The sequence below is a fragment of the Panthera onca genome, chromosome A2 (genome assembly GCF_046562875.1).
Source record: "Panthera onca isolate mPanOnc1 chromosome A2, mPanOnc1 haplotype 2, whole genome shotgun sequence".
NCBI classification, from domain to species: Eukaryota; Metazoa; Chordata; class Mammalia; order Carnivora; family Felidae; genus Panthera; species Panthera onca.
In genome coordinates this window covers 30,814-300,743 of record NC_138340.1, presented here as the reverse complement: position 1 = coordinate 300,743, position 269,930 = coordinate 30,814, and the positions used below count along the sequence as shown (strand labels likewise).

General features: G+C 59.4%; 14 protein-coding genes, 2 long non-coding RNA genes and 3 other non-coding genes across 36 annotated transcripts; 11 read left to right on the top strand and 8 right to left on the bottom strand.

Annotated features, from left to right (window-relative positions):
- Positions 1-4,201: 4,201 nt before the first annotated feature.
- Positions 4,202-15,723, top strand: RNF126 (ring finger protein 126). Of its 4 annotated transcripts, none has more exons than XM_078443775.2 (9): positions 4,202-4,385; positions 11,903-11,961; positions 12,096-12,177; positions 12,548-12,759; positions 13,820-13,888; positions 13,963-14,032; positions 14,572-14,665; positions 14,746-14,861; positions 14,978-15,723. In XM_078443775.2, the coding sequence occupies exons 1-9, from the start codon at positions 4,311-4,313 to the stop codon at positions 15,125-15,127; spliced, it is 927 nt and encodes a 308-aa protein (XP_078299901.1). In that variant the 5' UTR covers positions 4,202-4,310; the 3' UTR covers positions 15,128-15,723. The 4 variants fall into 4 exon arrangements, with proteins under 4 accessions (XP_078299901.1, XP_078299902.1, XP_078299900.1 ...); XM_078443776.2 differs by having other exon boundaries at positions 4,203-4,385; positions 12,114-12,177; XM_078443774.2 differs by having other exon boundaries at positions 4,203-4,385; positions 12,114-12,177; positions 12,515-12,759.
- Positions 15,724-16,439: 716 nt separating this feature from the next.
- Positions 16,440-20,057, bottom strand: FGF22 (fibroblast growth factor 22). 2 transcript variants are annotated; one of them, XM_060629593.3, is made up of 3 exons: positions 19,786-20,057; positions 17,270-17,373; positions 16,440-17,074 (listed from the first exon to the last, which is right to left on the bottom strand). In XM_060629593.3, exons 1-3 carry the CDS (start codon positions 19,997-19,999, stop codon positions 16,691-16,693), a joined length of 702 nt encoding a protein of 233 aa, XP_060485576.2. In that variant the 5' UTR covers positions 20,000-20,057; the 3' UTR covers positions 16,440-16,690. The 2 variants fall into 2 exon arrangements, with proteins under 2 accessions (XP_060485576.2, XP_060485581.1); XM_060629598.2 differs by having other exon boundaries at positions 16,806-17,097.
- Positions 20,058-23,385: 3,328 nt separating this feature from the next.
- On the bottom strand, positions 23,386-23,470 carry TRNAR-UCG (transfer RNA arginine (anticodon UCG)). The gene has a single exon. It is a non-coding gene; the product is annotated as a tRNA-Arg (tRNA).
- A 2,895-nt stretch (positions 23,471-26,365) lies between these two features.
- Positions 26,366-41,767, top strand: POLRMT (RNA polymerase mitochondrial). 2 transcript variants are annotated; one of them, XM_078443778.2, is made up of 21 exons: positions 26,366-26,506; positions 27,041-27,139; positions 29,604-30,211; positions 33,588-33,718; positions 33,842-34,034; positions 35,045-35,194; positions 35,390-35,554; positions 35,639-35,806; positions 36,793-37,017; positions 37,200-37,988; positions 38,282-38,404; positions 38,673-38,795; positions 39,044-39,223; positions 39,510-39,596; positions 39,684-39,797; positions 39,893-39,945; positions 40,030-40,128; positions 41,022-41,094; positions 41,317-41,408; positions 41,493-41,563; positions 41,664-41,767. In XM_078443778.2, the coding sequence occupies exons 1-21, from the start codon at positions 26,419-26,421 to the stop codon at positions 41,711-41,713; spliced, it is 3,681 nt and encodes a 1,226-aa protein (XP_078299904.2). In that variant the 5' UTR covers positions 26,366-26,418; the 3' UTR covers positions 41,714-41,767. The 2 variants fall into 2 exon arrangements, with proteins under 2 accessions (XP_078299904.2, XP_078299903.2); XM_078443777.2 differs by having other exon boundaries at positions 41,317-41,563.
- Positions 41,768-41,846: 79 nt separating this feature from the next.
- Positions 41,847-64,437, bottom strand: HCN2 (hyperpolarization activated cyclic nucleotide gated potassium and sodium channel 2). The gene is made up of 8 exons (XM_078443779.2): positions 63,759-64,437; positions 52,704-53,127; positions 52,013-52,174; positions 51,156-51,374; positions 49,580-49,726; positions 45,532-45,772; positions 45,115-45,279; positions 41,847-43,290 (listed from the first exon to the last, which is right to left on the bottom strand). The coding sequence occupies exons 1-8, from the start codon at positions 64,376-64,378 to the stop codon at positions 42,581-42,583; spliced, it is 2,688 nt and encodes an 895-aa protein (XP_078299905.1). The 5' UTR covers positions 64,379-64,437; the 3' UTR covers positions 41,847-42,580.
- Positions 64,438-69,383: 4,946 nt separating this feature from the next.
- On the bottom strand, positions 69,384-78,645 carry BSG (basigin (Ok blood group)). 2 transcript variants are annotated; one of them, XM_060629538.3, is made up of 8 exons: positions 78,342-78,645; positions 72,398-72,554; positions 71,589-71,671; positions 71,326-71,462; positions 70,973-71,249; positions 70,385-70,409; positions 70,163-70,224; positions 69,384-70,064 (listed from the first exon to the last, which is right to left on the bottom strand). In XM_060629538.3, the coding sequence occupies exons 1-7, from the start codon at positions 78,628-78,630 to the stop codon at positions 70,164-70,166; spliced, it is 1,029 nt and encodes a 342-aa protein (XP_060485521.2). In that variant the 5' UTR covers positions 78,631-78,645; the 3' UTR covers positions 69,384-70,064; position 70,163. The 2 variants fall into 2 exon arrangements, with proteins under 2 accessions (XP_060485521.2, XP_060485528.1); XM_060629545.3 differs by having other exon boundaries at positions 78,411-78,645.
- Positions 78,646-78,733: 88 nt separating this feature from the next.
- LOC132677817 (uncharacterized) lies at positions 78,734-83,181 on the top strand. The gene is made up of 3 exons (XR_013554393.2): positions 78,734-78,817; positions 80,008-80,135; positions 82,667-83,181. It is a non-coding gene; the product is annotated as an uncharacterized LOC132677817 (long non-coding RNA).
- A 3,258-nt stretch (positions 83,182-86,439) lies between these two features.
- On the bottom strand, positions 86,440-94,765 carry CDC34 (cell division cycle 34, ubiquitin conjugating enzyme). The gene is made up of 5 exons (XM_060629568.3): positions 94,589-94,765; positions 91,690-91,776; positions 91,484-91,581; positions 90,577-90,711; positions 86,440-87,509 (listed from the first exon to the last, which is right to left on the bottom strand). The coding sequence occupies exons 1-5, from the start codon at positions 94,763-94,765 to the stop codon at positions 87,296-87,298; spliced, it is 711 nt and encodes a 236-aa protein (XP_060485551.1). The 3' UTR covers positions 86,440-87,295.
- LOC144615771 (uncharacterized) lies at positions 94,761-100,187 on the top strand. Its single transcript, XR_013554392.2, has 2 exons — positions 94,761-95,470; positions 99,951-100,187. It is a non-coding gene; the product is annotated as an uncharacterized LOC144615771 (long non-coding RNA).
- An 837-nt stretch (positions 100,188-101,024) lies between these two features.
- Positions 101,025-108,846, bottom strand: TPGS1 (tubulin polyglutamylase complex subunit 1). The gene is made up of 2 exons (XM_060629553.3): positions 108,480-108,846; positions 101,025-101,845 (listed from the first exon to the last, which is right to left on the bottom strand). The coding sequence occupies exons 1-2, from the start codon at positions 108,815-108,817 to the stop codon at positions 101,308-101,310; spliced, it is 876 nt and encodes a 291-aa protein (XP_060485536.3). The 5' UTR covers positions 108,818-108,846; the 3' UTR covers positions 101,025-101,307.
- Positions 108,847-109,978: 1,132 nt separating this feature from the next.
- MADCAM1 (mucosal vascular addressin cell adhesion molecule 1) lies at positions 109,979-121,041 on the bottom strand. 2 transcript variants are annotated; one of them, XM_078443781.2, is made up of 5 exons: positions 120,768-121,041; positions 120,314-120,586; positions 113,191-113,379; positions 111,005-111,379; positions 109,979-110,344 (listed from the first exon to the last, which is right to left on the bottom strand). In XM_078443781.2, the coding sequence occupies exons 1-5, from the start codon at positions 120,826-120,828 to the stop codon at positions 110,235-110,237; spliced, it is 1,008 nt and encodes a 335-aa protein (XP_078299907.1). In that variant the 5' UTR covers positions 120,829-121,041; the 3' UTR covers positions 109,979-110,234. The 2 variants fall into 2 exon arrangements, with proteins under 2 accessions (XP_078299907.1, XP_078299906.1); XM_078443780.2 differs by having other exon boundaries at positions 113,056-113,379; positions 120,768-121,040.
- Positions 121,042-135,224: 14,183 nt separating this feature from the next.
- On the bottom strand, positions 135,225-135,331 carry LOC132677293 (U6 spliceosomal RNA). The gene has a single exon (XR_009609260.1). It is a non-coding gene; the product is annotated as a U6 spliceosomal RNA (small nuclear RNA).
- Positions 135,332-136,063: 732 nt separating this feature from the next.
- CIMAP1D (CIMAP1 family member D) lies at positions 136,064-147,421 on the top strand. Of its 2 annotated transcripts, XM_078443782.2 has the most exons (4): positions 136,064-136,398; positions 142,436-142,543; positions 144,360-144,473; positions 146,425-147,421. In XM_078443782.2, the coding sequence occupies exons 1-4, from the start codon at positions 136,272-136,274 to the stop codon at positions 146,907-146,909; spliced, it is 834 nt and encodes a 277-aa protein (XP_078299908.2). In that variant the 5' UTR covers positions 136,064-136,271; the 3' UTR covers positions 146,910-147,421. The 2 variants fall into 2 exon arrangements, with proteins under 2 accessions (XP_078299908.2, XP_060485562.1); XM_060629579.3 differs by lacking the exon at positions 136,064-136,398 and having other exon boundaries at positions 142,428-142,543; positions 144,371-144,473.
- A 2,069-nt stretch (positions 147,422-149,490) lies between these two features.
- SHC2 (SHC adaptor protein 2) lies at positions 149,491-182,494 on the top strand. 2 transcript variants are annotated; one of them, XR_009609375.3, is made up of 14 exons: positions 149,491-150,045; positions 162,946-163,016; positions 164,975-165,035; positions 165,205-165,324; positions 166,909-166,962; positions 167,108-167,159; positions 167,248-167,374; positions 168,606-168,759; positions 169,389-169,446; positions 172,036-172,179; positions 174,010-174,320; positions 176,197-176,330; positions 176,477-176,537; positions 177,885-182,494. XR_009609375.3 is itself a non-coding variant. In XM_060629492.3 (13 exons), the coding sequence occupies exons 1-12, from the start codon at positions 149,581-149,583 to the stop codon at positions 176,323-176,325; spliced, it is 1,746 nt and encodes a 581-aa protein (XP_060485475.1). In that variant the 5' UTR covers positions 149,492-149,580; the 3' UTR covers positions 176,326-176,330; positions 177,885-182,494. The 2 variants fall into 2 exon arrangements, 1 of the variants encoding a protein (XP_060485475.1); XM_060629492.3 differs by lacking the exon at positions 176,477-176,537 and having other exon boundaries at positions 149,492-150,045.
- Positions 182,495-183,497: 1,003 nt separating this feature from the next.
- C2CD4C (C2 calcium dependent domain containing 4C) lies at positions 183,498-187,229 on the top strand. Its single transcript, XM_060629056.3, has 2 exons — positions 183,498-183,635; positions 184,249-187,229. Exon 2 carries the CDS (start codon positions 184,290-184,292, stop codon positions 185,550-185,552), a length of 1,263 nt encoding a protein of 420 aa, XP_060485039.1. The 5' UTR covers positions 183,498-183,635; positions 184,249-184,289; the 3' UTR covers positions 185,553-187,229.
- A 14,581-nt stretch (positions 187,230-201,810) lies between these two features.
- LOC132680002 (U2 spliceosomal RNA) lies at positions 201,811-202,000 on the top strand. Its single transcript, XR_009610479.2, has one exon. It is a non-coding gene; the product is annotated as a U2 spliceosomal RNA (small nuclear RNA).
- A 771-nt stretch (positions 202,001-202,771) lies between these two features.
- On the top strand, positions 202,772-214,960 carry SPMAP2 (sperm microtubule associated protein 2). Its single transcript, XM_060629531.3, is given in 9 exon segments — positions 202,772-202,801; positions 202,803-203,194; positions 204,165-204,284; positions 204,579-204,650; positions 205,076-205,137; positions 206,059-206,128; positions 207,832-207,949; positions 211,042-211,201; positions 214,402-214,960. Coding segments are annotated over 9 exon segments (1,263 nt in total). The 3' UTR covers positions 214,641-214,960.
- A 7,417-nt stretch (positions 214,961-222,377) lies between these two features.
- On the top strand, positions 222,378-245,725 carry MIER2 (MIER family member 2). 5 transcript variants are annotated; one of them, XM_081790981.1, is made up of 14 exons: positions 222,378-222,458; positions 229,466-229,556; positions 230,717-230,859; positions 234,388-234,513; positions 235,017-235,140; positions 235,645-235,736; positions 236,243-236,312; positions 239,346-239,497; positions 240,176-240,257; positions 240,346-240,440; positions 242,613-242,737; positions 242,826-242,947; positions 244,006-244,255; positions 244,705-245,725. In XM_081790981.1, the coding sequence occupies exons 1-14, from the start codon at positions 222,450-222,452 to the stop codon at positions 244,724-244,726; spliced, it is 1,503 nt and encodes a 500-aa protein (XP_081647107.1). In that variant the 5' UTR covers positions 222,378-222,449; the 3' UTR covers positions 244,727-245,725. The 5 variants fall into 5 exon arrangements, with proteins under 5 accessions (XP_081647107.1, XP_078299912.1, XP_081647102.1 ...); XM_078443786.2 differs by having other exon boundaries at positions 243,826-244,255; XM_081790976.1 differs by having other exon boundaries at positions 243,826-244,255; positions 244,444-245,725.
- Positions 245,726-251,981: 6,256 nt separating this feature from the next.
- On the top strand, positions 251,982-260,769 carry PLPP2 (phospholipid phosphatase 2). 5 transcript variants are annotated; one of them, XM_060629453.3, is made up of 6 exons: positions 251,982-252,121; positions 254,959-255,110; positions 255,312-255,637; positions 259,477-259,534; positions 259,760-259,936; positions 260,081-260,769. In XM_060629453.3, the coding sequence occupies exons 2-6, from the start codon at positions 255,075-255,077 to the stop codon at positions 260,228-260,230; spliced, it is 747 nt and encodes a 248-aa protein (XP_060485436.3). In that variant the 5' UTR covers positions 251,982-252,121; positions 254,959-255,074; the 3' UTR covers positions 260,231-260,769. The 5 variants fall into 5 exon arrangements, with proteins under 5 accessions (XP_060485436.3, XP_060485454.3, XP_078299914.2 ...); XM_060629471.3 differs by having other exon boundaries at positions 251,985-252,162; XM_078443788.2 differs by having other exon boundaries at positions 251,986-252,162; positions 255,324-255,637.
- Positions 260,770-269,930: the final 9,161 nt, after the last annotated feature.

Below are 269,930 nucleotides of genomic sequence, written 5' to 3'. Positions count from 1 at the left end.
ACCGCGCGGCCGAGCGTGTGCGCACGTGACCCGTGAGAGCTTGATGGATTCGGTTCCCGTTTGCTGCTCTAACAGATGACCGCGATTCTAGCCGCACGAACCCGACGCCTCGCGGTGCTGGGGGTCACGGGTATGAGGCGGGTCTCAGCGGCCAAAATCAGATGTGTCCGGGGGTCGCAGCGCTCGCCGCTGTCCGGCCGGTGGCCTCTGCGTCCTCGCCCCCAGGGCACGTCCTCACCACCCGGCACAGGGGCGACCTGGGCACGTCCCTTGTCCTGTCATCCACCTTGGCCCGTCGTCTGTTTGCTCAGGTGTCCAGTGTCCTGGGGTTGGGCCTGTGAACGGGAAGAGAAAGCACCAGAACTCGCTTGGCCTGATCCAAGCCTATGCCGTGTGTAAGGTCACGGCCAAAAACGTCCCATGTGGGAGAACTGACAACCACAGGATGCGGAATGAGACAAAACCATGGAGATGAGCAGCCCGCTTGGATGAGGCTGCGGATTAGCCCCGGCTCTGTGTCTTTGGTAAATGTGCCTTCGGTTCAGGTAAGCGAGTGGCTTGCTTTTGGAGATACACCTGGGTGTGTATGAATAAAATGAAAAACAGAAATAAAAAGTACAAGCCAACAAACATGAATAAAAAGGGAAGGGATGCCTGGGTGGCTCAGTCGGTTGAGTGTCTGACTGTTGATTTCTGCTCAGGTGGTGATCCCAGGGTCATGAGATGGAGCCCAGAGTCAGGCTGAGTGTGGAGCCTGCTGGGGGTTCATTGTCTCTCTCTCTCTCTCCCTCTCTTTCTCTCTCAAATAAAAATTTTAAAACGGGGGAGAAAAGACATAACTCAAAATACACAAATAAAAATTTTTAAAAGACAAAAACTGCGTACTCAGACGGTGGCACGTTCACACCTGTAGGAATCCTGGCTGGTGGGCCAGTGGCCCTACCTGCTTGGTGCCTCAGTCTCTTGCCTGCAACACGGGAACTCGCTTTCTCCAACCCCGAAGTCCCCGAAGCCTCCTCCCTGAGGCTTGATTTGAACTAAGCAGGTGAATACATGAGGGCACACCTGCCCCCTGGCCCAGGACAGGCCACTCAATGCCACCAGCTCTCTGGTGGTTGATTGTGGCTCCAATCAGAATCTCCATGGCTTGGTCCCTCCTGAGAACGAACCAAGACCGTTCTAACTCTCATCTGGAAAAATAAATGAGAAAGAAAAGAAGTTCAAACATGGTCACTTGCCCCAAATCAAGATCAAAACACACTACAAAGCCACAAGAAAAGGAACAGAGTGAACCTGGGAGAGGATTACGAGAGGGGGGGCCCCCTGCCCTTGTACAGGCTCCACCTCCTGAAATCTCCCCACACAGAGGACAAAGCTACTGTGTCCCTGGGTGACAGGCGAGGAACCCTAGCAAGAGCAGAAGTCACCCACCCAAGGCGGAGACTCAAGGGTGCACAGTGTCAGGGCAACTTCCCCTCTGCCCCTGAGGCCCCCAGCTCAGCGCGGCGGAAGGAAAGGGTGCTCCCGGCAAAGGGGAAGGCACGTGAAAGGTCTAGCAACTAGAGAGAGCTGGGAGACTATAATCACAGCCGCCACTTGCAGAGGCAGCCTCCCTGGGAGGTGGGAGGCAGACCCACTTTACAGATGAAAGACTGAGTCTTGGAGGGGCTGCTGGTCCTTGTCTTGCAGTGTCTAGGGGGAAGCACAACCGTGTTGTGGGAAGTCTGAGGAGGGAGGCATGGCCCTGTCCTGGGGGGTATGTGTAGGGCCCAGGTGCCACCTACCTCCTCAATCCACTTTCAGAGCCTTTCTCGGGAAGTGCTGGGCAACCCTCAAGTTGTGTTTCACTGTGCCTGGCAATCAGAGCGCCCTCCCAGGTCTGTCCCAGCAGCAGCAACAGCAGCAAGGTAGCCACGGGGCCGGAAGTGGGTACCTGAGGGCCCCAGAAGTGCAGAGACACCGGGTCATTTGCAGACACGGCCTGAGTGCTTGCATTCCAATGCCACAGTCCCAGGGTAGCCAGCAGGCAAGAGCCCATGCAGAGGGCACAGAGACCCAATGGCCTGTGCCTGAGTCCTGGCCCTGCCGCATGACCATGTTTGAGCCCTCAGTCTCCCCAACTGTAAAATGGGGGTCTTGATTTTCCTCACATCATGGTGCTTGCATGAAGATTAAACTTCAGGCCCAGCACGTACTTAGCTCTTAGTTTTACAGTACACAAACCCTGCCTGGGCCTGGCACGCAGCAGGCACTCACTAATTATTCGTTTATTCAAGAATCTATGGGGCATCTACTAGATGCTGAGTACTGGCCTCACGTATTGGGAGACGCCATTGATAACTCCTGGATTTGGGGATAGCTGTAGGAGAAGGAAAGAGGGTGCCAGGCAGCGGGGTGCAGTATGGGATGGGGCTCCCTCAGGAAGGGATTGGAAACAGAAGCAAGGAAACAGAAGGGACAGTGGGAAGGGCGTGCCCAGCAGAGGGCATGACCAGACAGGGGTCGCGAGGTGGGATGCAGCTTGGCCCACCCAAGGGGCCAGCAAGGACCAAGGAAGTGCCGTGTGTGCCCATGTGTGCTCCCAGCCTCATCCAGTCCCAAAACCCGGGAGGTGGGTTCTGCCATTTGCACAGAGGAGTTAAGTGACCTACCCAGGGTCACACAGCCAGCATGACTTGGTGGGATTTGAACACAGGCCTGATGGTTGTAAGGCCTCTTGCTCAATACCTCATAAACTTCTACAGGATGAATGAATGAATGAATGAATGAATGAATGTTGGTGGTATGAAATGAGCTAGGGGCTGGGCTTGAGTGGCCTGAAATGAACTGCTCTCCCTGGATCTGGGGTTTCCTGGATTCCCAGTGATGGGACCCGCATACTCTCTAGTGGCCAGACCAGGAATGGCTTGGAATCACCCCTGAACCTTGAGGGGGACAAGACTGACTGTCAGAGAAGTCCCTGTCCCTACCCTGACATTCAAGATCCTTTGTACACAGGCTCCAATTTTTAATGCCTTGACACTCTGGTTCCTGTGCCCCCTTTTGCGGGAAGCCCAACTCCAACCTACTCCTATTCATTCCTCAAAGCCCTGGCTGAAATGCCCCCTCCCCTAGGAAACCCTGTCTGTCTCCCCAGGCAGAGCCAGTACTACTTAGGGACCCATCCTCTGGCTCAGCCTCACGGGGCTGGGGTGCCTGCATCCAGCTCTGTCTCCCTGAGCCACGGAGCCACTTTCATTGCCTGTTGCGTTGCGTTCCGTGTTGTGTCCTTGTACCACCCATCACAAAGTGTGGCAGGTGACCCATGAACGTTCTGTTGAGTAGATGAGAGAAATAAGTTCAAGACTGGGCTGGAACTAACCTCAGAAATGTTCCGGGCCTGTGCCAGGTGATAGTGCAGTTTTTGCTGATTAATTTTTTGGCGAGGGGAGTGGTTAGGTTCTCTTTGCTCTCAAAAACAAGGCCACACCCCGCAGGCCTTGCGCTGTCTTATCCCGTGGGTCACACTGAGGCACAGAGGGCAGTCCTCCTTCGACCCAGGAACGGGTCTCCCTGCATTTATTCAACGAGTGTTCATGGAATACCTGTGTACCAGGCGCTATTAGGAGTCCGGCTGGGAACAAGACATAAACACCCCTTCCACTGTGGAGCCGACTCTATGGTTCATCAGGCGGGAATAAGTGCCATTGAGAAGGGCAAAGGCTTGAGAAAACGAGAAAGCAAGCCACGCAGGTGTCTGGGGTGCACCCGGCGGGGGCACAGCAAGTGCAAAGGCCCGGAGGTGAGAGTGCGCCCGGTGCCCAGAACCAGTGAGGACGGCGGGGGGACAGAAAGGTGGCACTTGGGATAGAAGACCCGACGAGGGAAGTGGAAGCCTAGCCCCTTTCGGAGAAGAGGAGGGGCTCGACCCCACCCCGCGCAGGCCGCTCCCCTCGGCCTCCTCGGAGCCGGGCCTCGCCCCCAGCCACACCCCCGCTCCCTGCTCCGGGTTGCCAAGGTGACTCGGCCCCGCCCCTCCCAGCCCTGTCTTCGGGCTTCCAGGCCCGGCTCCGTCCCCTTACTCGGAGCCCTGTGAGAGAGGCGCCCGCACTGAGTTTGTCCCTCCGCGACCACCGTCGCCCGGGCAGGCGCCTGCCGCGCGCGCCGCCCGCCTCGCTCTCGCGCGCTCCTCCACCCCACGCCGTGCGTGCCTTGCGTGCCTTGCGTGAGCGTGCGCGGGCGCGTCGGCCGGCAAGGGGGCAGCAAACGGCCGGCGGCGGGCGGCGGGCGCCGCGCGGGGGGCGGGCGGCGCGGAGGAGGCGGCAGTGGCCATGGCCGAGGCGTCGCCGCAGCCCGGACGGTACTTCTGCCACTGCTGCTCGGTCGAGATCGTGCCGCGCCTGCCGGTGAGGCGCGGGCCGGGGCGGCGGGCGGGGGCTCTCTCTCCCTTGGCCTGAAGCGAGCTGGCCCCGCCGGGGAAACTGAGGCCCGGGCGGCGTTGGCCCGGGGCTCTGCGGGGGGCCCGGAGGCGGGGCCCACCCCCGGGGAAGCAGCGGGACCGATGATCCCAGATGCGCGGCGGGGAGGCCGCTCGGTCCCCGACGGGGAAACTGAGGCCCGCAGAGGCCGCGTGACCTGCGCTCGGCGCCCCGCCCCGGAGGAGGGAGGTGGGGGAATCGGACCCCGGGAGATGTCTCCGGGGGCCGTTCCCGGGGCGCGTGGTCGGCGCTGCGGGCGCCTGGCTGCGGGCCGCCCCGCCGAGCGCTCCCGCCTGCCTTCCCGATGTCGAGACGGGACGGCTGTGTACCTGGCCCGGGCCTGACAGCCCCGGGCAGGCTTTTGTGACCTGAGCCTGCGCTTTTGTGCTTCCCCGGAGTGGGGGTTGGGGGGCGGGTTTAGGCCCGCCTGTGGCCAGGTGTTGCCTTCTCCTTTAGGCCAGCGTTTCCCAAACCGTGTGGTGCGGCAGGGGACTGCTTGTTCAACGTACAGTGTTTCAGGCTCCTCGCCCCGGAGCTTCCTAGTTAGCAGGTCTAGGATGGGGCCCGTGTTCCCCTGCTCCAGGCCCACAGGGAAAGCGGCGGTCTAGTTCGACCCTTTCCTATTTTACAGGTGGGAAAAATGAAGCCAGGGGAAGCGCAGGCCAGCTTGGCCCTGACATCCTGACAGTTGCCCCTGGGCCAGCTCCCACGGAGCAGGAAGAGGGAGGTGTGGGATGGTGGAGGCCCTGCAGGTGGTGGGGATTTATTGAGCACTTTCTAGGTGCTCCTAGTACTTTATCTCTGGCCCGCATGCTCCCCACAGTCGCCTGGGTGGTGGGTGGTGGGTGGAGGCTGTTCTCGTCTCAAAGCCAGACTCGGTTCTGCCTTTGCCAGCAGTGGGGACCCCTGGGAGGGGGGGGCCGGGGGAAGGAGTCTATGGGCATCATCCCAGCCACAGAGGAAGGAAGTGGGCTCAAGTCAGGTTGGGAGCAGAGAGCAATGCCTGGGCCCAGAAGGCGAGAAAAGGCAGGGAGGTGCGGCTTCCAGAAGCAAGGGAGGAGGGAGAAATAAAACGAAACCTCAGCTGTGAGCACCCGCTGGGGGAGCCGACACTTGCCTCACCCTAGCCTCCCGGAAGTCCTGCTTCTGCCTTTTCCGGCTTTCTGCAGCCCCAGCTCCGTTCTCGACCGGGACCGCGGCAGGAGGCGGCTGGTGGCCTGACAGCTCACCGGCCTGAGTTAGTTGCATGCAGCCCCTTGCGGCTGGTGTGAGCCCAGGACAGGCCCTGGGACCCAGGCTTTCCCCAGAGCAGCCTGCCCGGAGCCGAGGGGGACCTGGGGCTGGGCGGTCTGCATAGCCAGCTGTTCTGGGCCTCTCTTCCTGGGGCCAGCACAGGGCCTGGGGCCTGGCCAGGTGTGCCCGCTTCCTGGCCATGTGGCCTTGGACCCGGAGCACCCTGATCTCTTGCAGCTGCCACCGGGCTGGGGAGGACCTGCCTCAGCACAAGAATCCGGTGGTGACAAGGTATCGCTGACCTCTGCCCTCAGAGTTTATAGGCTGGTCAGGGAGCCAGTGTTGAATAAGCGATTGGCAAATATTTAGTTAGGAATGCTGGCAAATTCCGTGAAATTAGCAAATGGCAGTAAGGGACTCCGGTGCCTGTTTGTGGGTTTGAAGGGTTCCATGAGGCCCGGTAGACAGGGTGACTGTTTACCAGTAAGGGGCGCACCTGCTGTTTCGGGATGGAGAGGGTTGGCCCTCAACCTGGTAGCGGTGACAGGTCCCAGCCAGCACGCAGCACGTTCTGTTCACAGGAGGTAGCCCTGACTCTGGCCTGCTCTAGGGCGTTGGGGCTGGGTTTTGTGCAGTTCTTACTTTTGATTTTTGTCACCATCGTGGCACCTCCTTAGGCACTGAGATAGTGCCCGCTCTCAGGTGCTTCTCGGCAGGGTCGGGCTGAGGCCACACCCAGCTGTGCCTCTTATCGCCCGTGTGGCTCTGGGTGAGGTGCTCGACCTCCCTGGACCTCCGTTTCTTCGCCTGCAAGATGGGCTTGACGAGATAACCCGTGCCCGCTCGGTGGGAGCACACATGTAGGGGGGAGCCCAGTGCCTGGCTCCCAGGACGGGGAATGGCTGGCAGCCTAGCCGGAGCAGGGCATGTGGGAGCAGGAACCAGACAGGCCGGCTGGCTTGAGGGCCTCCGAGGCTGGCACACAAGCCCAGACTCGAACCTGCCCAGGAAACGGCAGCTCTTGGGATGAGGTGGACGTGCGGGGTCGTGTGGCGCGACTGCAGGGCTGTGGAAACGCAGCGTCCACGGGCCGCCACCTGCTGTGCTTGGCACCCTGGGGCCCGCCGGGAGGTGCAGGTTCCCACCAGGGGGGCTGAGCGGGTGGCAGTCCGGGGTTGTATCCGCCCCTGTGCCACGGCCCCGAGCGCCTCGCCGCAGGCGGTGCCTCCGATGGCCCTCTTCAGGCCGCCTTCTCGTTGCTGGCGACTGCTTTCCTTCTCAGGGACGGCCTGAGTGTGTGACTGGGCGGGACCTGGACCTGGAGGGCGCTGGGGGGAGGAAGCCAGCCTGTGGTCAGCGCCCAGCGGCGGTGGGCGTCTGCCCTCGCTCTCTTTATGCCTCAGTCTACACGTCCTCTGTCCTTGCCCCTCGAGGGGGCCTCGAGGAGTCCTGGCCCCTGATGCTTAGCAGAATAAATGGAGTCCTTCCCACGGGGCACCCGGGGCCGGGCCTGCCTCCCCAGGCACCCTGTGGCCTCAGGCGGGTCCCTCTGGCCACCTGACAGCTCTGTGTGCCCACGTGCTGGATGCTGTGCGTCGTGCTGGGTCCTGCCCTGTGACCAGCCGTCTGTTCACCGCTGCAGAAATGCGGGTGCTCCGATGTGTGGGCTGCCCCTCGGGGGGACACAGACCCCACCCTGCACCTCCACACAGCGGGTGCTCCAGAGGGGGCTGGCATTTGCTCAGGGTCTGAAGTCAGCGGGGCAGGAAGTGAGCCGAGCCCCCAAAAGGTGGCTGGATGCTGGGCGGAGCCACATCCTAGGGCACCCCAGGCCTCTGAGTCACGTGTCACTGTGGGGAGGCTGAAGTGAGGCGGGGCTCCCAGCACAGTGGGCACACGTGTCGTGTCACACGGGGTCCCGGTCCCTAGCAGTGGTGTCAGAAGCACCCTGGCAAGACCAAGGAAGCTTGTAACATCTGCTGGGCTCCGTGTGTAAGCATCACTGGCTCCCAGGGGGCCTCACACGCGGCCGGATCCCGGCGTGGCTCTGCACCCTGGCATGCAGCGGTGTGCGTGATGCTCACGGCCGCTTGGGGGACAGGTGGGGTCGATGTGGGGTGTGGTGGCAGCAGGGTGGGCCTTCCGTGGGCCCTGGGCACCTGTCTGCCCAGTGGCAGCTGAGGAGGGCTATGTAGAGCAGCCAGGGCATTCCCGCGGGCCGTGGGCTGGTGGGGCACGGGCCGGGAGCACCGGCAGCAGGGGCCTGGGTGTCCCATCACGTCTGTGTCTGGGGCTGAGTCCATGTTCCTTCGACGCAGCGCTACACTGGGGTTCTGCCTCCCCTGGAGGGGCCTTGAGGGGCCGGGGCCCACGGAGGCCGAGGTCACTGTACAGCAGGCGATCCCGTGGGGCCGGCCAGCCACCTCTCCACCTCCCGCCCGAGTTTCCCTGATTTAATCATGCTCGCCTGGCTGCGGTGTGAAGGAGTGCCTGAGTGAACCGAGGGCTGCCCTGGCTGACCCTGGGAGACCTGGGCAGGCTACTCCCTGGTCTGAGCCCCCGGGTCCTCCTCGTCACCGAGGAGGGGCTGAATCGCACCTCTTAGGCACGGCATAGAGACCGAGCACAGAGAGCGAGTGCTCAGTGAATGTAGCGTCTTGTCTGTCCTGTCGTTGGTGTTCTGGCCACCGCCGTTGCTGATGATGCTGGGGTGGTCCCCTTCATCCCCTCTCCTCCTCCTGGGGGGAGAGGTAACTGATTCACGGTGAGGAACCATCAGAGACAGGCGCTCACAAGTTAGGGCCAGCGAGCGCCGGCTGACCCCCACCTGGGCACCACCTGGACCTGGGCTCTGCCCTGTGGGTGGCAGACATCCATCCCGGCGTCTCCTCGCTTGGATGCAGATGGCCATTGCTGGCTAGTCTGACTCAACAGGAACCGGTGGGGTGTGCCCGTGGAGGAGGAGAGCACTGGGGCACCCCCAGATCTGGTCCCTTCCCTGCTGCACACCAGCAGAAGCTGCAGCCCCCTCCTGAAATGCCAGGTGTCAGGTGGCCCGTGGCTCAGGCCGATCTGGACTTAGCGTGGGGCTCGCACGGGGACGGAGAGTGTGGAGGCAGGGCCCTGACCGCAGCCAGCTGTCGAGCCGTAGCCCTCCGGTCCTCAGTGGCGGCTGGATTTCAGAGCCCCAGGGTTGAGGCCATCCTCCGTTTACAGGTGGGGAGACCGAGGCTTGCGGCCAGGATGTGACGTTTGAGCAGAGACCCGACTTCCAAGAGGGGGCAAGCCAGGTAGCTATCTGGGGGAGAATGCTCCGGCAGAGGGGATGGTGTGCAGGCCCTGAGAAGAGAGGGCAGGTGGCGGTGGCCTGGATGGGGCAGGGAAGCGGGAGTGGCGGGCCAGCTTGTTCTGAGCCGACCGCAGGGGAGGAGAGTGCAGAGCAGGTAGTTGGATGAGGTTCTTGTGCGCCGCGTGGGATGGGGCTCCAAGGTGACGCTCAGGGATGGCGCCCGGCCTTGGTAGCAGAAGAGGTTGCCTGTTTCCAGCGGGTCAGACTGAGGTTGAGGCTGAGGCCGCCTGGCTCACCGGTCCTGCCCTGGCTCTTCCAGGCTTGCCCAGGGTAGCATGGAGACTGGGGGCGGGCGGCGTGCTCAGAGGAGAGGAGGGGGAGGGACAGCTTCTCACCCAGGCCCCCCCACCCCCATCCTGGCTGGAGAGGGCGGGCGCGCTTCTGATTTACGTCTCCCCCGTAGGGCAGGTGTGGTGGCGGTGGGCTCCGCCAGGGCCCAGAGAGAGCCTGGACCTTGCCGCCGGCCCCGAGCCAAGGGGAGCCCTGAGCAGACGCCCGCTGTCGTCTGTGACATGGCCACGCTAAGGGCTTGATTGCCAGCGTCCTAACCGAGGCCGTCGCAGCCCCCTGCAGCCACACTGGCCCGTGTCCGTGGCCCTCTGTCCCCTTGGGGCTGCACCAGGCAGTGAGAGCCCTGGCCCGTCCACAGAGCTTCCCGCGGCCGTCTTCCACGGCAGCCAACAGTCCGAGGGTTGGTCGTTCGCGGTGGAGCCGAGCTGCCCGTTGCCCCCGTGTCCCCACTTGGGAGGGCAGGGGTCACTGTCCTCGCTGCGCCTTCTGATGGCTCTGTTGAGATACAACTCACCTGTTCACAGTGTGCATGTCAGTGTTTTCCGTACGCCCAGAGCCCCGCACCCACCACTGCTGTCTAGTTCCAGAACATTCCCTCACCCTAAAAGGAAGCCCTGTCCCCGTTAGCATTCACCCTCACTCGCCCTCCCCTCCCCCGGCCCCCACGAACCCCCTTCCGTCCGTGGATGGGCCTGTTCCGGACGTTTCACACACGCGGACTCACACCTCGTGTGGCCTCTCGTGTCAGGTTTCCTCCCTGAGTGTCGTGCGTTCAGGGTTCGTCCGCGGGGCGGCGGGTGTGGGCGCTTCGCCCCTGCTCGCGGCCGAGGGATGTGCGCCTGCGCGGTGGACACGGTCATCTGTGCGCGTGCGCGGGGGACGTGGTCATTTGTGGGCGTGCGGGTGGGGGTTGCGTGGACGTGAGTGTTCGTGTCTCTCGGGTGTGGACCCGGCAGCGGGGTCGCGGGGTCGTGTGGTGACCCTGGGGTCGACCTGACGAGGAACTGACCGCGGGCCTGTCTTCCAGACAGACCGCCCCGCTTCTCGTCCCCACCGCCAGCCGGGGTTCTGGTTCCTCCAGTTCCGCTGACGCTTAGCCGTAGTCGGCCGAGTGGCGCGGTCCCGGCGGCCGGCCGGGAGGTGGTGTCTCACGGGTTTCGGTTTGCGTTTGCTCGTTGCCTGACGGTGTCGAGCGGCTCTCTGCTGGTTTGTCGCCCTTTGTGTGTCTTTGGAGAACTGTTTTAATTCTTTGGTCAGTTTTTAGCCGGGTTGTTTGTGCTTTTGGCGTTGAAGCGTTAGAGCTCTGTATTCTGGATCCCAGCTCCTATGGCGGGTGCAGTTCCTTCCTGTCCTCCCCAATCGGCTCAGTGTTCCTTGACCCCACCCACCCTTTGCTTTTGGTGGCGGTGGGGGGGGGGGGGGGACATGGCGCGTGCTGTGGTGGCACCCACTGCCCTGGTGCAGGTGCCTGGCACTCCCGCTGGTGTCCACGGGGAGGCCCGTGCCTGCTGAGCCATCTGTGCCTGTGGCTCACGTGGGGCCATTGGTGGCCCCCTCCTTGACAGTCTGCATCCCCTCTGTGTCTCCCACTCGGCACGCGGGGGACAGTGCTTCCAAAACGTCACCTTAGGTAGAAGCACAGCTTGCGCTCACGTCTGTGTCTTCCTGTTTGGGTGGCTTTTGGACACTCGTGCGAACCCCCAACCCACTTGTTTGGTTTTGGTGTTTCCATGCCTTGCGGCCCCTGGGGCCCGTCCTCCACTCGGGACGTTACACCTCCCCCATCTGACTGGTGGGCCTGGCTGGGGGGGGGGGAGTGGCTGGGCTTGGAGGGGGCACGGCCAATGGGGGTGGGGTCACACTGCAGCCCGGGGTCACAGGCCCTGCGCTAGGATTGCTGGAATGTTCCAGAGATGCCGCCATGGGACGCCCGCGGGCTGGTCCCTTTGCTCAGGTGGCGCTTCCCGCCCTCAGTGGCCACCTTCCTGGGAGCTGAGCTACTGAGGCCTCGATAGTCCTGTGACCCCACAGTCCCTCCTGCAACCTTCTCAGGAGCTCGGGGCAGGTGTCTTTATCTGCAAAAGGGGAGTCTCTCACGGAACGGTCTCACGTCTCACGTCTGCACAAGTCGGGAACTGCTAGGTGGACCCGCGTCAGCTGGCCTGTTTGGTACAGGCTTCTTCAGAGCCTTCAGCAGCTGGTGTGGCTGAGTGGAGGCCTTGAAGCTCGGAAAGTTTCGTCACCCTGAGGAGCGTGGGCTGATGGCCTTTGGCGCGGCAGCAGCTCGCCTGGGGGCCCAGGCCTCGCCCGCACGAGGGGCAGGTCGAGGTGGCTGCAGTCATTACCACACGGAGGCGGTGGCCTCGGATGAAGGGCGCCCGCCTGTCAGACATCTCAGAGACCCGGCAGGTCTGTGCCAAATCGGACTCTGGGCCTGAGCAGTTTCACCGATGTGCCTGGAGCCGCTCGGTGTGGCCTGAGGTGGGGGTGTCCGGTGACCCCGCAGGCACGGCTGACACGGCACGGGGGCCGGGACCCCCGAGATCGCACTCACCCGCCCTCTCCTCCGCAGGATTACACCTGCCCCAGATGCGAGTCTGGTTTTATTGAGGAGCTTCCCGAAGAGACCAGGTAACCCAGCCCAGGTGCACGCTGGCAGCGCCCAGGCCCCTTGGGGTGGGCGGGGCTGTGGGCGGGCAGAGGCTGGGCAGGCCGCGGCGGGCAGGGGTGAGAGGTGGAGAGGGCCTCCCTCTCTCCTGACTCAGGGCACCCCGTCCTCCCAGGAGTACAGAGAATGGTTCCGCCCCCTCCACAGCCCCCGCGGACCAGAGCAGGCCACCGTTTGAGGTGAGTCAGGCCCCAGATTGCCCTCCCCTCCCCGTGTGGACCGGTCCCCCCACCTGACCCTCGACCACCGGGACCTGTCCTTCCTCGTTTCTCCCACACACGCCAAGGCTCCCCTGCTACACCCTCAACCCTCAGGGCCCCAAGCCTGGGACGGGGCCCCGTGGCACACGGAGGAGACGTGGGGTCCAGGCAAGGGGCTGGGTCAGGTGGGACCCAGGTGGCCGCTCGGGGCTCCCGCCCCGCCCCCCCACGGTCCCATGGCCCTCCTCCCCACAGAAGGTCCTCAGGGCCCTGCCCTCCCCCCCGCCCCGTGGTCACATCGCCCTCCCCCTCACAGAACGCGGACCAGCACCTGTTCACACTGCCACAGGGCTACGGGCAGTTTGCTTTCGGCATCTTTGACGACAGCTTCGAGATCCCCACCTTCCCCCCTGGGGTGCAGGCCGACGAGGGCAGGGACCCTGAGAGCCGTCGGGAGAGAGAGCAGCACTCCCGGCACCGGTATGGCGCCCGGCAGCCTCGCGCCCGCCTCACTGCACGACGGGCCACCGGCCGGCACGAAGGCGTCCCCACGCTGGAAGGGTGAGGGCGCTTGGGGGCAGCCGGCGGGTGGGACGCTCCCGAGAGTCTCGCAGCCTGCCCCACCCTGACTTAGCCAGCCTGACCGTCTGCCCCTCCAGAAGGTTCTGTGGTTACAGAGGGGCGGATGCTAGCTCTGGGGCTGACCTGTGGGCGGGGCGCTTCCCCTGTGCACCCAGGCAGAGCCCACCGTGCTGAAGAGCTGCGGAGGGGGGGCCCTACCGTGTGGCCCGGGGGGCCTCTCGTCCACTCAGTGCCTTCCATCCTTCTGGGGGGGTGTCTGTCCCCCGACTCCCTCATCCCCATCTGTTCAGACACGGCCGATTCACATCGGGTCCTTGTCTCCCAGGGCGGCAGGCAAGTGGGGTGGGTTTTGGCCCCCCCCCCCCCCCCCCCCCCCCCCGCTCCACCGCAAAGCCCCGAGCTCCCTCCGTGTCGGCGTCGGCACCAGGAACGGCTTCTCTGTAACCTGAGGCTCGTTCAGAGGACTTGGGGTGAAAAGGAAACGTTTTTCTGAGGGCCCCGTTTCCCAGAGAACATAGGGTCCTCCAGCATCTTCGTAGATGGAACCAGGCTGTGCACAGAAGCGCCTGTGTCACGGGGGAGCCCCGACGCGCTCTGCTCTGTTCCGTTCCGGCCCAGGACACAGCCTGGGCTGCCCTGACCCCCAGGTGTCTCGTGTTCGTGAGCTGCCCTGTAGCAGCCCCTCCCCCCCAAGCTCGGACACGGGCTTCACTGTGACCCCAGCCGGACGTTGCGGAGCGTCTGCAAACAGCAGGGCTGGGGATCCCCACCCCCCAGGTTGTAAAATAGGGAGCAGATGTGGTCATGCGTTGACGGGCACCGTCCAGGCCTCTGGGAAAGCTGGCCCGAAAATCTGCAAGGGAGACAACTTTTCTCGGTCTGTCTTGTGTTTGATTGCTTGCAAATCTTATTGGTTGCAAACGCAACCTTTAAAACGCCGTGAACTTCAAAGCCGGACGCGTGTGTCCTCTGCTGCCTCCCCTGGGGGTGCCCAGCCTTGAAGGGCGCTGACCACAGGCCGGGCCCCGCTCTGTTCCAGGATCATCCAGCAGCTGGTCAATGGCATCATCACTCCTGCCAGCATCCCCAGCCTGGGCCTGGGCCCCTGGTGAGTAGGTGGGCGGGTCCGCTTGCGCCCTGCCCGGCCCCTCTGCCACTTGAACCCCAGACCTCTCTGCCCAGGGGTGTCCTGCACTCAAACCCGATGGACTACGCCTGGGGGGCCAACGGCCTGGATGCCATCATCACGCAGGTACAGGGTGGCCTCCCCGAGGCGGGCACCAGGGTGTCGCCATCTTCTGGGGACCAGGATGCCCCCGGTGTGGACGCCCTGCTCCCCAGAACTCCCATCCTGAGGCTGGCGGGCCCCGTGTGGACCTGCACGTTCTCCTGAGCTGTCCCTGGGGATGGGGTGTTCACCATGACCTTGGTGGCCCTTGTGCGGTAGGGACGCTGCCAACTTTGCGGCCTTTCGCTGGTGAACTGGTGGTGAACGTGGCCACAGCCAGGCCCAGCCCTTTGGTTCTAGCGGGTGAGAGGACTTAGGGTGGGACCCTCGGCGCTGGGAGGGGCCTCCCTGGCTGCAGGGTGACCCCGACAGGATGAGCCGAAGAGTGGACAGGCGTGGGGGGCAAGGGGGCTCAGCCTCGGCGGAGGGGGGGGTCCGGGGCCCCAGAAAAACACAGCCTTGGTGCTTTTGCAGGTAACCCGGCCTTGCATTTCAGAGCCCCGCGGGGCGAGGGGCCGCGCCTGCCTGCCGAGCTCCCGGCACTCTGGCCTCTTGTCTTTCAGCTCCTCAATCAGTTTGAAAACACGGGCCCCCCCCCAGCAGACAAAGAGAAGATCCAGGCCCTCCCCACCGTCCCTGTCACCGAGGAACACGTAGGTAAGTGGCTCGCCCCCTCCTGGGGACACCTGGGTGGGGGGTTCCCTGGTCTCCGCCGTCACAGGCTCCCTGCCCCGCAGGCTCCGGGCTGGAGTGTCCCGTGTGCAAGGACGACTACGGGCTGGGAGAGCGCGTGCGGCAGCTGCCCTGCAGTCACCTCTTCCACGACGGCTGCATCGTTCCCTGGCTGCAGCAGGTGAGCCGGCCCCTGCCCGCCCCCAGGCCGAACCCTGGCCCCCGCCCCCGCCGCAGGCTCGGCCCCTCACCACCCCCCCACCCCCCACCCCCCCCACCCCCGCTGTCCCCACACAGCACGACAGCTGCCCCGTGTGCCGGAAGAGCCTCACCGGACAGAACACGGCCACCAACCCCCCGGGCCTGAGCGGCGTGAGCTTCTCGTCCTCGTCGTCCTCGTCGTCCTCGAGCTCGCCGAGCAACGAAAACCCAGCGGGCAACTCGTGAGCGCGCCCCGGCCGGCCTCCAGAGAGGGCACAGGACCTGGGCCTTGCCAGGCCCGGCGGGGCGGGCAGGGCGGGGCAGGGGGCGGCGCGGCGGGGCTGGAGCCTGGAGGTACCCCGCCTGCCTCCGCCCCCGCACCACCCCCGCGTCCGCCACCGCCACCGCCACCGCCACCGCCACTGCCGGCCGAGCCTCGAGGACCGCAGCCCCCCGGGCCGGAGCAGGCTCAGCCCTCCCCGCGGAGTGTGTCGCGCAGGAGCCTGGGCACGCGTCGACCCCCCCACCCGTTTGTCTCTAACCTCACCCCTACACATTCGACGGCGGAAAGGTTTTTATAATTTTAAATTATTACTGCTTTGAAATAAATGGACGTTTAGCTCACATGCGGCCTGCATGATCTGTGGAGAGAGCGGGTGGAGCCGCTAGGCCGTGGTCTCCGCGACGCCTGGACGGGTCGCCAGCCCCCAACCCAGGCGCCGGGAGCTCGGGACCACAGGATGACCAGCAAAACAAGAACAAAACTGCTCCGACAGACGTTTTTTAAAGGAAAAAATACGTGTATCTTGAAAGCTATTTAAAAAATACACCTACTTAGAGAAGCAGGTAGTTCGGGGTCTTCCTTCCGCATCGGCGCCAGGGGCGGCTGAGCTTCTCCGGCCTTGGCGGGCTCCGTGGCCGCAGACCCCGAGGACCCCGGGACCCCGGACCCGGGCGGGCGGCAGCTTCACAGTGTTGCAGAAGGTGAGCTGAGGTGGGGCCTGTCGGCAGCGCCACCCCGCCCCCTGCCCGCTGGGAACCTGACTGCGTGTGTGTTTGTGGGGCGGGGGGGGGGGGGGGGGGGGGGGGGGGCGGGGACCAGGGGCCTTGAACTCCAGTGAGCGTCCGGGCTGCACACACCCCCACCCCAGGGACTGTCCCCTTCCCGCAACAGAATATCCCGCCTCGCTCTGCCGGCTGCAGAGCTGGGGTTTGGACCTGGGCTCTGAGCTCTGGCCCTTTCCTTCGTTGGTGCTGGGCTGGTGCTGGGCTGGGCAGGGAGGGCTCAGGGGTGCCCGGCGGGCAGCAGGCACAGCCTCCCCGGGACCCCGAGCTCCTGAAGGACACTGGCATGAAGCCCCCTTGGCCCACCCGCGGCCCCTCCTCATCCTCACGGCTAGCAGCTCCGGGTCTGCCTGTCTCTCTGCCTCCCTCTCGAGAGGACCTCGTGAGGACACTGCCCCCCCCCCCCCCCGAAAGGGGGCCTTGAAAGGTCCCCTCTGCCACGTAGGTGACACATCTGCAGGTCCCAGGACCAGAATGGGGACCTGTGACCCAGGCACATCCACGTTGCCTTCTCTCTCTTGGCCCTCAGACCTCCTCCCTGCCTCGGACACCGGTGGGTTCCCACCTCAGAGCCTCTGCCTGGGCCGGGCCCGGCCCGGAGTGCCCTTCCCAGACCTTCCGGTGAGCACACGGCCACATCCTTCAGTCTCCGTCCCGGGTGGTGAGTGGGGCCTCCGTGCCCTCCCAGCCTGTGAACGGACACCTGCAGCCTGTGCTCAGCTGAGCGTCCACCTCCCCGCAGACTCAGACAGGAGGCCCCTGGGAGTCAGGCTGCATCTGTGGGGGTCCCGCAGTGTCCCCAGCCCGGCACGCCTCGGACACACCGTTATTGCTTGTGGAACAGAGGAGTGACCAGACGTGCTTTGCCAGGGCCTGGGCTTCCCCAGCCGCCGGCCGTGCAGCTCGGGCATCTTGTGGGATCTCTGTCCAGCTGCTCCTCGTGGCCCCTGGGAACCTCAGGAGACCAGGACGGGCAGGAAGTGGGTGGACAGGTGGTGCCGCTGTGTCCGGCCACCGCGCCTCGGGGACCCCTGCCCATCCAGCGCCAGGAACATGGGCCGACCGCGGTGACGCCAGCGGAGCGAGGCGTAGGTGTTGTAGCCGTTCTCCTCGATGCGCTCCTGGAACCTGCAGCGGGCGGTGTAGACCCGCTTCGGGGGGTCGGGTGTGTGAGGCAGGCCACCGGATGCCTGCCCGCCCACCAGACACCCCGCCCCGCCCTGGACGCCCTGTCCCCCACCGGACACCCCGCCTGTCCCCCAGACACCGGTCCCCCCACTGGACACCCACCCGCCCCGACCACCACATACACTGTGCACTCACCGACCCGTAGAGATGGCCCCCTCGGTTCATGGCCACGTAGAAGCCGGTGTGCACAGCCTTGAGGGCCACGACGCCCACACGGATGGAGCGGATCTCAATGATGCCTGGGGGCAGGGGGCAGTCAGGGCCCATGGTCCGCCATCTACCCACCTGTGCACTCTCGTTCGTTCATTCATTCATTCATTCATTCAGGTGACATTCACCAAGCACCTGCTGTGTGCTTGGCCCTGTGATGGGCATGGTGACACACGAGACCACACAGGCCCTGCAGGAGCACCCCAAAGATGTGGGGGTGACCAAGGGGCAGGAAGGACACTCGAGCCAATGTGAAGGCTCAAGACAGGATCAGCCCTGCCAAGCGGGAGGAAGTCGGCGGGGCAGGAGGGCACTGAGTTAAGTCAAGGGTGAGAAAACCAAGCCAGAGGAGGCAGGGGATGGCCTGGGCAAGCCGTGATGTCAGAACAAGTGACGGGTGTGATGGGCGTAGACCCCCCCCCAATCGGCCTCCAGATGGGAGGCATGGTCCAGGCGAAGGCCTGGAGGCGGGACACGGGGTGTCTACAGCATACCGTGCTCAACTCCGTGAGCACAGCACGGATGCTGCCGGAGCGCTGTACCCCACCGAGCCCACGTATCAACCCCAGGTGGGAGGTGCCTGCTGTGTCTCCTTCCTAGAGAGGGAAACTGAGCCTGGGAAGTGGCAGAGCCAGCTTTGGGCCTGACTTGCAGATGGGTGACCCTGGGTGACCCTGTCCCACTCTGAGCTGCTCAGTGAAGTAGACCTGTGGGATGAGCAGCCGTCCACAGCCTCAACACCCCCCCCCCCCCCCCCCATATACTGGGGCCTAATCTGGAGTCAAGGCCTTGCCCTCTGGTCTTCAGTCTGGACTTGGATGCCCGAGGTGATGGGGAGCTCACTCTGTTGCATGGGGCCTTTGTTCCTCCTATTTCCTCTGTCAGAAAGGAAAGTGGTCCTTGCCCTGCTGACTTCCTCCCACTTGGCAGGACCAGGGTGAGCCTTCACGCTGGCTCAAGTGTCCTTCCTGCCCCCTCGGTCACCCCCACATCTTTGGGGTGCTCCTGCAGGGCCTGTGTGGTCCTGAGTGTCACCATGCCAGCTCCTTCGCCCTATATGAAAGCCAACCCAAGCCCATCTCCATGGAGAGGCCCCAGACCTCTCATAAAGCTGCCACCCAGTCATCTCCTGGACGTCACTCTGTTTTCATTTTCTTTGCACCCTTTGTGGCCTCCTGTGAAATGACCACATTAGCTGTTCATTTGTTTTACTGCTTTACTCTGCTGTGGGAGCCCCATGAAGGTGGCTGTCCTGGTCACTACTGCTACGTCCCCTGTGCCCAAGGCAGCATACAATAGGTGCCCAATTAGGAACCACAGAATTAATGAAGGAGAGAAGAGCTCCAAGGACCCCCCCACCCCCACCCTGTGGAGCCATCAACCATGTCACTGCCACCGCTGTCCAGATGGGGAAGGTGCAGCTCAGACAGAAACAGCGACTGTCCCAAGTCACCTGGCAGATCCAGGCCCCACACCCATCTTGAGGCCACCCTGCCTGCCTGTGCCCACCACTGAGCAACTGGCCCAGCCAGTCCCCCTGTCATCGCCCTTGTCTGGTGAACCTAATGAGAGCCCTGGGAGCCCGATGAAAGCAGCTGGAGGGGCAGAGGGTGATTATCTGCCCTAATGGTGGTGATTCAGGCAGTGGCCAGTGATTAGCCACCGCCCCCCACACCCCACCCCGTTCCCTGACCTGGGCCTCAGAGCTCTCCGGAGACTGAGACAGGACCGGGGGTCACTGACTGTCTCCAGCCGTCCCAGGCTCTAGCCTCTCTTTTGCCCCATCTCCCCTCTTGCCTCATACATTCCACAAACACTGAGTGCCTACTGTTTGCTGGGCAGGACATCTTGGCAAGGTTATGGGCATTAAGGAGCCCCAGCAACACCCCTGCCCCCACCCCAGCAGTGTGTCCCAGGGCTGCTCATTTTCCCTCTCTGTGCCTCAGTTTCCTCATCTACCAAAAGGATGTCTAGGAAGAAATAGAGGGGTCCCTAACTCAGGCAGATCCTGAGTTTGGATGGGCAGTGTGGGAAGTCCAGAGTCCAGACCCCAGCTCTGCCTCCACTTCATGATGTAACTGGGCCCCCCCGGGGGCCCTTCCAGGAGCAGAGTTGCCCGTCTGTAGATGGCCCCAGTGACCCCAGCCTCAACTATTCTGCAAAGACCTTTCTGTGCTGCGGAGCCAGGCCCAGAGCCAGGAGCTTCCTCGGTGACCTTTACTTTAACTGTCCAACCCTCCCACCGTGTGGGCTGGGCCCATTTCACAGTTGAGAATACTGAGGTCCCCGACGGGAAGCGACTTGGCCAACAGCACACACACCGCCAGAGGAGCCTCTGGGACGCTCCCACGCGCGCAGGAGGGCCCGGCTCATCCTTACTCTCATGTTGCCCTTGTTGGTACTGCCGGCCTGTCTGCCTTGGACCCCCTCCCCGGACTCACTGTCAGCTCCGTGACGCCAGCGGGTGCCCTGCACGCGGCCGCTGGGGTCCACTCGCAGGAAGAAGTGGGTGGAGGAGAAGAGGCGCCTCCAGCGCACGTCGCCCTCCAGGTGTGGGTAGCTGCGCGGTCTCCGCGGGCTGTTTGGGGTCCCCGCGGCGCCGGACGCCCGCGCCAGCAGCAGCCACACCAGGCTCAGCCACAGGCGGCCGCGCATGTCCCCGCGCCCGGCTCGCCGCCCTCTCCTGTCTCCCCGCGCGTCCGCGGCCGGGCCATCGCCGGGACAGGGGCGGGGCGCCCGGAGGGGCCGGCCCACACGGGCCAATAGGGAGCCTCGGGGGCGGGAGCCGCTCCACAGGAGGGCGGGGCGGGGCCGGGGGCGGGGCCGCGATCAATGAGCCAACCAATGGAGAGGCTGGGGCTGGCCAATGGGGCGTCGTGGAGGGGCGGGGCAAACGCTTCAGGGGCGGGGCAACGAGGCGGCTGGGGCGGGACCAGGACGCGGGGCGGGGCCCACTCGGGAAAACATTCCTGCCTCCGCGCGTGTTTGTCCTGCGGGATGGGGAGGGCAGCGGTGCGTGTTCCTGAGTCACCGGGTTAGCCTGCAGGGGCTGCGGGGGCGTGGGTGTGAGAGAGGCGAGCCCGTAGAGACGCAGAGGGAGACAGCTACGGGAGAGACAAAGACGAAGATGGAGAGACAGAGACTCTGAGACACACGAGGAAAGGCGGCTAAGAGACACAGAGACAGAGAGAGATAGAGAGATCTGAGAGATACCGGGAGAAATGGAGCAGCTAGGGGTCAGAGACTGGGTGGGAAGTTCTGGCCTGCGTGTCCGTGCCAGCCAGGTCCCTGCACTGGGCATGCCCAGGTGGGATTTGTCTGCCCTCCAGACTGAACTCCCTGAGAGGCTCAGGGGCAGGGTCTTCACTGAGGGGTGGGCATGGGGAGGCATGTAGGTAGGGGAGCAAGTGAACGCCTGGGAATGCTGTGCTACAGGTGTTGGAGCAGGGGGGTGGATGGGGTGCTGGGGGCGGGAAGGTGGCTGATGGCGGATGGACACATGAGCACATCTGTGGCCGGCTGACAGGGGCATGGGTGATGACTGAGGCCAGCACCCTGTGCCCAGCGTTCAGAGCTGCATGTCCGAGGTGGGAATGGCGTGGCTCCGTTCACACCCACACCTGCTCATCATTCACAGACACACCCAGGGCCCCCCTGGGAGGCACCCTGTGCCCTGGATCCTGAGAATATAGCACAGTGAACCTTCACAGACTCAGAGCCAAGAGATGTCATTGACAGATGGGGAAACCGAGGCCGAGTGGGTCAGCAGCTTCCCCAAAGCCCCACACAGGACACATCCCAGGGCTCCAGTCCCTGTCCCTCTGCTGCCATAGACCCAGTCCTGCAGCCAGAGCCCCAGGTGGCACCTTTAAATAGCACCCGGGTGAAGACAAGGTGACAAGCCTGACCTGATGGCGTGTTGGAGGGGTAACCGGTCTGGCCAGAAGCTGGGATGCCTTCCTTGTGGCTCTGGGGATTCCCTGATCCCTCTTCCTGGCCCCAGGAGGGCCGTGCGTGGTGTGTGCCCCCTCCCATCTGGGAGAGGATGTCCCCCACACTCAGAGCCCTGAGGCCAGTGCCGGAGGGACCCTGCATGCTTGTATCAGGTCCCCAAGCCTCAGCGTCTCTGCAAAATGGGCCGGGAAGGGAAGGCTGGAAGGACAGAATGAGGGAATCCGCAACCTCGCTGGGCAGAGGGTGCAACACACAAACTTGAAATAACATCCTGATTCCCACCAGGCAACACTCAGTCTTCCCTTCCTGGAGTTTCCCCACCCTGCCCCCCAGGAGGACAGTCTTCGGGCTCTGCGTGACGGGGGTGGGACCCACGCCCAGGAAGCTGTCCTGCCCCAGGCGTTGTTGCAGGTTAATAACAGCTTCATTGAAATATATAGTTCAGGGGGCGCCTGGGGGGCTCGGGTCAATGATCTCTGCGGTCTGTGAGTTCGAGTCCTGTGTCGAGCTCTGTGCTGACAGCTCAGAGCCTGGAGCCTGCTTCACTTTCTGTGTCTTCCTCTCTGTCTGCCCTTCCCCCACTCATGCTCTTTCTCTCTCTCTCTCTGTCAAAAATAAATAAACGTTAAAAAAAACTGAAATATAATTCACACACCACACAATTCCCTCATGTAAGGACACGACTCTGTTTTCAGTACACAGTTGTCAGCCATCACCTAGAATCTCTATCTAGTTCCAGAATATTCCATCAGCCTAAAAAGAAACACGGACCCATTAGTATTCACCTCAAGTCCCTCCCCCAGCAGCCCCCGCCCCCACGAGCCCCCCTCGTGTCCCTGGATGAGCCTGTTCTGGACGTTTCACACACGTGGACTCACACCCCGCGTGGCCTCCCGTGTCGGGTTCCCTCCCTGAGCGTCGTGTGTTCGGGGTCCGTCCACGGGGCGGCGGGGGTGGGCGCCTCGCCCCTGCTCGCGGCCGAGGGACGTGCGCGTGCGCGGTGGACACATGGTATGTATCATTCATCTATTGACGGATACTTGGTTGTTTCTGCCTTTAAAAAAAAATTTTTTTTTAATGTTTATTTTTGAGAGAGAAAGAGAGAGAGAGAGAGTGTGAGTGGGGAAGGGGCATTAAAGAGAGAGGGAGACAGAATCCAAAGCTGACTCCAGGCTCTGAGCTGTCAGCACAGAGCCCGACGCGGGGCTTGAAGTCACAAACTGTGACATCATGACCTGAGCCGGAGCCGGCCGCTTAACCAACTGAGCCATCGAGGTGCCCCTAAAAAGTGTTTAATGTGTTTATTTATTTTTGAGAGAGAGAGAGACAGAGTGTGAGCGGGGGAGGGGCAGAGAGCGAGGGAGACGTGGAATCCTAAGCAGGCTGCAGGCTGTGAGCTGTCAGCACGGAGCCTGACGCCGGGCTCGAACTCATGAACCGTGAGATCATGACCTGAGCCGAAGTCTGGTGCTCAATGGACCGAGCCACCCAGGTGCCCCATGGGCTGTTTCTGCCTTTTGGCTGCTGTGAATTATGTTGCCGTGGACGTGGGTGTACAGGTTTGTGTGTGGCCTTGCTTTCATTTCTTTCGTGTGTATGTGTAGTGCGATTGCTGGGTCATATAATAATTCTGTGTTCAGTGTTTTGAGGAACTTCTAGACCGTTGTCCACAACGGCTGCCCCGTCTTACGCCCCAGCAGCCGTGCCTGAGGGTTCTGATTTCTACACACCCTCCCGACGCTGGCGATTGTCCGTTGTTTTGACTACCGGCATCTTCGTGGGGGCAGAGTGATGTCTCACTGCGGTTTTCTGAAAGACTTCAAACCTACAGAAAAGTTGTAAGGACAGTGCAGTGAGCACCCTGTTCCTGTATTCTCCAATTCTATGTATTCTTTTTGCTCTCCATCAGCAGGAGGGCACGTACCCTGTAGCATATGTGCACAAGGGAATTTTTTTTTAAATTTGTTTGACATTTATTTCTTTTTGAGAAACAGAGTGAGATGAAGCGTGAGTGGGGGAGGGGCAGAGGGAGAAGGAGACACAGAACCCGAAGCAGGCTTCAGGCTCTGAGCAAGCGGTCAGCACAGAGCCCGACGCGGGGCTCGAACCCACGAACCGTGAGATCATGACCCGAGCCGAAGTCGGACGCTCAACCGACTGAGCCACCCAGGCGCCCCCAGGAATTCTATGCCCCAGGAACAGCACAGTGTGGATGAATTTCAGACATAATGTTGCGTAGAAGTAGCCTGACCCAAGGAGGTCCATTTATGTCACAGTCTGCAACGGGGCCGAAGCAGCCACGGTGTGAGGCATCAGGATGTGGGTGTCACTCTTGGGGTGACTATGGGGACTGTGAGGGGGCTTCAGGGGCGGGGCATGTTTCAGAATACCCATGTGTCCGGTTGGTGGAAACTGAGCTATATTCTTGACCTGTGCACTGCTGACATTATGCCTCCGCGCGCGCGCACACACACACACACACACACACACACACACGTAATCTTTTTACGTAAGTGGGTATTCGAGAATAAGCCACGGGGATGCTACCAGTTCACCTCTAAACATGTGGATGTATCTCCCGAAGGCAAGGTCCTCTGTCATAACCAAACTGCAATTTAATCCACCATCCATGCTCAGATGGCCCCTGTTGTCCCCACAATGTCCTTCAATAGTTTTTTTTTTTTTTTTTCCTGATCACAAACTCAGGATAGTCTCTGATCCGCTGATTAACGGTCCCCAAAGATATACATACTCTCATCCCAGGAACCTGTGAATTTTACCTCATTTGGAAAAAGAGTCTTGGCAGATACAATGAAGATTTTCAGATGAGGAAATCATCCCAGTGGGCCCTAAATACAGTCACAAGTGTCCTTATAAGAGAAACAGAAGAGGGACCTTTGACATGGACACAGAGGAGGCCACGTGACCACGGAGGCAGAGACTGGAGGGGCTCAGCCACAGGCCAAGGGACGCGTGGAGCCCCCAGAAGCTGGAGGAGGTGGGAAGGACCCTCCCCTGGAGCCTCCAGTGGGAGCACAGCCCTGCCACACCTTTATTTCAGCTCACAGATACTGACGTTGCCCGTCTGGTCTGCAGAAATGTGAGAGAATAACTTTCTGTTGTTGAAGGTACACGCAGCCCTAGGGGGCTGATACCATCTCCTCCCATCTAGAGATCCTGGCCTTTCTCCACCTTTCTCAACATGGACACAACCCAGGCTCATCTGAGTGTCTCATGGCACGAATCTGACCAAACATTTTGGGCCAGAACCCGACATAAGCAAACAGCTTCTGAAACACGGTGTTGCCCAAATTCCAACCTCTGACGCTGTGTTCCCCGTTTAATTACATCTGCCTCCACCTGTCCTGTGTGTTATTCATATTTTTCTTACTTAACTTTTACAAGGAAACTTGATGTCACCATCAGGAGTGGAAAACCAGAACCACACACAGACATGATGACGATAAGCCATAAAAAGAAACACTGAGGAGACGACCATGTGACAAATTCTCAGACCGATAGGATCACAGCCAGAGAGCTGAGGTAGGAGTCAGATGTAGGCAGCACTCAGCGAGACCTCCTGTGCCTGAGTGGGAGCAGAAAGAACTTTCTCACTGCTAAGTTCCAGGACCCTGGTTCCAGGGGAATATGCTTTAGGGCATCTGATGCCCCGTTGAATATAAGAGACGACCAAGGCGTCAGGAAAGGCACACCGATTCCAAAGTCTAGGCTTCCAGCACAGGTTCCTGGCTCTGCCAGACTGAGGGGGTCCGAGGGGGGTGTATCTAGGTCTTGGGGAGACCAGGTCATACTGATTCAGCCCCTCAGGGCCAGGAAGGCCATCCCAGGAGTGAGTCAGATCTGAGGTCGAGGCCCCTGGGGCATCTTGGAGTGGGTTGGGGCAGGTTTGAGAGGACGCTGCTGTCTGCTGAAAACATTCCCAGCCGGTGGAATCATAATGCACAGGCCCGCGTGGGCAGCTGCGTCTGGAATGTGCTTTCAAGAGGCCGCCAGGCCGAGGAGGCTGGCCCTTCTAGAGCACAGGTCCAGCTTCCACTCTGGGCTAATGGGATAACCGAGTCTGAGAGCCCAAGGGCAGGTGGCAGCTTGAGCTGAAGCCCCTAAGGCCCACTGGCCTGGCCCCTTGAGAACTCCTCCAGCTTTGTCTTAGCTTCTCTTCCTAACCCCCTCTCTGCTCAAGTTTCTCCAGGTATCCACACCTGACTCTGCCTCAGGGCCTTTGCACTTGCGGTGAACTCTGCCTGGAACACAGTTACCCCAGATATTCTTAGTTTCATCCTTCCATGCCAGCTGATGCTCCTCTCCCCCTCAGTTTCCCAAGTGCCTTCCTGGTCTGATTCTAAAGCTCTGGCTCTGACTACTCCCAAGTGAGACCACCCTGAAGATCAGGACTGGGAACTTTCAGGCTCCGGGCTCATTCCATTTTTCATCAAATCAGTTTAGTAGGTTGGTCTGCTTTTCACGCCCTGCTCTGCTCCTGTCCTTGGGACTGGAGGGAGTGGACGAGGGAGACGTCCTGGAAACGACGTCCCAGCTGCCCCTGGTCTGGGGCTGGGAGTCAGACAGACCTCTGCCTTCACTGCGGTCTCCCTAATGTTGGGGCAACTTGCTCGACCTCTCCCAGCCTCAACTTCCTCCGCAATAAACTGGGGCTAGTCATAGTTGCCGCTCCAAAGTCGAAGTTGCAGCAATGAAGATCGCAGACAGGAATCTCTAAATTGCAGAACTCTGTCTTAACTATCTGGCGACCATTCCTTTAGAAAAAAAAAGAAAGAAGAAGAAGAAGAACAACAACAATCCGGCTTCCCGGTCCTCCCAAAGACGGCTTAGAGTCACCCCGGGTTACCCAAGCAACGGCTCTGTCCCGCCCCTCCCTGGCAGGAGGAAGAGCCAATTAGAGGGCTCTATCGGCGCATGCGTCGGAGACTCCCGGGCCCCGCTGCTCCCTGGGAATCGTGGTTCCGGCTACCTCCTCTCGCCGCGAGGTCCCTTCACAGCCGCCGTAGGCTGTGGAACTACAACTCCCGGCAGGCGCAGGCGGCGCAGGCGCGGTGTGGGCGGTGCGAACAGCGCGGGCGGCGCGGCGGGCGGCGTGCGGAATGTCGGCGCTTCGCTGGGGCCGCGGCGCGTCCGGTCTCCGGAGGGCCCTGTGGCCTGCGGGCCCCCCCGGCCCCCTGGCCGAGGAAGGTAACGCGGGGGAGACCCGAGGGTGACGCCATGGCCGCTGCCACTGCCTCCTCTCCCTACGGCCGTGACCTTCGGCTTTTAGGTCCCCGGGATCCAGCTACCCCCCCACCTTTGCTCCTTGCCCAGTGTGGTTCTGTGGAACCCATTGACTGGACCCCGCTTTCACTCGCCCTTAGGCCACTCCCCCGATGGGGATCGGCACAGCACTTTGACGCTTGACTCTTAGGTTCTTCTGGAGTCCCCTGACCCCTTCTTCGCGACTTAGGGCCCTTGACCTTTGAACTCTCACAGCACCTTTAGTTGGAGGAACCCTTTATGTTGATCCCACGCCCAAATTTCTTTTCTGTAAGGTCCCCTTCACCTTTGACCTCTTGGGTTCTTTCCAACGTGAGGCCCGTGACCACTGACGGTTTGCAATGAATTTAGAGCTCTTTTGCCCCAGGATCCTGCGATTTCTGTCCACACGAGGCCCTCCCAGCCCCCCAGGCCGCGGGCCTCCTTCTGCCTCCCTCAGCCTCTCTCTTTCGCCCACAGGGGCCCTCAGTGGTGTCTGGGGCCGCAGAAGGAGCTTGTCCGCCAGCCCTTGTGAGCAAGACCGCCGGAAGGACTGGGGCCACGCGGAGCTGCTGGAGGGTGAGCCCAGACCCCCAAGGCTTGGAGCCTGAAGCCCCTCCTCTCTGTCCCCCCGCCCCTCCCAGCCATGGGCACTCTGCTGGGGGGGTTACCTCCCCGTTTCCTCGCAGTGACACCACGAGAAGGGCTGCATTCTGCAAAGCAGGGTAACTGAATGGTTCCCCTGCCCTCAGTGTCCTCATGGGGATGGTGACAGGAAGCTTGTGCTGTACACAGAGGGCTGTTGTTTCCCCTTCCCCGAACCCCGCAGGCGCTCCTACTCTCCTGGTGAGGCCCAACGCGGTAGCTGGAGAGGCTGGCCCAAGGCTGCACGAACTGCCCCTGCAGAGTCAGGATTCGAATCCTGAACTGACACACGTGCCCTGGCTCGGCTGTCTGGGCTCAGGCGCCCGAGGGGACCAGTCGGGGTCCTGCCGTCTTCACAGCGTGGGACGGCCGGCCCGGTCCTGGCACCGCCACAGGGAGGTGGGGGCATGTGTGTTCCCTCACTGGAGCCCCCCAGACCATGGCCACTGATTCCTGCTTCCCCCCTGCCCCGCGTCTCCAGTGTGTCTAAAAAGGAAAAGTTTGTTTCAGGAAATTCTGAACATAGAGAAGTAGACTACCATCATCCTCAACAGCAACCTTCTTTCGTTTCTTACTCACTACCTAATTGTCTTGAAGCCCGAGTATCCTATGTTCAATGGAGGAAGGTTCTGGAAGTCTGAATCACATTACATCCCTCTCCAGCCTAAAAACCCGCCAACTCTGTCCTCTTGCATAGGATAAGCTAATAAACCCCCCCCCCCCCCCCGCCCCACAGTCACACGTCCATGTGGCCTTTGCCTGCCTTGTCATCCAAAGGCACTGTTGCCACCGCGGGGAGAAAAGCTGTGCGCACAGCCACGTCGTGTCGGCCTCACCTCCTCGACGGACACGGGCACCCCACATGCACACCCCACGTGTTGGCTCCTACAAGGGCCAAGGCCGCCCTGCCTCTTCAGTTTACTCCAGCAAGTCTTTGTTGGACCGAGGCCGGCGGGTGAGGCTGGACTGCGTGGGTGCCGTTGGTCCTCAGCACTATTGGCACAGTTGCCTAAGAACTAAACTCCATCCGTAACCCCCAAATCCCAGCCCCTTGTGGACACGTGCAGAGCAGCAAGTACTGGAGCTGCCCGATGTCCCCGTCCCCAGCTGGGGTTGAAGCAGGTGACACACTGGCCTCTTGTTTTAGCACATACTGTAAACAAGTGTCCTTCTCAAGGTACGTTTAGTGCCACGTTTCTGCATTTTGGGGGCTGTTTGTTGGTGATTTTGCTGTTTAAAGTCCCCAAGCATAGTGCCAAGGTGTTTTCCACCGTCCTAAGTTCGAGAAGGCTGTGATGTGCCTTTTGGAGAAAATACACATTTTCGTTGTTATTTTTTTAATGTCTATTTAATTGATTTGAGAGAGAGAGAGGGAGACACGGAATCCCAGCTAGGCTCCACACCAACAGTGTAGAACCCAGCACAGGGCTCGAACTCACAAACTGTGAGCTCACGAGCTGAGCCGACATCAAGCCTCAGACGCTTAACCGACTGAGCCAGCCAGGCGCCCAAAAATAGGTGTTTGCTTGCAGTTGCGGTGCTGTTGGCTGTGGGCTCAACGTTAGTGAATGAACAACGTATGTGAAATAAGGCATCTTAAGCGGAGGGACACGGAAGAAGGTTACGTGTTGATCTGTCGGGGACTCCCGTGATCTGTGAAGCCGTTGTGACGCAGGGCTAGCCGTGGCACCTGACTCTGCAGGAAACTCCGGTCATACCGATCATAGCGATCAGGAGTAGAGTGTGCAGAGGCCCTGAGGCCATTGTGGCCGCAGCCTGGTGGAGAGTGGGGGGAGGCGAGGGCAGGGCCCCTGGGGCACCTGGATGGATTTTGAGGCCGCGCCACACCGCTGAGGGTGTGCTGACAGGCTGGGTGTGGAGGCTTGGACGATCTTAAGGGTTTTTTGGCCGAGGGCCTGCAAGGACCACGCCGCCAGTGACGGTGACAGCCAGTGACGATGACACGGAGGGGCAGGTTTTGGGAAGTTGAGTCAGGCTGTCGCAGAGGTGCTGAATGAGTGGGTAGGGTGTATGCGCCTGAAAATTGGGGGACATACGTAGTACTGAGACCTCGAGGGGTGCCTGGGGGGGCTCAGTCGGTTAAGCATCCAACTTGGGCTAAGGTCATCGTCTTGTGGTTCACGGGTTCGAGTCCACATCGGGCTCCGTGCCGACAGCTCGGAGCCTGGAGCCTGCTTCCGATTCTGTGTCTCCCTCTCTCTCTCTGCCCCTCCCCCGTTCACGCTCTCTCTCAAAAATAAATAATCGTTTTAAAAAAAAAAAAAAGAACCAAGGCCCCGAGAGTTGGCGAGGCCAGCCACCCCCCAGAACCGCAGGTCTGAAGAGGCTGGTGCTCGCACGGGGGTCCCCCTGACATCCTCGCCCTTCGCCCCCACAGTGCTCGAGGCCCGGGTGCGGCAGCTGCAGGCCGCGCGTGTGTCGGAGGTGACCGTGAGGAGGCCCCGCCCGGCTCGACTCCCAGATGCGGGCGGCTTCCAGCCACGCAGGAAGGCCCCGAAAGGGGGCGAGGGCACCGCCCCGGGGCTCGGCGGCCACTGGGCGCAGAAGCTGGACCAGGAGAAGTGGGCGATGCAGAGGCGCAAGCAGCGGCTGCAGGCGAAGCTGCACGTGCGGGCCCAGCAGCTGGCCTGTGAGCACCGGCTGCGGATGGTGCCCCAGCTGCTGAGCGCCCCGCTGGCCGAGCGCCTGCTGCGCTGGGAGCAGGAGGCCCCCCGGAGCCCCTGGGAGGAGCAGCTGGCGCGGCTGCTGCGGGAGGCGCCGCGGAGGCTGAGCTGCGAGGCGGAGCGGGCCCACGAGGCGGGCGGCGCCCCCGCGCGGCTGGAGACCCAGCAGCAGAGGCTCCTGGCCTTCCTGGAGTGCTGCCTGCTCTCGGGCCACCTGCGCCTCGCCCACCACGTGCTGGTCACCTGCCACAGCAAGTGGCGGCAGCGGCGGGTGCTCACGCTGGCCGCGTACAACACCGTCATGCTCGGCTGGGCTCGCAAGGTGAGCGGCGGCCCCGGGGGAGGGGTGTCTGCGGGGTCCGCCGGGCCCCACCCGGGAGCGCCTGGTCCGAACCCGGGGCTCTGGGCCCCGGAGGCCGAGTCCTGTGCTCGTGGCCGTCCCGACGATTCTCGTAGCTTGTCAACCATAAGTCCCACGTGGCCCTCAACGGAGATTTCCCAGAACAGCCGAAAGAGAGGGAGGGAGTCCTGCTGAACGTTTTAGTCCCTTTCCTTCTGGACGCCTCGACCGGGGCCTCTGTGCCTGCCTGGTGTGAGGGGCGCTTTGGCCTCCGGGGGAGTTTCCAGGTCCTTCTCGGGAGAGTGACTTCGCTGCTTTAGGTGGGGCTTCCTCAGGTGGGGGGTTAGCTCAGCGCGTCTCGATGCGGGCGTTCGTCCGTGGCCGTGGGGTTCCCTGCGGGGTCCGCTCTGGCCATGCCCCGTGTCTCTCCAAGTGTTTCTGATTTCCCCGCGGCGGCGGCGGCGGCCCGGGCTGCCTGTTCAAGAGCGTTCTTCACGTGGCCTCGCGGGGGCGCAGCTCCGAGCCCCCTCCCTGTGCTCAGGCCCGAGGCGGAGGCCGTTGCGTGGGGACCGAGGCGCCGGCTGCGAGCGTGGGCTTGTGGCCGAGACCGCCGGGCCTCACTCGAGGACAGGACGGCAGGCCCAGGGGCCGCCATCGCTTTTACGTCTGCGTCGGCCCGTGGCGTGGAGATGCCCAGTCCCCACAGGCGGCAGTCACGTTTGTCTTCGTCACCGGGACGCACTAGCTTCAGGGAGTTAGTGAAGGCAAGGAGCTCGTGTTCTTCCACCCAAGGTCACAGGGCCCTGTTACAGCGGGACATTTCTGCCATCGGCGCCGGCGCGAGCTTCCTGCATTTGCGGCGATGACCAAAACCTGGGCGGCTTAAAGTGACACAGTTATTTTTTTCCAGTCCCAGGTCAGAGCGGGCGGGGCCGCTGCCTTCCTGCCTCTTTCAGCTCCCGGAGCCCCTGTGGTCCTGGGCCTGTGGCCGCGTCCCCAGGCGTCTCCAGGTGTCCCGCGTCTGCCCTGTCCTCACACTCCTCACGCGGCTTCATCTGAACTCATTCCGTTAGCAAAGATCCCTCAGGGGCCCGTGTTACGAGGTCCCGAGTAGGTGGGGGTTCGGGGGCATTGCTAACCCCGTCCCAGGCCCGTCCTGCGTCGTGCGTGGACTGCACAGGCATCCTGGGCTCCGGAAGTCATGGTGTCTGGGCGGCCTGCGCATGCGGGATGGGGCTTGGCTGTTACCCAGAGCCCAGCCCGAGTCCTGTGGCTGCCGCTTGCTCACCGTGTGGCCCACGCCTCCCACTTCTCTCTGAGCTTCGGTGTCCCCACGTGTAAGGCAGAGGGGCCTGATTTAGAGCCTCGGCCACCGTGTCTGCGCGCGCGCGTGTGTCTCTGTAAAGCGTAAAGGTGAGACGGCACGTGGGGTTTAGACACGCTTCCTGTAGACCAGCGCTGTCCGGCGGGGGTCCCTTCCCCGTTGGCACGTTCACCTGCTCCGGCTGCGTGTGACCCCCGAGCGTTTGCAGAGCTGAAGGTTTAAACGTGGTGGCTACGTGTGGCTGCTGACGGCCAGTAGGGCGGCCTGGGCGAGGTCCTTGAGACAAGCGCCTGAAAACCCGGTTGCCGGCACCGTGGTCCCTGGTGTGGCGGCACGCCTTGGATGAAGGCAGCAGGACCAGGGGGCGGGGGCGGGGGGCGCTAGGAGCCTTGTTTTCTCCAGCGGGTCTGCAGCGGCACAGACCTCCAGTGGTCCGGGAAGCAGCTGCAAGAGAACGTAGCACGTACAGCAGAACCTGGACCGCGAGGAAGCTGTTCCGCAAGACAGGCAGACGTTCCTGATACGTTCTCCCTTGGTGAGCGAGCGAGGCCTTGCGGTTCACCTAGAACGTGACGCCGAGTGTCATGTGGTCGCAGCTGAGCCAGTGGTTCTCTGCGGGGGTGGGTGATCATCGCCCACGCTGGGACGCTCAGTCTCGTTGGCAGAACTCAGTGAGTTTTCGGAACGTTGGCGCTCGTGTATTTTTGTCCCCTCGACGCACCTGCGGACAGCCCTTTGCTTTTCCATCCAAGAGCGAGCTCGGGAACGCTTTGCTTCATTCTAGGTCGGGCCGCCTGCAGATAGGGACCTTGTCCTCTGCTGCCTCGCTGCCAGTTACATTAAGTATAGCATGTGACAAAAGTTTATTAATCGTGTGCTGTAGTCAGCATCAGCGGCAGCGTATACAGTGACCCCCACGCAGAAAAAGGTTGAAGAGAAAGGCGGCAAGAAGGAGATGATGCTGGTGGAAGTCGAAGGAAATCATCGGAGACTGTGAACGAGGTATGCGAGGGGCTGAAATTGCAAGATTTTATAAGAAGTCTACGTCTGTACCTTGCCTGCAGAGGAGGAGGAAAAGGCGGAGGAATCCCTCACTTCAGATGAGATTAGGGAGATGTGTGAAGTGTGGGAAACTGCAAAATTGTGTAGCGAAGCACCACCCGAATAAGGCTGTAGCAGCGTGAGCAACAGATCTGTTTAACGACAACGCGATGTCCCGTCTTTGCGAAACCCTCAAGAGGAGGCAAAGCAAGCGTCACCGGATAGGTTCCCTATTAAAGCCTCAGGAAAAGAAGAAGATTGCGTTGAGCCGATAGATAGCAGTGATTCCCTTAGTGATAGTGACAGTTGTCCTGCACAGTCGCCCTCCTCTCTCTCGTCTCCCTCACTCCAGCCACGGAGGTTCTCAAAGGTAAGTGCAGGTTAATGTGTATTTCTTTATACCGTGAATTATATTATTTTCTATTATCTTACAGTATCGTAATCGTTTTTACATGAATATGTTTGGATCGTGCGTTGCCATTATTTCTCGTGGGGAAATGGCTTTGACATACAAATACTTTGGATTACAAACGTGTTTCTGGAACGACTTACGCTCGCAAACAAGGTTTCCTGTACTTGGAAATGAACGGAGGCCTGAACGCGGCGTGCCTCCAGCCGGGGGGTGTCGGAGAGAGGTTGACGGCCACGGCGCCTGTGTGAGAGAGGCCGCACTCCAACCAGGGACAGGACTAGCACTTGTGGAAATGGGGAAGAGGTGGGCTAACCCCGGAGCAGGCGGGTGGAAGACAGCACACGGACGCAGAGAACACTGAAGAGCCTCTTGTAGCGGCTGGAATAGTGCACGTTCACGTCCACAGTATCAGCACCTCTCCCCGTCGGGAACCCAGCCCCCGCCTGGTCCCGCCGTGGTGTCACCGAGCGCCGGCGCTGCACTTGGCCGGCAAGCCTTTTCCTAATTCGCTGGCTGGAGAGCAAGGTCTCAAGGGACGGGCTGGCCACCCCAGGACCCTCACCCCAACTTGGTCTCCCCAGGGCTCCTTCAAAGAGCTGGTTTACGTGTTCTTCATGGTGAAAGATGCCGGCCTCACCCCAGACCTCTTGTCCTACGCAGCTGCGCTCCAGTGCATGGGACGGCTGGACCAGGACGCCAGGACCGTCCAAAGGTGGGTGGGCATCAGGCCCTTGCCGGGGCCCGGGCCACCCAGAAGGCCCCCATGGCCGCCTGGCGCTGAGACCTGCAGGGTGCTGGGGGCCGCCCGTCCCTTAGGCACCATGCGCCCCCACAGGTGTCTGGACCAGATGGCCCAGGATGGGCTGCGGCTGCAGGACCTCTTCTCCAGCGTGCCACTGTGCCAGGAGGAGCAGGCCGCGCTCCTGCAGGCAGTGCACAAGGCCCAGCCCACCTTCAGCCCTCCTCTGCAGCCCCAGCCCGAGCCCCAGGTCAACACCTCACCCCTGCTCAGGGAGATCTACGCCAAGGTGAGAGGGCCCTGACACCCACCGGCGGGGGTGGGGCACGTCCTGTTGGGGACCAGCCGGGACCACCCTGTCCTTGTGGAGTCTCCTCGGCTCCTCCTTTAATTTCTCTCGGAGCCACCCGCGTCCCAGGGATGCCCTCCCTGCTCTTCAGAGGCCAGACGAACCAGACTTGGCAAGTGCCAGTCCCCACCGGGGCCCTGACCCTAAAGATTAAAGCTGGAAGGTGCCACAGCCTCGCCGTTGGGTTCCCACCCGGAGGCTCAGCGGCGGGCAGAGCACAGGCGTCATAGCAGAGCTGGGTGTAGACAGCCCGAGCTTTGGCCGGCCTCAAGCAGCAGGTGGGCAGTGTGGCCGGGGCTCTGTCCGCTGTGCAGTCATGAGAAGACCTGCTTTGTGTGGGCCTGTGTGTGATTCTCGGTGTGCTGGGTTTTGCGGTTTTCAATTTCTCTTTTTGGATGGGTCACGCATTTGCACAGTTTCCAGTTTAAACACGAGCTCACTGCCCAGAGACCTGAGCTGTGTCTCCCCGGGTAGTTCCCACCCCCACCCAGTGAGGCCGGGCAAATGCTGGGTGGCTGTCACGTGCTCTTTGGCACCTTGCTTCCTTCCATCCTCGGAGGGATGATTTTCCGGGGACTCGGAAAAGCAGATGTGGCTCTGCGGGTGGGGGTCCTGGATGTGCAGGCCGGACCGCTGCTCTCGTCGGCCTTGTGTGTAGGAGAGTCCAGCCTGTGGGGGCCTGACCTCCTGCCTGCCCCCCCCCCCCCCACACACAGGAGGGCCCCGTGTCATACTGTCCCCACCCCACAGGAGGGCCCCGTGTCATACTGTCCCCACCCCACAGGAGGGCCCCGTGTCATACTGTCCCCACCCCACAGGAGGGCCCCGTGTCATACTGTCCCCACCCCACAGGAGGGCCCCGTGTCATACTGTCCCCACCCCACAGGAGGGCCCCGTGTCATACTGTCCCCCCCACAGGAGGGCCCCGTGTCATACTGTCCCCCCCACAGGAGGGCCCCGTGTCTTACCCCAAGCTGCACCTGCCTCTGTGGAAGCTGCAGACCCTCTTCCAGCAGCAGCTGCGTGTGGAGATGGCCACCACTGTCACTGTGGAGTCGGTGGAGAAGGCGCAGCTGCTCACCAAGGAGGTCCTGCACGCGGTGAGCAGCTCGGCTGAATCGCAGCCCCCTGGGGTCGGGCGGGCGGTGGGGCCGGGGCAGCCCGTGGGTCGCCCACCGCCGCGAGGAGAGTGCGAGGTGGGCCACGTGGCTCGGGAGGACCCCCCCCCCCTCCGGGGTCTCCCCACCCCGCCCCGCCCCGAGATGGTGACTCCTGTGTCCGCCCCGCCCCCGCAGCGGAGGACGCTGAAGCAGCTGCGCGCCGCGTGGGTGGAGGCGCTGTGCGCGGGGCTGCGGGACGTGAAGGCCAGCGAGGCCCGCGCCGCCCGCTCCGGCCGCCCCACGCTCTTCCCGTACCTGTGTCTGCTCACCGAGCGGGAGCTCGCCAGGCTGCTGCTGCAGGTGGGGCGTCGGCGGGCTTGGGGGCGGGGCGGGGGTGGTGGCGGCGCTGGCTGGGCCCCGCTCACCTCCCGGTGCCGCCCCCAGACCCTGCAGGTGCTGCCGCCGCAGGGAGAGTCCCTCCTCTCCCTGGCGCAGCAGCTGGGCCTGCGCGTCTTCAATCGGCACGCGGTGCAGAAGAAGCAGCTCAGCCAGGTGCAGGCGCTGCAGCAACGCTACTACCAGTACCTGCACCTGCTGGCCTCGGACACCCAGGTGAGGCCCGTGGGGGGGGGGGGGGGGGCCTCGGACACCCAGGTGAGGCCCGTGGGGGGGGGGGGGCCTCGGACACCCAGGTGAGGCCCGTGGGGGGGTGGGCTCGGACACCCAGGTGAGGCCCTTCGGGGGGGGGGGGTGGGCTTGGACACCCAGGTGAGGCCCGTGGGGGGGGGGGGGGGCTCGGACACCCAGGTGAGGCCCGTGGGGGGGGGGCCTCGGACACCCAGGTGAGGCCCGTCGGGGTGGGGGGGCTCGGACACCCAGGTGAGGCCCGTGGGGGGGGGAGGCCTCGGACACCCAGGTGAGGCCCGTGGGGGGGGGGGGCTCGGACACCCAGGTGAGGCCCGTGGGGGGGGGGGCCTCGGACACCCAGGTGAGGCCCGTGGGGGGGGGGCCTCGGACACCCAGGTGAGGCCCATGGGGGGGGGGGCTCGGACACCCAGGTGATGCCCTTGGGGGTGGGGCCCGGACACCCAGGTGAGGCCCGTGGGGGGGGGGGGCTCGGACACCCAGGTGAGGCCCGTGGTGGGGGGGGCTCGGACACCCAGGTGAGGCCCGTTGGGGTGGGGGGGCTCGGACACCCAGGTGAGGCCCGTGGGGGGGGGGGGCTCGGACACCCAGGTGAGGCCCGTGGGGGGGGGGGGCTCGGACACCCAGGTGAGGCCCGTGGTGGGGGGGGCTCGGACACCCAGGTGAGGCCCGTGGGGGGGGGCCTCGGACACCCAGGTGAGGCCCGTTGGGGTGGGGGGCCTCGGACACCCAGGTGAGGCCCGTGGGGGGGGGGGCCTCGGACACCCAGGTGAGGCCCGTGGTGGGGGGGCCTCGGACACCCAGGTGATGCCCTTGGGGGCGGGGCTCGGACACCCAGGTGAGGCCCATGGTGGGGGGGGGGCTTGGACACCCAGGTGAGGCCCGGGGCGGTGGGGGGGGGGCGCAGGGCTGGGCTCAGACCCCCAGCCCCTGACCCACTCCCCCGCCCCCAGGTGGCGGTGCCCTGCCTGCCACGGCAGTACTGGGAGACGCTGGGGGCGCCCGAGGCCCCCCATGAGCAGCCCTGGCCCTTGCCTGTGCTGGTGCAGTTGGGCAAGCGTCTGGCGGAGATGCTGGTGGAGGTGGTGCGAATGCCCGGCAGCCTGGCCGCCCCCCAGGGCTCCTGCTCGCTCATCCCGGTGCTCTACCACGTGTACTCCTTCCGCAGCTTCCGCCAGGTGGGCCCTGCGCGAGGGTGGGGGCTCCGGGTGCCGTGGGGACCCCGGGGCCGTGGCCGGGTCCTGTGGAAATCCTGCTGGGGTCCGACACCCGGTCCCGGGGCTGGAGGGGGCCCTCTGCCCGCCGAGCGTCCTTCGGGGCGATCGACGCCTCTGCCGGTCTTTGCCCGCCTCGCCCCCAGATCGGGATCCTGAAGCCACACCCGGCCTTCACGCAGCTGCTGGCGACCGCGGCGGAGCACACGCTGACCTTCGAGGCGGCCGAGGTGCCCATGCTGTGCCCGCCACTGCCCTGGACGTCACCGCACACGGGCGCCTTCCTGCTGAGTCCCACTAAGCTCGTGCGCTCTGTGGAGGGCACCACGCAGCACCAGCGCCTGCTGGACAGCTGCCCGCCCGCCGAGCTGCACGGCGCCCTGGACGCCCTCACCCAGCTGGGCAACTGCGCCTGGCGCGTCAACGGCCGCGTGCTGGACCTGGTGCTGGAGCTCTTCGCCGCCAAGGGCTGCCCCCGCCTGGGCGTGCCGGCCCCGCCCTCCGAGGCGCCCCGGCCGCCCGAGGGCCGCCTGCCGCCCGACGCCTCGCCTGCCCAGAAGGCCGAGCTGCGGCGGGAGCTGGCCCGCTGCCTCAAAGTGGCCCGGGAGATGCACAGCCTGCGGTCGGACGCGCTGTACCGCCTCTCGCTGGCGCAGCACCTGCGTCACTGCGTCTTCTGGCTGCCCCACAACATGGACTTCCGCGGCCGCACCTACCCCTGCCCGCCCCACTTCAACCACCTGGGCAGCGACCTGGCGCGCGCCCTGCTGGAGTTCGCCCAGGGCCGCCCGCTTGGCCCCCGCGGCCTCGACTGGCTCAAGATCCACCTGGTCAACCTGACCGGGCTCAAGAAGCGGGAGCCGCTGCAGGCGCGCCTGGTTTTCGCCGACGAGGTGATGGAGGACGTTCTGGACTCTGCCGACCGGCCCATGACGGTAGGGGCGGGGTCCTCCCCCCCCCCCCCACCTCCCCCACCTGTTCCCTGCACCCGCTACCCCGCCCCTCCCTTGGCACGCTCCTGGCGGCGTCCTTCTTCGGGGTTTCCCTTGGCCCCGGTTCCTCGGCGGCTCTGCGGCCCTTCCCTCCAGGGTTAGCTCTTCTTCCAGACCTTTCCCCGTCCCGCTCCTGCTCGCTCGGGGCTGTTCCCGGGTGTCCCTCCCTGCCCCCCCCCCCCCCCCCCCCGCTGTTCCGGGGGGCTCTGTCCCGGCCTCATGCTGCCCTCCCTCAGGGCCGCAAGTGGTGGATGGAGGTGGAGGAGCCCTGGCAGGCCCTGGCCTGCTGCATGGAGATCGCTCGGGCCGTGCGCGCTCCCGACCCCGCTGCCTATATTTCTCACTTCCCAGTCCACCAGGTGAGCTGGCGGGGACCGCGTCTCGGGGTGTGCCTGGCCCAGGGGGGCGCGGCTGGAGGTGTGCGAGGGTCCGTGGAAGTGTGGGCGCCTAGCGCACACCCCGCTCTGCGTTTGGCTGGCGTCTCCCTCGTGGAGGCCGGCCCCCGTGGGAGTGGCTGGCCCTGCGGGGCGACCTCCTACGGCGGTGGTACGGGCGGCACACTGGGGCGCCCCGGAGCGCCGGCTCGATCCCCGGGGTTGCCCCGCCCCCCGCCCCTGTCGGCCCCAGGACGGCTCCTGTAACGGGCTGCAGCACTATGCCGCTCTCGGCCGCGACAGCATCGGGGCCGCCTCCGTCAACCTGCTGCCCTCGGACGTGCCGCAGGACGTGTACAGCGGAGTGGCCGCGCAGGTGGGCGCCGCGGTCCCCGCCTGCTCATGCCCAGGGCCCGCGTGGGGTCTCCGTCCTGGGGACGCCTGGATCTGCAGGTCGCGTGGCCCCCAGTCACCTGTGACGGGAGCAGGCGGTCAGGGTGGGCTTCCCCAGGGGGGGTGTCGGAAGAGGGAACCGTGGGGTCCTCGGGAAGAGAAGGGGCTGCCGGGCAGGGTGGGAGGCAGAAGGTCTACGCGCCCGCCCGCTGACCCCGAACGCCTGCGCAGGTGGAGGTGTTCCGCAGGCAGGACGCCAAGCGGGGCGTGCGGGTCGCCCAGGTGCTCGAGGGGTTCATCAGCCGCAAGGTGGTGAAGCAGACGGTGATGACTGTGGTGTACGGGGTCACCCGCTACGGGGGCCGCCTGCAGATCGAGAGGCGCCTGCGGGAGCTCAGCGACTTCCCCCAGGTGCGCAGCCTGGCGGGCGCTTGGCCCCACGGCAGTGTCGAGGTTTCCCCCGGCCCCGGCCCGGCCGCTGTCCTGAACGGCCAGCTGCTGGACGGCAGGCAGTCCTGGGGGTGGGGCTTGCCCCCCCCCCCCAGCCTCAGGGGCTCCCGTGTCTCTCTCCGAAAGAAAGATGGGGCCGGGCTTCTGGGTTCCCAGAGGGTGCCGTGAGGTCGTTTTCCTGGGGGGAGGTGGGTGGGTGATCGCCCACCCTGTGCCCCCGCCGACCGCTGCCCCGCACCCCCTCCAGGAGTTCGTGTGGGAGGCGTCTCACTACCTGGTGCGCCAGGTGTTCAACAGTCTCCAGGAGATGTTCTCGGGCACGCGGGCCATCCAGGTGTGTCCTCGCCCCCTCCCCGGGCCCACCGGGCTGTCCCTGACGGGGGGGGGGGGCCTGCCCTGAGCCCGTGCCCTGTGTCCACAGCACTGGCTGACTGAGAGCGCCCGGCTCATTGCCCACTCGGGCTCGGCTGTGGAGTGGGTCACGCCCCTGGGCATCCCCATCATCCAGCCCTACCACCGGGACTCCAAGGTCATGGTAGGTGCGGCCCCGCCCCACCACCCCCGCTCCGTGTCCGTGTCCCTGTCCCTGTCCGGGCGGGGCTCCTGACCCTCCCTGCCCCGCTCCTGCAGATCAGCGGCGGGATCCAGAGCCTCACCTTCAGCCACAGTGGGGATACCAGCCAGTGAGTGCCGGTGGGGGCGCTGGGCTGGGGGCTGCCCCCAGGTCAGACCAGGCCAGAGGTGGCTGAGTCCTCCCCCCTCCCCAGGAGGCCCAACACGCTGAAGCAGAAGAATGGCTTCCCCCCCAACTTCATCCACTCTCTGGACTCTTCACACATGATGCTCACAGCCCTGCACTGCTACAGGTGGGCCCCCCGTCTGCAGCTTGCCTCGTGGGCCGGGCGTGCTCAGACTGTGTCTATTGGCGATCCGTGTGCACACCCTCTTCTGGGTGTCGGGGACACGGCGGGGACCCACAGAGTGGGGAAGGCAGGTGGTGAGGCCGGGTCAGACAGCGTCAGGGGACCAGGACCGAGGCCTACAGGAGGCGAGGACCCTAGTCACACGGGTTGCTGGACCCGGTGCCCAGAAAAGGACTACACGTAAGCATACGCAAAGGCCCCTTGGCAGCGAGGTGTGTGTGAGGGGGAAGCAGCTGGCTGGGCCGGTGGGGAAGGTGTCACTGCTCCGAGTGAGAAGTGCCTGTGGTTCCGTCCAAGGGAGTGCCGGCAGCACACGGTTCTGAGGGATTTGTGGCCCTCGTAGGGGGAAGCGTCTGGGTTTCTGTTCTGAGCTCTGCAGAGGCCCCCAAGCATGGCCATAGGGCAGGTGTGTGGATAGTTGGGTTAGAAAGGAGCCAGCGTTCAGAGACAGGTTGCCATCTGTGCCTGCCTCTTGCGGGTGGCACAGGACCCCTGGGACGCAGCCCTGTAGTGACGGGTGGGGGGACAGTATCAGCTGCGGCAACTGGGGACGGGGGGGGGCAGTGACACGGGACAGAGTTTTCTTACTAAGAGGAGAACTGTTTCTCGGTGTTAATAAGACTGGTAAACAGTCAGTGGCGGCGGGGGGGGGGTGGGGGACAGGAGGTGTGAAGAGGGTGTGAGGCGGGACCATGAACAGGTGAGCTGACCGGTGGGGAGCCGGGTCCCACGGTGGGGGGGGGGGGGGGGGCTTGAGGGAGGATGGGAAGGAGCAGAGGGGGGAGTGGCCCTGGAGGGGCAGCCCGCCTCACGGGAGACCCCGACTGCCACCGCAGGAAAGGCCTGACCTTCGTCTCCGTGCACGACTGCTTCTGGACCCACGCGGCTGACGTGGAGGTCATGAACCAGGTGCCGCCCGCCCTGCGCCCACACCCGGCCCCCCTCAGAGGGCAGCGGGTCCCCCTGACCCCACGCCCTTGCCTCGTGGCACCGGGCACCCGCAGCCTCGGTCCAGCCGTCAGTCCCCGGGTTGGGGGCGGGACCCGGGAAGCTCCGCCCGCCCCCGCCCCCGCCCCCGCCCCCGCCCCTCAGGCCCCTGTTCTCCCTCCCGACGACGCCCCCTGCCCCCAGGTATGCCGGGAGCAGTTCGTCCGCCTGCACAGCCAGCCCATCCTGCACAACCTGTCCAGGTTCCTGATGAAGCGATTCTGCTCTGGCGCCAGGTTTAGTGCCCCCTCCCCCAGTGCGGCCGGGACCACCCCGCCCTGCCCCACCGGGCCTCACGCCCACCCTGCCCTCGGCCTCAGGTCCCCACAGCACCTCAAGAGCACGCGGACTGGCAAGCTCCAGGACACGCTGAGGTCGGTGCCTAAGACAGGTAGGGCCCGACACCCTGCGCGTTTCCTGAGGGCGGGGGGCGCGGGAGGTGTCGCCCAGGGCCCCGCCGCAAGGTCTCCGCCGGGCCCTCTGCTCCACAGGGGCCTTCGACCTGAAGCAGGTGAAGCACTCCACTTACTTCTTCAGCTGACGCTGCCCCGCCGCCCGCCCTGTACCATAGTGTAAATAAAGCTGTTGCCACCCATGGGGTCGAGCGTCTCCCGCCGGTCTCGGGGCACCCGAGCAGCTGCGCCCCGGCACCAAGCAGTCAGAGGCGGGCAGGCTGGACGCCAATGCTGTCGTTTATTGCGCGGAATGGGGGTGTGGGGGGTCAGGGGCGTGGAGCGCGGCGGGGGCGCTGCTGCCTCGGCCCGTCGGTACATTCATCGCGGCGGCCCGGCCTCACCTCCGACCCCCGCGCCCGGGCGCAGCCAGGACTGCCCGCCCCTGGGCGCCGGAGGGGGCGGGGTGTGCCCGCTCCGGGGGGAGGTCACCGCGGGCCGCGCGCGGACGGGGTCGGGGAGAGGGTGGGGTGGGGGGGGGGGGCCGGGCCGGTTATTGCGTGAGCGCGATGGGGGCAGCGGGAAGCCGGCGGGCCAAGTATTGCACTTAAAAAACAGAATCCTCATCGGACGGGCCACCTACGAGGGTGGGGGCGGGCAGGACTCCACAGCCATCTCCTTTCGGCCACGGGGCCGTCCCCGTCCCCGCTTCACAGTTGGGGGAACTGAGGCACCGAGGTGAAGGGGGGCCCCCTCGCACGCACTCAGGCGAGGCCGCCGCCGGGGGCAAGGACGATGTGGGTGGGCGCAGGGCGATGAAGGGCACGGCGGGGGCTCGGAGGGGGCTGCCGCGCCGCCCCGGCCCGCCCGTCCGACTACAACTACCTAGGACTCCTCTATGGCTTCTGGGGCGGGCGGCCGACGACGGCCGGGGGCAGCGCGCGATGGCATGGCTTTGGTGTGGATGACGGCCCCGCCCCCGGCCCGCCTGGGCCCGCGGGGCGGCGCGGCGAAGGTCACAAGTTGGACGAGAGGCGCGAGCGCGCGGAGTCCAGGGGGTCGAGGCCGCCGGCGGCGCCGGGCGAGGCCGAGTCCCTGCGGTCCGGGCTGGGCGCGGCGGCTCGGGTGGCGGGCGCCGGCCCCAAGCGCGGCGTGGAGCTGCTGGCCGGACGCGCGGAGGCCGCGGGGCCCGGGCCGGGCGCGCCGTGGGGCAGCGACGGCTGCGAGGCCGACAGCGGGCGCGAGGCGCGGCTCAGGCGGCGCGCGGGCAGCGCGGGTCCGGCGCGGGGTGCGGCGGGGGAGCCGGGCGCGCCGCCGTAGGGCGAGGTCCGAGGCGCCCGGGGGCTGGCGGGCGCGCCCGGGGGACTGGCGGCGGGCGCGGGTCCCGGCGAGGCGGCGGCGGCGGCGGCGGAGGGCGCGGGCCCGGGCCCCGGGGGCGGGCGGCGCACGAGGCGTGGCGAGCCAAGGGCCAGCGGCCCCACGAGCGGGCGCGCCACCTGCGGGCAGAAGCTCATGGCCACGGCCTGCTGCAGCGTGGCGATGGCCGAGGTGACCTGCGGCGGCGGCGGCGGCGGGAAGAGGCCCACGCGCTGGCCCAGCTCTGCCTGCTGCACCATCTCGCGGTCGTATTTGACGATCTCCTGGATGATGGCGTTCTCCTGGTTGTTGAACACGCCCGAGTTGAGATCGTGCTGTACCTTGTGCAGCAGGATGGAGTTCTTCTTGCCTGGGGGCGGGGCAGGGGCGTCAGCGGGCTGCAGCCCTGGGGCGTGTGCATCCGCGGCGCGCCTCCCGCAGTGGGTCCGCAGGTACTGGGCACCTGTTCTGTCCATCCAGGGCGCACACCGTTGCGTGCACTGCGTCAGGCTGTCAGCGCCTACTCGGCACGGCCAGTGTGCACCACGCCCCCGCTCGTACCTACCTACCTGCTGTAGCTGACACGCACCGAGCACCTTTTGCGCATCTTAGGCCAGAATCTGAGCGCCCGCTGTGCACGACAAGCATGTACGGAGCACCTGCTGTACAGAGCAAGCGCACGGAGAGCGTGCAGCGTAGAGCAGCGGGCAGGTGTCGGACACCTACGACATATAGCTGGCACACGCTCGTCAAGAAACCGTTCGGTACAAGTAAGCACTCTCTACACAGCAAGCGTGCATGGAGCCCCTCCTGCCTACAGCAAATAGGTACCAAGTGTCTTCTGTGTGTAGTGTAGCCAGCAAAACGGAGCACCTACTGTGTACAATAAGCACGCATGGCCTGCTGCTGTATGTAACAGGCAGGTATGGAGTACCTACTGTATACAGTATGAATCAAGTACTTGTGTGTAGCAAGCACATTAGGGCACCTACTGCATAGGCAAAGCAGGCATGAGACACCTGCTGTATACCTCCAGCATGCCCGGGGCACTTCTTGCATACAGGAGACACGTATTGCACACCCACAGTGTACAGCAAGCACTTAAAGTGCCTGCTGTGTACACAAAGCAGGTATGAGACACCGTAGCGAGCAGGCAATGCACCTCCTACGTACAGGGATGCGTGTATTGAGTACCTGCAGTATACAGCAACGCACCTAGAACACTCGCCTGCACGCAGCCCGGGTGCTAAGTGCGCACCATATGGAGCAAGCGTATGTCGAGAGCCTACTGTGTATCGCAAAGCCCTCTAAGCGCCTGCCACTCACGGGTATGCTGAGCACCTATGTATAGAGCACGTTGGTGAGTGCCTGTTGTATGCAAACACGAATTGAATGCTTTCTGGATGCGGAAGTCTTTCCTCTAACGCCGCTGCATTCCACCAGTCCTTTCCCACTTGTCTTCACTTCCAAAAATAGCACCGGGGGCCACCACCTCTCTGACGCGCGTGTCTAGTCAGCAGCAAGTGCTGAGGGCCCCACCTCCTGACCGTCGCCGAGGTTACCCTCCGGCTCTCCCTACACCCGAGGCCAGGCCGCCGTCTCTCTCCTGTATGCTACCCTCCCCTGCCCGGAATCATCCATGGCTCCCTACTGCTCCCAGTCCAAACTCCCATCCGCAGCCCAGTAGGTCCCGTGTACCTGGTCCCTGCCTGCCTCCTCGACCTCCCAGCTTCTCCAGCTCCCTGGGCTCCGGGCCTCCTTCCCCCCTCCCAGGCCTTTCTTTGCGCATGCTGTGTTCACTCCTAGAACGTACTTTGTCCCTTTCTACCTGGCAACAGCTACTCAGCCTGGCCTCTACTCAGCATCACGCAGAAGCCCTGCCACCCCCACCCCCTCCTCTGTGACATAAGCCCGAGGGTGGCCTCCGAGCCAGCCTCGTGGTCCAGCGTCCACACCTCCTGGCACGCCGCAGGTGCCACACAAATCTCTGCCAAGTGAGCAGAAGTTCTGCACAACTGGAAACACTCTGCACTTGCTCTTTCCTGGGGAACCAGGACTATGTTCGGCCAAGGGACAAAGCAGGTCAGAGAGTCTGGTCTGGGGACTACAAGGGGACTTGCGGTCAGCTGGGACACACCACCTTATCTCGGCCGGACGCCCCGCCGCCCCGCCCCGCCCCGAGCAGCCCCCTCACCGATGCGGTCCAGGCGGTCGATGGCGACAGTCTCGAAGGCCCGCCGCATCATGGGGTACTCCTCCAGCACCTCGTTGAAGTGGTCCACGCTCAGCGAGTAGAGGCGGCAGTAGGTGTCGGCGCGCACGCTGGCCGTGCGCCGGCCCCGCGTCAGCAGGCAGATCTCTGCGCGCGCGCGGCGGAGGGAGACGACCTCAGCTTCCTGGCCACACCTGCCGGCCCCTATCCAGCCCCCCCCCCCCCCCCCCCCCGCCGGGTCGCACAGCCGCCGGGCTCAGTCCCGCCTCCTCCCCTCTGCTAGTAGGGCCCTTCCGCAGGTCCTTCCTGACGCCCACGGCATCACCCCTGCAGGCTCCCCGCCTGCCCCACCCCCAGGAAGGGGGTCCAGCTCTCACCAGCCCCTGGTCCCCTGCTCACCCCCAAAATAGGAGCCATCGGAGAGCTTCATCTCCTTGTTGCCCTTGGTGAGCACGCTGACCACACCGTGCTGGATGAAGTACATCTTCTTGCCGATGGTGCCTTCTCGGATGATGTAGTCCCCGGGCTGGAAGACCTCGAATTTGAGTTTGGTCAGCATGGCCGTGACAAAGTTGGGGTCGGCGTTGGCAAACAGTGGCATTGAGGCCACCAGCTTCCGGCAGTTGAAGTTGACGATCTCCTGTAGGGGCAGGAAGCAGGGGGTGACACGGGGCGCAGGTTTTTGTTCCCGTCTCGCCCTCCCTCAGGGGCTGCCTCTCCTGCAGACCCGCAGTTTCTTCATCTATGAAAGGAGTTTTAATTTTTTTTTTAACGTTTATTTATTTCTGAGACAGAGAGAGCCAGAGCATGAACGGGGGAGGGGCAGAGAGAGAGAGGGAGACACAGAATCCGAAGCAGGCTCCAGGCTCTGAGCCATCAGCCCAGAGCCCGACACGGGGCTCAAACCCACGGACCGCGAGATCGTGACCTGAGTTGAAGTTGGACGCTTAACCGACTGAGCCACCCAGGCGCCCCATGGAAGGAGTTTCAAATACTCGGGCTGAAAGCCGGCGTCTTACTTACAGGGCAGACATTGAAGGGTTTTGCCGCCAGGGGCAAGAGCAAGAAAAAAATGTGCAGTGATACCCTGCCATTTAACATTTAACATTGTATTAGCAATGCTGGCCTGTGCAATTAGACAAGAAAAAGGCAATCGGAGACATGAGAACTGGGAAAGAAACAGTGACACTAAATCTCTTTACTATCTCCTTTAATATGACGGACCTGGAAGATCCAAAAGACCCCATGTACAACTACAACGTTAAGAGTCAAAATAGCAAGCGATTAGAAAAATCAACATAAAAACCCAAGAGCTGTAAAATGAATCAGTGGTGGCAGAGACCGGGGTGATGGTCACCCCTGGCAAGGAACCTCTGAGAGGGGTGGAAGTGTTCCACATTCAATCCAAGCAGTGGGTACACGAGGGTCTCGCTCTCATCCGTCCAGCGTGCCCTCGCGACGTGGGCACTTTTTCTGTAAGATACATTTCAATAAAAAGGGAAGCTTAACCTTAAAAGTAAACTCAATAGCTTTTACATATACAAACAAAAACCACTCGGAAGAAGACACAGCACATGGGAAGACACCGTTTACACCAGCACAGGGAGCAAAGTAAAACAGCACGGCACGAGGTTAAGAAATGTCCAGACCTGTATGAGGGGAACTTGGAGAGACCCCCGAAAGGCACGGTGGGAGGCTGAACACAGTCATTAGGCAGAGCTCGTCACCGTCAGGAGGACGAAAGACGACCGTTCTCCCTATTCATTCACACATGTAACGTGCTCCCAAAGAAAACACCGTCAGGTTTGCTTGTTAATTACTGAAGCTACGCAAGGCCGTTCAGAACAAATGAGCAAAAATCGCAGGGAAGCCTGCTCGTGCCGAAGAGCAGAAGGGGCGACTGACCCCCCAACACACTGAAACACGCTGTGCGGCCTCCAGACTCCGTGTGGGCTTGGCACACAGAGCAGGCGGGCTGGCGGGATACACCAGGAGGCCAGAAACGTGCCCAAGCACGACGCAGCGAGTTGAGGGTTGCCCCACAACTTCCGAGGCCAAACCAGACGTCTCAGCCCGAGAGCAGAAGGTGAACCCGCATCCCGTCCCCACAGGATAGTCCAGGATGAGCCCAACAAGCAAAACGACACAAGTGCTATAAGGAAGTGTGGGTGAACCCCCACAGTTGGGTGGCACAGCAAGCATGTACTGTGCACCTACTGTATACAGAGAGTAGGTATTCAACACCTACTCTGTGCAGCGATTAGGTACTGAGTACCTAGTGTCAGGAGGAAGCACACAGAGCGCCTGCTGTGTACAGAAGATAGACACTGACCACTGCACACCCACTCTGTGCAGCAGGCACACATTTAACACCTGCTGTGTACAGCAAGCACTCATAGAGCATGAAAATCCCGCGTGGCAAAACACACACACAGACGCACACACACTCAATAAGCAAAGTTAAAAGCCATTGGGGTGCAGATTTGCATCACATGAAGTCCTCCATACAGAAAGGATTTGTAAGATGACAAAAGGATCAAAAAAATTCTGTAGAAATACAAACGCAACCTATGGCCGGTTCACAGAAGGAGAAACACAAAACAGCCTTTCATCACATAAAGAGCCCAGACGCCCCTCTCACGTGTGCATTTGGGGCTGGGTGCCTCACAGCGCTGCTGGCTGCCCAGAGGGACTGGACCCTCCCCTCACCCCTCAGCCCCGTCCCAAATACATGAGCAGAACTCCAGAGGTGCATGCCAGAAGCTCAGGGGAAAGAGGAGGGCGGACCCTGGGGCCTCGGTGCCTGGAGGCCCCCACAGCTGGAAGGGTCCAGTGAAGGCAGCTGAGAGCGGTGGCCATGCCTTGGTTTTGCATCGAAGAAGGAAATGGGAGATGTGGCAGGAGGAAGTCAGGACAGGAGCCAGAGATTGTCTGGACATACGTGTTCCTGTAAATGTGACCTTGGAACCGTGTGAGCAAATAGTGATCAAACACGGCTTGCCAGGAGCTGGGGGGTGGCATGGGGGGTGACAACTAGCCGCCAGCGGTGTCCTGGGGTTCAAGGGTGCTGTGGGTTAGACGAGGGTAATGCCGCACGATTCTAAATACACTAAGAGCTACTGCGTTGTGGGGCGCCTGGCTGGCTCAGTGGGTAGAGCATGCGACTCTTGATCTCATGGTTTGTGGGTTCGAGCCCCACATGGGCTCTCTTGCTGTCAGCGCAGAGCCCGCTTCAGATCCTCTGTCCCCCTCTCTGCCCCGCCCCTGCTCACACTCTCTCTCAAAAATAAACATTAGGGGCGCCTGGGTGGCTCAGTCGGTTGAGCGGCCGACTTCTGCTCAGGTCATGATCTCGCGGTCCGTGGGTTCGAGCCCTGCGTCGGGCTCCGTGCTGACAGCTCGGAGCCTGGAGCCTGTTTCAGATTCTGTGTCTTCCTCTCTCTGACCCTCCCCCGTTCATGCTTTGTCTCTCTCTGTCTCAAAAAATAAATAAACGTTAAAAAATTTTTTCAAAAATAAATAAATAAATAAATAAACATTAAAAAAAAGAGAGAGAGGGGCGCCTGGGTGGCGCAGTCGGTTAAGCGTCCGACTTCAGCCAGGTCACGATCTCGCGGTCTGTGAGTTCGAGCCCTGCGTCGGGCTCTGGGCTGATGGCTCGGAGCCTGGAGCCTGTTTCCGATTCTGTGTCTCCCTCTCTCTCTGCCCCTCCCCTGTTCATGCTCTGTCTCTCTCTGTCCCAAAAATAAATAAAAAACGTTGAAAAAAAAAATTAAAAAAAAAAAAAAAAAAAAAAAAAGAGAGAGAGAGGAGGGGGGACACAGGGAAGGAGGCCATGTAACGGCAGAGGCAGAGATCGGGGAGAGGTGTCCACAAGCCAAGGGACACCGAGGACTCCCACCAGGAGCCGGGAGAGGCAGGAAGGACCCCCCTCCCGGAGCCTCTGGAGAGGGCGTGGCCCCGCCACACCTGGATCTCGGATTTCTAGGCTCCAGAATGTGAAAGAACACATCTCTGGGGTGTGAAGCCGCCCAGCTGGCGGGAACTGATTACAGCTGCCCCAGAACTTCGCCAGAGGTCACACAGGCTGTCCCGGCAGAGCCGGCGCCCAAAGCTGGTGCTCGGCAGGGCTCCTGTGCTTAGCAAAGCCCGACCACCACCCTGGGCTCGCCAGCTCCAGGCCGCCTCCCCTCTGTCCAGCTCGGACCCCAGACGGGGTAAGGGGAATCGGGCAGTGGCTGTGGGGGACCCAGGACTTCTGCAGAAGCGGGGTCTGGGGCGCCGAGGGGCATCGTGGGGGTGCAGCACGTGGAGACTCACAGAGGGGCACCTGCTGAGGGTCAGAGCCTGAGGACACATCTAGCTGCAGCCGGGCCAGCCCCCCCCCCCCCCTCAACCCCAGGAAGGAGGGCCTGGCAGCAGGGACAGCCCCGTGGCCCCGCCTCACCTCCCGCAGAGGCCCGTTGAGCTCTCCCAGGATGCTGTCCTCGTCGAACATCTTGCCCTGGTAGCGGTGCTCGTAGTAGTCATGGATCTTCTGGCGGAAGTCGGCGGGCAGCTTGTGGAAGGACATGTACTGCTCCACCTGCTTGTACTGTGTAAGTGGGGGGAGGGGGGACCCGGGTCAGCGGCTGCCACCTCCGGGGGCCCCTGCTGCAGCCCAGACACGCCTGCCGGCTTCAACAACGGCAACACGAGGTGCCCAGTTAACTCTGAATTTCGAATAAACGGCAAAAATATTTAACGGTACCCGTGCAATATTTGGCACATGCTTATACGAAGGTAAGTTACTCTTTGTGTCCTGGATTTGCTCTGGGAACCCCCCCGCCGAGAAGTGGGGGGACAGCTTGGCTCTAGGCCCTCACAGTGGGCTGGGCCAGACTCCCCAGGTCCCCCAGGATGCCGGAGCCCATCCCAGAGGCTCCCGCATCGGTCAGTGGCCCTGCCTCCCCTCCCCAGAGAGCTTTCCAGAAACCACCGGCTCAGCCCCTCCTGAGCAGGGCGGGGCTGTGGGCACTAGACGGGTGCCAGGCCCTGCTGTCCCCAGGATGGTGCTCCCAGGGTGCCCCCAGCCCCGTTTCCGCCCCGGCTCCACCCGGACACAGCTGCCCTGAGCTCAGCGGAACCCGTGATGCCAGGCGGGTGGCAGCACCAGCTCATGTTTGGGTGTGAGACCCGTGGCTTCCGGACAGCCGGGGCGCCTGGCACCAGGCCCAGCTGACCCGGGCGACCCAGCCGGCGCTGCTGTGGGGCTGGGGGGGGGGGGGGGGGCGCTCGCAGCTGCCCAGCCAGGACCGGCCACTAGGCAGCAGTGCAGGACGGACGGGGCTGTGTCCCGGAGAGCCGAGCACAGCTCGGCATTGAAGGGGGACACTGAGGCAGGGTGGAGCTCGAGGCAGAACTCGAGAAAGGGCCAGCACACCGGGCCTCTGCCCACTCCCCTTGGCCCCGCCTGCCCCCCTCCGGGGGCCCTGGCGCCACCCCCCCAGAGGGGGGCTGCCCCCGCCCAGAGGCCAGGTCCGAGGGGCCAGACATCCTTTTGCTCCCCCAGGGGCCTCCTCCGTGGGTTCAGTCACCCAGCACGTCCTCAAGCGACCCCAGGATTCCTGGACTCCTCTCTGTGCTTCCCTGCTCTGGCCTCGCCCACGCTGGCCCAGAGACCCCTGGGGTGAGCCCCGCCCCCTAGGCAGCCCCCAGGGGCTCCCTGATGCGCCATGGACTGGCCTTGCTCCGTTGGGACCTCCCCCCTCCCACCGCAGCTCCCGCCCTATCTTCAGCTTGTGTCCCCCTCAACCCTTCCCACCATGTCTCCCACCCAGGCTCCCGACTGCCCTCCTCCTAAAGGGCCCCGAGCTTCCTCACTGTCCTGGGGACCTTCTAACGCCTCCTAATCGCAGCCACGGACCCCTCTAGGGTCCTCGGCCCCCACATTCCCTGCTGGCCCCTGTCCTAGGCACAACACAGGGAGCTGGGGGACAGCAGGGTGGGCCCCCCAGACCTCCAGACTCTGCCCGCCCTCAGACCTTCTCCTGGTACTGGCGCCGAGAGGAGTCCAGCGACTGGATGAGGGCGGTGGCGTGGCCGATGAACATGGCGTAGCACGTGGCGCCCACGATCATGCTCAGCATGGTCAGCCAGATGTCGGTCATGCTCTCGGGGGCCTGCCGCCCGTACCCGATGCACAGCATGTGGCTCATGGCCTTGAAGAGCGCGAAGGAGTAGAGCTCGCTCCACGAGTGGTTCTGCAAAGCCACGAGGGGCAGGTGGGCCTGCGGTCGCCACCCCAGGGAGTCCCTTGACCTCAGGGGCCCCACCCGCCCATCCTGCCATCTGGGCCCACGTCTGGCCCCGAGACTCGCCCTTGTTAGTGGTCAGCGTCTCAGCCGGGAATCCTCACAGGTGCCTGCGCCCTCCCTGGGTGGGTTCTTACCTCTTCCGGCCCAAGATAATGCTTCCCTGCTTCAGGGTTAGGGTACCACAAGCCCTCTTGGACATGGTGTATGTAAGTAAACAGTGGACACAGAGGAAACGTTGGTGACGTTATCTGTGGTGCCAGAAGCTGTCCTAGGCACTCTGGTCAACAAGCCGCCTCTCAGCGGTTGGGGTCTGAAGGTCTCAAAGTCACCAGAGCACCCAGGCGGTCACTGCGGGGCGGGGGGGGGGGGGGGGGGGGGGTTCTGGAACTGCACGCCACCGAGGCGGGCACTGGGGGGAGCGGGTTCTGGGGACTGCATGTACCCGAGGCGGGCACCGTGTGGGCTCCGGGGACTGTGCACGCCCGAGGCGGGCACTGGGGTGGGCGGGGACTGTGCACACCCGAGGCCGGCACTGGGGTGGGCGGGGTCCGGGGACTGCACGCCACGGTGGGCCGGGCGCTCACCACCATGCCGTTGATGGAGACCCAGCAGTTCCGCGGGAAGTCCTGCAGCATGGGCACCAGGAACTGCAGGCAGCCGTCCCAGTGACACAGCAGCAGCATCATGCTGATGAGGTTGCAGATGCGCATCACCGCGCTCGCCAGGTCATAGGTCATGTGGAAGATCTGCGGGCGGGGCGCGGCGTGAGGGTCCCCCGCCCGCCGCCTCTCACCCACCAGCGCAGTAGGAGGAAGACGCCCCCGGGCCCGGACCCCCAGCCCCTGAGACCCGCGACGCGCGTCCCCGCCTCACCGCAAGCTCTAACCCCAGCCCCCAGCCGGTTGCCCTCCGGGTTGACGAGAGCGCGTGGCCCGGGTCCCCTCCCACCCCGTCCCCACCCGCTGCCCCCCCCCCCCCGCCGGAGCCTTGCCGCGGCCCCAGAAACTGGGGGCGACATTGCCGGCAGCGGGCTGGAGGACAGTCCAGAAGCGGCTCACTCGGGGCAGAGGGGGCGTGACCTCGCTCCTCTGGGCCTGTTTTCGCTGCCGCCAGTGGGGGCGGGGGGCGAGATCCCCCTTTTACAGGGCAGAATGAAGTGGGGGGGGGGGCGCGAATGCGTGGAGGGCCCCGCCTGGGGCCCCCATGACCCTGCCCCTCGCAGCCCCTCCCCGAGCCTCCCCGGCCCGCAGCACCTGCCCGCGGGCCCGCGCTCACCTCCTCCCACTGGTGGATGTAGCGGATGAGGCGCGACAGCCGCAGCAGCCGCAGGAGGCTGAGGATCTTGGTGAAGCGCACGATGCGCAGCGCGCGCGCCGTCTTGTAGACCTCGGAGTCGATGCCCTTCTCCACGATGAGGAAGATGTAGTCCACGGGGATGGAAGACACGAAGTCCACCACGAACCACGTGCGCAGGTACTTCTTCTTGATCTTCTCAGGGTCCAGGATGATCTCCGTGTTGTCCTCGATCACGATGCCCGTGCGGAAGTTCAGCACCAGGTCCATGAGGAAGAACGTGTCCGAGACCACGTTGAACACGATCCACGGGGCGGTGGTCTCATCCTTGAAGAAGGTGATGCCCACAGGTATGATGATGAGGTTTCCCACCATGAAGAGCAACATGGTGAAGTCCCAGTAGAATCTGGGGGCGAAGCGGGGGCCGTCACGCCGCCAGGCCTTGGCCCACGCGGCACGCAGCTGCGGGGCACGCTGTCCCCACCGCCGCGCGCGAGCACACACACGCCCTCGAGGGCCAGCCCGGATCTCGCCCCCTCCAAGCTAAGACTTGGGCCTCGAATCACAGTGTGTCCCCCAACTCCAGGAAGCCCTCCCACCCCCTGATGACCCCCACTGCCCGCGGGGCCCCACAGCCTGGGTTCCTCTAGCCAGCCCACGACCTTCCCTCCTTAAAGAAACTGGAGAGGGGCGCGTGAGTGGCTCAGTTGGTGGAGCTTCCCACTTGGGCTTAGGTCACCATCTCCCTGTTGGTGAGTTCAGGCCCCCCATCAATTTGTGTGCTGACAGCTCAGAGCCTGGAGCCTGCTTGGGATTCTGTGTCTCCCTCTCTCTCTGCCCCTCCCCTGCTTGCGTGCTCTCTCTCTCAAAAATAAATATTTTTTTAATTAAAAAAAAAAAAAAGGCAGGAGACCTGGCAGAGCCCAAGAGGTGCCCCCCAAATTGGTTAAAACTTTCCCATGACCAAAAAAGTTCAATGTGCAAGACACAGGGTCAGTGTCCAAAAAACTATTCCGTATGAGAAAGAAAAGGGGAGACGAGCAAGGAGGAGCTGGGGTGGCAGGGAGTAGGGGGCTTTGGAGGAAGGGGCGGTGGGCATGCAAGGGGGGGCAGGCACAGTGGGGGACGACAGGGTCTGGGGTGCGGGATGGGGGCGGGGCATGCAGGGCACACACTGTCCTGAGTAGCAGGCCATCAAGTGAGGCACCAGAAGGGGTTCCTGGCCCAACTTCCATCTCAGGCAGCACCCTGGGGGGCGGGAGGCAGGGGGAAAGAGGCCTAGGCCCCCCAGGCTGGAGGTGGGTGGCTGGGAGAGGCTGAGAGAGGGCATTTCATGTGACAAATTCTCCTGAAAAAGTGCTGACTGGCGGATTCCACTCTCAAGTCCCTGAGGCCGATTCCACACTCCACCTGGGAAGCACGTACAGGGAAAGGCCTGTCCACTCAAGGGACATCTGCTGGTGGCTGGGCTTGGTGTTCTGAACAAAGCATGAGGACATACAGATTCAGAAGGGCCACGTGGACAGATGCCCAGCACAGCACCGATCGAGAAAATGCAAATCAAAACGACTCCAAGGAAAAACTGTTCTGTTAGGTCCTCAAAAGTCCAGACGGTAGCGGGGCGCCTGGGTGGCTCAGTCGGTTGAGTGTCTGACTCTTGCTTTTGGCTCAGGTCATGATCTTATGGCTCATGAGACCGAGCCCCTAGTCAGGGTCTGCACTAACATCGAGGAGCCTGCCTGGGACTCTCTCTCTGTTCCCCGCCCCACCCCTCACCCCTGCTCTCGCTCTGTCTCTCAAAATAAATAAATAAGCTTAAAAAAAAAATAGAATTGGGGCGCCTGGGTGGCTCAGTCGGTTAAGCGTCCGACTTCGGCTCAGGTCATGATCTCGCGGTCCGTGAGTTCGAGCCCCGCGTCGGGCTCTGTGCTGACAGCTCAGAGCCTGGAGCCTGTTTCAGATTCTGTGTCTCCCTCTCTCTGACCCTCCCCCGTTCATGCTCTCTCTCTCTCTGTCTCAAAAATAAATAAATAAATAAATAAAAACAAAACTTAAAAAAAAAAAAATAGAATCATGGTCTTACCCATCAATTCCACTCCTAGGTGTGAACCCCATGAACTGAAAACAGGCACCTAAGGATAACTGCGCATGCGTGTTCCCAGGAACAGGCTTCACAAAAGCCAAAGGTGGAAACTTCGGTGGGGGAGCAGATTCACACAACGTGGCCACCGCTCACGCGCACGCCCCTCAGGTGCATCCACCACGCAGGCGCACATCCACGGATGAGCGTGTCCACCGCGCACGCGCACGTCCACCGACGACCGTGTGCCCCGCGCACGCGCACATCCCTCGGCCGCGAACAGGAGCGAGGCGTCCCCCCGCCCCCCGCCCGCGGACGGACTCTGAACGTGCGACGCTCAGGGAGGGAACTCGACACAACAGACCACGTGGGGTGTGAGTCCGCGTGTGTGAAACGTCCAGAACAGGCTCATCCACGGACAGAAGGGGGGCTCGTGGGGGTTGGGGAGTTTTAGGGAAGATGAGAAAGTTCTGGATATGGATGGTGGTGATGGCTGCACAACACTGTGAATGTACTTAATGCCATTCAATTGTATACTTTTAAATGACTAAATGCCAAATTTTATGTTACATAAAAGAAAAAAAGAACTCTGAGGCTATGGGTTGGGGGTCTCCGTGATGAGCGGGTGCCCCAGATCTGGGGTCTGGGTCCACACATCCTGTCTAGATCCAGGTAAAGGAGAGTCTCGAATTTTGAACAAAGTCGCTTATTTTAAATTGCTCTTACTGAATACTGCAGAGAGAGACCCCCACCCCTGGATCGCGTCAGCCCTGTGAGCTCTCTCCAGGTCGTCACTCTCCCAGACAGGTTTGTGCAGGGCTCTGCCGTGGGCCCAGTGCCCTCCCCGTCACGGTGGGGTCCCCACATCCACTTAGAGAAAGCTCTGTCACCTGTGGGCGGGACAGGCCCCAGAGGCCCCTAAAGGCTGCGGCTCCCTGGATCCTCCTGCTGGCTGGCCGGCTGGAGGGGCAGAGGAGGGGTCCATGGGCCGCAGCGTTCGCCCAAATTAGCACAAATAAATGAAAAGCCATAAGACCCAGGGGTGCCTGGGTGGCTCAGTCGGTTGAGCATCCAACTCTTGATTTCGGCTCAGGTTATGGTCTTGGGGTCCTGGGACTGGGCCCCGCTTTGGGCCCCATGCTCAGCGAGGAGCCTGCTTAAGATTCTCTCTCCTCTCTCTCTGCCCCTCCCTGGCTGAAATACCTATGCTCGTTCTCTCAAAATAAGCAAACTTAAAAAAAAAAAAAAAAAAAAAAAAACAAAAACTTGAAGAAAAGCCGAAGGCTGCAGACTGGCTTGGCCACAGTGAGCTCTGTGTTTTGGGAGCTCCTTTCTGGGCAGCGCTGCGGGGAGCAGCGGTTAGCCCCGTGTGTGCCGGCTGGCCCAGGCCCTCCACTTCGGGGAAGTGATCCCAAGGAAACTGTCCAAGAGGAAGAGAGAAAAATTAAAAAGCAATTTGTACCAAGATGTTCACAGTAGCTCAGTCTTCGAGAGCCAAAGGCTGGAAGGCACCCAACGTCTAACACCTCGGTGGCAGCGGCCAGACCCGGGCTGACACCCAGTTCTCTGGGCTGTTGGTGGGTGCGGCCGTGCGCCAGTCCCACAGCCCCTGGGACCCCCACTCTTCTCTCCATTGGGGAGAAAGGGGCCGGGGAGTGGCAGCCTGTGAGGGCCCTCCATGAGCCTGTCCCACCCGCACCTGCAGCGGGAGCCTCCTCTCGGTGGTGGTCGTGAGGCCCCTGCTGGGCTGTGATGGGAGGGCCTGGGGATGGGGACAAAGACCCGAAGGCCTTGAGAGCTAAAAGGACTGAGTGCCCTGGGGGTGGGTATTAAGGGCAAAATCGAATGGCTGCTAAAAATTCAGGACCTTCCTTTGCCTGAATCTAGGCAAGGTGTGGGGCGCGGGATGAGGGGCCCCACCTGCCTGCTGCCCCTGCCCCCCACCCTCCCTCCCAGCGCTTCCACTGTAGTCCCACCCCTCACCCTCTCTGAACTGAGGCCTGCCCTGCCCCCTCCCCCACTTCCGGCACACGCCTGGGGCAGAGCAAGAGGGAAAAAGTAACTGAGAAGGCCAGAGGACCTAGAAACCATGGGTGGGGGGCGGTTAGAAACCACCAGGGGGAGTCTAGAAACAATCTAAATGGCCAGAGTGCAAGGTGGCTTCACAGGTGACTCTTCACAGACATTCTCTCCCTTGTTCCTGGGATGCGGGTAGGAGCGAGCATCACACTTCCCCACTGACAGACCAGAGAGGTGGCCCCGCCAGGGAGTGGGGGCAAAGAACCGAGATCCAGGCCTGGTGCCCTCAGGACCTGTCCTCTGTCTACTGCCCGCCTGTTTAGGGTTAGGGCTAACCTTCTTCCTGCAGGCCTGGAGCCCTGTCCACGGCCCCTCGTCCCTGGGGGAGCGATCCCTGGGCCTGTCGCTCTATCCAGGCTGTCTTCCCAGGTTGGATGGTGTCCCCTGGGCTAATGAGGAGTCAGACCACAGAGGACAGAGCACTGGACAGGGGCTCTGAAGCAGCTCTGGGGCAGAGTGACCCAATCCCCAGGTCCATCACTAGGGTGCCCCACCTGCTCCAACCAGGACGCCCCAAAAGGGGCCCGAGGCCCTGACCCTTGTCCTCACCAGCCCCCTGGTCCCCTGGAAAGGGACAGGAGGAGGGAGAGGGCCCTGCACACACCCACCAAGGGGGACGTAAGGACTGGGGCAGAGGATCTGGTCAGGGGACAGAGGAACCCCGGTCCTCCCCCTAAGCCCCTCCCCTTCTCCTCCCCTGACCTCCCTCCTGGGCCGCACAGCCTGGGACTAATCATTCTCCTCTGAGCCTCAGTGCCTCATCTGCCCAATCCTGGCAGCCCTCCCTCACTGGGCCACCCCAGCAGGACTGGGGCCCAGGGACTACAAGGGCCTCCCCAGGCAGCCAGCAGAGGCCTGGCTCACGGTCAGCTTTCAGCTACCCAGGGCCTTCAATGACCGTAATTAAATCCCATATTTTAAAATCTTCCCTAACATGGCTCAGTCGGTTAAGCATCCCACTATATATATATATATATATATATATATATATATATATATATTTGTTAATGTTTATTTATTTTTTGAGAGAGAGAGAGCATGAGCAGGGGGAAGGGAAGAGAGAGAGAGAGAGAGAGAGTCACAGAATCCGAAGCAGGCTCCAGACTGAGCTGTCAGCACAGAGCCTGACGTGGCGCCCGAACCCACGAACCCCGAGATCATGACCTGAGCCAAAGTCAGACGCTTAACCGACTGAGCCACCCAAGCGCCCCTAAGCGTCTGACTCTTGATTTTGGCTCAGGTCATGATCTCACGGTTTGTCAGATCGAGCCCCACATGGGGCTGACAGCTTGGAGCCTGCTTGGGATTTGTTCTCTCTCTGCGCCTCCCTGCTCGCACGGTCTCTCTGTCTCTCTCTCTCAAAATAAATAAATAAACATTAAAAGAAAAAACCTTCCCTGACAAATAACAACGAGGCCCCAGAGGGGCCCCTGCTTCTGTGGGAACACCCGGATCCCTCGGTTCTGTCTCCAGCGCAGCCCCGGGAGGGCAGCGGCCTTGTTGGCTGAGTGACACAGGCTCAGCCCCAGGGACACTGGGACGATGCAGGGCCTCCCAGGGGGCTCGGGGCTCGACAGCCATGACCCCCAGCCCCCAGGCCCAGGACGTCTCCGCTCCAGTGCCCTGCCGCTGGGAGAAGGTCCTGGAGCCCTGTCCCAGATGCGCCCGCATGCACCCACAGGGGCACGGGACTTCGGCTGGGGCCCCCACCCTGAACGGCGAGTGCTGAGGGACAGAACCCGGGTGCAAAGACTTCCAGGCCAGGTAAGGGCTGTTGAACCAAGGCAGCCCGCCACCCCCCACCCCACCGCAGGATCCCAGCACTAAGAACCTGGCAGGAAGCAGTCCAGGAATTACAAATCAGGCAAATCTGAAGGGATTAGGGCCAGGGCGGGCAGGAGCCCTCCCTTATGGAGTTTCAAATCCGAGTCGGGTGTCAGGGATTAGGTGAGGAAGACACCTCCCGGAAAGATCAGCGGATTCCTGGGTGAGCCCGAGCCTGGGCAGGCTGTGGGGGCAGGGTGTGTGCCAGGCTGGGAGGACGGTTGGCGACCACACGGACCCAGCTCTCCCTCAGAGCCCCAGGCTGGGTGGGGGAGACAGACATTCCACACCCACAGATAAGTGAGCGGGATGCTTCAGAGTGGGCGGGGAGGGCTTCTCAGAGGGCATGGCACTTGGGCAGAAAACGGAGAAGTAGCTGCTTGACAGAGTTCAGGGGACCCTGTGCCCCACGCAGAGGAGGCAGCAAGTGCGAAGGTCCTGTGGCTGCACTGGGGTTTCCCCTCTCAAGGCTGGCCAGGCGTCCTGGGGCTAGAGTAGGCACGAAAGGAAATGGCTGAGGGCAGGAGCTGGGTTCTGCAGGCCCTTGGGAGGCCGTAAGTGAGAGGGAAAGACGGACAAATGTACCTTGAGAGGCCCATGCCGGCAGCGGGGAGGCTAGGAAGGGGGCAGGAGGGAGACGGAATGGCCTGTAGTGGCTAGATTTGGGGCAAAGTGAGGCCGGGTCTGGTCTGAGGAGGCCCAGTCCCCATGATGCTGGGGCAGGGGGGTTGGAGACATGAGGTTTTCAAAGCAGGGACCGGAAATTCCAAGTTCTGGCAGGAGCCCGCTGGAGAGAGGAGGGCGACCTCGGCCACAGGTGGCCTCTCACCCCTCATGTGGATCGTGGAGCTTCCTTCCTTCCACCAGGTGGGCCCCGGGCCTCAACCCTCACCTGGGGAAGTGGATCCGTCCCCTGTCCCCACCCCACGAGCCTCCGTGCTGGGTCTGGGGCCAGGGAAACCCTTGTCTCACCCCTGCCCCCGCCCCCCCACCCCGGATGATGCAGGATTTATTCCCGTGAGTCAATGCGGGGACTCGCAGACAGTGCTCCCACACTCATCTCCCCCGGATCCGCCAGGCCATCTGGGGTAGGACACAGGGGCCTCCAGCCCCACCCGGTTCTTCAGACCAGCCCCTCCACCGGCCCGGTCCCCCGGGGACCCCAGAGGACGTGACGCAGATACAGGTCAGCGTCCACTGGTCCCGGCTCCGTCTAAATGCCTCTGAGGGGCAGGAAAGGGGCGGACTCATCTCTTCCCCTCACACGGGGCCTCCCAGCGGTAGACACCTGGGGACCGTGGCAGGAAAGTCAGCAGCGGCAGAGACTCAGATCAGACCTCAGAGGCACTTACAGACAGGAGCAAGCTGAAAGCCACTCGCACAAACTTTCCAGACCGGCCCGGGCCCCCGGGGCCCCGGGGCTGCCTCAGGTACCAGAGTGACAACCACATGAGGAGGCGGTGGGGGAAAACAACCCAGAACGAGTGATGATCGTCTCCGTCGGTCCCAGCCGGGCCCCACAGGGGCCACCCTCGCCGGGGTGCCCCTGCCCACCCACTGTTCCCCACGAGCTTCACACACGTGGGGCCTGTTGCCCTCTAGAACCAGTGCTGCTCCAGGTGAAAGGAACAGGAATTAACTGTATTTATTTTCTCATGTTTTTGGAGGGGAGGGGACTCCGTGAGGTGCCGGCTGTGACTGTGGCCCTCCACAGCGGCCCCGTGGCTGCCCCCCTGCCTCGCACTCCTGTTCTGACACCTGTTCCCATTCGGGCACGGACCTCAGGGTGCCCAGAAGGAACACCAAGCCTCCCAAGCCCAAACTGTTCCCTCTGTCCCTTGGACCTGTTTCTCCGCCTGCTCCCCCTCTCCCCCCACCCCTGCCCCCTGCAAGCCCCTCTGGAACAGGCACCCGGGCTTCTCCGTCCTGGCCCTGGTGCCTCCCACACGCCCGGTTTCCGCGCGGAGAAACAGCCTCAGAAGGGGTTGGGCTGGTCCATCGCAGCCCAGGCATGGGCAGCACGGAGCGCCTGTGTGAGCTCAGCGAGCTCGCGGACACCTGAGACCCCAGACGTGACGGGGACCTCACGGGCCCTCAGGCCCACGGCAGGCGCTGAGGGGCAGGCAGGCCAGCAACATGAAGTGAAAACGGCCGCTTCGGGGTGTGTCGGCAGCGCGTCCGTGAGACAAGGCGGCAACGGGTCAGAGCTGGGGTGCGGGCAGGGGTGCGGAAGGGGACAGCGTGTGCCAAGGCTGGTCGTTCCAGGGAAGCAGGGGGAGGGGCCGGAATGGCATAGCAAGTCACACACCCCCCTCTGCTCACACCACCACCTCTCACGTTTGGGGAAACCGAGGCGGGAGGCCCAGAGAGGACGCGAGCCCAGCCGCAGGCAGCCCGGGGCCCTCTGCAGACGGCTGCCTTCTGGCCTTTCCCCCGGACGCTCTCCCCTCCCGGACACCTTCCTCTGTCCACTCCCACGTGTCAAGAGCTCCCCCTCCTCGAGGCCTCCACAAGCACCCCACGCCCTGGAAGGCGTATGGCGGCTTGCGCACGAGGCGGTGCCAGGGCGGCTCCAGTTCAGCGGACGCCCGTCGTCCCGTTCTCCGTGCCGGGTGGGGGCCGGGCCGGTGCGCACGGGAAGAGCTTCACAGGCAAGCAACGGCGAGAGCTCAGGGAAGCGGAGACACCCTGGTCTTGGGCAGGCGTGGGGGCTGGCGTGGCAGCCTGCACCTCAGAATCTCTTTCCACTTTAAAGCCTGCACAGTGTGTGGACGCAGGCACCGTCGGGTCAGATCTCAAGGGGGCAAGTGTGGAAAAGCGGACCCAGAAAGGCCGCTCCGCCTTTTGCTCCGTGAGTAGTCTTACAAGAACTCACACACGCATAGAAGCATAGCAATGATCTGCAGCCCGCCTTCGGGTACCCCGATATCTCGAACAGTCTCCAGCAAGCCTTTTCCTTCCCGTGTCTTCCCGGTCTGGATGGGACGCGGCCAGAGGCTGGGCTACCAGCCTGCCCAGGTGCGAACCCCCAGTTTGCCCCGATTCATTGTGTAGCTTTGGGCAGGTGACTTAACTTCTCTGTGCCCTTCCCACTTTACAGCCGACATGACTGAATCAGTATTAGTAAGGCGCTGCCATGGCACCTGGGCCGCCCAGGCAGCCTCAGGAAGCTTGGGGCCTGTGTCCATACTGAATCAGCCCTCCACTAAGACATGGGGGGCTGTAGAGGCCCCACTGCATCCCAGATTGGAAATATCCTGTTTTCAATTTGACAGTGTCTCCCCTAGTCCCCATCCCCCTGCTTGCTCAACCCTATTTTACAGCTTATCTGCCCAGCCCAGACCACGTGGCCTGCCCAGATCCTCACAGGTGACCATGCTCCAAGTGGCACAAGCACCGGGAAGCCCAGCTCCTCCCCCTGGCATCCCCTCCCCCCAGGCTGTAAGCCGCCCCTTCTGCAGCCAAGAGGAAGCCCAGGGTCCCCCACCGCTGGCAGAGGGCAGGTGGTGGTGGGGGGGAGGGGAGGTTGGCTGCAGGCAGACGTGCTGGAGAAGACCCAGGGCAATGGCTACTTTCTGCAGGCACCTTCCCCTGCCCTCCCCCCCCCCCCCATGTCCCTGATGTCCCTTCCCAGCCAGCTGGCCAGGTCGCTGGAACGTGAGCAGAAACACTGACCCAAGTTCTCCCAGCCTGGACCACCTGCAAGGAATGGGGAGCCCCTGTGCAGGTCAGGACCATCCAGATGCACCTCATTCGGACACCCCAGGTCCCCCCACCCGTGGCTTCTCCCAGAACTGAAGCCATTGGTCAAGGGCGTCTTCACCCCCCAGGGAAGGTCTGAAGAGTGGGCAGGTGGAATCCCAGTCTCTGTCCCTGACTTGTGTGCCCCTGGAGCCTCAGTTTCCTCAGCTGTCAAGCACTGGGGCTGCGGAAGGGTCAGAACGGGGGAGAATCCCACAGCCCCCTTTCCCAGCTCCGGACGTCCGGGAGCAAGTGCGGAGCAAGTTCCCGGGTGGGGGCGAGGGGCTCAGGCTCCCGGCAGGACCCAGAGCTTGATGAAACCCGCGGTTCCGAGAGCGCTGTGGGCTGCTGTCCGTGGTGCTGAAGCCGCGCCCGCCCTGGGATTCGGCCCCGTGGAGACCCTCTGCGTGCCAAGTCACACCTCCCTGACGGCCACTTAACTTCACACACACGCGCGCGCGCGCGCGCGCGCGCGCGCGCCCGCCCCTAGGGACCCGCCTGCCCCCTAGATCGCTCGGCCCACGCCCCCTGCAGTCACATGCTCCCCATCACACACATAGCCTGCAGTGATATGCACGCTTCACGCTTGCAGGCCACAGGGCGCGCACCCAGGAACAAGAACCACAAACATACTCAGCCGTGACCCTGCGCTGGGCCTTGCTCTGAGCCTTTGCACCTATCAACCGCCTGAACACATACAACGTCTACACACCCACTGACACATGGGCACGCCACCCAGTGGCTCCGGCTGCTGCGGCTCAGAGAACACAGCCTGGGGACCCCAGCACGCTCAGCGCCCTCTCCTCGCGCAATACCCAGGCCCGCGGACCGGAACGCGCCTCCCTGAGCTGTGGGGCGCAGGTGGAGACCTTGGGAGCGAGCCACGTTTGCTTAACCCCTTCTCCGCCGGCCTCTCCCAGGCACGTCCTTCCCGGGCGCCCTTCCTTCCTCCTTCCTTCCGCTCTGCCGCCTCCCCTGCGCCCACGTTCCCCTCTATTCGTCCTCTCCGCCCCTCCGCGCTCAGACCCTGGTCCTGCGGCTCATGACGCGCGCCCATCCCGCAGGGATGGGGATGTCAGGGCGCGTGGGAGGGGGCGCTCAGGGGTCACCGCTGGAGCCTGCGCGCGCTTCCCAGAGCCCCCCCCCCCCCCTGCCCCAGGGCGGAGCCTCGCGCGCCCAGGCCATTACGGGGCGGGTCTCGGACGCGCCCGAGGTCACCGAGGGGCCCCGAGGTCACCCACGGGGCGCGCAGCCCCGCCCTCCCGGAGGTGCTCCAAGGACGGCGCCCCCCTCGGCGCCCGCCGGGGCCACACCTGAAGTCGCTGTACGGGTGGATGATCCAGGCCCCCGCCGACTTGACGCGCTCCTGCTCGCGCTCCACGGCCTTCTGGCTGCCGAACATCCGCAGCGAGAACTTGTTGACGCCGGGCTGCAGGAGCGCGCCGAACTGCCGCTGCATGAAGCTGGCCTGGCTGCCGCGCGGCTCCCCCGCGGGGCCCGCCTCCTCGCTGCCCGCCTCATCCGCCGGCCCCGGCCCCGCGCCCGCCCCGCGGCACGAGAACGACACCTTGGACCCCCGCGCCGGGCCCTCGGGTGCCGCGGGGCTGCACTGCGGCTCGCCGCGCCCGCACTCGCCGTTCGGGCTGCCCTTGGCGGTGCTCGCCGCGCCCGGGGTGCCCGGGCGGCCGCACGAGCTGTCGCGGCTGCGGAGCCGGGCCCGCGGGCCGCTCTCGTCCGTCGCCTCCGGGGGCGCCGCCTCGGCCCGGCCCGGCTGCTGGGGGGGCGCAGGCCCGGGACCCGGGGGGGGCGCGGGCGGCGGCGGCGGTGGCGGTTGCTGCTGGGGGGGCGCGGGCGGCGGCGGCGGCGGCGGCCCCGACGCGGGGGTCGCGCCCGGGCTCTCCCCGGGCCGCCCGCCGCCCCCGCGCGCGTCCATGGCGAGGCGGCGCCGGGCAGTGCGGAGCGGAGCCGCCGCCGCCGCCGCCGGCCCGAGCCCGAGGGAGGGGGGGGAGGCGGGGCCTGGGCTGGGGCGGGGCCGCGGGGGCGGGGCCCCGGGGAGGGGCAGGGGCAGGGGCGGGTTGGGGGCCCCGCCTCTGCCCGCGCCCCCTCCCGGTGCGCCGCGCCCAGACCCCCGCGCCAGGGAAACTGAGGCCGCGGGGTCGGTGACCGCCCAAGGGCACGCGGCCTGAGGCCTTGGAGACCTGTTCAGGCCTCGTTCCAGAAAGGGAAACTGAGGCCCGCGAGGCGGAAGGACACGTCCAAGGTCACTGAGCCCAGCCCCGGGGACCAGAGCCTCCTCCGCGCTCCACCTTCGCAAGGGATCTTCCCCGCGCGCAGGGTTTACCCGCCTGGAGGCCACAGCCAGGCGCAGGGAAGCGAGACCGCCCCCGTGCCAGCCTCCTTCCTTTCTGTAAGTGAGAATTTCCGTAATAAGAAGGATGTTTTTAAAGGCCAGAAGGGCCTTGGCTTTGTAATTCGAGGGCCCTGGAAAGACCCGTGGGAGTGTGTTGTGTGCGGAGGGGCAAAATGGGGTCCATGCGGCCGGTCTCCAGGTCTTTCTCGCCTCCTGCGTGTGAAGAAAACTGTGGCCAACAGGAAGAGCCACCCATTGGTGTTGGCACCTGCCCCCTAAAATCCAATGGAGGGCTGGGATCTCCTGTAAGGCTGGTGGGTCCCAGGATCATAGAGGGGAACTCAGAGTCCCTGCCCACTTCCCACAGATGCCCACATGGGAGTCCCACCCGACTGCCCCATTTCTCTGCCTCTTGGGCCCAGCCCCCACCTCTGGGAGGACACCTGAGGCTCTGCGCCGGGACCAGGAACCAGGTTGGGGACTTATTTGCTGTTAAGTGACATGGGAGCACAGGCCCTAGCCCCTGGTCCCTAGGCCCTCGTCCCTAACCGGGCTCAACCAGAGTGGGGGAGAGGCGTCCTGAGAGGCAGGTGATGGAGGGAGACAGAGAGGAGAAGGCACGACCTGGCCTCCGGGAGCCTCCAGCCTTCATAGCACTGTTCCGTGGGCACACCCACCTGCTGGGATGTTGGGTCCACGAGAGCAGAGATGTAACTGTCCCTGAACATGGTGGGTGCTCACTGGTGATTGAGAGAGGGACTGAGCCGGGATGTCTTGAGCCCCCACCAGGCTGCCTCGAGCCCCGGGGCCCCCCGGTGCTTCCATGAGGCAGGCCTGGCCTCCCTGGGGTCACCGCCACCTTGCCTGCGGCCGGACCTGCGGCCAGGCGGGTGGGCGGGCAGGGCTGCTCTCTGTCCTGAGGTGGTGGCGAGAAGATGGGCAGTAGGGTTGGCAGTGCCAGGCTGCGGCCCGCCCCGGGCAGATGTGTGCTCCAGTTGAAGGGGGACCTTTTATGCTCACCCTGGGAGCATGTCAGTCTGGGCAGGCCGCCAGAGCCCCAGGGCTTGTGGCTGAGAGCGGGAGGGAGGCGGCCTGTGGCCCAGCCTGAGGACCCACCAGGCCTGGGGGTGGGAGAGGCAGGCCTGGACCTGGGAGTCGCCTGGGGGGCGGGGGGGTGGTCCCAGCCCCTCCTGAGCCTTGGGGACCCTGTCCGCAGGTCCCAACAACTCCCCTTCCTCCCACAGACTCCACCCTGGGCCAGATGGCTACCAGCGTGCGTCTCCCAACCCGGTCACCACCTGCCCAGGACAGTGTTCTTTGCATTCATTCAATTCATTGATTCAACAAATCTTCATTAAGCACTTGATCAGGGGCTGGAATTCAGAACTGATTCTCACAGGCCAACAGTTAAGCAGAGGGGACAGTCAACACAGTAAACATTACGTTTCATAGATAATTAGAAGGTGGCCAGTGCCACGCAACTCAGGCCAGGAAAGGAAGGAAAAAGGTGCCGGGGGGGGGGGGGGGGCGGCAATGTCCAGAGGCTTCCCTGAGGGAAAACCAGAAGGAAGAGAGGGCTGGTATCATGTGGACATTTGCGGGAAGAGTGTCTGAAAGGTGGCAAGGCCTGTGCAAAAAAGCCCTGAGGCAGGATGGTGCCTGGCTTGTGGGAGAAGAAAGGATATGAAGGACCCAGGGGGTGGGTGAAGATGATGAGGACACTGAGACAGCAGTGGGTGAGGCAGGTCTGTTGCCTAAAACTGCTCTGGACTCCCCAGTGCCTTTGGAAGGAAACCCCAATCCCTCCGCACCATCCAGTTAGCCCCCCATCCTTGCTCACCATTCCTGGACTCTACAGACAGTGCCTCTGCTGCGCTGAGCCCCTGGCACCGTCCCTCCTTCGGTGCTACCCCCGGCACGGGCTCTGGGGGCACCTTCGGACCTCCACTCACAAGCCTGCTCCCTCTCTAGCTGGGGCAAGTCCAGGCTGGAGGCCCTGAAGCCCAGACAGTCTAGGCACCCTCCCTCTGAGTGGAAAATAATTTAAGAACAAGAAGACAAAACGAGGCCAGGGCTTTGGCAGGCCCCAGACCAGTGACTGTCCCGGAGTTTAACCCTCAGGGGCTGCCGGACTCAAAGAATACTGAGATGTCTGATCAGACATGGGTGGCAGGACGGCTGGCTTAGGAAGTAGAGGGTGACGTGCCCCAGGTCTTAGAGCCACACATGCAAACACCATTGTGCTCTGGGGGTCCCGCCCAGAGTGGCAAGTGACCTCAGCTTCATGGTGTCTGCAGGGAGGATGTCCTCAGTTCTGCTAACCTAGGACTCAGCAGGGTTTTCCTTTCCTCACAGAGATCACTCTCCCTGGTGGATGGGGCGGGACAGCCAAACCTGATGACCCCCAGCACCTCTGTCCTACTTCGTTCCAGCTCTGTCTTCTGCTGCTGGGCAAGACCTCCAATCTCTCCCTTGCTGCCAACCGGTGTGAGACCTTGGGGTGCCCGCACCTTGGGGTGCTCTGGGTGGGGTGTCCCAGGGAGAGGATGCACAGCCCCCTCTGTGGGCCCAGAGATGCCCAAACAGCACCGGCAACGTGCCGTTTCGTCTAATGGACACCCCAGCCCTCTGCCCCTCTGCCCTCCACAGATTGGGACCCCGAGACACCGGTTCCTGAGCCTCCTAGCACTTGCCAAATATGAACCCATGGACTCTTGAGACTTGGCGGCTGTCACTTCTTCACCCCACTCTGGGGAAACTGAGGCAGGCTCCAGCAGGCTGTTAACAAGAACGCCCCCCAGCGGCACAGAGAGCACACTGCCGTGCTCATTAAATGCTTACAGATGGAAGAACGAATACTTAAGTGCTTACAAAGAAAGCTTACAAAGCTGCTTGTGAGTGGTCCCAATTTTGCTAATTATGCGTCCACGTGAAGGGCATCTGTGAGGGGAGGGTCTTTTGGGCTAGGAGGACCAGAGAGAGAGGGCTGCTAAGGAGACCGAGCCTCGCTCGCCTCGCCACAGCACCCCCCCACGCTCCGGGAAGCCCCGCTCCTGCCCCAGGCTCTGCCGGCCAGAAGCTCCCGCACGTCCCGTCTGGACCCAGTGCAGAGCGCAGCAGGAAGCAGATGGACAGGGCCCTGGCCTCCCAGGGGACACAGAGCCCCAGCAACCCAGTGCGCACGTGTGCCTTCTGACTTGGGGCGACGAGGGAGGCTGCACCTGAGCCCCGGCAGCTTCCCCAGCGAGGGGCCAGCTCGTCATCACCTCCTCCCCCGCCACAGCCCAGCCACGACACGGGTGCCCAGCCAGTGTTGCTGCGTGATCTCCAAAGCGTGAGTGGTGGGTGCCCCCAAGGAACCCCCGGGTGCAGGGAGGTTGGGCCAGCTGTGTCCAGGGCCAGGCTGGTGCAGCCCCAAGAGCCCTCTGTAGAGGAGGGGCTCCGCTGGCCCCTAGAGCCTGCTCCATGGCAAGTGTGTAGCGCCCTCTGGTGACGGCCAGGGGGAAGGCCGGGTCCGCAGCTCCCCCAGCCCAGCGGGTCCAGCTCCTCCCGGTGACCTGGGGGTGGGAGGGGGCTGTAGCACGGACACCCGTTCTGCCCACAGAAGCCCAGGGAATACTTGCAGCTGACAGTGTGGCCGCCAGAGCTCAGCAGGGGTGGGGGCACCCCGGTCAGCTCCGTTTCAGAGCCTGGAGTCTCAAACTGGCAGTTCGCGGGCCAAGCCTGACCTCGCGGGCGTCGTTACGCTGGAGTTTTTACCCACATTGAAAATTAAGAATTTCACATGCAAGCCCCAATTTCTGGCTGCTACGGAGACTTAGGAATAGCTGGCTCAGGGCTCCTTGGCCTCTGGTTCCTCCTGACCCCAGAGGGGAGGTATGGGACGACCACACTCCCTAGGAGTGGCTGCAGGGTCACTCCTCCTCTGTACCAAGCAGGAGGCCTAGATGGCACGGGCCAGAGCCCCCAGGTTTGGCGAGGACGAAGCTCATGAGGCCCTACCTCCTGTGATCTGCTCCCATGGAGTGTTCCCCAGACCCTCAGCCCCACCCATGTTTGTTGCAGTTGTCAGGCTGGGCTGTGCAAACAGGGACTCCCTTTCTCCTGGGGGCCAGCTCAGAAGGGCCACCTCCCTACCACAGCACTGCCCTTCGGGGCTTTCTAGGCCTCAGTGGCCTCCCTTCAGCTGGACAAAGTCCCAAGGGGCTGGCTCCACTACGGACACCTGCTGGGATCCATCATGAGGGCCTGCCCCACCCCCCACCCCCTCACTTCCCACTCAAACCACAGGGAGCTTCCTGCCCAGGGCAGGTGGGTGCCAGGCAGCTGTGGGTGGGGGTTGCCTGTTCTGTCCTGGGGGGCCCATGGGAAGGATTCCCAGGTGCCCCTGTCCGGTCCTCTTTGACGGCAAGAAACAAACTCAGAGGGAAGGGCTGCTGTGTGGAGGGAACCAGCTGGTGAGCCCCCCCATTCCCAGACCTGCCACAGGCCCGGCCCCTCTGCGCCCCCCCCCCCCATCTGTACCCCCCCACCCCTGCCCTGGTTCTCCTGCTGAGACCCTGGGCCGGCGCACACAGGAGCCTGGAAAGACGGACACGGGTCAGCCTTTATTGGTGAGCAGGCAGGTGGTGGGCGAGTCAGGACGCAGCTCTGGCAGGATGGCCGCCACACCACTCCTCAGCCAGGCGTGGATGGCGGGGGCCCTGCCTGCCTTGAGCTGTCCCAACACACAACACAGACTGGAGGCGACCCGGCAGCACAGACCTCAGACAGACAGGCAGGCACGATATGCTCCCACCACACAACCCGTGACTTTCTGCAAAGGGTCCCAACGAGGCCCAGCAGCCTCAGGAGGTAGAGCCCCAGAAGAAGGCCAGTCTGCCCTTCATGACCCCCAAGATGCGGTGGGATGCCGAGGGGATGGGCTGGGGGGACAGGAGGGACAGGTGTCTGCGTGTTTGTGTGTGTGTGGGGGGGGGGACAGCGAGGGGACAAGTGGGCAGCGAGGGGATGGGTAGAGGGCACCAGTAATCTCACAGGAAGCTCATGGCTTCCTCAAGGCGCTCACAAAATATTTAAAAAGGAAAACCAAAACTCCTAAAGAATGGAATTCTACATGTAGAAAACCCTAGTTTAGTTTTAAAAAGGAAAGAAACGTGAGCTGACCCACAGTGTGGTCTGCTTTCGTGGAGCGGGTCTCCTTTAAGAGGAAAGAACGTGGACTCTGCGAACAGCAGACACTGAGCTGCTCCGGACAGAGGCTGGAGGCCTGTGTGGGGGCAGGACAGACGCTCAGACAGCAGCCCGAAGCTGGGGGCGGGGGGGGGGGGGTAGTCCTCCCTCCCCTCACCCCCCGCCCCTCCTCACCTCAGTTGGCGTTCCTCTGGCGAACGTTCTTGCCTTTGTCGTTGATGTGCCCGCTGCTCTTCCTGGGGAGGGACAGAGGGCTGACGGACGCTCGGGAAGACACAACGGTGTCCCTGCTCCCACCCACCACGTGCACGGTGCAGGCTATCCAGGCCAGCAGCCCCTCCAGGCCCTGCCCGGGGAACACTGCCTGCCTGCTAGCCCAGCAAGGCCATGACTTACAGAGGAGCGGAGCCGGTGTCCTCATCTGTGCAGACGCGCGGTCACATGTAAAGAGAGGACAGGCCATCAGGAAGTGTCCCGGGACGAGGCCCCTCGTGGGCTGGCACCGGTCCTGCTGGGCCCTGCCCTCAGTTTCCCTGACTGTTAAGTGCAGGCAACCAGCCCGGCTGCCAGCACGTGCGTCCTCAAAATGAGCTGTCTGGGGTCATGGCCCAAGGGGTGCCTGGGAGCCCCGCCCGCTCCTCATGAACTCAGCCCGCAGGAGCCAGGCAGGGGGCCAAGCTCGGGTTTCCTGAGCTCCGTCACGTACAAAGTCAAGAGCATGCTTGGTGCCTACAACCCTTGGGCCCTCAGCAGCCACCACGGGCAGGGGCAGAGCAGCCAAGAGGACAGCCACTCCCCTCGTTGGTCACCCACCTGCAGCCGAGTGAGGGAGGACGGCGGGCCAGACCAGGCAATAGGCGAGCAGACCTCCAGCTGGGGACCCGTTTGGCCCCACAGCGCCCTCCTCTGTCCCGCACTCCCGGACAGTGGCCTGCCCCCACCCCCCACCCCCCTGCACAGCGAGCAAAGGGCCTGTGGGCTCACCGTCCAGGACCTCGTCCGGCTTCCGTCGCTTCTCATAGATGAAGATCACAGTGACCAGCACCAGCACCTCGGCCACGATGCCCAGGAAAGGCCAGAGGGCGGCGAAGCGGTTTCGCACGCGCAGCGTGACCACGGCCTGGCTGGTGCCCTCCGAGTTGGTGCCGTTGCAGGCGTACCTGCCGGGGTCCGTCTCCAGGTCCAGGCTCGAGATGTGCAGCTCCGTCTTAGTCTCCGAGGACACCACGAAGAATTTGTTCCGGGAGCTGTTGCTGATGACCTGGGGGTGGGCGGACTTTGTAGGGACCGGGGCCGGGGCGGAGGCCAGCTCTTCCCCCGGCAGGCGTGGGCCTCACCTGGTCACCAGAGCTTTCCATCTTGTACCACACCCAGTCGCTGACCGGGGGGAAGGAGTCAGACTTGCAGCCTAGCACGACCGACTCCCTCTCGGTGGCGTGCTCGGACTTCTTCACGGCCTTGATGTTGGGGAGCCCTACAGGGGTAACCGAGCAAGGCAGGAGCCTGAGCCCGTGACCCTGGAGGAGGAGCTGTCCCTCTCTGGGGGTCCTTCTGGCCCCCAGCCCCGCCCCAGATGCCCCCGAGGGCCCCCAGAGCTCACCCTTCACCTCGATGCTGGTCTTGCCTGCTTGCTCCGGGAGGAAGACGCACCAGTACTCACCAGAGCGGTCATCCAGGTCCACCCTGCAAACAGACGCGCAGCAATGAGCGGGGCTCGTGGTGGGGACACCATCCCGTCCTCGGTGGAGCCGCAGGGGACTCCCACCGGGGGCCAGAGCAAGGCCACACTCGGGAGTCCCTGCAGGGCACGAGGGCACAGGCTGCCCGCTTCCCATCAGGGAGAGACGAGGAGGCATGGGTGGCAGATGGAACTGGTCCCCCCCCCCCCCCCCACCGACTGACCCGGTGCCTGCATCGATGAGCCCCTGTGCCCAGTCACCCCTGAAACCAGACTGGTTCTGGAGCTGGCTCAGGCATCGACTAAGACCAGGCTTCAGAGCAGGGTGGCACAGAGGCCCCCAGACCTCAGGGAGCCAGGTGCTTGGGGACTCCGGGCTGGGAGACCCCAGGTCTGCCTGCCCTCCTCAGCCGGTACCCCGGAGAAAGAAGGGAAGGGTCTTGGAGTCCAGCCTTACATTCAGCAGCCAGGGGACCCTCGCTGGATGCCAGGCCTTGGCCATCTCAGACCCCAGAAGCCTGGGCTTCTCACACTGAGGGATCTGAGCAGAGCTTGTGTCTAACGTCTGTCCAAAGCAGGCCCGCCGACCACAACCCCAGTTCTGATTGACCAGAGAGGCCGTGAGCAGCAACACGGTGTGGGAGCAGGGGCAGGAAGGGGCCTGGGGGTGACGCCTGCAGGCTGAGATGGGGCCCGGTGTGTTTGCGGGCCCTGAGGCAGGCCCCACTCACTCATACTCTGTCTTCAGGTCGGGCAGCGCGTCTTCCTTCAGCACCTTGCCCGCCTTCACCCAGCGGTGGCCGACGATCTCAGTGGTGCTGTGGTTCAAGGCACAGGTAAGGCGTGTTTTGGAGCCAGCATCATCTACAGATGTCCAGATCCCGCTCCCTAGGTGGCCACAGGAGAGAATATTGGCAAAAGGTCAGGGAAAGAAAGGACCCAAACCCAGGACCCTGAACCACCTGCCCACTTGTCCCTGTGGCAAGCGCGCAATGGCCCGGACACCCCTGGCCATCCACACTGTCCTGAGCCGGCCGAGAGGAGAGGAGTCCTGAATCACACCTGGCTCCTTCTGGAAGGACACCTTCTGTGGAGTTAAAGGAGCCTGGGGTCTGCAGAGAAGAGGGCTTGATGAGGGTTCTGTCGGGAACCATTCTAACCAGCTGGGCCTCAGGTGTTGGAAACGAAAGCCAATAACCACCCTGGGCCCCAGAACCTGGCCAAGACATGGACTGCTGGGTCCAGCCCAGCACAGACCTGAAATTCCTTTTGTATTAAAAAAGTGTTTTTTAGTGTTTGTTTATTTTTGAGAAAGACAGACAGACTGTGAGTGGGGGAGGGGCAGAGAGAGAGGGAGACACAGAATGAGAAGCAGGATCCAGGCTCCGAGCTGTCAGCACAGAGCCCGACGCGGGGCTCGAACTCACGAGCTCTGAGATCATGACCTGAGCTGAAGTTGGACTCTGTTTTTTATTTTCTAATTTTTTTTAAGTTTTATTTATTTATTTTTGAGAGAGAGACAGAGTGAGTGGGGGAGGAGCAGAGAGGCAGAGAGAGAGAGAGAGAGAGAGTGAGAGAGGAGAGAGAGAGAGAGAGAGAGAGAGAGAGAGAGAGAATCCCAAGCAGGCTCCACACTGTCAGCACGGAGCCTGATGCGGGGCTTGAACTCACACACCGCGAGATCATGACCTGAGCTGAAACCAAGAGTCGGACTCTTAACTGACTGAGCCCCCCAGGCACCTCCGAAATTCCTCTTTTAAAAGATAAATCTGGGGTACCTGGGTGGCTCCATCGGTTGGGCGACCGACTTCGACTCAGGTCATGATCTCACGGTTCATGAGTTCGAGCCCCGCGTCGGGCTCTGTGCTGACAGCCTGGAGCCTGGAACTTGCTTCAGATTCTGTGTCTCCCTCTCTCTCTACCCCTGCCCTGCTCACATCCTGTGTCTGTCTCTCAATAATGAATAAATGTTAAAAAAAAAAAAAAAAAGAAAAAAGATAAATCTAAGGGCGCCTGGGTGGCTCAGTCAGTTAAGCCTCTGACTTTTGATTTCAGCTCAGGTCTCACAGTTGGGGAAATGAAACACCACACAGGAGTCTGCACTGACAACACAGAGCCTACTTGGGATTCTCTCTTTCCCTCTTTCTGCCCCTCCCCTGCTCATGCTCTCACTCTCAGAATAAGTAAACATTAAAAAAAAAAAATTAAAAGAAAAAAAAGATAAATCTACTGGGGGTACCTGGGTGATTCAGTCAGGTAAGCATCTGACTTCTGATTTTGCCTGAGGTCATACTTGCACAGCTCAGAGGAGTCCGAGCCCCATGTCGGGCTCTGTGCTGACAGAGCAGAGCCGGCTTGGGATTTTCTCTCTCTCAAAATAAACATAAAAAAAAAAAAAAGTTCTTCTCCCTCTGCCCCTCCCCTGCTCACATACTCTCTCAAAAATAAATAAACAAATAAATAAACAAGTGAATCTAGCACAGTCCCAGCCGCCATTCCCTGGATGCCCCTGCAGAACCCCCCCCCCCCCCCCCATCAAGGCAGGGCCATCCGAGGTGGGTACCTCCCACCGGGGCAGGGCCTGCTGGCTACAGCTGCCCCGTCCTGAACGGCACCTTCTTCCGGAAGGTCAAGAGTGCACCCCCACTTGCCACTAAGCCTCTCTGTAGGGACAACCAAGGCACTGCTGGTGGACTCCCAGGGCCAGGACCTTCTGTTTAATTTCCAACTAGGCAAACGTCCCCACTGGCTTGAGATGTTCTCTTTAGGAATCAAAAATTACTTAGAACCAGGGGCGCCTGGGTGCCTCAGTCGGTTAGGCGTCCGACTTCAGCTCAGCTCATGATCTCACAGTCCTTGAGTTCCAGCCCCGCGTCGGGCTCTGTGCTGACAGCTCGGAGCCTGGAGCCCGCTTCCGATTCTGTGTCTTCCTCTCTCTGCCCCTCCCCCACTCACACTCTGTCTCAAAAATAAATAATAAAAACATTAAAAAAAAAAATCACTTAGAACCAGAGGGTAAGAAGCCTGCTGAGGCAAGGAGGCTTGAGCCAGGGAGGGCTGCCCTCCAGGGACCAGAGTTCAGGGAGGGAGACTGTCAGGCGCTCAAGGGGACCCAGGGTTGAAGGTAAGAGGCATGGAGCTATGAGAATGAACCAGGAGGACCCCCCCAACTTCCCTCTACACCAGACACTGGGCATCAGTGAAGCAGCAAACCCATCCTTGTGCACGTCAGAGCCCTATCCCGGGGCTCAGAGCAGGTGTCACAGGGACGCTCTGGTGCGATCATCCTGGAATTCCACACTGTCCCCAGCTCGCCTCCCCTGTGACATATGCCCCAGAGGCGTCCCTTCTAGAAGACCACGCCCAGACGATTTGGGCACAGAGATCCATCCCAGGGCTATTGGCGATAAGCTTCTTTTCCATCCAGTCTGCAGGGAGACGCCTACAGCACAAAACTGGGTGAAAAATCAGAATGTGAGACTGTATTTAAAAGGCCACAGTGTGAAGTAAGCAGCGACAAGAAGCAGGCTCTCTCGTCCAGAGACCGGGTCGGTCATTAAGAAAATTTAACCTGACCCAAAGGGCAGCAGGCGAGCTTTACTGGAGAGAGATCACTGAATCCTCCCCTCCCCTGTCCTGCTACAGACTGGCCACAGGCTGGCACTTCCAGTCTGGGGAGCGGTGGCCTCTTTGTGTGGAAGAGGCAGGACCTGAGGCCAGTGGAGGGCAGGACACAAGGTCCCAGGACTCTAGACGGGCAGGGGAAGAGGCAGACAGCTCAGCAGCAGCCAGACAGGAGCTACAGGGAGGCTCCTCTCTGCTGCCCTAGGCACTACCCACCCTTGGCGCGTGCACGCACACGCAGCACACGCACACAGCACCACACACACACGCACGCACACACACGGGTGGTCACGGGCGTGCACACATGGGTTCAGACACATACACACGACACGTGAGTACAGACGTATACACGTGTGTGCAGACACACACCCAAAGCACACACAGGGACACGTGCGTGCACACACTCACGGCTTCAAGTCCGTATCGGAGGGCGCGGGCTACTGCTCTGGGGCAAGGTGGACCTTCATGCCTGCCCCTGGGGTGGCCCAAAGCCCATTCACAGGACTCAAAACAGGCACAATCCCTAGCAGGCAGAAGGGTGAAGCTGGGGCTCTGTGGCTGCCCTGAGCCCTCTGTGGCTGTGCTGTCTCTTCAGAAGGATCACCTCCCGGCAACCCACATTTCTCAGGAGTCAAGATTTCCCAAGATTGCAAAACCCAACAGCCGGTGCAGAGCCGGGAGGGTGAGTCAGGGCAGGAAGTGAAGCCAGAGAATGCCCTCCTCCTAGACTCGCGTCTGTGCCCTTGTCCCCTCACCCAGAGGCTGCTAGAAAGGTCAGTCCGATCTTACCCAGCCGCGCCCTGCCTCCCTGGGAGAGAAAGAAGTCGCCCAAAGGCCACAGGCCTGAGGGCCACTTCCACCAGCAGGAGCAGTGAGGGCCTAGGCACAGCTTCCCCCACCCTGCCTCCCTCCTCCCTTGTCTGAGGAACCACAGGCTGACACCCCTGCCCTGACCTGAGGGTAGCACACAGCAGGGAACTGAGACACGCCCCACCTGGCCCAGCAGATTGAGGGGGGAGGGCACCCGAGGAATTCACAGGGACCCTAAGGGCCACAGGGACAGGAAGGAGGAACAAGGGAGAACATTTGACCCCCCCCCCCCATTTTGGCCATGTGACTGTGACCCACGTTCTCAAGTAAAGTCACCTTCATCTAAAAACAGCCACCCCTCCTCCCTGACCTCAGGCTGCTGGGCAGGGCACAGGGCCAGGCAGGCCTTATGGGAAACAGCCCACGAGCTGGGGATGAGACTGAGGCTCCCGGCACCCACCCTCCTCCCCACCCAACTCAGCAGCTCTACTCAGGTAGGAGGAGCAAGAGAACATTTCTGGGATGCCAGGCGTGGGTTCTGGGCCTCTCCACCCTCCCCTCCCCTCCATCTGGCCAGGAGGCCGCTCCTGCTCCCATCACCTGAGGCTCGGGCCAAATCACCAGCCCGCAGGACCCAGCTAGCAACCTGGTGCCCATGTGTGCCCTCCCAACCTGGTGCACCAGGACAGCGGGGCCCTGGACAGTCCCAGGGAGAGCAGGGGTCCCCCTGGCAGAGCTCCTGAAACAAGTTTCTGGGGAGCTAGCTGACCCAGCCACGAGAGGTGAACACGGTCACTAATTCACACGTCCCAGCAGAAAAGGGACGCATGGTATTTGTGAGGGTCCCCGGGAAAGGTGACAAAGTAAAAAGGTCCCAGGTGGATTCAGACAGGGCACAGACACACCTAGACTCCCCAGCACACACACCCTACGCGAGACGCAGGGCTTCCAGCTACAGCTCTGGTGCCTGGTCCCAGGAAACAGGTGAAAAGGCGCTACCCCAGGGCTTCCCCCTGACGGGAGGAGCAAACGCAGAGACTTCCTCACCCCCACCTCCATCCCCCCCCCCCCCCCCCCCCCCGCCCCGCCACTGTCCCCGGGGCCGTCCGCGGCCACCTCCCGCCAGGGAGAGCTATTCCTGAAGGGCTCCAGCGGCCAGGGACCCGCTGGCGGGCAGTGAGCCATGTGCACGCCAGGCGCCAAGGCCCTTGCCCAGAGGCGTTCAATGAACGGCCGTTCTGATCATAAGGAAGAGGAAAGAGGCCAATTGAGCTCCTGAAGTGGGTCAGGAGTAAGTGGGTGAAGCTCCCACAAGAGGCAGCTCCTCCTGCCCCCCACCCCCAGCAGACACTGTGACCCTGCACTCCTGCCTCCCCAGACCCTTCTCTGCACTTTGTTCCCTACATGCCCATCACTATAAATCTTTAACCCAGAACAAAACGGGAAGTCTCGATCAAGGAAGAAAATTTCTATCAGGCAAAAGAGAGGCTGTCCCGCTTTCCCCTGAAAAATACGCTTTGATCCATTTTCCCCTGAGCGTTCTCTACACGGTGCGGGCCTCTCAGAAATAAGTGCTGTTTGTGACTCCGTTAAAAACACCCTCTCAACACATCCTGCCCAGAACTGGGCTGCCAAAGCGACCTCACGGTGACCTTGGAACACATCCCCTCCCGCCCTGGGCCTCAGTTTCCACTCCTGTTAAAGGAGGAGGGTGGACCAGCTGCCACCTCATTCTGTGGCCTGGAATCAGACAAAACCAAAGGAAGCAGAGCGTGCTGGCTTCCTGCCGGAGGTTTCAGGGTTTGGGCAAACACCAGGGGGCAGGTGCCTACCCAGAGCCAGACATGGGACCTAAATCCTGGGAAGAATGACAATCCCTTCCTGTGCCAGACAGCCCACCGGCTTCAGGGGCGGGCATTCCTCAGTCCTTGGTTCCAGCGTCCACGTGAGGGCCTGTGGAGGCGGCCACCGCTCCAGGCCGCACAGGCTTCGCCAGGGCTCGCGGGATCCCGGGGCCGCGCCAATGCACCCCGCGGTGGCACTGGCACGCCGCGGGCGGGGACCCCGCCGGTTGAGAGGGGGCCGCTCCTGGACTCCGGCCCCGGCCTCCGCCGCCGGACGCGGGGACGGCGGAAGGGCGGGGCTCCGCCTCCAGACCCCACCCCAGGTCCCCTCACCCAGGGGTCAGGCCAGCCCTCGGACCCCTCGCGTTCCCCAGCCGCCGGGGCTTAGGGACTCCACCTGCAGGGCCGCCTAGCGGGCCCCCGCTGCCGCGGCTGAGCCTCCACCCGCGCCAGGCAGGACCCTCACCTGCTCCCGAGCCGCCCTCGGCGCTCAGCAGCGCCAGCGCCAGGACCACGAGCTGCCGCACCGCCATGTCGCCCCCGTCCGTGCCGTCCCCGCCACCAACCGCCGCCCGCGGCACTATAAGAACCGGGAGGGGCCGGGCGCGCGCGCGCAGGGCAACGTCGCGGGGCGGGGCGGGGCGGGGGCGCGCACGGCACGCCAGCCGCCCCCTGCGCATGCGCATGGACGCACATACGCACGCGTGGGCCCGAGCGGGCGCCTGCAGCGGTGCCACGTGACCCTGGCGGCCACGCCCCACGGGCTAGGGGTGTGGTTGCGTTGCTAGGAAACGGGGGCGGGGCCTGCGAGGGCTGGGCGGGGCCCCGCCTCTGTTTCCTCAGCCTCTCGGAGTGTGATGACAGAACAGATAAGTGCGTGCTCTGTAGAGGTTAAAATACTCGCTTTATGTTATGTGCATCTTACCACAATACGGAAAATAAAGCGTTAAGGGAGGCGGTGGGGATCCCTGTGAACAGGTGGGATGTGTGCCTTGGGCTGGGGTGGGCTGCCAGATTTAGCAAATAAAAATACCTGGATGGCAGTTAAGTGTGGATTTCAGGTGGAGAGCCAGTAATTTCTAAATTAAGTATCCCGTGCAACATTTGGACGTGGCTGTGCAAGAACATTCGCTGTTTATCTGAAATTCACACTAACTGGCTGTACTGTGTTTTGTCTGGAAAACCCATCCTGAGGTTCCCCATGCTTTACAACAAATACTTTTTTAATTTTTTAAGATTTTATTTATTTAGTAAAAACTTTTAAAATTTATTTACTTATTTTGAGAGAGAGAGAGAGAGCACTAGCAGAGGAGGGGCAGAGAGAGGGAGAGAGAGAACCCCAAGCAGGCTCTGGGCTGTCAGTGCAGAGCCTGGTGTGGGGCTTGAACTCACAAATCATGACCTGAGCCAAAACCAAGAGTCCGGGGCTTAACTGAGACTGAGCCACCCAGGCGCCCCTATTTTTTTAAGATTTTATTTTTAAGTAATCTCCACACCTAACATGGGGCTTGAGCTAATGACCCTGAGATCAAGAGTCGTATGCTCTTCTGACTGAGCCAGCCGGCCGCCCCCACAGCAAATACCTTGTTAAATGACAAAATAGTTTCAAAAAACAAAACAAAACGGGTAGTCTATTGTTCATGATCTTGGGTTAGGCAGTAGTTTCTTACTTGTGACATGAAAAGCCTGAGCAACAATAAAAAAATAGATAAATAGGATTTCATCAAAATTAAAAACTTTGTGTTTCAAAGAACACCAAGAAGGAAGTGAAAAATCAACCCACAGGATGGGAGAAAACACTGGGAAATCATAGATCTGATAAGAGACTCACATCCAATATAAAGAACACTTACAATTCAATTTAAAACAAGTACAAATAGGGGCGCCTGGGTGGCTCAGCTGGTTGAGCATCTGACTTCGGCTCAGGTCACGATCTCGTGGTACATGGGTTTGAGCCCTGCGTTGGGCTTGATGCTATCAGCACTGAGTCTGCTTCAGACCCTCTGTCCCCCCCCCTCTGCCCCTCCCCTGCTTACTCTCTCTCTCTCTCTCTCAAAAATCAGTATCAAAAAAAAAAAAAATGGATGAAGGGTCTGAATACAACGCTTCTCCAAAGAAGACCTACAAATGGACAAGCCCATGAGGAGACGCTGGCCATCGTGAGCCATCAGGGAGTGCCGGTCACAGCCAGGTGAGGCACCGCGTCCCTCTTCGGCATCCTGATTGTTTTCCACTGGATATTTAAGAGCTGCAGATACCTGAGATGCTCTGAAAAGTCGAGCAGCAGTTACCCTTTTGCAAGAAACAGTTACATTTACAAGGGAAAGTCCCTGTGTAAGGGTGTGTCCCTTCAGAAACCTGTAAGGAGGGGAGGCGAGGAGTTGAATGTGCTGCAGCCTTGCCCCCGTCTACTGTGCGGTTCCGGGTCACCTCCCATCACACACTCCCCACCCCCAGCGTCATCTTTGGCTTTCTCTGAAGGTGATGGCTTCCGTACTTCTGAATGTTACTCGGTTTTCGCGACTGTCTCCCATTCAGTACATGTGTTACTAAACTTGTTTGTTTTCCTCCTGCTCATCTGTTTTACATCCATTAATCATTGGAGCAGCCAAAGCACCTGAAAGGGAAGCAGGGAAACTTTTCTGCCCCTTGTGGGTAAAGGGAAGGCTTCTCTAGATTGGAGCCGCTTCTTGAAGGCTGTGCTGTTCAGAGAGGCAGCAGCCGCGGGAGGTGAGCTGCAAGTCTGAGAACAGCCGGTCAGGAGTGGGGAGGAGGCAGTGTCGGGGCTCAAGGGCTACGTGCGGAATGAGGCGGAAAGCAGCCAGCTGGCTTCAAAGTCCCTCTGGCCTGGATAGAATTCCACGGCCCCCTTTCCTGCCCTCCCTGGGCTGGGCTGAGGACAGATCTCGTGGGAAATATTAGGGCCACCAGGCAGTCTTTGCTTTTGTTTATAAAACCAAGCTGCGTCCTCTCCAAGGCCCAGTTTTCTGGTTCCCTCTCTGGAAAGTCTTCCCTGTCTCCTCCCACTGGTCAGATGGATCCCTTTGCTGCTCAGTCCTGGCCCCACCTGAGGCAGGAGAAGCCTTCTAGGGCCACTCCATTGTCAGATTTAGCAAATAGAAAGGCAGGACACCCAGGTACATTTGAATTTCAGATTAAAAAAAAAAAAGAGAGAGTGATTTTAAAAGTATCAGTCTATCCCATGCAGTATTTGGGGTAGACTTATGCTAAAATGTATCTGTTCTATATCTGATCTGCTCAAAAGCAGCCCTGCTCCATTACCCGCTGTCATTTCCCTCATTTGCACTGGTCCCTTCTGTGACCTCGTGTCCAACCCACCTGTGTGTGAGAGCAGGGACACAGGGTACCCTCCTCACTCCGCGCCCCCACCCCTGGCCTCTAGGCCGGCACCCTCACTGGGACGGGCCCAGGTTCCGGATCTGGACGTCTTCCTCAGACAGAAAAGCAGGGAAGCAGCCCAGCTCTCTGGCCTGTTTCTGCAGCTTTGTTCTGGGCAGCAGCCGGGCTGGGGGTGCGAAGAAGGCAGGGAGCCCGTCCTCTGATGCAGAATCTCTGGAGACCCATAAACCTTGCCCCTGCCGACCCCTCAGGCCTCACTGGCCTGTGTCCTGCCTCGGAGTCCTGCCGTGTGGTGCCGCTGGCTCCCTCCCTGCACCCCAGTGACCACCAGACTGTCCTGGGCAGCGTGTCTTCAGGACCTCAGCCCCAGCATGCCACCCCTGCCCCATCACAGGACACGGCGTCTGCTCTGGTTCATTTGCCTTCTGCTTTTTCTTCCAAAACCTCTCAGGGGCGCCCAGCCAGCTCAGTCAGAGGTGTTTGCAGCTCTTAGGGTTGTGAGTTCAAGCCCCACTTTGGGCTTAGAGGTCACTTAAATAAACGTACAAAACAAAACAAAACAACCCTCAAACTCACAGGTGAGGAGATGACATCAGACTTTCATTCTGTTACCCATCTGTCCACTGCTAAAATGTTTCAGCTTAGTTTTTTATGTGCATTTTTCTGAAAGGGGGAGCTTTGAAATCCACCCCCTCCAGGCAGTGACTGAAGGAGGACAGGGCAGGTTTTATTCTGGTGTTAGGGAGCCCTGGGAGGGGTTTGAGCCAGGGCGGTCCCTCCTCTGTTGTGTTCTAGGGAGACATCAGAGCCGCCCAGGGGAGAGGGGCCTGAGAAGAGGGCCAGGAGCGGACAGGGCAGGCCCTATCCTATGGCTGACATCCTGACGAAAGGGTTATTCTGGCACAGACCCAGAGCAGGGGCCATGTGATCTTGGGGGCAGACTCGGGATTGACACAGCCACAAGCGAGACCCGGGGCCTCCAGGAGCTGGAGGAGGCAGGAAGGACCCTCCCCGCTGGAGCCTGTGGAGGCGGGGAGCCCAGCCCACCTCGATCTCTGACTTTTGGCCTCAGAATGTGGGAAGATAGAGTCCCATTGTTCTGAGTTCCTGCTGTGTGGCTTTGATGCCCCAGATCACACTGTGTCATCAAACCATCAGAGACCACCTTGGGCGGGTGCTGAGTCCCCAGGCAGGCAGGGTGGGGCACCTGCTTATTCCTGTTGGTGGCCTCCCGTTCACCTGGGGGTCAGTTGGGGGGTGGGGGGTGGGGGGAGGAGCCCTGCTGGGCCAGGAAGGAACAGCCAGGCGGGGAGATAAGCCTTCTCCCGGGACAGCAGCAGGCGGGCCTCCCCTAATCTGCAGCCAGATGGAGCCATGCCAGACCCCTGATGAGGCCTCGGCGCGAAGGAAGAGGAAGCTGCTTGGTGCCTGGGAGCACACCTCTAAATGCAGTCTCACCTGAGGATGTCTGTTGAAGAACAATAAAAACCATAGCTTCCTGCAAAACCAGTGGGGACCTCGGTCTTAATGGGCGCGTGTGGGCAGACAAGTGCTTCAAGGCAGTTCACAGCAGCCAATGAAACAGCCCCAATGTCCATCGGCAGGTGGATGGACACACACAAAAGGTGGACGTCCACTGCGAAAGGTTCATGTCCCTCAGCTGCGAGCAGGAGCCAGGCGCCCACCCCCGCCGCCCCACGGACAGACCCTGAGCACACGACGCTCAGGGAGGGAACCAGACGCGAGGCGCCACACGGGGGTGTGAGTCCATGTGTGTGAAACGTCCAGAACAGGCTCATCCACGGACGGAAGGGGGTTCGTGGGGGAGGGGCTGGGCGGTGGGGCGTGACTGTGTGGGGACAGAGTTGCTTTCTGGGGAGATGGAATGTTCCAGAGGTGCTGGTCACACAACCCGGTGAATGTACGAACACCCACTGAATTACACACTCTGGATGGATGTTCGGCATTTGCAGGCCCGGCCCCGAAGCGCCCTGGTGGGGGCCCACCCCGGAGGGTCAGCCCCCAGCCTGCCATGTTGCACTGGGCTGCTGTGGACACTGGGGCAAGGCCAGGACCTCTGGTCCTGCTACAGGTGACAGGAAGGGGTAGGTGAGTGGGGATGGGGGGAGGAGAGCAGTGGAGGATGGGAAAGCCGGGGGAGGGGGTCCTGGGATGCAAGCTGTTACCCCTCCAACCTGCCCGCAGCACCTTGAACATCTTGAAGGTATTCTCCATACTGGAGGCCAGTTGTACTCTGGGTGCTAGGCTGTGGCCCTGATGCTTCGCATAAGGCTGCTGTTGTGTCCTGGGGACGCCCCGCAGCCTGCAGCCCCCTCCTGGCTCCCGTCTGGCCAGTCTTCCCCTGTTCCCACCGCTGCCCCGAACTCCAGAAGGCGTGTGTCCAAAAACGCCAAGCCCCTGGCTGGGTTCCCCTCAGCAGGGGCTCCGGCCCTGCCCCGTGCGTGGGCTCTGCCTCAACCAGTGATTTGTCCAGAGGCCAGCATGAAACCTAGGCTGGGTCCAGCAGCACTAGAAACAAGCTCTTTCCACGGGACCCGAGGGGCAGCCGTCCTTGCCGCCAGGAGAGAAAGCCTTCATGATCCCACGGCTGAGAGGCGGCAGGTTCGTGAGGACCTCTTGTGAGCGCTGGGATCCCGCTGTGCCTGACGCCTGTGTCCTCCCAGACTCTGCAATTACAGGAGGCACCGGGGGCCTTTTGGTTACCCGAACCGGTGTAGTCTGGGGTCTTTGGTGCTGGCTCCAGGATGGGTTTATCTGGGGGCTTCACCGTGGCATGCAGGCCCCAGGCTCCTCTGGTGTGGACTTTGCCACCCTCGTGGGTCAGCTCTGCCCCTGTGGCTAGGTGGGAGGCACAGTCCTGAGCGCATGAGGACTGCCCCCCAGCTCTGCACAGGCGGGCTCTAGCTTTCTGCAGCGAGACCAGTATGGGCGAGGAGTGGGGGGCAGACCCTGTGGTGATGTGAATCTCAAGGGTGTCGCCCCTGGGGAGAGAGCCAGGTTAGGGACAGGGGCCCCACCCCCTCCTGTGACGTTGCTACCTCAGCTCTGAGGCCCCAGACACCTGATGTTACTAGCCTAGCAGTGGCCCCAAGTCCCCGTTTCCTGAGAGGTTCAAGTTGACAGTCAGGGGCCGTCCCCATCTTGCTCTGGCTCCCACTCACCTGCACACAGGCCCCCAAGGCCAGCAGAGGGGCTACGGGCTCCCGTGGTGCCCAGGAAGTCGGCTCAATGAAGACCGTGGTCTGGAACCTCTTCCGTGGGGATTCTCCAAAGCAGCTCTCGCCCTCTGGACTTGCCGTGATTAGCCTGTCGGCCTGCGTGGGCCCAAGGTGACAGGAGCACACCTGAGAACGAGGGCCACTCAGTGGAAGCTGAGCCTGGCAAGTGACGGTTTCTTCTTGCAGCTCTAGCGGATTAACGGATTACCACACATTCAGGGCCTGAAGCCACACAAGCTTATTCTTTGACAGCTATGGGGCCAGAAGTAGGAAACGGGCCTCACGGGGCTAACGTCCGGGTGTGGGCAGTGCTGGCTCCCGTGAAGGCTCCGGGGGAGACCTGCACCCCTGCCTGCTCTGGCTCTCAGAGAGCTCTCTGGCTCTCAGGTTACGGGATCAGGGCACGGACATCTCTGGAGCTGTTATTCTGGCGACCACAGGTCTGGGGAGAGACTGCGCAGAACCAGTGCCTTGAACAGGCTATGCCTGAAATCCCTGGCCTTGTCACTCACAGAAGCCAATTAAATTCCTTTCTGTTTAAGTCAGTTTGAGTTGGGCATTTTGTCCTGCTACCGAAGGGGTCATTATAAAGGAGAGGTGGCCAAAACAACTGATCACAACAGGCAGATGAATTCACCCAGGTGCAGAGACTCTGGAAACCATTACCGCCCATTTGGTGGCATCCTGTCCTCACCCAGTCGGGTGTGTCAGGCCAGGGACGAGTTCAAGAAAAATCAGTATTTATAGAGTGTGTTCACATGTCCTGTCTAGTTTAGCCGGAACCACCCCCAGGAAGTAGGCTCCATTAGTATCCGGACGGTCAAATCGAATAACTAAAAATAGAGTTCTTGGAATTTCAGATAAACAACAAATACTTTGTAAACATGTCCCCAACACTGCACAGGACATATACCCACTATATTATATATATATATATATATATATATATATATATATATATACAGTAAGAATGATTTGTTTATCTGAAATTTATATTTAACTGGGCAACCCTAATTATTTTAAGGTTTATTTTTCAGAAAGAGAGACAGTGAGAGAGCAGCAGAGAGAGAGAGAATTCTCAGCAGGCTCTGAGCTGTCAGCACAGAGCCCAGTGTGGGACTCAAATTCATGAACCGTGAGATCGTGACCAGGGCTGAAGTCGGGACGTCTAACTGACTGAGCCACCAGGCTCCCCCGGGCAACCCTAATTATGATCTCTGTTTTGCAGATAGGTTATGGGATGTGAACCCCAAGGCCTCAGGTATCAGTCAGATCTCTGTGCAGAAGCTTCCATGGCAGTTGTGTGGGGGACGGTATGAAGGGAACACGATTCCCATGGAGACGTGGGGTCCGCGCCCCTCCCCTCGGGTCTGGGTGGGTGCCCGCCCGTGTCCAGCCCTGTGCAGAAGTGGTGCGTGTGACCCCCGAGTGATTGAAGCGGCCTTGCTCCCGGGGTCCTCCCGCCGGAGCCCGTGCCGCCGTGCTGTGAGCACACCCGGACAGGGTGGGGCGGGGACAGACCACCCCACCGTGCCGTCCGCTTCCAGACCTCCACCAAGGTCTTCTCGTGCGGGCTGCCAGCCCCCCAGACCACTCCCCGGAAATGCCTCTAGGCTGAGGTGAAGGGTGCCTCGGCGCCCTGTGGAGGTTATGAACATGAGCCACTGGCCTGGCCCTGCCTGCACCTGCTCAGCACACGGGCGAGGGTCACACGCCCAGGCTCCCACTCCGGAGGCTGGGTCGCTGGTGATACACCACAGAGCTCAGAGGCCCAAACTAGGTGCAGGAGGAGCGGGAACAGGTGTGGCTGCCACAGTCCCGCCGAGAACACCACTTGAGTCCGGAGGGGCCCCTCCCCGCCCTGCACTTCCCTCCGGGTTTAAGAAAAGCCAGAGATGAAGAGTGAAACCTTCCACGTTTTAATGGAGAAACATCATTCAGGTTAAAACACCACCAGACCGCGAGGGCAAACCGGGAAAGGCGTGTGCAGGCCGCTGTGGGGATGTGTGTGCACCCTGGATGTACCTGCCCCTCTGGCCCGTCCCCCACCTGTGTGGGGTCGTCTCAGCCCCAGGCGCAGTGACTGGTCAGGCTGGGCGTGTGCTCGTCTGACCCAAGGGGGGACCTCGGTCCTGATGCCATCTGACCCTGAGCCCAGGCCACTCTGGACTTAACAGTTACACTGAAATGAAGCCACCGGGCCTGGGTGACACCAGCACACAGGGCTCCTTGGGGGTGCTGTGGCCACAGAGGGGCTGCCTGGGGCCCGATGGCCAGCCCCGCCAGCAGACCAGCCGGCCCCGGGTGGGAATCTGGGGCCGTGACCCGGCCCGGACGGGGCGCCTGGTGGCACACTGCTCTCTGCGGTCCTTCGGGAAGGCCAAGGACAGGTTGGTTCTGTAGCTTCTCGTAAAGTCGTTTTATTTAGATTCCAAACAAACCAAAGCAGAGAGAAGAGGTGACCACAAGTGAATCCGTCAGCGCGAGCCGCAGGCCCAAGTCTCTGGCTCGGCCAGCAGGAGCTGAACACGCACACGGGCGGGTCCGCGTCCCTCAGGCCACCGCCGCCCAGGCCCGCCCCACCTGGCGGGCTACGAGGGACCCGGGACACACACGCGCGCGGGAAGGGAGGGCGACGCCCGGGAGGAGACCACCCAGGGGGCCGGGCAGCACCCCTCCCATGGGGCAGTCTCGCCACACAGTCCGGGGCTGCTGAGGTAAAATCTGTACGTTTATTCTTGGGGTCGCCCTGTCAGGACTCCTCGTTGCCGGAGTCGTCCTCGTCGTCCCCGAAGCAGCTGTCGGCCTCAGCCTCGGGCTCGCCGTCCTCGTAGTAGTCGTCGTAGAAGAGGTCTGAGCCCTCGTCGGGCGCTGGCGCCTTGGTCTTCACGCAGTACTCAGCCAGCGTGGTGGGCACCTTCACGCCGTCCCGCTCCGCGTCCACCTTGGTCCCCAGGACCTGCTTCCTGCGGGAGACACGGGCCCACAGGTCACCGCTCTGTCTCCTCGGGGCCCCGCAGGCAGGAGCAGGCAGGAGCACGGACGCCACAGGGGAGGGCCCCTTGAGCCACCAGACAGGAATCCTGGAGACCGGCGGCACCCCGTGGGAGGGTGAAGCCACTATCGCGGTTCGAGCCGGCAGACATCAGCCACCAGGGGCGACGGGACCGGGGCTGGACCAGATCTCCAGCTGCCTGTGCCGGCCGGACAGGGGCGGAGCGGATGAAGAGGGCCAACGCCAGGGGGAAATGGGGACAAGGGAACGCGGACCCGGGAGGTGACAGGCGCCATGGGTCACGCCCAGGACAGAGCAGACAGCTCTCCTGGGGACTCGGCGTGGCGCCCCCATGAGCTGTGGCAGGGTGGACACCGAGAGCCCACGTCCCAGCACAGGTGACACCCCAGACGGACACCCTGCAGCATCGCCCCACTGGGGGGGGGGGGCTCCAAGTCAGCCGGCTCTGCCCCCGTTGTGCGGGGAACACACTTGGCGGGGGCGGGGGGACAGGCAGGCAGAAGCGCCCGTCACAGCCTTGCTCACGTGGGCGCATGTGAGCCAGCCCACGGGGAGTCTTCAGGGATAAAAACAGTCTGGTTTTAATTTTGGCACCACGTGGGAGGTGCTGGGAAAAACTGGGGCGAAGAACAGGCCATGTGGGCAGGACCCCCCGCCACGTAGCTGAGCCGAGCGCCCTCGCCCCGAGACCCCACGAGGGTCCCGCACAGCAGCACGGGGAGGCCTGCAGAGCACCCGGCATCACTCGTGGCAGACACCCCGCTCGGCGCCTCCTCACTTCCACAGACCCAAGGCTGTGACCCCGCCCGGCATCGGGGGACAGCTATCCTGGGACGACAACGGGGGACAAACAAACGGGAGAAGGGGCTGCCCTACACGCACATGGGTCACCCTGGGGCCGCGTGTGTGGCTTGGGGGGCTCTGATGCACTCAGGTCACACGTGCAACACCGCAGAAATCGTTCAGAAAATTCTGCTCACGTAAAATACCACGGAAGCAGCAAAAAACGGGCCAGGTCTACGGAAGAAAACCGGCACAACTTTACTCAGAGGAAAGAGAACCAAAATCCACAGAAACGGCCTGCAGCTACGGGCTGTGGACCCCTGACACCTGCGTCTGTCCAGCGTGAAGCACGAGGCGGCAGGGAGCTCTGGCACACGATGCACAACAGCGTGTGAGGCCCGTGCACATGCACGGCACCGTTCTCCACATTTCTAGCACGCAGATCAGCGGCTGCCAGGGCAGGGTGGCAGCGGACGTGGGCGTCTGGAAGGCTACACGGAAACTGTCAGGTGTTAGTGTTGCGGGGCTTCCTTTTCGTTTCTCTCAGGATGTGTGTGTTTCTCTATCACGAACACGTTGCCTTCTCAGCACACAGTTGCTTCTGGGGCTTCGTCTGTGTGAACTGTGGCAACTTAAAGTGTGTGGCGGTGAGTTTTGACCCACGTGTGTCCTGAGACGCTGCCCCACAAGCGAGGGCGCAAGCATACCCCTCCCCCCCGGAGGTTCCGCCGTGTCTTGTGCATTCTGCCCCTCTGACAGACACCAACGTGCTTTCTGAGGCTACGTGGACAGGCCCCGGCCTGCTCCCTCCTCGCCTGCGGCTGTACGCCTGGGCCGTTGACAGCTTTGGCAAATCGAGACTGTTCTGAACATTCGTGTGCGTACCGGTGTGGACACGCGCCCCCGTTTCTCTTGGGTAAATACTCAGACCTCAAGTGGCCGGGTCCTAATGCAGGTGTGCACATGACTCACCCATTTTTTTAATTAAAAGGTAAATGACGGGGGGTGGGGGGGTGGTGCCTGACTGGCAGGGTCGGAAAAGCATGTCTGATCTTGGGGTCATGAGTTCGAGCCCCACGTTGGGAGATTACCTAAATAAAACTTAAAAAATGACAAACTGAAAGGGTATCTAGGAAAAACCTAACAAAGGGTTAAGCCTGTCATGAAACGAGTCAGTAAACCCGCATTAAAAAGCAACAATGGACAACAGACACAGAGCAGCTCACACAAATCCAGGGAGAGAGAAAAGGGGGTGAAGCACAAGCAGCTCTAGGTCCTAAGCGGACAGCGTGTGCACCCAGGGCCTTAGACCAGGTTCCCACCCTGGTCCTGCACCTGCCCGCTGAGTGTCCATCCTGTGCAAAGGTCCCTTTCCAAGGGTGCTCACCTGTTTATTCGAAGGGGAGAGCACTGGAAATGACCACCCGCTAGGTGGAGGATTAGTCCTGGCCAATCCCCAAGTGATGCATCGCTTTCCTAACCAGACAAAACTTATTTTCTAGAAAAGATAGCAATTTTCTAAGCGCGCTGGTATCATGATCATTTTCTGCCTTTAGGAAATGATTCCAAGCTTCAAAATTACAAATGTAAATGACGTTCACAGCAAGAAACCAAGATACGACGTGACATAAACCAGACCTCAGTAGTACACAAAACCTATGTTCCCCCCCAAAAGAAAGCAGGAAAACAGAGTTGATGTCAGGAGCAGGTACCCGAAGGACTGTGGTCCCGGAGCGCCCGTTTGTAGATAGGCACGAGGGGCCAAAATGCAGACAGGAGGCCCCGCAATGCTTGGGAGAGGCTCCCCAGGAGGGAGGAGAGAGGGACCAGGAGAGTCTCTGCTATTTTAGTTACAAAGCAAAGAAACCGCAGTGACCCCTTGTTAAAGCCTGGCGGTCACCACTCAGGGGCTTCTGTATGTACGTGCCACCGGGTCTGTGCGCGACACACGTGCACCACAGGTGCTCTGAATGCACACACCGTGTTACACATCTCACAGGCATTAAGCTACACATCTGCGACACACACTGGGGCACCTCACCGTGCAACAGAGACAGAGAACACACGTTTTCTTTAAAAAAAAAAAAAGGGGGGGGGGGGCAAGGAGACCAGCAGAAGAACCAAGGCGTAGGCTTCAGGCTGGCTGGCTCCTCCCCAGGGCTGCAAGTCCCTACTGGGACTGCTGGCCATGGGCAGGCTGGAGGTGTGTGGGCCTGCACAGAAGCCCTCCTCACCTGATGATGTCCGTGTACTCCCGGTCCTTGCCTTTGCTCTCTTTCCACTTCCTGTACATCACAGAGGCATCCACGTTCGCCGGCGAGAAGGTGTTAGGTTCGTTGAGGAGGGAGATGACGCTCAGCAGGATGGTCCTGGGGAAGTAGGGAGTCAACAGGTGCAGGGCGTTTTTGGCCCACGCCACCCACCTACGAGCTGGGCTCTCAGGCCACGCCCAGGCCCAAGCGTCACTGGGGAGCTTCCGGACACTCTGAAGCCAGCACCTGCCTGGGGACCCTCACAGCCCCCCAACCCTGCAGATGACATCTGACTGGACTTCTCGTTGTCCCTTTTTGTCTCAGGCCCCAAGAACAGCAGGGTCCGGCCCCCCCCCCAGTCCATCCACCTGCCCGCCCAGCTCCCAGGACAACATGACGTGGGAGCAGCTGAAGCCAGGACCACCTTTGTCCCACATGCCCCTATCCCCGAGGCATCCTGCGGGCAAACAGGTCCCTCTGTGCCACCAACTTCTACTATAGTTCGGGCTGGACTAAAGACATGCAGGCTGCGAGGCAGGGAGGCCAGCCCACTCAGGATGAGCAGCTCAGCCCTGAGACGGAGGGGAGATCCCAGGGGCAGGCAGAGGGGCAATGGGAGGGAAGACACAGACCCGAGACTCCCAGGGGCTGTTTCTCATGGTGGATGGGGCAGGGGGCACCAAGAAATGAGAGGAGAGGCTAGGAGAATTGGTCCTGGGGTCTTTGGGGCCCCCAGTATCCTGGTGGGAGGCCAGTTTGGACAGATGCCACGGTACTCTGGCGAGTCATGGCCCTGAAGAGGCCCCGAAGGAGCAAGGTCAGGAATGCTGCGGGGGCCAGGGGTCCACGTGCTGACCAGTCCCTCCGGCAGGGTCTGGCCCAGCCTCACCTGACGTTCTGCGTAGGGTTCCAGCGCTCTGAGGGCAGCTCCCCACTCTGGGGGTCATCGACTGGGGGGTGGAGAATGGAGATGCACACGTCCCCCGTCTGTGTGAGGACAGGAGAGAGGGGTCAGCGCCCACAGCACTGCCACCAGGCAGCGCAGTGCCCTCCCCACTACAGGGGAGCCGGGAGGGGCCTGCCCGGTGGGCTCACCTCGTAGATGTTGGGATGCCACATCTTGGTCAGGAACCGGAAGGCTGGCGGGGAGTAGGGGTAGTCGATAGGGAACTTGAGGCGTGCCTGGGGAGGGGCAGAGAGCAGAAGAGCTCAGCCAGTGCTGGCCATTGCTCAGGGACTGTGCCCACGAACACACAAACAAGGACACTGGCCAGGACAGACCCCCCTGTTGCAGGAGGACCGCCTGGACCCTGCTGGTCGCCCCTCACAGACCCCCCCCAGGACTCTTTGGGGTGGCCTGAGCGGACCCTGGCCCCCCTCCTGCTGCTGAAGGGCAACTCCAAGGCCATTCTTGGCCCAGACCCGTGGGAGGGGCCAGGAGCCAGGCCCCAAGGGAGCTGTGCACCCCCAGCATGGCGGCGACTCCTAGGCCTCAGTTTCCAGGCTGTGGGGAAGGTTAAAAATAGATGTGTGTTCACTCGGCAATCATTCCCGACACCTCTGTGGGCTGGGCTCTGTGGGAGGAGATGAGTCAGCGCTGGACGGACGGGCTCTCTGCCCACAAGCATCCATCCTGGGGGGCCAGGAAGGCAGACAGGAAGGTCCTGGGGCAGACTGGGGAGGGCTGCCTGCCGAGGCCTCAGCAGGTGCAGGAGCTTCGTTTGCGGCTTGAGCCCCAGTCCCAGACATGGGGATGTCTGGCCTAGGGTCCTGGTGGTGCTCCAGGCTCTCCCGGGCGAGCCAGTGTGCTGGGAGCCAAAGCTGGGCTCCTCTGCTGGAGCTTCGCAGGCCCATCTCTGGAGAGTCACCCTCCTGGGCAGGGGCACGGGGGCATTTAGAAGTCCCTCTGTTCCTGGGTGATTGTGCTGAGGCCTGGGAGGCAGGTAACTTGCTGGTGACTGCAGAGCAAACCCGGAGCTCAGAACCTGCCCTACAGGTTTCTAAGCGATGGCCCCGAGGACAGCTGTTCTCAAACACCCAGCAAGTCCCACCTCATCTTGTCTCAAGCGTCCCCAGAGATGCCTTCACTACTGAGCAAACTGAGGCTCAGAGAAGGAAAGTACCTTGCGCAAGGATACACAGCAAGCAAGCTGGGAGGAGGTTGTTGAACCGCGTCTCTCTGGCACCCCCTTGAGTACACTGCCTTGCCCAAATGCTCACCATGGCCCATGAAGGACAAGCAAGGCGCCGCAGGAAGTGGCTGGGAAGCGGTGGTGGCCGCCAGGCACTTCCCAGTCTGGCTGTTCCACACCTGCTGCAGAGGGTCTCCCCACCCAGTCACGCCTCGACAGGAGGATCAGGGTGGGTGCCAAAACCACCCCGGGTCCCCCGCCGGCTTCTCTGAGGACACAACACAACACAACCTACGGCAGATGTGTTCGAATCTGGCAGGGCCCCACCCCCAGTCCCTTCTTCTCCAGAAAAACGGGACAATCCCCCAACCCTAGTGTGGAGGATCCCCTGCAACCAGTTAGTGAGCAAAAGTCAGAAGCCCACATCCCTTCCTTCCAGATCTGTGAGCTCACTCAGTCTCTTAGTCTCGCTGTTGCCTCAGGGTGGGACTCCACCTCCGGCTCTGAATGGAGCTCCCATCCCTCCAGCCTGAAGCACACAAAGGAGGCTGGGGGAGGGATCTAGTTGGACCATTAGGTGATCAACCCCAAATCCAGTCCCCGCATGCATGCAAGAGGCCGGATTGCCGATGCACAACTCGGGCGGGAGCGGTCCACAGTCCTCCCCCCATCCCACCCCAACACCAGGGGAATCTCAACTCAGGACTCACCCCCAGCAGACCAGGCTGCTCCCTCACAGCCACTGAGCAGGCTCAGCTAAAACAGGAGCCAAAAGTGCAAACGCAGACGTGTGTCCTGGGAGTATCACCCGCCCCTCCCCCACAGCCTGGCCTAGCTGTGGTTTCTGCCCGCCCCCCCCCCCCCAACCGGGCAGGGCTGGGGGAGGAGGGTGTTCCCAGGCTGAGGACCCTTGCCCCACCTCTCGTGCAGGCAGACCCCTTGCCCCATCCCTCTGGCTCAAAGAGCAAAGCCCTACAATCTGACAAGGGTCCTTCCAAGGCCACGTGGGGGCTCAAATGGTGAGATCAAGAAAGCTGCCTGGGTTCTGGCTCAGATCTTCTGTCACACTAGCGGGAAACACAGCCAGTGCCAGGGCCAGCACCCCCTCCCTGCTCCCAGAAAAGAACTGCCCGGGATGAAACTATCACAGGGGACAGAGAAAACGACCCAGACGTGAGATTTGAGCCCCAGAAGGACACCTGCTCAGCGAAACCTGAGAAAAGCAAGTTGCGGCAAGAGAGGGGCCCCAGGATTGGAGACCAGGGTCCCGGGTCCCGGGTCCGTGGGGTTGCTCTCTGAGGTGTGGCTCCCAGGGACAAAGTGGAGAGTGGCAGTGATGCCACCGTCTTGCCTCAACGTTCCCTAGAGAACAACTTACATAAAGCTCCAGAGGAAGCCAAGTGGGCCTGGCCGGCTGCTATCGGGAAGAGTGGCTGCTTTCCAAGCAGGCCCCAGCTGGCAAGGCCCCATCTGAGCCTTTGTTGGAACCCAAACAAGTGGCGGAGCAGCCCCCCCAGTCTGGCCTCCCTCCCTCCCTTCCCCAACCCCGTGCTCCCCAACAATAGAGCTTGCTAGGTCTGGGGAGGCTCTTTGTCTCCTCCGGGCAAGGGGCGGGGAAGGCAGCTGAGGGCCCGGGTCCGCCAGAGGCTGAGGTAAGCACGAGCCCCACACCCAAACAAACAGGGAGCGCCCCGAGCCTTCTCTCCGGGGATCCAGCAGACCGGCTGGGAAGGCGGGGGCCTGGAGCTGCTTCCAGGGACGGAAGGGGTGGCCGAGAGAACCACCAGCTAGACCCAGGGAGACGGGGACCGCCGCGGGCACACAGGCCGGGTGGGAACCGGGACTGCGAGCCGCGGGCTCACCTTGAAGTAGCCGCCCTCGTAGTAGGTGTTGGGGGGCCCGAAGATGGCCACCTCCCAGTTGTACAGGTCGCCCTCGTCCACCAGGGTCACCCGGAAGCCCTCCACCGGCTCCTCCTGCAGCCCCTTGAGCTCGAGCAGCAGAGCCTTCTGCGAGCTGGGCACCAGCGGCCGGGCCATGGCGGCGGCGGCGGCGGCGGCGGCGGCGGGGCCCGGGGTCGGGGGCGCGCTGGGCCGTGGGGCCGCCGCGGAGGCGCGGGACGGGCCGGGCCGCGCGCCGGCCGGGGAGGCGCCGGGGCTGGGGCCGCCGCCGCCGCCTTCCTCCTCTACGCCACCGCCGCCGCCGCCGCTCGAGCTCCCTGAGCGCTCCACTCGCTCTGGCACCGCCGCCCGCCCGGCGCTCGCCTCGGCCTGACCCGCGCGCCCCGCCCCACGCTGCGCCTGCGCGCCGCCGCCACCCCCCCCCCCCCGACTGCGCCTGCGCGCGGCGGCCGGGCCCGGACCGCACCTGCGCGCCCGCCCGCGGGGCACGCCGGGAAGTGGAGTCCCCGCCCCCGGCCCGCCGAGCGCGCAGGCGCGACCGCGGGGAGGGAGGGGGGCCGAGCGCGCAGGCGCCTTGGAGCTTTCGACCCCCGGGAGGCCGCCGCCGCCCCTCTCTCGGGCTAGCACCCCGGACACCTGTGCGCGGGGAGGCGGGCAGGGTTGGGCTGCGTCGTCCCGGCACGGGCCGCTGAGCTTTTGGGGTCTTTTTTATGACGTCCCAGCACGGGGTGGGGCCGGGGGCGGGCCGGGGCGGGGTCCTTTGGCCCGGGAAGGGAGGACGGAGGCGGATTCCCTTCTCCGGCGGTTCTGAGCGAGCGGAAAGGGCGGCCCGGCCGGCAGTGGGTAGGCGGGAGGGTGGGGTGAGGGAGTGTCTGGGGTCCGCAGACCGGGTCCTCGTTGGGCGGTGCCTCACTTTCTCGAGGCAGAGGTGAGGAGTGACCTCCCTGCTCAATACGGTCCGACGAACTGGAATCCAGAGATGGGCAAGACACTGCTCCCCAGGGAAGCTGGGGAGATCAGTGCACCCCCGCTTTCGGGTTTCATTCGGCAGTGTTGATTCAGCACCCATCCTGGCCGACCCCCCCGCCTGAGTCCCACCCTCGGCTGAGCCCTGCTTGTGCCCGAATCGTAGACTGACCTTCCACCCCAGCTTGTCCTTCCTCCCGACTGCGGCTGAGCTCAGATCTGGCTGGTCCGAGGCCTAGACACACAACCCTTGCTGGGACACTTGGGCATGAGAGTCAGACGTGGTGCCCAGGCCAACATCCTGCACAACCTCAGGGTGACCGCTCCCCACGAGAGTGGGCGTTGGGCCAGTGGCGCCTGCTGTGGTCCCGCCCTGGGATGTGCCCATAGCCTTGTTGGCAGGTGTCAGGGGCAGCCAATATCTGCAACACCTTGGGCTCCGCCCTCCTCCAGGTGTCCCAGCTGAGGACAGGCAGGTGTCAACCTGTCTGGGGCAAGGTGAGCAACATCTCCACAGGGGAGAGAGTCAGGGTACTCTGAGAAGGAACCCCGGGCGGAGCTGAGCTTCAGAGGGCTGACCCAAGCCTGGGGCTTTGACCGTCTCATCCGTAAAGGGGGCTCTGGGCTTCGAGTCTCGGAACCTCTGCCCTCCTTGGAGGCGCGTGGAGTGGGCCCCTTAGCTGTAAAAGGACTGTGTGCCCTGTGGCAAGTGCACTCTGACGCTCGTTCTCTGCCTACAGCAGCAGTGTCGGCGTTGGCGTGTGGTAGCTTATGGATAAACGGTCGTGAGAGCTAATCGTGATTCTTCCAGAGAGGCTTCCCGGGATCTCCCTGTGTAATCCCCACAGCCCCACAAAGTGTTGGGTGGGCGGGGTGGCCTTGGAGACGGAAAGGGAGGTACCAAGTTTATGGCCGCTCCAGGAGGTGCCACATGGGGCCTCATCCCCCAGGAAAGCCTGCTCCTTGGGCTCTGCAATATCCTGGAGAGCTGGTCATCTGGGGTGTCCACAGCACCTTGATTTTCCCTTAGGGGCTTCTCATTCTTAGTCTGTAAGGTTCAAATTGGACTGACCCCCCAAACCCTGGCTGCAGGGACGGGTCACCCAATCAGAGCGTTCCAAGCCCCTGGCTGCACTGGTTGGTTCAGGAACAGCATGTGGCTAACCATCGAATGAGATGCAGCTCTGGGACTTTTTCTGAGAACACTGGGCTGGGGTGACTGAGTGGGGACCTGGCCTGAGGTTAGGGGACCGTCTTATCACCACAAGCCCTACGAACAAAGGTGGCGCTCGGGGATCCTGATGACCCTGTGTGTGCTCCTGGATGCAGCCATGCTGACCTTCTCTGAATGCTCCAGAGGTGCAAGCTGATAAATTACTTTCGTTCTTATGAAGCCAGTGTGATGTGCGCCTCCCATCACGTGCCACAGGAGCGCCCTGCATTCAAACCTAAGTTCTGCTCTGACCTTGGAAATGGCCCTGGGATGCTAAGCCAGGTCTCAGTTTCTCTATCTGTAAAACGAGTTACATGAGATAATATTTGGAAAACTCTTAGCATGGGCCTTGAAGATGTTATGGAGAGGTATACAATGGCATTTTGCTGCAATCATGCCGGTTGAGAAGGAAGACGTGATCTCAGGAGGCAGGGACTGCAGGAGTGGAATAAAAGGACGGACAGGGGGGAATGTGGCCCCTCAAGGGTAGAGGGAAATGGAGGCCTAAGACAGAGGCTTCAAGGCCAGTGTGCTCTGGATGCAATAGAACTGGCTTCGAGGTCAGCCCTGCCTTTTCCTGGTTGTGCCACGGGGCCGGCCACTTACTGCGGGAGAGAATAATGCCCCCCTCACCTCCCATAGCCGTCCACATCCTAATCCCAGAGCCTGTGACTATACCACCTCACAGGACAAAAGGGACTTTGCAGATGAGATTAAGAATCTTGGGGCGCCTGGGTGGCTCAGTCGGTTAAGCGGCCGACTTCGGCTCAGGTCATGATCTCTCGGTCTGTGAGTTCAAGTCCCGCGTCGGGCTCTGTGCTGACAGCTCGGAGCCTGGAACCTGTTTCAGATTCTTTGTCTCCCTCTCTGTGACCCTCCCCCATTCATGCTCAGTCTCTCTCTGTCTCAAAAATAAATAAACGTTAAAAAAAAAAAAAGAATCTTGAGATGGGAAGAGAGCATCTGGCTGGAGCATGCAACTCGATCTCAGGGTCATGAGTTGGAGTCCGTTGGGCATAAAGCTTGCATTAAAAAGAAGAGGAATCTTGAGATGGGAGATTATTTTGGGTAATCACGGTGGTTGGGCCCTGTGTAATCTACCCCATTCCCAAAGGACCAAAGTCAGACAGATGGGCAGACCCCGTGCTTCTGGCTCTGAGGATGAGGAGGGGCCATGGGCCAAGGACGGCACCTCTGGAAGCCGGAAAACCGAGGAGATGGGGCCCCCTGGGGCCCCCGGGGGAGCCAGCCCTGCCTACACCTGGGAGTTAGGATCTGTGAGCCCAGGGCTGTCAGAGAACCAGTGTGTGTAACTTTAAGCCACTGAATTCACGGTGATTTGTAACAACAGTCGTGGGAATTGAATACACTTAGCTCTGTAAGCTTCAGATTCTTCCGCTGGAAAATTGATTGATTGATTCATGACTTCCACGCACAGATCTAGGCCCCGGGGCTACAGAGAACAGGACTAGCAAAGCCTCCCACCTTTGGAGAGGTAGGGAGAGAGGCCATAAACAAATCGGTAAATAAATAGCGATTTTTGGTAGCAATAATTGCCAAGAAGAAAAATACAGTATGGTGAGGCATTAGCAACAGGAGTGGTTGGAGGGTTGGTTTGGAGAGTGGTCAGGGGAGGTGTCCCTCAGGAGGTGGCATCTGAGCAGAGACCAGAATGAAGGGAGGAAGTGAGCCATGTGGGTCTGGAGTAACAGTGTTACAGAGACAGGGGCTAGCACATACAAAGGCCCTGAGGTGGGGACAAGTTGCTTCAGCTAGAGACTGGTGTGCCCGAGACAGAGTGAGGGGACAGAGGCAAGACAAGGAGCTGGGGAGTCTCCTGGGTCAGCTTTCTGGAGTGCTGACTTTGCTCACAGGACTTGTGGTGGTGTAATGGCTCCAGAACTCAGGCCGGGTCCTCCCAGCTCAACTGTGTCAAAAACAATCCCAGGGCTGCATCTCATTGGCCATCCAGGAGTCACCTGCTGTTCCAGAAAAGGGCCAGCTGAGGGGGAGGAGGCATTCAGCCACTCCCCCAGACCCGGGTGGACAGGGGGCTTCCACAGTGGCCACAAACTCCAGGGGAGCCCCAGGTTTGGGAGGTCAGCTAGAGGCTCAGTCCCAGATACAGCAGGCCTAGGGTGTCCTTGGGATGTCTCCAGAAGTCCTAGGTATGTGGTTGGTTCTCGAAGGCTGGAGCAGAGCAAGGCAAGGGGTCCAAGCCATGACTTCGAGAACCCTGGCGTCCGGGCGGCAATAGATGCCTCGGGCCGGTGAGATTCTAAGTGAGGAGGATGTGTGAGGAGAGGCCCTGGACAGAGCTGGGGGGCCATGTCCCCCGACCCCCAAAGCTGAGATAAGAGGAGGAGGCCGCCACGGGGCGGGGCAGGAGCATTTAGAGAGTGGGCAAGGGGGTGTTTCCAGAAGGGGGAGGTTTGTAGTGTCGCATGGTCCACACTGCCATGAGGTTGAGGCCAGGTGCGAACGTTGTGTCGGCTTCCCTGGACTCTGGCGGCTGGCAGAGATCGAGCCGGGGTCGTAACGAATGGGACTTCCGGACCTAAGGCCACGCATGATGGCGACCCAGGGAGGCAGCGGGCGAGGCTGGATGGGGCAGGGCAATTGTCCTGGCTGGACTTGGCCTCACTCTATTCTGGGGGGCTCTGGAACATGAGCTGCCCCCAAATTAGCTCCACCTGAGGCAAAGGGGCTGGCTTTCATACCCTCTGGCCCTCACTCACTAGCAATGCCCGCCCCAGAAGGAGTGGAGCTTCCTGGGCAGCGTGGCTCCCCTGCAGAGGGGCAGCGGTGGGCGGGGGCAGCCTGGAGGGGGCAGCAGGGAGGGGTGACCCGGTACACAGTGCCCACCTCAGCTTCTGAGGTCATGAAGGAGTGGCCGCAGAGCTGACCGTTGAGGCCCCCACCTGCCTGGGCTCCGGGACAGGTACGCACCTAACGCAGATGGCCCACCCGTCTACGAGCCGAGTGTGGGCAGGGGCCTCACCCACGATTTGTCCCTGCTGCTGCCCGGCCCCGTGGCGGCTGGGTTGCAAATTTCTGGAGCAATCCCTGTGTGTGGGCGCAGGACAGAGTAGAAGCGTTCCAGCCAACACTTATCCAGCGGCTTGCTTTTCCTTAATCTTCCAGTTGCCCATGGCTGCATGATAAATGACCCTAAAGCTTCATGGCAAACACGGTGATCTGTCTCGCTCGTGAATCCGCGCAGTCGGTGCTGCCAGTCGCCCGCTGTCCCAACTCGCGGCTGCTGAGTGAACCGGTGAGCCCGGGGCGGGGGGGCATGGGACCTGGCACCTTTTGTGACCTAGCCGTGGAGATCCTGTGGTCTTACAAAAGCCACCCAAATTCAGTGAAAGGGAATGCGGATTTCACCTCTCGATCTGCCTTTCGAGGGAGGGGTGGGGACGTTCTGGAAGCGTGTGGGAACAGAAATGTTGCTGTGGTCGGTTTTGCAAAACACATAGTGGCCACAACTCACAGTTCGCTGATCACCTGGCCTGTGCAGGGGGGAGGGATGGGGAGACAAGGTGGTCCTTGCCATCGGTAGCCTGAAAAATGGTTTCAGCTCTGTTCCCATGGGGTCTCCTTCAATCAGAAAAGGGGCCGAGTCCTGGGTCCCATTCACCAGAGTTGGAGGTGGAGGTCACCGGCCGGCCACCATTCTGGGCTGGGAATGTGACTCCTTCCTCCTGCTCCCAGAGGGGTTCCTCTTGCAAGCAACAGTCCCCTTGGAGGGGAGAGGGGTGCCCAGCGGGTGCTTGGTGAACAGTGATAGGACAGACTTCGCAGGTGTGTGTGGGTTCTGGGTGGACCGACGGCAGGTGACAGAGGTGGTGGAGGGTGTGGGTTCTGGAGTACGCCCCTTGCCGGTAGGGTGACCCTTCACTCCTCTGGGCCTCGCCTTCCCCATCTGCCAAAATCGGGGTAGTGATCTGCCTTCCTCGGAGGCACATGAGACCTTGCAGGGCTCACACGTGTCCGCCGTTTCCATCATCACTGTCACGATTACCTGCCCAGCCGGACTCTTCCTTCGACAGCTGGGGAACCCGTGGCCAGGAACTGGCTGGGTGGGGCACTTGTGGACAGCAGGGCCTCCTGGGTCTCAGGGTTGTGAGTCCAGGGCGCCTCGCTGAGCAGCGGAGGCAGGAGCGGAGAAGCATTTCAGCGGACACGGAGGGGAGGGAGGGGAGCACACACACCGGGTCGGCCTCGAGCACAGACTTTATTGCTGTCGAGGAGAGGGGCCTTTGTGGGGGTGGGGGGACGGGTGCCCGCTCCCTGGGACCCTCGGCCTCCCCTCTGAAGGGGCTGGGGCACGACTCCAGCTTGGAAGGCGGGCGTCGGGAGGGCTCCCCGCACTCCCCGCTGCATGCAGGGACACTCCAGTTCCGGCCTCAGACCTGCGCTCCACCAGGGAGCAGGTGGCCACCACCTTGTGGTGCCTCCAGCCGCCCAGGGGGAGGAGGCAGGGCAGGCGTGTGGGCGCTCAGCCCACCGGCTTGACCTTGGCTATGAAGAGGGCGGCAGCCTTCTCCAGGAACTCCTCCCGGGTCATGGGGGAGCTGGGCCGCCGAGCCACCAGGGCGCGGTCCATGGCCAGCGCCAGGCTGTCGGGGCCCAGGCGCGAGCCAGCCTCCAGGAAGCAGGCAGGCACGGCAGCCCCGTCGCCGGCCCGCAGGGCCCCCTCCAGGGTGTCCAGCACGGCCTGGCCCACGCGGCGGTCGGCCACAGCCAGCGTGGGGTCCTCCAGCAGCCGGTAGAGGGCGCCGGCCCGCGCCACAAACTCCAGTAGCACGAAGCAGGTGAGCATCCCGGCGCGGAAGACGTCCAGCGGCACGGCCTCGTGGTCCCGGCACTGGATCTTGTGCAGCAGCGGTGCGACGACCTCCTCGGGGGCTTCCCCGTCCCGGCAGATGCGCTTGAGCAGCTCGCTGTAGGTGCGCCCGTCCAGCCCCGGCTTCTTCTTGCGCCCGCTGGCACTCAGGCACTCGTAGGCCACGCCGACGTTGTTGTTGAAGGCCGTCCTGCGGGAGGATAGGCGTGCTGGGCCAGCTGAGCAGAGTCCAGCACAGCCCTGGGACCCCTCCCCTGTCCCCATCTATCTTCCTCCAACAAACCAGGCCTGGGGGAGCCCCAGGGCCTTTGCACGGACTATGTGCTTTGCCTGGAGTGCCCTTCCCCCACAGGTCCTCCAGCTCCTGAGTTTTTACTGAGATGTCACCTTTCCTGTGGGGACCTCCCCTGCCTCGTCTATTTTTCTCCATGGCAGTTACCACCATCCGACTTAGCGTAAGATGTCCTTTCGGAATGTCGGCCCAGGAACCCTGGTGCCTAGAGCACTGCTTGGTGTATGGCAGGTGCTCTAGAAATGTCTGCTAAGTCAACCAACGGGCACTGCCCCACAGGGACCGTCCGACAATCACGTTTACGCTTACGGGGTGGTCACTCTTGGCCAAAAGCTGAGCCCAGCGTTTAATACGGATTAGCTTATTTCATTCTGTCAGAGTCCCATGGGCCAAAAGTAGGCAAACTACACCAGGGGGTCAAGTCTGCCCCAGCCCCCCCCCCCCCCCGCTCCGTCTATTTTGTAAATAAAGCTTTATTGGCACAAGGCCTCGTGCATCCATTGACATGTTGCTTGTGGTCGCTGCAAAGGCAGAGCTGAATGGCTACAACAGCGACTGGGGCACAAAACCGCCGGCACAGGAGGGGGCTGACCCTGCTGTGAGCTGTCGGCGCAAGGTGGGCATGGCTCAGGTTCCACTGCACGGCCTGGCCGTGCAGGGGGCCTCACGAGCTGACTGGGGAGAACGGCGGTTACGTGCGGGTTGCAGGGTGAGCCTGGGTGGCTGGTTCGCCCCGTGTCTCACTCCCTCACTGGACTGGCAGCCTAGGGCCTGGCCGGTGGCCCAGCGCTACCGTGGCTGGTGGCCCGTTAGCATTTCCACCGTGACCAATAGGTATTGAGGCTCGGTGCAGGCTCACGGTCAGGCCAAGGATCCCATAGAGGAGGGGGCCGGGCAACTGTGAGGCTTACACTCCTCCTCTGTCCGCTCCACTCCAGGTGAGGGAAGGTACGCAGAGGCTCCACTCACCTCCCGTGTGACCTGGGCACGTCGTCTCACCTTTCTATGGGCCAGCGAGCAATGGACCCCAGCAAATGCTGGCCCGTAAGCAGCGGGTGCTTAGTGGAGGCTGGGCTGGCGCACGGCCGGTGCTCAGTACATGCTGGTCAATACGTGACCGCCACTGCGGTCATCACTGCTGCCCGGCGTGGGGCTTGTGGGCGGATGTGCTGACCCAGCGAGCTCTGTGGATCGGAGCCCCATGACAGAGGAGGAAACCGAGGCCCAGAGGCTGCAGAAGTGCAGCCTGGGGGGTCTCTCTGCCAGCTGGGACTCGCTTCTCCGTCGGTCGGGCTACAAACCCCTTTCTCTTCTCACTCATTGGCCCCTCGCCATTGCCGGAGCCAGCGGTCGGTGAGACTGCCCCGGGGAGCGCTGGCGTGGCGTTAGTGCTCACTCCTTTACCACGACTGTCACCCACGTGAGCCGATGCCTCAAACCAGCCCTGTGCAGGACTTGGGTTCTGTTTTTAAACATTTGCTTATTTTTGAGAGAGAGAGAGAGGAAGCACGAAAGTAGGGGAGGCGCAGAAAGAGGGACACAGGATTGGAAGCAGGCTCCGCGATGTGAGCGCAGAACCCGACGTGGGGCTCCAACTCACGAAACGTGAGATCACGACCTGAGCTGAAATGAGCCGAGATCAAGAGTTGGCCACTTACCCGACCGAGCCACACAGGGGCCCCTGCAGGAGCCCGAAACATTAACTCCTTCCACCGGGAGGAGGAAAGAACGTGGGGGAGGTCCGCTGTGAACAGACTCGGCCGTCACCGGCGCCCCCAGCAGCTACGTGTCGCTGCGTAACAAACTGCCCTGAGCCCAGCGGCCTGAAATGGCAGCAAGCGTTCATGGCCTGTTTCTGCGGGTCGGGGACTCGGCAGTGGCTCAGGGTCTCTCGCGAGGCTGCCGTCAGGGTCCCCTGAAGGCTCACACGCCGGCACCCTGGCGCCCGGGCCCGTGGCGTCTCCAGAGCTGCCGTGCGCCCTCCCCACGTGGCAGCCACCCCATCTGACATGCGGGCGCTCTGAAGGCCCACCACGCCCCTCAAGTGAGAGGAGCCACAGGACGTGGCTCCACCACCGACAGGTGAGCGGAGCCACGCGCAGTCCTGTCTCGAGCCAGCTTTGGGAGTGACTGTGGTGTCCCCACGGTCCGCTCCCCGCTGCCGTACTTGGGGAAACCAAGCGAGAGTCCGTGAGCACAGCCCCTCGCGGCCACGGCCTCGTGGTGTGAGAAGCAGTCCTTCGTGTCAGGGCTGTTTGTTACTGCCGCGTGACACGGCTTGTCTCGACCGACACCGACGTGGCCCAAGACTCATCTTTTCCAGCCACCGGTTCTCTTGAGCGAATTCGCTCCTCCCTAGAGATGGAGACAGCCTGGCGCGAGAAACCCCAGGAGCCGGCCGGGTCCCCTGTTCACCGAGCTCCTGAGCCCCCCACCCCGCGGGTCTGGACCATGAGGGTCCTAATGCCTGTGTTGCAGGATAGAGGGATGGAATTCATGCCAAGGACTTAAAACAGCGCCCCATACGTGGGAGGGCCTCCTGCGCTCTGAGCCGCGTCCAGGGCCGCGGTCCAGTGGGCTGTCCGGATGCCGTCCGCCTCGCGGGGCAGGGAGACAAGCAAAGAGGTAATCACAGTCCCAGGCAGGGTGCTGAGGAAGGAGACACCCGGCCTCCAGGGCACTGGCCTCAAGTCAGCCCCTCACCCACACTGCATGCGGGGCCACCTGGCCTCAAGTCAGCCCCTCACCCACACTGCATGCGGGGCCACCTGGCCTCAAGTCAGCCCCTCACCCACACTGCATGCGGGGCCACCTGGCCTCAAGTCAGCCCCTCACCCACACTGCATGCGGGGCCACCTGGCCTCAAGTCAGCCCCTCACCCACACTGCATGCGGGGCCACCTGGCCTCAAGTCAGCCCCTCACCCACACTGCATGCGGGGCCACCTGGCCTCAAGTCAGCCCCTCACCCACACTGCATGCGGGGCCACCTGGCCTCAAGTCAGCCCCTCACCCACACTGCATGCGGGGCCACCTGGCCTCAAGTCAGCCCCTCACCCACACTGCATGCGGGGCCACCTGGCCTCAAGTCAGCCCCTCACCCACACTGCATGCGGGGCCACCTGGCCTCAAGTCAGCCCCTCACCCACACTGCATGCGGGGCCACCTGGCCTCAAGTCAGCCCCTCACCCACACTGCATGCGGGGCCACCTGGCCTCAAGTCAGCCCCTCACCCACACTGCATGCGGGGCCACCTGGCCTCAAGTCAGCCCCTCACCCACACTGCATGCGGGGCCACCTGGCCTCAAGTCAGCCCCTCACCCACACTGCATGCGGGGCCACCTGGCCTCAAGTCAGCCCCTCACCCACACTGCATGCGGGGCCACCTGGCCTCAAGTCAGCCCCTCACCCACACTGCATGCGGGGCCACCTGGCCTCAAGTCAGCCCCTCACCCACACTGCATGCGGGGCCACCTGGCCTCAAGTCAGCCCCTCACCCACACTGCATGCGGGGCCACCTGGCCTCAAGTCAGCCCCTCACCCACACTGCATGCGGGGCCACCTGGCCTCAAGTCAGCCCCTCACCCACACTGCATGCGGGGCCACCTGGCCTCAAGTCAGCCCCTCACCCACACTGCATGCGGGGCCACCTGGCTCTGGCCATGTCACGCTAAAGAGTGCGAGCGTTTGTTTTAAAGATCCGTGTACGTGCGTGTATCTCCAGAATGAGACGTGGAAACGTTTCGCTTTAGACCAGAGGTTCTCAACGGGGGTGAGATCTGGGGACACTTCTGGTTGTTACCACCGGGTGGGTGGAGGCCAGAGGTGCTACTCGGCCCCCAGCAGGGCCTGGGGTGGCCCCACTCAGAGTGAGCTAAGGAACCGGGCTTGGTGGTGCCTTCTGAGCGTTTTCCCGGGTCATGGGGCGCGAGGTGGCGCTCTTTCTGTGGCGGTACAGTGGCCCAGACGCCCCGGGGGCCCCAACACCCAGCTCGGGCTCGGGCTCTGCCCCTCGGTGGCCACACGGCCCTCAGCAGGTCTCATAAGGCTTGTTTTGTGCTCTTCGGAACTTGGGGCTGGCAGGGGAGTGGCCGGCTGCACACCACTGCCACCGTCACCAATCCCGGGGGGCCAGCGCTTCTGATTTTGCGAGACGTAGGACAAGGGGAGTTTGGATGACTTCTTCCCAAACCTTTCATGCCGATGACAGCCCCAACCTGGCCCAGTCAGCCCCACCGCATCAGGGCGAAGCTGCCCGGCTTCAGCGGGTGCCCCTGGTTTCCGCCCGGGGACTTGCCTGGCCTGGCTTCTGCCTCTGGCCCGTCAGGCAAGGTTCAGGGCTCCTGACTGCACTGTCTTCTGAGTTAGCCCCCGGCTCCGTCTCTGGGGGGCCCAGGTGAGCCCCGATGCCAGCGGCAGACATGCCCTTGTTCACTGCACCCTCTCTGGCCATGCCGTTCCAAACTGCCTCCAGCCAACGGCTCCCATGCCCCCGCACTGCAGTAAACAGAGTCCCCCCCCAAACTGCACGTCTATCCAGAACCTGTGACTGGCCTTATTTGGAAATACAGTCTTTGCTGAGGGAACTAGTTCAGGATGTGGAGGTGAGATGAGGTGGCCCTACATCAAATGTCCTCAGATGAGAGACAAGAGGACAGAGAGACACAGAAGGAGGGAGGCTTACCCTGGAGGGAGGAGGGCCGCCTGGAGACCCCCGAGCTCGGGAGGCAGGAAGGACTCTCTCCCCTGGAGCCTCCAGAGGGAGCACGGCCCCGGGACACTGACACCTTGATCTCAGACTCTCAGCCTCCAGAACTGTGAGAGAATAAGTCTCTGTGTGTATTTCTCTTTTTTTAAGATTTTATTTTTAAGTAATCTCTTACACCCAACGTGGGGCTCGAACTTACGACTCTGAGATCAAGAGTCATGTGCTCTACCTACTGAGCCAGCCAGGTGCCCCGGATACCTGTTGTCTTAAGCCACCGAGTTTGTGGTAATTTGTCCCAGCAGCCACGGGAAAGGAATAGGGCCCTCCTGGCCTTAAATCCAACAGACGCTTTGCAGCCCTCGTCTACGGGCCGCCGGACGGACACAGGACTGCCCCCAGTCCACAAAGTGCCTCCGTGTGAATTAGGAAAAAGCTCTGCAAAAAGCCATTTATATAAATGTCCTCATTTGTGACTGCCTGTGGGCGAGTGCTTCATGCAGTGCTTGACCTGCATCACCGTACATGGTGGCCCTTTTCCTCTCTGCCAGATGCCCCAGGATGCCATTCTCCGCTGGTTCCCGCCCTCATGTCTGGTTGGCCTGATCATGCTTCTTTGCAGGCTCTCTGAGGCTGGGGCTCCTCAGGGTTGGGTCCTGAGCTCTTCTTGGTTCTCCTGAAGCCTTCACACCCCTCCCAGCCGACGACCTCCTGTCCCAGTTGCAGACCTGTCTATTCTCCAGCTGCATGGTTCTCCCAGAGCCTGACTTAGAGTCCTGGAACAACACTGCACGCTTTCCCCAGACCAATGACCTCCCATCTCAGTGGATGGCCCCATGGGCTACCTGGGACTCCCTTCCCACCCCAGCCCCTGCAGACCTTCAGACACGTGCATGCTCTTCTCAGATGCCCACCCTCCACACCCCTTCCCACACCTGAGACCTCTCCCCAGCTTCTCTGTGCCGTCCTATGGCCTGTACCCATGACTCTCTTGGGAGGCCGCCCAAAGGTGGGCACGTGCTTGAAACGTGCGGGGACCCCCTGGTGATCAGGCTGGAACACTCCCTTGCTTGGCTTCCGCTCCCTTCCTTGGTTCTTCTGGAAGCACTCCCTTATAAAATTACCCACACACAGATGCTTGCCTCAGGCTCTGCTTCTAGGGGCCTCTCTCCAGGGGTCTCAACCAAGACCTAGCCATCCACACCCAGTCATGACCTGGTCTGGTGGACGGTGCATGTCAGAAAGCTTCTCAACCCCCCTGATGTGGACCATTCATTCAATCCATGGTCCTCAACCACCTTCCTTGGGCTCAGAACTGTTGGGGGCGGGCCGTGCTCCCGTGCGGTCACCATGTCCTCCACCCCACCAGGCCTCAGCCACCAGAAGGCTAAGGAGCCTGTGGGTCCCACACTGCAGCTCTACAGCCTCCAGGCCAGTGCGCCCGCCGGCTTCGAGCCTGCAGCCCCTCTCCCTGTGCCTAAAGCAGGCCTCTTTCTGGACACCACTCCTGCCCCATGGGCGCTACCTCCTAGGGTAGGGGTCTTGGGTGACTCCACCGCCCAGCCCTGTAAATATCCATTTTCTGGCCTAACGGATGGGGATGCAACGACGCTAGTAACAACACATCTAGGAAAAAACCTAGCTTGTTAGGACCTGGCTCGGAGGTCTCGCTCCGTGACTTTGGGTGAAGTCCTCTCTGAGCTTTGTGATTTTTAAAAGTGGCGTGGGCTTCAAGGGGGAACTCAGCACCTGCAGAAAGGCATCACAACACACGAAGACGGCCAGAACTACAGGCGCCAGCCCCCCCACTCCCCGCCCCGGCCCCGCACCTCTGGGAGTGGTGAGCCAGGCGAAGGTGCCACAGCGCGCGGCCCAGGCGCTGCTGCTGCAACAGGAGCTGGCCCGGGGGCTCCCCGGCGCCGCCGTTTGCAGGCGAGCGCAGGCCCATGTTCTCGAAGTAGTGCGCCAGGAAGGCGATCGGCTCCTCGGGCCGCGCCTCCAGCACCTTCAGCAGAGCCGCGCGCAGCATCTCCGTCACGCCGACCTGCCGCAGGAAGTCCTCCTCACTCTCGGTCGCTGCCGCTGCCCGGGACACCGCCGGCCGGCCGCTGTCGGGGAAACTGGCCGCCGGAGCCACGGCCGGCCGCCGCTTCTCCACTGCCGCCATCTTCGCTGAGGGCAGCGGGACCGGAAGCGCCGCCGTATTCCACAGTGCGCTGGCGCCTCGGGACGGCCATCTTGGTTAAGGGCAGAGCCCGCCCGGATCCCGCTGGAAGACTCTGGCAAATAACTGGAGCAGTCCACTTCCTGCCCCCTTGGGTTTTAATTGGCACTTTCCCTCCGGGTTCCTCTTCACGTGGGTTGGACAGCTTTCCAGGCTTCGGTCCGGAACCTGAATTTTACCAGACTCCAAAATGGCTCTCTAGGAAAGGACATGGTTTCTGGCCTGAAGCCGGATTGTTTGCCATCTTGGTAGTGGGCGAGTCCTTCATTAGCATGGTCCCCTAGCAACCGGTTTCCTTGGCTATCAGCGATGCCGGGCGGAGCGTGCGGGCGATTGTTCCAACTCCAGGACGGAGCGCCGCCCCTGCCCTGTTTTCTGATTTTCCGCTCAGTCTGTGCTCAGCCTGGCCTTCAGCCTAGTCCAATCTCCGTCTGAGTTTCAGGCTCGCCCGGTGGGGCGAGGTCTCCTCTCCCCCGCCAACCACCCACCAGGATGAATTGGGGGATCTGCTCTGAGCTCCCACATCTCCCTGAATGAGTGGACCAACCAAGGCCCCCATTTCCCCGTCCCATGCTGTTACCTTGCCTCACCACCAGAGGGCTCTCTCACACCACAGCCTCTGAAGCTCTGAACTCTCCGGTAGCTCCCCAGTGCCCTCAGGCGGAATCCTCAGCATCTACAGCCTGTCACCTGCTCATCTGATTTCCAGCTCTCCCCAACCCCACCCGACTGACTTCGCCCCCAAACCACCCCAAGAGAGATAAAATTTCCTTTAACGAGCCACTTCTGTGTCTTTGCTCACACTCCTCCCCATCCCCCCCGCCCCTCCCCCCCCCAATACCTGTCCCCACTTGTTTTGAGGAATCCCAGTTATTCTCAAGTATCAGTGTTCCCACATCCAGGAGAAGCCACAAACAGTTGTGTTCTCCCACCCGGGCAGAATCCACGCCATGCTCCCTGTTGTGCCCTTTCCCCCAGCCCTGGCCAAGTGGGGGTGGGGTGCCTGTCCATCCCGACCTCTCAGGGGAGCCCCCCAGTGCAGAGGGTCGCTGGGGCTGGGTAGGAGATTCTGGCATCCCCGAAACACCACAGACACCGCTGAGGTCAGACCACACGCCCTTTATTCCCTAGCTCTGGCCCATTGGGAGGTGGGGCCCCAGGGGTCCCACTGAGGGGAAACTCAGATGCTGGCCATCACAGTTAGCAGGTCATGGCCGGCTCTCAACCGTGTAGATCCAGAACCCTGCAGATGTCCTCTGTTTGCAACTGAGTGGAAGGCAAGGAAGGCCATTTCAGGCCAGTCCTCTTCAATCCAGTCTGCGTGGGGCAGGGGCCCAGAGGGTCTGCTGGGGTTTGGTGGTCAGCCAGCAGGCCTGCAGCGTCTCCACAGGCGATGGGTGAGGAACGCCAGGAAGAGCAGCCCCAGCACCAAGCTGCCCGGCCACAGGGCTGCGGATGTCGTTGGGAGACCTAGAGAAGGAAGTGTCGGGAGCTCTGAACACCTCTTGGCGGGTTTGGGGGAGAAGCTTAGTAGAATCTGCTAGGGGCCTCCACATTTACTGGGTTCCCTGAAACTTTACAAAGGACTTCACGGTTTAGAATGTCTTTTGAAATGTCCAAAAGCTGCTAGACTATCCAAAGGTTTTGGAATGAATCTTTTGAAAGGCACATAGGACCTTGTAGTTAGAAACGGGCTGTCCAGTGAGGTGACCGCCCCCCACGCCTGTGTTTGAAATACGGCATGTCTGAATGGGAAGTGAGGTCAGCGTAAAATCCACACCACGTTTTGAGGACTTAGTTTGAAAAAAGGAGAAAAGAATGTAAGATGTCTCATTTATAGTTCTGAATGTGGCTACTAGAAAATTTGAAATGACCTAAGTGGCTGCATTCTATTCTATAGGCTGTTGTAGGCTATAAAGTTTAGAGTTTACAAAGTGCTGTGAAATCTACACAGTCCCTTAGATTTACAGTCCTTGCCCTGCCAGGTAAGCGTGATCTTACATTTGGGAAGCCCACTGGACAGTTTGGGCAATTGAAGCCGGGCGGGACCATTCCTTGTCTAAGGGCTTGATGCAAGGCTTTCCTCCCTCTGAGGCTCCCCCAGCCCCCTCCCTAGCCCCCAGAACTCACAGATTTCAGGCACCAGGTAGAGGCTGGCCATCTGTCCCCCTGGGTCCAGGCGACACTGAAACCAGCCTTCAGGGTTGCACCTGGCCCACGGCACGGTCAGCCGAGCCAGGGCCCCAGCCTCCTGCCTCTCGTAGGCTTCAAGGCCCCCGGGGGCCCGGGTCCAGCTCGCTGACATACCGGGGCCACAGGCTGCCTCACACAGTAGCTCCAGACCCCCTGGTGCTGGTGACTGGTGGATCTCAGGGCGACAGGGCCTGGTGGAGCTGTTCCCAGGCGGGGGCCCAGGACTCCTGGGGCTGTGGGTGGAGCTCAGCTCTGGGGTGGCCTTGGGGGAGGTCGTTACAGGGGGCTCCTGGGAGGTCAGCCTATGCAGGACTGGAAAACAGGGGGGTTGTTTTTTCTCCTGCCCCAGGCCCCTTCTCCTGCCTGCCTCTCCATTTAGACCACAGGGTTTGACCCTGTGGCCCCATCCTGGGCCACTTGGGCAAATCGAAGGGTATCCCAGTGGGTAGGAGTGGGGCCAGGGCCTGTCTTGGTCCTCTCCCCACTCTGAGTAAGCATCTGAACCTCTGCACCTCAATTTCCTCAGTGGTAAAGGGGTTGAGAGCCACCCATCCTAGGGGTGCCATGGAGAGCAATCAGAGTGTGGGTTTGGTGAGTACCGACTTTTATAAATTACAGGGCTAGTAGGTGGACAGAGGGGAGGTGCTCCCTGACAAAGTGAAGGGTGCCGGGGCTCTCTGCTCATCCCTTGTGCTGGAGATGGGAGGCTGAGCCCCAGGAGGGGTTTGTACATCTTACCAGAAAGTACCTTTCAGATCCAGTGGCCTCTCTGTGTGCTCTCCCACCACCCCTTCCCTGCACCCCGCCCCTTCCAATCGATCCCCACCCCCGGGGAGCTCCCTTGATCTACCCCCACCCCGATGACCCCGAGTGCAGTAACATGAGTTTCAGGGTGCCCTGCTGGAGAAGGGATTTGTGCTTTTTTAATGAGAGCCTGCCAGGGGCTTCATGATGTGGGCACGGCCCTTCCCACATTAGACACGTTGTTAAATTAATAATGTCTGATACGAACTGAGCACCTGCCGTGCTCTTAGCCCCAAGTTAAATGTTTTCATTTGTTCATTCATTCAGCAAGTATTTACTGCGTACCTACCACGTGCCAGGCACCATGATTTCATCTGTCCTTCCGTCCACCCATCCACTCATTCGGAATGTATCTGTTGAATACTTACTATGTGTTGGGCACTGTTTTAGCCACTGGGGACGTAGCCGTGAATAAAACATATTCCTATCTCAGCAAAGCCAACAGTAGGGGAGACAGACAATGGGAAAAAAATGAAGAGAAAATCCAGGATGCCAGATATTGATAAAAAGTGTCAAAGAATATACAATAAGAGAAGTCACATGGCTCGTGTGTGTACACATACATGTGTAAGGGACAGTAACGGTGCTTTGACCCTTCAGACAGGGCAGGAAAAGCCTCACTGGGAAGGCAACCCGAGGAAAGTGAGTGATGGAACAATGGACAGAGCTGGGGGAAGAGCATTCCCAGTGGAGGCTGGAGCATGTGTAAAGGTCCTGAGGCAGGACTGTATCTGGCCTGTTGGAGGAGCAGCTGGGAGGCTCATGTGGCTGGAGCAGGGTGATGGAGGAAGAGGGAGGAGGTGACAGCAGGTCATTCAAGGCCCCGTGGATGAAGGAGGATTGGTTGTTTGTTTGTTTGTTTTTACCCTGAGGGAGGTAGGAGCCCTGGAGGACTGTGGGCAAAGTAGGACAGGATCTCAGGGGGTCCGACACAGGGTAGGTGCTCAATAAATCTGGTGAATGACTGAATAGATGAGTAGGGAACGTCACTCTGGTGGCATTTGATAGCCCCACCTGCTGTGGGAATTGTGACCGGTCCACACCGGGACACAGCAGGTGAGGGGTGGAGCCAGGATTCCAGAAGAGCCCCCGGGCAGCACTCATCAAGGCACATAGGAGCTGGGTGACTTCACCTACTTCCTGGGGACACCGAGTGCAGGCTGTCCAGAACCCCGAAGACTCACCTGGGATGGGCTGGTGGTGGCTCAGCTCCAAGCCAGGCAGCTTCATGGTTGCCTGGCAGTGGAGGGTGGGTGGGGTGGGGGTCCCCAGGGGGGGCAACAGCCAGCGCTCTGTCACTCGGAACAGCAGGTCCTCACCTTGCTGGGGCTCCTCCTCCACATCCCGGCCCAGGGCCTGCACCCCCTCCAGTTCTCGGTCCCCCAGGAGCAGGGACAAGGAGAGGGCCTCGGGACTGACCGGCGTGACATTGTGCGCCGTGCAGGCTACCTCTCGGTCCTGCTTGGCCACCAGGGCCACTGGGGAGACAGTCAGCTGGGCTGGGAACGCTGCAGAATGGACAGAGGGTTGGGGCCAGGTGGGCTTAGCCCGTAGGTCAGCTGGGCCCTGAGGAGGAGACTTGAGGGCAGGGCCAAGGGGTGAGTGGGGGCTGCTGGTGCACAGGGTGAGGGGAAGGCCCAGCGGCCACAGCTCGTGTGTCCAGAGTGCAAGATGCTGAAGAGGAGAGCAGAGCAGAAGGGGCGGGAGTCAGGAGGGGCGGGGTGGGGGGTGAGGAGAGCAGAGCAGAAGGGGCGGGAGTCAGGTGGGGGGGGGAGAACAGAGCAGAGCAGAAGGGGCGGGAGTCAGGAGGGGTGGGGTGGGGGGTGAGGAGAGCAGAGCAGAAGGGGCGGGAGTCGGGAGGGGTGGGGTGGGGGGTGAGGAGAGCAGAGCAGAAGGGGCGGGAGTCGGGAGGGGTGGGGTGGGGGGTGAGGAGAGCAGAGCAGAAGGGGCGGGAGTCGGGAGGGGTGGGGTGGGGGGTGAGGAGAGCAGAGCAGAAGGGGCGGGAGTCGGGAGGGGTGGGGTGGGGGGTGAGGAGAGCAGAGCAGAAGGGGCGGGAGTCAGGTGGGGGGGGAGAACAGAGCAGAGCAGAAGGGGCGGGAGTCAGGAGGGGTGGGGTGGGGGATGAGGAGAGCAGAGCAGAAGGGGCAGGAGTCAGGTGGTGGGGGAGAACAGAGCAGAGCAGAAGGGGCAGGAGTCAGGAGGGGCGGGGTGGGGGATGAGGAGAGCAGAGCAGAAGGGGCGGGAGTCAGGAGGGGTGGGGTGGGGGGTGAGGAGAGCAGAGCAGAAGGGGCGGGAGTCAGGAGGGGTGGGGTGGGGGGGTGAGGAGAGCAGAGCAGAAGGGGCGGGAGTCGGGAGGGGTGGGGTGGGGGGTGAGGAGAGCAGAGCAGAAGGGGTGGGAGTCAGGAGGGGTGGGGTGGGGGGTGAGGAGAGCAGAGCAGAAGGGGCGGGAGTCAGGTGGGGGGGGAGAACAGAGCAGAGCAGAAGGGGCAGGAGTCAGGAGGGGCGGGGTGGGGGATGAGGAGAGCAGAGCAGAAGGGGCAGGAGTCAGGAGGGGTGGGGTGGGGGGTGAGGAGAGCAGAGCAGAAGGGGCGGGAGTCAGGTGGGGGGGGAGAACAGAGCAGAGCAGAAGGGGCAGGAGTCAGGAGGGGGTGGGGTGGGGGGTGAGGAGAGCAGAGCAGAAGGGGCGGGAGTCAGGAGGGGTGGGGTGGGGGGTGAGGAGAGCAGAGCAGAAGGGGCGGGAGTCGGGAGGGGTGGGGTGGGGGGTGAGGAGAGCAGAGCAGAAGGGGCGGGAGTCAGGAGGGGTGGGGTGGGGGGTGAGGAGAGCAGAGCAGAAGGGGCGGGAGTCAGGTGGGGGGGGAGAACAGAGCAGAGCAGAAGGGGCGGGAGTCAGGAGGGGTGGGGTGGGGGATGAGGAGAGCAGAGCAGAAGGGGCGGGAGTCGGGAGGGGTGGGGTGGGGGGTGAGGAGAGCAGAGCAGAAGGGGCGGGAGTCAGGTGGGGGGGGAGAACAGAGCAGAGCAGAAGGGGCAGGAGTCAGGAGGGGCGGGGTGGGGGATGAGGAGAGCAGAGCAGAAGGGGCGGGAGTCAGGAGGGGTGGGGTGGGGGGGGTGAGGAGAGCAGAGCAGAAGGGGCGGGAGTCGGGAGGGATGGGTGGGGGGTGAGGAGAGCAGAGCAGAAGGGGCGGGGAGTCGGGAGGGTGGGGTGGGGGGTGAGGAGAGCAGAGCAGAAGGGGCGGGAGTCGGGAGGGGTGGGGTGGGGGTGAGGAGAGCAGAGCAGAAGGGGCGGGAGTCAGGAGGGTGGGGTGGGGGGTGAGGAGAGCAGAGCAGAAGGGGCGGGAGTCAGGTGGGGGGGGAGAACAGAGCAGAGCAGAAGGGGCAGGAGTCAGGAGGGGCGGGGTGGGGGATGAGGAGAGCAGAGCAGAAGGGGCGGGAGTCAGGAGGGGTGGGGTGGGGGGGTGAGGAGAGCAGAGCAGAAGGGGCGGGAGTCGGGAGGGGTGGGGTGGGGGGTGAGGAGAGCAGAGCAGAAGGGGCGGGAGTCGGGAGGGGTGGGGTGGGGGGTGAGGAGAGCAGAGCAGAAGGGGTGGGAGTCAGGAGGGGTGGGGTGGGGGGTGAGGAGAGCAGAGCAGAAGGGGCGGAGTCAGGTGGGGGGGAGAACAGAGCAGAGCAGAAGGGGCGGGAGTCAGGAGGGGTGGGGTGGGGGATTAGGAGAGCAGAGCAGAAGGGGCGGGAGTCAGGAGGGGTGGGGTGGGGGGTGAGGAGAGCAGAGCAGAAGGGGCGGGAGTCAGGAGGGGTGGGGTGGGGGGTGAGGAGAGCAGAGCAGAAGGGGCGGGAGTCAGGTGGGGGGGGAGAACAGAGCAGAGCAGAAGGGGCGGGAGTCAGGAGGGGTGGGGTGGGGGATTAGGAGAGCAGAGCAGAAGGGGCGGGAGTCAGGAGGGGTGGGGTGGGGGGGTGAGGAGAGCAGAGCAGAAGGGGCGGGAGTCGGGAGGGGTGGGGTGGGGGGTGAGGAGAGCAGAGCAGAAGGGGTGGGAGTCAGGAGGGGTGGGGTGGGGGGTGAGGAGAGCAGAGCAGAAGGGGCGGGAGTCAGGTGGGGGGGAGAACAGAGCAGAGCAGAAGGGGCAGGAGTCAGGAGGGGTGGGGTGGGGGGTGAGGAGAGCAGAGCAGAAGGGGCGGGAGTCAGGAGGGGTGGGGTGGGGGGTGAGGAGAGCAGAGCAGAAGGGGCGGGAGTCAGGTGGGGGGGAGAACAGAGCAGAGCAGAAGGGGCGGGAGTCAGGAGGGGTGGGGTGGGGGATGAGGAGAGCAGAGCAGAAGGGGCGGGAGTCGGGAGGGGTGGGGTGGGGGGTGAGGAGAGCAGAGCAGAAGGGGCGGGAGTCAGGTGGGGGGGGAGAACAGAGCAGAGCAGAAGGGGCGGGAGTCAGGAGGGGTGGGGTGGGGGATAGGAGAGCAGAGCAGAAGGGGCGGGAGTCAGGAGGGGTGGGGTGGGGGGTGAGGAGAGCAGAGCAGAAGGGGCGGGAGTCGGGAGGGGTGGGGTGGGGGTGAGGAGAGCAGAGCAGAAGGTGGGGAGTCAGGAGGGGTGGGGTGGGGGATGAGGAGAGCAGAGCAGAAGGGGCGGGAGTCAGGAGGGGTGGGGTGGGGGGTGAGGAGAGCAGAGCAGAAGGGGCGGGAGTCGGGAGGGGTGGGGTGGGGGGTGAGGAGAGCAGAGCAGAAGGGGCGGGAGTCGGGAGGGGTGGGGTGGGGGGTGAGGAGAGCAGAGCAGAAGGGGTGGGAGTCAGGAGGGGTGGGGTGGGGGTGAGGAGAGCAGAGCAGAAGGGGCGGGAGTCAGGTGGGGGGGGAGAACAGAGCAGAGCAGAAGGGGCGGGAGTCAGGAGGGGTGGGGTGGGGGATTAGGAGAGCAGAGCAGAAGGGGCGGGAGTCAGGAGGGGTGGGGTGGGGGGTGAGGAGAGCAGAGCAGAAGGGGCGGGAGTCAGGAGGGGTGGGGTGGGGGGTGAGGAGAGCAGAGCAGAAGGGGCGGGAGTCAGGTGGGGGGGGAGAACAGAGCAGAGCAGAAGGGGCGGGAGTCAGGAGGGGTGGGGGTGGGGGATTAGGAGAGCAGAGCAGAAGGGGCGGGAGTCAGGAGGGGTGGGGTGGGGGGGTGAGGAGAGCAGAGCAGAAGGGGCGGGAGTCGGGAGGGGTGGGGTGGGGGGTGAGGAGAGCAGAGCAGAAGGGGTGGGAGTCAGGAGGGGTGGGGTGGGGGGTGAGGAGAGCAGAGCAGAAGGGGCGGGAGTCAGGTGGGGGGGGAGAACAGAGCAGAGCAGAAGGGGCAGGAGTCAGGAGGGGTGGGGGGGGGTGAGGAGAGCAGAGCAGAAGGGGCGGGAGTCAGGAGGGGTGGGGTGGGGGGTGAGGAGAGCAGAGCAGAAGGGGCGGGAGTCAGGTGGGGGGGGAGAACAGAGCAGAGCAGAAGGGGCGGGAGTCAGGAGGGGTGGGGTGGGGGATGAGGAGAGCAGAGCAGAAGGGGCGGGAGTCGGGAGGGGTGGGGTGGGGGGTGAGGAGAGCAGAGCAGAAGGGGCGGGAGTCAGGTGGGGGGGGAGAACAGAGCAGAGCAGAAGGGGCGGGAGTCAGGAGGGGTGGGGTGGGGGATTAGGAGAGCAGAGCAGAAGGGGCGGGAGTCAGGAGGGGTGGGGTGGGGGGTGAGGAGAGCAGAGCAGAAGGGGCGGGAGTCGGGAGGGGTGGGGTGGGGGGTGAGGAGAGCAGAGCAGAAGGGGTGGGAGTCAGGAGGGGTGGGGTGGGGGGTGAGGAGAGCAGAGCAGAAGGGGCGGGAGTCAGGTGGGGGGGGAGAACAGAGCAGAGCAGAAGGGGCAGGAGTCAGGAGGGGTGGGGTGGGGGGTGAGGAGAGCAGAGCAGAAGGGGCGGGAGTCAGGAGGGGTGGGGTGGGGGGTGAGGAGAGCAGAGCAGAAGGGGCGGGAGTCAGGTGGGGGGGGAGAACAGAGCAGAGCAGAAGGGGCGGGAGTCAGGAGGGGTGGGGTGGGGGATGAGGAGAGCAGAGCAGAAGGGGCGGGAGTCGGGAGGGGTGGGGTGGGGGGTGAGGAGAGCAGAGCAGAAGGGGCGGGAGTCGGGAGGGGTGGGGTGGGGGGTGAGGAGAGCAGAGCAGAAGGGGCGGGAGTCGGGAGGGGTGGGGTGGGGGGTGAGGAGAGCAGAGCAGAAGGGGCGGGAGTCAGGAGGGGTGGGGTGGGGGGTGAGGAGAGCAGAGCAGAAGGGGCGGGAGTCAGGTGGGGGGGGAGAACAGAGCAGAGCAGAAGGGGCAGGAGTCAGGAGGGGCGGGGTGGGGGATGAGGAGAGCAGAGCAGAAGGGGCAGGAGTCAGGTGGGGGGGGGAGAACAGAGCAGAGCAGAAGGGGCGGGAGTCAGGAGGGGTGGGGTGGGGGATGAGGAGAGCAGAGCAGAAGGGGCGGGAGTCAGGAGGGGCGGGGTGGGGGATGAGGAGAGCAGAGCAGAAGGGGCGGGAGTCAGGTGGGGGGGGGGAGAACAGAGCAGAGCAGAAGGGGCAGGAGTCAGGAGGGGTGGGGTGGGGGGTGAGGAGAGCAGAGCAGAAGGGGCGGGAGTCGGGAGGGGTGGGGTGGTGGGTGAGGAGAGCAGAGCAGAAGGGGCGGGAGTCAGGTGGGGGGGGAGAACAGAGCAGAGCAGAAGGGGCGGGAGTCAGGAGGGGTGGGGTGGGGGATGAGGAGAGCAGAGCAGAAGGGGCGGGAGTCGGGAGGGGTGGGGTGGGGGGTGAGGAGAGCAGAGCAGAAGGGGCGGGAGTCGGGAGGGGTGCGGTGGGGGGTGAGGAGAGCAGAGCAGAAGGGGCGGGAGTCAGGAGGGGTGGGGTGGGGGGTGAGGAGAGCAGAGCAGAAGGGGCGGGAGTCAGGTGGGGGGGGAGAACAGAGCAGAGCAGAAGGGGCAGGAGTCAGGAGGGGCGGGGTGGGGGATGAGGAGAGCAGAGCAGAAGGGGCAGGAGTCAGGTGGGGGGGGGAGAACAGAGCAGAGCAGAAGGGGCGGGAGTCAGGAGGGGTGGGGTGGGGGATGAGGAGAGCAGAGCAGAAGGGGCGGGAGTCAGGAGGGGCGGGGTGGGGGATGAGGAGAGCAGAGCAGAAGGGGCGGGAGTCAGGTGGGGGGGGGAGAACAGAGCAGAGCAGAAGGGGCGGGAGTCAGGAGGGGTGGGGTGGGGGATGAGGAGAGCAGAGCAGAAGGGGCGGGAGTCAGGTGGGGGGGGAGAACAGAGCAGAGCAGAAGGGGCAGGAGTCAGGAGGGGCGGGGTGGGGGATGAGGAGAGCAGAGCAGAAGGGGCGGGAGTCAGGAGGGGTGGGGTGGGGGGTGAGGAGAGCAGAGCAGAAGGGGCGGGAGTCAGGAGGGGTGGGGTGGGGGGTGAGGAGAGCAGAGCAGAAGGGGCGGGAGTCAGGAGGGGTGGGGTGGGGGGTGAGGAGAGCAGAGCAGAAGGGGCGGGAGTCAGGTGGGGGGGAGAACAGAGCAGAGCAGAAGGGGCGGGAGTCAGGAGGGGTGGGGTGGGGGGTGAGGAGAGCAGAGCAGAAGGGGCGGGAGTCAGGTGGGGGGGGAGAACAGAGCAGAGCAGAAGGGGCGGGAGTCAGGAGGGGCGGGGTGGGGGGTGAGGAGAGCAGAGCAGAAGGGGCGGGAGTCGGGAGGGGCGGGGTGGGGGGTGAGGAGAGCAGAGCAGAAGGGGCGGGAGTCAGGAGGGGTGGGGTGGGGGGTGAGGAGAGCAGAGCAGAAGGGGCGGGAGTCAGGTGGGGGGGGGGAGAACAGAGCAGAGCAGAAGGGGCGGGAGTCAGGAGGGGTGGGGTGGGGGATGAGGAGAGCAGAGCAGAAGGGGCAGGAGTCAGGAGGGGTGGGGTGGGGGGTGAGGAGAGCAGAGCAGAAGGGGCGGGAGTCAGGAGGGGCGGGTGGGGGGTGAGGAGAGCAGAGCAGAAGGGGCGGGAGTCAGGTGGGGGGGGGGAGAACAGAGCAGAGCAGAAGGGGCGGGAGTCAGGAGGGGTGGGGTGGGGGATGAGGAGAGCAGAGCAGAAGGGGCAGGAGTCAGGAGGGGTGGGGTGGGGGGTGAGGAGAGCAGAGCAGAAGGGGCGGGAGTCAGGAGGGGTGGGGTGGGGGGTGAGGAGAGCAGAGCAGAAGGGGCGGGAGTCAGGAGGGGTGGGGTGGGGGGTGAGGAGAGCAGAGCAGAAGGGGCGGGAGTCAGGAGGGGCGGGTGGGGGGTGAGGAGAGCAGAGCAGAAGGGGCGGGAGTCGGGAGGGGCACTGGGCAGGGGTGAGGAGGGCGGGGAATGGGTTGCCGAGTGACTCAGGCTGAGCTGGGGCAGTCTTTGATCGGGGTGGGGGGCGGGCTGGGCAATCTGGGAGGGCGCCCAGGAAAACGCGGTGTCGGACCGAGGCAGGGCAGGGCTGCTGGGCCGCGGAAAGTGCGAGGGCGGCAGGGGGGTTTGGGAGCTCACCGAACACCAGGAGCTGCACGGTCCGCTGGAAGGTCAGGTCCCCGCAGGAGCCCACGCACACGCGCGGGCCCGCCGCCGACAGGGAGGCGTTGTGCACGGTGAGGACGCTGCGGCCTGCGTCCGACCGCACGGCGCCCAGGCTGGTGTCCAGGCCGCGCCACTGCACCGAGGGCGCCCGGTGGCCGGCGCAGGCCAGCCGGCAGGTGAGCCGCCGCGACCCGCCCAAGGACACCGCCACCACCGGGTCTGGGGGCTCCACCTCCAGGGGCCCACCTGCGGGCAGAAGGCGCTCTCAGCCCTGACCCCACCCCCACCCCAGCGGCGGACCCCCTTGTCCCCGCCTTAGGGTCCTCAGCGGCCTCCCCGCCGCCCTGCTCCAGTCCTCCCTGTGCCAGCAGCCCCCCCCCCCCCGCCCCAAACTCGTTCCCCTAACGGGGCCCCTTCCCTTGCTGACCGAGGCCTCGATGGAGGAGCCCCAGGAAGAAGGGGAGCAGGAGGCAGAGGCTCTGGTCCATGCCGGGTCCGGCTCTTTCCCCCGCCCAACAGGACTGGCTTAAATAGTGGTGACCCGGCTCCTTCCCGCCGCCCCCTCCTCCAGCGAGTCCCTGGGGGTTTCCCGAGGGGGTTTCCCGTCCTGACCCCCGACCCTGGAGGCGACGGCGGCGCTGCGAGGCAGAGGCCCGGGGCCAGAGATGGGGGGCGGGGGGACCTGACGAAGTCAGAACAGAGGGAGCGGAGCGGGAAGGTATGCGCGCACTCCAGTTTGAGAGACCGGAAGATCGGAGGCTGGAGGCCAGAGAGGGGTGGCAGTTGAGGTCAACTGAATGGAAATCAGAACCAGGCCGGGGGAGGCTGAGCGGGGGCGGGGGTGGAGAGTAGCCTCCTTACCTCCGGGAAGTGCAGAGGTGGGTGGGTGGGAGGTGGCCTCCTGGCGGCTAGAGTCTCTGGGGTGGGCTCCTGGGGGGGTGGTTTCTGGGGTGCGGCCTCCTGAAAGAGGGGTCCTTCAGGGTGAGGATTTGGGGGTGGTGGGGGTCTCCTAGGGGTTATGTTCTCTGAGACGGGAGGGTCTCCTGGGGGTGATGGAGCTGAGACAGGTACCGCCGCCGCCTCTGAGCTTGTCTGCCCTCAGGTAAGACAGCTCTGGCCCTTGGGAGTCTGGGACCTCCCTGCTGTGTTCCACACGGGTCCTGAGATCCACAGGGAGGCCTGGGAAGGGACTCTGGCCAGGCTCCCCACTCACAGCTGTCATCAGTGAGTCCTGAGAAATCCGTCCACGGTTTCCTCTTGCCTCTCAGCCTGGCCTCGTTTCTTTGTCCTTTGTGGCCATGCATCACCAGCCCCCAGAGTGACACCTCTCTGTGCACGGTGACTCACACCGCCAGGCTGCCTGTGGCATAAAGGGAAGAACCCTCACCTGCCGGGAGCCTTGCAGGGCCGGGCAGCCTCAGGGCCTTGGCGTGGCGGTGCCCTCACCCTGTGCCGCCTCTGCCCAAAGGTTGCCTCCTCAGAGTGTTTCCCAAGCAGCTTCAGTCTCCCCGGCAATGAGGTGTCGATGGGCCGCTAGCCCTGCGCCTGTGTCCTCTCAGTGTCTCAACTGCCAGAGGCAGAAACCGAGGCACAAGAGCAGGGGCTGGCAGCACAGGGGGGAAACTGAGGCGTCTGTGTGAGCTGAGTCCTGTCTTCCTTGGTCCCACCCCCCTCGAGCCTTGTGCCGGGAAAGCGGCACAGGAAGGTGGACGCCAAGGTGCGGCCCTCCCCGGGCCGGAGGCGCGGGCCTTTCTCGGGAAGCTGGGCTCTTAACCCGGGCAGGGGGCAGTGGGCCCGGTGAATGGGCCTCTTCCCAGCCCCTGACCCTGCTTCCTGCTTCCGTCCCTGCTGAGGCCTCTTGTAGGGTGTGACCCAGCTCTCTGGGCTGTGCCTCCCCACCCATCACCGGTGCTCCATGGTGCTCATTCCAAGCCCCAAACGCTCTACCTGTGTGGATGACAGACCCTCGCGCTCAAGGACACTCACAGCTCTAATCACCGCTGGTATGGGCTGATCAGATTAAGAGGGTTCTGGGCAGAGGTGAGGAGGAGCTGGAACCTGGGGTGGGGGGAGGGGAGGGGGGGAAGAGGGGGGAAGAGGGACGGGACAGGGCCTGGAGAGAGGGTCGAGGTGGACCCTGGGGAGAGGGGGCGGAACTCTGGGAGCCCAGGACCAGCACTGGAGGGGACTGAACGGCATTTCGCGCCTGCATCTGGTCTCATATCTGGTCTCATTGTTAGGAGACTGAGCCCATGGAGCCGCCTGGGTGGGGACTGAGGTCCTCCCCTACATCCCCCGCCCCCCCAACCTGAGCTTCCTGCAGTGCCTGCCTGCAGATCCCCCCCTCCTTCCCGGCATTGTCCCCGCCCAGGATGAAGTCCTCAGTGGCCTTGGCAGGAAACCTCCTTCCCATGGAGGGTCCCAGCCTCCCCCCACCCAAGACTTGTCATCGTGGACTCCACCTTCCCATGACAGCAGTAGTTCTCTGGGGGGGGGGGGGTGCTGGCTTCCTCAGAGGGTATCCAGGGGAGACCACTTGCCCAGCCCCCCAGAGATGCCCATTCTCTTCAGGGACACCCTTCCCACCGGGGCTGGGCCAGCTCCACTCATTGGTGCTACTGGTCAGTTGGGGGCTCACAGCTCTTTCTTTGACGTGGGCTGGAGCCATGAGGGCAGGGTCTTCTGGGGTCCTTCATCTAGCTCTGGTGCTGGAGGACCCCAGACGTAGGACGTGCCCCCCCCCCCCCCTCCTGTGGTCACTCTCTGCTTCTGTGGGTCTCAGGGATGGTGGAGAAGGCTATGGAGGCTGTGAATGATTCTTTAATAAAGACCCACGCAGAAGGCTCTGGAGGGCTGGCAAAATTGCCCTGAAGTTGCCTGGCTGAGCTAACCAAGGGATCATGGCAGGAGGGATGATCCCCAGGGCACCAAGGTCGGGGGCCGGAGCCCCAAGTAAATAGTGAACACTGAATGCTCATGAAGGACAACACTGCATGAGTCTTTTTCTGTGAAGCTCAGCCCCAAACTGGTGGTGGCCAGGTAGCTGTCACAGGCAGGGCTGTTAGACCCGGGGGTCTACACCCTCCCTGACCCCTTGGGGCCTGTCTGAGGACCTGAGATTTAAGTTGTCATGAGCATCAAGGGGGCAGAGGCTTTGGGCTGTGATATCTGATTCGGACTGAACAGAGGCACCCAGTGCGGGGTGGGGTTGGGGTAGTCTGCAAAGGCCCCGCAGCTGGGCCCGGTGTCCCTGGGGACTGTGGCGGGTCCCCCCACCAGGGGGACCTCAGGCTGGGCTAGCGCTGAGGGAGTTGAATAGGCAAGGTTGGGGGTGCCCTGAAGATCCTTGGGCCCTGAGGAGCCGGAAGGCACATCTTGGTGACAGCTGATTTTGGGGTGCTGGCTCCATCACTCTGAGGCTGGGGGACCTGAGCGGGAGTTGGTGGGGCCAGGGCTCCCAGAACTGTAACCCCTGACCTCAGGCCCTGTTGCTAAGTCAGGCTATGCTGTCCTCTAGCAGTGGCTTCTTGCTGATGGGGCCCCACCCAAAGGGCTGTGAGACACCTTGGGGGCCCACCACCAAGCTTGTTGTGGGCACTGGGCTGCAGGGCAGGTGATTGTGCTGGGGGCGGGGGGAGGTCAAAAGGGTGACCAGGAGCTCGAGGAGAACAGAGGAGGTGCTGAAGGGGAAGGGGGGCCCAGGGTGATGCGCCAGTGAGAAGACAGTGAGCATCAGAGGTCAATGTGGGTGTCCCTGGAGGCAGGCAGGTAGACATGTGGGACGCAGGAGGGTCAAGGGTTTGTCCAAACGGTTTGCCATGCTGGTCCTGACAGCTTTGTCTGGGGCCCCGGGCCACCATTTTGCTCAGCTCCATGCCGGACAGATGGAAGACAAAGCTGTAGTTGGGGGGGGGGGGGGCCCAGCCTGTTGCACAGGCCACGGATGCTGGCAGTCCTGTTCTGCACGACGCCTGGGGCCAGAACTGCAGGTGAGTCAGCGCCCCTCCCGGATGCCCCCCAGGGCAGGGGGCAGAACAGGCCCAAAGTGAGCCTAGGAGGTACGGGCAGACCAGGGTGGAGTTCTGGGGCCAGTCCTGTCAGTCTAACCAGCGATCTGCCCATCTGTCCGTGGGTCATCCGCCACTGTCCATCCATCTATCTCTCCACTCCTTGACCGTCTGTCCATCCCGCGGCCCATCGTCTGTGCATCTACCTGTGCACATGTCCGTCATGTGGACACCCGCTCATTTGTCCTGCCCCGACTAAGTGCCCTCACCATTCTCCCCTCGGGCTGACCGTGCCGACTACAGCCGTCACGGACTGGGGACCAGCTGTACCTGACGAGGCAGTCACTGCTGTGCCCCAGAAAGATGCAGTGCTGGTGACTCCTTGGCTTTTCTGTGAGGCGGTGGGCCACCCTTTCCCCATCCCCATCCGTGCCCGTATCCATCCACGTAGATGTGGCAGTAGATTCACATCGTTCAGAAGGGTTTGCCCAGGGTCGCCGGGTCCGTGGCTGGGTGATTCCAGCCACGTGCTACGTCAGCCTGGCCCAGCAACCACTGGAGGGCCGGGCTGGCGAGGTGACAGCTTTGGGCCACACCGTGAACGGAGGCCAGGGCAGCACTGTCACTGATTTGTCCCTACTGACCACCTGAAATATAATTCTGAATTAAAGTTTCAACTTACAAGCAGACACTTGACTCAATTACTAGAAAACTTGTAAGTATGTTTGCAACAACTTGGCTTTGTGAATCTACTTTTTCATCTGCAATTTTATTAAATCTTATAGATGAAAAACATCCAATGAAAATTAAATGTAAAATGCACGTAAGTGTAAAATATAGACTAGACTTTGAGGATTTAGTATGAAGAATGTCACACATCCTAATATTTATTATATGTTGAGGGGCGCCTGGGTGGCTCAGTCGGTTAAGCGTCTGACTTCAGCTCAGATCATGATCTCGCGGTCCGTGGGTTCGAGCCCCGCATCGGGCTCTGTGAGGACAGCTCAGAGCCTGGAGCCTGTTTCGGATTCTGTGTCTCCCTCTCTCTCTGACCCTCCCCTGTTCATGCTCTGTCTCTCTCTGCCTCAAAAATAAATGTTAAAAATTTTTTAAAATGTTGATTACATATTGAAACAACTGTACTTTGAATATACTATATATAAAATACATTTTATTTTACATTCTATAAAACTCATTTTATTTATGCTACCTTTTAATTTTTTATTTATCAAAATGTTTATTTTTGAGAGAGAGAGAGGGAGAATGCGAGTGGAGAAGGTGCAGAGAGAGAGGGAGACAGAGGATCCGAAGCAGGCTCCACGCTGACAGCAGAGGGCCTGATTCGAGGCTCGAACTCATGAACTGTGAGATCATAACCTGACCCGAAAGCTGACACTTAACTGACTGAACCACCCAGGTGCCCCTTAAAGTTTAAAAAAAAATTATTTATTTTGGGGGCACCGGGCGGCTCGGTCAGTTAAGCGTCTGACTCTTGCTTTCGGCTCAGGTCATGATCTCCTGGTTCGTGGGCTGGAGCCCTGCACTGACATCGAGGAGGCTGCTTGGGATTCTTTCTTGCCCTCTCTCTCTCTGCCTTTCCCCTGCTCGAGTGTGCTCTCCCTCTTTCTCAAGAGAAATAAACTTAAATAAAAAAAGGTTTATTCATTTTTGAAAGAGAGAGAGTGAGCAGAGGAGGGGCAGAAAGAGAGGAACAGAGCATCAGAGGCAGGCTCCATGCTGACAGCAGAGAGCCTGATGCGGGGCTCGAACTCATGAACTGTGAGATCATGACCTGAGCTTAAGGAAGTCGGACGCTTAACCAACTGAGCCACCCAGGTGCCCCTATGCTACTTTTTAGAAAGTTATGTATTGATTTATTGATTTATAGAGCATGAGCTGGGGAGGGGCAGAGGCAGAGGGAGAGAGAGAATCTTAAGCAGGATCTACGCCCAGCGGAGCCCGCCATACTTGGCCTCAAGAGATCATGACCTGATCTGAAATCAGAGTTGGAGGCTTAACCAACTAAGCTGCCCAGGCGCCCTAAGACTTTTTTTTAAAGTAACCTTTCCACCAATGTGGGGCTCAAACTCACAACCCTAGAACAAGAGTCGCGTGCTCCCCTGACTGAGCCAGCCAGATGCTATTTATGTCCCTTTTTCACTGTGTTTTTTTCAGCATGGTTGCGGAGCATTTAAGTGAGCTGTGTGTTCTAGTGGGCAGGGAGCTCTGTCCTCAGGCTGGGTTTGTGGTCTGTCTTGGGCACAGAATGGAAATGTCCTTTGGTTAGGTGGGTAGCTCCCCTCTCCTCCACCTACCTGCAGGCTAAGACCTGGGAACCCCTGGTGTTTCATCACACTAGGACAGTGGTTCTTACCCTGGTGATCCTGGGTGATATGTAGCAGAGGCAGGTTGTTGTCGGGGGTGGGGGGGGGGGGTGCTCCTGGCATGGCGATGGGGGCTGCTACTGCTCAACCCCCCCCCCCCCCCCACGGGGCCCAGAGAACAATCGAGCCCCAATGCCAGCAGTGCTGGGAACTTCAGAGGTTGGGAAATGCTGGATGGGTGACGATGTGGAGGGGTAGGGATTGAGGCCGGGGTTACGGTTAGGCTGAGGCCGGGGGTCACGGTCGGCGCTCACACCAGAGCCCTTCAGAGAAGGTCTCTTGCCCAGGAAGCTTCTTTCAGGAGTCTTCACCTGCGACATGGGTTAGGCCACGGATGGCACGGATGGGAGTCTAGCAGTTATGTCTGAGTGATGAGGCGGGGCCAAGTTCAGAGCATGGAGGTGGTTCTGCGAGGAAGGTGGGAACTGAGGTTGCAGGACTGTGCCCGGGTGTCTGCGACAGGGGCCTGGGTGGACCGAGCTGGCTTTGGGGCTTCTGGGAAGGGAGGGGGTTCAGCGTCCAAGGCTAAGACTGGAGTCCCGGCCCGTCCATACGGGCTATGGGTGCCCAGTATGGTTAGGGTTGGGGTAGGGTTCCGGATCGGGCCGGCGCCGAGGGTCAGGGGTGGGCAGGGGCTCGGGCACTTTCGGCGCCGCCGTCCTCGGTGACGATCTTCTTAGCCAGCGGGACATCGCGAATCTTGTCGTCGGCAGCGGCGCCGCGGCCCCGCAGCACGTTCGCATCCTGCCTTCCGGCCCCGGTCCCGCCCACAAGTCCCGGCGGGCCCTGCGCTCGCCCCGCGCTGCCGCACTACAACTCCCGGCATGCCGCGGACCCCGGTCGGTGTTTCCCACAAAGCACCGCGCACAGCGCCTGCAGGGCTCCGAGCCGCGGGCCCGCGGGGGCAGGGGCGCGTGCTGTGGGCGCCTGGCTGCTTGCGAGGTCGCGCAAGGAACTGCGGTGCTCGCTCCCCGCCCCCCGCCCCCAGCCCTCTGGGGTGGGCACCGGCCCGACGTCTCGGTCGCGCGTCCGCGGGGCCGGTGTCGGGGAGGCAGCGAGAGGTCCTGAACCCGGGATCTGCGTGCGGAACCCGGAGGCAGCAGGCGCTCGATAGATACGCGCGGCATGGGTGCACAGAGGGGCGTCTCTGGGACCGGAGTCCGAGGCCGCGGGGTTCCTGCTCTCTTCCCCGCGGGGCCGGGATCGCGGCTAGGGGCGCTGGGATCCCTCTGCGAGAAGAGGCCTGTTGCTGGAGGCCGGGGGCTTATTGACCGCCCTGGGGCCAAGGTGCTGGGGAACTCGAGTGTGTCATCTAAGGGTTGGAGGATGTTTCCGGAGTCTGGCGAAATGGTGGCAGAGACCCGAGTCAGGCCGAAGGGTGGCTTGTCACGGGGGGCCTGATGTCAAAGTCTGAGAGCAGTTGCTAGGGATGAGGGTGACTCAATTCAACCAGTATTTATTGAATGCTTCCTAGATGCCAAGCGTTGTTCTAGGTGCCAGGGTGACAGCAGAAATCCAGGTGGGCAGACCCCTGCCCCAAGGAGCGTTCATTCTAATGGAAGGGGGAGGGGGCAGGAGAAACAGGGTCAAAAGCCTAACTCTGTGGCGCATGCTCATTCCTGTGGTGTCGCTATCCCGTCGTGGCTGAACAAACCACCATCATGACTACCCACGTGGCATCAACCAGCTCACAGAACTCCTGCAAGCTGCACAGTCGTCTCTCACAACTCCAGCCCAACACTGTGCAATGGGAAGAATGGTATACTGTGTTAGCGAGTGATAAATTCCGTGAGAGAAAACGAGTAAGGTGGAAGAGGGATCGGTAGAGTGGTAAGCTGGGTGGTCAGAGGAGGATGTTTGCAAGGAGAGGTCTGAGCAGAGACTTGAAGGGACTGCAGAGACTTAGCAAGCATGTATGGGGGAAAGGGTGTACCGGGTGGAAGGTACAGTGAGTGCAAAGGCTCTGAGGCTGGAGCTGCCTGGTGTGTTCTAGAAAAGCAAAGAAGGCAGAGGGCTGCAGCAGAGGGATGGATGGAGCCAGAGAGGAGAGAAAGCACTTGGCTGGGTAGGAGTTTGTAGGCTCCAGGAAAGCCTGCCGGGACCCCTATCCAGCCCTCCAGTCCTCCCAGTACAGCCCTTCCTTCCTCTGAACCTCAGTGTTTGCATCTGTAAAATGGAGACCCTTCAGACATGCAGCCGGGCACTCAGCAGAACACGAGAGCTCTGTCCCACGTGGAGAGCTGCCACTTTCCTGGAGGGAGACCGGAGGGGAGCCTGGCTCCCCTGGTTCACTGTGTTCTTGTCTTGGGAGAACAAGTCTTCTTTGTTAGAGTCCGCTGGGAACAAAGGGGCAGGAAGCCACAGAGGCACGTGAGTCTGAGTCAGGGGCTGACCTCGGGACAGAGGACAATTGCGAGTGCCCTGGGGGAGTGACAGATCAGGGCAACTGGGGAGCCAGAGCCGCAGCTAACGCTGGATGGGGCGGCCCATGAACACCTGGCCTGCTGCCACCCGTGTGCCAGGGACAGAGAACAGCAGGCCAGTCACTGACCCAGCCTCCTGGCGGTGCAGCCCCACTTTCAGCCTCCAGATGATTCCAGAAGGGAATGGTGGGGACTTAGACCCACAGCAGTGGTGATGTCAGTGATAGCCCCCTTCACCCACAAGTCAAAGGTGTTTGCTCTGCACCTGCTCTGGACTCCTACCGCCTCTCCCCGTGTGCGCGCCTATGTGTGCGTGTGCTAGCGTGTTGCGTAGAGGAGTGTGGGGGAGACTGGCGATAAACAACTAAAGAAATAAGGCCCCTTGTCTGGGTTAAGGTCAGATCCGTTCTTGAGGAGATTCAGGTCCAAAGAAGCCTTGACTTCTTTTCTCTTACACCTGACCTCACCCCTCCTCTGCCCAGGGCCCTTCAGGGCTCCCACCTCCCTCAGGGTAAAAGCCCATGTCCACCACCTGCCCCCTCACCCCATCCTTCTCCCTTCCCTCCCTCTCCTCCTCTCCTCCTTGCTATGCTGGTCCAGCCACAAGAGCTTCCTCGCTCTTGAACACAAAGGCCCAGCGATTCCCCAGGGCCTTGGCACAGGCTGTGCCCTCCGCCTGGAATGTTGGGAATGGCATTATCTGCAGTAGCCTCAAGGGGAAACCTCCTAGAAGCTCATCAGATAAAGTGTGCTGTCTTCATGCAGCGGGATATTACACCCAGCAATGAGAGTGAATGGTCTACAGTCGAACCCAGCAAGAGGATGAATCGTACACACTAGGTCCAGGGAAAGAGGGCTCACGGGAACGCAGTGCACTACCATTTATGTAAAGCAAAAAATGGGGGGGACAATATAGCCCTGCTTTTGAAGTCACCATGGTGGTTACAGGGTAGAGGGGAGGGGAGGAGCGCAAGGGGGCATGGTGGGGCTTCTGGAGGGCGGGAAGCATCCTGTCCAGGGATGTCAGTGCTGGCTGTGTGGGCGGGCCTGATCTGTGGGGACAGATGCTGGTTGCAGCCCTCTGCATCAGTCTCCCCTGCAGCATCCCTGGCTCCCACACCCTCAAGTGTCAGGAGCACCCTTCCCGCCCAGTCTTTGCAACAGAAGGTGTCTCTAGACGTTCTGCAGCGTCCCCTGGGGGACCGACTGCCACAGCACTAAGGGTTTGGTTCTAAAGCACGCTAAATCTGTGCTGACCACACAGTGGCCACGTGTGGTCACGGAGCATCTGGACCGTGGCTGAGCATCTGAACCCCAAGCTGAGATGTGCTGTGGGCACAAGACACACTAGGTTCTGAAGCCTTAGCAGGAAAGAATAATGTAAAATGTCTCAAGCACAACTCTTGTATGCTGGAATGACATTTTGGTTATGCTGAGTTAAATAAAATGTATCATTAAAATGATCTTGTTTCTTTTTCTGACATGGCTGCTAGAAAATTCAAAATTGCACATGTGGTTTGCATTCTGTTTCTTGTGGGCTGTGTTGTTGCACCTGCACAGAGGCTGGTACGTAGTAGGTGCCCAATAAATGCAGCCTGTGCCCTCACAGCCAAACAAAGGCAAGGTTAGAAGTTTGGATTTGTTGACGGCACAGTGGGAGCCTGGGGAATGTTTTGTGAGCGGGACACAGGTACGCGGTGACTTTTTGACTTCAAAAGATCATTTTGTTCTTGTGCAGAAGACGGGTTGCAGGGGAAGAAGGGACGCGAGTGGATTTGGGGGCAGTGATGCGTGATTGAAGAAGGATCTAATGGATTCAGGAAGAGATGGGCTGAGAGAGGGAAGAAGAACCAGGGCCCTGGGTGGGACACCTGCTCCCGTTACTGTTACAAACAACATAAGCTCCATCCTGCATGTTGCGCAGACTTTTTCCTTTGGGGCTTTGAGAAGCTAAGCAGCCATGCTTGGAGGCCACCTGGCCAGAAGCCAGCTGGAGGTGGGCCCCCCAGTCCCACAGCCACAGGTCCTGCAGCAACCCCGGGGAGCTGGGACGTGGGCCCCTCCCCAGTGGAGCCTCCGGATGAGCCCTCCGCCCTGGCCAACAGCAGCACTGCAGCCCGAGCAGAGGACCCAGCTCTGTCTATGGACTGTCTTCAGAAGCTGTGAGGTAAGAAATGTGGGTGTTTTTTGAGCCACTGTGTTGGGGGGGGGGGTTTGTTATGTGGCCCAGAGAGCCAACAGCCTGGACCCGCGTAGCTGGCTGTCCACCGGAGAGTCCACACCTCACAGCTCCCAAACTGAGCTCTAGACCTTCTCCTAACCTGCCCCTCCCCTGCGTGTTCCCTCCTAGTAACAGGGAGCTTCCCCAACACCTCCGGTCCCCTCACCCCTACCTCAAATGTGCCACAAACCCTGTTGCTTGTAGTTTTAAAATAGATCCAGGACCCACCTGCTTCTTACCTCCTCCTCCACCACCGCCCACCAAGCCCCCCGCCTCCCCACACCCGTCCGGGACCAGCCCCCTCCCCTGAGCCCCGCTCACGGTCTGTTTCCCCGCGGCCGCCAGAGGGCGCCGGCGAGCACCGGCTCGAGCAGGTGCAGCTCTGCCCGCGGCCCTCCGGGGCTCCGCGGTGCCTCCCCCGGGACCCTGCACGGCCCGCTCCCTCTCTCCCCATCGCTCGTTCTGTTCCACTCAACACGGGCCTCCTCGCTGCTCCTGCCGGACGCCCGGTGCACCTGAGGCTCAGGCCCTTTGTACCCGCGGTGCCTCTGCCTGCTGTGTCTTCTCCCCAGACCGCCCCCTCCACCCCCAACCTCCTTCAAGTCTCTGCGTGAATGTCACCTTCTCAGTGACCACTTCATGTCAGACTGGAAACTCTCCACACCTCCAACCTCTCCTTACCCTTGGTTTTCTTTTTCTTTCTTCCTGTCTTTCTTTCTTTCTTTCTTTCTTTCTTTCTTTCTTTCTTTCTTTCCATGTTTATTTATTTTGGAGAGAGACAAAGACAGAGCTTGAGTGGGGGAGGGGCAGAGAGAGAGGGAGACGCAGGATCCGAAGCAGCTCCAGGCTCTGAGCTGTCAGCACAGAGCCGGACGCGGGGCTCGAACCCACGGACCGTGAGATCACGACCTGAGCCCAAGAGGGCCGCCTAACCGGCGGAGCCCCCCCCCCCCCCGGGGCGCCCCAGCCTTGGTTTTGCTCCACGCACTGCTTTGCCTTCTAAAGCAGTGTAACTCGCTTGTTTGCTTCTTTCAACAAAAGGGTGAGGAAGGGAGTTTGTGTGTTTTGTGCACACCTCTTTTCCCAGCACCTGAACAGCGCCTGCACGCGGTGGGCACACAGATGGGTAAAGGTCGGGTTAACCCTTATGCGCTCAGACCCTGCAGCCTCCTCCGAGGCACTGAGGCCCCCACGCGGCGCCGTATTGCCAGGGCAGAGCCTTGTGCCCCATCCCAGTCCCGGCTTCCTTGTTTCAGTTTGCTGATCTGCTCTTTTCTGCCAGTGAATACATTGGATTAAAAACATGGCTCATGTGCATGGGCTTAGAATGAATTAGCTTCCCATTCACATGCTATGACCTGGCAGTTGTGCGGGTTCTGAGCTGAAAGTGAGAGCTGGAGGAGCCGGGTGGTCACGGGTCGAGGCCGGCTGGGGTGCCTGAGCTCAGTCTGGTGATGTTGCTGGATCTTGAGGCCCCCCAAACCTCCCTTTCAGGCTCAGGCAATCATTCCAATCTGTTCCCCACCCCACACTAGCTCTTGGCTCTTTCCTGTGTCACCGTGGGGAAACTAAGGCAGCTGGGGCTGAGTCCCAGCTAGAACCTGGATGAAGGACTGTCCTCCGGCCGGCACGCTGGTTCTTTCTCTGCCTGGCCTGGGGTCCTTGAGGCTGACCCCAGCGGCCGTATCCTGCACTTCTGGCCAGCTTGGGTCAATCAGAGACTCTGCCGGGAGGGAGAGAAGGAGGTGGGGGTGTCTATCTCCCATCTCCATCCTCAGTGCCCAGTTCTGTTCACAGCTCTGGAGTTTGTGCTGCTTCTGGAAGGAAGCGATGGCTTGTCTACTTTGGGGGCCCACAGGTTACTGAGGACGGGGCTGGCTATGGGCCGATTTGTTGGCCGAGTCTCCCCAGGTGAAGGGAGCCCAGGTAAGCACCCTGAGGTGGGAACTGGCTTGAGTGGCTTTAAGGACTGGGAGGTTGCTACTGTGGCCAGAGGAGAGGGGGCGAGGGCAGAGGGGGCAAGACTGGGCCTCGTGGGGCCTCGAGTACCAGGGAGGGCTGGCAGTGGACCCCCAGCACTCCCAGAAGGCTGAGCTGGGGTTGCAGTCTGGGAGAACACCTGGACCCTTGAGCTAAAATCTGAGTCAGAGAGCCCTGGATTCAACTCCTGGCTCTGCTGATGTTACTCAGGGACCTGAACTCTGAGCCTCAGTTTCCCCACCTGTAACCACAGGTGAGGTTTTAGCAGCCGCATTTCCGTCAGTGAGATGCTGAGATAATTAAACAACACGAGGCACATGAAGTGCCTGAGCACATGGGAATTTTCTGGTGGCTTCACACAGACCATGCTATCCCTTTAATGTGTGGGGTCTGTAGTAATGTCTCTCTTCCATTTTTTTAAAATAGTTTATTTATTTTGAGAGAGAGCACGTGTGCGTGGGTGGGGGAGGGGCAGAGAGGGAGGGAGAGACAGAATCCCAAGCAGGCTCTGCTGACTTTCAGGGGCCAGAAGCAGGGTGCAACTGTGAGGTCATGACCTGAGCCGAAATTGAGTCGGGCGCTTAACAGACTGAGCCACCCAGGCGGCCCTCTCTTCCTTTCTTGATAACGGTAATGTGTTTTTCCTCATTGTTTTTGGTCATTCTAGCTTGAGCTTTATCAAATTTGCTGGTCTTTCTAAAAGAGCCAGCTTTGGGGAGAGGGGCTTTGTTGGTTCTTTCTATGGTTTTCTATTTCCTGCATTTCTGCTGTTGCATCTTTGATTGCCTTCCCTCCACTATTGTTTTTCTAGTTTTTTTTTTTTTATGTTTATTTTTTTATGAGAGAGAGGGAGAGACACAGAGTGAGAATGGGGGAGGGGCAGGGAGAGAGAGGGACATAGAATCCGAAGCAGGCTCCGAACTGTCAGCACCGAGCCCGACGCGGGGCTCGAACCCACGAACCATGAGATCGTGACCTGAGCCGAAGTTAGATGCTCAACCGAGTGAGCCACCCACTATTCTTTTTCTAGCTTCTTAAGTGGAACCTGAGGTCATTGATTTTAAGATCTTTCTTCTTTTTTCCCCCTTCTTTTCTAATATAAGCATTTCAGACTCATTTTGGGAACATTTTGCTTAAAAAGTTAAAAAATTAGGGGATGCCTGGGTGACTCAGTCAGGTAAGTGTCTGACCTTTGGTTTTTGGCTCAGGTCATGATCTCGTGGCTTCGTGGATTTGAGCCCTGCATCGGGCTCTGCACTGGCAGCGTGGAGCCTGCTTGGGGTTCTCTCTCTCTCTCTCTCTCTCTCTCTCTCTCTCTCTCCCTCCCTCTCTCCCCCACTTGTGCTGTCTCTGTGTCTCTCAAAATAAATAAATAAATAAACTGAAAAATAAGTTAAAAATTATAGAATGTGTTAAAATTACATTAGCAATGAATTGTACTGTATGTAAATTATAATTTCATAAAGCTGTTAAAATCTGGTCTGAAATGGCCCGACCGCACAGCAACACACATGGAAGAGACAGGAATTTGAATTCTGCTCTGCCAAGTTTCCCTCAGCCTCTTCTTAGAGCCTGACACAGTGGTAGCCTTTAGTGCAGGCAGGGAAATGTACTCTATTTTGGGAGGAAATCTCTGTTGGCTTCTGGGAGGCAGTGGGCTGTCTTGGAGGACCGCCATCACCTCCCTGCCATCTTTGCTTCTGCCCCAGGGTCTTTGCACAGCCATTCCTTTATCATGAGATGCTTTTCTTTTGCCTTCTCAATTCAGTGACCCGTCCTCCTGCCCCAGCACTTGGCCTGTACCCGGACTGCCATCCTGGGCTCCCAGCCTTGTCTGTTTTCTAGCACATTTTTTTCCAATTTTTTTTTTTTAATATGGAACGCTTCACGAATTTGCGTGTCATCCTTGCACAGGGGCCATGCTAATCTTCTCTGTATTGTTCCAATTTTAGTATATGTGCTGCCGAGGCGAGCACTCTAATTTTTAATATTTTTAATTTTATTTTTGAGAGAGAGAGACGGAGCGTGAGTGGGGGAGGGGCAGAGAGAGAGGGAGACACAGAGTCTGAGGCAGGCTCCAGGCTCTGAGCTGTCAGCGCAGATCCCGACACGGGGCTCGAATCCACGAGCTCGAAACCGCGAGATCATGACCTGAGTCGAAGTCTGACACTCAACCGACTGAGCGCCCAGGCGCCCCTGTTTTCTAGCACATTTGACGCCTTCTTATATACTATGTGCTTATTTATTAGGTTATTGTCTGTTTCCTTTGTCCTCTCCTGAGAACACTACCTTCTTGTCTGTGTATTCCTGTTGTGTCCCCACCAACCCAAACAGAACCTGTATGCAGTAGGTGCTCAATAGGTGCTTATTGGATGAAGGCAAGAAGGAAGGAAGAATGCAGGCAGGCTTCTTGGCCTAAAGTTGCAACCCCCAGAGTGGTAAACTCAGTGTACGACTTTGGGCTGCGTCTCAGTTTCCCCAGCTGTAGAAATGGGGCCACACCGCCCATGACCTCACCAGTCCCTCCTGCTACATGGCTGTAGGTGTTGTGTTTGTGGCTCTGGCTCCCTGGAGCCTTCTCTGGCCCCGGCTGCCCAGCTTGGCGGCTCCCCGGGGACCTGCTCTGCTGACACCGGATTCTTCCCTGGACCATCCAGCCACCGGGCCGACACTTGATCCTGGCCTCACTTCCAGGCCAACGTCCGCCGACCAGCCTGCTAGGGCCGGGGCCCCAAGACTCTGTGCTGCGGGACAAGGGACTGTCTGTGCCGTCCCCAGGGGGGTGTGGTGAGGCTGGGGCTCTGCCGACACCAGCACAAGCTGCAAGGACTGAGGACAGTACCTGACCTGCGGCCCGGAGCCGCTGCAGCGGAGGAGAAAACACCAGGCGCAGGAGCTGCCCGGCCCCCGTGCCTCATGCAGCCACCTCCCCTGCTCACCATGGGGACCCTTAGCTGCAACCCTGCTCCACGGCTGACCACTGAGTGCCAGAGTGTTCAGACCGGCTTGAGGAAGTCCTGTGGGACGGCCACCTCGGAGAACGGTACGCACCAACTGTGGGGGAGGGAGGCCATGGTGGTGGGATCTCGTCCTCTCTTCTCCCTAGCTGTGCTGGGGCTTCTAGAATATTCTGGGAGCCACCTGGAGTGGGGGGGCTCTGATGAGTCCCTGCTCCTCCCCAAACCTCAGTTTTCCTCCCAGCAGAATGGGTGTGAACATAGCATTTCTGTTGGCTCTTGTGCAGTCCTCCACCCAGCAAGGACTGAGCATTTTATGGGCCAGGCACCCTTGCAGGTGCTGATGCTTCAGCAGTGACAGAGCAGCAAAGGTCTGTGGGGGAGACACACACAAGGCAAAACCAATAAGCAGAATGTATAGCATATTAGTGATAAGTGCCTTCGACAACGTAGAGCGGCAAGGAGAGAACGGGCAGGTGTGGAGGCTTGAGGCCTGGACACTCTGCAGGGGCCACGGGCATCCTGGTTCTGACGCTGTGCATTCTCAGTGAGGGTCGAGGCCCCTGCCTCATTTATCTGTGTGTAGCAAGGCAGCAGGAGTTAAGCTCCGTGGCCCTGACATTCTTGCTGAGGACACCAAGCACTGCAGTTGTGGTGGGGTGTCTCTGTCGGGGCCTCAGTTTCCCCAACGTGACAGTGTATCTCCGTGTCTGGGCCCCAGTCTCCCCTACGTGACAGTGTATCCCTGTGTCTGGGCCTCAGTTTCACCACATGACAGTGTATCTCTGTCTGGGCCTCAGTTTCCCCAACGTGACAGTGTATCTCCGTGTCTGGGCCTCAGTTTCCCCAACATGACAGTGTATCTCTGTCTGGGCCCCAGTTTCCCCAACGTGACAGTGTATCCCCGTGTCTGGGCCTCAGTTTCCCCTACGTGACAGCGTATCCCCGTGTCTGGGCCTCAGTTTCCCCTACGTGACAGTGTATCTCCGTGTCTGGGCCTCAGTTTCCCCACGTGACAGTGTATCTCTGTGTCTGGGCCTCAGTTTCACCACATGACAGTGTATCTCTGTCTGGGCCTCAGTTTCCCCAACGTGACAGTGTATCTCCGTGTCTGAGCCTCAGTTTCCCCAACATGACAGTGTATCTCTGTCTGGGCCCCAGTTTCCCCAACGTGACAGTGTATCTCCGTGTCTGGGCCTCAGTTTCCCCTACGTGACAGTGTATCTCCGTGTCTGGGCCTCAGTTTCCCCACGTGACAGTGTATCTCTGTGTCTGGGCCCCAGTTTCCCCTACGTGACAGTGTATCCCTGTGTCTGGGCCTCAGTTTCACCACATGACAGTGTATCTCTGTCTGGACCTCAGTTTCCCCAACGTGACAGCGTATCTCCGTGTCTGGGCCTCAGTTTCCCCTGTGTGACAGTGTATCTCTGTGTCTGGGCCTCAGTTTCCCCACGTGACAGTGTATCTCCGTGTCTGGGCCTCAGTTTCCCCAATGTGACAGTGTATCTCCGTGTCTGGGCCTCAGTTTCCCCACATGACAGTGTATCTCTGTCTGGGCCTCAGTTTCCCCAATGTGACAGTGTATCTCCGTGTCTGGGCCTCAGTTTCCCCACGTGACAGCGTATCTCTGTGTGGGCCTCAGTTTCCCCACGTGATAGCGTATCTCTGTGTCTGGGCCTCAGTTTCCCCTACGTGACAGCGTATCCCCGTGTCTGGGCCTCAGTTTCCCCTACGTGACAGCGTATCCCCGTGTCTGGGCCTCAGTTTCCCCTACGTGACAGCGTATCCCCGTGTCTGGGCCTCAGTTTCCCCTACGTGACAGCGTATCCCCGTGTCTGGGCCTCAGTTTCCCCTACGTGACAGCGTATCTCTGTCTGGGCCTCAGTTTCCCCTACGTGACAGTGTATCTCTGTCTGGGCCTCAGTTTCCCCACGTGACAGTGTATCTCTGTCTGGGCCTCAGTTTCCCCAACATGACAGTGTATCCCCGTGTCTGGGCCTCAGTTTCCCCTACGTGACAGCGTATCTCTGTCTGGGCCTCAGTTTCCCCTACGTGACAGTGTATCTCTGTCTGGGCCTCAGTTTCCCCACGTGACAGTGTATCCCTGTGTCTGGGCCTCAGTTTCCCCTACATGACAGCGTATCTGTGTGTCTGGGCCTCAGTTTCCCCTACGTGACAGTGTATCTCTGTGTCTGGCCTCAGTTTCCCCTACGTGACAGTGTATCTCTGTCTGGGCCTCAGTTTCCCCTACGTGACAGTGTATCCCCGTGTCTGGGCCTCAGTTTCCCCTACGTGACAGTGTATCTCTGTCTGGGCCTCAGTTTCCCCACGTGACAGTGTATCCCTGTGTCTGGGCCTCAGTTTCCCCTACATGACAGCGTATCTGTGTGTCTGGGCCTCAGTTTCCCCTACGTGACAGTGTATCTCTGTGTCTGGCCTCAGTTTCCCCTACGTGACAGTGTATCTCTGTCTGGGCCTCAGTTTCCCCACGTGACAGTGTATCCCCGTGTCTGGGCCTCAGTTTCCCAACGTGACAGTGTATCCCCGTGTCTGGGCCTCAGTTTCCCCTACGTGACAGCGTATCTCCGTGTCTGGGCCTCAGTTTCCCCTACGTGACAGTGTATCTCTGTGTCTGGCCTCAGTTTCCCCTACGTGACAGTGTATCTCTGTCTGGGCCTCAGTTTCCCCACGTGACAGTGTATCCCCGTGTCTGGGCCTCAGTTTCCCCACGTGACAGCGTATCTCTGTGTCTGGGCCTCAGTTTCCCCACGTGACAGCGTATCTCCGTGTCTGGCCTCAGTTTCCCCTACGTGACAGCGTATCTCCGTGTCTGGGCCTCAGTTTCCCCTACGTGACAGTGTATCTCCGTGTCTGGGCCTCAGTTTCCCCTACGTGACAGCGTATCTCTGTCTGGGCCTCAGTTTCCCCAACGTGACAGTGTATCTCCGTGTCTGAGCCTCAGTTTCCCCAACATGACAGTGTATCTCTGTCTGGGCCCCAGTTTCCCCAACGTGACAGTGTATCTCCGTGTCTGGGCCTCAGTTTCCCCTACGTGACAGTGTATCTCCGTGTCTGGGCCTCAGTTTCCCCACGTGACAGTGTATCTCTGTGTCTGGGCCCCAGTTTCCCCTACGTGACAGTGTATCCCTGTGTCTGGGCCTCAGTTTCACCACATGACAGTGTATCTCTGTCTGGACCTCAGTTTCCCCAACGTGACAGCGTATCTCCGTGTCTGGGCCTCAGTTTCCCCTGTGTGACAGTGTATCTCTGTGTCTGGGCCTCAGTTTCCCCACGTGACAGTGTATCTCCGTGTCTGGGCCTCAGTTTCCCCAATGTGACAGTGTATCTCCGTGTCTGGGCCTCAGTTTCCCCACATGACAGTGTATCTCTGTCTGGGCCTCAGTTTCCCCAATGTGACAGTGTATCTCCGTGTCTGGGCCTCAGTTTCCCCACGTGACAGCGTATCTCTGTGTGGGCCTCAGTTTCCCCACGTGATAGCGTATCTCTGTGTCTGGGCCTCAGTTTCCCCTACGTGACAGCGTATCCCCGTGTCTGGGCCTCAGTTTCCCCTACGTGACAGCGTATCCCCGTGTCTGGGCCTCAGTTTCCCCTACGTGACAGCGTATCCCCGTGTCTGGGCCTCAGTTTCCCCTACGTGACAGCGTATCCCCGTGTCTGGGCCTCAGTTTCCCCTACGTGACAGCGTATCTCTGTCTGGGCCTCAGTTTCCCCTACGTGACAGTGTATCTCTGTCTGGGCCTCAGTTTCCCCACGTGACAGTGTATCTCTGTCTGGGCCTCAGTTTCCCCAACATGACAGTGTATCCCCGTGTCTGGGCCTCAGTTTCCCCTACGTGACAGCGTATCTCTGTCTGGGCCTCAGTTTCCCCTACGTGACAGTGTATCTCTGTCTGGGCCTCAGTTTCCCCACGTGACAGTGTATCCCTGTGTCTGGGCCTCAGTTTCCCCTACATGACAGCGTATCTGTGTGTCTGGGCCTCAGTTTCCCCTACGTGACAGTGTATCTCTGTGTCTGGCCTCAGTTTCCCCTACGTGACAGTGTATCTCTGTCTGGGCCTCAGTTTCCCCTACGTGACAGTGTATCCCCGTGTCTGGGCCTCAGTTTCCCCTACGTGACAGTGTATCTCTGTCTGGGCCTCAGTTTCCCCACGTGACAGTGTATCCCTGTGTCTGGGCCTCAGTTTCCCCTACATGACAGCGTATCTGTGTGTCTGGGCCTCAGTTTCCCCTACGTGACAGTGTATCTCTGTGTCTGGCCTCAGTTTCCCCTACGTGACAGTGTATCTCTGTCTGGGCCTCAGTTTCCCCACGTGACAGTGTATCCCCGTGTCTGGGCCTCAGTTTCCCAACGTGACAGTGTATCCCCGTGTCTGGGCCTCAGTTTCCCCTACGTGACAGCGTATCTCCGTGTCTGGGCCTCAGTTTCCCCTACGTGACAGTGTATCTCTGTGTCTGGCCTCAGTTTCCCCTACGTGACAGTGTATCTCTGTCTGGGCCTCAGTTTCCCCACGTGACAGTGTATCCCCGTGTCTGGGCCTCAGTTTCCCCACGTGACAGCGTATCTCTGTGTCTGGGCCTCAGTTTCCCCACGTGACAGCGTATCTCCGTGTCTGGCCTCAGTTTCCCCTACGTGACAGCGTATCTCCGTGTCTGGGCCTCAGTTTCCCCTACGTGACAGTGTATCTCCGTGTCTGGGCCTCAGTTTCCCCTACGTGACAGCGTATCTCTGTCTGGGCCTCAGTTTCCCCACGTGACAGTGTATCCCTGTGTCTGGGCCTCAGTTTCCCCATGTGACAGTGTATCTCTGTCTGGGCCTCAGTTTCCCCACGTGACAGTGTATCCCCGTGTCTGGGCCTCAGTTTCCCCACGTGACAGCGTATCTCTGTGTCTGGGCCTCAGTTTCCCCACGTGACAGTGTATCTCCGTGTCTGGCCTCAGTTTCCCCTACGTGACAGTGTATCCCTGTGTCTGGGCCTCAGTTTCCCCTACGTGACAGTGTATCCCTGTGTCTGGGCCTCAGTTTCCCCTACGTGACAGTGTATCCCTGTGTCTGGGCCTCAGTTTCCCCACGTGACAGTGTATCTCCGTGTCTGGGCCTCAGTTTCCCCTACGTGACAGTGTATCTCCGTGTCTGGGCCTCAGTTTCCCCACGTGACAGTGTATCTCTGTGTCTGGGCCCCAGTTTCCCCTACGTGACAGTGTATCCCTGTGTCTGGGCCTCAGTTTCACCACATGACAGTGTATCTCTGTCTGGACCTCAGTTTCCCCAACGTGACAGCGTATCTCCGTGTCTGGGCCTCAGTTTCCCCTGTGTGACAGTGTATCTCCGTGTCTGGGCCTCAGTTTCCCCACGTGACAGTGTATCTCTGTCTGGGCCTCAGTTTCCCCAATGTGACAGTGTATCTCCGTGTCTGGGCCTCAGTTTCCCCACGTGATAGCGTATCTCTGTGTCTGGGCCTCAGTTTCCCCTACGTGACAGCGTATCCCCGTGTCTGGGCCTCAGTTTCCCCTATGTGACAGCGTATCCCCGTGTCTGGGCCTCAGTTTCCCCTATGTGACAGCGTATCCCCGTGTCTGGGCCTCAGTTTCCCCTACGTGACAGCGTATCCCCGTGTCTGGCCTCAGTTTCCCCTACGTGACAGTGTATCTCCGTGTCTGGGCCTCAGTTTCCCCTACGTGACAGTGTATCTCCGTGTCTGGGCCTCAGTTTCCCCTACGTGACAGCGTATCTCTGTCTGGGCCTCAGTTTCCCCACGTGACAGTGTATCCCTGTGTCTGGGCCTCAGTTTCCCCATGTGACAGTGTATCTCTGTCTGGGCCTCAGTTTCCCCACGTGACAGTGTATCCCCGTGTCTGGGCCTCAGTTTCCCCACGTGACAGCGTATCTCTGTCTGGGCCTGCAGCCCCTCCTACCTTTGACTCAGATGTGACTCACAATGCCCCCCCTCACTTTTCCCCCTCCAGTGGGGGCAGCCCCCCCACCTCCACGTGCCACGGAGGGTGGTTGGGAGCCCAGGCGGGGGCTCAGGGGCTGGGCCCCGGGTTCTCCCCCAAGTCTCAGGGTGTCCGGCCCCAGGCCCTCACCTGAGGGCTTTGGTCGCAGGCTCCGGACCGGGCCTGTACGTCCTGCCGTCCACCGTGGGCTACGTCAACCACGACTGCACCAGGGCGGTCGGTCCCGCCTACTCACTCTTCCGGAGGCCCCGCCCAGGTAAGGCCAGCGGGGGGTGCGGGTGGGGGCGGGGGCCTCCCAAGCCCCCTGTGTCCCCTCAGGGCCCCCCGCCCCGCCCCGAGGGAGGCAGGCAGCTCGCTGGGGGAGCCTGGAGAAGCTGCGTCCTCGTCCTCGTAGGCAGAAGACAGCAGGGTGTGGTGCTTAGGGCCCGAGTGTGTCTTTGGGCCGCTGCAGACCCCTGGACTTTGGACCAGTGTCCTAACCGCTCTGTGCCCTCGTCTCCTTCTCTGTGAGGAGTGGTGCCACGCTCCTCACAGAGCTGTCCTCGGGGTTAAACAAACATCCGTTACAAGTAGCTCGCACGGTCTGCGGCTCTGGACAGTGCTCCGTAGAAGTGGGTGCGGAGGGGTTTCTCTGTCGGCAAGACGAGGCCCCTCACAGGCAGCTGTGGAGAGGACAGGGTGACAATTCCTGCTGTTGGGCAGGCAGCGGGCGGTGGGGCTGGCCCCGTCAGCGGGGTCCTCGCCTCCGCGTGGTGCGCCCTTCTCCCGGCTGGAATGACGGCGTCTGGATGTGAGTGAACGTCACGGGCATCGATGCTGTTAACGTGGGAGGCCCTGGCCCCAGCACGCTGTCCACGCCTATTAGCAGTGTCACCGTCACGTTCTAGCAAGACTGTGCCCTTCATATGAATGCCCACAAATTCCATCACCCCATTTTCTAGAGCTGCTCTGAGGTCCCAAGTGCACCTGGGTGGGGAGGGCCCTGAAGGAGGACTTTGACTCACCTGGACCAAGGCACGTGGGGAGGGGGCGGCTGACATCTTCAGAATCAGCAAAAACCCCAAACCAAACTGAAACCCAACTCAGGCAACTCCAGGGGGTCCCCAGGAAGGCAAAGGAGGGAATGAGCATCACATCTATCACCGGGAAGGGTTAAGAACTTCGCCTGTGGCCCAGGGCGACCTGGGTTCCCAGGTTCTGTCCTTGTCACAGGACACACTCTGGGGCAGAGGGACAGACTGGGGAGTTGAGGGTGAGTGGTGGCCAGCGTAGACTTCGCTGATGCCAGGGAAGACTTCTTGGAGGAGGAGGCCTACGGTCTGGGCTTGCAGGAGGAGGAGTTCCATGGAGCCCCAGGAGACAAGAGGCCCAGGAAGGACAGCCCAGGCAGAGGCCTTGATGAGGGGAGGGACGCCCTTCCTTTGTCAGCAAAGGTGCTCCCTGCGTGTGTGTGCCGCATGCACACAGAGCCGCTAGCCAGCGAGTGTGTGCCCCACACGCCACACACCGATGCGCGTGCATTTATGCCCGAACGGCTTGGAAGCGGCAGTGACAGCACTGGCCCCGGTGACTGGCCCCAGCAGGGAAGTGCCCTGTGCCAGGCTGCCCTCCATGGACCCTCTCAGCTTTCAATCTCCTCACTCGCCCTGCCAGTGGGGAAACAGAGGCAGAGACAGGGAGATGGCCTGCCCACAGACAAAGCTCACGGAGGCCCTGCTGAGACCCCCGAGGTCCGACTCAAGGCCCCCTTAGGCATGCCCCATGACAAGCCCAAGCATGCAAAGGGCCCTCCTCAGAGCCTAGTTACTCTTACTGTGGCACAGTCCTGACCCACCCACCAGCTGGTTTCCTAGTCTGCGGCCGAAGAGAGGTCGAGGGGGGCACAGCTGTGATCACAAGGGCACTGATGTGCTTGTCAGACAAAGTCAAAGCAGGTACCCGGGGCCCCCAGGTGAGTGGTCTAAGGTCCCTGCTCTCCAAGATGGGGCCGGGGGTGGGGCCGACCAGGGGCACTGAGCGGGGTCGGTGGGGCCATCAGAGGTGCCATTAGGACCGGGGGCTCCTCTCCCCAGCGTCTCCACAGGACGTCAGCCCTGGGCCAGTCTACTTCTTGGACCCAAAAGTCACCCGGTTTGGCCGAAGCTGCACCCCTGCTTACTCCATGCAGGGCCGGGGCAAGTCTCGGGGTGAGTATCTGATCAATGCTTCCCCACAAGGACCCCACCCATTCAGGATCCCACCTCTGTCCTCTCCTTCTCCTCCCATCATCAGGTTCTTAGAATTTCAGTGTCTTTGGAATGACAAATCAAGGGACTCCGAAGAGGGGCTGGGGGCCCTGAGAGAACCTGAATGAGGAAGTGGGCCAGGGTGACAGTGACCCTGTGTACATATGGTGCCAAGAGGGCATCTGGGGCTCATCCGTGACATCAGGGGATGACAGGGCACAGTGGGGACTGTGGCAAATGTGGCAATTCCCTCCACAGACTCCAAAAAACTCACTTCCACCTTAAGTGCCGAATTTAATAACCTGATTCCAGTCTCCCATCCACCCTTTCCTCTTTTGACCTATCACCCATTTGCTCATCTACTCCCTGATCAATCAGTTCATCTATCCATCCATTCACCCATCTATCTACTCACCAACCTATCCATGAACCCACTGCTCATCATCCAGTCCATCTGTTGATCCACTGATCCATCCAACTGTCCATCCATCCACTCACCCACCTATCCATCCATCCATCCACCCACCCACCCAGCCACCTTTCCATCCATCCATCCATCCATCCATCCATCCATCCATCCATCCAATTATCCTTCCGTCTGTCCATGCATCCATTCACCCACCAGCCACCCACCCTTCCTTCCATCCATCCGTCCATCCACCCATCCATCCATCCATCCATCCTTCCATCCATCCGTCCATCCACCCGTCCATCCAACCATCCATCCATCCATCCACCCACCCACCCACCTACCCTTCCTTCCATCCATCCATCCACCCACCCTTCCTTCCATCCATCCAACCATCCTTCCATCCATCCATTCACCCACCGGACAGCCACCCTTCCTTCCATCCATCTGTCCGTCTGTCCATCCATCCATCCATCCATCCTTCCATCCACCCACCCACCCTTCCTTCCATCCATCCACCCATCCATCCATCCATCCACCCACCAGCCACCCACCCTTCCTTCCATCCATCCGTCCATCCATCCACTCACCCACCAGACAGCCACCTTTCCTTCCATCCATCCATCCATCCATCCATCCATCCATCCATCCATCCTTCTGTCCGTCTGTCCATCCATCCATCCAACCATCAGTCCATCCATCCATCCATCCATCCATCCATCCATTCACCCACCAGCCACCCACCCTTCCTTCCATCCAACCATCCATCCACCCATCTGTCCATCCTTCCATCCATCCATCTACTGATCCATCCACCATGATCTTTCCATTCACAATCCATCAACCCATTTATCATCCACCCAATCATCTATCCATCTACCCACCCACAAATCAGCTCTTAATCCCTCTATCTATATATCCATGGATCCATTCATCTACTCATTCACTCCCCATTCAATCACTCACCTCCCATCCTTCTACTCACTCATCCAAACATGTATTAAGCTGAGGAGTTGAAGTAGATTTGACATGCCCTTGCTTTTTATGAGATCCCGGTCTGGTGATGGAGTTAGGCCTACATGGAGACCATCCCACCTCACTGTGCCCATGTCTGGAGGGGAAGACCCTGGAGGGCCCTTGGAAGGGCTGTGAGGGCCTGCCTAGGAGGAGGGAGTGGGGAAGGCTGCAGGAAGGAGGGGGCTGTGGGGCTGTCTGGAAGGGTGAGGAGCAGCCCCTGGGGGGTGGGAATGGGAAAACGGAAGGTATGCGGGGCAGAGGGTTGAGCATGGGCAAAGGCCTGGAGGCTTGAAAGACAACAGGTAGTGTGTGTGTGTGTGTGTGTGTGGCGGGGGGGGGGGGGGGGAGGTCTGGGAAGCAGCAGAGACACTTTGGGGCTGCCTGACAAGTGCTGTGAGCTCCAGGATGTGTAGGGGCAGTGGGAAGCCATGCAAGGTCTTTGAGCAGGTGAGGACTCCTATCAACCCTCCTGCCCCATTCTCACAGGTCTGGAGGTGACACCAGGCCCAGGGGCCTACAGCCCAGAGAAGGTGGCCCCTGTGCGCCAGCGGACACCCCCAGCTTTCACCCTGGGCTCCCGCCCGCGCCCACAGCTCCAGGACACCTCCACCCCTGCTCCTAACACCTATACCCTGCCCTCCCTCTGGGGTTCCCAGATATTCATTAAGCCCAGCAGCCCCAGCTACACAGTGGTGGGCCGCACGCCCCCCGCCCGTCCCCCTCAGGACCCTGCTGAGATCCCAGGCCCGGGCCAGTACGAGAGCCCCGACCCCAACACCTACCGTCAGCGCCAGCCCGCCTTCACCATGCTGGGCCGGCCCCGTGCCCCCCGGCCCCCAGAGGAGACTCCTGGCCCTGGCACCCACAGCCCTGAGCAGGTCACCATGACCAAAGCCCGGGCACCAGCGTTCACCATGGGCATCCGTCACTCCAAACGCGCTCCCACCATGGTTGTGGACACCATGCCCTGACACCTTTGGGGTTAGGATTCCCAGCTGCCCCGGGACCAACCCAGTTTACCTGTGTTGTCACACAGGGTGTGGGCAGGCCCCTCCTGGGCCTGGCTGTGGAGAAGACACATCTTGCCTTCCTTTTTTTGAACTCTGAGGTCCTTCTAGGTCCCCTGCTTCCTTTGGTCCCTGGGGGCTGTGACCCCGTGGCTCCGTGCAGGGCGAGCTTCCTTCCAGTGCCCCAGTTTCTTCCTCCCGGTCACAGCAGGTTAAGTCAGGCCACGCAGAGAAAGGGACGACTGCAGCCCTGCCCAGCGGCCGGCGGAGCTTTCTGTGTTCTGGAGCTCAGTGTCCACCCTGCTAGGGCCTGGGTCCCTGGCACAGTTCACGTTTCTGCTAAACTTGGGCTCTTCTCTGCTTCTCGCGGATGCACAGCCAGCTGCCTGCCCCTGGTCCCAGCCCCCAAATCAGGCTGGAAGCAGCCTGATCCCTCTCTCTCTAGCTGCTTGCCAATAAATCTCTGTGGCACCAGAGCTGTCAGAATCACACATGTGAGCTCATTGAACCCCCTGTCCATGTCAAAGCAAAGAGACTTAACTGTGCCCTTGAGATCCAGACCCCCAATTCTAAAGCCCCCGGGGCCTGGATGGAACCACAGGAGGGATCCAGGGCTGGGTAAGGCCAGAGGCAGACCCAGGGCTTTGAATGGGGGAAGTCAGGGAGGCTTCTTGGAAAAGAGGACATCGAAGGTGGGTTTTGAAAGATGTATAGGAGTTTAATATATTCTAATATCCATCATCAGTAGGTGCCTACCGTGTTTGAGATATTGATAAAGATCATCTAAGCTTCACAGCAATCGGGCGGCAGTTGATGTTCACTGAGAGAAAATGGGGCTTTGGAGAGATTGGACACTTGCCTGAGGACACACTATGAGCCCTCGTGTCCCCCTAATGCCAGGATCCGAATCCTGGCCATTGGGCTCTGTTCCTGCCATTCTTTGCTAGTGACAGGAAGGACACACAGGGGTGGTGTCATGTGACTGAGCCTCCCGTGTGAAAGCCCAGGCCTTATAAATCCTTGACCCAGAAAGACCCTAACCCAGGAGCCTAGGAGGGACAGACTGCCACCATGTCTCCCCAAGGAGGGGGCCCCAGGGCTGCACCTCAGGCTTGACCCAGAAGGGTCCTGACATGCATGACCTCTGCTCTGTCCCTTTCTCCCAGTCCAGGGATGCCAATCGTGAACACACACCCCTTTAACTGACTAAGTGGACACACACCAGGACCCCTAATACACACACACACACACACACACACACACACACACACACCCCTCTCAGGGGAACCCAGGTGCCTTCCTCACACGCATGTTCAAACTTGCACTCAATATACACTCCCACACAGTCCCACATGTATGCAGACAATAATAGACACAAACACGTCCAGACCCAGACAAACGTCCCCCCCCCCCCCCCCCCCCGCCACCAGCAGAACCAGAGGCCACGCCCGCTCTATGGGGGCTCATCCGGACACTGCACAAGAGCGTCCCAGCGTGAGACACACAGGCTTGGGGCAGCATCCCCGACCCCCACCCCAACGCCGGCCAATCGGCTGCGCGTCCCTCCTCCGCTTCGCCTCCTCCTCCGCGAGCTCCGCGGCGACCGCCAGTCTGTGATCTCATTTCTCTGATTTATCGATCGGGCTCCAGACAGCCTCACCCCTCCTCCACCTGCGCGCGCGCCCCGGCCCCCTCCCATTGTTTCCCGGCAGTCAGCCCCACCCCAGCCGGGGGAGGGGAAGGAAGGTCTGTCAAGAGAGGCCAGGAGGCCTGGGGTGACCGTGGCATCCCTGATCCCCAGTACAGAAAGAATCACCCTTTCAGGTCTGGGTGGGGGACAGAGAGGTTGGGGACCGAAGGGCGGGCCCGCCTGCGAGGCTGAGGCCCACGAGTTCAGCTGGGTCGCTGCGGGACAGAGCTCCCCAGAAATGGAGGAGGAGCCCGTGACCCTCCAGCCCCGCGTCCCCGGCTTACAGCCTTGGAAAGTGAAGCCCACGGGCAAGCGGCAGAAGGGGGGCCTCGGCTTCGTCCTGAGTCCCCCTCCCAGACCCAGCCGGCCCAATTCACACTTCCGACTACGAGCGGCCGCTGCGTGCCCCTCTCTGGGTCTCAGCTTCCCCATCAAGACACAGGGCAGGGCGTGATTTTCAAGTACTTTGCAGCTGGAACAGCGGTTGGGGTTAGGGTTTGGGGCTCTCTCCTCGGACCGCGTCCCCAACCCTCTGCAGGCCTCAGTTTTCCCATCGGTCAAAACCGGGAGAAGACAAGTGATTTCCAAGTCTCTCCCACCTCGGTCCTTCTAGGAATTTGGACAACGGGTGGAGGGGCCACGCTGGGGTCGCTGTCCGGGTCTTGGGTTGGAAACATCGCTCCCTCGCTGGTTGGCGGATCCCAGGCAGGGTCCGTGCCCTCTGTGGGCCTCAGTTTCCCCAGCCTCCCCGCAGGCGCCGGGACGCCCAGGGCCCGGGTCCCAGGGGCGCAGCCCCCCGCGGCTGCGCGCTGGGCCGGGCGGATGACATCACCGGGCCGGGGGCGGGGAGGGAGCGGGAGGGAGCGGGAGGGAGCGGGACGGAGGGGAGGGCCTCCTCCGCGCCAGGCGCAGCGCCCGGTCGGGCTCGGTCGGGCGACCGCGGCCATGACGCAGGGTCCGGGCGGGCGCACGCCCCCCGCGCCCCCCGCGCCCCCGGAGCCCGAGGCGCCCACCACCTTCTGCGCGCTGCTGCCGCGCATGCCGCAGTGGAAGTTCGCTGCCCCCGCGGGCTTCCTGGGCCGGGGCCCCGCGGCAGCGCGGGCGGCCGGGGGCGCGGGGGCCGCCGACTCCCAGCCCGAGCCGGCCGGCCCGGCCAGCGTCCCTGCGCTGGCGGCCGCGGTCCTGGGCGCCTGCGAGCCGCGCTGCGCCGCGCCCTGTCCGCTGCCAGCGCTCAGCCGCTGCCGGGCCGCCGGGGGCAGGGGCCCGCGGGGCGCGCGGGGGGCGGCCGGGCCCGCGGACGCCAGCGCCGACGAGTGGATCCGCAAAGGCAGCTTCATCCACAAGCCGGCGCACGGCTGGCTGCACCCAGACGCCAGGGTCCTGGGGCCCGGGGTCTCCTACATCGTGCGGGTGAGTGCGCCGGCCGGGATCCCGCGGACCACACCTCCCCCGGACCCCAGCTGGGGGCGCCCCTCCCCCACTTCCCACTCTTGGACCCTCGGACCCCTCTGCCCCCTCGTCCCTCCTCTCCCTGCCACCCCGGACCCCCACCTCCGGCCGGCTCTGCGCCGGCCGCCCCCAACCGGGAGGCTCCGGGCTCGGTGTTCCCACGGCGTCACGTGGGGAGGGGCGGGGCGAGGGAGGCAGGTGGGTGGGGGACACGCATGCGCAGGGTGAACGCGCTCCCGCTCCGTTGGCGCCCGCGGGCGTAGGGTGAACGCGCTCCCTTTGGCGCCGGGAGGGGGGGTGGGGTCTGCGGAGGGCGGTCGCGGGTGGTCGCGTCCTACCGCCGGAGCCCGTTCAAAGCTCTTTCTCGGACGGCGGAATCGGAACCTGCAGAGACCTTGGCCCAGGTGGGGGGCCCGGGGAAGGGGTATCCGGACCCGGCCGCGCCCAGCCAGACCGCAGTGGGACTAGGGGACTCGCGCTGCGGTGTGAAGAGAGGGGCCCTCTTTTATCCCGGTGCTTTACTGGGAACCTTGCAAACGCACGGAACAGCCCCTGTGTACCTGCACCTACGACGGTCAACATTTTCGCCTTCTCCACTCAAAATACCTATCCTGGCGTGTGGTTTTCCATGAAGCAGAAGGAAGTAAGCGGCCGAGTGTGACGCTTGCTGTGAGATGTCCCGCACGCGTCTCCCTAGATAGCCGTCCTCCTGCACACGCACAGCTCATTGTTACGTCTGGGAAATTACCAGAGATCCCGAAGTGTCATCAAACTGGTAGTCATTCACACCCCGTCAGTTGGCCTTTGGGGACCAGGAGCCTGGAAGTTAATGTGATTGCATTTGGTTATCTGTCCATTCCCTTTACAACCGTGTCCAGCACCTCTCCCAGGACTGGGCTGAGTAGTGTCTCCCGCTAAATTCATGTCCGTGGGGACCCGCGAATGCAGCCTTATTTAGGAATAGGGTCTTTGTAGAAGCAATCACGTTAAGATGAGGTCATCCTGGAGGGTGGCCCTAATGTAATGGTTGGTGTGTTTATGAGAAGAGGGCATAAGGACACAGACGCACAGGGAGAAGCCACGGAGGACAGAGGCAGAGGCTGGGGTGATGCAGCCACAGTCCTGGGGGCACGAAGGGTTGCCGCTCGCCACCACCGGGAGCTGGAGGAGGCAGGAAGGACCCTCCCCTGGAGCCTGCAGACGGAGTGCGGCCCTGCCTCCACCTTGTTTTCTGACTTCTGGGCCTCCAGAACTGGGAGCATGTATGTTTCTGTTGTCGTAAGCCGGCCAGTTTGCTGTACTTCGTCAGGGCCGGCCCCAGCAGAGGACTGTGCCCCTGATAGGGTGGACGTTCTGGATGTCCCAGACACTCCCTCCACGCGGGGTCCAGGTGTGCTACATCACATCCCAGGGGGGCCTGTTAGATGTGTAGAGCCTCAGGCCCAACGTGGAGTTGTTGAGGCTGTAGACTGCCCCACATTCTGGATCTGTCTCTTTTCTCACGGCGTCTTTTAACTGGGTTCTTTGCCCTTTCCCTTCCTGAGTCCTGGCAGTGGGTCCACAGGCTTGACCGGATTCAGAAGTGGCTTTGTAGCAAGAGTGTCTCGTGGGTAGCGCTGCGGACTTGACAGGGGAGCTGTGTCTGCCCACTGGCTGTGAGGGCAGGCGTGTAGGATGTTCAGAGTTCAGATGCTTGCGTTGTGGGGTGCGGGGTGTTGGGTTCTTCCAATGATCATGACATTTTTGTCAATGCAGCAGGTATTTAATGCATGCCCACCCTGCCAGGCACGGACAATCTGGTCGGAAATGGGGAAGATCTGGTGCCTGCCCTTAGAGGGCTTAGATTCTAGAGGGAGACACTGACAGTAACTAACCAAGAGAACACATAAATGGAAGGTGCAGGCAGGTGCTAAATTACGATGCAGGAATGACAGTACCAGAGAGAGACTGGGTGGTCACCTCAGCAGGGGCGTTAAGGAGAAGGCATCTCTCGGCAGATGACGTTTAAACTGAGACCTGAAGCTGTGAGGCCCCAGACACAAAATGACTTGGGAAAGAGAGTTCCAGGCAGGGGCAAAGCAAGTGCAAAGGCCCGGTGGCAGGGAATGAGTTTGGCATGTTTGGGTAACAGCAGGAGACCTACATGGAGCTTAGAGAAGGAGAGATAAGAGATTTGCTGGCAAGTTTGGCTGTAGATGGTTTTAAGCAGGGGTCGCGGGGTGGAGTTGGGGGTTTGAAAGGGTCTTTCTGGTGACGCTATGGAAACGGGGTGGGGGTGGGGGCTGGAAGGGCAGCAGAGAGACCCAGGAGGGGGTGAGGGGAGAAGACCTGGACCCGGGCAACGTGAGGGTGGAGAGAGGTGGGGACAGGGTCTGTGTTGGAGATGCAGCCCAGAGGGGTCTCCGACTGACAGATGAAGGGCCCTGACCCTGGCCGGTCGGAGGGCCCCGTGGGGTCCGAAACAGCCTCGGCCCCCCGCTGTGTTTGCCTGGGAGCCTCTCTCCGCGCGCGCCTACGTCACAGAGCCAAGTAGCGCCTTTTGGTTTACAGAGCGGCATGAGGTTAAGGCAGGGGGCAGGCATCCCTCAGGTCACACCGGGATTGGCTGGTCTGAGCAGGACTCTTTCACACTAGGACCCTGGGACTGCAGAAGAGGATGTATGGTTCCCATTTTGTAAGTTGGGAAACTGAGGCACAGCGCGGCAGAGCGTGTCCACAGTTGCGGAGTGAAAATCCAGTACCAGACCTGGAACTAAGGTCCCTCCCACAGAGCCTGAACTCACCCGTCTGTCAAATACGAGGGCAGTTGACAGATTGACAACCCCAGAGACATCCCGTCCTGGGACCTACAGATGTGTCCCCTCACACAGCAGAGGGGACCTTGTCCAGGCCCCTGAGGCAGGGTGACCCTGGGGGCCCCGGGGGCCCGGCGTCCTCACAAGAGGGAGGCCGGAGAGCCAGGCGGACCCCGCGCTGCTGGCCGTGAGGATGAGGAGGGGCCGCGGGCCCAGGATGCGGCGCCTCTGGCAGCCGGAAAAGGGGGACGCGGGGCTCCCTGGGGCCCCGGGAGAACCGGCCCTGCCCACGCCCGGGTGTTAGCCAGGAGGCCCGGGTCCGACCCTGACTCCAGAACTATAAGGGAATAAGTTTATGTTAAATTTGTAGTCTTTTATCGTAGCGGCAAGAAGAAGCTAGTATGTCAGTCGGCTCACCTCCCCGATGTCACAGAACCGTCACAAAAGCCTGGAAAGATCCCTGTTTGAGATGAGAAGGCCCGGCCCCGGAGAGCAGAGATGGGAACGTGGCATCTGAGTCCTAGGTGCACCGTGTTCAGTGCCGTGTGCAGATCAGGGGGGATTATCCTCGCAACTCTGAGGTTTCCCACCCATTTTATACATCAGGAGGCGGAGGCACGGCGAAGTCCAGGAACCTGCCAGGAGCGCTGTCCTGGTGAGGGTCCTGGCAGCTGTGATGCCTTCAGCCGTATCGCACATCCTGCCTCAGGGCTTAGAGGTAAAAGGTGTCGATTGTCGTATGTGAGAAGAGACCCCGGGTGGATGGCGCTGTGCTTACCTCAGCAGCTCGGTGACCTCATCATGGATTCAAGCCCTTCTCTTGTGTTGGGGTGAATGGTGTCCCCGTGTTCAGGTCAACCTGGAACCTCAGAACATGGTCTAATTTGGAAGTAGCGTCTTTGCAGATGTATGACCCGAGGATGAGGCCATGCCGGAGGAGGGTGGGCCCTGAATCGGCGACCGGTGTCCTTGTGAGCCGCGTGAGGGCCGGAGAAGGAGGCCACACGAGGGAGGCGGAGATTGGAGTGACCTGGCTACACCAGGGGCTGGACAGCAGCAAGGACCCTCCCCGGAGCCCCCAGAGGGAAGCACTCCGCACCACTTGGATGTCAGGCCTCTGGTCTCCGGACTCTGAGGGCACGTGCTTCTGTTGTTGCGAGCTGCCCAGTCTGTGGTGCCCTGTTACGGCCTCCCCAGGATACGAATACACCACCCTTGACGTGACTTCCCTCTCGGATTAGTTCCTTTCCTGGCTGCAAAGCAGTGGCTGTGGCTCCACCTGTCCCGTCAGCCTGCAGAAAAGACCCTCTTCCCGCGGGGCCTTTTTTGAATAAGGGGACCATTCCCAGAAATCCCTAGCCAGCTTCCCCTCATGTCTCTTTGGCCAGACTTGTGTCCTGTGACTTTCCCTAAACCGAGGTCATCGCTGCCCAAAGAACTTTCTGAGATGATGGAATGTTCTAGATCTGTGCTGTCCAGTATGGTAGCTCCACGTGACCCTGAGCCATTGAAATGTGGCCGGTGTGACTAACAAACTAAATCTTAATTTTACTTAACTTTAAATTCAACTGGTCCCACGAGGCACGTGCTTACTGTGCTGGGTGGCTCATCTAGTTTCCTTTGGTCTTTGGACCTTGTCTGAAGAGGTAGGTATCTGAGCAGAAGTGAACCTGCGATGTGGACAAGCCAGAATTTGCACCAAGCTGCGGGGACTGCTAATCTTGTTTTCCTCCCACTCCTATAATTTTGACACTTCCGACTTCTCCATTCACTAGAATTTCCCTGATGAGACCTTTCTGCTTTTTGAGGTGCCCTCGCTCGTGTCCTTTCAGGAGCTCTTCCTGAATGAAGGTTTTTACAGCGTGTGCCCGACTCTGCTCGAGATGCTGTGGGGCACAGAAAGACAGTGACCCTGCCCAGGCAGACTGACTCTGGGTGTGGAAGGGAGCTCAAGCCTGGACACATGTCAGTGAAATGACTAGGACTCCGTGTCGCCCAGTCTCTCCTGAAGTGTGGTTCTCATATCTTGGCAATACGCAAGGAACTATGGGAGGCTGACTGAGTAGAGATGTCCTTTAGCCGCAAATGTAGCTTATTCCTTGAAGGAAAGGGGTAGAGTGTCTCCAGGGTGGACTAACTCAGTGGTTTGACAACATCCCTAAAGACCTAGGTCTTTCCATCTTTTTGCACTGCCATCTTCAGCATGCTGGCTTAGCTGCCCTCGTGGTCACAAAACGGTAGCCACAGCACCAGGCGTCACATGTGGATGCAGTCACATGTACTGGAAGAAAAGACCATTTCTTCCTTAGTTCTCTTTTTCAGAAACTCTCCACCATTCTTCCCCACCCCCTCCCTCATTTCCCCCAAATGGCAAAATCCATTCACAGTAAGGGAAATCGGATTACCAAAGTGGCTTAAACCAATTATGAGCAGTGTGAGGTGCCTAGACATCTGGGAACTTCTTGGGCTCCACCCCAGAGCTGGAAACTCTGCGAGTGGGCCCAGCAATCGACGTTTCCAGGTGATTCCAACATCCGTTAATGTTTGGGAACCACCAGTTTAAGACAATTGCTTGCCATCCTGTTGGATTAACCACGACTTACTAATACCTGGTATTTTGAAACCCTCCGCCCTGAAATGAACTTGAGATACATATAACACCTACCCGCACATTCATTTCCCCTTAAAATTCATGTGATTTAATAAAGCAACAGTGGAAAGAGAAGCTCAAGGACAGCGCTTGATGGTAGCCTAGGGGGTGTTTCAGGATGTAAACACGCAGACTTCGTCCTGTAGGAGCAGAGTGACAGGAACAGGATCCAGTGCCTTTTGAGACCCACCATGCACGTGGCAGCCACAGACACCGTTGGAGGTGCTGTATGCAACTTGATGTTCCAAAGTAGGGGGCACCTCTTGGTAAAGTCTGAGCTACACAGAATAAGTAACGTGTCCATACGTGTGATGGTTTTGTTAATTCCGTGGCTATCAAAACCATACTGAGAAGTGAAACATGGAATCACCACGCGACCCAGCAATCCCCCTCCTGGGAGTGCACCTCAAACAATTCAAACCAGGGACTCAAGCGGGGATTCGCAGCCCCGTGTTCACAGCAGCACACTCCACAACAGCCAAAGACAAAAAAAAAGTGGACACACCGCAAGTGTCCATCGGTGGATGAAGGGTGAACACGATGTGGCCCGTCCACACCCCGGAGGGTGACCCAGCCCCAGGAAGGAAGGACGTCCTGCCACCTGCCACCACGTGGACGGACCCGGAGGTCACTGTGTGCAGTGACGGGAGCCAGACGCAGAAGGACACGTCCCGCGTGACCCCACGCACAGGGGGTCCCTAGAGGAGGGACAGAGAGTAGACGCTGGGAGCCAGGGGTGCGGCGGGGGGCTGGGAGTCAGTGCCTCACGGGACAGGGTCTCAGTCTGGGGAGACGGAAAGTTCTGGAGACGGGGGGCAGGGGCGGCTGCGCGACAGTGTGAGTGCGCTCGATGCTGTTGAGCTGCGCGCTTAGAGACGGTTACGATGAGGGGCGCCGGGCTGGCTTGGTGGAGCATGCGACTCTTGATCTTGGGGCTGTGAGATCGAGCCCCACATTGGGTGTGGAGATCGCTTAAAAATAAAATCTTTAAAGAAAAAGAGATGGTTAAGGTGGCAAATCTTACGTGTTTTCTACCACAGGAAGTGAACAGAAGTTGCCTCCCATGGCTTGGGTTATGATTGAGACGAGTTAAGATTGGAGGCACGGTGGTCACACAGGGTTTCCCACGTACACGAGAGCCTGCAGGCCATTCTGAATTCCCTGGGGACCTAGGGCAGTTGGCATCAATGGGAGACTTCCCGTGTTAGGAGTAGGGCGCCCCCGCTTTCTGAAGAGCTCACACTGGTCGTCTTGCAGGCCGTCCCTGGGTCTGTGTCTGACTGGTGTTTGCTCACGATTGGGCTCAGGTTGTGCGTTCTGGGCGAGCAGCACAGAGCTGTGTGTTCCCCACTGAGCAAAGCAGGAGGCAGGGACGGGTGGCAGTCCCGATACCGGTTCTGGAAACTTGGATCGCTTGGTGTACTGGTAAGAATGGCGTTCCCCCAAATTCGTGTCTGCCAGAGCCTTAGAATGTGACTTTCTTTGGAAATAGGGTCTTTGCAGACGTAATCTAGTTTAGATGACAGGATGCCGTACATCTACACGACCGGTGTCCTAAAAGGAGAGAAGTTGGACACAGACACACATGTGACGACAGGGGCAGAGACTGGAGTGTGCCTGGCAGCCGAGGACATCCGGCCACCCCCGTCAGAAGCTGGAGGACGCAAAGCGTCAGCTCCCCTGGAGCCCTTGGCTGCCGTGTGGCCCTGCCCACACTTTGGGTTTGGATGTTTGGCCTCCAGAACTGAGAGAAAATAAATTCCTGTTGTTCTAAGCTGTCCGGATTGTGGTGCTTTGTTACGGTGGCCCCAGGACACTGACACACCGTCACACTGGTGAATTTATTTCCTTTGTAATTAGTAAGTGTCTGCGGGGATGTAGTGTGTGTGTGTGTTTTAATCCGACCTTTAAAACTGAAGGATGACAAGCATAAAGCGTGTGAGGGCGTGTCAAGCTCATCGTGTCTGCTTGGGCACCTGTAGTGCCCCCGCGTCCCCCCAGGGGCCTGCAGCCTCCCCACCCCCACCAGCATAGTTTGGTTTTGTCTGTTCTAGAACCTTTCTGGGGAGGGGGATTGAGAGGCTGTGCAAACATCCTGGTTCCCAACACGCTCCCACTGATTGGTCTTAGCAGAAATTGACAGCTCTTGCCTGGATGGACGCTTCCCTTTCCGGTAATGATGTTTACTTCAGTGGCCGTTAGGAAAACACTGTTAGCATCAAACCGGAGTCTGATGGTGGCAACAGGCAGTCTCCTCTCTTCCTCATATAAGCTAAAAAAAAAAACCCCAAAAAACAACATATAATTCAGTACCATAACATGTGCCCGCTTAAATTGTACAGTTCAGATCTTTAGTACATTTATACAGTTGTGAAACCCTCACCATGATCTAATCCCAGAACATTCCTCACCCTGAAAGGAAGCCCTGTCCCCATTAGCATTCACCCTCACTCCCCTTCCCCTCCCCCGGCCCCCACGAGCCCCCTCCTGTCCGTGGATGAGCCTGTTCTGGACGTTTCACACACGCGGACTCACACCCCGCGTGGCCTCCCGTGTCGGGTTCCCTCCCTGAGCGTCGCGTGTTCGGGGTCCGTCCGCGGGGCGGCGGGGGTGGGAACCTCGCTCCTGCTCGCGGCCGAGGGACGTGCGCGGGCTCGGGGGACGCGCCGTGTCGATTTGTTCATCCATTGATGAAGGTTTGAGTCATTTCCTGCCATTTCCTTGAAAAATGAACCCAGTTATGTTTATAATTGGAATTTATTTAAAATGAAATGTTAAGTGAACGATAGTATGTGCCGTGTGGCACGACTTGAGGAGGTAGATGAGGGCGGTGGGAGCTTGGCCCCGTCCCCTTCTGGGCCTCGGTTCCCCGACTGGTAAATCACCCCTTCCCTGTGGCGTCCTGGGGTGGGCTCTGGGCTGCCCTGGTTTTGCACGTGCACAGGAGCAGGTGGGACGCAGGGCCATTCAGGGGTGTCCTGACCTTCCGTGTTAGTGTCCTGGGGCGGCTGCAACACATTAGCACAAACGAGGCAGCTTAAAACACAAGGGTGTTCTCTCCTGGTCCCGGGGCTCGGTGTCTGAGACCCAGCCGGGGCAGGCTGGTTGCTTCTGAGGCCCGGAGGGAAGCACCTGTCCCGGCTCTCCCGGATTCTGGAGGTGCCGGCCTCTCGAATTCTCCACACTCCACCTCCAGCCTCACACCCCTCCCTCTGCCTGTGTCTTACTGGGACACTTGTCTTGGATTTGGGGCCCATCCCATCCACAGGCTCGGGGGGTGAGCACGTGTGTCCACCTTCAGGGGGGCAGCCTCCAACCCACCACGGCTGACGTTGGGTGGGTTTGTGCTTCTAGGACAGAGGTCACACTCGCTGGCAGACCCAGGGCTGAATTTGACCTCGGCTCTTCTCCCACTGCCTTGTCTTTATGTTTGTTTTAATGTGTATTTATTTTTTGAGAGAAGGGGACACAGGACGAGTGGGGCAGGGGCAGAGAGAGAGGGAGACACAGAATCTGAAGCAGGCTCCAGGCTCTGAGCTGCGAGCACGGGCCTGACACAGACCTCGAACTCACGACCTGTAAGATCATGACCTGGGCCGAAGTCAGAGGCTTAGCCCCCCAGGCACCCCTGAGTTTTTTACTTTTAAAGAGAAGGCAGTGGGAAGGGGCACCTGGGGGTTCAGTCGGTTAAGTGTCCGACTTCAGCTCAGCTCGCCATCTCCCGGTCCGTGAGTTTGAGCCCCGCGTCGGGCTCTGTGCTCACAGCTCACAGCCTGGCGCCTGCTCTGGCTCCAAAGTCCTGGATTTCTTGTCTCTTTAAAGAAGACTCGGGTGTCTGGCAGCACTGGGCCCTCTGGCTATGGAATATGCAGGTTTACCCCAGTCCCCACTCCTTCCTGTTGTGCAGCGGGGAGACTCCAGAGCCTAAGGGCATGGGTTCAAACCCCGCATCTGCACCTACCAGCTTATGACTTCTACTGAGCCTCATTGGGCCTCTGTTTCCTGAGAGTGGCCACTCCGCCTAACAGCGGTCACTCCAGCACGGGGACGTGAGTGCTGTCATTAAGAGAAATAATGTGTGCAGCACGCTTGTGTGATAAGTGGGTTGTGATCCGTCAGTGTGGGGGGGCTCCCCTCTCTGCTGGCCTCGCCCGCCTGGCCCTGTAGGGATCTGTCCCAGGGCGGCCCCTTTGTATCCCCTCTTGTGTGAGCTCCCCCTTCCCTTCATCTAAGGAAGGGCCGGGGGCACACTGGAGGACTTCAGCCTCACAGCTAGGGAGGGCTGGCATTAGTTAGGTGAGTCTAGGGAATTAGGTGGTATGGGAATCAGAACCCGGGCCTAGAACACCGAAACCCACCCAAGCTGTCCTCTCAGTGTGCAGATCTCCTCCTCGGAGCAGTGACCACGGCAAATTCCCTTTGAGGTCCCCTGTGTCTAACACATGCCTGGCATATAGGCCGTGCCCATCCACCTGTCCATCTGTCCATCTGTCCATCGGTCTACCTGTTCATCCATCCATCCATCCATCATCCAGCCAGCCAGCCGGCCGGCCGGCCATCTTCCCTTCCACCCATCCGTTATCCATTTGTTCACTCATCCATCCATCTGTCCATCCATCACCCATCCATCCATCCATCCATCCACCCAAGAGAAGGTGAAACAGATCTGTTCGCTTCCCTGCTTAAAACTCTCCCATGCCTCCCCAGCTTGCCCAGCATGAAACCCAGACCTTCAGCATAGCCCCAGGGCTCTGCAGCCTTCTTGCCTAGATCCTGCTATCCTTCTTAGCTCTTTGTGCTCTGCTCTAGCTGCACTGGAGTGAGCCTGCAGCCTCTCCAAACTTGTTCTCACGTGTGGGCCTTGTAGTGGCCATTCCCTTTGCCTGGGTCTTTGCTTGCCTCGCCCCTTGTCTTCCGGTCACTACCTCAGGTGGCAGTCGCTGTGTCGCGAATCATCCCACAGTCTAGTGCAGGACAACAAACGTTATTTTTTTGTGGTTTTGTGGGTCAGCTTGAGCCGATCTCTTCATTCCCGTGGCAGTTGGCCAGTGTCAGCTGGGATGATAGCGATGGGGACGTGTCTGTTCTCACAGAGCAGGCTGGCCTAGCAGGGTCTCAGGGACCTGGGACTAGTGAGGGGACAAGCTCCAGGGCACAAGGGCCTTTTAGGCCTTGGCTGCGTCACCTTTCCTGACATGCCATTCGTGCCATGCGTCATCTTTCCTGACATACAAGGGCCTGGATAGGGGGAGGGATAGAGGGAGGGATGGGGGTGGGTAGGGACGGGGAGGGGAGGAGGGAATGGGGTGAGGGACGGCTTGTGAGCATAGTTTCAGTCTGCCAACAGCCTGCGGTTTCTCCCCTGGAAACAACCACTTTACCATGCTAGAATCTGCTAGAATTACTCATCTACTCGCACTGTGTATACTCGCATGTGTGCACATCTTCCCCCTTGACCCCTTGTCCGAGGGAATCGTGACTCACCATGACCTCTGTTCTGCACCTTGTTCCTGCTGATTAATAATATACCTTGGAGATAATTTCATGTAAATAAACAATTCTTGTCTCTTTTACAAATGCATACTCTTCCATTTCAAGAATGATTTGTTTAGATTTAGCAAGCATACAGGGCGCCCAGTTAAATTTAAAGTTCCAACGAATACCAATAATTTTTGGCATAAGTATGTCCCATGCACTATTTGGGGGCATACTTACACTAAGAAATATTCATTGTTTAGTGGTAATTCCAGTTGGCCTGCAGTCATGTATTGGATCGCACAAGCCCAGATGTGTTGTTTTAGGGTGTCTCTTATTTCTTGCTAATTTGTTCAGTTCTACAGGTCCCAGCAGCAAGGGAGTGCATGTGCAAAAGCTCTCCCTGAGGGGAGACTGAGGCAGGAGACACAGAAGAGGGCCAGGTGTAGGGAGCCAGCCCCTGGTGCCAGCACCAGGGGGGGCCCAAGGGCAAAGGGAGTGGGTAAGCGCGGATCCATCGGGGCACCAAGCACCTGTCCGCCTGTCTCCCTGTAGTCCTGTGCTCGGAGCCCCGTGCAGCGGGCAGAGCATGGGCCACCCCACATAGTGACTTGTAAACACACTGGCAGTCCCTGGGCTGATGTATCTGTGGGCTAAAGTCCTAAAAATGTAGTTTCAAGGTCAAAATGTATGGGCATCTATGATTTTTAAAAAATTGAGGTAAAATTGACAAAATTAACATTTTATTTTATTTAAACAATTTTTAATGTTTATTTCTGAGAGGGAGAGTACAAGTGGGGGAGGGGCAGAGAGAGAGGAAGACACAGAATCTGAAGCGGGCTCCGGACTCTGAGAGCTGTCAGCACAGAGGCCGTCATGGGGCTCGAACTCACAAGCCGCGAGATCATGGCCTGAGCTGAAGTCGGACGCTTAACTGACTGAGCCACCCAGGCACCCCAACCATTAACCATTTTAAAGTGTACAAAGTTTAATAGTATTTAGTACATTCGCAAGGTTGTGCAACCATCACCATTATCTGGTTCCAGGACATTCCATCACCCTAGAAGAAACCTGTCCTCATTAGCCATCATCCCCTCCCCTCCCCTAACTGCTGGCACCTGCCAACCCTCTCTGTGTCTGTGGATTTACTTGTCTGGACGTTGCACAGACAGGGAATCACAGGACAGGTGCTGCTGCCACGTGGCCCTCAAGATGCTGTGCCAGATGCCCCCCAGCACACAGGCACTGGCTGGAAAGAGGCTTGTGGCCCTAGTCTGGTCCCCGCTCCCCCTCCCTTGGCTGTGGTCGAAGCAGTCTGGGAGCTCTGCTGACTGTTTCTACCTCCTCTGTCCCTCTGCATTGTCTCTTGGAGGTTCTGAACTACCTTTCCGTGGACATGGTGGCCTAGGCAGGAGTTAGCAAACTTTCCCTGGAAAGGGCCAGACAGTCAATGCGCTGGGTTTCACAGGCCAGATGGTTTCCTCCCAGTCTGCTTGCAGGCCCTGTGCCGGGTTCTGGGGCTACAGTAGTGACAGGAGCATCACCATCCTGGTCTTCCTGGGCTCACACTCTAATGGAACAGGAAGGGAGAACAAGCAGCTGATGGTTAAGCCAAAGCGAGACTGAGCCTGGAGGGTCAACCAGCTTCCGTGGAACAACTTGCTTAGCATCAGGGAAGGGGGTTCTCTCTGAGGAGGTGACACTGAGCCTGGAGACGGGGAAGGAACCAGTGCACACGAAGATGGGGAAAGGGAGCAGCAGGGGCACAGCAGGTGCAAAGGCCCTGAGGCAGCAAAGCTGGACATTGCTGAGGACGGGGCTGGAGACGAGGGTGAAGAGCTCGCTGCAGGGAGGGCTTGGATTCACTTGTCACCTGACCCAGGCTCTGCTGGGCTCGTGCTTAGGGCCTGCCTGCTAATTGCTTCTTCTCTCTTCTCTTAGTACATGGGCTGCATCGAAGTCCTCCGCTCCATGCGCTCTCTGGATTTTAACACTCGCACCCAGGTGACCAGGTGAGCCTTTGAGACCGGCTGCTGTGGGGCCAGGGCCTCGGGGCAGCTGAGGGAGGGCTGATGTGAGGCTTTGGAGAGGTGGCAGTAGCCGCTCAGACAGTCTGCGCAGCAACATTCCCTCCTGCCTCACAGCTTGGAGAACAGTGTGGCGGGACTGAGAATGGCCTTGTGGCGGGGCATAAGCTGAGTTCCAGCTCTGTCCTGCCGTCCAGTTGTCTCTGCTCCCCAGACCCCGGATTCTAATAGAAATGACACCTGGCGCCTTGCCGTGTGCGAATTCCACAGGCGTGCTGGACCCGCGGGTGCTGGCTGGTGTCCGGCTAGGACTCAGGTCAGGCCTGGAAGGGGCTACGAGCTGGTTCTGGGTGGCACCTCCGTTGTCCCTGCTTTTTTTGGTGCAAAGCACATCGATCTCGTGATGCTCTGAGCTGCCAGGAATGAGTCATGAAGAGGCTTAGGGATCCACGTCCATTTTGTTTTTTGATGTTTTATTTATTTATTTATTTATTTATTTATTTATTTATTTATTTATTTATTTTGAGAGAGAGACGGAGCGTGAGCGGGGGAGGGGCAGGGCTGCCAGCTGTCAGCACAGAGCCCCACGTGGGGCTCCAACGCATGGACCCCAGCGAGATCATGACCTGCGCCCAGCCACCCAGGCGTCCCAGGATCGAGGTCTTTTTGCATGTGAAAACAGGCCATTCACTGTAGGCATAAAAACACTCTTCTGAGTTGTAATTCACACATCAGACAATTCACGCACTTAAAGTCCACAACTCGATGTGTTTTGGTTTCTTCACAGAGGTGTGCCTGTTCTGGACGTTTCCCAGACGCGGACTCACACCCCGTGTGGCCTCTCGTGTCTGGTTCCTTCCCTGAGCCTCGTGTGTCCAGGGTCTGCCCGCGGGGCGGCGGGTGCGGGTGCCTCTCGCGCCTGCTCCCGGCTGAGTGATGTGCGCGTGCGCGGTGGAGGGGTGTCCCGCGTGCGGGGTGGACACGTTCATCTGTGGACGTGCGCGTGCGCGGTGGATGTACCTGAGTGACACGTGCGTGCGCGGTGGTCGCGTTTCTCTGCGGATGTGCGCATGCGCGGTGGACACACCTGCGTGATGTGCGCGTGCGCGAAGGACACGTTCCTCTGTGGACCTGTGCCTGCGCGGTGGACGCATTGTTTGTCAACCTGTCAATGGACACTTGGGTGGCTTCGACCTTTTGGTGATTGTTGTGACTCGTGCTGCTGTGAACGCGCGTGCACTGGTTTTGTGTGCACGTGTGTTTTCATGTCTCCTGGGATGGGAGGTGGGGTGTCGGGCTGTGTGGTGTCTCCACATCTCGCTGTTTGAGCAGCAAGACCTTTCCCGCCGCGCCTTTTTTGCCTTTGCGCCTGCCGGGTGTGAGGGCCCCGGCCGCTTGGGGCCCAGCACGGTCCCTCTGACCTTCAGGGCCCGTGAAGTTCCAGTCCTCCCCGGGGCTAGCGGTTTCACAGAGGTCTGTCTCTTAGTCTGGCGAGCCCAGAGCAGAGGTCACGCTCTCATGCCACAGCTGGGGATCTTGGCTGGCCTGTGGCCGCATGACACTTGGGGTCCAGGCTGAGGCCCTATGTCGTTGGCTCCCCTGAATCTCACCCCTGTGGTTTGGAGTTGGGCCATGGCCCAGGGATGTGTTGGTCATTGAGAAGGAAGCCCCAGAGGGCAAGAGCTGAGGTCGGTATGTGCATGGGTATCTGCCGGGTACAAACGGGTTGGGGGCTGAGAGCCCCCCGTCCATGGCTCTGTTCCTCCCTCCTTTCTCCAGGTACCCGCTTCCCTCCCTCCTGTGAGCCCCTTCCCAGCTCAGGATCCAAGTATCTTCTCTGCCCATGGCTTCTGCCCCCCACACTCCCTGAGCTCCTACCCCCTCCCCAAGCCCCCCTCCGAGTTCACTAAGCCTCCTCCTACACCCCCCCCCCCCCCCCACAGGGAAGCCATCAACCGGCTCCATGAGGCAGTGCCTGGCATCCGGGGCTCCTGGAAGAAGAAGGTGGGTGACCGGCTTGTGGTCCTGGTGGGTGTGGTTGGAGCGGGGGAGGGGGGGGCGCCGTGGCCTTCCTGGACCTTGCCCCAGCTGGAGCCCCTCTGCTGCCCCACCTTTTCCAGTGCCTGGGCTCCCCACTGTGCAGGCCCAGCACTGCCCTCTGCCCTGTCCCCAGGCCCCGAACAAGGCGCTAGCCTCCATCCTGGGCAAGAGCAACCTGCGCTTCGCTGGCATGAGCATCGCTGTGAGCATCTCCACCGACGGCCTCAACCTGTCCGTGCCTGCCACGCGCCAGGTGAGTGCCGCCACCCGTGTCCTCAGCCCCCAGCAGCCCCCCGTGCAGGGCAGGTCCAGGGTCCCGTGGGCGAAGCTGGAGAGATGACAGGTGTGGGGCTGTGTGTGAACATGTTCATCTGGAGATGTGCTGAGGCCCCGCCTGAGCCAGGAGCCGAGCTGCCCTCATGGCACTCACAGTTGGCACGAGTGCGGGGGTGGGGTGCAGGGAGGCTGCTGAACCCCACAGTGCCCAGGACACCCCCGCCGAGATGGACCCCACCCCATTGTCAGCAGTGCTGAGGGTGAAAGCCCCTGGCCGGGAATCTTCTAGTGGAAACAATCCAGCAAAATAATATTGCATAGATAAGGGAATAATTACAAATTCTAAAAAGCATTGTGAGGGGCGCCTGGGTGGCTCAGTCGGTTGGGCGGCCGACTTCGGCTCAGGTCATGATCTCGCGGTCCGTGAGTTTGAGCCCCGCGTCGGGCTCTGTGCTGACAGCTCAGAGCCCGGAGCCTGTTTCGGATTCTGTGTCTCCCTCTCTCTGACCCTCCCCCGTTCATGCTCTGTCTCTCTGTCTCAAAAATAAATAAACGTTTAAAAAAAAAAAAAATTAAAAATAAAAATAAAAAAATAAAAAGCATTGTGAGGCCAGGCAAGGGGTGCTGTAGGTGTGCACAGGGCACTGTAACCTAGCAGGGGTGTCACGAAGGGCTTCCTGGAGGCGGTGATGCTGGCTCCAAGGGAGGAGGTGAGGAGAGATGTCCTAGGCATAGGTCACCCTGTGGGGAGACAGAGCTGGAGAGGTCAGTGAGGCTCGTGGTGGGGAGTTAGGACTTGTCCAGACAGCACTGTGAGCCTGGGAAGAGCGGTGATGTGGGGGCACCACGGAGGGAGCCCAAGCAGGGCATCTGTGGAGCACCTGGTGAGGCGGCCACTGCTCCCTGGGCCCTGAAGGAACATGAGCACTGAGGACAGCAATGGGAGGTGGCAAATGGATGCAAACGAGCACGTGAATGAACAGGGAAACAGGCCTGCAAGTGTGCACCAAAAACAAGCATGCAAATGAGCAAGCAAATGTAAATGAGCACGCAAATGAGCACGCAAATGAGCACACAGATGATGATGCCTGGGCGCTGGTGCCAGAAAAGAGCCTCCGGCTCTTCCCTCCTGCGTCTCCTCCAAGCCTCCATGGCTGCATTGGCTGTGCCAGATTAGTGCGCCATCCACGGTGTGTGTCTGGGCGGACGCGCAGGCCAGAGCACCAGGCGTGAGGGTGCAAAGATGGGCTTGAGTGTGTGTGACTGCATGTGTGAGATCTGTGTGTAGGAGGGCGTGTCCGTGTGTCTGTGCACGTCTGTGGGCTGTCCGTGTGTCTGTGCACGTCTACAGGCGTGTCCGTGCATCTGTGTCTGGGTGTCAGAAGTATGCACGTGTGAGGGTGGCGGGCGTTCCCCATCCAGCTGCTCTCCTGGTCACCCTGGTCCCCATTCTGACTCCAGCCCTTTCCTGGTCGCTTCTCTGTGGCCCTGGCCTGGTGAGCCTGCCCCCTTCCCCGGCCCCAGGACTGTGGCCCCCATGACTGTGTCTCTCTCCCACCAGGTCATTGCCAACCACCACATGCAGTCTATCTCCTTTGCGTCGGGAGGTGACACGGTAAGGCCAGGGACTGGGGGGGGGGGGGTAGACTTCTGGTCCTATCTGTGCCCTACGGCCCCATGCCCATCCACCCCTGCCCCCTTACCAGGCCGGGGTGGCCCCGGCAGGTCCAGCCCTCCCACTTGTCCTCTGTCTCCCCCAGGACATGACTGATTATGTGGCCTACGTAGCCAAGGATCCCATCAACCAGAGAGGTGAGGTCCCAGTGGGGGCGGGCGGGGGCCCTGTGGGCTGCTGTGCCAGTGGGCCGAGGCTACGCTGATGCTACGTGACCCTCTGCAGCCTGCCACATCCTGGAGTGCTGTGAGGGCCTCGCCCAGAGCATCATCAGCACCGTGGGCCAAGCCTTCGAGCTGCGCTTCAAACAGTACCTGCACAGCCCCCCCAGGGTGGTCCTGCCCCCGGAAAGGTACCAGGCCACGTCTTCCACGTCTTCCCAGAGACATCGTGCTACCTGACCAAGGCCAGATGCGCAGTCCCTGCCCTCACCATCTCCACCCCGGGTGTGGGCCTTCGCTTTGTCCCTCCTTCCCTCTCTGCTCCCAGTGGGCACGCGGCTCCACTGCCCGGTCGCCACACCCTCCTCCATAAAACCCGGGTGAAAACAGCCCGCGCCCGGGCTGGGGCGAGGATTAGGGGAGCCAGTCAGCGGCTGTGGTCATCACCAGCCTGGACGGGTGTGGCCAACGCTTCTGCAAAAGGGCCAGTCAGTGTGTTCAGCTTCCTGGGCCAGAACATCTGCCTCAGCCATTGTAGCAAGAGCGGCTGGGGACCATACGTGAAAGGATCAATGGGCTGCCTGCCAGCAAAACTGTATTTATAGGAGCTAAATTCGGAATTTCATGTAATTTTCTCGTGTCACCAAATATTGTTCTTTGCATGTTCTCCTAATCACTTAAAAGTTTTGTGGTTTAAAAGAGTAGAAAGCATTCTTAGCTCCTAGGCTGCACGCATGCAGGCGGGGCCAGACTTGCTGAGCCCTGCTTTTAGCTACTTAGTAGCTCACTGGGTGGAAACTTGCCAGACTAAATGACGGACAGGTGAACGTGTTAGACGTACAAACGTGCTCACCTTAAGGAACAGGGAGCGTCTGCAGGAATACATGCTGCCGTGCGCTTCTCCTCCGTTCAGCCCCTCACCAGCATGCCTTCACCACACGGGCTCACATGTCCATCGTGTCCGCTCGCGGGGCCCTCCTCTGCTGCCTGCACCCTGTGCCTGATAAACACTGATAACAGCCTCCCCTGTCTGGCTGTCCGGACCGCAGTCGCCTGATCAATTTCCACAGGGGCCCTTGCGGGGCCAGATGGTGCTGAGGGCACTCCCATCCCGGCCCCGCGGCACCGTCCCTGTGTGCCAGACCGGCACCCTGTGTGTGCTGCCTGGTGGGGGCGGGGTGGGCAGAGGTGGGCGCAAGGGAGTGGAGACCAGCTGTAGTTTCTAGAAGGCACTGGAAAGAGTGCGAGGTCCCATTTTATAGAGGAGGAAAGAGCACTGGCCCAGAGCAGGAAGGGGCTCAGCCCGGCCCACCGAGCAAAGCTCCAGCCACGCGGCCTTGGCGTCCTGGCAGGAGCTCCCTCTCTCTCTGCTCCTGAGACCTGAGGTCCCTGCCTGTGCTCCTGCTTGCTGTCTGTCCCCAGGCTGACCAGGCCCGAGGAGTCGGCCTGGGGGGACGAGGAGGAAACGGAACACAATTACTACAACAGCATCCCAGGGAAGGAGCCGCCCCTGGGCGGGCTGGTGGACTCCAGGCTCGCCCTAACTCAGCCCTGTGCCGTCGGCGCCCTCGGCCAGGTCAGCCTCTGTGGCCCTCATGGGGGAGGGATGGTGGGAGGTCATCTCGAGGCACTGGCTCCTTGGGCCTGACCCTGGCTTCTCCTTCTGCTTCCCTTCTCCTTGACCCTAGGGGAAGGTATCTCATGCTTCCCTGCCCCTCCTTTCCCTCCTTCCTGCCCCAAATTGCACAGATGGGTCTGGCCCTACTCCGGATGTGACTCCCACCCTCAGACACTGATTAGAGAATTCTATTGGCAGTTTAATCAGGGCCACGAGACGAGACAGGTTTCCAGGGGAGGTAATGAGAATGTACAACAGGGAGACTGACTTTGTGGTCCGAGGACTTCCACAAGGAAGCAGTGTTTGGGCTGGGCCCTGACGGGTGAACAGGAGTTGCCTGGGAGAGCAGTGCAGGGAAGGGCATCCAGGTGAAGGGAACAGCATGCAGCAGCCAGGGCCTGGGGGCAGGGTTGGCAGGGTGCAGAGCTTCCCTCTTAGCATCTGACTTAGGTCTCCAGCCGTGCAGGAGGGCAGGGTGTTGGATGGTGGGGTGTTGGGCTGGGAAGGTCCAGCCCTCCGGGAGGGCGGGGTGCTGGGCTGGGAAGGGGCTTGCACGTGGCAGAAGGACCCCTCACTCTCTTTTTCAGGGCGTATCACCTGCTCGAAGGGACACCCGCAGTCTGCCATGGGACCTGGGCCCCTCAGGTAACAGTAGGTACCCTGGAGGCTCAGGGAGGCCCCCGCCCCCCCCCCCCCCCCCCCAGTGCCTCTCCTCTGCACCACTTCACTTTCACCCGCGAGATGTTGTGCACCCCCCACACTCTTAGTTGGTTTGTCTTTCTTCTGTACAGACTAGGTTCATTGCATTTTGGGAGAGACACGGCATTCACGTGGTTCAAAATGCCAGAGCACAGAAAGGCCTTCAGTGAGAAGTCATTGTGTCACCCTGGCCCCGTTTGCTTATCCACCTCCCCAGTCAGGCCACCACTTAGTACCAGTTTCCGTTATTTTTCCAGTATTTTCCACGGACGTTCACGCGCATTCCAATCCATGTACTATGTCTTTCGCTCCCACCTAGCTTTTCCCATGTAGCAATCCATCCTGAAGTTCCTTCCGCATCAGCACGCGCCCCGTGCCCGTTCTTGTTCGCACTGCCCGTGACCCCCCCGCGCAGAGGATCTCTTTTATCTCGCCTGCACTTGACTCACAGACACTTGGGTAGACTCCAAGTGCTTGCTGTGGCGTCTGTGGTGTGACGAAGGGCCACGGATGTTCGTCACTCCGCTGGTTCTGGTCTCGACACGGTCCGGTCCCCTGAGGGCGGCTCCTTGTTCTCTTGTGATGGAAATCACGCGCGTCCCCACCACCTGGCACTTCAGGCTTTGGCTTTCACGAATCGACTGGGTGTTTGGCCCACGAGCACTTTGCCCTGTTACACAGAATGAGAAGTGACGTAAGGCTGGCACCCCCTTGGCCCTCTGCTCCCAGTCGGGGCGCTCAGCCCCCCGGCTCCTCTGTGTCTCCTCTCGGGCTCGGTAAGAACAGGCACCCGCAGACATGGTGACTCTCCAGGCGTGCTGTGGGCGTCTTGGTCGCTTTGAGGTTCTGCAGCGTCAGCCTCCTGGAGCTTGCTTGCCTACGTAGCTCCTACTGGTGGGCACCGAGGGTTCCCCTCACACACACGGTGTGCAGCCCCGTTTTTCTCCTGTGGGTGCCGAGCCGTGAGGCTGCTGACATCAGAGCCTGTTAGTCACGTTACTGGAGGCCGCTAAGCTGCTCTCCGAAGCGAGGGTGCCTGTCGGTTCGCCCACCAGCCTGCTGTAGTCGCCTGTCCCCTCACAGCCTAACATCTGTGCTGGGCTTTTTTTTTTTTTAGATCTTCCCAGATAATCTGGGCACTTCGCTGCCAAGCGTCAGAACCCTCGTCGACTGCCAGCACCCAGTGGTTAAAGAACCAGGTGCCAAGCTATCATGTGGCCCTTGTGTGCTGTTTGTCTGGGACATGGGCTGCTCACCCATGACTTCCAGGGTTCATAGGCACTTCCCAGCCCTGAGCCTTTGCACACACTGTTAAGGCTTCTTTTTACGCCTTTCCCAATTCTCTAGCCAAGAACTCCTCCCAATACATCAATGCCCCAGCTCCTGTGTCTGGGGATTCTCTCTGTCCGGATTCTGCAACCTGAGTTTCTTCCCTCTTCCCTGGCCCTGGCCATGAAAGGCTGGGAGAATCCATGCCTCCTCCAGGCATACCGGGAAGCCTGCACTGAAACCTCTCTGCCCCCATCAGCCATCCAGGCCTGGCACATGGTCAGCACTCCTATCGAATCATATCTGTTTGCCAGACACTGTTCTACGGTTTTGGTCCTCACCCCGCTTATGAAGGAGACTCCTATTCTCCCTATTTTACAGAGGAAGAGAGTTAGGCACAGAGAGGGTGGCGAACTTTCCCCTGTCCACAGAGGGCAGGCGGAGCTGGCCTGTGAGCCCAATGCCCATGAGGTTAAGGATGTAGTTGGCATACCATGGGGATTGCAAACAGTAGGGCCCTTGGGCTGGATTTGGCCACGCAGTGTGCCAAAATCATTATTTCTCTGCCAAGGATTAAAAGTGGTGACGTCTGGAAATGAAGAGACAGTTCTGAGAAAAATACGCACAAATGCCCTTTGAACCTGGGAAAAGCTCAGCCTTGCTCAAAATAAGAGAAATGGGAAGTAAGGTCCCCCAGACGCCATTTACCTGGGAACCTGTCAGACCAGCAAAAACCCAACACCCTGGGAGGGGTGAGGGCAGGGGAACAGGGCAGAGGCAAAGTGGTCAGGATCCAGCAGAATCTGAATGGGGCACTGAGTGGACCCAAGTGAGAAATCCCTCCAAGGATAATTTTTACTGTGGTTGTGGCTTTTGAACCATGCAAATGCGTTACACACTCACAATTAAGTTTGAAAAGAAAGGAAATCCTACAATAGGACAGAAACAGAAACACATGACCTATGTGTCATGTGGCTAGCATAATTACAGAGGGGACAGTTCGTTGTTAGTAATTTTTAGATGGGGACATTTAACAGAAACATGGGGGTTTCTGCCATCGTCCTGCCTAGTCGCAGTGGCCCCTCCCCGAGAGTGGCCCTCTAGTGCCCCACAGTCCCTGGTTGGACATTTATGGGTTTTCACTCCAGATGGCTCTGCAAGAGGGTGTGAAGTTTCCATACGGCAGGGAGGCGGGCTTGGGCGGGGCTCCCAGGTGAGGTCTGCTGCTCCCCCAGCTGGCCCCTCCACTCCTCCTACCCTCCCCAGGCCCACCAGGGGATGGCTACGTGCAGGCTGATGCACGGGGCCCCCGAGACTATGAGGACCACCTGTACGTCAACACACAGGGTCTGGATGCCCCAGAGCCCCTGCAGCCGGAGGACAGCCCCAAGAAGGACCTGTTCGACATGCGTATGTAGGGGCAGGCCAGCCTGAGGGGGGAGGCCATGCCCCTAGCAACCTGTAGTCTGATGGGGGAGGCCCAGCACTCTTCAGTTGGGACTTTGCAAAGTGGTGAGGGTGGGGTGGGAAGTGTTTCCTACAGGACTCCCTAGTGTGATAGGGGAGGCTCTGGTGGCCTCCCCCCACCCCCCTCCCCGGGGCTCTTCAGTCTGTTGGGAGTAAGCCAGCCTCCTCTCTATAGGGGTCCCTAGTCTGAGGGGAGGGGCCCAGTTCATGCCTGGAAAGAGTGGCTAGTATGATGGGGGAGGCTCAGGCCCCTCTTCTCCATGATACTCCTTAGTCACTTGGGGGTGGGGGTAGCTCCTTACCTCTGGGTCTCCCAGTCTGACAAGGGGATTTTAGCTCCCTCCTCAGGTGACTCTGTGGCTCCAGGCAGTAGGCCCAAGCCCCTTCCACTGGGAATCCCAGCCTGGTGGGGGAGGCAACCTTGGGGGGACCCCAGTGTAATGAGGGAGGCCGAACCACATATTGATGGAGTGAACACTTGATTCCTTTCTTCCCTCCGTGATGCCCCAGCCTGAGGGGGTGGTCAGTCTATCGGGGGAAGTTTGCGATCCAAACAGCGTCATTATCTGCAACCACGCCAATGTCGTGGTCATCCACAGGCATGGTCATCTCCCTTCCTCGGGACGCCTCCCTAGTGGGAGAGCCCCAGGAAGCCGGCTGGAAATTTCTTCCTTCACAAAGTCTGCCAAGCCCCCTTCCCCACCATCTGACAACTGGAGAGTGTGCATGTGAGCGGGGGGCAGAGAGAGAGGGAGGCAGAGAATCCTAAGCAGGTTCCGTGCCGTCACCCAGGCCCCCCAACTGGATTTCTCACCGCAATAGGACATGGGCTGACAGTGCCCACTGTGCAGCAGTTGCCAGACTAAAGGCGTGGCCCCCGCTGCCTCCCCACAGCAGTCCTCACCTGGGAAAGGAGCTGCTCCAGTGTGGGGGCTTCTGAGGCCGGTGGTCCCCCGGGGTGACCAGGCGGCCCAGCAACCCTGGCCAGGCTTCCATTGAAAATTCTGGGTCTGTCTCTGACTCGTGCGGTCACACGTCCTGGTGGCTGGAGGCTGGGTTGGCTGCGCCCAGACCATGGAAGGAGTCAGGGAGGAGGGATTCCCAAGAGTGAGAAAGTGGAAGGCAAGTGGGAGTGCGGGGGTCAGCGCTGGGATTCTGCCTTCCAGGGTGTCTGATCTATGCCGCGCCACAGCTCCACTTTACTCCACATCCACTTTACTGTGAGGAGACAGGCTCAGAGAGGGCGAGTGGCTTGTCCAGTGTCACACTGGTGCTTGCTGGAAGCCTCAGAAAACCCCTGCATATCATAGGAAGCTTTTCTGTGAATGTCTGTAAGAGAAAGGGATGCCTGCCGCCTGCCACCGAGATGCAGTGTCGTATTAGAGGGGCTGGCGATGTCACCAGGCAATTAGTGAAACAGGCATAAACACTGGAGAGGAAGAAACGCTGACCTCATTTGCATAGACTTAACCGAATCCGTGAGAATATACTGCATAACTAATAGAACCCATTAGAGGGGCAGGAAGGTGACTGGTGACCAGGTTGGCACCACACAGAGCACACACACACACACACACCCACTCAGCGCACAGCCAGTGACGTACTGTGGCCTTAGGGCAAGGTCTGAGGCACCCTAGGTGCTCAATGTTGCTCAGGTCCTGGGTGGGGGGTAACCACCTGGAGCTTTTTCCTCCCAGCCCAGGCCACCCACCTCCGCTTTCCAGCAGGAGGCAGCTGCCAACCCCGCCTCCTGCACTTCATCTTCGCCTCCAGGACCCTTCGAGGACGCTCTGAAGCTGCACGAGTGCTCTGCGGGGGCGGGGGCGGCGGTAGCGCCCGTTCCCCTGGAGGACCAGTGGCCCAGCCCCCCCACCCGCCGGGCCCCCATCGCCCCCACGGAGGAGCAGCTGCGGCAGGAGCCCTGGTACCATGGCCAGATGAGCCGAAGGGCCGCAGAGAAGCTGCTTCGAGCCGACGGGGACTTCCTGGTGCGCGACAGCGTCACCAATCCCGGGCAGTACGTCCTCACAGGCATGCACGCGGGGCAGCCCAAGCACCTGCTACTTGTGGACCCTGAGGGCGTGGTAAGGTGGCCCGCGGGGGCCGGAGGCGGGGCCTGAGAGCGGAGGGGCGGGGCCGCAGGGGGCGGGGCCGGGGCCGGGGCCGGGAGCATGGCCCGGATGGACGGCCTTAGCACCTTTAGGTTTAACGAAGTTGTTTGAGGGTTACAAAGCAGATTCTGTTTCCGTTTACCAGGTAGCTTAGAATTACAAAGTATTTTCCCGTTTAAGAAGAATTTCAGGGTTTACAGGGGAGTTCCCAGTCTATACGGCGTTTTAGGGGTTACAAAACCTTTTCTAGCCTCGAGGCCTTTCAGGGGTTACAAAGTGCTGTATTTGATCAATTATAAGATGCGCTTTTGCCCCTACAGTCTGTCATCACTATGCGTCTTTTTTTTTTTTTTTTGATATATTTATTTATTTTATTTTTTATTTTTTAAAATTTACATCCAAGTTAGTTAGCATATAGTATGACAATGATTTCAGGAGTAGATTCCTTGGTGCCCTTACCCATTTAGCTCATCCCCCCTCCCATACCCCCTCCTGTAACTCTCAGTTTGTTCTCCATATTTATGGGTCTCTTGTTTTGTCCCCCCACCCCGTTTTTACATTATCTTTGTCTCATGTCATCACTGTGTGTCTTACAAAGAATGATGTCTTTGAGTGTTTTTTTTAAATAATGTATTTCAAGCCTCATAAACATGTCAATTTGCAAGGAGTTCTAGGGTCTACAAGTTAGTAAATGTCTTCATGATGCACACTTTCTTTTCATCTATTTATTAAAAATTTCTTAATGTTTATTTATTTTTGAGAGAGAGACAGACTGCAAGCCAGGGAGGGGCAGTGAGAGAGGGAGACACAGAATCTGAAGCAGGCTCCAGCCTCAGAGCTGTCAGCACAGAGCCCGACCCGGGGCTCAAACTCACAAACTGCGAGATCATGAGCTGAGCCGAAGCCGGTCGCTTAACCGACTGAGTCACCCAGGCGCCCCAAAGTTTATTTATTTTTGAGAAGCAGGGGAGAGAGAACAATTGAGGGGGGGGGGAGCACAGAGAGAGGGTTCCAGGCTCCAAGCAGGTTCCAGGCTCCAAACTGTCAGCGTAGACTCCAGTGTGGGGCTCGAACCCATGGACCACGAGAACATGACCTGAGCCAAAGTCAGATGCTTAACCGACTGAGCCCCCAGCCACCCCTCTCTCATTTTTTTTGAAGAGACTAAGCTTAGTTCCTTTTTCAAATTTAAGTTTTATTTTTTGATATCAAGTATTTACTGAAATTCTAGTTAGTTAACATGTATGGTAAAATTGGCTTCGGGAGTATAATTCGGTGATTCATAACACACATACAACATCCAGTGCTCATCCCAATAAATGCCCTCCTTAGTGCCCATCACCCATCTAGCCCACCCCCACCCACCTCCCTCTCTCAGCCCTCAGTTCGTTCTCTATCATTGAGTCTCTTGTGGTTTGCTTCCCTCTACCCCCCCCACCCCCTTTCCCCACGTTCATCTGTTTTGACATCTTTGAAGCCTGCGTGTTTTTTAACCATCAGCTGTGTCTTTGAACTGCATCAAAGACACATCTGCAAAGACACTTTCTCCAAATAAGTTCCTGTCCACGGCTTCCAGGGTTTGGGACACGGACACGACTTTTTGGGGACCACCAAAAAGGGGTCTGTTGGGGACCACAGAACCCTGGTGGTTTTGGGGCCCGTGTGCATACCTTACTCTGGAATCTTGAGTCTGATTCTATGGTTGAAGTCCTGGAAGCTTCTGACGCAGCAGCTCTCAGACTGGAGCATGCATCAGACCCACGGGGCAGGCTCCCGAGGTTGCAGATTCCCAGTCAGCAGGCCTCTCCAGCTCCCAGTGCTGCTGACGCTGAGGCCTCTGGCCCCACAGGTGCGGACGAAGGATGTGCTCTTTGAGAGCATCAGCCATCTGATCGACTACCACCTGCAGAATGGGCAACCCATCGTGGCGGCCGAAAGCGAGCTGCATCTGCGCGGCGTGGTCAAACGCGAGCCCTGAGCCAGGTGCGCAGTGGGCCCCACGGATCCCAGCTTCACCCGTTCGCCAGCTTTTCTCTCATTTTAGAAACTGAGAAAATTCACAAAGCACACAGTTCACCCATTTAAAGTGTGCAACTCAGTGTTTTGTTTTGTTTTGTTTTGTTTTTTAGCATGTTTAGAGATGTGCAACCATCCTCTACCTAATTCCAGAACATTCTACCACCCCAAAAGGTACCCTGTCACCATCACCCCTCCCCCAGTCCCCGGCCCCCACGAGCCCCCTTCCCATCCGTGGATGAGCCTGTTCTGGACGTTTCACACACGTGGACTCACACTCCGTGTGACCTCTCGTGTCTGGTTCCCTCCCTGAGCGTCGTGTGTTCGGGGTGCGCCCACGGGCAGCAGGTGTGGATGTCTCGCTTCGGCTTGCAGCCGAGGGACGTGCGCATGCGCGGGGGATGCAGTCATCTGTGGACGTGCGCGTGCGCGGTGGGCACGTGTTTATCCACTCACTGTCAGTGGACATTTGGGTGTTTCCACTTTTTGGCTATCACGAGGAAGACCACTCAGAACACATACGTCCAGGTTTTTGCGTGGACTATGTTCGTGGCTCTTGGGCATATACCCAGGAGTGGAATTGCTGAGTTGCTATGGTAACTCCGTGTTTAATTAAACACGGGGGGGGGGGGGGTGGCACTATTCTGGAGGAGGGGCTAGCGTAGCCTGGGTCCGATGGGTGTTTCAGGAGAGGTGCGCGAGATGAAAAGGTGCACCCTTGGGCTTTTGCTTTTGGTGTTGGAGAGGGACAGGCAGGTCTGGGTCTGGGTGGTTCCAGGACCTTTTGGTGAGAGACTGGGGCCTCTGGGGGAGGTGGGGGGTGGTTTAGGCAGGACATGCGCGTGAGCTGCGGGTGCAGGGGGTGGTGGTGGCATAAACTGTCTTGGGGAGGAGGGAGAGGCAAGACCTGGGATTTGGAAGCCAGGAGCTGGGGGCTCAGCTGGGGAGGGAGGGGCTGCAAAGGAAGAGGGTTGTGGAATTTCCCCAAGGGCTCAGCAGAGAGGAGCTTCTGGCCAGGTTGGGCTGCTCTCCTGTCCCCAAGACAAGGGTCCCCTTCCCGCCTCCTCCCCCACCCAGGCCTCAGGCTGCAGTCATAGAAGGGGTTTCCAGTCTAGGGAAGGGCTTCTGGGGCTGGGGGTGGGCCCATGGGACACCTGAAAGGATCAGCAGGTGCGGGGCTGTGTGTTTGCTTCCCTTCCCCAAGGTGTTTGGATCCGAGAAACAATGCTGATGGCAGTAATAATAGCTATGCTCCCACCTCCCGAAACTCCACAGGCTTCCCCCGTGGTTCTGAACTGGCACTGTCATTAGCATTGTCGTTTTGCAGAAGAAATAGCACAGGGAGGTTAGAGCACTACCCTAGGTCACACTGTAAGAACGTGGGGAGCTTCACCCCGGTCCCTCAGCCTGGAGGACCTCACTGGGCCCTGTCACTGAGGTTCAGGGTCCTGGACGCCGGAACCTGGGTCTCTGGTTGCCGTCTCAGCTGACCCTTGACCTCTCCTTCTCTTTCTTCCCCAGGTGATGGTTCTCAGCTCCCAGCTCCTGTCCTGCTCCGCAGATGCCCCTGTTGTGGCCTTACGGGCTCCTCAGCCTCTCCCTCCGGACCCTGGTCAGGCTGGAACCGCCACTGTCTCTCCTTCCTCCGCATAGGCCTCTCTCCAGCCGTCCCTGGGCGGGGTCAACAAGGCCAAGAAATGGGGGCCCACGACCCCTTTATCCTGCTGACGCCCTGCCTGCCTCCACCCTCTGCCTGGAGTGAGGGTGTCCATACCAAAGACAGAACCTTTTCTCACCTCTAAAGAAAATACAGTAAAGACAAGCAGTCCTCCATCTCCAAGCCCTGGCCAGGGCCTTTGATGGGTTAAGGAGGCCCACTTCTTTTCCCGGATGGACTTCAGCTTCTCTCCCTGGAAAGAGGGATTCCTGTCCTTGACTGGTTCAGTTTTTCCACCTGAAAAATCAGTACACAGTTGTCTTTTATGGGGAAGAATTGAGATGCTTTGGGTCCTCAGGCCGATGTTGAAGGGGGCGGGTAGTCTTGGGGCCCAGCTGGGATGGGGGGCATCCAGGCAAGGCCAGCACAACCGGCTCGGCGGGGGGAGCGGTGGGTGGTTGTGGGACTCTGCCCTCCCGGCTGCCAACCTGCATGGACATTTGGGATCTGCTGGTAACACGACCATGAGGAAACGAACCCACCTGCACATTGAGAGGCCCTCTGGCTGGAAGGCTGAGGCCAGTGTCCCAGGGGCAGAGCCAAGGCCCACGGTGTGGCCTTTCGGGGCTGGAGGATGTGGGGACTGGAGGGGGGGGATGGGGAAGAGGGCGTTGGGCCTGTGGGGCAGTGGTCTGCTGTCCCAGAACCCCCGGCATCTCCCTCACACCTGTTTTTACCCCGAGATAAAGCCTCCCCAACACCCCCGTCTTCCCCTTGGAAACATCTGTATTTCCTGAATGCTGCAGACCTCTTTCAAGATGCCCCTGCATGTCTGGCAAAAAGTTCTTTTCCCTCCAAACTGCTCCTGACTTCCCCCCGAATGTGGCCTGACTTCTCTCAGACCACCCCTGTCACCGGCAGAGCCCTTGCACACAGCTGTTGCTCTGCAGACCTTGCCTCACATGATTTCTGGGCTCTCCTTCCCAGAGACCACCATCTCTCCCGGAACCCCTCCTCTGGCCCTCCTGGAGAGGCCTCCCTGCCAGGGCCACACCCCTGCCCAGGGTCTGGATCTCTGGGGAGACTGAGAGATCCGATGGGATTTCTCTGCAGTCAGCAGGCCACACCCCCTGCCCTGGGGGAGCCTGGTGAGGGTGAGGGGAGCAGCCCACACTCTGCTCTGCCTGTAACCAGGGGGGAAAGCCGTCAAAAAACAGCCCGAGGAGACTGACGCCGTGCCTTTTACTTTGGAGACACGGAGGCAGAGAGCCACCAGTGTGTGCACCCAACCCACGTCCACCCATCGATCCAGCCATCTATTAGGCGTTCCGTTCACTGGCCATCCACCCCTCCCCCCCATCCTGATACCCTTTAGTAAGCCTGCATTCGCCTCTTACCTGCCTGGACCTCTGGTGGATTAACAAGGGTGCAGCAGGACCAAGACTGGTCCTTGTGGTCTGTCCTTGTGGGGTTAACAGCCAAGTGACATTAATCAGCAAATCACTGCTAAGCGTGTAATGACAACAGTGAAAAGGAAAGAGTCCTGAACTTAGTGATCTGTGGGAATGACACAGGGGCTGCGATCTGGAGGATGAGAGCCCCAGATGAGGAGGACAGAGTTCTAGGCAGAAGGAATGGCACGTGCAAAGGCCCTGTGGTGTGTGTGGCTCCCAGCACATTTAGGGACCAGAAGGATGACCTGTGTGTGACTACAGGTGGAGCGGAGGACACAGCTTGTTCGAGGCCTCACCGCCGGGGGGTATCAGAGCTGGGGTTCGCACCCCATCACCTCCTCGTCCTGCTCTCTGCGCTGGAAAAGCCAGGTCTGGGGTGCACACACAGCGACGGGAGCTGTGAGCCTAGCTTCAGCTGGGTACCCCGCACTTGTCTCTTGCGCCATTCTACCTTCAATTACTCAACAGATGCTCCTTGCGCCAGCCTCACCCTCAGGGAGTCTTGGGGTGGGAGGCAGCCACCGTGTCAACTCAGACTGGTTGCTTCCCTTCCCTGAACTGCGTGCCCTGTGGAATTGGGCTGCCCCCTGTGCCTCAGTTTCCTTACCTGGAAACTGGGCGTGGTGGCCCTCCCCCACAGAGAGTTAACCTCTGCCTTGTTGGGTCGGGGTCTCTCCTGGGAGCTTGCAGACAGGCCTTCCTTTTCCAGGGGAGGAGACAGAGCTCAGAGGAGCAGCTGTTGCCACAGCTGTGTGGGTACAAGGTGGCCCTCTGGACTGGAGCTTCCTTCTTTGAGGCCCCTCCCTGTGCTTCTCCCAAGACCTGTCTGCGGTGGCTGTGGGGGGCGGCCTATGACTCAGGCTAGCTCCTGGGAAGCACCGTGTCCCTCCTCCTTCCCATGAGGCTAGCTCCCTGGGGGGTGGGAGTGGAAGACCAAGGCCATCCATCATGCAGTGGCATGACTCAGGTCAGGGGTGGGGGTGCTGGCCAATATCGCCTGGTCCCCCTCCCCAGCTTGGACTGGAAGGCTGCACCTCCCCATTTCTGATCCCAGGAAGGCTGCAACTTGGGGTGTGGGGGAGTCCCGGGGGGTCTGCCACGCCGGTCAGCCACAGGGCTCTGCAGAAGAGGTAGGTTTTGTCGGCTGGGAGAGGTTCTTCTGTACGGACCGCAAGCCTCACTAACCAGCAGGAAGGGCCAGCCTCCCGGCCCCCGCCCCTCCCAAGGCAGGTGTTTGGGACCTGTCCCCAGTTACCTTTTCTGTCTGGGGCTCAGTTTCCCCAGCCCCCAAAGGTGATGGGGTGCAGGCACAGGGGTGTGGCTTCGGCTGAGCTAGCAGTGGTGGCGTTCAGGTTTTGGGGTTCCCTTCGAGGCCCGGCCAGGCCTCCCACAGCTGAGCCCCTTTTCTCACCAGGAGCAACACCCAAGAAGTGAAGGCTGGCGCTCACATCAGTGCTCTAGGCCCTGTTGTGAGCACCTTGCCTGTCAGCACCTGTTTGTCCTTGCTCTGTGGCTGTGGTGCAGGGACAGCTGTTATGCTGGTGGACAGCCGAAGAGATAGAGGCAGAGAGGTCTGGACACTTCAGGAAGTGTTGGCCTCGGGATTCAAACCCCAGATGAGCATCCCCGGTTGCTTAGCACAGGAACCGGCACAGAATAAACTCATTGCCTCCTCCCTCAACCCAACTGGGAGTAGACCTGCCCCAGCTGGGTCGGGGTGAGGGCGGAGTGAAGCCCCCAGCACGCAGCGTGGCTTGTTGTCAGAAGACCTGAGATGGTCACTCCACCTTAGTGGGCACCACTGTCCCTGTCTGTGCGATGGAGAGAGGCGGCCCGTGGCCTCTGAGGTCCTCCCTCCTGCCTGCTACCAGAAAGAGTGCACTTCCACGAGTCATCCCTCTTACTGTGGTGCTAGTTCATCCATTCGTCTGCCAGGTGGTTATTAAAGACCCCAGTGTCTTGGGGACCAGGCAGGGACAAGGCTGCCACACCCCTTCCTCCCAGCGGTTCCAGGCTGGCAGGGGCAACGGATGTCAAACAAGTATGCGCTCCAGGGCATTCTTCATGGTAGCTCAAGTTGCGGTTCGGTGGGCTCTGCCAGGCCGTGATGCTGGCCCAGCCCAGGCTGGCAGGCAGGGCAGGCTTCCTGGAGGCAGTGGTGAAATGATGCATTCATTGGCATCTGCGTCCCCTGTCAGACCCTGTGGTCGTGCCAGTGTTGCCCACAGCACAAAGAGGGGCCTTAATATTTGCTGAGAGAGAGCAAAGCTGAGACAGACCTTTGCGGGGGAGTCATGGACCCTGCTGAGCCTTGCTTTTCTCATCTGGACAATGGAACTCCAAAGCCCACCTCACTCCAAGGTCAGGTGGAGGCATTGGAGGGGCAGGAGTTCTGTCCGGCTCCCACCTGCCCCCCTGCACCCCCTTCTGCTGTTGAACCAGTGGTCACTCCAGACCAGCCCCAGCCGAAGCTGGGGCCACGATGGGGCTTGGGGACATTCTTGGAACACAGGAGGCTCTGGGACAATCGTAATTTAATAAAGCCCGGGCTTTGGGTCAGTCCTGGCCATACATTATCGTGCTGTCTCCTCTCGCAAGACGGGTAGGCCTTAGGTTTCAGAAGGGGGCGTCGAGGCTGGGAGGGAGGGCCAGGAATGAGGAAGCAGAGGTTGAGGGGAGCAGATCACAAGTTGGGAGGGGCTGGGATCCAGCAGACCTTGTGTGCTCAGGAGCTGCCAGGCCTGGGGCCCTGTCCTGGTCTCACCCCTCCTCTGTCTCTCTGTCTGTGGCCAGCATGTCGGTGCTGTCCCCTCTTCCCTTGGGTCACAGTTTCCTGTTATGCGTGTGTCACAGGAACCACCGAACCCTTAACATTTCATCGGTGTCTGTCTTCTGGCATCTCTCGCACTGGGACGCGTCAGAAAGCTGGACGTTGTGTCCATGCATCACAGTCGCGTCCTCAGCACCCAGACTGCTGCCCGCCCGGCGTCCACCAGCTGCTCAATAAACATTTGTTCTCGGGGCGCCTGGGTGGCGCAGTCGGTTAAGCGTCCGACTTCAGCCAGGTCACGATCTCGCGGTCCGTGAGTTCGAGCCCCGCGTCAGGCTCTGGGCTGATGGCTCGGAGCCTGGAGCCTGTTTCCGATTCTGTGTCTCCCTCTCTCTCTGCCCCTCCCCCGTTCATGCTCTGTCTCTCTCTGTCCCAAAAATAAAAAAAAAAAAAAAAAAAAACGTTGAAAAAAAAAAAATAAACATTTGTTCTCGAAATGAAGGCCGCTTCTTGCACGGCAGCAAGGTGCGGACGCCCGCCCGTTTACTGGAGAGGAGCGCGTCTCAGCGGCCATGTCCTTATTTCCGGAAGGAAACCCTCACTTCCCCTGCACAGACCCACCGGGTTCTGGTGAATCCTTGGGGCCGGCGGGGACACCTTCAGCCGCACTTTTTTTTTTTTAATGTTTATTCATTTTTGGAGAGAGACAGAGAGCATGAGTTGGGGAGGGGCAGAGAGCGAGAGGGAGACACAGAATCCGAAGCAGGCTCCAGGTCCCGAGCGGTCAGCCCAGAGCCCGACGCGGGGCTCGAACCCACCAACCGTGAGATCATGACCCGAGCGGAGGTCGGAGGCTCAACCGACTGCGCCCCCCCAGGGGCCCCAATTGTTGCCATTACTGTACTCATCGCGTGAGACGGGAAGGGCCTGTCTCTGGAGCCCCGGCCCACCGCAGATGCGGGTCTGTGCCCCGCCCAGGTGAGCTGAGGCAGGGGCTTGGGGCCTCCGGGGGGCCCTACAGCGCGGATCCGCAGGCACAAGAGCTACGACTGGCCTTCGACGAGGCGCAACCACCTGCTTGCCTCCCATCGACCCCCACCAGGCCCCTGGGGCCTGGGCTTGGGGGCGGGGCGGGGCGGGGGCCCCTGGGGCCTGGGGGCGGGGCGGGGCGGGGGCTGTGGTGCGGCTGTACTAGGAGGAATACGGCGGCGCGGCGGCCGGGCTGGGCGGTTTCCCGCCGCCGCCGCCGGTGAATGAGTCCCTGCTGCGCTGCCGCCGCCGCCCGAGCTGGAGCTGCGACCGCGTCCCCCCGCGGGCCCCGACCCCTTCGCGCTGCGACCCCGGCGTGCCCGCGGGACAGCCTCCAGCCTCGGGTCACCACCCCGGGGCAGGTGAGTGTGGGGACCCCGCCACGGTCCGCGGGGGTCTGCTAGGACCCCCGCCCCCACCCCAAGCTGAGTCTGGCGGGGGGGGGGGGCGGGGAGACACGCGGGAGGGGTCAGCTCGCTGCGCCTTCAGTCCTCCGACTGACCTCCTCTCCCTGCCCAGACCCTGGTGCCTGGACCCTCAGTCCTGGGCAAAGCCACAGGTGGGTGGGAGCTTGGCGGGGGGTGGGAGGGGGGACGGGGGGGGGGCGGAGCGGGGACATCCTGGGGATCCGCGCATACCAGGGGTGCCTTCCCTTTGGACTGAGCACAGACCCTTTAGCAAGCGCTTTGAGATCCTCAAGACGGGGTGGGGGCGGGAGAGGGGTCGCTGTCCCCTGGGAGCTTCCCAAGAGTCGAACGTCGCCCCCACCTCCCTAGCTTCGCCTTGGTTCTGGGAAGTTAAGCTCGATCTCCCTGGGGAGGGAGGACGGGGGAGAGGTGATGCGCTCTGAGTGATCCTGCGCAACCCCCCTTGGCCGGGACCTGCCCCTGTGGCTCCCCTACACAGGCGTCGGGAGCCCCTGTTCCCTTCTCCCAGGGCCTGGGATGCAGCTCCTGACCCCGCTTGTCCTCTCAGACTCTGCAGAGCTCTTCCTGGCCTCCCCTCTGCCTGCCCCCATGAAGAAAACCAACGTGTGGTTCCTGGAGCGTCTCCGGGGGTCCGGAGAAAACGCCAGCCCTGGGAGTGAGGCAGGGGACAGGGGATCCAAGGGACCCCTGTACAGCAATGTGCTCACACCCGACAAGATCCCTGACTTCTTCATACCCCCCAAGCTGCCCGCTGGCCCCACAGATCCCGAGGCTCAGGCAGAGCTGGGCCCCGCCACCTCCGATCAGAACCTGGCCTCGGGGACACCCCGCCGAGCCCCCCGGAGTCCCCGGCTGTCTGCCAAGCTGCCGGCTGAGAGCAAGAGCCTGCTGAAGGCAGCCACCCGGCACGTGATCCAGATTGAGAGTGCGGAGGACTGGCCAGCGGAGGAGGCTGCCACCAACGCAGACCCCCAGGCCCAGGGCGCCATGTCCCTGCCCTCTGTGCCCAAAGCCCAGACGTCCTATGGCTTTGCCACACTGGCAGAGAGCCCCCACACGCGGCGCAAGGAGTCCCTGTTCCACAGCGAGCATGGAGCCCTGGCTCAGGTGGGGTCCCCAGGTGCCGGGCGCCGTCGGGGGGCCCCCAAGGCCAATGGGGGAGATGGGGTGCCCAGGGAGGCTGGTGGGGCCCTCATGAGCCCCAGTCGCTACTTCAGCGGTGGGGAGAGTGATACTGGGTCCTCGGCCGAGTCCTCCCCATTCGGGTCCCCTCTGTTGTCTCGCTCTGTGTCACTGCTGAAAGGCTTTGCCCAGGACAGCCAGGCCAAAGTGAGCCAGCTCAAGCACTCGGCGGGCCGCCACGGCTCTCTGTCTGCTGAGGACAGTGCACCAGACGCCAGCCCCGGGGCTCGGCGCCGTTTGACCCGCAGGGCCACCCCGGAGCCGGGCCCTGAGACTGGCCAGGCGCCCCGGGTGGAGCACGCCGTCCGGATGGGCCCTCGGGGCAGCGTCAGGCTGCTGGCAGAGTATGAGGCGGCCCAGGCCCGCCTGCGGGTGCGCCTGCTGGCTGCCGAGGGCCTCTATGACCGCCTGTGTGACGCCCGGAGCATCAACTGCTGTGTGGGCCTGTGCCTGGTCCCCGGCAAGCTGCAGAAGCAGCGCAGCACCATCATCAAGAACAGCCGCCACCCCGTCTTCAACGAGGACTTCTTTTTCGACGGCCTGGGGCCGGCCAGTGTCCGGAAGCTGGCCCTCCGGATCAAGGTGGTCAACAAGGGTGGCAGCCTCAAGCGGGACACGCTGCTCGGGGAGAAGGAGCTGCCCCTGGCCTCCCTGCTGCCTTTCCTGTAAAGGCCCCTCCCTGCCTCCCTGCGGAGGGTAGGATGCGGGGGAAGACCCCACCCCACCCCACCCGGGTCCCCACGGGCAGGAGGCCGCTTGGCCAGGCCGGCGGGGGGCGGGGGCTGGGGTGCGGCGTGTTCAAGCTCAGACCGGGGCTGCAGTCGATGCCGGGGGTGGCCAGGATACTATTTTTCACGGATTCATTTTTTTTTTTTGGAAGAGGAAGAGAGGGGGCTGCCAGCAAAGAGAAAGGGACACTTGGCAGGGCTGAGCGTCCCCCCTCCCGACCCCCCATGCCCCAAGTTCTGCGCGGCCTTACCCCTTTAAGAGTTCTGGAAAGGGGTTCTCAGGGTGGGGTGTGGGGGGCCGGAACCTGTTCCTGGAGGCAGCTGGTGTGGATCACAGGCCTAGAGGTGACCAGTCCTGAGGCTGAGGCCCATCTTTCCCTTGGTCGTATGGGAGTTCTCCTGGCCCGGCCCACGAGACACCCCGTCCCCCGCCAGAGAGCAGTAGCAGGCCTGGGATCTGCCAACAGCACCCACAGGGCCCCAGAGGCAGAGCCCGCCGGGGAGCAGGGTGCCACGTCTGGTCTGAGAGCCACGACCTGGCAAAAGACAGGCAGAGGAGGGGGCCCGGACGCAGAGGAAGCCCCAGGAGGGCTGGTGGAAAGCAGACAGCTCTCCTGTGTGCTGTCTTCCTCCAGCACCTTCCCTGGCCCGACTCACCTCACCTGAGACCCTGCTGGGACATCCGGAGCCTGCTTCCCCAGGAGGGGCTGCTCAGAACAGACCCAGACAGCAGCCTCCCGGCCCCCCCGACCCCCTCCTCCCTGCCCCTCTGGGGCTGGGAGCTGCCACCCTGCCAGCCTCCTGCGCAGTGCCCTTGGCAGCTGGACACCAGGGACTGATGGCTGGATTTTACTCCACGTGGTAAATGATTGTGGTTAGTGTGGGTGGGACGGAGGGATGAAGCTGGCAGGCCAGGAGTACCCTGCTTGTGCCCCTTCATGCCGCTAGGCCGCTGCATGGATTTAAGTGTTGTGTCAGTACGTGGGTCCTTGAATGATGTCTGCAGACAGTTTCCGGCCTAACAGGACAGAAACAGTATGGTTTGAATCAGGGGCCTCTCCTAGCCCACCTGGTGGGCACCCTTGGACCAGGGCAGACCAGGATGGGGGCACCCCTCCCCATCCAAACACTGTCTCTCCTAAGTAGGTTCCCAAATCCTGCTGGGGAAGGGACGGAGGACCCTTCCCCCATAGCCTGGGAAAGCACTTGGTCCCCTTTGCACTTTGGGGAGAATTTGGGGCCCTTGGAGCTGAGGTCCCTTGCTGTGCCCCCCTTGCCCCTACCTCTGTCCTAGGCCTGCTCCTTCATGCTCCCTGCTGCTAGTGTCAGAGGGGCTCCCCTTTACTCTGGAACCTGGGGACCACCCAGCACCAGGCTTGTGGGCTGGAACAGGCAGACAGAGGACCCTGCATTGAGTCAGATGCTTGGGGCTTCCGCTGTCTCCCTTCCCTCTGACCCCGACCTCTCATCCCTGCTTTCCGTCTGGGGGGGGGTGTTTTATACACCCCTGCACTATTCGATATCTTTGTGTTCCGTGTCGACTGTGGGTAAATCTTCAAGACACCCTCCCCCAAGTGTGTTTGTTTATAAATGCTGTTTTTAGTGCAATAAAGGTGTTTCGGGAGTGCGGGGGTGGAGATCTGCTTGTTTAGTAACGAGAGGAATTTTGCCTTGAGTTCCAGGGAGGGTCGGTGGAGTTTTCTCAGCCCTTTGGATCCTCTGGGACTGTCTCCTGCTTGTGGGGGAGGCGGGAATGCCAGACTGCCACAGAGCAATGGCCCTGGGGACCCCCAGGCCCTCTCACAGTCACAGCAGGTCAGCGAGCATTGTCCTGTTTTCGTCCCTCATCTGCACACATGACATCCCACCTCACAGGCCAGGCTGGGGACCTTCAGTAAGCTGCCTGTGGCAGCCCAGCTAATGAGAGCCAGGACGGGAACCCACTGTGGCCACCAGAAGGATGCTCGGGCCTGCCACTTCCAGGCTATGGAGCAAACTGGACTGAGGTGTCATCACCGATAAGGACCCCCTCAGATGCCATGAGCTGCCAAGGCAGGAATGCCCCCGCTGACGCAGCCCTCACTCTCAAGCCCTAGGCCTTGAGGTCAGACAGGAATAGAAAGCCAGCATTTCAGCCAGGAGGCCACCCCCACCCTTGTCATGCCACTTGGAGATGCCCCGGGCCAGGGCGGCAGGAACAGCCTGGGCTGTAGGCCATTCACATCGATGCTGTGTCCTCAGCCTCGAATGCCTCCCAGCCCCCAACTTCTCCACTTTCAGGCTTCAGCTGAGATGGTGCCTCCTCCAGGAAGCCTTCCCGGTCCTCTTGGCTGGGAAGGAGGGCTTTTCTCAGTATGTCCTACATCCGACCTCGGCTCACATGCTGCCTGGGGTCCTGTCTGTCTCCGACTCCAGGGTCGGGACAGGTTCATGTCGGTGAGTGGTGTCTTCAGGTCCAAAACCATGCTGGGCTCCCAAGAGGTGCCTGACCGGCGACTGATGAATAATTGGAAAGCCACAGCTTGACCCCCCCATGTCTGTGCTCCTGCAGGGTAGCTGGGGAACAGGGAAGCCGGCAGTGAAGGGGCACCCGCCCTTCACCCCAGCTTGGCTCTCACCAAGGAGCTGAGTTGGCACGAGATGTGGAGAACTCTTGTCCCGTCAAGGCGTGATGGGAGGTGGCATCCATGACCTGGGGGACGTGTGGGGGCTCCTGTCACAGAATGCCGGGGGTTGGAGGTGGGGCATCACGAGGAGGAGAGCAGGTCAGTCTCGGGGAGTGTGGGAGCTCGGCTGAAGTGGGCTCCGTTTACTCCAGACTTGCTCCGTCTGATGTGGGGGCGGGGGGACCAGTCCAGAGAATGGAAGCAGGTCAGCTGCATTTCCAGTGACCTGCTCAACAAGGGTGTGCTTCCTCCTCAACACCAGTTCTGGGACAGAGTCACTGCCTGCAGTCGAGGGGGCACGGCTGAGCCCTGGGGGTGCTTCCCTGCCACCCCTTCCTCCACAAAGCCTGTGTGGGGCCTGCCCACCCCCACCTGGCACAGCCAGTGTCCTTGTAGAACTGGTGGGACTGAGCGGCCCCACCAGACCCCGTGGGCTGGGGGGACAGCAAACACATCTGAGTGTTCAGTCTTTCTGCCTGAAGGGGGCGTTAGCTGAGCTCCGGGGGTATGCTGGGAACAAGGCCACCACATCCCAGCCGGGAAGCTGCATGTCGCAGACCAGAGGCGAGGATCCGTGTGTGGCCCTACTGTGTGCAGCTCCTGCGCCCTGGGTGCCTGCCGTTGTCTGCTGGTCTCTTCCTCTGGCACCCACTTCACAGCAGAGAAACGAGAGCGCAGGGAGCCCAGGAAGGAGCTGGCCTTGAACCCATGTGCAGTAGGACAGGGGCGTGGCCAAGGGCTGGATTGGATACCACCCCCCCACCCCCGACTACTGGCTCAGAGCTGGGGTCCACTAGGACCCCCCCCCCCGCCCCAACACCAGAGCTGGTTTCCTCTGGGATTCTTGAGCAGATTGTGAGTGCCCTGTGCCCCAGTTCAGGGCCCTGTCTCCTGGTCTGAACCGAGGCCTGGCTCCTTTCTCTCCTCTTACCCTCATGGGGCCTGGACTGTCAGGCCCACCACGAAGCCACCAGGAGCCTTTGTGTGGAGCTGGGGTCCTGAGCAGCCTTCCACCTGCTGACAGCCCGCCAGATGAGCCGCACTAATGAGGCCTGGTCCGGCACGGTTGGTCCCAGGATGTGTTGCCAGGGCAACCGGGCGCCTTCTTGCCTCTTCCCCACTAGCCACTCATTGCCGGCAGCCTGTGTGCTGTGTGTGTGTGTGCATGCGCAGGTGTGTGCTGTGCGTGTGTGCATGGGCGTCTGTGCACATGTTCACCCTGTGGGCGTGTTAGTGTGGCCACATGCCTGCTCTGTGCAGGGGTAAGTGCAGGAGCGCGCGTGTGTTAGAACGTGTGCACCTGCTGCCCTCGCACCTGCACGGGCTGTGTGTGTGCTTCTCTGTGCACGCATCGTGTGCACGTGTCACCATGTAGTGTGTGTGTGCTGTGGCTGCCCCGTGCCTCACGACACTCAAGAGGACGTGCCCAGGCGCCTGGGTGGCGCAGTCGGTTAAGCGTCCGACTTCAGCCAGGTCACGATCTCGCGGTCCGTGAGTTCGAGCCCCGCGTCGGGCTCTGGGCTGATGGCTCGGAGCCTGGAGCCTGTTTCCGATTCTGTGTCTCCCTCTCTCTCTGCCCCTCCCCCGTTCATGCTCTGTCTCTCTCTGTCCCAAAAATAAATAAAAAACGTTGAAGAAAAAATTAAAAAAAAAAAAAAAAAAAAAAAAAAAAAAGAGGACGTGCCCAGATGGGACCAGCAGCTCAACAAGGCCCCTGCCTCCTGTCCCCGTGCTGGCTCCTCGCTGGGAACACCCTCGCCATGTGCTCTCACTCTGCGTTTAGGTATCAAGCCGCCTTCTCCTTCTCAGGGTGGCCGGCCCCCCGGTGAGGTCAGATCCCCCTTCATGACCCTGGTTGTGTCACGTACCGCCTGTGATAGCAAGTTGATAGGAATGGCCTGTTGTTTGCGCCCAGCGCTCAGCCCTGGGTGCAAGCCGCAGGGCGGGGGGAGGCATGAGTCTTTTGTGCCTCCAGCCTGGCTGCTACACTGAGTGCCCCTACACCCAGGAGAGCCATGGACATCCAGGGCCACCACTAGCAGTGGGCAAATCACAAAATGGTGCCCCTTTGTCTGACCCGAGCCGGTACCATTGACAACAGAGCCCAGAGATGAGGAGTCAGATGCCTGGTGACCTTGTGGGCACCTGGATCTGACTGTGCCTGAAGTCCATAACTGCACACCATTGCAGTTCAGAGGGCCAGTAAAGTTCCTTCTCTGTGTAAGCCAGCTTGATAATATTTGTTTGTTTGTTTGTTGTTTTTCCACTTGTAGTCAAAGAACACTGATAGGCCAAGTCTTCAGTCTGGTGAAGTAGAAACAGCCCTGACCTAGGCAGGCAGCCCCGGAAGGCCTGGGAGCTGCACGTCCCACTGCGTTGGGGAAGGTGGCACTAACCAAGGAGGGCTTTGCAGAAGGGGCAGAATCTGAGACAGGGAAGGGCACTGGGGCAGCAGGGACCTTCCAAAGGTGGAGGGAAGGGGCCTGGGGATGGGGCCCACCATGGGTCTGCATCCTACCCCAGTCTGCCCTCTGCCTTCATCTGCTACCCCTGCTCCCAAACCTTCCATGGCTCCTCATGGCCCCATATCCTGGCCTTGGAGACCCACCCTGTGGCCAGGCCCCCACTGTCTGTGAACCTGTTCTCTGCGTGTGCTGTACTTTTCTGGGCCTGGAGATCCGAACCCTAATCAGGGAGGAGCTTAAGGGCAGCGCTCCACGCTGGAATTCAAGCCCCGGATTTTTCCATGGCGCGGCCTCCAGCGAGTCCCGGGGCATGTCTGGGTCTCCGATGCTTGGGCTGCGATGAGGCCCAGGCGCCTTTGTGGGCAGAGCTCGACGCACAGTCGCGTTCTGCAGAAGCAGGCACAGTTTTGCGATGATAATTAATATAATCACATTAGGGTGATAATTGTAGGCTACCGCCAGACCCACTGTGGTCGGGCTCCCCCTTGGCCGCAGGGGCGGGACCTCGCTCCCCCGCCCCTGCTCTTCCCTCCAGCTGCCGGCACCCCCTCTCCGGTGTGGGATTCAATTAAGCTGTTCCCCCTCCTCCCCCCCCTCCCCCGCTTCTCCGCGGCGGCGACGGAGCGGCTACCACGGAGAAAAACGACTTCAATAAACAGGAACCTCGGGGAGGGAGCGGACTGCGTTTGCCGACCCCTGTCAAGCCAGCCTCCGCGGAGGGCCTGCTGGGGCCGCGCCCCACCTGTATGTTGGAGATGTTCCGCCCTCCAGGGTTGCGTGGACATGCAGACCGCGCAGGGCCCGTCGTTAAGCCCGCGGTGGGTGACAGGGATGGACTGCTGAACCCTTAGACTCTGCTGACCCGACTCACACAGGGGGAAACTGAGGCACAGGGCGGTAGGCCCAGCTGGCAGGTGTCAGGAAGGCGATTCCGCCAGCGCTGGGTGCAGACCCCAAGCCTTCAGCCTCAGCCAGGCTGCCTGCCTTCCCACACCCTCACAGCCTCCTTCTCAGGGAGGCGCCACCCCCTGCCTTCCAGGCCCTGCCTGGGCCTCTGGCCTGAGTCTGAATCAGGACAAGTCAGTCCCTTCTTTGTGGTTCAGCCTCCTCCTCGCACTCTGCGTCCTACCCCATGCTGTTGGCGGCTGGGGGAAGGTCCGATCTGGCACAGGTGTGCACCCAGAGCGGGCGCTGCTAGGGCCGCTGCCTGGCGGGGAATTTGAACTTGCCCGGAGGGCTCCGGGACACAGCCGATGCCTGTGGTTTAAAGCGGGGCCTTGGGTCCCCACATCCGCGGACCTGGAGGTGGAGTTCAGCCACAGGGGGCCACCTGCTGGGTCTGGCGGAGGGGGGGGGGGATGTGGCAGGAGGCCAGCCTGGCTGTTCCCGCTGAACCGCGCCCCCCCCCCCCCCCCCACGCTTCTCCCTTGGCCCTGTTCGCCCGCATAGGCTTTGCCCGCGTGTTCAGTGAGTTCTGTGATTCCCTTCCAGAGAGTCACCAAGCGTGAGGGGGTTCTGGGGTTGCCTGGATTTGCAGTTGGTGTCATCTAGTCCTTCCAGCTGGGCTTCCTCCCGCACCGGCACGCCAGCCCCTTGCCCTCCCTGGGAGCTCATGTTGCCATGGTGACCACTCATGTCCCCTCCCCCACCCCTCCCCACTCCCTGCCAGCCCCTGACTGGCGCTTACATTTACCTCCCTGGAGGGAGGACTCAATCCCTGAGTCCCCGGATAAGGCTACCCCTTTGGTCCCCATCCTTACTTTAGCTCCCCCAACCAAGCCACAGAGCCCCTTCTTTGTTCCTTGAAGTCAGGGAGGCCACTCACATCGTGGATGGCAGCCTGGCTCCCTGACCTGCCCAGAGGACCCTGGGCAAAACCCTCTGCCCTGCCCTCAGTTTCCCCATGTGTAAAATAAAGTGCTAAACTAGCTTTTAGCTGGGGGGGGGGGGGGGGGGGGCAGTGGCAAAGTCAAACTTGCAAAACGTTCACAACATAAACCTCATCCAAATATGCAGTGACCACATAACGTCATAGATTTATCTGAGTGCAAAGCTGCTTCAAAGGAGACTCAAATTTTACAAATTCCGAGTTCAAGGTAAAGCAAAACTAGTTAACGCCTTCCAGGGCAATAAAGTGTAGCCTTGGGGATAGAATTCTTCTGTTTGCAGCTGTGAGTCTTCAGGTTAGCAATTAGCAACCAGCCCCACAAGCTGAAGTGTCAGAGTGAAAGAGAAAGCACCTTTCCCTGGGCGTCTGGTGGCCCTGCCTCCCCCCTCCCCTGCCCCTGCACTACCTGCCCACCACCCCCCCCCCCACTCATTCTGTTCCAGCCAACACGGGCCTGCCTTCCGGTTGCTCCCCCAACAAGGCAGGTGTGGTCCAGTCCCAGGACTTTTGCACGTGCTGTGCCCTCTGCCTGCCTGGTGTGCTCTTCAGATCTCCCCAGGACTCTCACAGAGGAAAGGCCCTCCCTGGCCGTCCATCCAAAATGCCCCTCCCACTCCCTTTCCCCCTACTCTTCATTTGCTTTTAGCACTCTGGGTCGGCCAGGACTGCCTCCTTGCTGAATTTCGAGGCCTAGACCAGTGCTTGGCTCACAGTAGGTGCCCCACAAATGTTTGCGGAGCGAATGAGCCACGGAATGGCCATCAAGACTCTAAGATGCTGTGTTTTTCTGAGGAGTCAGCCAGAGGGGTGCAGGGCCAGGCCTCCTCCCACCTTCAGAGGCAGCAGCAGACCCCCATTCACACTCACACGCAGACTCTCTCCAGCTGACTGGGAAGGGCCTTTTTACTGCGTGGTCAGCCGCCTCCAGTTCCTTAATTGCACGATAATAAGGGCAGGCCGAGGATTTGGGGGGCACACACAGCAGGTGTGTGGGTGCCTGCCTGGTCCGCGTGTCCCACCGCATGCCCGCCCTTGCACACTCGTACCTGCAGCCTTTGGGGTCCTTGGCTTGCATACACGTTCCTCCCGTCTCCGCCTCTACCCTCCTTGGCCTCCTCCTCTGTCTGTGTCCTTATTCCCTCTTCTTATAAGGACACCAGTCACTGGACTTAGGGCCACTCTACTTCAGTATGACCTTGTCTTATTTCGAGTTCATTTCCCAACTCCGTTTTCGCATAAGGTCTCATCCACAGGTTCTGGGAGTTGGGACGTGAACATGTTCGGGGGCCACACGGTCCAACCCACAACAGCTCTCTTGTCCTCAGCTGCCGGTTAATTCAGACTCTGGGCCTGTACAGCCAAGTCTCTTGATGGGGTCCAGCGCTCTGCACTTTGGGTATTGTTTTTCTCAACTTTTAATTTTGCTCTAATTTCAAATTTGCAGAAACTTTCAAGGTTAATACCAGAAACTCTCATAGACTCTGCACAGACTCACCAATTGGTTGCATTTAGTCCTGTCTGCTTTGTTGTGTTCGGTGTCTATATCTATCTATTATCTGTATGCATATGCTTATATTTAAATGTACTTTTCTGAGCCACTTAAGACTGGAAGTGTAATGCCCCTTCACCCATAACACATCACCGTATATTTTCTAAAAACCAGGATTCTCTTTTATAACCCACCGCGGTTATCACAATCGGGAACTTTCACATCAATACAGTACTCATATCTAACACACTGTCCGTATTCAAATGTCACCAGCTGCTCCAATGATGTCCCACTGGGGGGGACTTGGTAATGAGCAGGTTGCCATGGCAACAGATTCTGGCAGCCGGGTCAGCAGGCAACAGCTCAGAGGAGCCTGGGCTGTGCCTCCTGGGGGGCAGCCTGGGGGAGGAGGGCCCAGAGGGGGCAGGAGAGCATCCCCTACTACTCTTGGAGATGGTCCTTGCCCTGGGTCAGGGTTAATGGAGCCTTGGGGACCACACAGAGTGAAGTTCCTCCTGGTCTTCTCAGATCGCTGGTGTGGAGGGGGTTTTGGGACTTGAACGTGTCTTTCTGGGGAGACACAATTCAAGCCGGTACAAGTAGAGCCCAAATTCCTGAGGCACAGGGTTTAGGTATTAGCCAAGACATTGCTGGGCAAGGCAGTGCGTGTCGTGTCTTCTGTGGTGACCACCCCGTGTGGGGCACCTGCCCCAGAGCTGCCCCTGCCTTGCAAGCCCGCGTTGCTGCTGCGTGCACACCGTGCTGCCTCCTCTCATTCCAGCGTTTCACGCTCCTGGTCCCACAGCTGGTCGCCAGTCACCTGTCAGTCTCCTTGCTTGTGGACAGAGCCTAATGTTTGGGTGCCCCTCCCCATGGTGTGACTCAGGGAAGCCCGTTCTATGTGGTGCTGCCACAAATCTTCACTGGTGGTCCACTTCGTTGCTGGGGATTGGTTTACGCATGGGCGTGTAACCCCCTCCTGGCCAATGAGATGGGGGAGAGGTCTTGGAGGGGGGCAGCTTCTGGAAGCCGCTGCCGTCCTCTGCTTATACCCCTTCAGCAATGTGGGTCGATTCCTCAAGCTGCCAGCTCTGGAGCTCTCTCTCTTTCACCTCCTGCTTTCACTTATCAAGACCCTTACGATTACATTGAGCCCACGAAGATAATCCGGGATGATCTCCCCACCTCAAGGTCAGCCGATCACAGCCCTAATTCCATCTGCAACCGTGATCCCCCTTGTCCACAGCATAATGTATTCACAGGTGCTGGGGATTTGGAGCGCATCTTTGGGGCTGTTGTTCAGCTGACCGTAGAAGGTTTCCTTGCTGACCATGTGCCTTTGGCTATGGCAGCCTCATGATGAGATGTCCGGAGTAGCTGCAGCCATGCTAGTGCCCATTGAGGAAGAAAACAATGCAAAAAGTAGCAGAACCCAGAGGATCACAGAGCAGCAAAGCGGAGAGAAGTCCAGGAGATTCTGAGTAGGGAGACTTGCTGGGAAGCGTCGGGAGCCGTTTTGGGGGGGAGATAATATGTTGCCTCACTGCTTAAGCCCATTTGAGGCAGGATTTTCTGTTGTTGGCTGCTGAAGGCATCCACAGAGGAGAACCCCAGCCACCCCTTAAATGCCCTTGAAATAGAATCTCTAGCTGTGTGTGTGTGTGTGTGTGTGTGTGTGTATACGCACGTGTGTGAGAGAGAGAGAGAGAGAGAGAGAGAGAGAGAGAGACACTACCTTTCCCAGACTCCCTTGCAACCAAGTGTAGCCATGTGACTAAGTTCCAGCCAATGGGATACGAAAAAGAGTGGCAGCGTCTTTTCTGGGCCTGGACCCCCGCCCCCCCGCCCCGCCCCAGGTCCTACCATCTGTGGATGGGGCAAACGACCCAGGTGTGTTCACTCGGTGGGACCCTGCCCAGCTGTGTGAACACAGGGCGGTCTCACGGGCACCATTCTGAGCCTCACAGGCCAGACGCAAATGAACATGAATACCGAAGGATCCCATTGATAAAGAAAAGTCACGTATGAGGACAGAAGGCAGGACAGTGGTTATTCCCGTGGAGGAGGGAGAGGGGGTGGAGGGTCTGGGGGTCTGCTGTGAAATCCGCCAAGCTCTGTATTAGGACAGATGCTATCCAGCCCTGAAAGTAAAGTGCAGGACCCAGGGCAGGGGGCACAGCCTCCCCTCCCCCTCTTTCTTGAGCTGCAATGCACAGACCCCGACTTGTGAGAGAGAAAAGATCCCTCCATTTCAATAAGCCATAGACCTGCTGGGTCTTTGTCGCAGCCATGAAGCTATGTTTCATCTGTGACGACAGACAGGCTGTCCTCACTGGGGTCAGAGATGTCAAAGCCACGACAACTGTCTTCCTCGGGGTCAAAGCTTCTTAAACATGAGTGAAGGATGCTTTTCTATTTCGGATGAGAGCAGACAGCATGAACTTCACCCTGCTGGTCAGACTCCCTGCAGCAGGCCTCACCCACGTGTCAGTCCTGACATGGGGGCTGTCCTGCCCCAGGGGCCACGGGGCCCTGTCTGGGGTCACATCTGGGGCTCTCCTGGCACCAGGTAGGTGGGGCCAGGGCCAGGAATGCTGGGGAAACCCTGTTTTGTAAAACGTGCAGCAGGCTGGGAGGCCCTAGGCCGCCTCCTCCAGGGCCCTTCAGACCAGCAAATCCCAGCCGACCCCAATCTCCGACCCTGCAGGCACCACCTCGGTGGGGGGGTAGGTGGGTAGGGCTCATGGGCTACCTTCCCCAGGACCCCTAGTGCGGACTCACTGCCCGATCACTTACCCCTCCCATTTGGGGAGGTCTTAATTTAGTCTTAGGTGAGGGTGGGGTAAGGAAGCTTTGGCCGGGGTGGTGGTAGGCAGGGTTCAGACGGTTCAGAGGTGGGGGTCGTGGGAGGCGTCAGGAGGCTGTATTAGTCCCCCCGGAACATCCTTCCATGATGTGATGGATACTTCATGGTCCGACCGCCCGGAGGGAGGAAGGCATCACATCCCTCGGCTTCTGCTAGGGAACCAGCGTGAGGTCAGTGGTGACACCTGGGGGGTGGCACTCAGCAGTGGGCGCTTAGCGTGTTGGGGTCGGCTGGCCGCGCTGACCCCGCTGTGTCCCACATGTCCTCATCCTCCAGCAGGCTCACCCAGGCACGTTTTCAATGGCAAGCGGAGACGGCGAGGGCAGGAACAGGCACAGCCCCCCACGTCTTCCACCTTCTGTTTGCCAAAGTCAGCCATCAGAGGAAGAACTTCAGAGTCACCTGACAAAGGGCACGAGCAGAGGGCGGGTGAGGCCTCGGGGCCTCTGTATAAATGATTTCCCTCCATCACAAAGTTTTGGGAAACATGACTAGTTTAATAATAATGATAGGATTTTAAGCAGGCTCCATGCCCAACGTGCGGCCCAGCACGGGGCCTGAACTCACGACCCTGAGATCAAGACCTGAGCTGAGACCAAGAGTCAGACACGCTCAACGGACTGAGCCACCCAGGCGCCCCTAGTTACTGTAACGAAATACGATCCTACCACACACCAAAGGATTTAGGATTTCAGGGTCACTGCGGCTTCCTTGAACAGAGCAGAGCAAGCGACCTGGAGAGCAGGTCACTGGTCCCTCTGCACTCGGCCCGCCCCCCGCCTGCTCCGCGCTGTAGAAAAAACTCGACACCTCGGAGAACCCCTGCCCTGTCTCTTCCACCAGTGGGAGATCTGGGGGAACCCTAGAGGGAGAAGCCGGGTGTCTGTCCCTCTCCCTTTCTTCTGGCTTTAGGTGGTGTCCCCGCTGTGGCTCCAGCTCTCTGGACAGGCCCACCGAGGTCCCAGCTGCCATCAGGTGACTTCTGCTGCAGCCCCTAACAGTGGTGGCAGTAGTGGCTCCTTGATGTGGCTCCTCTTTAAATTGTCACCCCATCCCCTGTGTGGCTTCTCGGATCTGTGGGAACAGATGCTCCCCTGGAGCCTTCTGAGGGAGCCAGCTCTTCCCACACCCTGACTTTAGTGCAGTGAGACCGAGTTGACTTCTGACCCCAGAACTGTAAGAGAATAAACGTGCTTTGTTTGAAACCACTGCCTTTGGGGCAATTTGTTAGAGCAGCCGCAGGAGAGTCTAGATGCCTCCAGGTGCCGGGTTTGGGGGGGGGGGGTGGGGCCCAGCAGAAACACGTCACTCCGCCCTATACAGCTTGTGCTCCGGCCATCCCTACGTCCCCAAAGCCTGTGTTGGGAACTGCCACCGGGAAGCCCATAGTCTGGGGACACATGTTCCCACTGAGCAGGAGGGATTTTGGGGGAGGGGCCTGGAGGACAACACACAGCTTTTGAGTCCCTATCACTCTTGAGTCGCTGTCATGATTTTGGTCGACCCACGCGTACTCTTGTAGCCTGATGTATTTCTTTAGGTCAGCACATTGACCCATTTCCTGAGTAAATTTGTACGAAAAAGAGTGTACCGTGTCTGTAAATGGGAAACCAGCACAACTTTCCATAAAAAGAAAGAAGCTGTGAAAGTCGTGGCTGAAAGTTTGATGAGAGGAAACAGTATTTGAATAGTCTTCAAGTATTTCTCGAAAGATGCTTATTAACTTCGAGGGGGAGAACATGGCACTGTATTGTGGAGAAACCTGGACAGACCACCTGAGTCAAAGGAGGGAGGTTAGCGTCCGCAGCGATGGGATGTGTTGTTGGCTCTGCTCGCCTTCGGACAGCACCCGCTGAGGGATTCTTGCCAAAATGCACATCCCTTCACCGATCATGAGAACATACTAGAGAAACCCAGACAGTGTGACATAACTGGCCCAAACCTTCAAAACTGTTTAGGTCATGAAACAGAGTGAAGGGTTGTCAGAGGACAGGGTACCGAAGAGGCTCATAGGTGTGATGCCTCGCTTGGACTGACTCTGGAGGGGAAGAAACAGTGGGAAAGGACATTATGGGACTGTCTCTCAAATTTGGGGAAGAATTCTTGATGAACTAAGGGGTTGTATCAATGCTATGTTCACCCTGATTTTGATAACCTGCTGTGGTTATGCAAGAGAACATCCTCGTTCTTAGAAATACGTGCCGAGTCTTCAAGTCTTGGTGGGGGGGCGGGGGGGGGTGGTGAAGGGGCGTGATGCTTGCAACTGTCTTCAAATGTTCAGGGAATGATAAAGCAATGTGTCGACATGTTAACAGTTGGTGAATCCGGGTGAAAAGTCCATGGCGGTTCTCAGTACACGCTTGCAACTTTTCTAGACAGTTATTTTGAAACAATCACAGAACAAAACCAGAAACAAGGTGTGTAAACAAACAGCAGTGCAAACAAAATAAGGTTCTGAAATTCCAGCTTTTTTGGGTCTCCCTCCCTGCCCCCAGACGTGGGCCTGCTCTCTTTTGGTTAAAAAGGATTAATAAAACTGAGCAAGTCAAACTTTGGTTAGCTGCAAGCTGAGATTTTCCTCTAGAGGTACCCAGAAGGATTGTAATTCAGCAAAAAGGGGAGTGATTTATCACCACCATATTTGATGGTACTGAACTCTGGGCCTTTATCTCACTTACAGGCACCTTGAAGATACCAGTCTGTGTCCCTGCTTTAGGAAATATTCTGTGGAAGGTGGGAGCCACAGAAGGTTGCCGTGTGAGGGAAGAGCATAGTTGTGGCTGGTCTTCAGGGAGACTGCTTTAGCCCGAGGAAGCTACCCGCTTCATCTGTAGTCTTAGGGCATCCCCCATCACCACTGCATTTTGCAAGTGTGGTCCTAGCTGGGGGCACCACCGGAGGCAGCCGCCGTGTGTGCAGTCCAGCGCAGACTTGGGCGGTGACTTTGTCTCCCTGAGCACGTTTCTTCCCGGAGGAAAGTGGGGGCGGGGAATAAGAGCTGAGGAGTGGGGCGGGGCCTCGAGGCGGTGAGGGCGCCCGATCGGCCCGGCTCCCGGGGAGCCCGACATGCCCTTGAGAGGGGCGACCTCTGGTGGCCACGCCGCGTCACTGCCGCGTCTCCCTGCGAAGGGCCGCCGCGCACCTGCACCGCCCCCCCCTCCCCACGCCACCCCCCCCTTCCCTCCCGCCACCTCGGGGTCCAGGCAGGGTCCCGGGCTCTGGCCTGCATTGCGCCCCGCAGGCACGGCGGGGTGAGTAGCTGTGTCTTCTCTCTGCAGGCTTAGTTTGAAGTCACTTAAAACCAGGTGGAGGGAGTTTAGGGAACAGTACTGGTCATGCCACCGCTCCTTCGTTTCTTTCCTCCCTCCTCGTCCCCCCGCCCTGGCCTGTGTTCGGAATCCGAGTAAGTAAGCGTCCTGTGTCCCTCCTGAGATGCCATCGCTACTAGTCCGGTGTGACCCTGTCTTACGTCTCACTTCTTGTTTGGCTGCCCGCTGGGGCGCTCGCTCCTGCCTCACATAACGAGCACCCATGAGCTCGACTCAGAACCCCAGAATAGGGAGGGAAGGACTCAGCCACCTGCCCCCCACGACCCCGCCAGCACCGCCCTCAGGTCTCCTTGTGGGCACACGGGTGCCTGCAGGCCGCTCCTTCCGTTCCGCCTGCTTCTCCTGACGCACGGCCGTGCTCCCCGGGTGCTGCTCGTGCTCCCGCTGCCGGGCCCTCCTCCGCTTCCCCGGTGAGCCGGCTCCTGGGCTGCCCTCCGCTTCTCCCCATTGTGAGCGGTGCTGCCGGGCCGCCGCGGTCAGCTCTCCCAGTGCCCAGCTGGGTGTCGCCAGATGCACCTTTATGACTCCATGCCAGATTGTTCTCCACAGTTGGGCCGCGTCCCTGTGTGTAAAAGAGGTCGTTCTTTCCGAGGTCTTACGGCCAGTCTTCGGTTTTGCCGGCTGGATGGATGTGAACTGTGACCTCACCGGTTTTCCCTTCATTTCCCTGCTTGTTTGTGACACCGCGTGTCGTGTCTTCGTGTCTCCTGTGAAATGTCTCCTCCTGACTGCTTCCTATTTTACACTTGGTTTATGCTTTTTCTTACGCATTGCCTCTCGAACCCTGAAATCGTTTCGAGTGGATTTTTGTGTGTGGGGTGAGCTGGGTGTGGTAGGAAGCATAGTAGCCTCAAAGATGCCGGGAACACAGTGTCCTGTGTAGCCAAAGGGACCGTACGATGTGGTTGAGGCTGCAGACCCTGCGCTGGGCTACCCGGGAGGGGCCTCATTGGATCACGTGGGTCCTTAGGCACTGAGGCCGTTTCTCGGCCGACTCCAGACACGTGAGGGGCAGGAGAGGGGCAGGCCTCGCTGCTGGCTAGAAATGGAAGGAGGGCCCTGGGCCAGCGCTGCGGTGCCTCTTGGGAGCCGGGACTGCCCTCGGCTGACAGCCATGGGAAGTGGGGACCCCAGGCCTACCGCCACAAGGGGCGGGGAACGGACCCTCCCTGGCAGGCTGCAGCCTGTTCTCCATTCGAAACATCCGCATATCCAGAGATTACCACCCTGCCTTCAGCCCTTTGGCTGTGAACTTTCTTGCTTTTCCGCATATTTGGGCAGCAGAAGTGGACTGTCCAGCCCTTCCCTCAGGGCCAGTGGAGCTCTGGCCTCTTCGGCGCCCTCTCCTTGACCTCGTGTGTGCGCCTGGCTCTGGAGACCCTGCTCCCCCCGTGAGCTCGAAGGGATGCCTGGCCTTCCCAGTATGGACTTGAATTCACGCGAAGCAGGTTTAATGAGCTGTCTCTAGAAGGAAAGTGGACTTAACAAGGATTTTTATCGCTTCTCAGCCTTTTGGCTAAGATCAATTGTAGCATCTGTTCTTGTCAGTTTAACATGTGACACGTCCTCTATCGGAGGACAACATATTAAATGGAGTTTTGGAGCCGGAGATATAGAATAGGAACTTGCTCTGTCCACCCCGCACATCGACCTGGGATTGCAGAACCTCGGGCGGATGGGGGGGGGGGGGGGCAGACGGCAGCGTGGGAGGTCTCGTGCAGGGGCATAGCATTCCTGGTGTGAGTGCCTAGGGACTACCCTCCACGTGGGACCGCACGTTTCTCCCGTCCTGGGCCCGCAGGCCTGTGTGCCTGCACCGTCAGGATCAGCCACACCACACTCCATCCACCACAGGAAAGCCCCCCCTGCCACACCCTCGTACCTCTGTCTTTTCTCTGTGTCATATGCCTGCCCCCCAAAAAGAAGAGAAATAAATTTTATTACTTAAACAATTTTTTAAATGTTTATTTATTTTTGAGAGAGAGAGAGAGAGAGAGAGAGAGAGAGAGAGAGAATGAGCGGGGGAGGGGCAGAGAGAGAGGGAGACACAGAATCAGAAGCAGGCTCCAGGCTCTGAGCTGTCTGCACAGAGCCTGACCCAGGGCTCGAACCCACAAACTGCAAGATCATGACCTAAGCTAAATAAAGCCAGCCGCTTAACCGACTGAGGCACCCAGGCACCCCCTATGTGTCCTTTCAAGAGAGAGGAATCCATTCCTCGAAGCCCCCTGCAGATTCCCCCTCGGGTCTCATTCCTAAGCCAGTCCTGGGAAGGTACAGCCACCCGCACTGGCCCCTTGAACTGAGCACAACTGGGGCCTCTTACTAAGAAGAAATGTGGGATAGGGTCAGGTCCTACTCCCGGTTCAGCCAGGAAAAGACAGAGAGAGGGGCTAAGCAGCCCCCTGGCAGGACCTGGTGGGAGAGCCCCCATGGGGAGGGGCAGACCTGTTGGGAATGGAACGTGGACCCCGAGAATGCGAATGCGGGGCGGGCCATTCTCCTGTTGCCCGGTGACCGCGACCACAGACACACTTGGGTGTTGGGGAGCAAGGCTGCAGGACTGGGGAGGACCCAGTACATGGGGGACCGCCGGCGAAGTCTGTCCCACAGCCACCACAGCTCGGAGGCCGAAGGCGGGCCCGACTGGGGACAGGACGATGATGCCCTCGGCGTGCAGGGCACAGTGTTCAGGAGTCCAGGGACCAAGGACACCACGTGCCTGGATGACGAGGAGTTGAGTTTTGAAGACCGAGAAGCGGAGACCCTCCCAGAGGAGGTGACTGGGGGAGAACCGCCTGGCCCCCGGGCCCCCGAGGAGGCCCTCGAGCCGCTGGAGAGGGTTCTGGAGAAAGATGCCGAGGGCATACCTGAGATGAGGTGGGCACCACGGAGTGGGGCTTGTGGCAGGGGCAGGGGCAGTGGGGGGAGGGCAGCAGCCCCAGCGAGGCCCCAGGTGCCCCCACTGTGGGCGGGAGGACTGGGGGACAGCCGCTCACCGGCCTCTGAGGCAGAAGCCAGTGAACACAGCCCTGTCCAGGTGGAGGGTGGGTTGGGGTTGGAGACCTTCCCCGAGTTGAGGAGTCAGGGGTGGAGACTCCGTCAGGGAGGAAGGCGAGTGGGAGGGTCTCCCCGCGCAGCTCAGAAGCTGAAACCATTCCAAGTCCCCGCCAGCTCGGGTACAGCGGTAACTGGTGGCCCGCGAACCTGCGGGGGCTGGTTTCTGGCAAGTTGTGTGTTCTGGAAAGAAGCGGGTGCTCCCTCGCACGTGCGGGGGGCTCTGCGCTGTGGGCCTCCCGCCTGCCCTCCACCGGCCCTGGCCAGCCTCAGACGGTTCCAGCGGGAGCGCCCGTGGGCCAGCACCGGTGGACTCCATGTGCGCTCCCCGTGGCCCCCCTGGAACCCTGCACAGCCCCCACGCCCCCCATGTAGCTTGTGTGATAAACACACACCCAGACCTGTGGTGTGGCGGGCGGTGGCCGGGGACACCTGCCGTGGGAAAAAAGGCGCAGGCCGGTGGGAGGGGCCTCGGTGGGGCTTCCGGCCAGGGGCAGCACCCAGCGAAGGGACAGGCGGGCGTCTGAGCCCCCAACATCCTATTCCTCCCGCTCCCTGGGTTTCCAGGGGTCTGGCACACAGTAGGCACTTAATGCATGCTCACGAGATTTAGGGAGCCGGGAGCAGGTCTCCTGCCTTTTCACAGAGGCGGTGACCTGGCCGGGGTTGCACACCTGGCTGGGGGGAGCTAGGACTTCACCCAGGTGTCTGTGATGCCAGACGCGCCCCTAGACAGGCCGGGAGCCTCACTGGGCACAGCCCCCGACCCGCTCACCACGCCCCTCTCCCCAAGCCGGCTGTCCATCACCCAGAGACTCCCCAGTGCTGTCTCAGCCAGAGGGATGAGGAGGAGGAGGAAGCGGGTCTTTGAGCTGGCAAAGCCCAAGACCAACTGGCAAGTCCTAAAAGACAGGTGAGGCCTGTGGGAAGCCTCACTGGAGGCAGGGGTGGGGGTCCACGAGGAGGAGGGCAGCTCCTGGCGGTCCCCCCCCCCCCACCGCCCCCGTGTTCACCCCCTGGGCTGCCCTTCCCGACTGCTCTCTGTCACTCACATGATGACCTGGGGGCAGGTGCAGAGGGAGGTGAGAAGTCAGGGTTCCAGAGGGTTAGGACTGGGGTGGCCTCTGGGAACTGCCTGAGGACAGTGAGGCCTTTGAGCGAATGGAGCCGCAGAGCAAAGGCAGGGGCTTGGGCCGTCTCATCACAGGATGGGGTGCTGCTGTAAGGGCTATGCCTGGGTGTCCCCGTGCAAGAGGAACTTGCAGTTCTGTGTCTACTGGTGAGTCTCAGGGAGCCTCTCCATCTCCTGCCACGGGGGGATCTGCCCTCCTCTCCAGGGGCAAGAACTGGGGGAAAGGGCCCTCCGATGGGGGGCTTCCTCACCCCAAGGGCCGTTCCCAACCACCCTGGTGCTCTGGACGCCAGCCCACCCAGCTGAGGAGTGGGTCTGCTGCTGTGATAGGGCCCCTGGGCTCCGCCCTCAGCTGTGCCTTTTTCTTTTCCCGCCTCCCCTTTCTCTGAACACCAGCCCTGCTCAAAATAAACCACATTTCCCACGGGCCTCTCTGACCTGCCCCTTTCCACATCCTCTCAACTTGTCCTCCTCCAACTTCCTTCCTCCTCCAACCACCCTGCCTGTGCCCCATTGTCTGTGTCCTGTGCCCTGGCTTGCTTCGCTCTGAGCCACGCCTCGGTGTGTTCCAGGCCTTCTGTGTACTGGTCAGAGAGGTTTCTTGAAGACACCACCCTCACTGTCACGGTGCCAGGTAGGCTGAGCCCACCCACCACCCCCACTTCTCCATCAGGGGTCACCTAGCTCAGGGGTTGGCCAGAGGTAGCCCTTGTCCCAGCTCTGGTGCTTGGCCACCCTGTCTGACATGCTGCCCCTGGTCTCCTGGGGCTGGGTCACCCCCATTCCACTCCAACCCATGCCTCGTTCCAACTGAGGAGATCTTGGGGCTTCCCTAGCCCTAACCTCAGGACAGAACTCCCTGCTGCTCCTCCCTCGTCGGCCATCCCCCTTCCCCCAGGTGTGTCATCTCTGGCCTCAGTCCCCTGAGGAGCCAGAGCCTCAGGAGGCTGGTCCTGGGGTGAGGGAGTGTGGGGCAGACTCTTTAGGAGGCATCCAAATTTGCACTACAGCCAAAATGGGGATTAATACTAAATTTATTAAAAGACTCTTTGCCTTCCCTTCTGCAATGGTCTCTATAGTTTTTGAGAGAAATGGATTCCTTCAAATAAAATATTTCAAGAAATCTCTTCCTGGAGAGAATAAGGCAAGTTCTCTCTTGGGGGTTTAGAATCTTTCTCGCAGTGAATACGAAGCCCCTGTAAACCCTACGCTTGTACTAACTGCAGACCAAAATCCACTTTCCCAGCCAGTGGGTTGTTGGAGCCACACTGAGTTCTGTTGAGGAACTGATGATGGGTCTGAGCTCCCATTCCAGCCCTGTGGCTCCCATCCTGTGTGTCCTGAGTAAGGGGCTTCAGGCCCTGAGACCATTGTCCCCAGGATGGGGGCAGCAAAAGTCACTCCTCTGCAAGGTAACTGGTGCTCAGCTCTCTAGGCGCTCAGTGCTGTACATTGTGCCCTTTGCCGTAGCCAGTGGAACGCTGGATTCAGCAAGAAGGAAACCGCTGAGGGTGGCAGGTTTTTAAGTTGGGGCTGTTTCTCCCATTTTGCATAGCGGTGACGCGCCGAGTGGAGGAGCTAGCTCGACCTAAAAGGTTCTACTCGGAGTATTTCAACAACAACAGGTAAGGGAAGGAAGGCAGAGTGGGGCAGAAAACCTCCCCTTTTCCCCGACAAGCCGTAGTATGGGGAGAGTCCAGGTCCTAGGAGTAGCTGACCTGACTTCAAACAGGGCTGGGCTATCCCCAGCTGGAGGCCCATGGCAGGTTCTCGACCCCTGAGGCACCGCTATGCACCTGTGGGATGGGTGGAGGTGGGGAGCATCCACAAAAGGTACTTGGTGCCGTGTCAGACCTAGCAAGTGCTCAGTGAATGTTACTCATCACCATTATGGACTTTTTTGGCCCCCAAAAGCCAGGAATCCTAAGACATTATTTTATGTGCAACTTTTAACACAACTCCTTCTTATCACTCAGAACTTTAATTTTGTTCAAAGTGATCTTTAGAGTTATTTAGATACAGATTTTTAATTACCTACTTTTATGCACGTTAAAGGGAAAATAATAATGGAAATAAATTAGCTGAAATGCGTCTGAATGTTTTGAATCACTTTTTGACTCAGATGTTGACAAGTTCCACACACTATTTTTTTTAACATTTATTTATTTTTGAGAGAGAGAGAGAGAGAGAGAGAGAGAGTGGGAGAGGAGCAGGGAGAGGAAGACACAGAATCTGAAGCAGGCTCCAGGCTCTGAGCTGTCGGCACAGAACCCGACGCGGGGCTCAAACTCATGAACCATGAGATCATGACCTGAGCCGAAGCCGGACGCTTAACCGACTGAGCCACCCAGGCGTCCCCCACACGCTGTCTTTATGCCTGTCTTTGTGACAGTAACTTTTCACTTCAATGCTGACTCACCGTGTACTCTGAAGATAATGTAAAGTGCGATTAGACTTGATATCTGTACGTGGAGGGATGCTTGTAACTCGGTGGAGGCCATTTCTGTGCCAACAACCATGCAGAGCACATGCGGGCAGGGGCACCCGTGGAGCTTCTGACGTTTGGCTGACGGCATTTATCAGCTGCATTCCAACCTCAGAGATGAGAAAAGATGAAACATGGCCTTATTTCGGGGACACAGGCAGAGCTGACGTCTGAGTTAAGGAGATGCGAGCCCCTCAAGCTCAGTCCAAGTGCACTTTCCCCAGCTTCCTGTGGCAAGAACAGGACACGCCCTTTTATCCCTTCTATCCTGACCCCAGCCCCGATGACAGGTGTGTGCGCAAGAGGCCCCGGGAGGTGCTGTCACCACAGACGGGGACATGGGAGTGCTGAGTGGGGAGGCCGCCATTGCACACAGAGCTGGGACGACCTCGGGAGAGGGTAGCTCTATCCTTTTTTTTTTTTTTTAATTTTTTTTTTAACGTTTATTTATTTTTGAGACAGAGAGAGACAGAACATGAACAGGGGACGGGCAGAGAGAGAGGGAGACACAGAATCGGAAGCAGGCTCCAGGCTCTGAGCCATTAGGCCAGAGCCCGACGCGGGGCTCGAACTCACGGACCGCGAGATCGTGACCTGAGCTGAAGTCGGACGCTTAACCGACTGAGCCACCCAGGCGCCCCAGGGTAGCTCTATCCTTGAGAACACTCGGGCCTTCTTTTGGGGATTGTCTAACGAATCCCCTCCTGGAGGTGTTTTCAAAACCCTCCGCGGCCCCCGGGGGCTGTCCCTTATTCCCCAAGTCAGAGATGGGCTGAGAAGAGGTGACAGAAGCACAGACATGCCCCTGGCCGGGCTGCTGTCTCAAACGTGGATGTCCCTTAGGAGCACCTCCGTCTGGCCCGTTCCTCGCCCTACTCTGGAATACCAAGCTTCCAGTCGCCTGAGGGAACTGGCCGCCCCGAGGGTCCGGAATAACATTTGGAGCATAAACATGTCTGAGGTAGGTGCCTTGCTATCCTCTGGAGCGCCCCCCTCAACCGGGGGCCGGAGGTCCGCGGCAGAAGGGACACACAGACTCCAGAGCGGCCTGCGTGTCACCGCGCTGGTGAACACGCAGGATTCACAGGCGTCTGCTCAGGACAGAGCTTCGTTTCGCCTGAAGCCTGCGCGGGGACACCTTCCCTGCCCACGCGGGCCCGAGGTGGGGCCCAGGCCTTCGGCTCACACGCGGGCATCTCAGAGGGCCTGGAGCGGTTCGGTCCGTTCCGAACCAGACGCTGGTCTGCTGCCCGCTCAGGCCGGACACGTGACCCCCATTCCCCTGCCTCCCCTTCTCCCCGGTGCCGGGAATGGGGCGCAGGCTCGTGGCCGCCCTCGCGGCTCAGCTAACGTCTCCGAGATCCTCGCGCCTGCTAGCAGTTCATGGCTTCTTAGTTGCCGAGTCCTGTTTCGTCCCACGGATGGCCACAACTTTATTGCCTCGCCCACTGAAGAGGTCTGGGCTGTCTCCCGGTTGGGGCTGTCACCAATAAAGCTGCCTTGGAGCTGGTATCTCACTGTGGTTTTAACGCGCGTCAAAGAACGTGTTGATGGATGTTTTCACGTGGTTATTTTCTGGACAGCCCCCCGCCCTTCAAAAATATTTAAAAGTAAATCCAGACGTCATACCATTGTAAGCACTCCAGGATGTACTTCTAACTGACAACCGTAATAACAGTGATCACACTAAAAACTTTAACAATAATACTTTAATATCAGAATACTCAGTCTGTGTTCACTTTTTCAGTGGTCCCCAAAAAGGCCTTTTATGGTCAATTTGGTTGAACCAGGATCCGAAGGAGGGCACTGTCCTCTTGACCGGTCCCACCCACCTCCTACCCAGAGACGCATCTGCTGTTTTCTGGGCTCCTGCCCTGACACCTCCTCCCTTCTGTGCACCTGACCCTGGCACGGTCCGGTCCCTGGGAGAGGCCACATCCCCGGGCCGAGGAGTGAAGGCTCAACAAGGCTTGGTGCTCCCTGACCTCCCTCCCTCATGCTCCTGCCTTGCCGGGCTCCATTGCAGGGTCCCTCAACAACCCTCCGGGCCTGTACCCACTCGGGTCCCGCTACTTGGAACACCTCTGCCGTCTACGTGTGGCCCCTGTGTACTCAATGAACTCAATGAACTCTCCTCCTCCAACCCTCCCGTTTCCGACCAGTCTGGTGGGAACCCCACCTTCAGCCTGCTTCCCAGCCCCTAGCATAGTCTCTGGATGGACCCTTGATCCTTCCACCAGACTGTGAGCAGCCTGAGGACAGAGACTGCACCTTTCTTGCTTATTGTGGCAGCATTCCTGAGCCTGTCTTACCCTGTGCGGGGCACAGAGTGGTAATCAGTGTTCGCTGAAGGCATGGATAGGTGAAAGTTTACCTGCCTGCCCACCTCTCCAGGCAGGACTGCCATTGGGCCCGTGTCTACTTCAGCAGTCAGGCCTGGGCTATGTCAGTCGTGGGGGAAGAATGGAGGCAGGGAGAGGCAGGGAGTGGGGAGGAGGGAGGCAATAGAGGGTTGAATGGGACATAACATTGTAAACACCAAGATGTCTTTGATAGGAGTAACATCTGTGATTTTTCAAGGAAGACAATTTTAAGAGGAAAGGGACTCAAATTTCAGACTGACCCCTGGAGGTCATTTCAGCCAACCCCTGCTTCCAAGCAGGTTCCTGCTAAAACTGTACTGTGCAGAGAGCTTTCGTATGACACGAGACATTAAAACACAGCGCCACCGATCACAAGCATTCCTGGACCTACTCCAACACTTCGACAGGTTTATTTCAGACCTACGCCTCCTCTGTAAGGAGTAAAACATCCCAACAACTACCCTTGCTTCCTCCTCCCTCTCCAGAGGTGGCAGGAGTGGCCAGCTCATCTTCCCCTTTTGTCACAGCCAGACACACTCAGAATGCTATTTTTCCCACCCTTTGATTCATTTGCGGGCAGACTGCACATGTGCAGGAGCCAGCTGGTGGGCTAGTGGTAAGGAAAGGGGGGGGGCGGAGCAGGACATGTACTAAAGAGAGCGCAGCCTGGGAAGAGCGTGTCTTGTATGCACTTTTTTGGGGGTGGGGGCAGACAATGATTAGCCTTGAGATGACAGAGCTCAGTCTAGGCACTGCGTTTGTGTAGGCTGATGCACAGTAGCCAAGCCGACAATTGTGATTGTGTCTGGATTCTCTGGAAAACACTAAGAAGTTATCTATGGAGGAAGTGGGTCAAGTTTCTCAGTGAAACGTCTGCCAGGGTTTCCCCCTCCATCATCCCCACTCTTTCCAGCTCTGCCTCATACCCATAATTTTAAACTTTATTATTATAGACCCATAAACTATAATCGTAGCCATATACATACACAGCATCTTAACTTTCTTGCTTTCCTCTCAATATTTGTTTTCTAGAACACTGCATGTGATTCATATAGAAACACTACTTAACATGCTGGATTGCACCCTACCATACGAGTATAGAATAATCGATTTACCCAGTCCCCTACTGGTAGACAACCTGGCTGCTTCCAACTGTTTGCCATGATATTCAAGCTGCGGTGAATATCACTCATTCCCTTGTGCTTCGGTGTAGGGCTTCTCTATATGGTGGTCTTCAACAGTGCACATGTTCAACCTGAGAAGGACAAATGCTCTCCAAAGTGTTTGTACTAATTTACTGTCCTACCAGCCATGCATGAGGATTTCTCTCCTCCCATATTCTTGCCAGGGCATGATAATTTTTTAGACTTTTTAATTTTTTCCGAGTCTGCTTGCATAAAGTAATATTTTGTGGTTTTAATTTATATTTCCCTGGTCAAGGAGATGATTATTCACCATTTAGGGTTACTCTCCTACATGATTAGCCCAGTCATATAAATCATAAAAACCCATAGTGATTTTTGGGTTATTGATTTAGAGGAACTCTTTATATATGATAGCTACTAATCCTTTGCTGAACTTCCCAATCTTTTTTTTTTTTTTTTTTTTAGAACACTAAAGGGGTCTTTCTGATCCAGGGGCCTATGAGGAATCATGGGCTGTTTTGCTCTTCCCTTGTAATTGTTTCCAGGTGTCCCAAGTATCCAAGGCAGCCCAGATGGCCATCCCCAGCACAAGGATCCTACGGCTGGCAAAGCCCAGGGCCCCAGCCACCCTGTTGGAAGAGTGGGACCCCATGCCAAGACCCAAGCCGCACGTATCAGACTACAATCGCCTCCTTCACTTGGCCAGTAAGTAGTTCCGCTGGGGCTTGCCTCCTTGTCAGGCTCTTGTGTCCTTCCCCACTGGCCACAGGCCATGGGGTGGGGGTGGGGGGGTCAGTCAGTAGACCTGGGCTACAGGCCTGCTTCTTCTAGATTTGCCCTTCCCCCTTTGCTTCATCTTCTCCCCAGACTGCACACCAGCTGTCCAGACACCTGTAGACCATTCACAGTGTGGCCCATACAGGCTCCCCTGGGGGCTGGCAGAGGGGACCACTCCCCAGGAGCAGAACTGAGAGGGCTTGTGGCCTGACTGGGTCCCCTGGCAAGGGCAAGTGGGTGCAGGAGAGCAAGGTGGGGTGCAAGGCCAGACGCCAACCCAAGAGCCAGGCTGAGGTCCAAGGGAAGCTTTAAGGTGGCACCTACCTGATTCTTCCCCTTTCCTCTAAAACACATGAGGTACCCGGCCCCCCAACCACACAGGAGCGGTAGAGAACTGGACCCCACACCAAAGATAATCCAGTTTTGTGTGTTTCTGGGTGTGCACACATAGATCCGCAAAGTTGTGTGGCCACATGTATGTGCATGCCTGCGTGCACCCTTCCAGATGCTCTCCCTGCCCGGCGTTTCTATGACACCGTCCACGTCCAAGGCAAGGAGGACTCCTGTGGGCTGTGCCTTCTGAGCTATGGAGGCCCCTAGCTGCCTCCACCCCCACAACCCTTGTGGGCCCACCGTGCGTCCCTGGACCAGACCAGGACTGCCCTGATCCTGGGCGCCACCCCTGCCTGTTTCAGATTCTGTCCTTCTCTGCTCATGACCCACTCAGGGGACCTGCCTCTCTCGGGGTGGCCCACGGGACCTTGCGATCTGTGCCCTGGCTTCCTCCACCTGACTCCATTCTGCTTGCGCCTCCCCAGTGGCCCTTCCTACAGCCTGGCAGGCGCTCCCCAGATGCCCCTCTGCCTCCCACAGGGCTTGGCTCCTCTCTGCCCCCTTGGTGAGGGCCCTCACTGCCCTGTCTCAGTCCACAAGCTAGCCCACCTCTGGGGACCACTTGTTCAGCACCCGTCACCTTCTAACAGACCTTCCAGTATATTTCTGCATCTGTTATGTGCCAGGCCAACAGTGTCAGAGGCACTTAGTCACCAGAGAGCCCGATTGGCCACTTTGGTTCACTCTGTTCTATCATTTTCCTGGTTTTCTAGTTCCCTTTTTTTTTTGTTATTGATTTAGAGCAGCTCTTTATATAAGATAATCACCAACCCTTTGTTGAGCATATGGCAACATAACCTTTTCCTGGTCTCTCTTCTTTTAACTGTGCTTATGGGATCTTTTGTTTGCCCATCCATTTATCCATTCTCTTAATATTCATGAAAAGACCAGTTAAGTGAATGTACACGTGAGAACACGTACCACTGTGTCAGGCCACATTGTCTTTCTGTCCCTGTCACACACCTGCATCTGGGATATAAACATACATGTGTGTGTTGTGTGTTTGCAAGGAGGGTATGAGGCTGAGTTTCTCACGCTGCAGACTCGCGTCCACTAATGGCTGTGACCAGCACTTGAAGGGGAGAGACAGTGCACGTGAAGCTAGACAGGTGTGGGCACAGTCCATGGCCGCTTTGCTTCTCCGTGTGTGTCCGTGGTGTATTGTATGGAAGCACGCTCTGTCACCACCGTTAAGTTGTCCCGGGCAGAGTCGGAAAGTCTAGATGGCACGATGGTGGTCGTGCTCCTAGATTCTCAGAGGAGTTCAAAGAAGCCTGGGTCTGGGCATAGTCCTCTTAGCCCTGAGGGGCGCTGAGGCCCTTCTGCTCGGCCCCTTCCCTTTGGACGGGTCGCTTCTTGGGTCACCTGCCCGGCACATCTGTGTCCAACCCTGGTGACCTTGCCCCGCCAGGCCCCCTGTGGACTTGTGCCTGCCTGGTGGGAGGGACCCCACTGAGCTGGGGTTACTCCGCCGAGAGGGCGGACGGCCCGTTTCCATTCTCACGGAGGCTCTGGGCCAAGCGGGTGTGGAAAGGAGGCAACCCCAGGGTCCTGAAGCTCGCACAGACCGAAGGCTAAGACAGTGACCACCGGTGACCACTTCTCTTCTAGTCCCCAGACAGCCCACGTGCTGCAGGAAGGGGTGGTGGGGAGGAGGTGAGGAGGGGCAGACCAGCAGGAGGGGTTTCCGCGGCCGCCGGGGGTGAGAAGAAGGAGCCTGGCTGAGCCACAGGCCTCCGCGCGCAAGAGCCGTGAGTCCTCAACCGCAGCCGCTGGCCGTGTGTGGCTACTTCGATGAAATTGAAATCAACCTATCAGTTGATCTAAATTAGTTGATTGATTTCATTAAAACTGAATCAACTAAAGCTGCAGCCCAAATCAGGCATTCTGTACTCACACGTGGCTGGTGGGAGCCACGTTGCCCAGTGCAGAAAGCTGCGTTTCTTGAGAGGGCCCGGCAGGAGCCCAGAGGATCAGGGCAGTCTCAGCCAGGAGGCTGGTGCCGAGTCCCCAGGGGGCCCTGTCCTGGGGAGCTGCCCTCCATCCCCCCACCAGGCGTGCAGCACCAGCCAGGGAGAGGAGATGCCTCTCACACCCGTCTGCCTCAGAGGCTGAGGCATCAGAGCAGGGAGGGGAGGAGGTGAAGGGGCCGGCCAGGCACCCCCCTCACCCTCGGCCGCTAGCCTCCCTCCTTTGGCTGGCCCCTCTGTGTGCCCCTGTCTGGGACCTGTGGCCACTTGAAATATTTTTTCTCTTTTCAATTCACCCTTTTGAAGCGTACAATTCAACATACCTCAGTAAAAAAATAAAATAAAGCATACATTTAAATAATTTTTAGTACATTCACAGGGTTGTGCATCAATTACCACAATCAATTTTAGAATTTTCATCTCCCTAAAGAGAAACCCCGTCCCTATGAGAGGTTACACCCCCTCCCCAGCCCCCGGCCCCCACGAGCCCCCTTCCCGTCGGTGGATGAGCCTGTTCTGGGTGTTTCACACATGTGGACTCACACCCCGTGTGGCCTCTCGTGTCTGGTTCCCTCCCTGAGTGTCGTGTGTTCAGGGTCGTCCCCAGGGCGGCGGGGGTGGGCGCCTCGCTCCGCTCTGGCTGAGTGGTGGTCCAGCAGGCGGATGGGCCATGTCGTATGTATCCGTTTTGAAGTTGGGAGCTCTGACCTCCACATGTCTGAAGTCTCAGTGCCTGACTCGGTCCCTCTCCCCTGCCCTCTCCAGTGCCCAAGGCCCAGTCGGACCAGTGTGTTCCTGACCGAGATCCACGCTGGGAGGTGCTGGACGTCACCAAGAAGGCAGTGGCCAGTCCCCGGATCATCTCCCTGGCCAAGCCCAAAGTGCGCAAAGACCTCAACGAGGGCTATGACCCCTACCACATTTCCCCCGCGTCTCTGGTGGCTCAGGCATCCCCTCGCTTGTACGAGCTGGCCACCCCCAAGAGCATCACCAAAAGAGTGTGAGCGACCCAGGCCTGGCCTCTGAGATCCCGTTCCCAGTAAACACCCAACTGCACCCTAACCTTGTGTGTCGTCGGCTCTGAGTGTTTTGGCCCGAAGGCGGGAGGCAGGCTGGTGGCCAAATCGAGGACAAGGAGGACAATGACAATGTTCGTGCTTACATTCAGCCTGGGATTTGTGCGGCCCTGTTAGCTTCCAGATCGCGCTCTCCTGCCCTCTGCGCTTCTCAGGTGCCCACTTCCCTCCCTCGTTCCCTCTGAGTCTCCCGGGTGTCCCCATGCACCTCAAACTCAGTGACCCTATAATAAAATCAGCCGAGGCCTGTTGTATGACTTACTGATCTTTCCAGTGGCCCAGTGAAGGGGGGCTGTACTTGTGCACATTTTACAGAAGTGGACACCGAGGCTCTCCGAAGTCGGGAAAGACTCACAGCCCCTATCCGAGCCTCCAGGGTGGGGGCGCTGCTCTAGCAATTCACCACACACACTGGTTCGGACGGCTCTGGCCTCGGAAGTCCTAACACCCAAGCGTGGGCAGGGCCGGTTCCCCCCGGGGCCCCAGGGAGCCCCGCGTCCCCCTTTTCCGGCTGCCAGAGGCGCCGCATCCTGGGCCCGCGGCCCCTCCTCATCCTCACGGCCAGCAGCATGGGGTCTGCGCGGCTCTCTGCCTCCCTCTCGTGAGGACCTCGTGAGGACGCCGGGCCCCCTGGGAACCCAGGGGCACTCTTGCCTCAGGGGTCTTGACAAGGTCCCCCTTTGAGGTGACAAATCCCAGGTCCCGGGACAATGACACTGGCAACTCTGAGAGCTGTTTTTCAGCTGACCACAGCCGGAGAGACATCTTTTCTCTTTCTGAAACTCTAAACAAAGGCTCATATTTTGCTGATTCTGGTCAGGCTACTTCTGGGCTATTTGCGGGGTCCTGACAGTGTGCTGTGATGACCCCCTTAGGCCAGCCCTCCACAAGGGTTCTCCTAGCGCCTGCCAAGTGTCGGGTCCTGAGCCATGAGTCTGAGAATACAAAATTGCTAACAGGCTCTAAGTCACTTAAAGACATTAATTCATTCACTAACAAAGGATATTTGTTGAATACTTGCAGGTGCTCGAGACAGGTGCTCAGAAGTAAAAAGTTAACAGCAAAAATCTACCCTCACCCTCTTGAATGATATGATGACATAAACCAGCAAATAACTGACATTCCAGGAGGCTGGGACCCTAGCTCAGAGCCTGTGGCAATTGTTGCTTAAATATGTACACATTTTAACTTTAATTTAATTTAATTTAATTTTAGTAATCTCTACACCCCGCATGGGGCTTGAGCTCACAAACCTGAAATCCTTGGACCCAGCCAGCCAGGCGCCCCTGCTCTAATGGGTGGACCCGCTGACTTTCTATGCTGCTCTGGGGGGCACAGTTGGGACCACTGAAGACCTTCCGAGGACGTATTTGGGAGGAAGAGCACGAGCGAACAAGCAAGACTCAAACCCCTGTGATGTCGTGAGGTCCCATCCTGAATCTGCCACAGTGGTTCCCTGAAGAATGCCCCAAAGATGTCCCGAAACCTGCGAATCTTATTTTATTTGGCAAAAGGGAGCTTGTAGATGAGATTAAAGATTTTGAGGTAAAGAGATTATCCTGTGCAATACAGTCACACATCCTTAGAGAGGCAAAGGGAGATTTGGCCTCAGAAAAAGAAGGTACTTTCTCTGCCACCAAAGCAAGATGATGTCAAGCCCCGGCTTTGATGGAGGAACGCAGCTGTGGATGGAAACACATTCTCCCCTTAGGGCTTCAGGTTGGAGCAAGCCCCCGCTGGCCCCTTCATTTCTGTCCCCCGAATCACACGTGCGTGTGGATTTTATTGGCTGATTTTGCAGTAATCTGTTACAGCAGCGAGAGGAAGCTAGTACGGATTAGCGACCCTAAAGACGGACTCCTAACAGGAGGCGGAGGGTGAGGACCGTCCTTGGTTGCTGCGCAGCTGGCGGCCCCCGCAGGCAGTTCAGGCACACTTCCTCCAAGAAAGGGAAGGCGACCCGGCATTTTCAACCTCAGGGGCCTTCAAAACAAGACAGAACAGAAGCTTTAAACCAACTCAGTGTCCGAAATGGCGTGTATGATCTCTGTTCAAAGACCATCTCGTGTTTTAATGTTCTTATACAAGTTGAGAAAAAACAAACTTCACACTGACGTATCTTTATAAAATAAAATTTAACCAGCCGAAGTTTAAATTATTATCTTTTTTAAAATGAGAATTGCTGGTCTTTATTGATTTGTAGAAAGTCTTTAGATACAGAATTATGGAAATTAGCCTTTGTAACATGAGTAGCCAGGTATTTTTCTAGGGTTAGGGTCTATTTATTTATTTATTTATTTATTTTTATTTTTATTTTTTTTTTTAAATTTTTTTTTCAACGTTTTTTATTTATTTTTGGGACAGAGAGAGACAGAGCATGAACGGGGGAGGGGCAGTGAGAGAGGGAGACACAGAATCGGAAACAGGCTCCAGGCTCCGAGCCATCAGCCCAGGGCCCGACGCGGGGCTCGAACTCACGGACCACGAGATCGTGACCTGGCTGAAGTCGGACGCTCAACCGACTGCGCCACCCAGGCGCCCCTATTTATTTATTTTTTAACGTACATCCAAGTTACTTAGCATGTTGTGCAGTAGTGATTTCAGGAGTCGAACCCAGTGATTCATCCCCTACGTATAACACTGAGTGCTCATCCCGACAAGTGTCCTCCTTAATGCCCCTCGCCCACTTAGCGCATCCCCCACCCGCAACCCCCCCAGCAGCCCTCAGTTTGTTTTCTATATTTAAGAGTCTCTTGGGGCGCCTGAGTGGCTCAGTTGGTTAAGCGTCTGACTTCAGCTCAGGTCACGATCTCGCGGTTCTTGAGTTCAAGCCCCACGTCAGGCTCTGTGCAGACAGCTCAGAGCCTGGAGCCTGCTTCAGATCCTATGTGTGTCTCTCTCTGCCCCACCCCGCTTCCACTCCATCTCTGTCTCTCTCAAGAATAAACATTAAAAAAAAGTCTCTTATATTTTGCCCCCCTCCCCGTTTTTATATTATTTTTCCTTCCCTTCCCCTATGTTCATCTGTTAAGTTTTTAAAATTCCACCTATGGGTGAAGTCATAGGATACTTGTCTTTCTCTGACTAATTTCACTTAGCATAATACCCCCCAGTTCCATCCACGTAGTTGCAAATGGCAAGATTTCGTTCTTTTTGATGGCCGAGTAATACTCCATTTGTGTGTGTGTGTGTGTGTGTGTGTGTGTGTGTGTGTGTGTGTGTATACCACATCTTCTTTATCCATTCATCCGTCGATGGACATTTGGGCTCCTTCCATACTTTGGCTATTGTGGATAGTGCTGTTTAAATTATTCTCTTGTGATTTAAGGCATGAATGAAGAATCATATGTGTTGCATGTCACAACTGTGTTTTGTGGTCAGCTTTATCGAGATGTACGGACTGTTGTGGATACAGTTTGACGAGCACTGACTCAGGCAGCTGTATAACTGCCACCACTATTGACAGAGATGGGTTTTGTCCCCCTTTGAACTTCCCTCACGCTGCTCTGCTGTCCTCCGGTCCCTCCAACCCTGGGGCCCTGGCAACCACTCATCTGTTCTCTGTCCCCACGGTTTGGAATTTTCTAGAACATGGTAAACTGGTGGAAGAGTGTGACTAGCTTTGTCTCCATGCAGCTTGTCCTTACTACACAGCATGTAGAGCACGTGGCTGGGATTTGCCCTGTCACCTGTCCTGAGAGTCCTTCTGAGTTTGGCCTATTACATCTCCTGACTGGACATTTGGTCTTAGTTCTTCCTCAGTTTTATGCTACGCTTTAAAATTGTATAACTCCTTTTGTTTGTTCTTTAAATCTTTCAGAATAGGACTCAGAGGTTATGCCCTCGGGAAACAGACTTTGAGACAGGGATCACGGACAGGGGGGTTCCTGGGGACCGCCCTTGTGGTTGGAGCGTGCCAGGCAGTGAAGGAAGCAGGGCTGGACAGAGGGACAGGGGGCTGAGAAGATGGTCTCAGCTGACCCTACGGGGGCCTCTGGAGCTACACAGTTGTCCCCTGGTAGCCACAGGTGCTGGCCTTTATGCGTTTGCATGGAGAAGTCCTGGTGTGGGCAGCCTCTGTGAAGGAGGGGGGACCTGGGAGACACTCAGCTTCGAGCCACCAGCCACTGGCACCCCTAGCAGCTGAGAGAAATGCTGCTTCTGTATGTTTGGGGGGTTTGCATGGTGCACACAGCATCCACTACAGTCCACCCAGAACTGCTCAGCTCGATGTATGTTCTGGAAACACCTCACCCAGGGCCTCGTTAGGCTTCTTTTTCTGCAGGGAAACTTGTAAGAAAAAGATTAGTGTGGTGAGCTACAGCCCCCAGCGCCACCCCGGGCTGGACTCATCATCCCCCACCTGCAGCCACACCCTCCTCCCTCTGTCCCTGTCTCCGAGGCTGAGTTGCTGGGGCAGCCCAGCCCAGACCCCAGTCCCTGAGGGGCCCGAGTGCTTTGTCAGCAACCGTCAGACTAAGGGTGCCGTGCACTCCCCGTCTGCACCAGGAGGGCCTGTGCACTTGCGGTGCCCAATCATCAGCTCTCCAGGCCTCTGTCTTCACGGTCCCTACTGGGAGGACACCCTCCCAGCCTCTTCTTCCTCCTTTAAGACTCAGCTAAAGACACCGCTTTTTATTTTCTTAGCTTTATTACTTTTACTTTTATTTGAAAACCATTCAGGTATACAGAACAATTGCAAGAAGAAGCATAGGAAAATATCTTCACATACCCTCTCCCAGGTTCCGCTCTTAGCATTTTGCTCCGTTTGCTTTATCATTTGTTCCGAACCACCTAAGTTGCTGGTGTCATGGCACCTTACTCCTGTCTAGTCCCTTTGGGCTGTTCTAACAGAAACGTCATAGACCAGGTGCCTTATAAACAGCAGGAAAGTATTTTCCATAGTTCTAGAGGCTGGAAAGTCCAAGATCAAAGTGCCAGCAGGTTTGGTCACTGGTGAGGACCTGCTTCCTGGTTCAGAGGCTGTCTTTCCACCACCTGCTCATGGGGACAGAAGGGGCAAGGGTGCTCCCTGGGGTCTCTGCCATAAGGGCACTGATCCCAGGGCACCTGGGTGGCTCAGTTGGTTGAGTGTCCATCCAACTCCTGGTTTCGGCTCAGGTCACGATCTCGAGGTTTGTGAGTTCGAGCCCCACATTGGGCTCTGTGCCAATAGCACGGGGCCTGCTTGGGAGGCTCTCTCTCTTTCTTTCTCTGACCCTCCCCTCCCCTCTGTCTCTCTCTGGAAAACAGATAAACAAACATAAAAATTTTTGAGAAAAATAAGGCACTCATCCCATTCACGTAGGTTCCATCCTCATTACGTCCCAAAGTCTCCACCACCAAATACCATCATATCGGGGATTCAGCTTCAACATATGAATTCTGGGGGGACACGGACATTCAGTCTATGTTAACCTCTAAACATTTCAGTGTAGATTTTTTGAGAATAAGAATATTCTCTTACAGAACCACAGGACTGTTATCAATTTCCCCGAACTTAACATTGATGTAACACGTTTATCTAATCCACGTCTGAATTCCAGTTTTGTCATTCTTGTTCCAGTTATGTTTCCAATAATGGTCCTTATAGTCTTTCCGTCTGCACTGGCAGATCCAGTAGGATCAGATATTGCATTTAGTTGTCCTGTCGGAAAAAGTGGTCTTTTATGGCAGTAACATTTCTGAAGAATACAGTCCTTCTCTGTTTGCTTAACAGCATGTTCCTCATTCAGGGTTTGTCTGCAGTTTTCTCAAATATATGCAGGATATGCATTCCTGGCCAGATTAAGTGATGTAGTGTCCTTCTAAGGGCATCACATTGGAAGGTACATGGTGTTCGTCTGCCCCTCACTACCACGTTAATTTTTTATCAGCCGGCCAATGTTGCCTCATTTCTACACTGTAACTGTAATAATCAGCCTGTGGAGAGAGGCTTTCAGACCTTAAAAACTTTCTTCCCTTCATCTGGATCCCCTGCTGCCCCTTCGCATCTCTCTGATGATTCTTGTCCAAGCCGTTTCTAAGAAGTCTTCTCTGGTTTCTCAGCCTGACTCAAACCCTTTGCCTTGGTTTCTGCACATGTTATAAACACAGACACCCCCCTCTCGTTGTATCTATTGGCCGTCTCCCTGCCTCACTGGATCCCTGCAAGCCCAGCACCTAGTTGAGGGCTGTAGGGGCCATGCGCTTCGTTTATCGATTAACTGAATGAATAAGTGGATGAATGAATGGATGATCAACTGCTCTAGGTATCAGTGAGGACTCTCAGACACAAGCGCCTGAACCTCCAATCTGAATGAGGTGTATCTAACACAAGGAGTAGGGAGCCCACTGACTCATATAACTGTGAAGGGCAGGGTAGACTTTTTTTTTTAACGTTTTTATTTATTTTTGAGAGAGCAAGAGAGAGTGGGGTAGGGGCGGGGCGGGGGGGGGGGGACAGAGGATCCGAAGAGGGCTCTGTGCTGACAGTAGAAAGCCCGATGCGGGGCTCAAACTCACTAATGGTGAGGTCACGACCTGAGCTAAAGTCAGATGCCCAACTAACTGAGGTGCCCCAGGGTACACCTTTCAAAAGTGGTTCTTCTGTCTCCTGGCTGGTAGACTCTCAGAGCGCTGGGGATAATGCTTTTTATCAAGCATCATGCCTGGTGGATCTCAGCTTCTCAGTACCCCACTGGCTGATGGCTGGGAAAGGAACTAGGCTTTTGAATTCCCCACCTCCTCAGTCTTGGAACCACCACCCGCTCATTTGTGCCAGCCAGAAATCTGGGAGCCATCGTCACATTCTCGCCACCTTCACTGCATCAGGGGGTCTTGTGGGGTCTACTTTTCCAAGCTGTCCACCTCTGTCCCCACCCCTCCATCCTAGTCAGCAGCTGACGTCTCTGCAGGCTGAGGGCCTTGCTACTGGCCTGCCTCCGTCCTCTCTTGCTTTTGATTACAACACTCTTGGTACACCTTCTGCCCTCGTGCTCAGAGCCCTCGTCAGTCCGAAATTTAAAATGTTGGGGCTGTCACGTTCAAACTCTGCCCCCGTGCCTAGCAAAGGTTCGGGAAGTGCATTAGGTCCACAGACATTTAATCAGTAAACTAAACACAACAACTACGACTTCGGAGCCAAATGGCCCTGCGTTGGGATACTCCCCTCTTGCCCACCCCGCCAGGACCGGCTCCCAGCACAGGGAGCCGCCTTCTCAAAGCTCGTCTTCAGGCACATTTTCGCAAGCCCCAGTCGACTCTGCGGCACACGAGGTGCCATCCCCTCGTGTCATCCCCGGGCCAAAAGTGCATTAAGTTCCAGAGCCACGCTGCCCAGCCTTCCATCCTGGGTCCAACACCGGCGCACGGGCGGCCCGTTTCCTCATCCCTAACTCGGGGCGCCGACAGTACTCGGCCCTGGGATCGGAAGGAGGAAATGGGACAGGGCTCCCTGCGCAGGTGTGGCTCTCAGGGATCAGCCTCCCTCCACCACAGCCCGCCGCCCAGGCGCGGCCCAGGCCGGGGTCCGGCGGCGGCCCCGCGCATCCCCGTCCGCGCGCCCGCTCCGCGCACCCCGCACAGCCAGCTCCGCGCACCTACTACGCGCCCGCCCGCGCCCCGCCCGCGCCCCGCCCCCGGCCCCGCCCCGGCCCCGCCCGGTGCCCCAGCCTTCCCGGGCGCCGCAGCCAATGAGCGCGCGGCCCCGCATCCGGGGATCCCGGCGCGGCCGCCGCCTCCCGCGCACACACGGCCATGGCGGAGGTGAGTGAGCGGGCCGGGGGAGCCGGCCCCCCGCCCCCGCGCGCCCGCACCCCCCGCCCCTGGGCCCGGCCGTGCGGGGGCCCCGGGCGCGGAGACCCCTGCCCCGGGGCGCGGAGGCTGGGCTCGGGGCGCCGCGCCCGTCGGGGCCCGAGGGGCGCGGAGCTCCGTCGGCGGCCGCCCCCGGCTCTGTTCGCCCCCCCCCCCCCCCCCCCCGTCGGCTGCCACATCGCGGGGTGCAGTGCGCATGTGCGGGCAGGGGGCGGGGGCGCGGAGTGAGGGGAGGGGCGGGCCTGCGGGGAGAGGGCAGACGCGGGGTGGGGGCACGCGCCCCGCTCTCCGGCCGGGATTCCCCGGCACTCGACCCCCACCCCGCTCCCCACCCCCCCTCCCCGGTTCCTCGTTCCTAGGCCCTGGACCCCCGGGGGCTCCCGGCGGCGCGCAGCCCTGCCCTCCCGGCGCTGGCCAACTTTGCGGAGTGCGCTCTCCGGGCGCGCGGTCGTGGCGCGCCGCGCTCTCCCGTCGGAACCCCGGGTGAGACCCGGCACCGCAGCCCGCTCGTGAGCCCCTCCCCCCACCCCTCCGTGCTGGGCACCGCGCATTCGCTCCCACCAGGTCCCGAACGGGACTCGAACTCCGACATAGGGCCCGCCCTGCGTAGCGCCGGCACCGGGGTGCGCTGGGAGGGCCTAGGGCGTCGGGGCTCCCCCCCCCGCCTCCCCGGCGGGCAGACCAGCCTGGCCCGGCTGCTTCAAGTTACTTCTCGGAGCCTCCTGTCTCGGGCCGTGAAGCAGGCCCACGAACCCTTCCCCGAAGTCCTTGGGGCCAGATGTGTTTTCCGATGCAGAGGTTTTCCGATTTGAGGGTTTGTGGGGTGTGGAGCTGTGAGGGCTGATCTGATAACGCCTCGGATCGTTTGGGAAAACACAGTCAGCAAGTAGTTTCAAGTCCTGTCAAACCAGGGACGGGAAACTTTCACTTTTGGGCCTTTTTTAAACTTTGGAATGTTGGATAAGACTGGGTGCACTGCTCTGCTCTTGGGGCCCTACTGAGGATTAAAGGAAACTGCAGCTGCCAGGGCTCAGTAATGTGACTCTCAGTGCGCGACGCTTTAGTCTGGGGATGCAGCCGGTTGTCAGACTCAGCACGCAACCCTCATCAAATGGGTAGCCCCCCCCCCCCCTCCCCGAGACCCAGAGAGGAGAAGGGGTCCACCCAGTGAGGCGCAGCAGGGTCGTGGGATACTCGGCATGGCTGTGGGGCCAAGGTGAGTTCTCTGTCCTGGCACGACGTGGGTAGGTGTTGTGCAGGGCGGACATGGCCATTTTCTCCCACCAGTGACCTTCTGAGGGGCAGCAACAGGCCCTGGTTTGCGCTAGAGGTGGTGTGGGTGTCTGGGTGCAAGGCGGGGCCTCGCCAGCCGGTTGTGTGGGGTGGCTGGACCTGAAGGTTTCTTAGTTCTCCTTGCTTTGCATTTAGGGAAGCTGGCCTTGGGAGTCAAAGGCAGAAAAGCTAGGTGTCTCCGTGGCCTAGCGGGGTGTGGCGGTAGTGTGTTTGTGTCTGTGTGTGCTCCCGGCTCAGGGGCTGGGTCAGCCCCGCATTGGGTCAGCACTCTCGGCCTGGCAGGTGTGCTGTGGATGGACGGGGCAGACTCCCCAGCTGGCCTCCCCTGGGAGCTGTTGGGTTTGGCTGTTGACTCTGCCTTGCCTGGTGCAAAGGCCCTAGACCCTCACAGCAGCCAGCTGCCCAGGGTGTCCCCGTCCCACATGTTGACAGTGTGCAGTGGTGCATTTGAGTGAATTTGAGTTGGTTTCTAGGAGAAGGTCTTTGTGTGAGATCCCCCACGTGCCTGGCTCGGTGCAAGGCCCGAGCGTCTGGCCGCAAGCACAAACCTGATGGTGCCTGTCCTAAATGAAGGGCCTTAGAGTCTGGTCAGAGAGAGCCTGGTCAGTAAAGGGCCAAGAAGTGTGCAGATGTCAGAAGCAGTGAGCCACAGCCAGTCTCTGCCCAGGGGACCTGTTGCAGCGCTGGAACCTCTTAGTTCTGTGTGACCTTGGGCAGGTGACTGAATGTTTCAGAGCCTTGGTTTCCTCACCTCTGAAACGAGACCCTCCAGCCGAGAGCTCTCCCAAGATCTCAGCTCCGTGGCTTGCACGGGGAAGCTGCTGGCAGTCGGCTGTGTCTAACCGGTACAGATGGCAGTTTGTAAGCTACTGGTACGTGCTTGATCGGTGTTAGCCGCCTGATTGCTGTAGTTGCTGGAGTAGTTGTCAGCACCAGGAGAAAAGATGGGAGCGTTTCACACTGTCTTCCTCCTGGATATCGGTCTTTGAAAGACCCAAGTACACTTTGTCTTGTGCTTAAAACCCTCCACGGCTTTCCTTTGTCCTTAGGGTAAAGTGCATCTCCTCCCTGTGATCTCACCCCAGTGATGTGACCCTCACAGACCACCTCCCCCCGCCCCCACTCCTTCCATTCCCTCCTGCAGCGTAATGCCCTTGGGGAGACTCCGCTGCCCTGGTGTTGTCCCAGAACCCCATTGTGCCCCCTCAGTCCTGTGGATGTCCACTCCCACTCGTTGGCTGTCCGTGTCCCCAGCTAGACTGGTGACGTGTGTGGGAGGAGACGGGCAGAACCTGTTTGTTGATGGACTGTGGTGCACCTGGCCCAGAGCACGTGTTCAGTAAGCGTTGGTCAGCTGGAGGAGGGTGGCGCCCCAGCAGTCAGTGGGGAACCAGGCAGTGCAACTGGCTGTGGGTGGAAGGTGTTCTGGGTAGCTGTCACCGTGTAAGGAATCACTTTGAAAGTCAGTTGTTTATTGGTTTATTGAAAAAAGTTTTTAAATCTTTTATTTATTTTTGAGAGAGACAGAGCAGAGAGAGAGAGGGAGACCCAGAATCCGAAGCAGCTGCAGGCTCCGAGCTGTCAGCACAGAGCCCGACGCAGGGCTCGAGCCCACAGACCACGAGATTGTGACCTGAGCCGAAGCCAGATGCTTAACCACCTGAGCCACCCAGGCACCCCTGAAATTCAGTTTAAAATTACAGTTGTTTCGTTGCTGTCTTTTGTGGTGCTGAGGGCTGGCTGGGCTCAGCCAGGCGGTTTTCACTCAGGGTCGCTCTTGGCGGTTGCAGTGGTTGGTGGCCGGGGCTGGAGCCGACCCCCACGGAGGCAAGCTTCCTTGCTCACGTGTGGTTGGTGTTGGCTATGGTCTGGGACACGGACATACGACCTTTGTGTAGCTTGGGCTTCCTCACAGCATGGCAGCTGAATGGCTTTGCCAGAAGGTACCAGATGGAACCTGACTTGCATTTTAAGACCTAGCCTTGGAAGTCACATGGAGTGTGCCCCCGTCCCCCACCCTGCCTGAAGTCCCAGGCCCATCCAGATCCCCAGGGAAGGGGCACAGAATCCCACTTCTGGAGGGGGTGGCGTGTCAGTGTCACAGAAGAGCTTGTGGGACAGGATGTGTGGGTGCAGCTATTTTGCAGAGTGGAATCTGCCGCGGCATCGTTGTGGGTTCTGCTTGGAAGTTGTGGGAGGAGTCATACGCTGTCCCGGGAGAAGAGCTGCCCTGGCCTCCACATCTAAGCAGTCAGGGTCCCCTGAGTCAGGACTGGTGACCATGCCTGTCCTTCCCGAGGCTGGGGTTGCCCACTCCTCTGTGATCAAGTCTTTAGAATTCCTTTTCTTCCTCCCTCCTTTCCTTGTTTTTTACCCAGAATGTCCTCCACCCACTCCCCATCCTGTTTCTTCTTCCATTTTGGCAGAGTGGAGGGCTTTGACTCTGATGGAGACATCCAGAGTGTTCTGAACAGAGGAAGTAGAACCCCTGGGAACCCCAGGGCTTGCACTGAGAGGTCAGATGTTGGGACGTGGGGAGGGAAGAGAATCCACAAAGTCAGTGTTTCTTGGTGAGTTTTGAGGAACTTGGAGTCCTCTGGAAATGAACTTGGGGATCTGAGGCCACTGAGTCCCCTGTGGGGAGCAGGGTGCTCACAGTCCTGCCCCCTCCCCGGGGGGGGGGGGGTGGGGGGTGGGAAGGAGCCTTCCAGACACTTGTCTTTGCTCCTTTGCCTGAGTTCCTCTGTCAGAGGACAAGTCACATAAGGGCCACATCCTTCTCAGACCCTGCACCTCAAGTCTGGACTGGGAGCAGCGTTCTGTCTGGAAAAGGAGCCGTCCACACGCTGGCCTCTCTCGGCCTGCCCATCAGAGCTCTTGGTAGCGAGAGACAGAAAGCCAGCCTAGTTGCACTGGGAGAGGGAGCCCAGGGAGGCTGGAAACTCATCACTGCGGAGGGTCCTAGAGAGGGTCCGTGTGATTTCAGAGGACACTTAGGGTGCGGGCTGAAGGTGAAGCCGTCTGTGGCAGGCCACGCAGGCCACGGTGCTCTGTGCCCCCTGCCTGCTTCCAGCCCCCGCTGCCGCGTCTCAGCTCCACCCCACTGGCTCCTTTCCCCTCTGTGCTGCCTCTGCTGCCCCGACCGGGCTTCCTGACATACTCCCTACTCCAGCCCAGAACCTCCCAGTGCTCCCGGCAGAGGCCGTGTACCATGCTACACTTCCTCCTGGAGAAGCTGGGGCCCCATGCCCACCAGGCCCTGTGCCCCTCATTTCCGCACCACGGTCCTTGTGAGCCCCTGCCTGCTGTGCTCTGGTGCCTGTGGCTTGGCTTTGCCCACCAGCTCTCTCTCCTGGCTGTGCTGTTCCTTCATTTATGCTGCCAGGTTTTTGAAGGGCCTCGGTCGGAGTTTGTAGTCGCTCTCCTTATGTGCTGTGTGAGCTAGGGTGTGTGGCTCGATCTCTCTGAGCTTCAGTCCCTTTGTTTCTCTTAGCAGGAGGGTTACACAACCTCTTGAGGTTTCCTTGAGGACTCTGAGGAAATTCTTACTAAACTGTTGTTCTACGCTCTAAAAGTTTTATTAAATACTCCAGTGGTGTGTGTGTGTGTGTGTGTGCGCGCGCACGTACAGATGGCTTTAAGGAGGTATAATTCGTATACAGTTCGCTCATTTTAATGTGTACAATTCAGTGGTTTTTTTTTTTTTTTTTTTTTTTTTTTTTTTTAATTTATTTTTGGGACAGAGAGAGACAGAGCATGAACGGGGGAGGGGCAGAGAGAGAGGGAGACACAGAATCGGAAACAGGCTCCAGGCTCCGAGCCATCAGCCCAGAGCCTGACGCGGGGCTCGAACTCACGGACCGCGAGATCGTGACCTGGCTGAAGTCGGACGCTTAACCGACTGCGCCACCCAGGCGCCCCAATTCAGTGGTTTTAAGTACATTCAGAGTTGTATGACCATCAGCAGTCAATTCTAGAACATTCCATCTCCCCTGAAGCAAACCCTGTCTCTATCAGCCATCACCCCTGATCTTTCCTCACCCCCGGCCCCCACGAGCCCCCTTCCCATCCGTGGATGGGCCTATTTTGGACGTTCACACACGTGGACTCACACCCTGTGTGGCCTCTCGTGTCTGGTTCCCTCCCTGAGCGTCGTGTGTTCAGGGTCCGTCCGCGGGGTGGCAGGTGTGGGCGCCTCGCTCCTGCTCGGGGCCAAGGGACGTTCCATTGTTCAGCTTTGGTTTGTCTGTTCATCAGCGGATGGACATTCGTGTTCTTTCCATCTTTGGCTCTTGTGAATGGTTTCGCCACAAATGCTCATGTGCAAGTGTTAGTGTAGATGTGTGGTTTCTTCTCCCTTGGGTGTCTTAGGGGAAGCAGGGCTTAACTCTTTCCCTTCCCCTCTTAGGTTTTCAGGTGGGGACTTAGACTGTCAAGAGACAGATGAACAGAGGAGAAACATACACAGTTTATTAACCCAGTAGCACATGTGCTGGAGAAGTCAGATGAGTAACCCAGGGGGTGGCTAGGCTTGGACTTCTGAGAGCGTCTGCACAAAAGAACGATAAACTTGTATGGACTGTTACGACACAGGAGGACTTTGAGTCTGTCCAGGCAACAAGTCGTGGGAAGGTGGATGTGCAGGGAACTAGTAGAAGGTCAGGCTAGTTAGTAAGGTGTGTGTGTTCAGTGAGCTGGGTGCCCGGTCATCTTCAGTGCTAACCTGCTCCCTTCCTGGTTCGGGAGGGGAGGCACCCGCACAGTGATTTACAGAGGTCGTCCTGTGTCTGTTCTTGCTCAGTGTCTTTGTCCCAGAGTAGCCCTCACGCCAGAGTGGCACACGTTGGGGTGACACACTCTGACCCCTAGGTGTCTAGCAAGCAGTGGAACTCCTATGCCAGCTGCTCCCCAAAGTGCTGGCTCCGTTTTGCATTTCCGCCTTTAATTTGCTTTCTTCTGATGAGCATTTCTTCATGTGCTCATTGGCCATCTGTGTATCTCTTTGGAGAAATGTCTGTTCAGATGCTTTGCCCATGTTTAAATTGGGTTATCTTTTCATTAACAAGTTGCAAGGGTTCCTTGTGTGTTCTCGACACAGGTCCTTTCTCAGCTGCACGGTTCGAAGGCCTCTCCCTGCTCTGTGGATTGCCTTCTTCAGTGACGGCCTTCCAAACAGAAAAGTTTTTCTTTAGATGAAATCTGGTTCATGTATTTTAACTCTTGGTGCCTTATCTAAGAAGCCACGGCCTGTGTCCAGGGTAACAAAAGATGTGTTCCTGTGTTTTTCTCTAAGACTTCTATAGTTTTATAGTTTTATGTCTTGGGGCACCTGGGTGGCTCAGTCGGTTCAGTGTCCGACTCTGGCTCAGGTCATGATCTCATGGTTCGTGGGTTCGAGCCCTGCGTTGGGCTCTGTGCTGTCAGTTCAGAGCCTGGAGCCTGCTTCAGATTCTGTGTCTCCCTTGCTGTCTGCCCCTCCTCATGTGATTTTTGGACTCTGTCAGTTTCTGCACAGAAGCCAGATGAGATTCCTCCCATATGAGGCCACTTCTGAGGCCACCTGGGGAGTTGGGCTCTGACCTGAACCTGCTCCCAGGCGGGATGCAGAGATGTGCCCCAGCGGGTCCTGGGCCCACCGGGCTAACCTTGCTTCTCTTTCTCCGCAGGCCTCCTCACTGGAGAGGCAGAGCCCTCGCGTGGCCTCCTGCCTCACTCACAGCCTGTGCCCCGGGGAGCCCAGCTTGCAGACAACAGCAGGTACATTCCTTGCCCCTTCCTTCCTCTTGCCCAGGGCCACCAGGGCCTTTGTGGTTGTGACAGACAGAGTCCCACCCAGCCTGGCAGAGCCAGACACAGTGTGCTGGCTCCCAGGGTCCAGGGACAGGTATATAGGCAGAGTGGCCAGGGCTCTCCCCATTTTCTGGTGCGGGCAGGGCTGCCCAGGAGAGGGCCAGAGTGCCTTACTCCTGGCATGTCCCGCTGGCCTGTCAGGCACCTTAGCCAAGGCCTCGGGCTGGAGCCACTGGCCGCAGGAAAACTGGGGGCGTTGCTGTGGGTGAGCTCCTAGGTGCTGTGCACCCCTCCCAGGCTGGCTGTTGGCCCCCTTCCCGTCCAGCCTCAGCCTTCACCGCTCCCTGGCCTGGGGGGGTTGAGCTCTAGCCATTTCCTTTTGTGTTTGTTTTCTTTAAATTTGACTTACTGAAGACCAGAATGGGGAGAGAGAGAGCAATGATCACATCCTGCTTCTTCTGGGAAAACCAGAAATCCGGTGACATGCACCACACATTGGCCTGTGCGGGTGGCAGTGGTGTTGCTCTGCCGAGGCAGCAGAAAGGACAGAAACGACTGGCCTCGGACGGGCCTGCTGTGTGTGTCCTGCGGGCGTCCTGCCCGCGCTGTGCTGGCCCTGCAGGCCCTCGTGGGTGCGCAGTCACCTGTGCGTTTCCGGAGTTGAGGGCCCCGCCAGGCCTTTCGCTTTTCCTGCCCTCGCTCGCCTGGTGCTCATTTCTTCCCAGTGTGTGGGCTCTTGCCCACACCCTCACCGGTGTCTGCGGTTGGGGGACCAAGCAAGCGTCCAGGAGAACACATCCCCCCAAATGTCCAGAATTCGTGTGTCCAGTTAGCCAGGTGTGTTCTTCTCTCAGGGGTCGTTCTGTTGGGAGTTCCCACGTGGTAGACTGACCATGCTGGCCACTGGTGTGCACACGCGTCTGAACATGCACGCACGTGTGCGCGCGCACACACACACACGCACACAGCCTTCTGCACGTGTATGCATGTACCCACACGTGCACATACCTGCAGGCTGTGGGCTTTGTCCCAGGTGACAGTGGGCCACTGTCCTCAGCCTTGCACGATGGCTGGTGTGCGTGGGGTGAGGAGTGGGGAGCTCACGCAGGCGGGTGTCTCCTCCACAGTGGTGTCCATGGGCTCTGCAGACCATCAGTTCAACCTTGTTGAGATCCTGTCACAGAACTACGGCATTCGGCAGGAGTGCGACCAGGCTGCAGGAGACCCAGGGAAGCCGGAGGGAGAGTTGGAGAAGGACTTCATCTCCCAGGTGCTTGGCTGAGCTCGTCCCCTGTGCCCCTATGTAGGGGGAGCCCCCGGGCAAGGTCACGGTTTCTTCATTTGCTGAATTAGTCTCGAAGCTCAGATTTCACAGGGACAAGTGCTGTGTGCACATCTGTTTGCAAAGCGCCAGGCACTGTGCTAGGAGCTGAGATGGTGGGGGCCGGGCCAGACCCGGTGGTGCCTCTGGGGCTTTAGGGTTCTAGGCACAAAACCCACTGTCGTCAGACTTTTTTGCCCTCAGAACCCCCTCTGTGGCCTTCAAATGTTGGAGGATCTCAAGGAGTTTTGTGCGGGTTATGCAGTAAATCCATTGTTAATAGAAATAGCATATTTTTGTGAAAATGAAAAAACAGCTTTTCCCCAACTAAAGCAAGTTGGGGAGAAGAGTGGAACCGCTTTGTGTTTTTGTAAATGCAGAAGCGGATCCGAGAGCCCAGCTACTGTCTTGAAGGCAGATGTTGATGAACAGTGATCTGTTCTCTTGGTTGGAGTGTAAACCTAGCTTCATACACGTCTGTTCTTGGAAGAGGAGAGCGCCTTCCCAGATCGTGGTGGATATTCCTGGATGCTGCCCCCAGAGTCAGTCAGTGGTGGTTCTGTAAAGGGGATTGCAGAGGGGCTTCTGCCACATGCCCTGTGACCTTCTGTGGTTGGTTGTGTCAGGACCTGTTGGTGGTGACCTTGTGGTGGCTCTTTATCCTCCTCATCGTGAGGTGTTTGCAGCCTGTGCACCGCAGGATCCGAGACACCCGGGGGCTTCCGCACAAGAGATTTATTTCTGTCATAATCGTGGAGGCCAGAAGTCCGCAGCCAGGCTCAGGCATGGTGGTTTCTGCTGAGGGCCCTCATCCTGACTTCCGGTTCATTGCCTTCTCGCTGTGTCCTTGTGCTCGTGTCGGAGCGAGGGCGGGCTGTCTGGGGCCCGTTCTCTTGAGGACCTGACCCTCTTGGATCAGGGCCCCATCCTCACGACTCATTTCCCTGTAATTCCTTGTCTAAAGGCTCATCTCCACGTGCAGTCACATTGAGAGTTGGGGCTCTGGCATGTGCATCTTGACGAGACACGAACATTTGGTTTGTTCAGTATCTACACTGATCTCATCAAACATCTTTCAAGTAGTGGGAATTTTTTTTTTTTAAAAGCAGTAATCGCGGGCACTTTATGCAGTTTGGTGCTATGTATCGCTCGGTACCAATTTGGTCTTAAGACCAAAGGCAAGTCTTCTCTTCAGAAAAGAAAACACGGAGGTTGCCTGGGTGGCTCAGTCGGTTGACCGTCCGACTTCGGCTCAGGTCATGATCTCACGGTTCATGAGTTCAAGCCCCACGTCGGGCTCTGGGCTGACAGCTCGGAGCCTGGAGCCTGCTTCGGATTCTGTGTCTCCCTCTGTCTCTGTCCCTCCTCTGCTCACACTCTGTCTCTTTCTGAAAAATAAACAAACATAAAAAAGTTAGAAACAAGACAAAAAAGAAAACATGGGTACCTGAGGGGTTCAGTCGGTTAAACATCTGACTGTTGACTTTGGCTCAGGTCATGATCTCAAGATTCCTGGGCTTGATCCCCACATTGGGGCTCTGCACTCACAGCTAGAGCCTGCTTTGGATATTCTCTCTCTCTCTCTCTCTCTCTCTCTGTCTGTGTGTGTGTGTGTCCCTCTCCTTTTCATGCTCTGTCTCTCTTAAAAATAAATAAACATTAAAGAAAAAAACAAAAGTTTAACGTGAATTTAAAACTTCTCAAATCTAACCAAAAACTAAAGTCAGCCATTTATTAGTTGAATACCTTATCTAGGTTTTCTTCAGACGTAATTTTTAAAAACTGATTACGAAAAAATATAACATCCAAGGTAATTGTGGAAACGCTGCCGTTCTGTATGACCTTACCTAACAGGATCGTGAATTTGTGAAGCACACGTTGTCAGATCCAGAGTTCCCAAAATTCTAATTTTTTCTTCAGGGACCGGAGTTTCACCCTTGTAGCACATAGTTGTTTGTTTGGACGTAACGGCCAACTTGGCCCGTGTCCGAAGGCGTCTGTGCCGGGCCAGACCACTGTCACCTGCCCGCCGTTCCGTCCGGTACGAGTGCAGTGGCGAGCTCGGGACGGTGTGCGTCCGGCACGGCCGTGACCCTGGTGCTTCTGCACAAACCCTCACTGCAGGGTGTGGCAGCCACTCCGCGTGCTTCCTGTCTCCTCACGCGGCAAATTGAACCACGGCTGCTCAGAGGGAGAGTTGATGAAATCAGTGATTTTGTACAGGATATTCTGGAGCGAGAATGGCACGTTTACAGCTGAGTGGGTGGTGGGAGGCGCGCACGCTAACCGCTCGCACACCCTGTGCTCCTGCCTCGACCGGAGGGTGCTGTGCCCCACCGTTGGCTCGCTCCCTTGGCACCAGCGCCAGCACAGCGAGAGCCAGAAGCCATGTCCTATTACCATGAAAGTTGCCGTGCCTCTGGGACCCCCCCCAGAAAGGGTCCCGGGAGCCCAGGGGGTCTTTGGGCCACTGTGTTAATCCCCCAACAAATGCACGGTTGGAAACTGTGGTGGAGGTAATGAATGTCCCTGTCAGTGGGGTCCCGTGAGGGTGGAAGGGGGACCTCGGGGTCAGTTGGGAGGGGGCGGGGCACAAGTTGGGTGTTCTTCCACGTGGACTTGGAGCCCCCCGGGGTGAGGGCAAGGCATGAACTGGGGTACAGGGGAGGCAGGCATCTTGAGAGAATGAGAGGGAGGTCCAGGGAGCTGGAGGCTGGCTGTGACCCGCAGGGTCAGGGCGCAGTGTGGCTGGACAGCACTGGCTTCAGGAGCAGAGAAGTGGGTGTGAGTAACAGTGACCAGCACCAGAGGAAGGCAGTGGTAGTTTTGTCTCTTCCTTCCCAGTCATCAAATGTCTCATTCCCGTTTCTTGTCCTGTTGCATTGGCTTGTAGTGTCTTACGGTGGGCTTGAGCCTCCCTTCTTGTTCAGATGGGATGGGGTTGCTCTGGTGGCTCGTTACCAACTCCTTGAGGGCTCACGGCACCTCTGTTACATTGATGAGGCAGACATCTCTCTACTTAGCATCTTGAGTTTTCGTTGTTGTTGTTGTTGTTTTGGTTTTTTCAATCAGAAGCAGATGTTGGATTTTCCCAGATGTTTCGTTCACGTTTATCAAGATGGTCTTGTTTTTCCCCATCTGATTTATTGACATCGTAAGTTGTGATGGTAGATTTACAGGTATCGAGCCATCCTTGCATTGCTGGAGTTAAGCCTGGGCAGTACCGTGAGGATGGAGAGGCCAATCCTGGCCCCACCCTTCAAGGCTGGTGACCTTGGGCAAATAGCTGACTTCTCTGGGAACAGGTGTCTTGTCCCTGCATCTGTTGGGGGTCATAAGGGAGTCTTTGGTTGAAGGACTGGGCCTGGGGTCTGGCTGGAGTTAGCTGCTGTGAGTGTGACGAGGTGGCTCTGCTTGTGGTGGCCAATGTGGCTCAGAACCCCGAGCAGCCTCCTGACTCAGTCCTGGCCCCTGCAGAGCAGCGACATGCCTCTTGATGAACTGCTTGCCCTCTATGGCTATGAAGCGTCAGACCCCATCTCGGAGCGGGAGAGCGAGGGCAGTGACACCACAGCCAATCTCCCTGACATGACCCTGGACAAGGTGAGTGGACTGGGAGCAGGGTTCAGGGAGGACAGGCGAGAAGGCCCTGGCGCGCACAGAGGTGCTGTCGCGGCATCAGGCCAGGCCTACTGCTTAAAGAGCCCTGTCTGTTCCCCCGCCCCACTCCCCAGAGTCAGAGCTGGTTCAGTGGCTGTGGCTTCCCACCCATGGCTCGGGTGGCCACAGGCAGGGGCTAGAGAAGGGGCCGAGTGGAGACTGGTGTGGAGAAATGCCCTTGGGCCGGGCCCTCTGGGGCAGGTGTCAGGAGGGAGGGGCTCTGCTGACCCTGGGTGTAAGGAGTGGTCCCCTTGCTGGCCTGTCCTTGTGCCTGGCCCCTTCATCTTCAGAGCGGAAGGAACCACCCACGGGCGCTCTCGGGGCGTTTCCAGCGTGAGGCTGCTGCTGGCAGTCGCTGAGTTAGCACGGTCACTTGTTGTTATTAAGTGTCGTCTCGAGGTTGTTGAAACAAACCACAAAAACGTTCTTTGCTTTCTTGTTAAAAGGAACAAATAGCGAAGGATTTGCTTTCAGGGGAAGAAGAGGAAGAGACACAGTCCTCGGCTGATGACCTTACCCCGTCCGTGACCTCCCATGAGGCCTCCGATCTGTTTCCTAACCGGAGTGGACGTAGGTGTCCCGCCCGCTCCTGCACTGTCCTTGGGGGCGGGCCACGCACAGCTCTGGTGATGCAGGGGAAGGGGCCCCAGGATGCTGGGGATCGAGGACTTGTGCACGGATGTCTGTTGCACCTGGATGTGTCCCGATCTCAGTCTGAGCTCCTCAGGGGCTCCTGTCTCCTTGCCTTGGCATGTGAGCTGACACGAATGGCTTTGGTTTACATGAGGAAGGAATGTGAGGGTTCTTGTAGCTGACAGCCCGTCCCCTCGACTCTGCCTGCCTGTGAGGCCTGGCAGTGTGAGGTGCCTCCTGACTCCCCTGTCCTGTGCCCTGTGCCCATCTCACACCCATCGCCTGTCCAGGGTCAGGCTCCTTTTCTGGAAGGGCAAAGTGTGGGGTCAGGTGGATGGAGAGTCGGGGGGAAGTGCAGGCAGTGGCCCTCCAGGGCCCACTAGTCAGTTAGGCCACTCAGACTGCTGTGGGCGCGACTCAGCTGTTCCCCTTTCCCCAAAGCCTGCTTCCTGGCTGACGCAGACAAAGAGCCTGGCTCCTCCACCTCGTCCGACACAGAGGAGGACCCTCTTCCTGCCAACAAGTGTAAGAAGGTGAGTGGCTCTGACCCAGCGGTGCCTTGAACCTGGATCTGTGCCCCTTGGGGGCAAGGCTGAGCACGTGGTTTCTGAGAGGGGAGCTGGGCTGCGGCCTGACCGTGCTGTTGGGGACTGAGACTCACACCTGCTGCTCTTGTCCCCATCATGTGGCCTGAGGTCCTGTCCCCGGAGTCCTGTCCCTGTGATGTGGCCCAAGGTCCTGTCCTGGAGGTCCTTCTGGGGCCTTCAGACTGGACCTCAGAACCCTTGGGTCTTTGAGCCTCCCGCCCCGGCCACATGACAGCTATAGCAGACAGATGGATAAGTGGATGTAGACAGAGTCACTCACACGCACACACATCCACCTCTGCCTTTTGTGCTCAAGATCACAGGACTTGGTATCTGTGGGCAGATTGCACAGATGAGCCCTGGGCTCTAGGCAGCCACCCAGGGGCCCATGTCATCACCTTGTGGCCTGACCTCCCATCATCCCTGAGTGTCCTGGGCGTTTGCCTTTGCAGGAGATCATGGTTGGGCCTCAGTTCCAAGCTGACCTCAGCAGCCTGCACTTGGACCGCCATGGTGAGAAAAGTAAGTGGGGCCTGGTGAGTGTGGGCTACAGGGAGGAGAAGAGAGGAGAGCCCCAGTCCAGTCAGGAACGAACCTGCTGCATGCCTTCTTGGTGGGGGGATCTGAGGGGCCAGGCTCAGGCCAGGTGCCCCCTGCACCACCCTGAGCTTGCAGGACACTTGGGGCCAAGGCCAGGGCAGGAGGAGGTGGGCCAGTTGACGCCCCATCCCTGCTCACTGTCCTTCCAGCTTAGTGCTGTGTGGTCCTGCCACCCTGTGCAGCTGGTACCCCTCTGCTGCCCTCGGTTCACCCCTTCTGCCCCTTTCCTGCCTGCCCAGGTCACTGTCCTCGTCTCTCTGGGCACTCACACCTTTCCCCGCCTGGCCCTTCATGTGTCTGGACCTTGTCCCAAGTGTCCTCCAGAGACTAGGGTCTCTGTGCCTTGCACTGTTGCCCCTAGAACATGGGGTGAGGCTCAGGATGCTCGCCGTCCCGGACCTGATGTCTGTCTGTCCCCGATCCCCCTAGAACCTGGGGTGAGGCTTGTTGTGTTTCCAGATAGGCGTTGACACCTCCAGCTGTAGGTGAAGAAAATGGGATGTGAAGTCACCTGGCTATTGGCCTGAGTCTTGTTTTCCGGGCCCCAAAGCCCCTGTGAGCCTGGGGCTGGCACTCATGGCCAGGGGTCTTTCCCAGGATGATTCAGCAGCTGAGACTGGTGGAGAGACGGGGCAGGCAGGGGAGATGTCAAGGGCTCTGGCTGGTGGCTGGGATGTGGGCTTGGTGGCACGTGGTTGCTGCACCATAAGCAGTTTGGGTAAAGGAGGGGCCAGGACAGCTCAGGTCGGCTGGGTCACAGGGAGGTCAGGTGGAGGTCAGTCTGTGAGAGAAGCCGAGACTGTCCGCCAGAAAGAGGCACCAGTGCGCACTCCTTAGCTACACCCTTGGAGGGTCTTGAGAACGGGTGGACCCCAGTCTGGAACCGCAGCCTCGGTAGCGTCTGGCCTTCGGGCCTTTTCCTCTTCTGCAAACCGGCCCTTGACCCCGAGGGGCTGGGAGCTGGCATCTCCCTTTGTGCTGCACCCGAGAAGAACCTCGATTGCGCTGTGCCTGTTTCCTTGTGTGGATGGACCGCGTTGGCCCATCTCTTCTATTGTCGGTCGATAACTGCGGCTTGTGCGTGTGGCCGCGAACGTGTACGTGTGTGTCTCTCTCTTCCGGACAGATGGCTGGGAGCTGCACTGTCGGCTCATGTTTTGGTCAGGAGAGACTTGTCAGGGGCCCCTCCGGCGACGTTCCGCGTCCCCGTGCACACGTGACAATGTGATGTTGACTGGAGCCCTCCTAGCGGGTGTGGAGGGGCGTCTCTTTGTGGCTGTAATTGGCGTTTCTCTGAGGGCGAACGCGTTTACTGGCCGTTGCGTCTGTTGTGAGGCACCTGCTCAAGGCTTTTCCCCACTTTCAAACCGGTGTGCCTCTCTCTCTCTCATTTGTGGCAGTCCCTCCTGCGCTCCGGGTACGAGTCTGTCATCTGCCGCGTGTGCCGCCACGGTCCCTCCCGGGAGGCAGCGGCCAAGCTTTCACTCTGCCCACAGTGTGTGTGCCGGTGAGAAGTTTCTGTGCAAGATGTTCTGCTTTGTTTCCCTGCTGCACAGAAAGCCGAGGTTGGGCTTCATGGCCAGGGTGTGGTTGCAGGTGTGGGTCAGGACTGCTTTAACCCATGTGGTGTGCTGCCGCTCCAGCGCCGCTTCTGGAATGGTCCGCCGCTGCCCTGCCGGTCTCTCTAGCGGGACCCTGGCCATCGGCACGCTGTCTTACTGTTGCCGCTCAGAGGAAGTGGGAGACGACGCCAGGCCTCCACCCTCCATAGCCTTGTTGTCCACACAAGTTGTGCGCAGCTTGTCAGCTGCCTCAAGATGCCTGCCAGGATTGTGATCGGAGGTGCCCTGGACCCTGAAATGAATCTGTGCAGAATTGATCTTTGTGGTATTGACACTTGCCGTCCACACGTGTGGTTCCCTCTCGAACCCCAGCGGGGCCAGCCGTGGTTTTGCAGCAGTCCTGCGCGTACTTTGTGCTCCTATTTGTGCTGCTTTACGAGAGGTTTTCAGAAGTTTCATCTGTACTTGATTTCTGTTAGTAGAAATGCAGTTTGTTTTAGTTGATCTTGTACGGGGTGACTTTGCTGAACTCATTTACCAACTTTAACGTTTTGTAGGTTCTTTTGTATTTTCTTAGGTATTCAGTGGCATAACTTGTGATGGCTTGCTTTCTTCGCGATCTTTGTATTTTTATCTTTTTTCCTTGCTTTGTTGTACTGGTTTTTCCTCTGGGATCTAGAGGTGATAGAGGACGTTTTTCTCTTGTTCCCACAGTTGGGGGAAGTGTCCAGTAACCCCTTTAGCATGCAGTTGGCTCTAAGCTTCTGTAGGTGCTCTGTATTGGCTAAGGCGCCTGTGGGGCCCAGTCGGTTACATGTCCGGCTCTTGGTTTCAGCTCAGGTCGTGATCTCGTGGTTCGTGAGTCCGAGCCCTGTGTTGCGCTCTGTGCTGACAGTGTAGAGCCTGGAGCCTGCTTGGGATTCTCTCCCTCCTCTCTCTCTGCCCTTCCTCACTTGCGCTCATGCTCTCTGAAAAAATAAATAAATAAACAAACATAATTTTATCTGTAGAGGAGAAAGTTCCCTCCTGTTAGTAGCTGACAGTTTTTACCATGGACGAGTTGGACTTGTGTCAAGTATTTTTTTTGAGTCTCTTGAGATGGTTGTTTTTTTTTTCCATCCTGTTCATGTAATGCTTTATATTGATAGATTTTCAAACATTAAACCAACCTCGCGTTCTGGAGTAAACGCTAGTTGGTTGTGAAATGGTATCTTTTGATATCTGTGTGTATGGTCTTCGTTGTGGAAGAACCAGGGGAGTCCCCTGGAAGGAGCTGAGATGGCCTGCCCTGACAGGTGCTTCTGACGGGGCCGCTGGAAGAGGGGCGCGTGAGCTCCGGAGGTGGGTGCAGGCCGCGTGCCTGTGATGTGACCCTGGCTCTCCTTCTCCACAGTCTATGAGAATGACGACCAGCTGCTTTGGGACCCCAACGTCCTCCCTGAGAGGGAGGTGGAGGAGTTCCTGTACCGGGCAGTGAAGCGCAGGTGGCACGAGATGGCTGGGTCTCAGCTCCCGGAGGGAGAAACGGTGAAAGACAGCGAGCAGGTGGGGCTGCCACAGGGGCACAGAGGGCGGTGGCGCTGTAGCACCCTGAGTCAGAGGGCAGGGCCCATGCAAGGGCGGGAGGGGGTTTGGGAGGTGCGCCAGTGTGGTCGTGTGATGGTGGCGAATGAAAAACAACTTGTCAAGGGGGAAATGATGGTATAAACACCCCGATATCCCTACCCCGGTGGCGGTGTGAACGTCCCTGACATTCCCCACCCCAGTGGCGGTGTGAGCGCTCCCGGTATCCCCACCCCGATGGTGGTCTGAATGCCCCCTGATGTCGTCCCCTCCCCCATGCCCCCGGTGGTGGTGTGAACATCCCTGACATTCCCCACCCCGGTGGGGGTGTGAGCGCTCCCGGTATCCCCGCCCCAGTGGTGGTGTGAGTGCTCCTGGCATCCCCATCCTGATGGGGGTGTGAGTGCTCCCGATATCCCCACCCTGGTGGCAGTGTGAATGTCCCTGACATTCCCCACCCCAGTGGTGGTGTGAGTGCTCCCGGTATCCCCATCCCGATGGGGGTGTGAGTGCTCCCGATATCCCCACCCTGTTGGCAGTGTGAACGTCCCTGACATTCCCCATCCCGGTGGCGGTGTGAACGTCCCTGGCTGTTACTCCGGGGTAGGTTGGGTGGGATGAAGCGGGCAGGTTGGAAGAGTGAGTGTGGCTTCCCCCCAGGCACTTTATGAGCTGGTGAAATGCAATTTCAACGCAGAGGAGGCTCTGCGGAGGCTGCGATTCAACGTGAAGGTGATCCGAGGTGAGTGTGCGCGCCAGCTCTTCCCGCTCTCTCTCTTGTCACGTCCTGGGCACTGCTGATGCCGTTGTGCCCTCCCTCCTGCTTGCAGATGGGTTCTGTGCTTGGAGCGAGGAGGAGTGCAGGAACTTTGAGCATGGCTTCCGAGTGCACGGGAAGAACTTCCACCTGATCCAGGCCAACAAGGTGAGGGTGTGGCCTGCCCTGCTCCCGCCGGGGCTCCACCAGCTACGCCTTGGGGCTGCGAGCGGCTTGGGAGCCCAGGCACGTCGCCTTCACCCCCCAGCGAGCTTGAGACTCACCAGGCCCAGGGAGGGCCCCTCTGAGCCATGGCTGAAGCCCTGTCGCCTGCCTCTGGCTTGCCACACGTCCCTTGATGTCTTGCTCTGGTTCCTCTGCTGACGTTTGCTGGGCCACCTTCCGGTCCCCAAGAGAAGGCTCCAGTTTGGGGAGAGACATTGCCTCGAGGTGGACTCTAGCAGTCTTGTCTGCTCGCGATTCCTCGGTACTGCCCTGCTGTTCCTTGAAGTAGAGCCTGTTGGTTGGTGTGGTGCCCACCCCCAGCCTGGACTCCACCCTCCGCCGCTTGCCTTGCGGTCTGAGGGTCTCTGCTTTCCTCAGAGGACCCACCCACGGCAAACAGTCATGACCAGGGGCACAGCCGAGTGCCAGGTTCCCCTGCCCTCCCCCCCCAGGCCTGGGTCTCTGCTGGTCCCTGCATATCCCTCAGTGATGCCATCTGCCCGTGGCTTCGTGCGTCATGACTCCCAGATTGACCTCTTGGCAGAGCCTTGGCCCCGCTGGTGTGCAGCCTGGGACATCTACCTGGGCACATGCCTGTGGCTCCGTCTCACCGTGGCTCCCCTACCTCACCTGTCATCCAGTCTGCTGTCCTCTGTCTAGGGCTACTAGTGTGGCTCCTTCCCGCTGCTCATGGGGACGTACGTAGTAGAGAAGGGCCTGGCTGAGGCCAGGCTCGCATTCGGGCCTCGGCGTCTTCTCCTGGGAGGTTGGAGTGAATGAGGTGCCTGCTGGGGGCCAGGGGCCTGTGGAGAGTCAGGGGGCTGATGGTGCTCAGCTGACCATGCCCAGCGCTGTGACAGGCAGTGCTTGATTCTCTTGTCACATCTGTGCCCTGTGGCCTGATGCGGCTCCCTGCTCACTGCGTTTTCACCACAGCCCAGGTCGCTCTCATAAGCACGGCAGTCGGCACAGTGCCGTTGTTTCCTTTGCGTGCCGTCAGCCACGTGCCTGCCCACCCTGGTTCCGGCTGTGGCCTCCTTCTCCGGGCACTTCCGGTTTTTGCTGGATCTGGCCCCAGGGAGATTGCATAGGACTTCATCCCCTGGCAAGATGGGTGTGCGAAGGGGTCTCACTGAGAAGATGAGACCATCTACGTGTGCCCCTGTCCCTGCTGGTTTCCAGACTCATCCTGGGCACCAGTGTCTGGTCCCTCATCTTGGCCAACAGTGGTGTGGACTCTGGTGCCATTACCCTCTGCGGGCACAGCCCTGGGCTTGCCGTGGGCTGGTCCTCCAAAGTGGGAAGATGCCCTGTGTTGTCAAGAGAGGGTTTTTAAACATTTGTTTCTAACGCAAGTATAGTTGGCACGTGATATCCTATTGGTTTTGGGTTGGACAGTTCTGTGCATCAGTCAGCACTCACGCCAGTAACACAGTCACTTTCTGTTGCTCTGTAACCTTGTTACGCTTCGTTGACCATGTTCCCTGGGTTGTACATTTCATTCCTGTGACTTTTCTTCCCCACGAGAGGTTTTGTAAGTGGAGGGTCCAGCTCCCCGCCAGACGTATTTGTGTGCTTCCCTTCCCGGGATACCATACACACAAAGTTATTTTCGCTTTTCCCTGTTGTGTTGTTGAGCTGGGTTCACGAACCCGTGGCGTGTGCCTTAGTAGTGTCTGGTTTGCACTCGTGGGCAGCTCTCCCCTGCTGTTCGTGACCCTTTGCACTTGGTGGGAAAAGCAGGCTTCCGTCCCTGTGTCTGCACCAGCACCTTTGCTCCCCTCTCTGCTGGGCGACAAGGTGGATGCCGCTGCCTTTGGGAGCTAGTGGTCTGGAGCGAGGGAGGTGGGCACTGGATGTGTGGATCTGGGGTGAGTAATGGGGTTCTGGCTCCACACCAGTTAGGTGGTGGGATGGGGCGCCGTCCTGCTTCAGGAGAGGGGATGCCCCCCGGGGGCGGGTTGGAAGCAGGCGATGGGGGCTGCAGGCAGAGTCTTGCTTTGTCCAGGAGCGGCAGGGGCCAGGACCTGTCCCTGCTGTTCTGGAGGCAGAAGGGGCTGGCAGGTGAGGACAGTGGGGTCTGGGGGCCACGGTGACCGCTGGGCTCGCTCGCAGGTACGCACGCGGTCCGTGGGCGAATGTGTGGAGTACTACTACCTGTGGAAGAAGTCCGAGCGCTACGACTACTTCTCCCAGCAGACGAGGCTGGGCCGGAGGAAATACGGCCCGTCCGGAGCCACGTGCGTGCCGGGGGTGGGCATCCCAGGCGGACACCTCCCACCTGAGGCTGTGTCTCCCACAGCCCCTCACCGTATGCTCCCCCCACAGGGATGTAGACCAGGACCTGGACAGCAGTGACCCTGATGGCCGCCCCCACTCCTCACCGCCTCTGCCCCCTACTGCCGACAGCCTGGGCTCTGAGCAGGACCCCCTGGCACGGATGCACACAGGTGAGAATACGGGGTGGGTCCCTGCTCTTGGGGGAGCCCCCTCCTCACTGGTGCCCTGACATGGGCCCCAGGAGCTCTCAGGGCTGGGCTCGGGGAGCCAGCCGGTGCCCATCTACCCCAGTACGTTACCATACGTAGGCAGCCACATGCACGAGTGACCGTGGGGACTTGTTACGTGGAGGGGAACTTTGTGCCCCACGGCCTGAAGTGGGGGCCCCTCTGCAGGCCCCAGGTGCCATGTGGGAGGTCAGATGGGTGTCCAAGCCTCTCTGGCATCCTGGGCTTAGGGCCACACGAGAGCAAGACAGGGTCTGGCTCAGGACTGAGTTTCTGACAGAGGCCACAGAGATAACGGTGGGGACCTTGGTTCTGGGAGCCTGTGGTCCTGTGGGCTTTAGATCGTCCCTCGTTCCTGAATCTGGCAGGTTTCATGGTTTGTCTGAAAGGGGGACCACATCTACCTACCCCCCGGGACTGCTCGTCATGAACCTGTGCACAAAGGTTTCTCAAATTCCATGTTTAGCTGTACTTTGCATCCAGGCGTTTTCCTTTGAACCTGTTTCGTTCTGATCTGGTTTAAAAAATGCGGGTCAGTACTTCCCAGGGCAGGGCTGTTAGCCCAGGCACACAGTTTCAGTACGACCGGTTTCCTTTGTGTCTGTATGTATTTTCTGTCTTTGCATGAAAACGCCTTTTTGCAGAGGGGTCCACAGGCTTTGCTGGGCCCCGCAAAGATTGGGCAGGAGCCCTGCACAGGTTGTAGGAGGCATAAGCGTGATTTTAACTGAGTGCACCTGAGCCAGGATGGCTCTGGGTCCCAGGAGGGCTGGTGTGGGGTGCCACTGGGGGCCCGGCCTCAGCTGTGTTCTCCCCCGCAGAGCCGCTGAGCGTAGACAGCGCGGCCGGCAGTCTTGGTGAGCCTGGGGAGAGCTCCGACAGCCTCCCGTCCTCGGAGCCAGGGCCTTGTCCGTTTCAGCAGCTGGACACGCCCCCAGCTGTGCCCCTGCCCAGGCGGCCCCCAGCCCTGGCCGAACCAGCCTTCTACCCCCCGGCCACAGCCACTCCGGAGCCCAGCACCAGCCCGAGATTGGCTGTGGACTTGGCCCTGCCGGGGGCCCTCCCCGAGGAGCTGCCCCTCATCTCTAGCCACGTGGATATGAATGGAGAGTCTGAGGAGGCTGTGGCCCCAGCACAGGTGTCCTTGTCGGTCACTGAGTTTGGACTCATCGGCATTGGGGACGTGAATCCCTTCCTGGCCGCCCACCCAGCGTGCCCAGCCCCCGGGCTGCACTCGGAGCCCCTGTCACAGTGAGTGCGGCCCCTGCCCCGGGTCCCCATGCCCAGCTGGAGTGTCCCCCAGCCTTAGGCTGAGCTTTGGAGAGGGGAGGGATGTGCCCCGAGGGCCCGAGGATGGCATGGCCATGTGGAGCAGGCTCTGTTGGTTTCTTTACTTTTATTCTCTACTTTTAATTTGGCTTATTTATTTTTTTGACTAGGTAATACACTCATATGGTTCAAAACCCAAAAAGGTACAAACGGGGCCAGTGCCAGGCTCCTCCCACCCCTGCCCCGGCCACCAGCCCTCCCCAGGCGCCAAGGACAGTGCTGCCTTGGGGAGCCTGTCAGCCAGCACGAGTGAAAACACGGTCTGCTGGGGGCGGCAAGGTCGGGAGCCACGGTTTCAGCCCACGGCGCCGAGGCCGTGCCTTCGGTGGGACTGGACTGACCCTCACCCTTTCTCGGTCTCTCCCCTGCAGCTGTAACGTGATGACGTGTTGAGCTCTGGCCGTGGGCGGCACGTGTGGCCCGGACAGGACGCGGGGCCACCGCGGGGCCTGCCTCTGCCAGTCTTCCCGACCCCTCCCCTCCTCGTGGGTCCCGGGTCACGCCGCCTCTGCTTCAGAACGCGTCAAGGACGGGGGTGAGCGGTGGCTGGGACGCTGCCCTGCCCTCCTCACACACAGACTGGCGCTCTCAGTGCCCAGCACCACTGTTCGTGCTGTCCAGGCCGCTGCCCCCACCGCAGGACCCGACAGGCAGCTGGATGCAGAGGGCCCGGCCCCGTCTAGCCAGCAGAGGAAGGTGTCCCTGCCCCATCGGGGAGGTGGGAGATGGGGCGGGATGCTGCCCCACCAGCAGCCTCCGCCCGGGGCGCCCTCGGCCCTCCGCTTGGCTCTGTCTCCCTGCACCTGGCAGGGCCTCAGGCTGCCCCAGCTCGGGGGTCGTGGGCAGCTGCTACTCGGTGCCAAACCCCTTGGGGCACAGAGCCATATACCTCGATGTCGGCCCCGCCCACCCTCGACCTCCACCCTGCTCTCCTCGTCAGGAAAAGCCGCACTTTACCCCACACCTGCCTACCCCCTCTCTCCAGCCAGGAGTAGCCTCGGGGGTGGGGTCGAGGGGACAGGTGACCCCCCCGCCCCCCCCCCGCCCCCTTGGTACCAAGGCACCGAGGGGGCTGGCTCCAGTCCGTTCCCCTGACCCCGTGGGTCATATTTCTGTTGAAGCTCCCCAGCAAGATGGTTTGGGGGCCCGGTCCTTCTCTTCCCCAGCTTTCCTCATTTTATTTATGTTTCTGTTTACAAATTGGAGTGGGGTCCTCCATGGGGCCAGGGCAGTGCTCCCCAACCCCCGGGTGTCACCAGGAGAGGGTTTTGGCTCGAGCCCGTCTGCAGAGTTGGCCTCGACCTTCCCTCACCCCACCAAGGACCACACTGTGAAGTGATAACTGCCTTGAATCCCTTGCTGTTTTATTTATTAAACTTGATTTGAAGCCCATGGGTGCCTTGTGCTGTTGGGAGGAGGTGCTGGGGACCGTGGGTCGTTTGGTGGGCCCTGTGCTGGCAGCAGTCAGGCTGTGGGGGGCTGGTCCACCATGAGGGCCAAGGCCACAGAAAAGCCCCGGGTCCCCGGGGAAGAGGTCCAGGGTGAGAGCTGGAGGGTAGTGGGAGAGGCTGGGCAGGTCAGGGATGGCTGGCTTCATTCTGGGTCTGGAGTCCCTGGGGGAGTAAGCAGGGGCTTAAGACCACTTTCCATAGTTGCCTGTGGTGACTGCAGAGGGGAGGGGGCTGGAGGCAGAGTCAGGTGGGGCGCCTTACTGGGAGGGGGGGCGGGAGACAGCGGGGAGGGGGGCAGCCTGGCTGGGACGGGGGTGGAGTCCAAGAGAGGATGAATCAGGTACCAGGTATGTTGGGAGGGTCGGGGGAGTCAGGGTCTCGGCATCTGGGGTTTATTCCTGCAGGGTTGGTTGTCCAGTGTTGGAAGCCAGGGCACAGGGCCCAGGGCACTAGAGGGACTTTAGAATGATTTTGATTGAGGCGTTTTCGTGTAGTTACATTTTCCTGAGTGCTTTAGAGGAGTTGCTCTGCTGTCTTCTGGTTGGCTCTGTTTACAACAAGAAATCTGCTTATCTTAGTTTTTTTATCCAGCTTTTAAGATTTTTATCTTTTTATTTATTTATTTTTTGCTTCCCGGTATTCAATAACATGCCTTTTGTTTCTTTGTTTCTCCTTTCTGGAGAAGTTAGAGGTTAGAAGTATCTTTAAAAAAAAAAAAATTTTTTTTTTAATGTTTGTTTATTTTTGAGAGAGAGACAGTGAGAGCCAGGGAGGGGCAGAGGGAGAGAGAGAGGGAGACACAGAATCCGAAGCAGGCTCCAGGCTCCGAGCTGTCAGCACAGAGCCTGGCACAGAGCCCAAACCCACGAACCGTGAGATCGTGACCTGAGCCGGAGTCGGACACCCAACCAACTGAGCCACCCAGGCCCTGGGGTGTCTTATTAATGTCACTCACCTGTTTGTTCTTTTGGTCATTCCTGTATGGTCAGCGCTAAATTATATTTTGGGTAAAGAAATGAGTAAGATGTTTCTTATCTCGGGGCGCTTCTGTCTACACAAGGGAAGAGACCTGCAGATACACCTGTAATTGCAGCCTTCTGACACGGCTCTCTAATCCTGGTGCAGTGGATCCTAAAATGTTTGGCTTTTCTGGGGAGATTAGTGAAGGCTTCACAGATAAGTGTGTGATTGTACTGAAACCTAAAACTGGACTTTCGTGCTGGTTCTGAGCAGCTTGATTAGGGTGTCCCTTGGTGTGTGTGTGCAGTGTGGCCTTCCCGGCTTCCTTCCCTCTGTGCATTGAAGGCGCCTCCAAGTCTGTGGTTTGATGGCTCGTTTCTGTTAGTGCTGAGTAGTATTCCAGCCTCTGCGTGGACCACGTCTGGCATCCCCTCCTGCTGAAGGCTGTCTTGGTCGCATCCAGTTTGGGCACTTCTGGATGCAGCTGCTGCAAAATCCGTGTGCACGTTTGTTTTCAAGCACACGTTTTCAACTCGTTTGGGTAAATCAAATGGCAAGAGCGTGTCCAGTTTTGTGAGAAATCCCCAGCTGTGCCACACCGTCCCCAGCCCTCGGCGTCTGCATTCCAGGCTTTGGGGACGGGTGTCGTGGGAGCTCGTTGTTCTGCGTGGCCTTTGAAGGTGGGTGTCTGTCCCTGTGCTCACTCCTCACTGGACTCTGGGTTTCCGGGCGGGCTCCTTGTCCGTCACTGTGAGGCGCTGCGCTCAGTGTCTGTGGGTGGCAGCTTTGCTGGCCTGACCAGGCCCTGATTTCTCCGTGTTTGAAGTACTTGCTGTTTTATTTTTGCTGGATACAGGATTCTGGGTTGATTTATTTTCTTTCAGCATTTTAAAGATGTTCCATTTACCCCTGGTTTCTGTTGCTTCAGATGAAAATCTCCAGTGTTTCCCCAGGTAGAGCCCGTCTCTTTCCTCTGACGGTGATTTTTGTTTTGTATGTGGCGCCCCCGGTCTGATTGGGGTGCACGGAGGTGTGGCGTCTAGGCGGAGCTGCTTGGGCACGCTGGTTAGTGCCTTTCCTAAGTTTGGGGACGTCTTGGCCATTGTCTCTCCTGACATCTCTGCTGCCCCCGAGTGTCCGGCCACACACGAGACCGCTGGGTGCTCCCTGCCCGCAGGCCTCCGCACGTGTCTCCTTCCCTCCCGCGGACCTCCAGCTGCTACGCGCGCTGCGTGTGGCCCGTCCCCCAGCGTTCTCTCGCTCACACCTCGTATGTTTTGGTTCCGGTACACGTACTTGGGTTTTTCCATTTCTCTACTGAAATTCCCCGTTTTCTACCTTCTCCTGTCGAAACTTTAACTTTTCTATGATAGTCACCTGGGATCTCTGCTGTTTCAGCCTCTGGGTTGTTTCTGGATGCACTTTCCTCTGGGTTGGGGGTCCCCCTTTCTCCAGCCCTGCCTGTTGTTTGTAAATGAGTCATATTCCTAGTGTTGATCTGGACACACAGAGGCCCCTGCCAGGCTTCCCTGTGACCGTGGCACTGCTCAGCATGCCCTGTTTGCGGTGGCAGCTGTCCTCCTCCTGCCTTCCTCAGCTCTGAGACGGTAGCACCTCTCAGGGCTGGAAGTTGTGCTCTTGGGACAGTCTAGCGGTGTGGGCAGCGCTCAGGCCGGGCATCGCCGGTGCGGTGTTCTGCTTCCTGTACGCTCACCCTTAGGTGGGCTTTCCTCCCTGGGGCCTGCGATGGCACCAGAAGCTGCAGGGAACCGGGCCTTGTGTCTGTGCTCCCTCCCCCAGTCGCTCCAGCAGAAGCCCTTGAACAGTATGTCCTCTAGTGTCTTGTAACTGAACTAGTGGCTGGCCAGGCCTGTGTCAGCTGCTCACCCGCGGAGGCAGAAGCGGCCTCCCAGGCAGGGTCTGGCGGTCGGTCTGGGTGGAGGGGTGACAGCAGCAGGGGAGCGCGTGGGGGCGGGAGCGGCAGCTCAGTCCGGAGGGGTGCTAAGGCTGAAGGGCCCTGCAGTGGGAGTCACCCTGATAACCCCAGGCTGTGGGCCCTCAGTCATTCGTTATTGGGTTAGCATTGACTGGGGGCCTGCTGTGTGCCGGCCCCTGCCCCTGGTGCTCAGGGCTGGGGAGGAGAGGATGGTAAACAGACACAGATAGTGCCAGAGCTCAAGGGGCTGCTGGACACGGAGGTGTGTGTGTCTCCGGGGGGGGGGGGGGGGGGGTGGTGTGTGACTGTGCAGTCAGGGTGGTCTGCCTGAGGTGGCAGCTTAACCTGGGATTCAGAATTCACCGCTGCTAGATTCTAACTTGAAGGGGACTCCAAGTACCTGCCTCCCCATTCCTGTTTGATTAACCCTCCGGGGTGGTTCCTAATGAGTCAGGTGTTCCTGGTGAAGTACTTCGGTGCTACCTCAGGGCTTAGGTGTGCAGACATGCTCGCGGACCGGCCCGTCACAGCTCCCCAGGTGTACGGCTCCGGGACCCTTAGCAGGGGGTAAGCCCCAGTTCTGGAAGAACTCCCAGTACGGCCTGAGCCTCTGAGAGAAGTATAGAAAGACCTGGGAGCGATGGCGGCACTCAGGTGGCACCCACTGTGTGGGCGGCACCTTTCTGCCCACCCCCCGGGCATCGCGCCCTCAACTTCCATCACCTGGAGCCCATGAGGTTGATGAGAACTGACCGCCTTCTGAGCGCCACTCCTTGGTAGACCATAAGGGACCAAGGGGTTGGTGTGGTCTCTAGGGGACATAGGCAAGTCCCTGGCGCCTGCAGGTGGGGAGAAGCCTTCCAGGGCTGGCTCCCAGCCCAGGTTCTGTCCCCAGAGCAGGCCTCACTAGCCTCGGATTCTCTCCGAGAAGGATGTAAGACGGATTCCAAGTGCAAAGCCTCCTCGAAGTGTGAAGGAACCCAGCTAGCAGACCCCATTCCTAACCTTAATCCTAATCCTTACTGCCCACATTAGCTTTTAATCCTGACCCTATCCAGGTGTTTTAAGGACAGGGTGGGATTGAGGTCAGCGGGGAGGGCCGATGGCTCATCAGAGAACAGGCCATACTTCTTCCTACCCCTGGCCTCTGCCCGCAGGAGCCTCCCCTAGAGACTGCTTGGGTCCCACTCGCAGCCCCTGCCCAGGTCACCCCCAGGACCACGCTCCCATTGGCACGCTCCCCCCAGCGAGTAGTAGGCGCTCAGCAAGAACCCCGCATTTCCTGGACTCTGGTATAGTATTGCCCTTCGTCTACCTTAACTGAACATGTCTGGGCAGTCACCCTGAGGTTAAAGTGAGTTAAATACAGCAATGAGGAGGCTAGCTAGCATTTATGGAACATTTTGCTGGGCATCGCGGATGCTGATCGCATGTAAGTCGTCAGGTAATTTGCACAAAAACCGTGATTCATTAGGCATTGCCTGAATGAGTGAACGAATGAAAGACGGGAGCTGGAGCCCAGGACCTGCGTTACCCTGGGGCGCCTCCCCCCCCCCCCCCCCCGAAGTGGCAGCAGGAAAAGCCAGTGAGCCAGAGCATACCTGGGGGGGGGGCGGCGCGCACCTGCTCGAGGAGCGCTGGATCCAGCCGAGCCTGAAACAGGACCCTTGGGACAGCCCCACCCTGGCCCAGACACTGGAAAATCCCTCTGGGCAAGTAAATATGATCTACCCCCCCCCCCCCCCCCCGCCACCGGAAGAAGTCTAGGGGCGAGGGAGGAAGCTGGATTTTTTTTTTTTTTTTTTTAGGATGTGCCCATCACTCCCGCCCCCAACAGCGAATGCGGTTGGAAAGAGGGGAAGCCATACCGGGGACGTGCCTATCACACTATCTTTCCGGCACACCACAGACGGAAAATCCGGGTCCAGAAGTTTCCATGCTAGCCTTTGCCAGGTCCTGGGAGTGGGCTGAGTTATTTTGAGTGAGTGTGTGGGGGAGTGTCTCTGCCGGCCCCTCAGAAGAGGGAAGTTGTCCCAGGGCGCAGAGGAGCTGGCGCTCAGACACCCGCCCCCAACCCTAATAGCAAAGGAGCTCCAGGTCTGCTGCACACTGCCCCTCTTCCCCAAGGTCCCCGGCTCCCTCCTGGGTCCCCCGCACCCTGTAAGTGCTTGTGCCTGGTCACCCTCCCAGGGAGCAGGATCAGTGGGACTGAGTTTAAGCCCCAGCCGCCTTTGGATCAGGGGCTCCCTGTCTTTCTTTGGGTCTGGCTCCCTTCATCTCTAAAAAGGGTTGAGACTCCCTCGCTAATGCTCTGTCTCTCGAAAATGAATAAATGTTAAAAATTTTTTTTAAAGAGTTGGGAAACATCCTGTTTTAGGGTTGTTGGAGGGGCTTGGAGGGTGAATGTGTTTGAGAAGTCAAGGGAGCAGACCCTGGGGCCAGGCCCCCTGGGTTCGACTCTCCCCCACCTCCCCCTTTACACTGTGTGACCCTGAGTGACAGAACCTCGTGTTTATGTCATGTTTCCTGCCAGGTCAAAGCAGGGCTCTCACCAAGGCTTCTCAGATGGTTTCAGCCCAAAGGATCTAGTGATGGCCCCTTGGGCCTCAGTTTCCCTATCTTAGATGCTCTTGACTCCTGGGCGCCTCCCAGCTCAGGGCTCCCTGGGACCTAGTGGGGGCACGGGGCACAGAACCTAACCAGCTTGTGAGCGAGTTCCTACGTCTACCTCCTGCCACCTCCGTTTCCTCCTCTGTAAAGTGGGGACGGCGCCAACAGCCTCCACGGTGGGTGTTGAGGGGCCTGACCTTCTGAAACGCCACGCATCACCGGAATGCCAGGGCTTCCAGCATTAGGAGGAGAGAAAAAAACCCCGCGATTAAGCCATGACACCCCATCGGTTTTCATACTTTTTAGGCACTTCCTGACTCAGACGTACTAAGATGTGCGCAGCGCGAGCACCGCCCCCCCTCTCTGAGTGAAACCGAGGCTCAGAGAGGGGCCTGGCCCCTCGCCCGCTCCCTCCCTCGCTGGTTCGCTGGTTCCTTCCTTCCTTCTCGCCACCCGGCCCTTCCCCGACTCAGTCGGCCCGGTCTGAGGGTGACTCTGGGCCTCGGTCCCTCAGCCTCCCGGCCAGGGCGCGGACGACCCCTCCCCGCGCTCCAGACCCGGGCTGGGGTCTCCCGCCCCCACGCGCAGGAACTCTCCAGCCGGCCCCTCCCTGCCCGCCGCAGCCGGACTCTGCCCCCGCCCCGCCCCGCCCTCCCGCCGCTCCCCTGCCCTCCGCTGCCCTCCCCTGCACGCCCCGCCCCGCCCCGCCCCTGCTGGGCCCAGCTCGGCGCCCATGTGACCCCGCTGCCAGGTCGGGGCGCGACGGGACGCGCTGGGACCGGCGTCGGGGGGCGCGGGCGCGGCCCGGGGCGGGGGCGGCATGGAGCGGAGGTGGGTCTTCGTGCTGCTCGACGTGCTGTGCGTGCTGGTCGGTAAGAGCCGCGGGGCCCCGCGCGTGGCGGGGCGGACCCCTTCCCCGGCGGTGCGCGCCCAGGCGCCCCGAGGGCTGGTTTGTAGCGGGGGTGGGGTGGGGGCCGCAGGCGGGGAGCTCTGGGGTGACCTCGGCGCCCACATCGGCCTGCGTGCCCCCCCACCCCCTCGGCCGTCCCGGGTCGCGGAGGGTTTGCGGCCCCCGGCCGGGGCGGTGACTCACGCGGGCGGCGGTCCAGGTTCTGGGCGGCCAGGGGCGCGGCCGGGGGCGGGGCACCGCCGGGAGGACCTCCACCCCCACTCCCGGGATCGGCGTTCCCAACGGGCACACTCAGCCGCTCGGTGGGATTCGAACCCCCTTCCCAGGCGGGGTGGGGGTGGGGGGTGCACAGGTGGAGAGAAAGGCTGGGCCCCGGGCTACGGGTGGACCCGTCGCCTCCGGCGGCTCAGACCAAACCTGTCGGGCGGGTTTGCGGGCCAGGCTGGGGGAGGGGGTGGCCCGAGGCCGCCCCCCTCCCCGCCCCTCCCCCAGGGTCCCGGGAACAAAGGCTGAGTGTTTGCTCCGGGGCGGTGCGGACAATGGCCCCGGAATTCTACCCCCCGGCGCGGGGAGGGGCCCCCTCGGGCCTAAGTCGCACCCCCCACCCCCTCCGTGTGGGGTTCCTGCACCTCCGCCGGGACGGAGGTCGCTGAAGGGCGGAGGGGTAATGCCCTGAAGGATCGCGCGCCAGCCCCAGCCGTAACCCTAACCCTAAGCTCTTTGGAGTGGGCCAGGTGGTAACGGGAAGAGGTCCACAGGGGGGACTAGCCATCTGCTAGCCCTAGCCATCATTTATTGAGCACCTGTTATTTACATTTAAACATCAGTGTGGCACTTATGTATCCCAGACGCTAAGTGACATGCAAATAATTAAGTCTTTTCCACGGAACAGTCTAAGGGAGGTGCTGTTTCAGCCCGGAGAGGTTCAGGCACCTGTTGCAGGCAGTGTTGCTTCTTTGTGCCAGGCGCTCGAGGCCCAGGCAGACCCCGCTACCATTCTTGAAGCTTCACGATATAAGAAGTTGAGTTTCATTGGGTGACAAGGACCCTGATGAAAAAATGGGGGGCGGGGATGATGTAAAGGCAGGGAGGTTCTGGAAGTGTCTGCCATGAGGGTGTGAACCAGAGTTTCCCAGGCAGGGAAAGGCCCCCAGTTCAGTGCTTTGAGCTCTGCTTCCTGAATCCACAGCTCTGGTTCCAGCTGAGGGTGATCAGCCTCCAGTGGAAGGGGCTGGGGCTGGGGCTGGGGGACAGGAGGCGGAGGCTAACCCTGCGCCGAGGCCCCTTGCGCCGGCCCCTGCCGTGGTTGGGTTGCGGGGATGGGGCTTGACTTGCTGGCTCAGCACGTTCTAGGCCCCGCCTCCCGCCCCCCCCCCCCCAACTTTGGGGGTCTCCTGCCTGGCTTCTCTGCCTCTGCCCTTGCCCTACCTCACAGCAGCCTGAGGGAACCCGTTGAACACATGCTCTGCTCCTTTGCTCCAAGCACTCTGGTGTCTCCCACCTCACTCACCGCAAGATTCCCGTTCTTACAATACCCTCCAGTCCCAGTGTTCCAGCCGTCCAGGCAGGGTCCTTTGCTGTTCTCTGGGACTGCCTTTCCCTCTGCCTGGAGCTCTTCCCCAGATCTGCCCTGAACTTCCTCAGCTCCCTTGATCCACCTTCTTTTCTGTGTGGCCTCCCCGATTCCAGTCACGTTGACCCATGATTCTTTATCCCTAACACTCGGCTCCGTGGGCAGACCTCTGTGTTTCCCCTGACTCAGCACTAAATTCGGTGTCTTAGGAGGAGGAGTTGGCCCTGCCTCCTGCGGTATTCATGCCAAAGAAGAGTCACACCCTTTTACACTTGTCACCTGTCCTGCTGGGGGGCAAAGGGCACCCTGCCTTCGTTTGTCACCCTTGGCTCAGCGGGGTCCTGGGACCCCAGTACTACAGCAATGCCTTTCATTATTCTGCCAGAACTTGTGGCTCCTGAATATGTCTTTGGACTGAGGCGTCGAGGCCCTTGGCCGGCTCAGGGTTAAAGGCAGGAATGTAGGTGTCTCAGCTCTGCCCCTTTCTGTGGTGCGTTCCTGGTCTCTCTGGCTTGCCTTACAGTGAAGGGCAGGGAGGGCCTCTCTTCTTTTAAAAGATGCTTATTAAAACACCTGCCTAGGCCAAGCCCTGGGCAGGCTCCGGGGACAGCCTTGAACATGGTGGGCCCCCCTCAGGTGTCCGTCAAGCCCCTTGGGCGGTGCTGAAAATCAAGTTATCACACTATGTTGCAGAAGTGCATACAGGCCCAGAGACGTGGAGAACAGAAATTCTGTGAAAGGGGCGCCAGCGTGGGCAGTCAGGAAGGGTGGACAGAGCTCAGGGAAGGTAGCTTGGTTGCATGGGAAGGTAGCTCAGGGACGGAGCTCGGTTGCATGCTTATGGAGTTTGCTCAGGGAGGAGAAAGGAGGCTGGATGGGAGTGAGTGAGGGGGGAGGTGGGGTGGGGGCTGTACAGTGGGCCCGGGGAGGATTTTGGTGTTTATCTGAGGATGATGGGGAACCATGAGGGGGTTTTAATGAGGGAGCAGACTCCCATTCGCCATGGGGAAAGCTCCTTCTCACCGTCAGGTTGACGCGGAGGTGAGGAAACCAGGGAGGGAAGGCCGAGGCAGGTGGCCAAGTGCCCGACAAAGGCTGGCATTTGTGGCCCCCCGGGCTCGGCTGGTGGGACCACACAGCATGGGGAGAACCGTGTGGCCACTGGCTTCTCTCCCCTGCCCCCAGCCTCTCTGCCTTTTGCCATCCTGACGCTTGTGAACGCACCATATAAGCGAGGGTTCTACTGTGGAGATGACTCCATCCGGTACCCCTACCGTCCAGACACCATCACCCACGGGCTCATGGCTGGGGTCACCATCACAGCCACCATCATCCTTGTAAGGCAGGAGAGGTTGGAGGGTGGTAGGTTGGGTGCTGGGGGTGGGGCCAAGTTTTGCCCTGAATGGTATGTGGGGAAGAGGGCCCCCCCTTTGGAGTTCCCAGAATCCCAGCAGACTCGGGGAGGCCAGGCACCCTGAAGCCCTTTCTGTGGGGAGTCCGAGGCCCAGCGAGCCAGGGCTTGGTGGAGACCCTCACAGTTGCCTCCCCAGCCCAGCCATGAGTGCCCTCAGCGGCTCCCTGTGCAGGTCTCTGCCGGGGAGGCCTACCTGGTGTACACAGACCGCCTCTATTCCCGCTCCGACTTCAACAACTACGTGGCGGCCGTCTACAAGGTGTTGGGGACGTTCCTGTTTGGGGCTGCGGTGAGTCAGTCGCTCACCGACCTGGCCAAGTACATGATCGGCCGTCTGCGGCCCAACTTCCTGGCGGTGTGTGACCCTGACTGGAGCCGCGTCAACTGCTCCGTGTACGTGCAGGTGGAGAAGGTGTGCAGGGGAAGCCCCGCCAACGTCACCGAGTCCAGGTGGGTGCTGGACCGGCCGCCTTCACTCGGGGCGATGCTGGGGACCCTGAGCCACGGCTGTTCCCACCCCTGGGGGAGGAGTCGGGGCTAGAGCAGGACCCCCAGGAGCTGGATGTGGAAGGGTGAGCTTCCTGGAGGGTAAGGTGGGGTGAGGCCGGGTGGGGCCCGTGGGCCTGGGTTGGGGAGGTGTGGGGATGTGAGGTGGGGCCGGGATGCGGGGTCCTGAGCAGAACAGCCCCCCAAACCCCAGGCCCCACTGTCCGGCTTCTGCTCTGTGCTCTCACATTCTCTGATAAACTTATCAATTAATTGCCATCTATTTTCCTGTTTAAAATTTTGAAATAAAATTCACATCACTAAAAATCACGAATTATACTATTTTAATATGTACAATTCATTGATTCTTAGTACATTCACAGTGTCGTGTAGCCATCCCCACTCTCTTATTCCAGAATCTTTTTATCATCCCAAGAAAGAAGCTCCGTGCCCCCGGCACTGCCTCCTCCCTGAGCCCCTGGCACCCACGAACCCCCTTCCTGTGGGTGGGTGTGCCTCTTCTGACGCTTCACGCACGTGGGGTCACACACCGTGCAGCCTTTTGTCTGGCCTCTCCAGTGTCTGTGCTCACATGTGAGGTGTGTGCGTTTCTGCCTCACTTCTTTCGGGGTTCTCGTTCTGTGCGTGTGTCTTTGTGATTGTGATGTGTTCTTGATACGTGTGCCTTGATCACTGTGTAACGTCCTTTGTCTCTGCAAATGGTTTTTTTCTTTTCTTTTCTTTTCATCGTCTGTTTTGTCCCATAGCAGCATGGCCACTCTGGCTGTCTTTTGGTTGCTGTCTGAATGGAATGCTTTTCCCACTTTTGTACTTTCAGCCTGTTTGTGCGTTTGAAGGTCTATAGCATATGCAAAGTTACGTTACTTTGTAAGTTTGTTTTGCAACCTCTGCCTTTTAATTGGAGAGGTTAATACATTTATATTTAATGTAATCCCCCATAAGAAAGAGCTTCTGGTGTTTTGTTATTTGTTTTCTACATATTCTTTTATCCTGGCTTTAAAATTTCTTCATTACTGCCTTTTACGTTAGTTACTGACTGTGCAGAAAGTTTGTGGCTATATAGCTCTACCCCCCTTATGAGATTATTTTCACAAATTATATTTTATACATTGTGTGTTCATCAACTCAGATTTATAATTACTGTTTTACTCAGGTTTTTGAAAAATGAGGTATAATTGACATAATTAATATGATGTGATGTTTGTTTTAGGTGTGCAACATGGTTCAACATTTGTATTTACCTTGAAATGATCACCACAATAAATCTAGCTAACACCCATCTGTATGTGTAGTTAAAAAATTATTTTTTTAAATTTTTATTTGTTTATTCAAAAAAAATTTTTTTTTAACGTTTACTGATTTTTTTGAGACAGAGAGAAACAGAGCATGAACAAGAGAGGGTCAGAGAGAGAGGGAGACACGGAATCTGAAACAAGCTTCAGGCTCTGAGCTGTCAGCACAGAGCCCGATGTGCTCGAACCCATGAACCATGATATCATGACCTGAGCCGAAGTCGGACGCTTAACCGACTGAGCCACCCAGGCGCCCCAATTTATTTATTTTTGAGAGAAAGAGAGAGAGAGCACACAAGTGGCGGGAGGGGTAGAGACCGAGGGAGACACAGACTCTGAAGCAGGTTCCAGTCTCTGAGCTGTCAGCACGGAGCCCAGCGCTGGGCTTGAACTCACACACTGCGAGATCATGACCTGAACCAAAGTCAGATGCTTAACCAAGTGAGCCACGCAGGCGCCCCATAAAATTGTTAGAAAACAATCAGGAATTACGAGCTCAAGTACATGAATACTGATGGTTGTATTGTGTAACTACCTTGACTCGTGTATCTCAGATCTTTGTGTGAGCCTGAGCTAACTGTCTAGCACCCTTCATTTCTCCTGGAAAGACTCCCTTTTGGAATTTCTTATAGGGCGGGTGTTTGAGTAATGAATTCTCTCAGTTTTTCTTTATCTGGGAATGTCTGAATTTCTCCTTCATTTTTAGGGGGTGATTTTGCCAGACCTAGAATTCTTGGTTATTTTGAAAGTATCACCCCACTGCCTCTGGCTTCCATGGCTTCTGACAAGAAACCGGCTGCTAATCGTACTGAGGACCCTCGTACCACAGGAGTCTCTTCTCTTGCGGTGTGCACGGTTCTTGCTGACTGTCCTTGGCAGTTTGATTACGCGTGTCTCTGAGCTTCTCCCATTCGAGTTCTCAAGCTTCTTAGATGTGTACGTTCGTGTCTTTGATCCGGCTTGGGCAGTGTTCAGCCATTGTGTCTTCAAATACTCTTTCTGCCCCTGTCTGTCTCCTCCCCTCTTTGGGCTCCCCCGTGTGTGTGGGCATCCCTGGTGCCTACCTCTTTTTCTCCCTTCTTACTCTGTGTCCCTCCAGTTGAATCGTCTCCGTTGACCTGTGTCCGTGCTCACGGTTCTTTCTGCCCATTCAGACCTGCTAGCGATTTTTCATTTCAGATACTACTTACTGTTTTCAGCTCCAGAATTTCTGTTTGGTTCCTTTGGATAACTTCTGTCTCTTTGTTGGTATTCTCTGTTTAGTGAGACATTGTTTCCCTCTTTGAACAGATTTTAAATGGCCAGAGAGAAGTCTTTGTCCAGTAAGTCTAGCACCTGGGCATCCTGGGGACAGCTTCTATTAACAGGTTTCTTTTCACCCTGTGTATCGGCCACACTTTCCCCCCTGTATGCTTTGTGACTATTTGGTTGAGAGCTGGGCATCTTTAATGTTGTCATGTAGCAACTCTAGAAATATCCTGTGCTCTCCCACCCGGCGATTATTGTTGCTGTTTGTTGCAGTTGTCGGTCGGTTGGTTAGCGACCTTTTGAACTAATTTTGTAAATTCTGTATTCTTTGTCACGTGTGGCCCTGAAGTTCTTTCTGTTAGCTGCACGATCAGCTAGTACTTGGACAGAGATTTCTTTAAACATCTGGCACTGGGAGAAAGACCTCTCTCTGAGTTTGCCGATGGGCTGTGTGTGCTGTGTCGGGGCCTGCCTTCCGAGCTCAGCCAGGCTTCCTGTTTGCGCAGCACCTGAAGGTCAGCCAGAGGTGAGAGCCAAGGGCTCCTTTCCTGAGCTTCCTGGTGGGTCCCTGTGCCTCAGCTGCCATGCATTGCCCTGGGCAGCAGTGACAGACATTTGCTGTAAAGGCTTCAGAGCAATTCCCCAGGTAGCTGAGTCGGCCACAGGAGAGTGGGGTAGCTCTGCACATCCACCAGATGGGTCCAGACAATCACAAATCCGTGCAAAGAGGTCTGTTTTGCTAGTCCTGGTGCTGGCCACTGCCAGTGTGATTCTGTTCGTACGAGTGTTTCCATTATGTTTATGGAGGGCTGGACCTTTGGAGTTCCTTAATCTGCCATTCTCTTGTCCACTGATGTCCTTTTTGCCAAACCTTGAGCTTAATTCCTGCATCAAGAACCACAGATGGGAAATAATCCCCAAACTGTGGTGTTATCTGTTTGTCTGCTCTACACAGTTGTCCGCCCTGGTTCTGAGTTTGTGGCCTACGGTATCCTTGTCAAAGACTGTGAGCCCCAGTTGGAGACTTTGTTTGTGTGGTCAGGGAAATGAAAAGGGGCCACGTTTCCCCATAAAACCCTCCCTCTGCTGGGTCCCAGACTGTGGGATACACAGGGGGCTGGGGGCCAGGGGGCCGGGGACTTCGAAGGCAGAGATGTCAGTGAGCTTCTCGGTCTCTGAGCCTGGGCCCCGGGCTTTGTTCCCCGTGCAGCCCCTCCTGACACTTGTGCTCTCCTTTCTTAGACTGTCTTTCTATTCTGGACACTCCTCCTTTGGGATGTACTGCATGATGTTCTTGGCGGTGAGTCTGTTTCCCAGGATTGGCTTGTGGGACTGGGCCTCAGTTTCTCCTTCTGCAAAAGGGGGAAGGGGAGGTAGTGATGGGTCGAGGTGACTGGTTTGTTCTTAGAAACTGGAGGCTCCTGGCCTGCTGGCTTTGTGTTCCTGGCCTCCACTCCCGTCTGCGCCCTGGGCGTGGGGTGAGCCCAGCGGGCTCCTGGGCTGATGGCTGCCCTCCGGCCCCCAGCTCTACGTGCAGGCACGGCTTTGCTGGAAGTGGGCGCGGCTTCTGCGGCCCACAGTGCAGTTTTTCCTGCTGGCCTTTGCTCTCTACGTCGGCTACACCCGCGTGTCTGACCACAAGCACCACTGGAGTGATGTCCTTGTTGGCCTCCTGCAGGGGGCACTGGTGGCCGGCCTCACGGTGAGCTCCTGGGTCAGGAGACCCACCCTGGGTGGGGGGATCCTCTTGCCCTCCCCACTCCACTCTTCCCCCTCAGAGCCCATCCCTCACCCCCCACGACCTTCCCGCTCCCCTGCCCCCATCAGCCCTTGTCTTGTCTCCTAGGTTCGCTATGTCTCGGATTTCTTTAAGTCCCGGCCCCCACAGCGCTGCCTGGAGGAGGAGGAGCTGGGACGGAAGCCCAGCCTGTCACTGACTCTGACCCTGGGTGAAGCTGACCGCAACCACTATGGGTACCCGGTCTCCTCCTCTTGAGGCGGGGTCCTTCTGTGCATCTGCGTGTTCCTGGTCCTGGCAGGGACCTCTGCTAGCCTGGTGGTGAGGGCTCCAGGTGCCCTGAGCTGGCCGCTGGTGGGCGTTCCACTAACTCTGCCTGCTGTGCACTGGACCAGGGGCCTGGGGGTGCACAGGGCAGCCCCAGCGTTTAAAAGAGGGACTCTGTCCTCTTTTCTCCCTTTTGGTGGATTAGAGGGGGACCAAGAGACCCAGCTAGATGCTGTTTTTGTAAAGTGTAATGTATATGTGGACTTTGAGTAAAATAGAGTGTTTGCTCGACAACTGATGATAGCCTCTGTTCCTTATGGCCATTCTGAGCACTGTTCGTACAGCAGAGGGGGAGACACTTCCTTGCTTGGGGCTCAGCTGAGCTCAGGAGTCAGAGTGGCTGGTGGCAATGTTGCCCTTTGGAGATGAGGGGAGAGTGGTACACTCTTTTCCTGGCCTCACCCTGTGTATCTCTTCATCTGGCTGTCGATTCATGCTTATCACACCCTTTAATAAACTGGTAAACCTAAGTGTTCCCTGATTTCTGTGAGCCACTCAAGCAAATAGAGACCCTAAGGAGGAGGTCGTTGGGACCTCCCGGTCTAGTCAGTGGGTTACAAGCACAGGTAACAGCCTGGGGCTTGTGACTGGCATCTGAAGTGGGGGGTGGGACCGAGTCCTTAACCTGTAGAACCTGATGCTGTCTTGAGGTAGACAGTGTCAGAATTGAGTTCTTGGATACCCCTGTGGTGTCCAAGAATTGCTTTGTGGTGGTTTTTTTTTTTTTTTTTTTTTTGAGGAGGGGCACTTCCTGGATGTTGAAATTGGGTCCAGAAACTGAAAGAATTGTCTATGAATCCATTTAGTCAAGAAGACAAATGAAAGTAACAGCCAGGCCTTTACTGGCTTCCTCTGGTCCTATCAGCAAGGGGAAAGCTGGAGAATGCACCAGCTGCCCGGTGCACTTTCCCCATGGCACGGTGCTTGGGTCAGGGGTCGGGTGCAGCAGCACGAGGCTCCTGCAGGTGTCTGGGCCCAGGCGGAGGGCTGGGATTGGGGAAACCCCAAGTGCCGAGTCAGTGGAGAAAGGCTCTCCCCTCACAATAGGGAGGCCTCTACTGAAAGCGCCCCTCCCCCATCCTGCTCCCCCAATAGAGGTCCTCAAATGGAAACTCCAGGGAAGAAATTCACATATGGCTAAGGTATAGTCAGAGGGGCCGGAATCTGCAGAGCTGTCCCCCAAGCCTCCTATGGTGGAGCCTGAAAGGTCACACATGGGGCGTGGGCCTGGCACTGCCTGTCCACATCCTGCATTCCTGGAGGGCTCGCAAAGCTGCAGCTCCCTTGTCCTGACTCTTCCCCTGTGGTCACTCACCTGGGGCTTCAGAACCAGCTCCTACTCAGTCCGGGAATGGCGACTCCCCACCTTTCACCAAAGTGAAATAGACGTAAAATAGATGGAGACTAACCGTGAGAAGTACATGCTTTTAAAAAGGAGACATGATCAAAATCTTAGTGTAGGGAAGGCTTTTGCAATTGGGGAAAACAGAAAATGAAGTTGAGGCAAACCTGGGGCCTAGGACAGAGCAGTGGCTCAAGAAGGGGCACGCACCGCGAGTGGTGGATCCTGCATGCGTCCAAGAGGCTGGTGCCTTCAAATGATGCAGAGCATCCAGAGCTCACCTTTTCAATGACATTGTAAGCAGTGAGTTTGACTGTTTTTTTTTTTTTAATTTTTTTATTTTTGACAGAGAGAGGGAGAGAGAGAGAGAGAGAGAGAGAGAGAGAGAGAGAATGAGCGTGGGAGGGGCAGAGAGAGAGGGAGACACAGAATCCGAAGCAGGCTCCAGGCTCCCAGCTGTCAGCACAGAGCCCGATGTGGGGCTTGAACTCACAGACCGTGAGATCATGACCTGAGCCAAAGTCGGACGCTCAATGGACTGAGCCACCCAGGTGACCCGTGAGTTTGACTTTTGTACTGAACAAGTGCAGGGGCGCTGGGGGGCTCAGTTAAGCGTCTGACTTTGGTTCAGATCATGGTCTCAGGGTTCGTGGGTTGGAGCCTTGCGTTAGGCTCTGTGCTGACAGTTTGGAGCCTGGAGCCTGCTTCAGATTCTGTGTCTCCCTCTCTCTCTGCCCCTGCCCCCCCCCCTTTCTTTCTCTCAAAAATGAGAAGAAACATTAAAAAAAATTAAATATTTGCAAAATGGGTGACTTACTGTTAACTGTTAATGTTTTATTTGCCCATAGGAGCTGTCTTTATGCCACACCCCTCTTGGGGTGTTCTGGCCAGGCCTCAGGGGGATAATGTAGCACCTGGGGGCACAGATGCAGCCTTGAAGCCCCGGATGGAGACCATCTCTCTGGCCTCCGTGACCTTGCCCTTGGTGCTATGGGAGACAGGCAGGAGGGGGGCCTGGATGCCACAGAACGCCAGCGTGCTGGATGTCATGAACTTGCTGGAGGCGTCAGGAAAGCCACCATGAAACTGCCCCGGGGCGCAAGAGCTGAGGCATCACAGGACACAGTAGAGGGCAGTGACGGAGCCCCGGGCCCAGAGCCGAGGCATCCCAGCACACAGCAGAGGGCAGTGACGGAGCCCTTGCTGCACAGGAGGAGGACATACCCAGGCTCGGACTGTGTCTGTGTCAGGGAACGGGGCGAGGTTCCCAGCCGGAGCCCACAGGGAGCTGGGGCTCAGGGAGCCGCCCTCTCTTCCCTGGTGCAGTGACCCTGAAGACCAAGGCCACAGTGATGGTTTGGGCCGTAACAGTGCAAACAGCCACGATAGAATCCACTCCAAATGCGGTTTGCTGGAGCACGAGGGTGGCTGTGTCGGGACGGCCGATGAACTGTGAGGTGGGGGAGTTGAGCAGGATGTAGCCGAGGGCCCTGTTGCTGGCTTTGAGTGGGAGAGTGCCTCGGTGCTTCCTGAAGACCCCAGGACCACAGCCGTGAAAATAGAGTGCTATATTGCCCAGACCTGTGTCCAGAGTCCTCAAAAGGCATAAAAGTCACAGTCTGCTTACTGTTTGAGTAACCACCACCCGGACACTTGGCATGCTGGTATGCATCAACGAGAAAGCAGAGATACAGTTTCTTGGGCCCAGTGGTTCTTACAGGTTAGGAAAATTAGGACATATTGGTGCACCAGGCAGAGACACAGGCAAGCTCTCACACACATAATTGTAGGGTTATCCTTATAGTTTCATGGAAAAACAGTAGTTTCTCTTTTCTTTTTACAAAGGGGATTTTTCTGTTGATTCTTTGAAACTCCTAAATTCTTAGCCATGAAAGTATCATTTCTCATGGCCTGTTCTCAATGCTCGATATTTCCCCCACTTTCTGATGTTAATTGTCTTTTGAAAAACCCCTCCTAACTGACTATTAGAAGATATGCAGGAATTTTTTTAAAAAGTTTTTTGTGCGCAAATGCTAGTGTGGTTTTGTAGGAGATCATGTCTCCTTTGGTATAGGTGCATACTGAATTAATTAGGAGTGAAATCTTGTGATGTCTATAACCTACAATCTTTCACAATAGAAGATGTCAAGCAAACATGGCAAATTTATAAAATTGCAGTCTGTGTTTGTGTGTAGGTATTCATTATGTCACTCTCTGTAGTATATTTGGAGAATTTTCATATTCAAAAAAGGAAAATTCTGCTCAAGTGAATTTTCCTAAGTCAACAGTATCCATTCATTTCCCAAATGAGTCCCTTTTTAAGCTGCAACAACATAAAATCCTAATTGAAAAACAAGATTATTATAATTCTTAGTGTTGGTTACCACCCTGATATAAGAGGGCAGTTTTTCCCCACTCATTAGTAGCAGTGGCGACACATCTATGCCCTTATCACTCTGAACACTTGGGTTTAGACGGAGAGGGCAGGAGATACGGAGCTGTGACTAAAAAAACTATAATCCTCTTTCAACACATTTTCAGCACCTGGACAGCTCCTGGGGCTTCTCTACCAGCCCATGGACTGCTTCTGTGTCAGAGACATAAACACACTCCCCAGTTTTTCTGTTAGCCTTATTTTTTAACAGTTGAGACTTGTGGAATGAAGTGGCCCAGTTTATATACTTAATAGCCCAATTTTGGGTGAATCCAGGACTTTGGATGGGAATCTCCAATCGGTAAAAGGCCAGAATTGCTGACAACAGGCAGCTGCTCTGTACAGGCACACAGCTCTTTCCTCTCATGTCTCACTCCTAGCGGCCAGAGGAACTTCTCCCTCTCACAGCGTCAGAGACAAATAGCCATGCCACATTCAGCTGCGATGTAGCAGCAACAGCAGCAACTCCAAGGCCAGAGCCGCATCCCTGAGGCCACCTGGTTCAGACCTGGCAACTGACCCTTGACCCTCTGCAGAAGACTAGGGTTAGGGTTAAGGTTAGGGTTAGGGTTAGGGTTAAGTCCCAGGAGACTCCAGGTGCTGAACCCACAGCAGTGCAGTTGTCTCCCCTAAGGGCTGAGTGGAGTGCACAAGGGAGGGTGCCGGTCAGGATTAGTCTTTGGGTTCCAAGGCCAGACAACTGTATGGGCCACTGGTTGGGTAGGCCTCAGGAATCCTCTTGGGCAGCTGTAGCCGGGCCTTGGAAACCACATGGTGTTCCAGGTTCTACGTGGAGGGATCCTGCATCGCTTCTTGACCCAGGCGTGTGGTGTTGTCAGACTTTGGTATTGGGTCCTCATGGGGAGATAGCCTTAGCTAGTGTTATGGTTTAGTCCACGGACGTCGCCAGTGCCGAAGCGACTCCAGTTTCATGATCTCCCTCGAGGGCTGAAGTGAGGGCCCATGCGACGGTGCGGCTCAAGTGTAGGTTTAGGGTTGTAACCCGTGATCTCCCTCGAGGGGTGAGTTGTAGGGTTGGAGAGAGGGTTAGGTTTCGGTTGAGGGTTCTGGTTAGGGGCAGGGTCAGGGCTCCAGGCGCTGAACCCACAGCAGTGCAGTTGTCTCCCCAAAGGGCTGAGTTGAGGGCACAAGGGAGGGTGGCGGTCAGGATAAGTCTTTGGCTTCCAAGGCCACACAACTCTATGGGCTACTGGTCGGGTAGACCTCAGGAATCCTCTTGGGCAGCTGCAGCCGGGCCTTGGAAATCACACGGTGATGTTTTAGGTTCTATGTCGGATGATCCTGCACCACTTCTGGACCCAGGCGCGTGGTGTTGTCAGACTTTGGTATTGGGTCCCCATGGGGAGAGAGCCTTAGCTAAGGTTAGGGTTCCGTCCAGGGATGTCGCCAGGGCTGAAGCGACACCAGTGTTGTGAATTCTATGGAGGGCTGAAGTGAGGGCACATACTTGGCTGTTGGTGTGGTGTAGACGTAGTGAGATAGATAGGGTTAGGTTTATGGTGAGGGTTATGGTTAGGGTTACGGTTCGGGTTAGGGTTACATCCCAGGAGGCTCCAGGTACTGACCCCACAGCAGAGCCGTTGTCTCCAGATGGGCTGATTGGAGTACACAAGGGAGGGTGCCGGTCAGGATTAGTCTTTGGGTTCCAAGGCCGGACAATAATATGGCCCACCCTTTGGGTAGGCCTCACAAATCCTCTCGTGCAGCTGCAGTCGCGCTTTGGAAATGACATGGTGATGTTCACGTTCCATGCCAAGTATTTCTACAGTGATTCTTGAACGCGTGTAGGTGCTGTTGTCAGACTTTGGAATTGGGTCCCCATGGGTAGAGAGCCTTAGCTAGGGTTCACATTCGGTTCAGGGATGTCACCAGGGCCGAAGTGACTCCAGTTTCGTGATCTCCCTCGAGGGGTGAACTGAGGCCCCATGTGAGGGTGCGGGTCAAGTGTAGGGTTAGGGTTAGAGATAGGGGTAGGTGTAGGGTGAGGGTTATGGTTAAGGTTAGGGTTAGGGTTAGGGTTAGGTCCCAGGAGGCTCCAAGCTCTGACCCCACAACAGAGCAGTTGTCTCCCTGAAGGTCTGAGAGGAAGACACAAGGGAGGGTGCCGGTCAGGATTAGTCTTTGTGTTTCAAGGCCAGACAAATGTATGGGCCACCCTTCAGCTAGGCCTCAGGAATCCTCTCGTGCAGCTGCAGTCGCGCTTTGCAAATGACGTGCTTATGTTCCACGTTTCATGCCGAATATTTTTGCAGCAATTCTCGAACCCATGTACGTACTGTTGTCAGACTTTGGAATTGGGTCCCCATGGTGAGTTAACCTTAGCTAGGGTTAGGGTTTGGTCCAGGGAATTCTCCAGGGATGAAGCTACTCCAGTTTCCTGATCTCCCTCGAGGGGTGAATTGAGGGCCCCTGCAAGGGTGAGGGTCAAGTGTTCAGTTAGGGTTACAGATAAGGTTAGGTGTTAGGGTGAGGGTTATGGTTAGGGTTAAGGTTAGGGTTAGGATTAGGTCCCAGGAGGCTCCAGGTACTGACCTCACAGCAGAGCAGTTTTCTCCCCAAATGACTGAGTGGAGTACACAAGGGAAGGTGCCAATCAGGATTAGTCTTTAGGGTCCAAGGCCAGACATATGTATGAGCCACCTTTTGGGTAGGCCTTAGGGGTCCTCTCGTGCAGCTGCAGGCGTGCTTTGCAAATGACCTGGTGATGTTCTATGTTCCATGCCGAGTATTTGGCACCGATTCACGAACCCGTATGCGTGCTTTGTCAGACTTTGGAATTGGGTCCCCATGGGGACAGAGTCTTAGCTAGGGTTAGCGTTCAGTCCAGGGACATCACCAGGGCCGAAGTGACACCAGTGTTGTGAATTCCATGGAGGGCTGTAGTGAGGGCACATCCGTGGCTTTGCATCTGGTGTAGATGTAGTGAGATAGATAGGGTTAAAGTTTAGGGTGAGGGTTATGTTTAGGGTTATGTTTAGGGTTAGGATTAGGTCCCAGGAGGCTCTAGGCACTGACCCCACAGCAGAGAAGTTGTCTCCCCGAAGGGCTAGTTGAATACACAAGGGAGGTTTCCAGTAAGGATTTGTCTTTGGGTTCAAAGTCCAGACAAGTGTATGGAATGCTCTTCGGGTAGGACTCAGAAATCCTCTGTTGTAGCTGCAGTCGCACTTTGGAAATGACATGGTGATGTTCCACGTTCCATGCCGAGTATTTCTGCACTGATTCTCTAATCCGTGTGTGTGCTGTTGTCAGACTTTGGAATTGGGTGCCCATGGGGAGAGTGCCTTAGCTAGGGTTAGGGTTTGGTCCAGGGACGTCGCCAGGACCGAAGTGACACCAGTGTTGTGAATCCATGGAGGACTGAAGTGAGGGCACATGTGTGGCTGTGGGTCTGGTTTAGAGTTAGTGTGATAGATAGGGTTAGGTTTCGGTTGAGGGTTCTGTTTAAGGTTAGGGTTAGGTCCCAGGAGGCTCAAGGCACTGACCGCACAGCAGAGGAGTTGTCTCCCCGAAGGGTTGAGTGGAGTACACAAGGGAGGGTGCCGGTCAGGATTAGTTTTGGGTTCCAAGGATAGACAAATGTGTGGCCCATCCTTCGGGTAGGCCTCAGGAATCCTCTTGTGCAGCTGCAGTCGCGCTTTGGAAATGGCATGGTGATGTTCCACGTTCCATGCTGAGTATTTCTGCAGCGATTCTTGAACCCGTGTGCATGCTGTTGTCAGACTTGGAATTGGGTTCCTATGGGGAGAGAGCCTTAGCTAGGGTTAGGATTTGGTCCAGGGACGTCCCCAGGGCCGATGTGACACCATTCTCGTGAATTCCATGGAAGGCTGAAATTTGGGCACATGGGTGGGTGTGGGTCTCGTGTATAGTTAGTTAAGAGATTATGTTAGGTTTAGGTTTAGGGGTAGTGTTACGGTTCTGTTTGGGGTTAAGACTAGTTCCCAGGAGGTTCCAGGCCCTGAACCTACAGCAGTGTAGTTTTCTCCCCAAAGGGCTGACTGGAGTGCAGAAGGGAGGGTACCGGTTAGCATTAGTCTTTGCGTTCCAAGCCAGACATCTATATCCACACTCTTCGGTAGGCCTCAGGAATCCTCCTCTGTATCGGAAGCCATGCTTTGGAAATGACATGGTGATGTTCCAGGTTCTATACCGAGTAATCCTCCTCCACTTCTGGGCCCCATGTCCGTCATGTCCTCAGACTTAGGAATTGGGTCCCCATTAGGAGAAAGCTTTAGCCAGGGTTAAGGTTCAGTCCGGGGACGTTGCCAGGGCCAAAGCGACACCAGTGCCGTGATCACCCTGGAGGGCTGAATGAGGGTCCATGCGTGGGTGCGGGTCATGTGTAGGGTTAGGTTTAGAGTTGGGGTGAGGTTTAGTTTGAGCGGTATGTGAGTGTCACAGTTAAGGTTAGGGTTAGGTCCCAGGAAGCTCCAAGCGCTGAACCTCCAGCAGGGTAGTGGTCTCCCCAGAGGATTGAGTGTGGGTCTTATCAGAGCGGGCTCTTCAGGCTTAGGCTTTGTGTGCCAGGGCCAGCCTCGTGTGTGTGCCATCTTCAGTTGGGCCTCATCAACCCCCTTGTGCAGCTCCATGCGGGCATTGGAAATGTCATGATGATGTTCCATGTTCCATGCCAAGTAATTCTGCACCGCTTTGGGCCCTTTGTTTGTGGTGTTCTCAGAGATAGGAATTGGGTCCCCATCCAGAGAGGTCCTTAACTAGGGTTAATGTTCTGTCCGGGGACTTCACCACTGCCGATGTGACACCATTCCTGTGTGTCGTGTGCGTTGAGTTAGGGCTTGGGATTGGGTTTGATGTTAGGGGTTAGGGTTACGGTTAGGGTTGGTGTTAGGGATTAGAGTTAGGGGTTAGAGTTAGGTTTATGCATTAGGATTTGGTTTAGGGTTATGGTTAGTGTTTAGGGTTACGGTTAGGGGTTAGGGTTTGGAGTTAGAGTTAGGTTTAGGCGTTAGGTTTGGGCTTGGGTTAGGCTTAGTTTTAGGGTTATAGTTTGGGTTGAGAGTTAGGGTTATGGTTAGATGGTAGGTTAGGTTTAGGTGTTAGTGTTAGTGTTAGGGTTTGCGTTAGGTTTAGGGATCAGGTGAGGTCTAGGTCTAGGAATTGGGTTAGGGTTATGGGTTAGGGGATTTGATTAGGGTTAGTGTTAGGGTTAGTGTTAGAGTTTTATGGTTAGGGTTAGGGTTAGTTTTAGTTTCTATAATTTTAGTGTTAGTGGGTAGAGTTAGAGCAGTAGGGTTAAGGTTTTATGGTTAGAGTTATAGGGTTAGGGTCAATTTAGTATTAATTTGGGTTATGTTTACCTTTATGGTTCGGTAGGGTTAGGTTTGGGTTTACACATGGGGACAGGGGCAGGGTTTAGTATTCGTGTTATGGTGAGTGTTAGCTGTTAGGTGTAGGTGTTGGGATTTGCATTAGTGTTAGGGTTAGGGCTAAGGTAAGAAGTAGGTCATGCTTGCACTCCCACTTGGAGTGGGAGGATGTTCATGTGTGGACACACCCTCCATCTGGAGGTATTTTGTTCATTTTATCGCCCCTGCCTCTTTGCACTGGAGGTTGTTCTTGCCTTGCACCATTCCAGCTTGGCTCTGGAGTGTTTCACACTGTCATCCTGCCCTCTCTCGGTTTGTTAGGATTTCACGTACTGCCTCATCCGTTTTTAGTGCATCGGGTGCATAGTTTTAATCTCTTTATCATTTATCTCTTCTCTGATTTTAATTATTGTCTTCATTCTGCTCTTTGGGGGTTTTGTTTTTTGTCCTTTGTCTGGCTTTTATAGTTATAATGTTATGGAGTTTACTTCCGTTTTTTTTTTT

Excerpts from the sequence above, each read along its gene's own strand:
- RNF126 (XM_078443773.2), top strand. The coding sequence starts at position 4,311 with ATGGCCGAGGCGTCGCCGCAGCCCGGACGGTACTTCTGCCACTGCTGC. Across the intron at positions 11,962-12,095 it reads GAGCTTCCCGAAGAGACCAG|GGCACCCCGTCCTCCCAGGA; the intron begins GTAACCCAGCCC and ends CTCCTGACTCAG. Across the intron at positions 14,666-14,745 it reads TGTCACCGAGGAACACGTAG|GCTCCGGGCTGGAGTGTCCC; the intron begins GTAAGTGGCTCG and ends CCTGCCCCGCAG.
- FGF22 (XM_060629593.3), bottom strand. The coding sequence starts at position 19,999 with ATGCGCGGCCGCCTGTGGCTGAGCCTGGTGTGGCTGCTGCTGGCGCGG. Across the intron at positions 17,374-19,785 it reads CTGGCGTCACGGAGCTGACA|GCATCATTGAGATCCGCTCC; the intron begins GTGAGTCCGGGG and ends CCCTGCCCCCAG. Across the intron at positions 17,075-17,269 it reads GGGGCCATCTCTACGGGTCG|GTTCCAGGAGCGCATCGAGG; the intron begins GTGAGTGCACAG and ends CGCCCGCTGCAG.
- POLRMT (XM_078443777.2), top strand. The coding sequence starts at position 26,419 with ATGTCGGCGCTTCGCTGGGGCCGCGGCGCGTCCGGTCTCCGGAGGGCC. Across the intron at positions 38,796-39,043 it reads ACAGCGGAGTGGCCGCGCAG|GTGGAGGTGTTCCGCAGGCA; the intron begins GTGGGCGCCGCG and ends ACGCCTGCGCAG. Across the intron at positions 41,564-41,663 it reads GAGGTCGGTGCCTAAGACAG|GGGCCTTCGACCTGAAGCAG; the intron begins GTAGGGCCCGAC and ends TCTGCTCCACAG.
- HCN2 (XM_078443779.2), bottom strand. The coding sequence starts at position 64,378 with ATGGACGCGCGCGGGGGCGGCGGGCGGCCCGGGGAGAGCCCGGGCGCG. Across the intron at positions 53,128-63,758 it reads CACCCGTACAGCGACTTCAG|ATTCTACTGGGACTTCACCA; the intron begins GTGTGGCCCCGG and ends CTTCGCCCCCAG. Across the intron at positions 52,175-52,703 it reads ACATCCACCAGTGGGAGGAG|ATCTTCCACATGACCTATGA; the intron begins GTGAGCGCGGGC and ends CCCCGCCCGCAG.
- BSG (XM_060629538.3), bottom strand. The coding sequence starts at position 78,630 with ATGCGCATGCGCAGGGGGCGGCTGGCGTGCCGTGCGCGCCCCCGCCCC. Across the intron at positions 71,463-71,588 it reads GACCAGCATCGAGGTGAAGG|GGCTCCCCAACATCAAGGCC; the intron begins GTGAGCTCTGGG and ends TTACCCCTGTAG. Across the intron at positions 71,250-71,325 it reads TGGAAAGCTCTGGTGACCAG|GTCATCAGCAACAGCTCCCG; the intron begins GTGAGGCCCACG and ends GCCCACCCCCAG.
- CDC34 (XM_060629568.3), bottom strand. The coding sequence starts at position 94,765 with ATGGCCCGGCCGCTGGTGCCCAGCTCGCAGAAGGCTCTGCTGCTCGAG. Across the intron at positions 90,712-91,483 it reads AACCCTACGCAGAACGTCAG|GACCATCCTGCTGAGCGTCA; the intron begins GTGAGGCTGGGC and ends CTACTTCCCCAG. Across the intron at positions 87,510-90,576 it reads GAGTACACGGACATCATCAG|GAAGCAGGTCCTGGGGACCA; the intron begins GTGAGGAGGGCT and ends TGTCTCCCGCAG.
- TPGS1 (XM_060629553.3), bottom strand. The coding sequence starts at position 108,817 with ATGGCGGCAGTGGAGAAGCGGCGGCCGGCCGTGGCTCCGGCGGCCAGT. Across the intron at positions 101,846-108,479 it reads CTGGCTCACCACTCCCAGAG|GACGGCCTTCAACAACAACG; the intron begins GTGCGGGGCCGG and ends ATCCTCCCGCAG.
- MADCAM1 (XM_078443780.2), bottom strand. The coding sequence starts at position 120,828 with ATGGACCAGAGCCTCTGCCTCCTGCTCCCCTTCTTCCTGGGGCTCCTC. Across the intron at positions 111,380-113,055 it reads CCACCACCAGCCCATCCCAG|TCCTGCATAGGCTGACCTCC; the intron begins GTGAGTCTTCGG and ends CCTGTTTTCCAG. Across the intron at positions 110,345-111,004 it reads CTACCTGGTGCCTGAAATCT|GTCTCCCAACGACATCCGCA; the intron begins GTGAGTTCTGGG and ends TTCCTTCTCTAG.
- CIMAP1D (XM_078443782.2), top strand. The coding sequence starts at position 136,272 with ATGCAGCCACCTCCCCTGCTCACCATGGGGACCCTTAGCTGCAACCCT. Across the intron at positions 136,399-142,435 it reads GACGGCCACCTCGGAGAACG|GCTCCGGACCGGGCCTGTAC; the intron begins GTACGCACCAAC and ends CTTTGGTCGCAG. Across the intron at positions 144,474-146,424 it reads GGGCCGGGGCAAGTCTCGGG|GTCTGGAGGTGACACCAGGC; the intron begins GTGAGTATCTGA and ends CCATTCTCACAG.
- SHC2 (XM_060629492.3), top strand. The coding sequence starts at position 149,581 with ATGACGCAGGGTCCGGGCGGGCGCACGCCCCCCGCGCCCCCCGCGCCC. Across the intron at positions 169,447-172,035 it reads ATGGGACCTGGGCCCCTCAG|GCCCACCAGGGGATGGCTAC; the intron begins GTAACAGTAGGT and ends TACCCTCCCCAG. Across the intron at positions 174,321-176,196 it reads TTGTGGACCCTGAGGGCGTG|GTGCGGACGAAGGATGTGCT; the intron begins GTAAGGTGGCCC and ends CTGGCCCCACAG.
- C2CD4C (XM_060629056.3), top strand. The coding sequence starts at position 184,290 with ATGAAGAAAACCAACGTGTGGTTCCTGGAGCGTCTCCGGGGGTCCGGA.
- MIER2 (XM_078443786.2), top strand. Across the intron at positions 240,258-240,345 it reads CAACGTGAAGGTGATCCGAG|ATGGGTTCTGTGCTTGGAGC; the intron begins GTGAGTGTGCGC and ends TCCTGCTTGCAG. Across the intron at positions 242,948-243,825 it reads CCTGGCACGGATGCACACAG|AGCCGCTGAGCGTAGACAGC; the intron begins GTGAGAATACGG and ends TCTCCCCCGCAG.
- PLPP2 (XM_060629471.3), top strand. The coding sequence starts at position 252,111 with ATGGAGCGGAGGTGGGTCTTCGTGCTGCTCGACGTGCTGTGCGTGCTG. Across the intron at positions 255,111-255,311 it reads TCACAGCCACCATCATCCTT|TTGCCTCCCCAGCCCAGCCA; the intron begins GTAAGGCAGGAG and ends AGACCCTCACAG. Across the intron at positions 259,937-260,080 it reads CACTGGTGGCCGGCCTCACG|GTTCGCTATGTCTCGGATTT; the intron begins GTGAGCTCCTGG and ends CTTGTCTCCTAG.